The sequence below is a fragment of the Felis catus genome, chromosome C1, assembly GCF_018350175.1.
Source record: "Felis catus isolate Fca126 chromosome C1, F.catus_Fca126_mat1.0, whole genome shotgun sequence".
Lineage (NCBI taxonomy): Eukaryota > Metazoa > Chordata > Mammalia > Carnivora > Felidae > Felis > Felis catus.
The window spans coordinates 74994642-75282999 of NC_058375.1; the positions used below are offsets into that span (position 1 = coordinate 74994642).

At 37.2% G+C, this 288358-nt stretch overlaps 3 protein-coding genes across 7 annotated transcripts; 1 reads left to right on the plus strand and 2 right to left on the minus strand.

Moving 5' to 3' along the window:
- Positions 1–1272: 1272 nt before the first annotated feature.
- On the plus strand, positions 1273–130567 carry PKN2 (protein kinase N2). 2 transcript variants are annotated; one of them, XM_011284886.4, is made up of 22 exons: positions 1273–1398; positions 50353–50653; positions 68114–68268; positions 75694–75811; positions 76121–76266; positions 76358–76571; positions 86012–86197; positions 87121–87230; positions 103487–103630; positions 103944–104019; positions 104617–104791; positions 105031–105157; positions 105638–105768; positions 105851–105926; positions 106006–106097; positions 112921–113097; positions 117544–117606; positions 118783–118859; positions 123930–124072; positions 127331–127438; positions 127811–127891; positions 127977–130567. In XM_011284886.4, the coding sequence occupies exons 1-22, from the start codon at positions 1351–1353 to the stop codon at positions 128178–128180; spliced, it is 2952 nt and encodes a 983-aa protein (XP_011283188.3). In that variant the 5' UTR covers positions 1273–1350; the 3' UTR covers positions 128181–130567. The 2 variants fall into 2 exon arrangements, with proteins under 2 accessions (XP_011283188.3, XP_011283190.3); XM_011284888.4 differs by lacking the exons at positions 127331–127438; positions 127811–127891; positions 127977–130567 and adding an exon at positions 125449–125981.
- A 30097-nt stretch (positions 130568–160664) lies between these two features.
- GTF2B (general transcription factor IIB) lies at positions 160665–209972 on the minus strand. The gene is made up of 9 exons (XM_019837386.2): positions 209806–209972; positions 208136–208437; positions 193098–193245; positions 187863–187969; positions 169825–169958; positions 165808–165954; positions 165546–165675; positions 163044–163325; positions 160665–161091 (listed from the first exon to the last, which is right to left on the minus strand). The coding sequence occupies exons 3-9, from the start codon at positions 193112–193114 to the stop codon at positions 160958–160960; spliced, it is 951 nt and encodes a 316-aa protein (XP_019692945.1). The 5' UTR covers positions 193115–193245; positions 208136–208437; positions 209806–209972; the 3' UTR covers positions 160665–160957.
- A 4297-nt stretch (positions 209973–214269) lies between these two features.
- On the minus strand, positions 214270–285598 carry KYAT3 (kynurenine aminotransferase 3). 4 transcript variants are annotated; one of them, XM_006934884.5, is made up of 14 exons: positions 285334–285598; positions 278938–279037; positions 250331–250389; positions 249404–249548; positions 245640–245789; positions 241332–241418; positions 239962–240087; positions 239742–239862; positions 232346–232422; positions 230844–230933; positions 225025–225211; positions 221149–221225; positions 220788–220874; positions 214270–214832 (listed from the first exon to the last, which is right to left on the minus strand). In XM_006934884.5, exons 2-14 carry the CDS (start codon positions 279034–279036, stop codon positions 214770–214772), a joined length of 1368 nt encoding a protein of 455 aa, XP_006934946.1. In that variant the 5' UTR covers position 279037; positions 285334–285598; the 3' UTR covers positions 214270–214769. The 4 variants fall into 4 exon arrangements, with proteins under 4 accessions (XP_006934946.1, XP_006934947.1, XP_019692946.1 ...); XM_006934885.5 differs by lacking the exon at positions 285334–285598 and adding an exon at positions 284924–285307; XM_019837387.3 differs by lacking the exon at positions 285334–285598 and adding an exon at positions 284250–284375.
- Between the last annotated feature and the right edge of the window lie 2760 nt (positions 285599–288358).

Sequence of the window (288358 nt, forward strand, 5' to 3'; positions counted from 1 at the left end):
TTCAAGTAGCTATCTCACTAAATAACCCCTAACATTCTCCAAGTAGCTTTTAACAAAGCCACTGTATTCCAGTCTCAATCTAAAGTTAGGCAGCTGCCTAGAATATCCAGGCTGAATATTTTGCTGAGACAAAACAAAAGCTACCTGTTGGAGGCTTTATTGACATTCCCAAATACTACACTGTCATTTTCTTAAACGAAAACGTACACTACTTAGCTACGTTACTCATAGGTTAGCTTGGATGTTTACTGCATCCAAAGTTGGCCTTTTTTCCAATTCGCGGGGATGATCTGCCCCACTTTCTTCAGTTTATATTCAAGAATTAATCAGATTCTGCACTTAGTGGAGTTCCACAGCCCAAACCATAGTAGTTCAGCCCTTGGGAAAAGGGCATCTTAAAGGCTGTGGGTTAAGGACTGCCAGAGATACCGAGCGCTTACATTTCTTGAAAAGTACAAACCACACCCCAGTTTAACTAGCTGTGCACCTTACTGGTCAGATTGGCGCGCTGGGGGTGGGAGAGAGAAAAAGGCAAGATTAGCAGCTTGGGTCGACAAGGGGCAGGAGAATAATTGATAAAATTTGAGCCCCGAAACTCTTTTAAGTATAGAGGTTAGAAAGGCGCTCGTTTAACGTTAGGCCTAAACTTCAACAAGAAAAAAGAAGTGGCGCTGGGGGGAAAAGCTCCCGAGTTATACTGTTCACCGTGGGGCCGTTAAACGCAGCAGAAAAGCGGGCGTATTTTTTCTTCCACTTCCCGCCTCCCAAGAGACGCGAGCCCAGTCCTTTCCCCTCGTTTTCACCCCTGCGGGGTCCAATGGCTGCCGCCGCCGCGGAGCCGGGTCGGAAAGCGCCCCGCCCCCCGCGATGCTCCCGCCCTCGGGGTCCTCTCCGCCCCACCTCCCCCTCGCCACTGGAGGTAGCGGCCGCGGCCGTCACGTGTTCTGGCAGCCGCCAAGTGAGGCCGCTTTTGCGACGCAGTGACAGCCAAATGGTGCGACAGGAGGAGCTGCAGCTGCGGCCGCAGCGCCCCGCAAGGAGAAGCTTGAGGCGGCTCCTGGCGTCACCCAGAGGGAGCGACTGAACGAACAGAATCCGGCGCGGGCGGGCGGCGGCGGCGGCCGGCGGGCGGGCGGCGAGGGGGAGCCCGCTCCGAGTGCCTTCGCTCCCCGCCGCGCTCCATGAACCGGGCGAAATAAGCCGCGCCTCCAGAAGGGGCTGCGCCTCCATGAATCCCTAGCTTTTTTTTCTTTCGCTCCCCGCTCCTCACCCCCCACCCCGCGTCCCGTCCCGCCTTCTCCCTTCGCCAGCGGCGGCCGCGGCCAGGTGCGGAGTCCAGAGCGGAGCGCAATGGCGTCCAACCCCGAACGGGGGGAGATTCTGCTCACAGAGTTGCAGGTAAGGGCCGCGGCCCGGGCGGGAGGCGCTGGCGGAGAGAGGGAGAAAGTCTGGCGAGGGGTCGGGGGCCCAGGGACGCCGTGCGGCCGCCGCGCCCCTAGCCCGCTAAGTGCGGAAACTCGGGGATGTCACTCGGGAACCGCTTCCTTCGGGAGCCGGACTCTCTTCCCCCGCCAGAGCTCTGGCCTGCCACCCCTTTAATTTGACTCTGCCTGCCAGTGGGACCCCATCTGTGTCGGCTGTCTGCAGCCGGAGTCTGCTCCCACCCGGTCCCCGGAGCGGCCAGCTCACCGCCCCCTCCCTGGTGTCAGAGCCGCCCGCGGACGCCCCTGCAGCCCCCTCCCTCCGCCCGGCCAGGCCCCGCCCCGCCTTTCCCTCGTACACCGCTCCTTAAACTCCTTTGAATGACTCCCAAGCTGTTTTCTCGTCCCTCCCCTTCCCCTCAGACTCCGCACAAAGAGCGCCCCCATAACTTCCAGCCCCCGGACAAGTTTTAAACAAAACAAAACAAAACAAAAAACCGTGTCTCACTAAATGCTTGCCTAACTTCACTAGCCCTCTTCAGGTGACCGCCGAATTTCTTGAATATGAAGGCTGCCCTTCCCCCCCCCCCCCCCCCCCCCCGCCTTTTCTTTCTTTTCCTTTTCTTTCTTTCTTTTTTTATTAACCAGATGATAGCTGTATGGTCCTCTTGTCTGCTGCTCCCTACTCAGATCTGGAAACTTAGATGCTGATGCTTTTCAGGCTTTCATTTTCCCTCCCGTTTGAACACCAGAGAAAGAGCTACAGAAGTTGTTTACAAATGAGCAAGCAGTGGGCTAAGGGAAAGTGTTGGGCACCACATGTCTGCAGGAGACGAGGACAAAATAGATCCCTTCGTTACTTAAGTCTATGTCGAGTAGCAGTACCATTGTTTTGCATTTACGGCTAGATATTTAATGATGTAGGCACGACTTTTGTCCTTAAGTCTGTGATGTCCAGGGGTACCTACACTGCTGTGTTGAGTTTATTTTTTATTACTTTGGAGTTTTCCAGAGACGTTCACATTTGGCTTAAAATTTTGTGCTTGTTTTTGACCTAAGATTGATTTTGATTTGTTTTGCTATAGACCTCTTCTAGCGATTAGCTATTCGATTATTGGAGATAGGACTTAGAAGAAAAATATACTTACATTTCTTTTTGTGCGTTGAGCATTTAATTCTTTTAAAAAGATTGAATCTAGATCCTGAAGGGTTGATTCTTGATGATGCCAAAATTGAGTATTGCAACTGCTTCTAAATTTTTTTGCTGTTTAAATATATTTTTCAATAGATCCCTTTATAAGCTTGGTTTGTTGTTAAGCTAAATGTAAGTTTGAAGGCATTGTTGTAATATTCGATATTTCCTGAACGAAAGTAGGGATTTCAACAGGGTGTACCAGTGCAGGGTTGCAAATTTGGAATCCTTTGAATCAGCTTTGAATTTCCTGTCTTTGGACATGTTGCTATGTAGTATTCCAGTTACTCTTAGCCTTTTATAAGGTGTTACAGCATACCATATTTGCTAAATGAATGGAATTTATTGTTTTATTACTTCACATAAGGTTTCTAAATGCAGTTTGTTTGAGGCATGTTGGAAATGCTTTCCACTGTCTAGTCTTGAAATATGAAAAGCATACTTTGGTTCTGACTGGGAAAAAATCCATGAAAATGGACAGGAGCATTTTTCTTTGAATGGAGTTTCTTCAGAATTATAAAGTATTTGGCATCCTTATTTGTATTTTATAGAAAGTTGTCATAGAATACACTCATTTTGGCACTTGACCTGAAAATATATTTTCATGTGTATTAAAATATAACAGCGATTTTTAATGAGATCAATTTTGACAAGAAGGAAGCAAGTCAAAAAGATGAGAAATTTTAAATACGACTATTTAAAAAATGGGATCAAAGTAGGGGAACAGCTAAAGTTAGACTTTAAAAAAAAAGTCTCTTCCAGAAAAAGAATGGGTTTTATATTGTTACCTTATGAGTTGACAAGTATATCTAAAGCATTTTTATTGATGTATTTGACTCCCAGTTTGTTTTTGTTTTTAATTTTTTAAAGTTTTTTTTTTTTTATTATTTTGAGAGAGAGAGCACAAGCATGAGCACAAGCAGGGGAGGAACAGAGATAGGGAGAGAGAGAGTCCCAAACAGGCCCTGCACAGACAGTGCAGAGCCCCATGTGGGGCTCAAACCCATGAACTGTGAAATCATGACCTGAGCTGAAATCAAGACTCAGATACTTCAGCAACAGGTGCCCCTTGACTCCCAGTTTTAATAAAAGTTACTGCATATGAACTTTATTATGTGTATTAAATTGAGAACATTATTTATATCAGCATGTAAGATAAATGTTGGCAAAATTTGCTTCACCAAGTACTGTATATCCATCTGTTCAGATGTTTTACTATTTCATTGGGTCATGGAATTAGTAGATAGTAGCCAAATATTTATCAAGTGTGTTTGGAGAACTAGTTTTTAAAAAGCATCTAAGTTGTTTGAATTTATTTAAATTGAGAAATTAACATGGAGTTCTTAATGCTTCTCTGACATACTGATTTTAAGTATTTAATTATGTAGCAAATTTTAAACTGCTGTTTAGTAGTTAAAAACTGTTACTTTGCTATATCTTGTCTAGGGGAATACTTGTCTCTGAAAGTTACATGTTACAGTCTACTTTTAATGAAATTGATACTTATTTTTAGAAACATTGTATATCCAACATTTTAAAGTTATTTTTCAAATTATATTGCAGAATTTGAAATACTTTACTATTTGTGTTGGAATTGGCTTATTAATAACCCTTAGTTGTGGAAAAACAAAACCTGAAACCGTAGTGTTTTTCCTTATTAATTATTGTAATATTTCTATGGAGTAATGTTTCTAACTCTTGTTAGTAATTTAGGAGGCTTATTTAACAAGGAATCATTAATGAAGTACACATAAACTTTGATGGCTAGAGGCTTCACTGTATAAAGAAGAATATTTACTATCATAAAAATAAAAAGGCTATTAAAAAATATAAACTTAATTGGCAGTTTCTAATTTTTATCTTGTATAACTAACTTGTTTTATCCTGTTCTCTTTATTTTTTATTTGAGGTAGTAACTTAGATATTTTTGGTGGGGCCAAAGAAATTAAAGTTTATTTTTAAGGAAACTGGATTAATGAAAACTATATAAAGAACTCAAAATGAAAATATTGGCTACAAGGAAAAATGATTTCTGTGTTCTATTGGTAGTCTGTAATTCAGCAGTGCTTTGTTGTTGGGAATAAGGTGTAATAGTCTACAAAAACTAACAGTACAAAATAACCTTTTTGCAGGTTTTCATCATTTAATGATTACTGTTTCTGGTGCAAGTTGTTGAATGTTTGCAGAAATCCTTCCCAAAGATTTTGCATTTCTCTGTAGTCTATCCATAAAATGAACTTTGCTTTAAAATTTTAAGCTCATGTGTAACCAAGCTATGTATTTGGCACTTAGTAGGCACACAATACATTAATGAGAAGACACCCTTCATTTGTCACCTGCAACGAAATGTCTTTTGACTTTTCTAAGAGAAATTGACTATTGCCCTAAGAAATTACTTAATTTTTTTAAATTTTCATTTCTAATCCCTTATCCCAACAATATTCCCTTGAAAAGTTCAGAAGAGATTTTTGCACTAGTTATACCTTTGTACACATTTTACCTATTTGGTGGGAAATTGGGTGACATCTAAGTTTGCAGTTATGTTGGAAAGTAGAAAGCCTCTCTGTTGGGAGAATAAAGATTTTAGGGTGGGTTAGAGGAATGCAGTATGAGAAAGTAAGCAGGATAGGTAAGATGAGTTTTAGAATTCTTTTAAGTTATAAACATAATACATGTTCATTGTAGAAAATCTGGAAGTACAGAAAAGCACAAAGAAAATAAAAGGTGCTCATGGTTCTGTTACTCAGAGATAACTGACAAATTGTTCCAATTTATAAATCCCATGGCATTTTGATCAATTTCATGTTTCCACCCCTCCTTTTTAACTGAGGTAAATTTGATATACAATATTTTGTAACTTTAAGGCATACAGTGTATTGATTTAATATTTTTCCTCCCTTTATCCTACTTATTAGAATCTTATTTTTTTAAGTTTATTTATTTATTTTGAGAGAGTAAGTGAGCACATACATGGATGTGTGCACAAGCAGGGAAGGTGCAAAGAAGGATAGAGAGATTCCCAAGCAGGCTCTGCACTGTCCATGCAGGTCATGGTCTTGTGGTTCCTGAGTTTGAGCCCCTCATTGGGCTCCATGCTGACAGCACAGAGCTTGCTTGGAATTCTCTCTCTCTTTGTCTCTCTTTGCCCTTCCCTGTTCTCTCTCTCTCTCTCTCTCAAAATAAATAAACATTAAAGAGAAGAGGTTCGAAGGATTTTAAGATAGAAGTAGCCATATGTTAAAATTTCCTGCCACTAGTTCTAGATACGTGGATCTTACTAGCTTTATTGACTATTTTACGTCAAAGTATTTTGATTTTGAGTCAGTACTGTGAGATACAGTTGAGATAAAAGGTAAGTGAAGAAGTACAGTATGGACATAGTAATAGGCAATGGTGATACATAGCATCAATTCTTTGAATAATAAATTGATACAATGTGGTTTTCCAGCTTAGATTTTATTATTGCCTCTTTGAATAAAATGCAGCATACCTTATTGAATAAGGCATGTCTTTAAATAACTTACCAAATATTTACTACTTAGGTAAAAGTCTGTGTGCTGAAACTAGTGTTACAAAATGATGGGTTCCAAATGGATTATGTTTTTCTGTCATCTCTAGTATAATGCAGATTATTTCTAGTCTTGTACAACTTATCTTCACGTATGATCCCTGTTAAAACGGAGAGGTAGAGGGGCACCTTCTGGACGTTGTCTGTTTACCTCAGGGCTTTGCATCTTATACCTTGGGCTCTTCTCTTTTTGCTTTTCACATTTGGCAGCAGTAGATTTTTATGCCTTTTATCAGGTTATTCCTGTGTGCCCCCTTTTAAACAAAAAAAGAGTGGAGTAGTAGTTTGTAAAGATAAGTATTAAAACAATGTTACTTCCAGATGTATGCATGATGTTTAAATAGAATGGTTAATTCTGCATCATTTCCTTGTAAGATGTACTGTGTCGAACAATTATCAAATGTCTACATATTTCAGAAACCTATTTTACTCTATAAAAAAGTCATATAACACTTAATGATTAACTTTGATATACATCAGATATAATATGATTAACTTTGATATACATCAGAGTTCAAAGTTGGCAGCAAAGTTGGAAGGTAGTTAAAAGCGTTAAAAAGATATTTAAAATTTCGAATGGGAAAACATACTAATGAAAAAGTAGCTTCTAATATCTTAGAGAAGCAGAAATAGAAAACATTTATCTTGATATATGTCTAGTTTCTCTTAATTTTATCTAATAAAACCTTATTTGAAATTAGCTGTATATCATATATGGTTTTTGCAATCTCACAAAGTAAACTGTGTAATATTACATATATATTATATGTTTAAAATGAAGAACAGAGGGGCGCCTGGGTGGCTCAGTCGGTTAAGCTGCCTACTTCAGCTCAGGTCATGATCTCACAGTCTGTGGGTTCGAGCCCTGCATCGGGTTCTGTGCTGACAGCTCAGAGCCTGGAGCCTGCTTCAGATTCTGTGTCTCCCTCTCTTTCTGCTCCTCCCCCACTCATGCTCTCTCTCTCTCTCAAAAATGAATAAACATTTAAAAAAATTGAAATGAAGAATAGAAAAGCATGGGAGGAGTATATTTGATGATAAATACCTTAGATTTGAAGGTAAATGTTAGCGTCACATTATAAAGATGAACTGATACATAAGAATTACATAACATGGGGTGCCTAGGTGGCTCAGTTAATTGAGGGCCTGACTCAATTTCTGCTCAGGTCATAGTCCCAGGGTCATGGGACCAAGCCCTGCATCAGGCTCCATGCTGAGCATGGAACTTCCTTGAGATTCTCTCTCCCCCTCTGCCCCTCTTCCCCACTTGTGCATTCTCTCTCTCTCTAAACTTAAAAAAAAAATTGCATAACGTATGTTATTAGGATCTATTTTAGAAACTTGGAGGTGGTTTACTTTTTCTAATTAAAGCTTTGCTTCCCTGACTCACAAACACCTTAACTTGTTGGAAAATTGTGATAGAATTTGGAATTTATTTTAGATTATCCAAGACATACTTACATGTTTAAATATCATACATATATTTGTTAAATATTATGTTTTACACACTAATCATATTATTTTCCCTTTCCTGTAGTTGCTACCTTAGTGACTAAGGAGGTGCTTGTTTTGCCTGTTTAAGAATTTTCATTGAACAAATTTCATTAAATTTGGGGTTTTTTTTCCTTTTATTAAACCTTAGGTACACTGCATTGGATTAATTATCCACCTGTTTATCATTATAATATGCACCCAGGGACCACCACTCACTCCCCACCTCCCCTAGAAGCTAGGAACTTAACCTACATGTGGTTTTTCTCCATTCCACCCCCTATCTTCACCTTCTTGTTAACTGAGGTAAAGATCATCTTGAGTCCTGTGTTCATTCTCTTCCTTTATATTTAGTTTTGCTAGATATATAATTTGAAAAGATGTCTTTAGTTTTAATTGTGTTTGTATAATTGTGTTGAATGTAATCTTTCTTGATTTTTCACCTGTGACTGCTGATTTATTCATATTGCATGTTGCTGTAGTCAGTCGTTTTAATTGCTGTGTAATATTTCACTGAGTAAAATACTCATCAACTTTTCCCTTGTTGAATATTTGAATACTTACTCTCCCTTGTTGAGCAGTTAGTTACTTTCCAGTTTTTGTAGCGGTGACCAGTGTTACTTTGGATATTCTGTGCATTTTTCCTATTGTATACATATAAGAGTTTCTATTCATTATATACATGAAGGTAGAATTGCCATCTCACAGGGTAAGTGAATGCCCAACTTCCAGTATGATTGTACCAATTTATGTTCATATCAGCAATATATTGAGATGAAAGGGCCTTTGATTATCCATCTTCTCTGACATTTGATATTGTCTTTTAATTTTTACAAGTCAGAAGAGTGTAAAATGCTGTTTGTCATCTTGATTGTATTTTCCAGATCATCACTAATGTAGAACATTTCTTTTTATGTTTACTGGCCCTTTATGTTTCCTTTTCAGTGAAATTCCTATTCATGTCTCTTGCCTATTTTTCTGTTTTTCTTACTGATTTATAGAAATTCTTTATTTTCTTCACATTAATCCTTTGTGTATATTGTGAATGTCTTCTCTCAGTTTGTAACTTGTCTTTTCACTCTCTTTCAGGGAGTTTGTGGGAGGGACAATTTTAAATGTTTTAACTTTTTGGCAAATATTTAGAATAATTTATATCATTGTGATCAGCAAGGCTGTACTTAATATCTTATTCTGGATTTCGTATAGAAAGGGTAAAGTTATACAGTTTTGACCTGTGGTTCACAAACTGTCCAAATGAACAACCATAGAAAGTTGTATAAAATGTTGTATCACATACTAAGGACTCAAAAGTTAGTTGAGTCAATTAAAGAATAAATTCATGACCAAAAAAAGTAGGGAAAATTATATATGTAAATAGTTTATCAGCTGCTGGTTTTTCCCATTCCATACATATCTCTTCCGTACAAACTATTATTAATTATTAATACTTTTTTCTTTAAAGAATAAGCTGGACAGTTATGTGCATAGCTTGTTAATAAACTGCTGGAGTTGATCTAATGCCGGAGTTGATTTAATGCTGGATATAAAAAAATTATTGCAGAATTTACTGGTATTTACAAACCTGGAATCTTTTTTTTTTTGAGAGAGAGAGAGAGAGAGAGCATGCAGGAGCAAGTAGGGGAGGGGCAGAGGGAGAAGGAGAGAGAGAATCTCAAGCAGGCTCCACACTCAGTGCAGAGCTAGACACTGGGCTTGATCTCCTGACTGTGAGATCATGACCTGAACCAAAATCAAGAGTCAGACACTCAGTGATGCTAAGTGAAATAAGCCATACAGAGAAAGACAGATACCATATGGTTTCACTCTTATGTGGATCCTGAGAAACTTAACAGAAACCCATGGGGGAGGGGAAGGAAAAAAAAAAAAAAAGGTTAGAGTGGGAGAAAGCCAAAGCATAAGAGACTGTTAAAAACTGAGAACAAACTGAGGGTTGATGGGGGGTGGGAGGGAGGGGAGGGTGGGTGATGGGTATTGAGGAGGGCACCTTTTGGAATGAGCACTGGGTGTTGTATGGAAACCAATTTGACAATAAATTTCATATATTAAAAAAAAAAAAAAAGAGTCAGACACTCAATTGACTGAGCCACTCAGGGACCTCTACAAACCTGGATTTTTTTTTTTTAAGTTTATTTATTTATTTTGAGGCAGGGAGGGGCAGAGGGAGAGAGAGGGAGTCCCAAGCAGGTGCTCCACACTGTCAGGGAGGAGCCTAGTATGGGGCTCAAACTCATGAACCATGAGATCATGACCTGAGCCAGAGTCTGAACCTCAACTGACTGAGCCACCCAGGAGCCCCCAGACCTAGAATCTTAAATGCACTTCTTGTCACTGCTGTGGTATCTTTTGATGGAAAAAAAAAAAAAAGGCTTAGTTGTAATTTTAGTCAAATTTGTCAATCTTTTATTATAATTGCTTTTTGTGTAAGAAACTATTCCTTACTTTGGATCTAACAGTCACCTATTTTTCTACTAAGAGTTGTGGAGTTTTGTTTTTTATATTTAAGTCCATACATCTGGAGTTGATTTTTGAATACAGAGTAAAATAAAGGTCTGAGTTATTTTTTAATTTTTAAAATATGAAATATATATCAATATTTCTTGTAATGTAAATTTACAATAGAACATTTTTCAGTTTTTACAGCAGAAACATTTCTGAATAGCCTTATTTAATTTTTGCAAGCTGTAAGTTAAGGGTACATCCATACTAGGTCATGTGATGAATTATACTTGAAGTTATCCTTATCTAAATCATTGGATAAGTACCAGTTTATGGTTTTTCTGTTTCTTGTTATATCCTCTGAAGCCTTTGCTCAGTAAGACCCTTGATTTACCTCTTAATTCTGCATCACATTCCCCAGTTGTGGCTTAAACCTTCTATATTTTCTTAAGTCTGATCTATTCCTGCTGCTTTGTTCTCAGCAAATGACTCACCTAGTCACTGCCTCTACTAAGTGATACATAGTATTTAATAATCAGAGTTTCCCCAAGTTTTCTTCTTGTCTAAGATTTCTTACTCAGTTCTAAGGAAAAATTGACCTGAGGCTATAATTTCCTAGACTTCTGCTTCTTTTGGAATATCATTCCATTCTTTGCAGGATGGGGCTTTCATTCTCCCCTCTTTTCCTAGAAATAAGTTCACATCTCTCCTTTGTTTAAGAAAATGCTTTTTTAAAATACTGTTGTCCCCTCAAGCTTCTTTTAATTTTCACATTCCTTAAAGGAAATTTCTTAGCTGTGTTTATTTTATGCGACTTACTTCTTAACTTTTAAAAATATTACATCTGTCCCAATTTTTCTGTTGAAATTCTTCTCTTAAAAGCATCAGTGACCTTCTACTTCCTCTAGTCTTTTGGGGCAATTGATACTGCTTTAGCATCCTGAAACTCTCTTGTTTAAACTAAACTTTGTGGACCCTGTACAATATTGGCTACTTTCTTTCATCATAATCTGCCTATATTTGTTACTATTGCTTTTCTTTTAATAACTCCCTCCCTAGTTTAAATGTTCTGCTTGTTTCTAGCCTGTTTTTCCTCTACTGTACTCTTTAGATTAACCACCAGAATTAATCACCTTGTTTTGTCAAGGTTGCAGGGAATAGAAAGCCATTTAAATTAGCTTAAACAATAATTGGATTCATTGGAAGGCTACAGGGACATCGCACTTAACCCAAAGGTGGGATATATAGCCAAGTCCCATGAGTACTGAACAGGAAACTAAAGGCTTCCTTTTCTAGGGCTACATGTTCTCATATCTCTTCTTAAGTATGTGCATTGCTTTATATTTCCTGTATACTGGTTTTCTTTCATGTGGTCCCCAAAAGGCACTCCCAACTTCTGAATTTCCATGAACTCTGTAAGTCTAATATCTACAGTTACTTGACTCATTTATTCTGTGCCACAATTCTAAATTCTTAATAAGGAAATTTGATTGACCCCATATAGAACATGTACACCTGATCTGGTCAACTATGGCAATGGAGGGATGGAGTTCTCAGCACTGATAAGTGCAATATGACTGCAGGGACTCTTCTGTGAGTTAGAAATAGGGCTGTTCTCTAAGAAGGGACTGTAGGTTAGAAAGCACTTTTCTGTTTAAGCCCTTTTAGTTACTTCCCATTAATTATGTAATAAAATATAACAGACCTTCCATCATCCAGCTATTCTCAGTCTTTTCAGAGTTTTCTCCCCATATGTTATTCTGTCGTATTAAACTATTTGCAGTTCTTGGAATGACACTGCTTTATACCTCTGACTCTTTGTATTTACTGTTTCTGACTTTAAGAATAGTAGTATTGAGGCACCTGGATGGCTCAGTCAGTTGAGCATCCAACTCTTGAGTTTGGCTCAGGTCATGATCCCTGGATAATGGTATCAAGCCCTGCATCGTGCTCTGCCCTGTGCATGGAGCCTGAGATTCTCTCTTTCCCACTGCCCTCTCCCCAGCTCTATCTCTTAAAAAAAAAAAAAAAAGGCAGTATTGATCATCTGCCTGAAAACTTTTGACAAATTGGACACTGCTTAAAATTCTACCAAGAAAATTCTACATTCACTGAATGTATGAATATATTCATATCATATAATTAAGAGAAATTTTCTTTAAGATACATTTTTGATAAGTAAATTTAGTGACTGGTCATGTAGCATTTTGATCCATAGGTAAATTTGCCTCCTTCCCATTTTGCAGCTCCTGTTACTGAGTATATCACCCAATATAGGAGTTAATTGATAAATTCTATGTGTGTCCCTCACTTTTTTTAAATTTTATTTTGAGGGGGGGAAGGATAGAGAGAGAGAGGGGAAGAGAGAAAAATCTCAAATAGGCTCCATACCATAAACACAGAGCCAGAGGTAGGGCTTGATCTCATGAACTGTGAGATCATGACCTGAGCCAAAATCAAGAGTCGGACACTTAACCTACTGAGCCACCCAGCACCCTTGTCTCTCCCTTTCAGTATAAGAATTAGGTCTTACTCATCTTTATGTACTTAGCACCTGGCCTATAGCTTATGCTTGAATAAAATAAGTGACTGATTTCTGTGACTGATTCATAACTGATTTATTACATCTGACTTCTCTATATTTTTACATTTTTTTTTTTCTTTTAAGTAGGTTCCATGCCCAGCACAGAGCCCAATTTGGGGCTTGAACTCATGACCCTGAAATCATGACCTGAGCTCAAGAGTCGGACCCTCAACCGACTGAGCCACCCAGGTGCCCCTCTATATTTTTTAAAGTTTACCATTCTTGTGGTTGCCTATGCTAGAAATCTGCTGGTCACTTTTATTTGACTACTGTCTCAGCCTCTTCAGTTGATTTTTCTAATTATGCAACTTGAATTCATTTATTACTTTGCTACTGTCCAAGTTTGGGCCCACATTATCATTTGGACAATACAGTATCTTCATATTCCACCTCTACCTCTTCAGTCTCATTCTGTTTTATTTAGATTATGTACCACTGCCAGATTGAATAGTTGTCTCCAGCACTCAGTGACTCCTTACTGCCTGAGAGATATAGCCCTAATTCCTTAGCTTAGCACTGAAGGCTGTCATTATTGTAGTTACAAATTACCTTTTAATCCTTGACTCTTTTCATTCAAGTAACTTATTTTTCAGGCATTCCATGAGTAGTAATGTTTTTTTACCTATATATATTCTTGTTATATTCTATCTACTGGAAGGCTTTTTTTTAAAGACCCAATTCAGATTCTTCTTTTTTCCCCTTACCCCTTGTCACGTGTAACCTGTCCTCAAAACTTAAGCAGGAAATTTTCTATCTCATATTTATTATATATTGCATTGCACTATAGTTGTTTGTATCCTACCTGATTTCTCTTTCCTTAGCTGAGTGCTTAAAATTATTGAGGATATCTTATAAATTATTATTTATAAACTTATTATAAATTATTGAGGATATCTTATCTCTTTAGTCCTAAGCAGGGCAGCTTGTTCATAGCAGCTGCTTATTGTTGTTGAATAAATAAGTCACATGTCTGAAAATCCTCAGGTTTTACATTTATTACTTTAAACTTTTCTCTGCTTTTGTTTTAGTATTTATGAAGAAGCATAACTGCATCGCATCATTTTTCTTTAGATAAAGCTACTTGACAGGTACATAAGTTTATTTTCTTCAGTCATAATAATTGAGTTCTCCATCTCAGACTGAGAATTTTCTATTGGCAGAGTGACAGTGTCTTGATATAACTGAAGCAAAAGTATTAAAACTAATAAGCTTCATTATTAAAAACAAATTACAACTTCATATTGGTGTTTTATCACTTAAGACAATTCTACTGAAGTAGAGCTATTATCTCCACTTTATAGGTAAGAGAGCTAAAGTTTAGAGAAGTTAAATAACTTCTCCATAGTCACATAATTAGCCTAAACCAAGATGAAATCCAGGTCTCACTGCCTTTAGAGCACAAATTCCTCTCAACCCACATACTGTAGTTCCTCTTTCTTTTGGCATTTTTCTGTGCTTCTTTTTATCCCAAATGCATCTCTACTCCAGTAATCACAGCATGTTAAATAACCACTGGGTCAGGGACCAGTGCTGTTCATGATATTTTCACACTAAGGACAATGTATGAGTATGTATTCTGCTGTATATGTTGATATAAAATTGTGAATTTTTAACTAAAGGGGTGGACTGTCCTCCATTCTGAGATTTTACCATTCTACTTCTCTTTACTTCCTTTCTTGATGTCAAAAAGTACTATTTCTTAAGAAGTGATGAAGATGGGATGCCTGGGTGGCTCAGTTGGTTAAGCCTCCCAACTCTTGGTTTTGGTTCAGGTCATGATCTCACTGTTGGTGAGATCTAGCCCCATGCTGGGCTCTGGGCTCATAGCGCAGAGCCTACTTGCGATTCTCTCTCTCCCTCTCTTTCTGCCCTTCCCTTTCTCCTTCCCCACCCTCTCAAAATAAATAAATAAACTTTAAAATATGATGAAGATAACTGTAATGTCTTAACTGGCAATATAATAAATCAGTAACTATATATATATATATATATATATATATATATATATCTGCCAAATTTCTTCTTGGAATTTACTAATCAGTAATTTCAAAGCCTAGTTAAAATCACTGGTCTAATAGGTAATTCAAGTTTTAGAATCCTATAAACCTAGGTTTAATTTTTCTTTTCTAATGTTTATTTTTGAGAGAGACAGAGTGTGAGTGTTGGAGGGGCAGAGAGAGAGGGAGACATAGAATCTGAAGTAGGCACCAGGCTCCGAGCCGTCAGCCCAGAACCCAAGGCAAGGCTTGAAGCCACAAACCATGAGATCATGACCTGAGCTGAAGTCAGATGCTTAACCGACTGAGCCACCCAGGTGCCCCATAAACCTAGGTTTAAATCTCATATTTAACACATGTTAGCTGTCTGGCTTGGTAAGTGTTATTTAGCAACATGAGACAAGTTTTCTCATAAAAATGGGGATAATTTCTGGCTCAGAAGGTTATTGTATTTGTTTTCAATTTTTGTTAATGTTTATTTTTGAGAGAGAGAGAGCATACACGTGAGTGAGGGAGGGGCAGATAGGAAGGGAGACAGAATCTGAAGCAGGCTCCAGGCTCCAAGCTGTCAGCACAGAGCCTGATGCAGGGCTCGAACCCACAAACCATGAAATCATGACCTGAGCTGAAGTTGGACACTTAACTGACTGAGCCACCCAGGTACCCCAGTATTTTTTTTTTTTTTTAATAATGATGTACATTATACATAGAGTGCCTGGGATATAGTAAATAGTAACTCTAATACTAGGCTAGTATTTAATACTAGGCTACTACTAATACTACTATTTAATACTAGGCTAGTATTTAATACTAGGCTAATACTAGTTTAAAACTAGTAACCCTAGTTTAATACTAGGCTGACAGCCTAGTTGAAGTTGGGTGTTAGGGACCTAGAGAGCTGGTCATGCTTCATAGGCTGTTTTCCCTTCTTTCTTCTTGTGCATCATAGAGGGTATAATGAGGATAGCTATCTGAAAGTGTGTGTATTTCCATGGTTGTCTTCATTTAAAATAACAGTATGCTGAAATTAGGTGGGTAAGAATAATTAAAGAAATCATAGGTTGATATATGATGAACTTCTATGATTGAGTTTTCATTTAAGAATCTGTGGTTTGGGGCTGCCTGGCTGGCTCAGTCAGTAGAGTATGTAAATCTTAATCTCAGGATCATAAGTTCAAGCCCCACATTGGGCATGGAGCCTACTTAAAAGTAAAAAGAAAATCTGTGGTGTGTTATTTGTCTTGCAAAAAATATGTGTTGCAAATATGGAGCTGTAGACCAGTTATTTCATGAAACTCTTTAAGTTATCCTTATTTTGTTCTTTCTCAGAAGCTTTTGGACTTTTTATAAATTTGAACTAAGGTTATGTATCTGCAAAGTCCAGAATGGTCCTGCACATTTCAGCACTAGAGAAACAGATTTATGGTAATATACTTCTGAATATTAATAAATAATACCAACTCTGTAGTTGAAAATGCTTGAAGTTTGTGTATATTATAGTAAATGTCCAATTGTTTATTGCTTATTGGTTAGCATAACTGACTTTCTATTTTGTTGCTATAGAAATCTTATCTTTGAACTCTGGTATCAGGAGGGTGTTCATTTTACTATAAATTGTTGTTCTGGTACATGTTTTCATTGTATTAAAACCTCCTGGGGCGCCTGGGTGGCTCAGTGGGTTAAGCGGCCGACTTCGGCTCAGGTCATGATCTCGCGGTCCGTGAGTTCGAGCCCCGCATCGGGCTCTGTGCTGACAGCTCAGAGCCTGGAGCCTGTTTCAGATTCTGTGTCTCCCTCTCTCTGACCCTCCCCTGTTCATGCTCTGTCTCTCCCTGTCTCAAAAATAAATAAAACGTTAAAAAAAAAAAAAAAAAAAAAAACCTCGTAAAACTCTATACAAAATCCTACAGTTAGTTTTGGTGTGTCTTTTCAAGGATGGTTGAGTAGCCAACAGGAACTTTAAATATCAGATCTAAAGCAAAATTCTTGCTTTATCAAATCCCTAAAAACACTGTACTGAGTCTATAAAAAGGGAGTGGGGGAAGAGGGAATGGGGTAACTTTCCTTTTGCTCTCTTTGAGCAACCTCTTTGAGGTTGACAAAATGGTGGATAATTCTTTTAGTATAATATAATGGTAATTATAGAGAAGGAACCAGTTATAAAGGTACCTCATATAAAATAGTCATGTTGGGCGCCTGGGTGGCTCAGTCGGTTGAGCGTCCGACTTCAGCTCAGGTCACGATCTCACGGTCCGTGAGTTCGAGCCCCACGTCGGGCTCTGTGCTGACGGCTCAGAGCCTGGAGCCTGCTTCCGATTCTGTGTCTCCCTCTCTCTCTCTGCCCCTCCCCCATTCATGCTCTGTCTCTCTCTGTCTCAAAAACAAATAAACATTAAAAAAAAATTAAAAAAAAAAAAGAATAGTCATGTTGAAAAACTATGAGTAGTGTTAATAATATCACTCTATATGAAGCATTTTTGAATTATAAGCCACCTTGACATGTATTATTTCTTTGATTCTTAAAATGACCCTTTGAGTTAGGAATGGGGAGGGATTGTTATACCCAGTTTTCAGGTGTTCATGTTTACTCAGCCAATGTCTGCTTTAACTGGAGCCCTTCTGACTCCTATTCCTTATTTTAGTACTCCACACAATTCTAGTTTTATTAACTTCATGGTGGTGGTTTTTTCTTTCTTTAGTATACCTAAAAAATAGTTAAACATTTTCAAAACTGTTAAAACTGAATGTGACAAATATCTTTTTTTCAAGGGAACTGAGAATGAGTATAAAAGGGAATATATAATTTGCCATCTAGTTGTAAGTATTCATGGTACAAATTTCTTTGTAGTATTTTTTTTTTTTTTTTTTACTTATTTTTTTTTTTTAAGAGAGCGAGTGGGAGCAGGGGAGTGGGGGAGAGAAAGAGAGAGATTTTCAACACAGAGCCTGAGGCTTGAGCCCATGACCCTGGAATCATGACCTGGGCCAAAATCGAGAGTCATGTGCTCAACTGACTGAGCCAACCAGGCACCTCTGTAGTATTTTTATAATATAAAAATGCTGTATAGGTGTGGTGATTCCAGCAGAAGTAGTGTGTAACTTCTGGAGAGTTTATCGTGGTTTAAAGTGTATGTAAAATTTAAAAATCGCTTAAAGAAGCAATTCTATAAATTAAAAGAGGTCAGTCATGTTACTCACAATATACACTTGCAAAGTGAGTATTTTATATGCATGAGATATTTCAGTGAACTGGAAAAATACTCATGTTTTATATCTTTAAAGGAATAATATATTTCTCTCTGATGTTAAAGTTTAGTCTGCATTTATTTCTCATTTATGTCTGTTTATGGGGGTAAGGTGTTACAAATTAAAAAGGTGTTTAAAAAGCCTAAAAATAAACTTTGTTTTATAAGCCTTTTCCACTTGAGCATCTAGCAGCTTTCCTAAAATACTTTGCTGTAATATGTTAACACTCTTACTGATCATGGCATTTGGGCCTAAATACATTCAGATAGATTTTTGAGGAAAAGGATAATCGCTTTTGTTTTTGTGTTCCACATTAATTTTATCCTTCTTTCTTGTGTGTGTTATTTTTTTATTTATGGTGGTATTCTTATCCCTACCCTAGTTTTTCCTTGCTACGTTCTTGACAACCTGAGAGTTGTACTTTTATTATGCCCTTTCACTAAAATAGTCTTCTAAAGAAGTTAAAAATAACTGGACACAGTTAACAAATAACTGAATATATTTCTAGGTTTTGTTTTTCTTCTTGCTCAGTGTGCGACTTTTTCGAGGCCAGCTCTGTTGACAGTGCCTAAAACCAAATCAAACCAGACAACAAAACACCAAACACTCTGCAATTCAGCTTTTTGACTTTACTTTGTCTAGCCTTGTGACTTTTTAAAAGACCTCCAATATACTCTGTCCAGCTTGATCCTGTAGAAGTAAAATCCTCAGATCTTGGTTATGGTGTGGTAATGCGGTACAGCTTGATTCATGGCAGGGTTCCTGTAACTTTTTCTCAGCAAATATAATGTTTCCTTCTCTGAGAAGCACTTTATTTCCTTTATTGTTGACTTTCTATTTCCAGTTAGCTGTTCTATCAGAGGTATTTATTTGGTCACATTGTGATGCTTAAGAATTGTTTTTGAATTATGGTAAAATATGCACATTTGTCATCTTAACCATTTTTAAGTGTGCGGTTCTGTAGCATTATGTACATTCATCATGTTGTGCAACTATCATCACTATCTCCAGAATTCTTTTTATCTCAGCTGAAAATCTGGTCCCACTAAACACTAATGTTCCATTACCCCACTCCCCAGGTCCTGGCACACAGTATTCTGCTTTTTGTTTCCATGAATTTGACATGTAAGTGGAATTAAACAGTGTATGTCCTTTTGTGACTGGCCCATTTCACTTAGCATAATGTCTTCAAGATTGTTAGCTATGATTCCTTCCTTTTAAAGCCTGAATAATATTCCATATATGTATATACCACACTTTGTTTATCCACCAGTCCATCAGTGGATACTTGAGTTGCTTCCTTGTGGTGCTTTTCGTTTAATAAGTATAGCACTGTTGGAGGTTATTGTACCTAGTCATGATCATTTGATAGTCTGTGTTGTTCGGTTCTGTAGCCACTAGCCACATGTAGCTATTAAAATTTAAATTAATTAAATATAAATAGAATTTAAAATTTAATTGTTCAGTCACACTAACCACATTTTAAGTGCTCAGCCACATGTGGCTAGTGGCTGCCATATTGGGCAGCATTGATACATAGACCGTTTTGATCATCACGACAGTTTATTAAACAGCACTGGATAATGAATGCACAGGTCTATTTTAATACCTTGATTTTAGAGAAGATGGAAAGTCTCTTGTGGATTATAGAAATATATTTATATTTGAATAAGGAAATTGATTCTGTTTAGAAAATTATTAATGTCTGTTTAAAGACATTTTTACGGTGACTTCACAGGATTTTGTTCACACTAACTGGAACATGTTAAAAATATTTTGCCCTGGATGAATTTTAAAGAAGCCAGTTTTTCAAGTGAAGTTAAGTGATGTCTTAGAAGTTTAATATATTAAAAATATATAAACTGTCATGTGTCTGTACATATCAAAGATTTACAGAAAAGTAGTTTAAGTTTTAAGTCATATTTCGTGTCCATTATTCTCTTAGGAACATTTGTGCTATAGAACTTGAAGTTTAATTGATCTCAGGTGTAGAAGATAGCAAATGATTTGTAATAATTTGTCTGGTTTCTTCCTGTTGAGATCTTAAAACAACTTACCCTAGAAATTCTGTTTTATTTTTTTGATTTTTACTTTTTTGTTGTTGTTGACATATAACTGACATATAACATTGTATTAGTTTTAGGTGTAAAACATAGTGATTTGATACGTGCACGTATAGTGAAATGATTACCACAGTAAGTTTAGTTAAACATCATTAACACATAGTTACAAATCTGTTTTTCCTGTGACAAGAACTTTTAAGATCTACTCTCTTAGCTGCTTTCAGATATTTCAAATATATACAGTACTGTTAACTGGAAATTCTATATTCTTACTCACTTTTACTATCACTGAGATTAGATGAAGCTTTTTTTTTTTTTCTGATAACCTCAAATGCCGTCTCAAAAACTGGAGGGGCGTGTTGTGTGTGTGTGTGTGTGTGTGTGTGTGTGTGTGTGTGTGTGTGTGTGTGTGTAGCATTCCCTATATCGCTCTGGATTGTATGTTTTTATTCATACCAATTTGTTGATCTATCACAAGATATTTTTAAATGTTTGAAACAGTTTTTGAACATGCTATGTTTCGAATTGTAACCTGGTAAAAATTGCTTGAGTTTGAGAAGGCATTTAAATCTAGCGTTTTTTAGGTAACTTAAGAAAGACTATTAAATCCTTGAGTATGTTATTTGAAAGACTTGAAGCCAAAAGAATATAAGATCTTTTATTTCTAAGAATAATGGTTTATGCACTTCTTATCAAAAGTAAATAGGAAATTGATCTAATCTCATTTTTGAAAATCTAATGAATTTTTTTATACTAAAACTTTTGACACTTGCATTAATTTAAAAACAATTTTCAGCTAGAACTGATATTAAAGAATAAAAAATTAGACTGTTCTGATTTTATGGAAAAAGAAAGGAGTGATATTGTCAAGAACTCTGAAAGAGATATCTTTTGGGGCTTAATTACTGGAGTTGAGTTAAGAAAGAATACCAGTTCATATTCCAGCTCTTTGGAAAATAGAAACTTTCGTTTTTCTGTTAGTAACTTGGCTTACTACAATTACAATTAATGAGCTGGTATAATAGTAAGTGACTGAAGCTGAGGAAAGTGAATAAGTTTTTAAAAATAGTTTAGTAGATACTGTAAAAAACCTTCGATAACCAAGAGAGTAATGCAGATTTAAATGAAAGGAAAATTGTCCTCTCACTGTAGATTTTCTTCTATACAAATATCAGAAACAAATAGCAAAGAGTTCAGGAAAAGTTACCAAACCAGAATTTCACAGTTCACTATTTGAATACTAACATTTTGTTTTTACCTGATGATACTTGCAGCAAGTTTTTTAAATATCTAGGCAAGGATATAATTTATTAATTCAGTCAATTGGAATGCCTGTTGTGTTCCTGCTATTGTAATCAAATAAGAGTAAATGAATTGTGATAGTATTGTGAAGTTAAACACATTTTTTTTTTCATTTCAGTAGTTCCCAGAGAAACTTTTTTATTCTGTTTCAAAAGTTGCACTATTAAGACTTGTCTTTGAGAAAGTCATTCTAAATGGTGATTAGTTCTTATAATCTGGGCAATCTTATGATTGCCAACTAGACACTACATGAAAATTTATTTACAACCTTTCATTTGCATAAAAAGAGTAGTTAAGGGCTTGCATTGTTGAAAGGATTATATATCAAAATGGAGCCATATAATTTTAAGTAACACTACCTACAGCTTTAGAAAACTGATCAAAATTAATTTTTATGTTACTTAGAAAAAATAATTTTTAAATGTCCATAAACTGTAGAGCAGAGGTCACAACTAACATGACTTCAAGGTCTAGACAAGTAACATAAATTAGTGGAACAGGTGAGTGTAGGGGACATACACATAGTGGGATTGGCAGTGACTCTGCATACAGGTAAGCAGGTATGTGTGTATAGTATATACACAGCAACATTGGACCTGGCCTCTACCCTTTAGAACACACTGTTCAATAATACTTCCTAGGATGATAGAAATTATATATGTGTATGTGTGTATGTATATACATATGTCCTTCTAGACTTACGGTGGTGATCATTTCTTAATGTCTATAAATTTTGAAACACTGTGTTATACACCTACTAATATAATATTGTATATCAACCACACTTCAGTTTTTTTTTTTTTCAACGTTTTTTATTTATTTTTGGGACAGAGAGAGACAGAGCATGAACGGGGGAGGGGCAGAGAGAGAGGGAGACACAGAATCAGAAACAGGCTCCAGGCTCCGAGCCATTAGCCCAAAGCCTGATGCGGGGCTCGAACTCACGGACCGCGAGATCGTGACCTGGCTGAAGTCGGACACTTAACCGACTGCGCCACCCAGGCGCCCCCACACTTCAGTTTTTAAAAAAGAAAGGTTATATATCCTTTTGGTAACTGTTTAATATGGTAGGTACTAGCCATATATACATTGTGGCTAGTACAGCTGAGGAATTGACATTTGAATTTAATTTAATTTAAATTTAAATATACATAGCCACATGTGGTTAGTGATTATTGAACTGACAGTGGAGCTCTAGAAACTAAATTCAGTTGCTAAGATAATCCTTATTGTCCATTCTGAATTTTTTTGTATTAATAACCTGGGCCTGTTCTTTTAACCAAAATATTGAGGTAAAGCAACTCTAATATTTCACATTTCTTTATCCCAGAATGCTCAAGACAATGGCAGAAGTAATCCATGTATAATTCATATTTGAAATAATAGGGTACATGGGTCTATAATTTTTCCTGTATTTTACTTTTGATGCATTTTTACTTATTTTGTGTATTTGAAGGAAGGCCAGTTTATTAGACAGTATTAAGTAGTATCTAGGAACAAAACTGATTGCCATTTGGTTTCATGCAGTCCGTGACTAGCACTAATGCTGATTACCATCCTGGGGGGTGGGAGGACCCCAATTATTCATTATTAAGTGTTTCTTTGATACATAATGCCTTAGTGACATCCCATCGATCTGCAATGGCAGCCTGCTTGTTATGCTCTAACTATGGTTTTTGTGGCTCAACCTGTCTAACCTGTAGTAGTTCTTTTGTTAATGTGAATAGAAATAAAGAAACTAGTTATGGGTATTAACTGATTTTTGTTACCTAACCTCACCCCTAATGGAATAAGTCATTTTATAAACTTTGTTCCACTTGGTAATAAAGAGTAAGATGGCTCAAATTCTTATGTGGCTATTTATCTTCCTTTGCTGCTTATACCAGTGGAAAAGTTGGTACTTCATTTTGGATTATGTGACTTGATGTATTGTGATACAGTAATAAGTCATACTTCAAAATTACCAGTTCTGAATTGTGATTAACATGTAGTTTTGGGGCCCCTGGGTGGCGCAGTCGGTTAAGCGTCCGACTTCAGCCAGGTCACGATCTCGTGGTCCGTGAGTTCGAGCCCCGCGTCGGGCTCTGGGCTGATGGCTCAGAGCCTGGAGCCTGTTTCCGATTCTGTGTCTCCCTCTCTCTCTGCCCCTCCCCCGTTCATGCTCTGTCTCTCTCTGTCCCAAAAATAAATAAACGTTGAAAAAAAAATTAAAAAAAAAATTTAAAAAAATGTAGTTTTATTAAATATTGAATCATATTATAATGCTTCATCAATGGAGGATGAAATATATTTTCCAAATTAATTAATCTTAATCCTTTAAATCTAGAACATTGATTTTTTTTTAACATTGTTTTTGGAAATTACATTTATGTGGTATATTGCCACATTTTGCTCCCTGATTTACATAGAAAATTGGACTTTTTTTTTTGAGGTATGTAGTACTTATTCCTGTACCAAATGGCCTTAGTGGTTAGAATGTTTATTTTCTTCTTTTTTGATCCAGTATTCTTGTTTAGTATGTCAACTTGGAGCAGCCATTTTTCCATTCATTCAACAAGTATTTACTATCTTATATATTCAAAGCATTATTCTGAGGCTTGGTAATATAATAATCAAAATATTTAATAGTGATCAAATGTACTTCCCTCTCTTATGGAACTTAAAATGTGGAGAGGAAGATAGACATTAATTATACAAAGATATTGGGGCGCCTGGGTGGCTCAGTCAGTTAAACGTCCGACTTCTGCTCATGATCTCGCAGTTTGTGAGTTCGAGCCCACATCGGGCTCTCTGCTGACAGCTCAGAGCCTGGAGCCTGCTTCGGATTCTGTGTCTCCTCTCTCTCTGCCCCTCCCCTGCTCATACTCTGTGTGTGTGTGTCTCTCTCTCAAAAATAAATAAACACTAAAAAAAATTATACCAAGATATTGGGACACCTCAAGGTTCCTGGATACTGAGAACTGCTGAACCAGGATAATAAAGGAAAAAAAGGAAGCCTACAATCCCAAATCATGATTAAAGCAAAAGTTGTTTATAGGATTCAAAAATGAATATAATGTAAACTTTGAGTTAAAATTAGAACCAATTACTATTTTGGAAACGAAACAGTGGAAGCACAGCTTAAGAATTTGCTATGGGTCTTAGCAAAACAGTGACAGACCATGAATTTAAGATTTCCTATTCATAATCTTTTTTAAATTTTTTTTAATGTTTGTTTATTTTTGAGAGAGAGAGAGCACGAGCAGGGTAGGGGCAGAGAAAGATCGAGACACAGAAACCGAAGTAGGCTCCAGACTCTGAGCTGTCAGAGGGGCTCGAACTCATGAACCATGAGATCATAACCTGAGCCAAAGTCAGACGCTTAACCAGCTGAGCCACCCAGGCACCCCATCCTATTCATAATCTTTATTTCTCTCTTTTCTCTGTTGCCTTTAACATCCCACCTTTGCTTGATCATTCTAGGTATTTTTGGTTATGAAACACGTTTCTGTGTTGGAGGCATGTGAGAGCCTGAGATTTGCACACGCTATTAAAATAGAGATGATTTTCAATTCTAGTTTTTTTTTTTTTTTTTAAATGTTTGTTTTTAAAGAGAGCACAGCAAGCACAGCAGGGGAGGGGCAGAGAGAGGGAGAGAGAGAATCCCAAGCAGGCTTCTCACTATCACCGTAGAACCTGAATGGGGCTTGATCTCACAAACCATGAGATCATGAGTTGAGCTGACATCAATAGTCGGATGCTTAACTGACTGAGCCACCAGGGTGCCCCTCAATTTTGATTGAGATATCATTTTTACCAATAGTAATACTAAATATGAGCTATGATTAGGGTGAAAAAATGATACCCATATTAATGAAGTAATTAAACCATAGGTATTTAAGTTATTGCTCTGGATATACAATGCATTTTAATAAAAAATATATGTATTTGGAATGCTTTTATATATTTTTTTTAAAGTTTATTTTCAGAGAGAGGCAGGGAGAATGAATGAGCCGGGGAGGGGCAGAGAGAGAGAAAGGAACAAAGGATCCAAAAGCAGGCTCTGTACTGACAGCAGAGAGCCCGATGCGGGGCTCAAACTCATGAGCTGTGAGATGACGACCTGAGCTGAAGCTGGATGTTTAACTGACTGAGCCACCTAGGCACCCTTGGAATACTTTTCAAATACTTTCAGAGCAGTTTATAACTGCAGATAGAAATGTGATAATTTATAATTGTTCACTAAGTAGATGAAATTTCCACAAGTTTCAAATCTATAGGAGTAAAATAAGATTTGAGGTTTGAATTTTGTTAATCAAAATTAGAGGAGGAAGAACTGTGTTTTATGTCATTTTCTGTCATTGCCCTCTACAGTTCTAATACAAACATGTATGAGTTCATTGACTTATAAAATTATTGTACTTGGTATACTTATATATGTGTAGGCTTGGTAAGAGAAATGGAAATAATGTGGTGAAATCATTTTTAACCTATTTCGTAAGGCCTTCTTAGTTTTATTGAGACAAGTAACTTTTGGGGCACCTGGGTGGCTCAGTTGGTCAAATGTCTGACTCTTGATCCTCAGGGTCATGAGTTCAAGCCCTGTGTTGGGCTCCACGCTGGGCATGAAGCCTATTTAAAACAAAACAAAACAAAACAAAAAAATGAGTAAATTTTTGTGACACATTACTGGTTTAAAAAATATTTCTGTTTTAGGGGCACCTGGGTGGCTCAGTTGGTTAAGCATCCAACTGCAGGTGTGATCTGGCATACAGAGCCTGTTTGGGACTCTTTTCTCTCTGTCTCTCCCTCATGTGCATGTGTGCTCTCTCTCAAAAATAAATAAACTTTGGGGCGCCTGGGTGGCTCAAGTCGATTAAGCATCTGTCAGGTCATGATCTCATGGCTGGTGAGTTCAAGCTTTGGTGAGCTGACAGCTCTTAGCCTGGAGCCTACTTTTGATTCTGTGTCTCCCTCTCTCTCTGCCCCTCCCCTCCTCACGTTGTCTTTCTCCTTCAAAAATAAACATTAAAATAAATTTTTAAAAATAATAAATTAATAAACTTAGAGGCGCATGGGTGGCTCATTTGGTTAAGCATCTGACTTCAGTTCAGGTTGTGATCTCACGGTTCATGAGTTTGAGCTCAGAGAGAGTTCCACTTCTCTTTTTCTTTTTCTGGCCCTCATGGGATTCTCTCTTCTTCTTTCTCCGTACTTCGCTCACTTGTGCCCCCCCCCCCCAATAAATGAATAAACTTAAAAAAATAAAAACTATTTGTTTTACACATATATTTTAGTGATATTTTGTGAGCTTAAAAATCACATTTTTCAAGGTACTAGGACTATAGTTTTTAAATAAGTTACTAAAGTAGATACACTGTGAACTTCGATCTCAGCCACCAATTTATCAGAAGTGTGGCTTAATCTTTGTATCATCAATGTCTAGAATAGGACTTCACACATAGTAATATTTAATAAATTGTTGCTGAATGAAATAATTTTTAAAAGCAAACCCGTATGCTAAGGTATAGGACAGAAGATAGATCAGAGTATCTATATGTCAAAAGCTGGATTATCATTGGTATCTGATCAGGCTACTGTAAGTTACTCCCACCCATTCCCATATATGGTTTTGTAGTACCTCATAGAATATCACCTTTGTAGGAGGAATGTGCTTGCAATTATGATTATTATATTGGTGATATAATTATTTTATGGTTATATAATTATACTACTATAAAATTTGTGAAGATAATTAAATACACCATATTCTGAATTGTTAAGAATGTAATGTGTAGGATTCCTTCAGATGGGTAATAATCAGAGTTTGTTATAAATTTTTAAAAACACCATATTAATATAATATAGCATAAAATATTTTATTTTTTTAATTAAAAAATTTTTTTTTATTTTGAGAGAGAGAGAGAGAAACAGAATGCAAGCAGGGAAGGGGCAGAGAGAGAGGGAGACATAGAATCCGAAGCAGGCTCCAAGCTCTGAGCTGTCAGCACAGAGCCCAATGCGGGGCTTGAACCCATGAACCGTGAGACCATGACCTGAGCTGAAGTCAGAGATTTAACCGACTGAGCCACCCAGGTGCCCCCTAATGTAAAGTATTTTAAATTAAGGCTAAGTCAGGATCCACTTAAGACACCAACATGGGCAGATTTCACTTGACCCTTAATATATTTGTGCCATCTTAATTGTTTTATTGTGATATATTAATATTTGTGGACACCAACTTTCCAATAAGAGGAAAAAATTAATGTGATATTACTAAGAATTTAATTAAATAATAGCTAGGAGACTTTATTTTTAGGAATTCTAGAAGAAGCTTGTATATAATTTGGGGCATAAATTTAAATATACTTAATACTTCTTACAAGTTGAAATATACCCAGTAACATGGCATTTCAACTTGAAAATTCTTTTTTAAAAAAATTATTATTGAAATATAACTGACATGCAGTGTTATGTTTCAGGTGTATGACATTGGTTCAATTCTGTACATTACTCAGTGTTCACCACAATTAAGTGTAGTTACCATCTGTCACAATTTCATTACAGTAGTACTATTTCCTATGCTGTAGTTTTCATCTCTATGATTTATTTATTTTGTAAGTGGAATTTTTTATCTCTTAACTCACTTTATCTATTTCACCCATCCCCCCCCACCCACTTCCTCTGTGGCAACCAGAGAGCAACCATTTTGCTCTCTGTTTTTAAGAGTCTGTTTGTTTTTTGTTCAGTTGCTTTTTAGATTTCACATATCAGTGAAATCATATGGCATTTGCCTTTCTCTGCGTGACATTTCATTTAGCATAATACTATCTAGGTCCATCTATGTTGTCACAGATGGCGAGATCTCATTCTTTTTTTATGGATGAGTAGTATTCGTGTGTGTGTGTGTGTGTGTGTGTGTGTGTGTGTGTGTGTGTGTGTGTATGTGTGTGTGTAAAACACATCTTTATCCATTTATCTATTGATGAACACTTGCTTTGTTTCCATGTCTTGGCTATTTGTAAATAACGCTGTAATAAACATAGGGATGTATGTATGTTTTTGATGAGTGTTTTGTTTCTTGAGGTAAACGCCCAGTAGTGGAATTACTGGGTCTTATGGTATTTCTATTTTAATTTTTTGAGGAGCCCCCATATTATTTTCCACAGTGGTTGCACCAATTTACTGAACATTCTTATCATGTTTTCAAGAAAATGCGCTCTCAGAGTAGAACAGTTTTAAGAGGTTGAGAGGCCATTTATTTGTACCTGTAGTGTTGAAATTCCAGACAGAGGACTGCTGTATGTTAGATGGCTTTCTGGGACTTCTACAGATTTCTGTAACTACTTCCGCAATAATGAATCCAGTGTCTTTACTGTTAGATAGATAGATAGATAGATAGATAGATAGATAGATTTATTTATTTATTTATTTATGTGTTTCTTTCTTGTTTTGTTAAAAAATAATAATATAAGCATAACAAAAGATGTATAGAGGTTAATAAAACACTGTTATATTCACTCAGCTAAAGAAATAAAGATTACCAATGCAGTTGAAAGAGGATACGTCTCTAGCATTTCTTCCCCTCCCCACCCCTCCACCCCCAACTACTATATCTAGTATTTATCACTTCTACACCAGAAATTATTTCTTGATGAAATCTCTAGCTCTGAGATTCACTCTCATGGTAATTATAAATATTTTTCCTTCTGTCATCAGTGGACATGAAGGACAGTGGCAAGGTTGCACTCAGTTTCACATACCATATTTCTATCAAATTGCCCATGTAACACTTTATCACGCACTAAGTTTTAACTTGTTTCAACCAAGTCACTTGGCTCTTTTGTTTCTATTTGTAAATAGCTGTTAACTTTTCTTGCACTTAACTGGTTTTACTTCCACTGGGATGTTCTGTTGTATGGCCTATAGTTGATTGTTGCCTTCCCTACCTCCCAACTCTGAGTAACTGACAACTTGCTTCCTATTTCTTCAACCTAATCAGTAAATAAAACATTAAATGACAGTCCCAAGTTTGATTTCCTCCTTCCTTCCTCTTCTCTCCTTCCTTTCTTTCTCCCTGTCTGTCCATCTATTCATTTGTCTGTTTGTAATCTTAGTTTGGTTGCCTTCTTTGTATATTTTCAAACAACAAAAGCATCTCTGGACTTTTCCTTTGTAATTGTTTCTCTTAGTATCTCTTTATTTAAATCCCCAATTCTTACTATGCTTGGAATAGATATGCTACTATGTTATCTATTTTGTTTATGTTTTATTATTTTAAAAATATTTAACACTCTAGTACATTGTAGGTTTGTGATATATCAGATGTTCTCAATTAAGCATGACACATAAAAAATTAACTTTGGTTCTGTCTTTTCTCCATTTTGATATTGTACTATCCCTTCCCAATTTTTTGGCTCTATTTAGTGATAATGGTAATAATGTTGGCCCTCCTGGTAATTGAATAGGTGATAAATGCCAGAAACGGTGAAGATTTTGATGTTTTACTGATTTAATCACTTAAGTCCTTTGAGACAAAAACCTTTGTTCTTAGTTGTTCTGATATTCTTATAGTTTTCTTTTTTTGCTTTCTGTCATTAGAGTCTTTGCTTTCTGTCACAGTTCTCTGCCTCTGCCTGAGTCACTTCCCCACCTGTCTGCCTCGGTCTTATTGTCATCTTCACAACCAGAATTTCCACATTTTTCAGAAATGCCCTGTGTGGTGATAAAGCCCCTATTGAGAAGTACTGGCTAGGGAAAATGACTTAGTTCATGTTTAGAGATGAAAGAAAAATATAATGTATAAGTAACCCTTATTTTTTTTTTTTTTACTCTGTTTTTAAGAGTGTCAGTTAAAGTATAATGGTCACTAATAGGTGTATGAGATTCTTCTTATTTCTTATATCGTTAGGACCATGAACACAAAACAGGACTTGTATGTATTATCTCCTGGGAAGTTTAGGAATGGAAGAGAATCAGAATGAAGAAGATCCCCTGCTTTATCTTCAGAGGTGTGCAAACAAACAGAATCTAGGCAGTGAGGAAGATCTGTTTCTCTGGTCTTCCAGAGCCCTGCCTGTTATAATTTCTGAAGTTACTTATATTTTTAACATGGTTAATTTTTATTCCAGGAAGTTAATCAGGGTCTTATTGTGTGCCTTTTTGTGAATATGGTATATTTCCTAAAAAGTCTATGTTAGGCTCTTAAGAAATAGCTAACAGCTATTGGTTGACAAAAGGCTTGACATTTGTGGGTTCTGAACTTTGGGATGAACTTGGATGAACTTAGGGATCAGTGAACCCCCTGAAACTTCCTCCCACTCTGTGCTTGTGTATGTGTTGTGTTGCACATATGAAGTATTCTGAGAGTCTATTGCTTTCATCAGGATCCCAGAGATTTGTAATCTGTGTCCCCCACCCCTTACCCCAACTCCACATACACAAAAAGTTTAAGAATCACTACAACTCCACATACACAAAAAGTTTAAGAAAATTGATAACATTGAACACTAAAATGGTGATTATATGTTGCTAGAAATACCGGTAGCTCTAGTACCTGTCACTTGATACAAGCCCTCTGCTCTGGTTTAGAATGCAGACAAGATAAAGTTATTTCTATTTTAAGCATATAAGGGTCTAAGAATTTGGAATGTGAAGATAAAATAACAGGAAAATCAAGTAATCATTAAGAAGACAGTTACTAACAAAATTCATATTTTGCTCACTGTATAATTTTCTTTTGTGTTTGAATATGCTTGTGACTTAATAGAAAAGAACAATTGTGACTGAAAGCTCTTTCCATATCATAAAATGTGAGGATTACTTTGATTTCTGACTGAAACTGTTTGTATTCCCAGTACTTTTTTTTTTTTTTTGCCTGAAACTTTTTATATAACTAGCATTTTTTTTTTATTAGGAAAGGGGTAGAATTTTGGGTTTGGATATGGGGGATTGTTAATCTAGCTATGGAAATTGAAGCACATTTTTTTTTTAATCCTTAAAAATATTTATTGATTAGCTAGGATGTGGCAGACATGGTGCTAGGGACACAGCTGTGAACAGATACTTCATCTGCTTTTCGAGAGTTTAACTTATTGTGAAACAGGGAAGACAAAGTAAGGTACGATAAGTAAGGATGTGATAGAAAGAGGTATGGGTACTGTGGATCACCTCACAGGAGCACTCGGGCAATGATTGTAAATGGTGTTGTGTTTTTACCTTTGGTGTCTACCTGGTCATTGTGAATCCACAGAACTATGATTGATTTTTTTTGAAATATGACTGATTTTTTTAAATATGAAGTTTATTGTCAAATTGGTTTCCATACAACACCCAGTGCTCATCCCAATAGGTGCCCTCCTCAATGCCCATCACCCACTTTCCCCTCCCTCCCACCCCTCCATCAACCCTCAGTTTATTCTCAGTTTTTTTTTTTAATTTTTTTTTCAACGTTTATTTATTTTTGGGACAGAGAGAGACAGAGCATGAACGGGGGAGGGGCAGAGAGAGAGGGAGACATAGAATCGGAAACAGGCTCCAGGCTCTGAGCCATCAGCCCAGAGCCCAACGCGGGGCTCGAACTCACGGACTGCGAGATCGTGACCTGGCTGAAGTCGGACGCTTAACCGACTGCGCCACCCAGGTGCCCCTATTCTCAGTTTTTAAGAGTCTCTTATGGTTTGGCTCCCTCCCTCTCGCTCTCTTTTTTTTTTTTCTTTCCCCTCCCCCATGGTCTTCTGTTAAGTTTCTCAGGATCCACATAAGAGTGAAAACATATGGTGTCTGTCTTTCTCTGTATGACTTATTTCACTTAGCATAACACTCTCCAGTTCCATCCATGTTGCTACAAAAGGCCATGAAATATGACTGATTTTTGAGTGTTCTTGTAACTTGTAATATTGCTGAACTATTTTATTGTGGAAGTTTTTGGTAAATTTCATGGGATTTTTTTTTTTTTTAATGTGGATGACCATTTTATCTGTTAATAGGAACATTTTGGTTCATCCTTTCCAATCTGCATGCCCTTTATTGTCTTATTGAAGTGGTTAGAATGCCCAATACTGTGTTAAATAACATTGCTGAAAGCATATGTCCTTATCCTGATCCTGATCTTAGGTGAAAGCATTTAGTCATTCAGTTACATATGCTAGTTGTAAGTATTTGTAGAATCTCTCTATCAAGTTCAGGAAGTTCTCTATTCCATATTTTTAATTATAAATGCCTGTTGAATTTTGTCAAATGCCTTTTCTGCATCAGCTGGTAGGATTATGTGATTTTTCATCTTTATTCTTTTGACATGGGGATTGTATTGATGGATTTTTGAATATTGAACCAGTCTTCCATACAAGAATAAACCCTACTGGGTTATAATGTATAATTTTCTTCATTGCTGGATTCAGTTTGGCTTTTTTTTTTATGATTTTTTACATCTAAATTTATGGGAGAATTTTCTGTAAAGGATTGTCTAATAGTTACATTAGGTATATTACGTGAGTTTGGGTGGTTTATCCTTTTCAAGGAGTTGGTTGATTTCATCTAAGTTGTTGATTCAGATTGTAGATTTGATTTTAGTGTTTTCTTATTGTTTTTTTAATGGCTTAATATTTATAGTCACACTTGCTATTTTATTTCAGATATCGTACATTGTGTCTTTTTGACCTTTGTTAGTCTTGCTGGAGGTTTATCGATTTTATTGATCTTTTCAGTTAACTTTTGTTTCATTGATTTTTTTTCCCTCTGTCATTTTTAATATCATTGGTTTCTGCTCTTATTTTTTTTACCGTTTCCTTCTTTAACCTGCTTTTGGTATATTTTGTTCTTTTTTATTCCTTGAGGTGCAAGTTTGGCTACATCCCACACATTTTGTTACATTATATTTTCATTTTTATTCAGCTTTGTGTATTTTAAAAATTTCTTTGAAGACTTCTCTTTTGAACTATAGATTACTTAGAAGTGTGTTTTTAGTTTCTGAGTGCCTAAAATTTTTCTTTTTGTTGACTAGCTTGATTCTTTTATGTGAACGTGCTTTTTATGTTTAAATTCTTTTAAATTTATTTAAGGTTTTTTTTTTTAACTTTTTTTAAATGTTTATTTATTTTGAGAGAGAGAGAGAGAGAGTGAACAGGGGAGGGGAGGAGAGAGAGAAAAGAGAGAATCCCAAGCAGACTCTGTGCTGTCAGTACAGAGCCCGATGGAACACTCAAACTCATGAACCATGAGATTATGACCTGAGCCAAAATCAAGAGCTGGATGCTCAACTGACTGAGCCACACAGGCGCCCCTGTTTAGGTTTGTGTTATGACCCAGGTTCTGTTCTATTCTGGTGAATATTCTATGAGCACTTGAAAAGAATGTATTTTGTTCTTGTTCAATGGAGTAGTCTGTAAATGTTAATTAAATCTTGTTGATGGTGGTGTTTAGTTCTTCTGTCTTCTTGCTGGTTTTCAATCTTGTAGTTCTGTTTTGCTGAGAGGGGAGAGTTGAAATCCTCAGTTATAATTGTATATTTTTTCTGTTTTTCCTCTGGATTCTATCAGCTTTTGTTTCTTTTATTTTAAAGCTCTGTTGTTTCCACATTTAACATTACTATGCCTTATTGGTGGATAGATCGTTTTATTGTTTTGTAAGGACTCTCTTCTAAAATTCCCTGATAATTTTCTTCACTTTGAAGTCTGCTTCTCCTGGTATTAATATAGCCACTGTTGCTCTTATTTTTGATAAGAGCATGGCATCCTTTTCATTCAGTCTACTTATGCCTTGATATTCAAAGTTAGGGTCTTATAAATAGCCTCTAGCCAGGTCATACTTGTTAATCCATTATGCCAATCTCTCTTTTTGAAATTTTGTATGTAGGCCCTTTACACTTAAAATTAATTACTGACATATGTAAGAGTGTAAGTCTGCTACATCACTATTAGTTTTCTGTTTGTTCCTTCTGTTTCTTCCTCCTCTGTTTCCCTTTTGTTGCCTACATGTGGGCTACCTGAACATTTTTTAGAATCCATTTTTATTTATAAGGTTTTGGAGCATATCACCAGTTATTCGTTAAAGTGGTTCCTTTGGGTATTACGACGTGCATGTGTAACTTTTTTTGGATACTGTTGGTATTGGCATTTTACCACTTTGAGTGAAATGTGGAAATCATACTTCTACTTAGGTCCCTTTCCCCATTTTAAAGTTAAAATTATCTTGTTTACATTGAGCACATCAGATGATCATAAAAATTCATAAGGAAAATGATACTCTATTACATTTAGCCCTATTTTTATTCATTTTGTCTTTCTTTTTAAAGTTATAAACCTCTTGCAGTTATCATTTTCTTCTAGTTTGAGAACTTCTTTTAGCCATTCTTTATGATTAAGACTGCTGCTGACAATTTTTCTTAGTTGTCTTTGTCTGAGAATGTCTTTGTTTCCCTTTAATTCCTGATGGATATTTTCACTGGGTATAGAATTTGAAGTTGACAGTTCTTTCAGCATTTGAAATATTATACTGCTTTCTTCTGGCGTCTATGGTTTCTGTTAAGAAATGCATCATTTCTCTCTAGCTGCTTTCAGAACTGAAGCTGCTTGGTTTTTTGTAGTTTTCATAAGTCTGATTTGATATATCTTTGCTTTTTTTAGATGACCATAGGGTTATCCTTTCTGGGACTTGCTCAGTTTCTTGAATCTGTGGATTTATGCCTTTTGGCAAATTTTGGAAGTTAGCCATTTTGCCTCCAATTTAAATTTAAAAACTTTTTAAATGTTTTATTCTTGAGAGAGAGAGAGACAGAGCATGAGCCCGACGTGGGGCTCAAACTCACAAGCCATGAGCTCATGACCTGAGCCAAAGTCAGACGCTCAACCGACTGAACCACCCAGGCACCCCTCCTCCAATTTTTTTCGGACACATACTCTTTCTCTTCTCCTTTTGGGACTCCTGTAACACAAACGTTAGATTTTTGTGGTTTATTTATTTTTTCAATCTATTTCCTTTCTGTTGTTCTGTTGTTCATATTGGTTAAGTTCTACTCATCTGTCTTCAAGTTTAATGAGTCTTTACTCTGTTATCTTCAATCCAGAATTGAGCCCATCCAGTGAGCTTTTTATTTTATTTTATTTTGATTTTTTTTAACATTCATTTTTGAGAGAGCAACAGAGTGTGAGTGGGGGAGAGGCAGAGAGAGAGAGAGAGAGAGAGAGAGAGAGAGAGAGAGAGACCTAATCTGAAGCAGGCTCCAGGCCCTGAGCTGTCAGCACAGAGCCCAGCACCAGGCTCAAACTCAGGAACTGTGATATCGTGACCTGAGCTGAAGTTGGACGCTTAACTGACTGAGCCACCCAGATGCCCCAAGTGAGCTCTTTATTTTAATTATTTTTTAATTTTATAATTTTCTTTATTCTTTTTCCTATCTTTTATTATTTGCTGAGGTTTTCTATTCATTGTTATCAATTTTTCAAAAAAAAATTTTTGGTTAAAGCATTCTTAATGATGATTTCTTTAAAATCCTGTAATTTCATTTCAACATGTGATTTATCTTAGTTTGGGGTGTATATTGACTATCTTTTGCCTTTCAGTTTATCACTTTCCTGGTTCTTTGGTGAGTGATTTTTTTTTTTTTTTTTTTTTTTTTGTTATCCTGGACATTTTGACTATTATATTGAGTCCCTGTATCTAAATCTTCTATTTTAGCAAGCACTTACTGTTTAGGTTTAGCACACAGATTCTGGCCTACTTTTGTGGGCTTTGGTTCCAATGATAATTTACTTTCCAAAGCCCTCACAGTATTATTCTTGTGTGCTTTGTGTACCACTTGAGAGCTACTCCAAAAAGTTGGGTTTTATGGTATACTTTGGTTCTCAAACCTTTTTGCATATGAATTCTGGTCAGCTTGATGTGTGAATTGGTTCTGCCAAGTTCTGGTTCTGTGCAGGACTTCTTAGGCAGGTTTAATGAGTTCTTTTCTCCAGCTCTCTCCTCCAAGGTCATCTGTCTTTTACTCCATTCTCTTCTTGGGGTAGTGAGGAGGACTGTCTGTTCCTGTTAGATACGAGTGGAATTGGCGTGGTCCCCACTTGGTCTTCATTGACGGTACACCATTGGAGGAGACAATTGCTGTCTCAGACTACCTGCTACTGCTCAATGAGGGGCAAAGCCCAGAATCTCTTTCCTTGTATGATGACACCATACAAGTGGGAGATGGGAGTTTCACCTTGTTTTATCTTCTACCACTGGACGTGGGAGCAGGTCTCTGCTGAGGGAAGGGAGCATCATCCTGATTTGCCTACTCTTGTTGAGTTAAAGTATGTATTCTGTGCTTAGTCTCTACTTGGGCTGCCTTGTCAGGGAAGGAAAGCTACATACCAGGCTACCTCAGGCTCTGGAGAAGGAGACGACACTCCCTACTTGGTCTCTGTTGATGCCTCCCCCTTGATGGGTAAGAGGAGCCCCATTCTGGGCCCTGGTGCTGTCAAAGAGCAGAAGTTCAGTATACTCACTTCCGCTTTACTGGCTGAGAAGGAGAGCACTGCCTCAGAGTGCTTGGTGTCTGCCATTCTACTCTGGACTATCTGCTGCTACCAGTTAAGTCCAGGCTCCTCCAGACGGTGCTTGGTCGAATAGGGTGGGTGTTGTCAGAAAGGTTTCTGTCCTGGGGTGCCTGGGTGGCTCAGTCGGTTGAGGGTCTAACTTCATCTTAGGTCATGATCTCATGGTTTGTGAGTTCAACCCCACATCAGGCTCTGTGCTGAAAGCTCAGAGCCTGGAGTTTCCTTTGGATTCTGTGTTTCCCTCTCTCTCTGCACCTCCCCCCCACTCGCACATTGTCTGTCTGTCTCTCTCAAAAATAAATGTTTTAAATTTTTTTTTAAAAAAAGGTTTCTGTCCTGCTGAGCTGTTCCCTTTCACCATTCTTCTAGAGAGAGAGCAGACTCTTCTTGAGAGTCTTCTTTTTTTTTTTTTTTTAATTAATTAATTTATTTTGAGAGAGGCAGCATGAGCAGGGGAGGGGCAGAGAGAGAGAGGGAGAGAGAATCCCAAGCAGGCTTTGCACTGGTCAGCATAGTGCCCAATGCGGGGCTTGATCCCATGAACCATGAGGTCATGACCTGAGCTGAAATCAAGAGTTGAATGGTTAACCAACTGAGCCATCCAGATGTCCCCACCACCCCCCACCTTTTTTTTTTTTTTAACTTTGGCTTTGGAGGTTCTTGTCTGATACCCAGGTGGATAATTCTGTGATAAAAATAAAACCCAGAGAATTTACCACCTTGTGTTCCTCAAGACCTGAAGTTTCTAACTGGTTTTCCTTTTTTTCACCTCTCAGAGTCTTAGAATGTCTGCTGTTTTATTACCAGAGTGTTTAGTTGTAGTTAGTTATCAGGCAGGAGTAGAAAGAAATGAGCCTGTTCGATCTTGTCCAGAACCAGAAATTTGACAAGTCTGATTTTTTTTTAGTTTCTCAAGCAGGGGTGCTTCTTTCTTTCACCTTATTTGGGTAACTCTTAATCATCTCTTGGGTCTCAGAATAAAATTTACTTCCTCAGAGAGTCTTAGAGAGGCTTTCCTCAATGTTTTAATCAAATTATAGGTGGGTTTTTCATTGTTCTATCTTATTTTTTCATTGCAGTTATCACAGTTTTTAATTGTGGTTTACTTGTTGAATGTGTGTCTTTTCTCTAGATGTAAGCTTTTTGATTGTAAGGATCCTGTCTTTTCTTTGAGAAAAAATGCTTATTGGGGCACCTGGGTGGCTCAGTCGGTTAAGCGTCTGACTTCAGCTCAGGTCATGATCTTGCAGTCCATAAGTTCGAGCCCTACGTCAGGCTCTGTGCTGACAGCTCAGAGCCTGGAGCCTGCTTGGATTCTGTGTGTGTGTGCGTGTGTGTGTGTGTGTGTGTGTGTGTCTCTCCCCCTCCCCTGCTCACGTTCTGTCTCCCTCTCTCTCTCAAAATGTTAAATAACGTTAAAATAAAATAAACGTTAAAAAATGAAAAGAAAAAATACTTACCATTTTTTAGAACAGTTTTAAATTTATAGAAAAACTGAGAAGACAATAGGAAGTTCTACATACCCCAGACTCACTTCCCCGTTTTTAACATTGTATGTAAATATGGTACATTTGTTACAGTTAATGAATCTTGTTAGGAATTAAAGTCCATACTTTACTCAGATTTCTTTAGTTCTCATTTTTTTTCTGTTCCAGCATCCCATCTGGATGCCACATTACATTTGGTTGCCACTTCTCCTTAGGCTCTCCTTGGCTGTTTTAGTTTCTTAGACTTTGCTTTTTTTTCTTTTTCTTCCTTTTAAAATGATCTCAACAGTTTTGAGGAGTGCCAGTCAGGTATTTTATAGATGCTCCTCTATTAGAATTTGGTGTTTTTTATTATTAGACTAGAGTTGTGGGTTTTTGAAAGGTAAATTACAGTGTTAAAGTACCATTTTACATAATACCAGCATGACTTATCACTGTTGATGTTGACCTTGATCACCCAGCTGAGGTAGTGTTTGTCAGGTTTCTCCTGACTATAAAGTTATTTTTTTTCCCTCCTCCTTTTCATACTGTACTCTTTGGAAGGAAGTCACTATGCACAGCTGACATAAGGAGTAAGGGGGTTAGGCTCCTCTTCTTTGATGGCAGTGTGTGTGTGTGTGTGTGTGTGTGTGTGTGTGTGTGTGTGTGTGTGTGTAAAAATTATGTTGAATTCTTATATACAGGAGGTTTCTCTCCTTTACCATTAATTTATTTGGTTATTTATTTATACCAGTATGGACTCATAGATATTTATTTTATACTTTGGATTATAATCCAGTACTACCTTATTTTGTTGCTAAAATTGTTCTAGTTTTGGCCAGTGGGGGTTCTTCAAGCTGGCTCTTGTGTCCCTTTGACATAGCTCCATCAATGGCTATGATTTTTGTTTTGAGTATTTCTTTACTTTCTTGCACTACAAGATGCTCCAGGCTCAGTTTGAATCTTTCCTACTCCTAGAATCAGCCGTTTCTCCAAGAAGTCCTGTTTCTTTTTTTGGAAACTAATATTAGAAACAAGGATCTGGGCACTAGGTGTATCATTAAGGAGTAAGGTCATGATTATAAAGTATCATCTAGGAGATCGGAGATCTGAGAAAGGAACGCAGGCTGTTACAAGAGAATCAAAGTATATTACACATACATATGAAACAAACCTCACTGAAAGGAGTGGTGGGGAAAGGTGTTAACCTAGGTAACCTTGAAAATGGAAAGAATCTGCAATACTAAAAGCCAAAGGAAGTACATGTAAGCACTGTACTGTAGTTGATAAAGTTGTTTCCATAGGGATATGGGTGGACAGTTCTGATCCTGCTGTAAATGTATGTTGGAATTGAATAATTAAAGTGGATGGCCAGTAGTAGGAGCCAGATTTCTTAGTGGAAGAGAATTTACAGATGAACAAGGGAAGGAGACTAGAATGAGGCATATAGATTATGGATTAGAGTTGGAGGGGTCATTATATAGTTCTAATACAATATAGATATCCTTTTTTTTGTCCCACCACTGTGTATTCAGTATGCAGCACAGCATCTAGCATACATAATAGGTATTCAGTAAATATTTGTGAGATGAATGAATTAGTCATGTTTGGCCAGGATATGGAACACTATGGTTTAGCTTAGTCAGATGTCCGTCCTTAGATCATTCAACCATGGCCAGGGATTATGGAATCACATTAAAAACATTGACACCTTCTCTAGAGTCACATGGTTTGAGTGAGATAAGAAACATTTCCCAAAAGCTCAAGGAAGAAGAGTATGCAAAATAAGACCAAAAATAAAAATGACTAACAGCATCCTTTGGAACAGAGGCAGAAATCTGACCCATTAGGTTCAGTTTCATGGTATAAAATGAGGTTATTTTAAAGTAGTAGTGTACACAAATACTTAATAAGGAATATTGATCTTGATATTGAAAACATATATAGATCTGGATTTGCAGTTGTCATTACTAAATTAGATTAAACTTCATGTTTCAAAGCAGGAAGCCAGATGTATTATTTATGACTCTGATTTGTGATAAGAGAAATCGTAAGTCAAACCAAATTCAAGCAAAAGAGGAATTGGTTAGCACTATGACTAAAAAGTTTAGGGGTATGGGAGTATGTTTAAACATGATTGGATTTAGATGCTCAGCCTGTGTCCTCCATGGTTTTTTTTCTCTTTAATTTTCATCTTTACTTTTTTCTGGGTTAGCTTTGTTTTCTGCTGGCTATGATAAGAAAAACTTTTTTGGGAGATGGCTGATGAGATCTCCAAGGCTCAGGCCGTCTGGCCTGGTAGCAAGATGCTCTTTGAGATCATTCACAAGGAAATCCCAGCCAAAATCCCAGCCAATATGACACTGGTCATATTTGAGGATGACCAGTGTCTTGCTTTCCGTGACATTTCTCGTGAAGCATCAACACATTTTCTGGTGATACCCAAGAAACTTATATCCCAGATTTCTGTAGCAGATGATGATGAAAGTCTTCTCAGACATTTAATGATTGTTGGGAAGAAATGTGCTGCTGATCTGGGCCTGAAGAAAGATTACTGAATGGTGGCAAATGAAGGTTCAGATGGGGGACAGACAGCCTGTCTATCATGATGAATTGGCCTCCTGGTTAAGCATGTTTTAGGGATAATTTTCCCTTCTCTAGGCAATGATCAATGTTTGCAAGTTCCGATATGTTAAATGGTATACTTATTTTTGCCTGTGTATGGAGAGATTGAGGAAATAATTTTTAAAACCCATGCATTATAATAAAAAACAATGTTGCATGATTTACAGTAAAAAAAAAAAAAGAATGCACTTCTCTTTGTCAATAGCTTTAATAGCTTTTGTTATTGTCTTTGCAACTGGTGTTCTCTGGAGAAGGACTTTTTTTTTTTTTTTTTTTTTTTAATTTTTTTTTCAACGTTTATTTATTTTGGGGACAGAGAGAGACAGAGCATGAACGGGGGAGGGAGAGAGAGAGAGGGAGACACAGAATCAGAAGCAGGCTCCAGGCTCTGAGCCATCAGCCCAGAGCCTGACGCGGGGCTCGAACTCCCGGACCGCGAGATCGTGACCTGGCTGAAGTCAGATGCTTAACCGACTGCGCCACCCAGGCGCCCCTGGAGAAGGACTTTCTTATCAATCCCTGAAAAGGACCTCTGAATCGGACTACTTCAATCCATGACTAATCCTAAATCAATCACTGAATCTAAGGATTGGGTACTCTGACCTACATGCACTTTATGGTTAGTTTTATGACAGGAATGGTGAGGAAGTAAGGTGGATTTTTTTAAGCAAATCTGTTTTGAAAGGTGATGATTTTGTTTTTTTGAAAGAAGAGGATTGTTGTCTCTATCTACATCCTTCTCAAAGTGTGGAGGTGGGGAGCAGGGGGCATAAGGTGGGAAAGAAAAGGAAAAACAATTTTTAACATAATGACAATGTTATTGACATCCCCATCACCCACATTAGATTGTTATACTTTTTATCTCTTGGAAGTCATAACAAGCAATTAATAATTATTGTTATTGAAGAGACTTCTTAAAGCGATCATTATTTCTTGCCTTCATTACTACAGTAGCTTCAATTACATATTTATTATAGTGTCACAAACTTTCAAGATTCTCTGCATATACTAGGTGTTTTTTTTCTGGTCTTGCCTGTGCTCAGTTATGCAGCTGTATTCAGCTGGTGGCTAACCTGGACTGGAATGCCTCAGTCACATGTCTGGTGTCTCAGCTGGAATGGTTGGAACAGCTGGAGTGCTTTGGTTCTCTTCCACATGGCGTCTGTCCACATGGTCACTTTCATCTTCCAGGGCCTCTCTCTCTCTCTAGCAGAGTAGTCTGGACTTCTGTAAATAGTATTTGAGGTTTCAAGAGTGAAAACACAAGTTATGAGACCTCTTGTGTCCCCTTCCTCATCATCACAATGTCACTTCCATCACACTGTCAGAATAAGTCAAAAGACTGGTGTTGAATCACTGTAAAAGGGGGACTACAAGACAGTGTAAATGCAGGAAGGCAGGATTCATTTGAGACCATTTTGCAGTGGTCTACCAGAGCTTCATAGAGCATATAGCTTCCCTGCTTTTCCCTGCTTCCCCCAATCCTCAAATCTACTCTTAACGCAGGAGGTCATAGCATATCACTTATTTGCCTAAGCCAAAAGCCAAAGTCTTTGTATTGCTTACAGGACCCTAATGATCCTTGGTCAGATAGGGATTTATATTATATCTAAAACAAGAAATCCAAAGTAGGCAGGGTAGGACTTGTGTAGCAGTTTAGTAAAGCCGGCAGGGTCCCAGGACCTCTCTCTGCTTTGCCATCTTTAGTTTGTTGGGTTTTGTCCTATTTGTCCCGTATTGTCATATGAAGATGGCTCCTGCATCTTCAGGCTTTGGATCTGCAGTCTAAGCAAAATGAGAGAGAGGTTCACCCAAATCCTGGGCTGGCTTCTCATTGATAAAAATTGTCATATGGCTACTTCTAGCAGCTAGAAAGTCTAATGAAGTGACAATTTTATCTGTGTACTTTGTTGCATTTAGCAGAGTGGCAATTTTCTCAGTAAGGATAAAGGGAGGATGGATATTATGTAGGCATCCAGTACTATCTGCTTCAGTGCTGTGTGCCAGGAACTGCACTGTTACTATGAAAGCATACTTCTTAGTCTTGGGCATATCTATTATGAGACTTAGAAATGATACAGTCAAGGTAGTTGCAATAATTGCATTTTCATGTGAGGAAATTGAAGCTTTAACATGGTTGCAGTATCAGAATTTGTACATCACCAGATTGACTCCAAATGCTTAGTTCTTGCCATCATACTATATTCCAGCTGAGCTTTCTGTTAAACACATGCACACGCGCGCGCGCACACACACACACACACACACACACAACCCCTATGGCCTATTACATTTGTGTAAAGCTATGTTGCTTCTTCAGAGTATGTTTTTCATGTCTGTCTACCTTAATAAATTGAATATCTGAAAGAAAAGTAGACTGTGCTATTTTCCATTGCCTAGCATTCAGTGAACATTTTGAATAACTGTAGTTTTTTTAAAAACTGGAAGATAGGAAAGTCAAACATCATTTTGCAGATGAGCAAACAGGAACAGCGAGATGGGATAACCTGCTTGGGGTTGCATATAGCTAGTGACAGAGAGCTGGTGTTAGAACTGGTTTCTTGCTTCCGGTTGAGAGTATTCTCCCCTGAGACACATATTGGATTAGGATGAAATTAGAGATGAGAAGTATGGCCTGCCACTATTCCTGATTTAAGGCACCTAATTTCCATTAATTAATGCAAATTAGATCAAGGTGTAGTTCAAATATAAGGAAATGGATACTCCTAAGATCTCTAAGAAGGCAGTATGGAGTAAAAGAGCACCAAATTAGGAATCACAAGACTGGCATTGTGAACCCAGCCAGGTCACTGACTTTTCTTTGTGAACTTAGGCAAATTGCTTAGCTGCTTTGAACCTGCTTTCCTCAAAACTAAAAGGAAATTAGGCTACTTGATCTTTGAAGTTCCTTCTAGCTAAAACATTGTATGAGCCGTTGTACCCAGTGACTTTTTATGGATGCTCTAGCATTTCTTGGCATCTATCAGGTCAGACTGTTTTATATTTCTATAGTGTAGGGAAAGTAACAGCTTTTTCACTTCTTCTCTGGGAACTTGGCCAGTGAGGAGTAAACATCCTTTCCTATCTCTCCCTAAATGAAGTATTTGATCATAAGTGACAGACTTTTTCATTTTGCTCTTTGAATCTGATCTGGTTCTATTTAAGTTTTCTTAACTTTACTGGAAGTTTGTTAAAATGTAGTAAATTGAAAATATCAGGGTGCCCGGGCAGCTCAGTAGGTTGAGTGACTCTTGATTTTGGCTTAGGTCATGATCTCTGTTTTGAGTTCGAGCCCCACATTGGTCTGTGCACTGTCAGCGCAGAAATTGTCTCTTTGTACCTCTCCCGCATGCACATGCACACTCTCTTTCTCAAAAATAAATAAACATTAGGGGCGCCTGGGTGGCGCAGTTGGTTAAGTGTCCGACTTCAGCCAGGTCATGATCTCGCAGTCCGGAGTTCGAGCCCCGCGTCAGGCTCTGGGCTGATGGCTCAGAGCCTGGAGCCTTTTTCCGATTCTGTGTCTCCCTTTCTCTCTGCCCCTCCCCCGTTCATGCTCTGTCTCTCTCTGTCCCAAAAATAAACAAACGTTGAAAAAAAAATTAAAAAATAAATAAATAAACAAACAAACAAACAAACATTAGAAAAGAAAGGAAAGGGGCGCCTGGGTGGCGCAGTCGGTTAAGCGTCCGACTTCGGCCAGGTTACGATCTCGCGGTCCGTGAGTTCGAGCCCCGCGTCAGGCTCTGGGCTGATGGCTTAGAGCCTGGAGCCTCTTTCCGATTCTGTGTCTCCCTCTCTCTCTGCCCCTTCCCCGTTCATGCTCTGTCTCTCTCTGTCCCAAAAATAAATAAACGTTGAAAAAAAAAAAAAAAAGAAAGAAAAGAAAGGAAAATACCAATTTATGTTTTAGTCTACAGTTCAAAATTTTATTTTATGAAGTAAAAATAGTTGTGTTTATTAAATACATATTAACACATCTGTGTATTTGAAATACTTTATTTACACATGGTATGGTCTAGAGTGGAATGTGTAGTCTTAGCCTTTACAGTAGAATTTTAGTGACTCAAAATAACCTAGTTAAATAGCAAATATACTGTAGACTATACAATACTGGTGGTATTTGTCTCTGTCTCTCAATAATAAATAAACGTTAAAAAAGATAAAAGCTCAAAATCTTATAGAAGTTTGATGGGTTGGGGGGGGCCTTTGTTGTCACTAAGGAAAAGACGTCTGTTGCTCTAATTGCCATTCATTTGTTGATAAAACGCCTTTTCTCTGTTTACTTTTCATTCAGTTATCTTCATGCAGTACTTCTTCCTCATTTTCCATATTCTCATTTTGGAGCTCTTACTAGATGGATCTTGGATCTTCTCATTTTTATCTTCCATGCTTTTTTAATTTCTCATATCTGTGTGTGATGAATCAGAAATTTCCTAAGTTTTCTGTCTGCCAGTATACTAACTCATTATCTTGGTTCAATCCGCTATTTATGTATCTACTGAGATTTTTATTTTGATTCCTTTGAAATCCATGTAATTTTTACTTTTCATTTCCTACTCAATGAGGTCTCTATTATTTCCTTTATGTAGCCACTTGAAACCTGCTTACCTAAAAATAATTTCGATTGTTCTATAAATCCTGAGGGTATTAATTTCACTGATAGTTTCCTTGTGTTTGGATTTGATTCATCTGTTTGAATGACTGCATTAAGGATATGGATGATATAAAATATAAAGTAGGTAGAATTAACCATGAAACACATGAAATATTTTTTTAACAAGTATTTTGTGATGGTGAATTTAGATTGATAGTAACATAAATAGGGCATGAAAAAGAAAGACAAAGGCAAAATAATATAAACAGCAAAGTGTTAGATTAATTTGACTAGCATGGAGTGGCTAGCTTATGATTTCAGTGATAAAAGATATGAGAATTATGAGGTTTCTTTCATGTATAGATTGGTGGAGCATCAAGAGTACTTTTACGAGTTTAATTTTATGCTTAAGATTAGTTCATTTTTTTCCTTTTAAAAATCTTTTATCTGCATACTTTCTGAGTATATTAATGAATTTTTAAGAGAGTTTGTGATTAGAGGTTGCATCTAACTGTGTTTTGAAAAGATGAAAAAAGATATCTACTGTTTAATTTTGGGGTAAGCATGAAATTTTACAGAGTAGAAAACAGTTGTGAATGGAGGATGAAAGTGGTAAGCTTGTAAACGTAAATTAATATAATGTAGATAGTGGAGACAGTTATTACTGCCTATAGAAGAACTTACTGAGACAAAGATTATCACTGAAGATTTTCACTGGTTAAATATTTATTTTCTGAGGCTAATTTATTTTACTTGTGTCAGGAATATTATTTCATCGCCTAGTACTGATTCTGACATTTATGATATAATTATTTTATTATTTTTTTAGGATAGGGACATAATTTAATAGATAAAATATCTCACATGTTCCAAATGCAAGAAAATTCTATTTTTCAGGAAATTTCACAGTGTATTGCAACTAAAATTTTTAGGAAAGTAGTAATAGAAAGTACTATAACCTTTCTTATCTACTGTCAGAGGGCTTTTGGTTATCTTAAATTATTGATTATATTGTAGACATCTCTTACACTCCTTTTCAAAAAATATTTAAGCCATGTCACAACAAAAGATGGGAGTGAAATATGGTTACTAAAAATTTAGTCCTATGCAAAAAGGAAGAGGAAACAAACATGCTAACCACATATGGTCTGTATCGAATTTTAGCTAATGTAGTTGCTGTGGTTGAATATCAATTTTGCCTTTGAGTTTCCTGGAATATAAGTAGTTCTCCTTATCAGAAGGAGGAAAGCCTGAGTTCCTCAGCAGTGACAGATTTTCCTGACTTCTATAAGAAAAATATTAAATAATGGACAAATCATTAGGAAAACAAAACAGAACTACTCTGCCAGGTTTAAGCCTCCCTTCAAATTGATCATAGTCTTTGGGGTGGTGAGGAGAGGCATTTAATCTAAATTCTAAGAGGGTATAGGCAGGAAATTATTTTCCATGAAGAATTGTGATCTACTTTGATAGAAAGTAAAAGTTAGCAGAGAAAGGACTAGGAAGAAATGGTTGATTTCTGCAGGAAAGGTGATACTTTCCAAAGGTGCAGCATGCATTAGTAGCTGAGCCAAGATAGTTTGTGTCCAGCAGTAAATTCTGTAGTTTGATAGAATTGGAATTTAGGGAGAAAATTGAAAAGAAATGAGTTGAAGTAGGCAAAAGGCCTTCAAGGATTCACATCAAATATTAATGCCATTTTCGTGTAACAGTATTTTTTAACAGCCTTTATATTTTACTACCACAGTTCCCAAACTGTGCAACAAGGCTCTCTGGGGTGCCTCAGCAGACTCTCAGGATGTTGCAGTGTATTTTAAAATTTCCGGGGAAACACAGTGACACCATTTGTTGAGTATCATGTGAACTAACTGGACTCAGGTTTCAATATTAGATTTATCTACATTCCCTTTATGGAGGAACAGGAAATGAGGCTGGGAGTGTCCAATCTGAATTCAAGGGTTGAGAAATTGTGAAGGTACCCAATTGTCAGACACAGTCCATTAATAAGTGTGGTTATTAAAGAAAGAAAGAAAAAAAGAGTAACGTTTTCTTTCAACTTGTGTTATTTCAATCAGCTACTAAGTTATCATAATTTAACTATTTATTAAGTAATTAGGATCTTAGTATTTAGTAAACAGAATTGTTACATATTTCTCTTGGCCTGTGGGGCATATGGTAAAAATTACTGATGCACTAAGGTCACCATGAGCCAAGAAACTTAGGGAGTCTCTAGCTTAGTACATAATATTAAAGCACAAATTTGTGAAAGCAGTTCATATTTTCTAAGTCTGTGAGGATAGAAATAAAAATATCTACAGAAATGAAGTTAGCTTAAACTTTTTCATCTGAGCATTGTTTGCCTCAATCCACTTTACCTGAATCTAGACAGCAGAAATTTGGCATTTTATTTTTTAACAGTAGTAATATGCTATTGTTTTTGATAACCAGCCAAAGGTAGATTCACAGCTTTGGAAACTGAATAAATGGATAATAGGACTTACATTCCATTATAAGTAGTGAAAAATGTAGACATTTTTTTTGACCCAGATACAAGATCATTCTGTATCCACATAGTTGAGGATCAGAAATTTAAGGCCAATCAGGTATAGATCACTTATCCTAGGAATTCTTTTTTTTTTTTTTTTTTAAGTTTATTTATTTATTTTGAGAGAAAGATAAAGAGCTAGCAGGGGAGGGGCAGAGAGAGAGGGAGACAGAATCCCAAGCAGGCTCCACGCCATCAATGCAGAGACAGATTCAGGGCTCAAACTCAACAACTGTGAGTAAGATCATGACCTGAGCCAAAACCAAGAAAGAGTCGGACACTTAACCAACTGATCCACCCGGGTGCCCCTTATCCTAGGAATTCTTAATCTCAGATCCATGGAACCTGGAAATTATATATACAAACATGAAATTTTCTTTGTCCTACTGTTTTTTGTCAGAGTTCCAAAGCGGTTCTTGGACCTAAAAAGCTTAAGAACAGATTTATCAACTACATTCTTTGCATAGTATGCCCTTTGGCACAGGGTAATTTGGTCCAAAGCCAAGATCCCATATCTTCTCCTATATTAACTCATTATTCTGCAAGATAACCTGGTTTTTAGAGGTTAAGAATTAGATGTAAAAAGTATTTGTACCTAGTAACTTAAATAGAACTTATTTATATGGTTATGATGAATTCTCAAAGAAATTAAGGAAAATTTTTTAATTAATTGCATCTGTTCAAAAGCTACATAAGGGTGCATAGTGAAATGTTTCTCATTTTTATAACCTTTTATAACCACAAGCTCAATACCTCTTCCCCAAAGTAAACATTATCCCTAAGTTTTATGTTTCAGAAGTTGAAAATTTAAAAACCAGTTGTATTAGAGTAATGGAATTTAAAATAGCAAATGATACACAAATAGCTAGGGCATAACTTTGGTTTGTAGATTAGATGTACTTACCCAATCTGATTTTTACGTTAAGATGAATAACTGGTACTGTGTATTGTCTTAGCTTCTATCAGTAAGACATAATTGAGACATATTTTCTGGTAATGATGTTTTCGTAGTCAATCACATTATCAATTGGGATAATTAGCCATGAAATATATAGAGTTCTGTATATAGTCTATCTGAATCCTGATGCATTTAATTCATTATCCAAAAAATGATCATAAGGATATAACTTTATTTTTGCCAATATTTGTTTGGTGTGTGTGTGTGTGTGTGTGTGTGTGTGTGTGTGTGTGTGTGTGTGTTAGAGCACATGTGCGTGCACTTACCAGCAGGGGAGAGGCAGAGAGAAAAGGAGAGAATCTCAAGCAGACTCCCCCCTCCCAACCCCCCACCACCAACCCCTCTGTGAGAGCCCTATGTGGGGCTTAACCTCACAACTGAAATCATCACGTGAGCTGAAATCAAGAGTTGGAGGCTTAACCGACTAAGCTACTCTGGTGCCCCCACTATTAGTTTTTTTAAGTTTTTTTTTTTTTTTTTAAATAGAAAATCAAATAAAATTATATCTTACCTTTGGAATTTAATAATAATTTTTACTTATTGAGTGACTGTACAATGGGCCAAGAATTGTGCTTGAAGCTACACATAAAATATTTTGTATTATCACAATAACTCTGAAAGCTGACAATATTATGTAGATTTTACAGATGATTAAACTGAATATTTATTTGAAAGGTTAAATAACTTGCTCAAGGGGTGCCTGGGTGGCTCAGTTGATTAACAGTCCAACTCTTGATTTCTGCTCAGGTCAGATCTTGCAGTTCATGAGATCAGGCTTTGCCCTGACAGCATGCAACCTGCTTGGGATTCTCTGTCTCCCTCTCTCTCTCTGCCTCTTCCCTGCTTGCTCAATCATTCTCTCTCTCTCTCTCTCTCTCTCTCTCTCTCTCTCTCTCTCTCTCTCAAACTGAACATTAGAAAAAATAAAAAAATAAATAAATAAAGGTTTAAAAAAAGTAGCTTCCTCAAGGTTCATAGCGTAGGTGTTAGGGTCTAATTTGGGTTCATAGGATATCAGAAATCCACTGTCTTTATACAACCCTAAGATGCCTTTGTGTGTAGATGTGTATATTTTAATATAAATTTGTCAGGTAATGCTATTTAGTGAGTGGGTAGAGTTTTTTAACTTAGGCTCTTATATGACAATAATAAAGGTAACTAGTCTCTTGCTTACTAAGAAAAGAATTAAATGTAATTAGGTATAATGTATTTAATAAAGAATCACTGAATACACAGTTTTGTTCTTAGGCTGCACATTTTACTGAGCAGCTAACTTTCCTAAACTATCACATTTGTATGTTTTTTGTTTTTTGTTTTTTGTTTTCCTGTAGGGAGATTCCCGGAGTCTTCCATTTTCTGAGAATGTGAGTGCTGTTCAAAAATTAGACTTTTCAGATACAGTGGTGCAACAGAAATTGGATGACATCAAGGATCGAATCAAGAGAGAAATAAGGAAAGAACTGAAAATCAAAGAAGGAGCTGAAAATCTGAGGAAAGTCACAACAGATAAAAAAAGTTTGGCTTATGTGGACAACATTTTGAAAAAATCAAATAAAAAACTAGAAGAACTGCATCACAAGCTACAGGAACTAAATGCACATATTGTTGTATCAGATCCAGAAGATGTTACAGGTATATATGTATTTTATTTGATGTTTTTATAGTACATTAATAAGTATATCATCTTTGAAATTAGTAAGCTTTGTGAAGCTATAGTTTTTAGTTTTTCTGGAAGTACAGGGACTGTATTTTCTCTGATAGTTAAAGTCTTGTTTATATTCTGTTCAGAAGTACAGTGGCTTGATGGATATGAAAATTGAAACGTTTACTTAAAGATGAGTAACTTTGCTGTCTACTCTCTTGCCCTCTGTCACTAAGACATCACTTAGAGTTATTTTTCCAAGATTAATGTTTTGTACTGAGTCAACCACATGCTCTTACCTGATTCATCCTTGTGATCAGCAACACGAGTTTGCCAGATGACTTTTAAAGTTAAAAATGTATTCTGTGACCGAGGGATATTTTTATTCTTTGCAAACGTAATTAATCAAACCTATGACCTTTGTTCTTTGTGCTCGAAGCAACTGAATTAACAACTAAGCCAACAGGCATATCATTTGAAAAGGAAGAGGAAAATTTTAAAAACCAAACATTACTTTTTTTTCCTTAAATATAGAAAATAAAAGGAAAATCTAACCCATAAGTTCAACCTAAGATTTTTAAACAGTGGAATTAACAAATGTTCATGTTGGAAATTTTTCAATGGTACAGAAAGTAAAAACAGAAAACTAGCTCTCTCTACCCTAAGCTCTTTCCCTAAAAGTAGCATTACTTTTTGTTGTATACCCTTCCTGAAAAAAATTTCTATATTTGTATCAATATTTATCAATATATACATTCTTCCTAAAGCTTTATACATTAAAAAAATCATATAAGACACATTTGTCTAATAGTTTGTCTTTGCAGAGATGGTATTTTGAGCAAGGTTTGTAATCTCTGTAACCTTCAATGTATTCATTGGCAGAGAAAAGGAGTGGTATATCTACAGTAATGTATCCAACTGCATAGAAATTTTAGAATTTATAATTCTCTGAGAATTTAGAATTTAGAATCTCTGAGATTAGTTAATAAGAAATAACAGATATAAGCAAAATTGAATTTGACTAGTACATGAATTTGACTAAGAACCTCAAATTACCACTCTAAAAAGTTGCATAAAATACTTCAGATATTCAGCGTACTTGATAAAACTTATTTTAATGTATCAGTTTCAACATCTAGGACTTTAGGAATTTCATTGGAGACTCTCTATGTAGAGATTTCAACCTTGGAAGAATAGTTGAATCTTAAAAATAACAGAAATCATAGAGAAACCAGTCTTCTTATTTTAGAATTGAAGTCATACCAATGATGTGAATTAATTTCCCCAGAATAACAAAGTTAGCTAAGAACTCTTCAACTCCTCATCTAGTATTATTCTCTTACCCACACATTCAATAATTGTATATAAATGGAAATTTATATTATGAAAATACTTTTCTTAGCAATATCATATAAACTTAGAAATAGCTTGTTCTGTTGGAACTCTGCCGAGCTCTGTATTTTTTGCCCATTAGACTGCTTTAGGAGAGGTCTAAAATAAGAAACAGCCCTGGCACTTTAAACTCTGTTTGTTTAGAGAAAACATTTTTTTTCCTCACAGAGTACTGATAACTACCTTGTAATTGGAATATTGAAGAGTTTTTGCCACATGAAGAATAGCCTATTTCGTTTTCCCAGTCCCTCTTAAAAAACTAACTCTACTGAAATATAAACTACATATGATAAAATGCATAGTTTAAGTATATGATTTGATGAGTTTTAACAGATGTATGTACCTAGGTAACTGTCACTGCAACCAGTAGATCCTGAAGATTTCCATCACTTCATTGGTTGTCTTGTATACATTAATTCTCAATCTCTAGTCTGCATCCCTGGCTTTAAGCAGCCACTATTCTATCGTCTGTAACTTTAGGTTTGTCTTTCTTAGAGTTTCATATAAAGAAATGAGCTTTAGGTCCTACTGTCAAATTCTTTTCCTTTCTCAGAAGCCAATTTGGTTATCGCTGTGAAATCTTCCCTGACTTTGAGTTTATTAAAAAAATTGTTCTTTGCAAATGGCATATTCATAACAATTTGGTAATAAGTTTTTTTTTTTTTCTTTTTCCATCATCACTTATATAATAGCAGTAAAAAACAATAAAAAAGACAAGATTAAAAGTAGTTCAAAATTAAATTTAGGTCGGATTGCCATAAAATTTTCTGTGTTTTAAATTGCATATTGGGGCGCCTCGGTGGCTCAGTCGGTTAAGCGTCCGACTTCGGCTCAGGTCACGATCTCGCGATCTCACGGTCCGTGAGTTCGAGCCCCGCATCCGGCTCTGGGCTGATGGCTCAGAGCCTGGAGCCTGCTTCCGATTCTGTGTCTCCCTCTCTCTCTGCTCCTCCCCCGTTCATGCTCTGTCTCTCTCTCTGTCTCAAAAATAAATAAACATTAAAAAAAAAATTAAAAAAAAAATAAATTGCATATTAAGGTAAACAAAATCATTTACTTTAATTAGGTCTGACAGGAAGATTCAAGAATGTAGTTCTTTGCTTTCAGTCCTGTGAAGTATGTGGATTAATAACAAGTGTTTATTAATATTAATAACTCTCATCTTAGAGGTATGCGAGCCTAATGCTCAAAGAAAAGGAACATAATTTAAGTCTGCATTATATGAATAATTACTATGTACCTAATTAGGCCCGCTCTCACTTTACTTCTGAAATAATTAACTCTTAATCTTTAGCTTTTTATTTGTAAAATAAGGAGTTTTATCAGATGAACTTCAAGACTTAACTATAAAACTCTCTGAAATATTGCATATTATAATATCAAAATCTGATCATTTGGGACTGTTATTGGTAAAATATATTGAGTGTTCATTTATTCTTAGGAATAGCAAGAAATTGATTTTTTTGATGTTTTCTTCAAGCCCATAACTGTTTACCTTTTGTATACTTTAAGATAGTCTCATTGGAACTAGCCCACATAGAAGTTATAAAGATACTATTAGATGAGGTTGAATGTACTTTAAGAAAAAGATTATTGGATCTCTGTCAACTGGAGTGGTAATCTAAGTCTTAGTTGGCACCTGAGACTCCAAAGGGAAATATTTGGGAAAGAACCAGTATCTTGAATATTTCACTTTTGTGTATTATCCCTAAAGAAGATGATAAGAATGTATTTCATATTTTGTGAAGTATAGCTGGTAATTTGTATAGTATAAGCCCGTTTTCATCTTATTTCCTTTTCTTATACCTCTTCCCATTTCCATCTTCTCATACTTCACCAAACTTAGACTGATTTTTACCTATTAAAGTAATGGATATTTTCTTTAATATCTAGAAGATCCAGAAGGGAAATACTGATTTGTATAGAACCAATAATGTTGGAGTTTTTTTAGAGTTAACTTCAGAAATTCCTCTAAATTCTGGAGATAATAACTCTATTAAAGGAGTTTTCTTTCCAAATGAAGTTTATGAAGTGTTTCTTGAATAGAAGTAAAAATTTAATTTTTTTTAATTCTTGACCTGTCTACCTAAGTATGGCATAGAAATTGTAATTGACTTTTATATGTATTAAATATAAGTGTGAAATATGTAGCCTGATTTGTTATGTGATTCTACATATTTTTTATTTCTCACTGAATTTCTCATTTTGAGATAAACATACTTTGTATTAAATTTTGGATTCTTAAGGAAAGGGTTGCCATTGAGTAGTTAGCAAGTCACTTATAACACCCCTGGATTTCTTTCCTCATCTTTAAAATCATGAGATTACATGACTCATAGATTCCTAACCTTTGAATTCTTTAATGATACACTTAAAAAAAAAAAAAACTAATACACAGTAACATTGATTCTTTTTTGGTATACCATTTCATAAATTTTAATATACGCTAGGTTTATCTAACCACCATAATCAGAAAAAGGAACAGTGTTGTTTCTTTGGAGTCACACCCTCTCCTCATTCCATATTCCTTGGCAACCACTGGTCTGTTCTCTATCACTATAGTTTGCTTTTCTTTTATTTATTCATTTATTTATTTATTTATTGAAATTTATTGTCAAATTGGTTTCCATACAACACCCAGTGCTCATCCCAAAAGGTGCCCTCCTCAATACCCATCACCCACCCTCCCCTCCCTCCCACCCCCCATCAGCCCTCAGTTTGTTCTCAGTTTTTAAGGGTCTCTTATGCTTTGGCTCTCTTCCACTCTGACCTCTTTTTTTTTCCTTCCCCTCCTCCATATAGTTTGCTTTTCAAGAATGTCCTACCAATGGAGTCGTAAAGTGTATAATCTTTTGTGACTGACTTCTTTCACTCAGCATATTGCATTTTGAGATTCATCCAGGTTCTTGCATTTATCAATAATTCATTCTTTTTTATTGCTGAGTAGTAAGTCCATTGTATAGATATACCACAATTTGTTTATCCATTAACCAAGAACATCAGGGTAGTTTTCCAGTGTTTGTTAATTATCAGTAAGGCTGCTGTATCTACCTGTTAATAGATTTTTGTGTGAACACGTTATTCACTTTAGTAAATACTGAAGAGTGTGATTGCTACATTATGTGTTAGAGTATGTTTAACATTATAAGAAACTGCCAAAATCTTTTCCAGAGTGGCTATACCATTTTTCATTCTCATCAGGAATATATGAGAGCTCTGGTTGTTCCACATCCTCTCTGGCTCTTGGTATCGTTAATATATTTTTTAACCAGTCCAACAGATGTATAGTGGTTGATGGCACACATTATTGGTGTCAGAGGTAGGAAAGAAGAAAAACAAGGTAGCACTATCTTAAGGAGAATTTATGAAAGAACTGTGCATGCCCTAGGTACAGAGTTATGTACAGAATGAAGACGTCTTCTCTACCAGGCAATACAAGGACAGTTTTCAGACATTAAGATGTAATATAACAGATACAAGCAGTTCTGAAATTTTTCATGCCTACGTTGTTTATTTCAGCTTAAACAAAAAAATGTTACAGCCCACAATCTTATCCATGCTATTTTTATAAAATATTAAGAAAGCTAAACCAGAGTGTGTACTAGTTACAGAATTTCTCAGCAGGGTGCCTGAGTGGCTCAGTTGGTTAAAAGCATCTGACTCTTGATGTCGGCTTAGGTCGTGATCTCACATTTGTGAGTTCAAGCCCCATGTCAGGCTCTGGGCTGACAGCATGGAACTTGCTTGGGATTCTCACTCCTTCTCTCTCTGCCCCTCCACTCCCTCTCTCAAAATAAAATAAACTTTAAAAAAAAAAAAAAAAGGAAACTTCAAAAAAGAAAAAAGTTCTCAGCGACATTACTTTAGTTGATGACATATGACAGAGGCCATCCTGAGTACACAAAATAACTGATTAAGCAGCCATTAATAATACATGAGCATTCCTATAGTCTGAGCATGTTGAGATGGCTATATAAGGTGAGCCATTGTGTTTAAATAAAAAAGCTGGCTTTGGGGGAAAATACAAACAGTTAATATAACTGTAACACATGGCAAGATTCTGGAGCAGTTTATTCTTAAAATATCAGTTTATAAATACCAGGTAAATACCAGAATGATGGTGAGTGAACAGTAGCTAAGACTTGAGATGGAAGTTTGTGAGGGAGATAGAGTGCTTCAGCATACTACTACTTTTATTAATTTAGATTTGGCTAGGTTTGTTTCAACAGTATTCCCTCGTGCTATCTTTTTTAATGCAATAAGTAAATAGACTTATTCCATAATCAGCCATCCTGGCCGTCTAAGTACCAGTTAATGAATATTGATCACTGGGCATCAGCTGTGTATAAAATAAAGATCAAAGGTTATATGATCTGAGATCTCATCCAAGTTGGACCATTATATAGTTGTATGGTTGTACACCACTTGCATCCCCTCTAAGTCTTGTTTTTCTCATTTGTAAAACCTGGAGGATAGACTATATATGCCCTTTCTAGGGTGTTTTGTGAATAAGGCATTTTAATAGCTTGACGAAAGGTCAGTTATGAGCACCTAAGCTCTTCTAAGTCTGAACATGAAACCTCTTGTTGGATGTAGATAAAGTCTGAGGAAGCTTTCTTGGGGTTGGGAAGGCTCAGGGTCAGCTGTGTTACTATATACCTCCAAATGAAGGAGCCAGTTTAAGGCTGGACCTTAAGTAATCAGGAGCCTTCTAAGGATATGGATTGTTCCTATGTTCTAGAACTCTAATTCATCTTGGAAGCCAACTGCTCAGTTGTGGTTTTGGAGAAAATACTAAAAGCTCCAAAAACAGCGTATCTTTTGCTCTAAACGTTGTTGGTGAAATTACTAACAAATTGTTTTTACTCCTCATTCTGGCTCTGGAAAATCTCCTCCCTAGGGACATTTTAACTACATCATATTTTCTGGTGACTTCCAAAGCAGTACACCTGACTAAAGTCTTTAATTTTATCACTGTTTTGTCCCTCCTCCTTTGCATAATATCTAGATATTTATGATGTAACCAGTTTCCTGTATTAAATTCCCTTTGTTCAAAATATCTAGTGTGGTTTCTGTTTGTCAGCTAGACTGTGAATGGGATACCCTCTTTTCACACCACACAACAAACTTAGAATACTTTAAATCCAGTCTGCTTAACTACACTTAACTTACATGCCATTGTTGTCCATATTCTAGTTCTATCATTTTATCTTCAGTTCCACAAATTAGATGAAATTATTGTTTCATATAGTCATTGTTGGTTTATAATTACCCATATGTTTATCATTTTCTTTGTCCACCATTTCCTCATGCTTTTTAGACCTTCCTTCTAGAATTATTTTGTTTCTTTTTTGTCCTGAAGGTATACACTTCAAAAAGATACTTCCCTAGCTTTTCTTAAGATAATATTTGTCTGCAGTGTTCTGCTTTTTTAATAAAATGGTGTAGATTTCCTTTTATTTGATTTGCTTAGGATTTGTTAGGTTTCCTGAATCTGAGATTATATATTTCATCAATTATGGGAAATTTTTAGCCCTTGTTTTTTATTTGAATATTGCATCTCCTATATACTCTGAACTCTTTCATTTTAGAACTCCAATTAGATGCGTTGACAGTTTCTTCAAATCCTCTCCATTTCTCCAATATTCTTTTTACCTGTGACCAGCTTGCTCTTTTTCACATATATTGTATTTCTAATTTCTGTTATATAACTTTTAATACTAGAAGTTCTGTTTTGTTAATATTTTACAGTCTCTTGTCCTGGTCATTCTTTTGATATCCTTTGTATTTAGTTTTACCTATTAGATACACTTTTTCACATGTGGTAGAAAATAATGATAATAAGTGAAATTTTTGCCACATTACAGTGTAGTGTTCTCACTAGTGGTGAATTTTTTTCTACCTGAGCTTTGTGATTTCTAATTGTGTGCACATTTTCACTGGAACTTTATCTGTGGGAATTCTTTTAAGTCTGGATTTAAAATGCATTTTTTAAAAAGAAGATTTGCATATTTTTGGTAAGATGCCTAGAAGCATTATCAACCTGAGGCCAATTAAAATAAATTTAAACTAACTTTTTGGTGGCCACATAGATGATATGATTTCCTGCATCAGGCCTATGTGAGAGCAGTAGGAATTTTTTTTTAGTGTTTATTTATTCTTGAGAGAGACAGAGCATGAGCAGGGAAAGGGCAGAGCGAGAGAGGGACACAGTCTAAAGCAGGCTCCAGGCTCCAAGCTGTCAGCACAGACGCAAGGCTCGAACTCATGAGCTGTGAGATCATGACCTGAGCCGAAGTCAGATGCTTAACCGACTGAGCCACACAAGCGCCCCGAGAGCAGTAGGAATTTTTAAAGAATATCCATTCTCCTTCCCCACAGTCATCCCAAGCCAAAGACAAGTCAACAAATAATTCAGCCATTATGGATGGCACTTTTTGAGCTTTCTGTTTTTAGGTTTCTTCTGATCTGATTGCCCGCTTTGTAGGATTACCTCACAGCCTTTTCTTGAGCTCTTATTAAAATCCAAGTTTTATTCCACCAGGATGATGAAAGCTTAGCAAGTCTCTTTTTATCAGAAAAGCAAAACCATTCTCAGAAAAATAAACCTACAGATGTCATACTTGTATCTGCAGTAGGATTGGGTCACATGCAACATGCACTGCCTTCTTCCTAACCCCCAACTGCAAGTGAGACTGAGAAATTTCGTTTTATTTTCCCCCTTGCCTCTTGTTTTAAGCAAGAGAGAAGGAGATTGAAGATGGAGTATGAAGTTAGTCAATCTATAGCGTCAGGTACTTACAGATTGCAAATATTTTCTAACGTTTTAGTTTAAGGTGTTTCATAGTACTTTGAATTTTATAGGTAATTGTTATCCTTTTTTAACTTAATTTTGGTGACATTAGTTTCTTAAGATGTCCATTTAATTTTCAAATTTATTGACAAAATTTATAATATCTGTTATTCATTTAAAGTCCACATTTATCTATAGTAACATTCCCTCATTCATTGATAATATTGGTATGTTCTCCATTTTTCTTCTTTGATCACTTTTCTGAGATTTCCCATATTATCATTATGCCCCCTTCACACCTCCCCCACCTCACGCGCGCGCGCGCGCGCGCGCACACACACACACACACACACACACACACACACACACACACTTTACTGATCCTTTCTTTTGTGTATTTTATTTTGTTAATCTCTGCTCTGACCTTAATACTTCCTTTCTCCTGTTCTCTTTGGAATTACATGGATTTTTTTTTTTTTTTTAACTAACTTGAGGTGTGCCTGGGTGGCTCAGTTGGTTCAGCCTCTGACTCTTGATTTTGGCTCAGGTCATGATCTCATGGTTCGTGATGAGTTCGAGCCCCACATCAGGCTCTGTGCTGACGCTACACAGGGATCTCTCTCCCCCTCTCTCTCTGCCCCTACCCTGTTTGCTCTCTCTCTCTCAAAATAAATAAATAAACTGAAAAAAAAAAAAACTAACTTGACAGATGCTTAGCATCTTAAATTTATTCTCTTTTCTAATATATGTGTTCAGGGCTTATGAATAATCCTCTCAGTATTGCTTAGTTGCATCATAGAAGTTTCCATATGTAAATTTTTAAATTTATTTTCGTTGATATATAATTTACATGTAACATTTTGTAAGTTTAAGGGATACAGCATGTTGGTTTGATACATTATATATTGTAATATTATTATCACCCTAGCATTAGCTGACACCTTTATCAAGTCACATCATTATCATCTTTTATGTGGTGGGAACAATTAAAATCTAGTCTCTGCTGTGCATTGGATCTCCAGGACCTATTTACCAGTCCACGTTTGTACCCTTAAAGACATGTCCTCAATTTTTACACCCTCCAGCATCTTGTAACCACCATTCTACTTTCTGTTTTGTCACATCTTGGCTTCTTTAGATTCCATATAGAAGGGATAATATACATATTATCTGTCTTACCCCATTCAGCATTATGTCCTCAAGGTCCATCCATGTTGCATAAATAGCTGAATAATACATATTCCATTGTGTGTGTGTATAAATACAAACACACACACCCTGTGTCTTTATCCATACTACTATTGATGGATCCTTAGGGTTTTTTTTTTTCCCATATATTGGCTATTGTGAGTATAATTTCCTTTAAATATATACCCAGGAGTGGGATTACTGAATCATATGGTAGTTCTATTTTTAATTTTTTGTGGAACCTTCATACTTTTTCATAATGGCTGTACCAATTTACATTCCCACCACCAGTGTACAGGGGTTCCTGTATCTCCATAGCCTTGAGGACAGTCATTACCTGTTGTCTTCTTGATGATTGAATGCTTTCTTCCGGGAAAAAAAAAAAAAAATTTAGTTCCTCAACCCACTTTTTAATCAGATTTTTCTCCTTTTTACTATTGCATTGTGTGGGTTCTTTATGTATTTTGGATATTAACCCTTTATTAGATAATTTGCAAACATTTTCTCCCATTCTGTATGTTGCTTTTCATTTTGTTCATTGTTTTTTGCTGTGCAGAAACTTTTTAGTTTGATGTGGATTGAAGTTATTTTTGCTTTTGTTGCTTGTGCTTTTGGTGTTATATCCAAAAAACTATTGTCATGGCTATTGTTGAGGGCTCTTTCCTACATTTTCTTCTAAGAGTTTTATGGTATCAGGTCTTATGTTTAAGTCTTTGATTCTCTTTGGGTTACCAAGATTTGTCTGCCTATTACTGGATGCTAATGTGGATAAGATGGCTCCCAGGTCCTTTGGCCTATGATGCTAGATACCACAAATTCCACATAGATGGATGTGTAATTTATTGTTACAAAAGAAAGACAAAAAGGAGGAACATCTGTGACACCATGATGCCGATATCACCTAAAGTTTTTAATGAGTTTGAAATATTTTTTCTTTTTCTTTTTCTTTCTTTTTTTTTCTTGAGAAAGAGACTGCACCTACAAGTAGGGGAGGGGCAGAGGCAGAGGGAAAGGGAGAGAGAGAATCTCAAGCAGGCTTCATGCTCAGTGTGGAGCCCCACATGGGACTTGATCCCACGACCATGAGGTAATGAACTGAGCCGAAATCAAGAGTTGGATACTTAACCAACTGCACCATCCAGACACCCCTGAAATATTTTCTCATTTTCATTATGTCTTTGTGGTCTCATGAACTGGTTAAAAGTGCATTTCTTGGGGTACCTGGCTGCACACACACTCTCTTAAAAAAAGTGTGAGGGGTGCCTGGGTGGCTCAGGTGGTTAAGCATCTGACTCTTGACTTTAGCTCAGGTCATGATTTCCGGGTTTGGGAGATCTAGCACCACGCCAGGCTCTACGTGGAGCCTCCTTGGGATTCTCTTTCCCCTTTTCTCTCTGCCCCTCTCCTGCTTGCATGTGGTCTCTCTCAAAAGTAAATAAATAATTTTTTAAAGTGTTGTTTCTTATTAAACATGAGGACTTCCCAGTTATCCTTTATTTATTGTTTTTTTTTTTTTTTTTTAATTTTACTGTAGTGCCTTGTGTGGATACTTGTTTTATGTTCTGTGTGTGCCAAAAAAATAATGCACATTCTCCAGTTGTTGCGTGTTATCCTTAGTATGTTTATAGGTTAAGCATTTTGTTGTAGTGTTAAAATCTGCATCCTTACTGGATTTGTGTCTGCTTATTCTATTAATTACTAAAAACACTGTTAATATTTAATGGAATGTGAAATTGCTGTTTTCTTTTGAATTCTGTCAGTTTTACTTTCTTTTGTGTCCATGTTATTGAGCACCCACTAATTAGGATTGATTGGTCTTTATGATAATTGAACCTTTTATCATTGTGAAATGACTTTCTTATCTCCAATTATTTTTGTGCCTGAAAAGTATCTTTTGTCTGTTGTAAATATAGTTTGGGGTTGGGATTATTGATTGAATATTTTTTTCTAGTCTTTTACTTTCAACTTTTCTGTATTACTATGTTTTAGATATGTCTCTTGTAAATAATACATATAGTTGAGTTTAATTTTACTCATTTTTACCTAGACAAATCTTTTAATCAGTCTAAAGTCTTTGTCTTTTACCTAGATCATTTGGTCCATTATATTTAAATAATTACTGATATATTTGGGTTTATATTTTGTGCTTTCAGTGTTTCTTCTTTCTTGCCATTTTTATAGTATTTTGAAACATGAGTCAATTATTTTGGAAATTTTAGTTAATTTAGACAGTACACAATGCATTCTTATCAGAGACTGTAGTGTTAATCACTGTTCTTTCCCATCTCCATACAATTCAAAGGCCTTAGAATGCCTAGTTTTTTATTCTAGCCTCTTGAAACCTTTACATGACTTTATTATTGATTGATACATAGTGGTCATTTAAGGTTTCCCATAGTAAACCATTTTCTGTGCTCTTCATTCCTTATTTTTCTTTTGATATACCTATTTCTAATCACTTTTAGAGTTTTCTTTTTAAGAGTTTATAGTTGTGACATTCTTTCCATCTTGGTAGTCTTTAATTTTTTCTTTATTCTTGAAAGGTATTTTCACTGAGTTTGCAATATAAGCTTGATAATTGTATCTTGTAAGGAAACTGTCATTCTGTCTTCTTCTAGCTTTCATTACTATTTTTGAAAAGTCTGTTGTTAATCTACAGTATCTCCTTAAAAGTACCCTTTCCTTGGCTGCTCTTAAGATTTTCTCTTTGTCTTTGATTTTTTGAAGTTTTACCATGATGTGTCCATGTGTATTCTTTTCCTCTGTATATTTCTGTCTGAAATTGATTGAATAGCTTGAATTTATGGATTGATATTTTTATAAGTTCTGAAAATTTTGTCATTATCTGTTCACATAATGTCTTTGAATCATTTTTCTTTTTTGCTCCTGAAACACAGATTTAGATTCTTTTTTGCTCTCTGTGTCTTTATCTTTCATTTTGTATTCCCCCCACCTCATTTTTAAACTTCCTTATTTTTCATGAGTAATCTGCTACTTTTCTATATCTAATTTGGTGTTAAACTCATCCATTAAAATAGCTAAGTATAAGTCCCAGCACTGAAGATGCTTGTAGTCTCAGAGGGAAAACAGACATGAAAATAGATTATTGTAACACTATATTATACACACACACACACACACACACACACACACACACATATGGGAAGAAGGTATGCTTTGAAAACATATTAAAAAGGGGATCAGATTGGGGGATGGTTAGCAAAGAAAAAAGTAATGCCTAAGCTGAGTTAACAGTAGTATGGAGGAAGTCAAGTGCATTGCATTCTGGGATGATAGAGATTTTTTTTTTTTTTTAAGTGAACATAGAGTTTGATGAAAAACAGTAATGGAAAGTTAACTTAGACCTAGTCAGCATACAGCCTTTAATGCCTAGCTCTGAAGGTGGGACTTTATTTGGGACCTCTCTGATTCTACTATGTAAACATTATATTAAAGCCTTCTTAGTGAATTTGTATAACATATAGTTGGTTGTTTTTTTTTTTTTTAATTTTTTAATGCTTTTATTTATTTTTGAGAGAGAGCCCAACAGAGCGCAAGCAGGGGAGGGGCAGAGGGAGAGGGAGACACAGAATCCAAAGCAGGCTCCAGGCTCTGAGCAGCCTACTTAAGAATAGATTCAAGGGCGCCTGGGTGGCTCAGTTGGTGAAGCATCAGACTTCGGCTCAGGTCATCATGATCTCACAGCTTGTGAGTTTGAGCCCCGCATCGGGGTCTGTGCTGACAGCTCAGAGCCTGGAACCTGCTTTGGATTCTATCTGTCTCTCTCTGCCCCTCCCCAGCCCTCTCTCTCAAAAATAAACATTTTATTTAAAAAAAAAAAATTCAACATTTGCTGTTCTTAGAGTGGAAAAATAATTTCATCTTACAAAATTTTTAAAAATTGCCTTTTTTGAAAGGAGAACATTAATGGGGAATTCTAGTAAACGCTGTTTTGAAATGTGTTTTTTTTTTATTTTTTTTTTGTTTACATTTATTTATTTTTGATAGGCAGAGACAGAGCACAAGTGGGGGAAGGGCAGAGAGAGAAGGAGACACAGAATTCGAAGCAGGCTCCAGGCTCTGAGCTGTCAGCACAGAGCCTTACGCGGGGCCTGAACTCACAACTCATAAACCACGAGATCGTGACCTGAGCCGAAGTCGGACGTTCAACCAACTGAACCACCCAGGCGCCCCTGTTTTGAAATGTGTTTTATGTGAAGAAAAGCGTTTAGCAAATATACCGGCAACCATATGTTTTATAATGCTGTAATTTACCATAATCTGTAAAAAAAGGAAACTGGAGAGAAGAAAAGTAGCTCATTAAAAGGAAAGATTGGGGCGCGTGGGTGGTTCAGTTGGTTGAGCATCCAGCTCTTGGATTCTTGGTTTCAGCACAGGTCTTGATCTCGGGGTTTGTGCTGACAGTCTGGAGCCTACTTAGAATTCTCTCTGTCCCCTTCACTCTCCCCCACTCATGCTCACTCACTCTCCCTCAAAATAAATAAAAACTTTAAAAAAAAAAAAAAAAAAAAAGGAAAAACCAGGCTCTGTGCTGACAGCTCAGAGCGTGGAGCCTGCTTTGGATTCTGTTTCCCTCTCTCTCCTCCCCTCCCCTGCTCATGTTCTGTCTCTCAAAAATAAATAAATGTTAAAAAAAATTTTTTTTAAAAAGGGGCGCCCGGGTGGCTCATTCGGTTAAGCGTCCAACTTCGGCTCAGGTCATGAACTCGCAGTTTGTGAGTTCGAGCCCCACATCAGGCTCTGTGCTGACAGAGCCTGGAACCTGCTTCGGATTCTGTGTCTCCCTCTCTCTCTGCTCCTCCCTTGCTCATGCTCTATCTCTCTGTCTCTCAAAAATAAATAAATGTTAAAAAAAAAATTTTTTTTTAAGAAAAAAGGAAAAATAGGTGAAATCTGAGGAGGACAGAAAAGTGTTTCTCTAACTTCTAAAGGAGTAAAAAATGGGCTTTATAAAACAAGACCTATCTAAGGTTAAATTTCTGCCTTGGCATACACTTTTTGACTTTTGCAAATTACTTGAATTAAGTTTTGGTTGTTTTTATTTGTAAAGTGAGGTTATATTACAAAACTTTGTGAATTCCTTCGAAGATTAAATAAGCAGAAATACCAGCTACTTAACTGTGCCCTGACATGTAATTTTATTGAGCCCTAAACATTGGCCTAAGCACTGTACAGGCTTTATCTTCACAATAACCCCCAATTTGTGGCTGAGGAAACTGCAACACAGAGATGTAAATGTATGACCCAGACCACACCAGTAAGCAGTAGCCACAGGATTTTAACCCAGGCATTCGGACCTCCAGAGCCCAGATTCCTAATCATTATATTATTTCTCATGTTCTTCTAATCCTTATTAAAACTGACAATACTTTTCTATAAAAATAGTGTTAGATATTATAGTACTGTTACAAATTCATAGACTGTTAGAATCAATGGATCATTCACTGCCTTAGTACAACCTATTTTAATGTGCAATAATTTCTCATACAGCATCCTTTACAGATTATAATCTAGCTTCTGTATAAATGCCTCCAGAGACAAGGATTTTATTGCATTTTAATGGAACTATTTCATTGTTAAATAATTCAAAATGTAAAGAATTTCTTTATATTCTGTGATAAAATTTTTGCCCTCACTACCTTTACCCATTTGTTCTAATTCTCTTGCCCTAATTCTCTATAAGTGGACAGTTTCTTTCATAGACAGATATTTAACAAGAATCCTTTCTCTTTCTCATCCTAAACTAAATACCATCAACTATTTTACAGATAACACATTTCCACACTTTTCTCAACTGAGAGCCTTCTGTGAATGCATCCCAGTTCTTTTTTAAAATGTGCTTACTATAAATTAACTTTGTATGCCATATTTTATGTGGTTATGATTTCTTTCAAGAGTCGTTTATCATTTATGTTAAGAAAAGTTTAAAAAAACAAAGAAAACCTAATTATTCACGATCTGAATACACTTAACTGTTCAGTCATTACTAATGTGAATTTCATTTGTGGCCTCAACAGGAGATATGCTTATACTTCATCCAATGAGTATGACTAGCTAATGTTTATTGAATATCATGCACCATGCCCTTTTCTAAGCTCTGTACATGTAACTTATTCAATCATAATAATCCTGTGAGCTTGATGCTATTTTTACTTTTTTAACAGTAAGGATAGTGAGGCACAGAGCTGTTAAGTAACTTACCTTCTATGACCTGGTTTGTACTGAATCTCAGTTCCAAAACTAAGATTCAAACCTGGGTACTCTTAACTACTATTATATATATGTGTGTGTATGTCTTAGTTTAGGCTGCTTCAACAAAATACCATAGATGGGGTGACTTAAAAAACAGACATTTGTTTTTCACAGTTCTCGAGGCTGGGAACACTGAGATCAAAGCGCCAGCAGGGGCAAAGTTCTAGTAATGGCCCTCTGCCTGGTTTGTAGGCAACATCTTTTCTCTGCATCCTTACATGACAGAGAAAGAGCATCCTAATGATCTAATTACCTCCCAGAGGGCTCACCCCCCAATACCATCACACTAGGGCTTCAACACATGCGTTTTTGGGGACACATAAATATTCTGTCCATAGCAATATGTTAAGTAGTTCTTTTGTGAGCCTAATCTGAAAAGTTGTCTATACTTAATATCAGTTTTTTATAAGAATATGTCCTCTGCAAAATCACCTTTTGGAGCAGCTCATTTATAATGCAAGAAATTCAGTTACAGTAGAAACCTTTCTTGAATTTGAATCTCAGTTCAATAATTGTGCAACTTTGCCTATTTCCTGATGTGTAAAATGTGGATAATATCTGTCTCAAGTTATTTTAAATTTAAGATTAATATGCGTACATATATGTATTTGTTTCTGAAATATTGTTGTTTCTGAAATACATATTGTTTCTGAAATATGGGTGCAATGCTCATTACAGGGCTATTTATGAGGATGGATGAGTTTATAGAGCACTTACATCAGGACGTACACTTTGTAACATAGTATATAAATGATAAAATTGTATTTTATGTCGTTATTTAGCATAGCACCTGTATTTTTGCAAGTCAGTTAACAAATTATGTTGAAATGTTTTTAAACTAATGAATTTTTTGAAGGAATGTAAAGCCAAATATAAAACATACTCATTAAAATCAGTTGGTCACACCATCTTTTATTGCAGAGGAGAGAAGGGAACCCTGAAGCACAAAGGTTAAGTAACTTGCAGTTTAGACAGTTTTCCAGTGGTTGCCAATACTTATAACTAAATCAGGTCTAGTACTCTCGTCTTCTAGCTTATTTTTTTTATGACAAGAGACATAGGGCAGATAAAACACAAAATAATGAACTTCAACATGATGAATTTTAGTATTCATGATGTATTATTAGTATTTCAATGATAATGGATTATTCAAAATAATGAGAAGGTTCTAGCTGAAGTTTTTGTTTTTGTTTTAAAATAGAAGCACCACATATGCTTTATGAGAAGCCATGGACTTGAATTTTTGGATATCCCCCTACCAGCAGTGTGGTATTTGTCAGTATCTTTGAAACATTTTCCGTTGTGACTGAACATCCTCCTAATAGAAAACAAAATGTGAAGTCCTTTATATATGTGCTTAGATTATTACTATAAAGAATGCTGGCATTATATTTGAAGTATCCTTAGTTCTACTTAAAAAGAATTACTTTAGAGGAATTTGTATAATGTTTAAATGTGCTTTGCTCTCTAGTCAGGTAATGAGTAGAGATTTAGTTTAATTGTTGGATATTTTGAATAGATTAGTCAAATTAATTTAATTTAAACATAATAGTGTTGAGAAAACTTGGGGCGATGCTCTAATTCAGTTTCAGACTCAGTATATCCCTGGCAGATGATCCTGCAACTCTACTTGAACATTTTCTTGGCTTGTAGTCTTACATTATCTGTAAGTATAAAGAGATTCCATTTAGGTGACATTAAGCTCATCTCAAACCCTGTAATTCTTTATTCTTTGAGGATATTAACATTCATTTTTAAACAGCAATTTGTCCTAGTAATTTTGACATAACTATTTAATTTACAGATTGCCCAAGGACTCCAGATACCCCTAGCAGTGACCCTCGTTGTTCCACTAGCAATAATAGATTGATGGCTTTACAAAAACAATTGGATATAGAACTTAAAGTAAAACAAGGTGCAGAGAACATGATACAGATGTATTCAAATGGCTCTTCAAAGGTAAGTACTATAAATTATAAATGTAAACCTATACAGTCAATCCTCATGATTTGTAGGTTCCATATGTGTGAATTCACCCACCTGATAAAATTTATTTGTGACCCCAGCATCAGTACTTGCGGCACCTTCACAGTCATTCGTGAACATGCACAGAGGGATGAAAAATGTGATCGTCTGATGTGCATGCTCACAGCTGAGGTCAAACAAGGTGCTCGGCCTTCTTCTGTAAGCTCTTACACTGTAAACAAGTATCCTTTTCACGGTCTGTGTAGTGCCACAGTTTGTGCATTTTTGTGCTTACTGTGCTTTTGCTGTTTAAACACTGTTTTTTGATTTCTAAGACCAATTTAGCCTCCAAATTTGAAAGTATTGACAATGAAATAGGTTGGAAACAAATAGTTTTTAAAATAATATTTTTAAAATTGCTTACTCCTACCAAAATCAATCAAGAAAAAATTTACTTTTGTGAGTAAAGGACCATCCATATTTGCAACTTTTCTGTGAATCTGAAATTGTTCTAAGACAAAAAGTTTACTTTTAAAAATTTAGGCTCTAATGAGTTTTCTATCACTCTATCATGGGTTTTTAGGAAAGGACAGATGAAAAGACAGGACATTCTAGCAGTACTGATTGGACTAGACCTGTGAGTTCTTGGGGAATCTGGTATGGGCATGTAACTCCTCACTGAGAATCATTTTTATGGGGAACAGTTGTTACTAATGAGAATGTGTCCTTGTTCTGAGGTATAATGTAGAAGAGAAAATGTTGGGAACCACTGAACCAGATTATTGTAAAGGTTCTTTCCAATCTAAGGTTCTATAATTTTATAATTTCTAAAAAGTCTTAGAAAGGTGGACTTATTATAAAATCTGCATTGGTAAAGATCTTGCCTCTGAAAATTAATGTTTCTTTAATATTTATAGGTATTTCTTAAGTAATTTCAGAGTTAAAGTTATTTGTGTTTGGGGTGGTTTTTGTGTGTGTGTTTTCGTTTAAGAATTTAAAATTGGGGAGGAGCAGGGGTGGAATTTTTTACTTGGAGTTATGCACCCTACCTACCCACCCAAAGAAATCTGGGAAGATGCTGAAAAGAGAGAAATGTGCATATGTTAATAAGTAAGATTTTTTAAGCCTAGTAATTAAAATTAGATTATATGCCATATTTCAAATAAATTTTTATCTTTAGAGAAATACAGTTTTTTCTATTTGATATATAATACATGATAGCACGTTGTTTTTTCTGTGTTTTTATTTTTAATATTGACCTTTAGTTTTGAGCATTTTTCATTTTTATCAATTTGGACTTTTTTGTTTTAAGGCAGTAGTGTTCTTGGAGTTGTGAGTGCATGGGTATATTTAAATTTATCCAGCTACCACCCTCTAGAATAAGATTTTTAAATATACAGTTGATGGATTAGATTGAGATGTTTATGAACCCTTTGAAGTTAAAGGAAAATGGAGTGTGTTTGAATGAATGGCTGAATGAGAAGGCCATAGGTTTCACTATTTTTAAAGTGGTCTGTAATTGCCCATTCCACCCCCAAATTGAACAGGTTTATGGACATATTAAAAGTAAAACAAATAGATAACTTATGATAAATACAGGTCCAAAATGAACAGAACTATGAGCATCCTGCTAAAACAAAAGATTATTTTCCAATAGCCTTTTATTTTTAATTAGGAGATTTGTTAATTAGGGAAGGGGTCAGGTGGAGGTCCAGAGCATATAACAGCTTCTGTAGTCTCTGACGTAGACCTGCCAGTTATTTCTGTCTAGATTTGGTCTTAGCTGTTTTCCTTTCTCATCTTTAAACCTCTCAAAAGGTCAAAGTATATCTCTACGAGATTAGGGAAAATTGTAAACTGAAGTTATGTGGAATATTTAATTAATTTATTAAGGTCTTAACAGCTGGGTTCTGGAGTATGAATGTAATAAAATTATGCCTTATAATAGGTACTTAACAGGTAATATTCCACTTTCAAAAGCCCTACTGTCCAAAAAGGAGATATCACCTGTAAATAATTATATAATAGTGATTTGTCCAAGTTACTTTAGAAACAGTGGGTAAGGATCACTTAACTACCAGAAGAAATCATTAAAGTCTTAGTATGAGATTTTAAGGATGATTTGGAGTTTAAAAGGGAATTACTTTCTAGGGAAGATGATGGGTAAACCCAGCAGATAGAGTAAGGAACTGTTGAATAGCATGGCTTATTCTAAGAAATAGAAGTGCTTTTGTATGGCTGTAGCAGAAACTCTTAACCTATTTCTTTCCCAACATATCTGAGGTAGGTAGAATATTAGCTCTAGCAGTCATTTTCAGTGGAAGGCCATGCCCTCTTGGAAAAACAAATCTCAATCTCCAGAAAAGCACATTTATTTTGGGGAAAAGTCTTTCAAGTGATTCCAACAAGACTTTTTTTCCTTTCACTGGTAGAGCTTTAAGTGAGTGAGGCGTAGTGAGAGGTGTAGCATAATTGAAAGACAAACTAGATTATAAAGTACTTTGGACAAAATTAAGCAGTTGAGATTCTATCTTATAAGATATATGGAGCTGCTGAAAGACTTCTAGACAGTAAATACATGATCAGATTTAAAGTTAAGGAAGTTCACATTCATCTTTCTCAGACTTGAAGAATTAATTAGAGAAGGGTCCAGTATATAGACAGCAAGTTTAAGTAGGCTTCTGTAGGGGTCCAGGTTAAACATGCTTCATTCCTCTTGTAACAGCAGTAAAAGCAAAGAAGACAGAATGAAGCTGTTTGGGTAGAATAAATATGTGGTGTCTGGCTATAAGGAAGAAAGCAGAGTCAAAGATGATTTTTAGATTGGTTATGTGGGCACATTGGTGGATGGTGGTGCCCTTCATAAATATAGGTAATTCACAATGGGGAGCAAATTTAGGGACAGGGATAATGAATTTATTTTGGTGGTAAAAATCATCTTGAAGACGCTGGTTATTGAATTCTGTATGACAAAATTGCCACCCTAGTACACATTATAGCCAGAGTTGTCCTTTAAAAGCCAAGTCATGTATTTTCACACTCTTGGTTCAAAACCTTCCATTGGCTTTCTAGCATGCTTAGAACAAAATCCAGAGTCCGTATTGTGGCTCTGCGAGTTCATACATGATTTACCCTAGATACCTTCTGATCTTCTCTAAAACACTTTCATTCTCTCTCATTACAAGCTATATTGGCTTCTTTGCTATCTCTTGAACATACCAAGCACACTCTTACCTCAGAGGCCTTGCATTTACTGTGTCTCTACCTAGATTTCTCTTCTCCCAAATGCTTTCATCTCTCACTCCATTACAGTTTCTGGTAGATGCTAACACTTCAGTGAGCTCTTTACTACTATCCTATGTAAAATAGCAGTCCTTTGGGGGCACCTGGGTGGCTCAGTTGGTTAAGGTCAGACTTGATTTCGGCTCAGGTCATGATCTCACAGTTGTGAGATCAAGCCAAACGTCAGACTCTGCACTGTGTGTGGAGCCTAAGATTCTCTCTCTTCCTTCTGCCTCTCTTCTCTCTCTCTGTCTCTGTCTCTGTCTCTAAAAAAAAAATACATATATATATATATATGTATATATGTATATATGCATATATATACATATATATATATATATATATATGGCAGCCTCCATCTCTCCTATCTCTTTCCCTGCTTTACTACTACCATAGTTTACATCTTTATAATCTTTATCAACATTAAAATGTAAATTTCATGACTCTAACTCCATTGGTTTTCAGAATAATATGAGGGCTTTGATAAGACATGTTGACGAGATGTTTTCCACTGATGTTTTCAGACGGCAAATGAACTATTTATTAAAATATGGGGTTCTTTTTAACCTTTTAAAATGTATCCAGGTATTTTCAGACCTTTTTCTCATTTGAAAATACCTGACCATATATCCAGGCCTCACTCCCCTAAGTGTCCAGTCTTGATATAGTCCAGACTCATCTGTATTAACAGCCCATAAAACCTTTCTGGATTCCCTCAGTGAAAATTGATTCCATCTTCCTTTGAATTTACTTTGACTACTTTAAACATTCTGATACATACAATAATTATCTGTATCTGTTCAATTAAACTATAGGTTTTATAGGGTACCATCCTGATTAATCTTTGTATTTTCACTGGATGTAACATTTAGTACATGCAAAATAAGCCATCAATATGTGATGGAAAAATAAGGATAATTATTGGTTTACTTATTTCTGAAATCTGTGTGATGGAGTGTATTTGTTATAATGTCCCACTATGACATGCAAAACAATATTTGCTTTATAAAATAAATTATATAATTTGAAAATATTACAAATTTTTTAACTTACGATTAAAATATATTATACATTTGAAATATAACTATCAGACATTATAGAGTGCTAATTACTAATATAAACCATGTAACATTGTTCTTTTTAGTTCAAAATTAGTCAGATGTTGGCATTTTCATATGATTCAACCTAACAAACATAAAAATCTTTCCAAAGCCTTAATTAACATAAAAGCCAGTATTTCTCTAATGCCTAAACCAATTCTTATACTTTGGACCTACCTTGTCTCTTGCCTTGAATATATATTAGGTGCTCAGTAAAAATCCACTGAATGCCTAGAAGCATAAAACTGACATTAAAAATTTATTGAATGCTGGAAAGCATAAGACTGACGTGTAGTAACTATAAATCGCCTGTGACAGGTAATATCCAGTGTCAGTTTTAAAAGCCTTCATCATACTTTGACATCTGTGCAGATCTTCCAAAAGTCTGGGAAAATTCAATTACTTTTAAAATGAACTAAAAATGCTCTTCTTTACATGTTGAATTGAAATAGTTAAAGTATTTCCAAAGAAGTAAATGACTTTTGTCTTCTCATATACTGATTAAATAATAAAAGGAGTAGCTCAATTGAAAAGCATAGCATTTAAATAGTTTGTTAATAGTTACTCATTTATATTAGGATTTCATTGAAATAAGATAATCATTTTTATTGCTCTAAAAGGGGACATTTTTAATGCCAATCATGTGCTAGGCAATATGATTTTAGTTTTACCTAGTGCTTACAAAAGCTTCATATTTTAAAGAATGGTATCCCCATTTGCGTAATTTATGCAAGAAACCTAAATCTTGCAGAAGATAGGTTAACAAGCCCAGGTTTAAAAGTACAGTAAGATTTGGGGCCCAGTCTATCTGATTGCAAAACATATTTACCCCACTAAATTAGGAGCTTTGGAATACTAAGTTTTTTTCTTACTCCAATAAGTTCTCAAAGGAATAGAAAAGCTGTTTCAAATCTTCAGTTTTTCTGATGTACTTAATAGTGGAAAGGAGGAGGAATTAAAATAAAAGTATTTTCATTTTAAATTTGAAGGGTGAATAGGTATATTCATAAAAGCATATAATTAGTCATAGCCAAGCAGCAAACTCAAGCAAGTATCTTTAATGGTAAAGCATAATTAACAAATGCAGTGTGTGTGTGTGTGTGTGTGTGTGTGTGTGTGTGTGTGTACACTTCATGGTGTAAAATGATATTTAAGAGACTTAATAGATTATTTGGCTCAACTCCTTGGTGTGAAATCTAAATATTTAATAAAGAATGAAATCTGACTAGAGGTCTTTCTTAAATTGACTGGCCTTAGGAGCAGGAAAGAAATGGAAGAAGAATTCATAAATTTGCAAATTCTTTTTCTCCCACTGTATATTAACCTTGTTTGGTGTTTAACATAAAATATGTTCACTTTCTTTTTTTTCCCCTTATATAATAGCAATATTATCTTTCCCACCCCACATCTCCTTCCTCCTCTTTTATTCAGTGTCATAATAGACTCTGTGTGTGTGTTTCCATTGAAATGATGCTGCACATCTGATGCTTGTCTCTTAGCTTCTAGTCTTGAACTCTTCTAGAGAATATAGGTTGATTGTATCCTATTTTATTTGCAAATCAGTGCTGACTGCCATAGTGATAAAACTAGAGATGCTTAAATAGTAAGCAACAATTGGCTTTTCTTTTGAATAAGTACTTTCTAACTTGATGCATAGTTTTATCATTTTTTTGTGGATTGAAGCCTACTAGACTTTGACAATTAATATAACAATCTAAGCAGCAGATGGTTTTAATTTCTGTTACTTGTTGCATATGAAACTTTTGGGAAAAAATGCTGTATTAGTTTTCTATGGTTGCTGCAACAAATTATCATAAATTTAGTAGCTTAATACAAATTTATTATTTTACAATTTTGTAATTGAAAAGTCTCAAACGGATGTCACTGAGCTAAAATCAAGGCATGGGCAGAGCTGCATTCCCTTCTGAAGGATGGAGAAGAGAATTTGTTTCTTTGTTCTTTCTAGCATCTAGAGGCTGCCCACATTCCTTGGCTTATGGCCTTCTTCTCAGTCTTTGAAGCCAAAAACAGTGGGTCCATTTCTTCTCATATTACTCTGCCCTCCTCTTCTGCCTTTCTCTTCCACATTTAAGGAGACTTATAATTACTTTGGGCCCAACTGGAAATAATCTCTACATTTTAAGGTTGAATGATTAACAACCTTAATCCCATCTGCTATTTTAGTTTCCCTTTGCTATGTAACATTTGTAAGGTTCTGGGATTAGGACATGGACATCTTTGGGTGGGTCATTATTTAGCAGACCACAATTCCTAAAATGGTAAGTTTTTTGTTACTCTCTGTCAGTAACAGTCATTGTTGTTAGAATTAAACTGGTATGACAGTAACATTATTTCACTTAATTCTGGACCTTTCTTGAAGTTTTAAGAGATAACAGAAGTTTATTCACTATAATTTCCTCCTTTGCTTTATTGAGAATGTCTTGGTTTTTTTTTGACATTCAAGAGTGTCAAGGGACCTTTCTTATTATCTCACCAGTGTTGACAAATGCTATTTCCTGTTTCCTTTATCAGATTTAAGGGAACACAAATACCATCTATGATTAGTTACTTTAAAAATTTCCCTACATATATGAAGCTTCATAAGAATTTAACTGTAATGTTATGAGAGAGGAAGAGATTTTCTAAAATATTTAGGTATTTTCTAAAATACTGAGGTGTCTGTCACATGCAATGCTTCTGGGAATTATTGAACATAGTGTGAAAAAATCCTTTATATTTTGTGTAAAGCAGAGAAAATTACAAATGTGAATTTGGAATTCTTTAAAACAGTAATAAGATTTACTTGCTTTCTCACAAATTGTCTTAACTAAATGAAGTTGTTTTTCTCATGTATAGCTGTTTCGTTCGATGGCTTTTTAAAATAAATGTATCTACAAGTATATCTATTATAGCGCTTACAGTGTGCTCTTCTAACTCTGTTTTTCACTTGCTGATAATCGTTTTATCTTATTTAGAAGCTGTGAAAATGTTCTGTTTGTCTTTTCATATGCTTACCTTTTCAAACTTATTTTAATAGGATCGGAAACTCCACGGCACAGCTCAGCAGCTGCTCCAGGACAGCAAGACAAAAATAGAAGTGATACGAATGCAGATTCTTCAGGCAGTCCAGACCAATGAATTGGCTTTTGATAATGGTGATGGAATAGAGATAAATTGTCGTGCTTATTATTATGGGCTTATAGTGCTTAATAAATATCATGTAGTAAAGAAGCAGTGGTTCAGAATTAAGGAGGAGGAGGCCTTATGTCTTTGAGTTTTGATGGCTAAAATGGAAGGCTCTTTATTTCAACATTGTATCTATTAAGTATTACTTCAGTGTTTATTTACTTAACTAATTTTTCTCTTGCATTGTAAGAATTCATTTCTTTTTCATGAGTTTTAATCACTGTATATGAAAATACCAAATAAATGGTTCAATTGCATTTTTTTTCTCCCCCCTCTAGCAAAACCTGTCATAAGTCCTCTTGAACTTCGGATGGAAGAATTAAGGCATCATTTTAGGATAGAATTTGCAGTAGCAGAAGGTGCAAAGAATGTAATGAAATTACTTGGCTCAGGAAAAGTAACAGACAGAAAAGCACTTTCAGAAGTAATTTTAAATAAATATTTTAACTTAATAAATACATTTTTCAAAGAATGTAATTATTTAAATGACAACAATTGTCTTTTCCCTGTTCAAGGCCCAAGCAAGATTTAATGAATCAAGTCAGAAGTTGGACCTTTTAAAGTATTCATTAGAGCAAAGATTAAATGAACTCCCCAAGAATCACCCCAAAAGCAGTATTATCATTGAGGAGCTTTCACTTGTTGCATCACCAACACTAAGTCCACGTCAAAGTATGATATCTACACAGAACCAATATAGTACACTGTCCAAACCAGCAGCACTAACAGGTAGGTTGCATACATCTCCTAATTGTTTTGGGTGCACTTTTTTTGTGTGTACGTCGGGTCCTGGTTTAATAAATGAATAAAAAGTATGAGTACTTTTAAGAAGTATGCACAGATGTTTAAAATACTGTGATAAGATACACATAACATAAACTTTATTATTTTAGCCATTTAAAAATATACAATTCAGAAGTATTTACTATGTTTATGGTGTTGCAAAACTATCACCATCATGCAGTTCCAGAACATTTTCATCATCCCAAAAGGAAACCCCGAACCCATTAAGTAGTTACTCCCCATTCCCACAGCTTCTGGCAGCCACTGTTGGTTTTCTGTCTCCGTAGATTTGTCTATTCTAGATATTTCCTATAAATGGAAGTATATAATTTTTGGCCTCTGTGTCTGGCTTCTTTCACTTAGTGGACTGTTCTCAAGGTTTGTCCTTGTAGAATATATCAGTACTTCATTCCTTTTTATGGTAAATAGTTCTCAATTATATGTGGGTATATACCAAGTTTTGTTTATCCATTTATTAATTGATGGACATTTGGGTTGTTTCCACCTTATGACTATTGTGAATAGTGTTGTTATGAACATTTTTGTTCAGGTTTTTGTCTGAACACCTGTTTTCATTTATTTTGGGTGTATACCTAGGAATGTAAGTACCAGGTCATGTGGTAATTTTATGTTTATATTTTTGAGGCATGGTCACCTATTTGCCACAGTGGCTGCAGCATCATTTTATGTTCTTAAGAGCACACATCCTTACCCAACACTTGATATTTTCCTTTTCTTTCTTTCTTTTTTTTTTTTTTTTTTGATTATTGCCATTCTAGTAGGTCCATTACTGAAAGTCAGTTATTTTTTGTGCCTATTTCTCCTTTTAATTATGTAAATGTTTGCTTCATGTATTTTTGGGGCTCTGCTGTGAAGTGCACTTATGTTTATAATTTTTATATCTTCTTGATGGATTGACTCTTCTATCAAAATATAATGTCCTGTTTTATCTCCTGTAAGAATCTTGAATTGAAAGTCTATTTTGTCTGGTATTAGTGTAGCTCCCTCAACTGTCTTTTCCTTATTACTATTTGCACTGAATATCTTTTTCTGCCCTTTCACTTTTTTTCCCTTTTCAGCTCTTTAAAAATGTGATTTCATCTTCTTGTTTCTATTTTCCTGTTATAAAAAGCTGTAATTTTTTTATCAGTATATCTCTTCATGCAATGTTCTTTATTACCCATTGGCTTCAAGTAACATGGAATTATACTCACTTTTCTTTTTTTTTTTTTCTCTCTGCTCCTATGACTGGGTGCTTTTAATTTACCTGTCTTTAAGTTTGCCAGTTCTTCTGCCTGCTCAAATCTATTGCAATTTTCTAGTAAATTTTAAAAATTTTAGTATTGTGCTTTCATTTGGTTCTTATTGATAAATTCTATGTCTTCATTAATATTCTCTATTTGTTAAAACACCATTCTCCTTTCTTTCGTTTGGTTTTGGTTTTGGTTTTGTTCTTGTTTTGTTTTGTAGGTCCTTGACAATATGTAAGACAGTTGATATGAAGTCCTTGTCTAATAGATTCAGTGTCTTGGCTTCATCAGTTTCTATTAATTTCTGCCTTTCTTGTCAATTAGCTGTACTCTTTTTTTTTTTTTTTTTTTTTTTAATTTATTTTTGAGAGAGACAGAGACAGAATGCAAGCAGGGGAGGGTAGAGAGAGTGAAGGGGAGACACAGAATCCAAAACAGGCTCCAGGCTCTGAGCTGTCAGCACAGAGCCCGACGCGGGGCTCGAACTCACGGACCGCGAGATCATGACCTGAGCCAAAGTCGGACGCTTAACCGACTGAGCTACCCAGGCACCCCAGCCATACTCCTTATTTTCCAGGTTGCATCTTAATTTTTTATTGAAAACTGGATGTTGTGAATATTATAATGTGTAACTCTGGAAGACACTCCCTTTCTCTAGAATTTATTGTTTGTGTGGGATATAGTTTTTTTAGGGGCTTTTATAAATGATTTTGTAAACACTGTAGTTGTTGTCATGTATGGTCACTGAAGTCTTTATTAAGACTAGTGGTCAGCTAGTATTTTAACAGACATTTCTTTTCATGCATGCAGGCAGAAAGAAAAAAAATTGCCTGTCTTTGTAGCTGGGCTCTGTGTTTGTGTGTTGGGGGCATCCCCCCAACAGTCACCCAGGCATCTTACAACTCTGCCTTTGCTGGCACAAAACTTGAAAATCAGCCAGATGTGAGAACTTAGGACTTTCTCAGGCCTTTTCTGAGGATGCCTCCTTTTCTCTCTAGCCTTCTAGTTTCTCAGTGGAAATACTGCAAAGCCCTTATTCCCCAAAACATCCCACTCCCTATGTTGTCCTCCAAGACTCTTTGGGATATCTTGTTTGTCCCAATTGATATCTTTTGCCTCAGGTTGCAATGACTGGTTTATTTGCCTTTAAATGCCTTCCACTTAGCTATTTCTCTGCCCTGAGAGATTTCCTAGTAAGGCAAAAAACAATTTTTTTTAAGGCACACTTTTGTGTTAGTTCATCAGAGAGCCCTCAGTTCATTCAGAGCAGGCAACCGCACTTCCTTGAGAATGAGGTCTTCTTTTCCAACTGCTGTCTTGAAAATTATCAACAAACCATGTGGGTAGAAGGAAGATGAGGCAAGGGTAAGTTAAAGTGCTACAGAGTCTCCTATTGAGTACTTACTGTGTTTTTGTTTAGTAAGCATTTGCTTGGTTGCAGTAAACCTTTGACTATCTTCCACATTTCTCATACACTTGATTCTAACAGTTTTTGCTGATTTTTGGTTGTTTTGTTTGTTTCCTGTGTTTCTGTGGAGAAATTGCTTTAGGACCTTGTTGTCCCACCGTTTTCTCTATCAGCTACAAAGGTTTTTATGGTCCATGTGATTATGACATTTTTGTTACCTTGACTTCTCACCCCTGGAAATTCTTAAATTACTATATGAATGTGAATGTCAACAAGGGCTTTACTTTAATAATGTCATTGAGTATTTTGAAGATGTGAAAGTGTTCTTCAGAATTGCGTAGCATGCTATCACATTCTGGTAGCTTTGGGTATCATTAATCAGTTTTATGTCAGACTTCTATATTAAAACTTGAAGGACAAATTTATAGTTAAACTGTGCTGTTGCCACTAATAGGATCAGTCCAAACCTGCAGTTACCAAATTGAGTTTCTAAATCTGAGGTATCCTGGGATGCCAGAATGAATAAACAGAGTACAACAGGATATTTTAACTTTTTTGAGGGAAGCCCTCAAAGTAAAGTGTTACTTCACGTCCTACAGTCACCATTTAAATTACTAGCTCAAAGTAGTTCTAGTTTTAGCAGGAGATGGTGCTTCGAGTGAATGAAGTCATAAATGTTGATGAAACAGGGTTTTCCTGCATTGCTGTGATACAATAAATACCATGTGAAAATCAACATGGAGTAGAAAAGAAGGTGGCGGTTTCCAGTGTAATTCCAGAGTTTGAGAAGTTGTACAGTGCTCAGTGTAAACATCCCATTAGGAAATAACTATGGTTATTTACGAATGAAATAAGATTACCTTTTCTTTCAAGTTATGTGTATTGTTTTTATAGTTACTAATTGATTACAATATTCTATGAAACAGAACTGTTAGGTATATCTTTCAGACTAGGAGCACAGTGAAAAAATTGGTACACTAGGGTACCATGAAACAAGAAAGCTTGGGAATCTTTGGTCAGAATGCTCCATTTTATTTTAAAAGTTTTAAATATTTATTAAAGTGTTTATCATTCTAGTCACATCTTCTGTAACTCCTATTATGAATTTTCTATCACAGTTAAACTGGTTTGTGCACAGTCCCTGTTTAATATCTGCCTTGTTATCCATCTTCTTACTGTATTTTTTAAAATCAAAACTGGAATATAGACCTGTGAAGAACAAAGACTTTGTTGTCTGCCTACATGTAATTCTAGCCCCTAGCACAGGATATTTATAGTTTCAGGAGAAACTTGGTAAAGATTATTTGACAATAAGGAAGGAACTGCACTTAAGTTTTGCCATTTTATGACTCAGTGCTGAATGCATTAATAATATTTTAGAATTTTTGAATGATTCATTGATTAAAATATGGTTGTCAAATATTTGGAAATCAACAATATTTCTAGAAAATAAAGCCATGTTTTAGAAAACATCTGATACAGCTGGAATTTTTTTTCCCTTTCTATTCTTGTTGACTTCTCTCCCCAACTCTAACCTCTTCCATTCTCTTTTCCTGTTCTTCATTGCCTTACTGAACTTTATTCAAAGTGATGTAAATTGTCAGCATAAAGGGAAGTATCTTATAGTTCTTAAGACATTTTGGTTTTTTTTTTAATTTTTTTTTATGTTTATTTTTGAGAGAGAGAGAGACAGAGTGCAAGCAGGCGAGGGGCAGAGAGAGAGGGAGACACAGAATCCGAATCAGGCTCCCCAGGCTCTGAGATGTCAGCACAGAGCCTGACGCGGGACTCAAACTCACGAACCGCGAGATCATGACCTGAGCCGAAGTCAGACACTTAACCGACTGAGCCACCCAGATACCCCAAGACATTTTGGTTTTTAAAAATACTATTTTAAATTCCTTCTGAACCTTTTAATGAATTCATGTTGAACCTTAAGCTAAAGACAGAGTAACTAGAAAGAGAAATACTATTGGTCTTAATAAAGGATTATACACAATGAAGAATTATATTGGATAAGTAGTAGGAACATTTACCCTCCTGAGTTTTTCACTACATGCTGTTTGTGGTTTGTCTCATTTATATTCTGATTTCTTTTGTGGTTGTATGAATAAAAATTGAAATTTGCAAATTTGGTGCTACTTTGAAATAAGGTATAATTGAATTTTTGGTCCACATTTTGAGACTTTTACTTGTTTTTATGAAAGAAGATACCTTCATTACTCAGTTGTACCAAGATGAAATACTGAATTAGTAAAATGGATATAAAATAGTTTTTTCAGAACATTAAAAAAAAAAACATTTGTTCTAATGGAATTCATAGCTACTGCTTATGAATACAGACATTTACTTCTTGGATTGCTTGTTTTAAAAATTTCATATTGTGGGTTATAAAAGTAAAATATTTTAAAGTATTTCTAATATGGTTACACACAATTGCAACTGTGTCACCTCATAAAGGAAAGAAACTTCTAGATGCTTACTAAAGTTCTTAAATCCCTCCAGGTTTCTTTTTCCTAAATGAAAGCAGGTGCTGAGCATTGTCATCTCCTAATATATTGAAATTACTAAAATATTTAATAAGCTACCAGGGTTTGAAGTAGTGACCAGATGTTTTCAGTTTCCCCAGGATGACTTTTACAGCTAAACATTTACAATGGAAATGAGCTAAGTTTGCCAGTTCAACAACAAAAAAGGAAATAAAACACACAAACACAACAAGTTGTTTCTTTTGAATTAAAATTAAAATAATATCTATTTAATCTGTTTTAACACTTTATAGTTACAGAATATTTCCATAGCCTAACAAACATAAAAATTGAAGCTTCCCCTCCAACTTTAGTAACTTTATTGAGACATAATTTATATACCATAGAATTCACACACTTGAAGAATACAGTTTTAGGGCACCTGGGTGGCTCAGTCGGTTAAGCATCCGACTTCAGCCCAGATCATGATCTCACAGTTTGTGGGTTCGAGCCCCTCGTCGGGCTCTGTGCTGACAGCTCAGAGCCTGGAGCCTGCTTCTGATTCTGTGTCTCCTTCTCTCTCTGCTTCTCCCCCATTCATGCTCTCTGTCTCTCAAAAATAAATAAAAGTTAAAAAAAATTTTTTTTTGTTAAGAATATAGTTTTAGAACTTTAAAAGAATGTTTTAATGTTTATTTTTGAGAGGGGCATAGAAACAGAGTACGAGTGGGGGAGGGGCAGAGACAACTGAATGACCCAGGCGCCCCTAGTTTTAGGATTTTTAGGAAATGTATATAGTTGTGCCACCATCATCAACATCCAGTTTTATTTGAAGTGTATAACTTGAAGATTTTTGTCATAAATTTTGTTGTGAAACCATCACAACAATCAAGATAATTAATATATCCATCATCCCAAAAGTGTCCTTGTGTGCCTCTGTGTAATCCCTCTTTCCTGCTCTTCTCATGCTCTCCTTACCCACATCTGACTCCAGGCAATCACTGACCTATTTCTGTCACTTGCTATTAGTTTACATTTTGTAGAATTTTCTATAGGTGGAATCATTCAGTATATACTGTTTTCTTTGGGAAGAGAAGGATTTCTGACCTTTTTCACTCTGAATAGCTATTTTAATATTCATCTATGTTGTGTCTATCAGTAGTTCCTTTCTATTATTAATAGTATTCAGTTGTATGGATAGTCCATAATTTGTTTATCCATTCACCTGCAACTGATATTTGAGTTGTTTCCACTTTGTATTTTTTTCAAATATAGCTACTAATAACATCCTTATGCAGTTTTTGTGTAAATGTAGATTTCATTTGGGTAAATACTTAGGAATGATATGGCTGGATCATGGTAGTCTACTGAAAATGGATTCTTTACCCATTTTTAAATCTGAAAAGTCTTCATTTTTGAAAGATATTTTCAGTGGGTCTAGAATTCTAAGTTCACAGTTTATTTGCTTGTTCATTTTCTCAGTACATTAAAATTGTTGCTTATGTGTCTTGCTTTCATTGTTTCTTATGAGAAATCCACTGTGATCCTAATCTTTCTATGTAACGTATCTTTTTTCCTCTGGCTGTTTTTAATATTTTCTCTGTATTACTTGTTTTGAGAAATTTTATTGTGTGCTTTCATGTGATGTACTTATTGCTCTTTTGCTTGGTGTTTTTGAAATTCTTGGATACTTACTGGGTTTATAGTTTTCATCAAATTTGGAAATTTTTCAGCCATTATTTTTTCAAATATATTTCTGTCCCAATTGTCTCTGCTCTTCATCAGGGACTTAGTTGTACACATATTGGGCCACTTGAAGTTAAACTTAGTTTATATATGCACTGTTTTTTTTGTGTTGTTGTTATTGTGTTTTTTACCCCTCAAGTCTTTCCTTTCTCTTATTTTTTTTTTTTTTTTTTTTTTACCATTTCTACTGCTTTAGCTTCAAGTTCACTAGCCTTTTCTTTTGCAGTGTATAATCTGCCACTAATCTCATCCCAGTATATTTTTCCTAAAGTCTCTAACATGGTAGTTTTATATCTGGGATTTTGTTTGGGGTCTTTTTGATTTCTTGCATGTCTCTATTCAAGTTTTTGAACAGATGGACTATAATTATGATCACTGCGTGAATGTGTTCATGTCAGTTTTGGATTGATTTTCATTTGATATCTTTTTTTCTTACTATGTTTCTTACTTTTCTGTTTATCTGTTTTCCTGGTATAATAGAATTTCAAGAATGACCCTTGGAACCCCTGTCCTGTGAATACGATGAGACATCATTCCTGTGATAATACTATGTTATATGGAAAAGGGGATTTTGCCTGTGTGACTAAGGTTATTAATCAGTTGGCTTTGAGTTAATATAAAGGGCAGTTATCTGGGCTGGTGTAATATGATCACATGAACCCCCTAAAAGCAGAGAATTTTCTCTGGCCAGTGGCAGAAGGGGAAGAATAATCTGAATCCTGAAAAAGGTTGTATGTGCCATTGCTGGCTTGAAGGTAGAGGGGGCCAGCATGTAGTGAGGAATTCACATGGCCTTTAGAACTTGAAAACAACCCTTGGCCATCAGCTAGCAAGGAAATAGGGACCCCAATCCTATGTCTGCTAGAAACTGGAGGCTGCCAACAACCTGAATGATCTTGGAAGCAGATTCTTCAAATCTTCCAGATAAGAGCCCAGCCTGGCAGATATGAGGATTTCAGCCTTGTGAGATTTCTAACAGAGAGTACAGACAACTCACCCAGACTCTGACCTACAGAACTGTGAGATAATAAATGGGTGTTGTTCTAGGCCACTAAATTTGTGGTAATTGGTAATCCAGCAACAGAAAACAAATATGCCTGGTAGTCTCTGATTAGATTGCTAGACATTGTGAGTTTTAGCTTTTGGGTGCTGGATATTTTTGTATTCCTATAAATATTCTTGAGCTTTGTTCTAGGTCACAGTTAAGTTACCTGTATTGCTTTTAAACAATACCGGGTATTGCTTTTAAGATTTGTTATACAGACCAGAACATCATTTAACGTAGGAGTAATTATTCTCTACTACTGGGGCAAGACTGAATACTTGATTAGGGGAACCCTCTGCACATCTTAGCTCTGTCTCTGGACAGCTGTTGTCTCTCTTTTACTCTGCCTGGGAATTCTAGCCACCTTGATCTGTTCTGTGTCATACTCTCTGGTCCGTTTCCTTCACAAAGGTAGTCCACTTGGTTGTACCTGAGTTTCCCCTCCCTGCACTATGTCCTAGGTATATTCCAGGCAGTAAACTCAAGCAGTCTTAGGGTTCATCTCATTTGTTTGCCATCTCTTGGGGATCAGTGTTCTTCATTTCCTGACCTCCAATGTCTTTAACACTTTTTAAACGTATTTTGTTTGTTTGTTTGTTTGTTTAAGAGTTGGGTATAAATCCAGGTCTTTTTACTTTCGAGTTCAGCTTTAATTATTAAAGTTCATTGGGACCAGGAAATATCCCTAAATGTTATATATAGGAGTACTTAAATAACTCCTAAAATGTTATTCTCTGTGCATTATCTAAAATTTTAATACTATAGCACCATTTCTAACTTCTAGTATACTAAATCTAGCCCAAATGATGACAAACTGTATCTTTAGATAGCCTTAAAGTTACTCATTTTCATTTGAACACCTTCAGTATTTATTTGCCTAAGGAAATCAGAATTATGCTTAGATAATTATAGTCAATTATTTGACTCATTACACTATTAGAAAGTTAATATTATTTTACATCTCAAATAGAACAGGAAACCCATTTATTTATACAAAAAAACCCTGTAAAGTCTTTTTCTGTATTAACTACGTAACTACTAAACATGGCTAGCTGCTTTTCATGTAGTCAGATTTCCTTGTTTCTAATTTCTGTATGTTTATGTTGATATTTGGCTTTGTTTTCCTTCCCACATGGTCTATCCACATAATTTTGTAATTCTTCCATGTAATTATATAAATGAGTATTCAGACATAGAAGAAGTTTATGTAACCTCTTTTAGAACAAGTTTTTGGACAGCTATTGGAAGGTGCTGTTCTTTCCATAAAATTTCTTACAGTTTTATTAAGAATTTTCAATAGGTTTCTCTAATTAAAACAGGAAGGATGATTAGTTACCTCACAGATCCTCTGGGAGAAGAGATTTTGTTATTTTAGCAGATCTCTCCCCATCCTTTCTGAATAGTAACGAAGACATAGTTCTATATATTAAAAATTGATGTTCTTATTTGATATTTGTTCATGCTGATAGGTACTTTGGAAGTTCGTCTTATGGGCTGTCAAGATATTCTAGAGAATGTCCCTGGACGGTCAAAAGCAACATCGGTTGCACTACCTGGTTGGAGTCCAAGTGAAACCAGATCATCTTTCATGAGCAGAACAAGTAAAAGTAAAAGTGGAAGTAGTCGAAATCTCCTAAAAACCGACGACTTGTCCAGTTCAGTAACCAAATTTTTAAAAAAATCATATAATAAATTAAAGGGCCTATACAAAGAACTTAATAATGCAGCTAGCAATGGGAAAGAGCCAAAGTTGAACAAAAAGCTTTATGTTCTGACTTCTATAATTTAACTTTAAAATATCGAAAGCTATACTGACAGGAAACAAAGGCAACCAAATTTATTGAAATTATGTTAGAAAACTGAATGACACGTAACATTAATTCTTTTGGAAGAGTGAAATACTCAGGATCAATCTATGCCAAACTGAAAGTGTTCGGAGGCTCTGAGTCTTGTCACATCTTTATCTTTTAATGACATCGTGACACTTCTCAATCTTGATAACTAACCACAGGACCAAACATGTTTACTAGTAGTGGCTCAGTTAGCAAACAAATGGGGGAATAGGTGGAAGTGGTAAGAGCAATATGCAATAGGTTTATGAAGCACTTTGCAGATGTTCTAAAATGTGATTATAAACTATGATATAAAGGTAGCACTGGGGGGGGGGGGGAAGGCCCGTGACAGTTAAACCTACTACAGAGTACAGAGGTGCATATGTCAGTGTTTTCCTTCATCTAGAAAGGGATTTTAGGGAAGTGTGGAAACAAAAATTGTCTAAGGTGACAAACTCTACAAATAGAAGTGTAGAGGGAGAAAACTGAATGATTACTATTGATATACAAACATACAAAATAGATAGCATTTGATCTCTGTGTTTTTGTCAAACACAGAGGATAATTTGGGAGCATCTGGTGGAATTATGTGTACATGTAAAAGTAGCCATTTAAGATTCAAAAGCTTCAGTATTAAGAAAAATCTTACTTTTAAAGGCTCATAAGACTTTTGTTCCTATTAAACAGTGATGCTTCTATTTTAAAGTTTTAAAATATTTAAGCAAGTTTATAAATTGTAATTACAGATGATGTCTGTGCGGTTTTGAAGCTAGATAATACTGTGGTTGGTCAGACGAGCTGGAAACCCATTTCCAATCAGTCATGGGACCAGAAGTTTACACTGGAACTGGACAGGGTAAGAGGAAAAACATTTTACTTAAATTTTCATTATATTTATAATTCATTTTGAATGTAAATTTTATGTCTTTGAAGACTTTGAAAAGTTTTATTTTTTTAATGCTTATTCATTTATCTTAGAGAGAGGGTGTGAGCGAGTGGGGAGGGGCAGAGAGACAGGGAGACGGAGAATCCCAGGCAAGCTCCGCAGCTGTCAGTGCAGAGCCCAGTGTGGGGGCTCAGACTTACGAACTGTGAGATCATGACCTGAGCCAACAATCAAGAGTCGGACGCTTAACTGACTAGCTACCCAGGCACCCCTGGGAAGTTTTATTTTTAACGCAATAAAAGAAGAACCTAGGGTTTTTTTTTTTTTTTGATGTTTCTCATCTGGTGAGTTGTATAAAAGCCTGCATTAAGACAGAGGTGAACATCAGAGTGCTGCAGTAGCTTTCGCTTCTGCAGTGATTTGAATGTACATTTTGTATTAACATAAAAGACAACCAAGTGAGAGCTAGTATTGAAATATATTTATTTTAGTGATGTACTCTAAAAATGAAGGTGATTCTTCTGATTCACCATTTGTAGGTTATACTACTAAAGCTGGATTTGAAATGAACTAATGTGCTCACTTACCCAGGCTTCCATGTGTCTCAGGGGCTTTCATGAATGACATGAATGGCCGGAATATGATACGTAGCTGTAGAATCCAGAGGTAAAGCTGGTCCACACTGGATTCAAATCCATGGTGGTGACTTTATTACTCAGATTCTAATCCATCCACTGGGGTGTGGGAGGAAAATAATACAACTTAATCCTAATCTTGTCTAAAAAATAAGAAAGATAGCAAACTTTTTATCATTTAGTATTTAGGCTGATGATACATATGTCATTTTTAAAATTACATTTATTAGTGAAAGCAGATTTACAGTGCTTGATGATGTGAGGTGGTGGTTTTACTACTCTAGCCTCTACTTAAAAATTTTTTTTTCCAATTTATTTTTTTCTTTCCTCATGGCCAGCATCCTAATCACATCCTCATCACTGCTTTTCGTGCTTCAAAAAATGTTTTATGTGCTTAAACTTTATGTATACCAGATTTCTTAGCTTTAATACTACCTACCTCACTGAGATGTGTGAAGATTAAATCCATGTAAAAATCATTGAAAGTGGTAAGAACTTGATTAATGTTCTTAGAAAACATTAAATAAAAAGAAAAAGTAATTTACTAAGCTCCATGTGTCTAAATAGCAGACTGATTTTCAAAGAATACTACCTTCATCTTGGCATTCATTCTCTCATTTATGATCCTTCATTTATTCATTAAAATTATTACGAAGGTATTTACTTAATCAACAAATATAATTCATTGATATCTACTGTAATCCTGGCACTTCAGGTAGATTAGCAATGAACGATATAAACAAGGTCTTGCAGGTTTCCTCAAGGAACTTCTACTTCATTGGCTTTCAGTACATACCTGACTTTTTACCATCACATCTGAAAGTGTGTAAGAGTCTACCACCTCATTTCCCAAATGTACCTTTATTTTGATGATTTCAGTTAAAATGATATTAAGGTCCTAGAATGCTGGGCTTGAGGTGTTTATACTTGTTGGTGTCGGAGACGGGATGGGAGACACGTAATGGAAAAGTTGATCTTGGAATTTGTATGAAGAATGAATTTGAGGGAGGAGGAACTAAAGGCAAGCAATTTGGCAGGAGGCTACTTCAGTGCTACAACTGTAAGATCAGGAGAACTTGAAGTAAAACTTGGCAGTAGGAATAGAAAAAAATACATGCAGGAAAAAATAATATGAGTCAGTAACTAATTGGATTGGAGTACGAAGGAAGGAATTTGTCTATAGTTTGCAAAGCAAATGATGCCACAATCATTAGAAAAAATCTATATTGGGGGGGATGGGTTCTATACCTAGTCTCCTAGCAATTAAATAAAGATGTGGAAGGTAGAGGTCAGGGCTGGATAGGTGGATTTGGATATCATCTAATTAGACGTCCTAGTGAATGTCATCCAAGTGGTTAAGACCAGTCTATTCATTTCACAAATATTTATTTAACATTTCATATGTACCAGGCTTTTTACTAGGTTCTAGATTTATGGGGATGTACGTATTACTGTAACAGAACTCTTAAGCTTAATAATCACCAATTCTCTATTCTGTGCCAAGCACCGTTCTAGATGCTGGTAATGATTGATCAAAAGTCCAAAGTCCGTATACTTAAGGACCTTATATTCTAATGAGGGAAGATAAATAGGAAACAACTTTTAAAAACTACAAGGGTAGGGAAAGAAGGAAGTAGGGTGATACAATGAGGGGGTAGCAGCCACTGTAGATAGAGTAGTTAGGGGATCTCTTTGAGGATGCTACATTTGACCTGAGAGACCTGATGTGTAAAAATTTTCCAGACTTTTAAAGATCCAGGTAGAGTGTTTCCAGCAGAGGAGACAAAGTATACAACCCCCTGAGGTAGGAGAGAACCTGATATGTTGTAAGAATAAAAATTGTGAGACAGAAGATCAGTATAAAGTAGATGATGTAGGTAGATGCCAGATCTCTAGGGTCTTCGTAGACTAAGAATTGGGAGACTGTTGAAGGGCTTTTAATAGGGGAGTTGGCATCATTTGATTTACCTATGGTAAATGATCTCATAGAAGTTAAGTACCATGCACTATAGAAGCTAATAGAAGAGTTACTAACACAAAGTGGGAAAAACTTTATAAACACAGAAAACAAAAATCTCATAATCAAATCTTAAGCCGTATCCCAAAGGTAGGGGGAGAAAGAAGGTTTGCCCAAAAAGAAATAAAAAATTTTGAGTTGGGGGGGGGAGGGGGGAGAACAAAAACAATAAAGTTTGAGTTGAGCCAAATCATACCTTAGAGAAGCATTATTAAAACTTATCCAGTGAATAATTGCAGGAATGGTGAGATGATGAAAATCCTGTTACATGTGGAACAATTGAAGAAAAATGGGATTTTTAAAAGTCTATTGAAGAAGAAATTTAACAAAGATTTGATAACTGTCTTTGAAGTTAAAGGGAGGAACATGTGGGAAAAAATTAGGGTAAGGAGAGCAATGAGATTTCAGTTTGTATATGTTTATTCTAATCAATAGTGACTTTCCTAGAGCTCACTGTTAAGGTCTACTAGATGGGTCTTTCAACTCTGATATTTTCTCTTCCAGGGTAGAAGAACCAGCATTGTTACATGCTATAAATTAGCTGTTTAAATAGACCAATATAATTCAGTCAAGCCCACTACGAGGGAATAAAAGTTGAGGTTGTTAGTATAAATAGATGCTGTTTCTATGTCTTATTATATTTGTATCTTTTTTTAAACCGTGTGAATACATATAAATCTTTATGGCCATAAAATGTTTCTTTCACTTTCATTTTTAATGTGGATAGATTTGCTGTAATGAAGCCAGGCAAAATAGGTTCATTGTCCATCTGCTACTTACTAGCTTTTGATAGTAGACAAAGTACATAACCTTACTACTGGGCATTTGTTTCACCATCCCTAAAATGGGGATAAAATATACAGTTGACCTTTGAACAACACAGGTTTGAACTGTGCAGGTCCACTTAATACATAGATATTTTATAGTAAATTACTATGAATGTATTTTCTCCTCCTTGTATGTTCTTAATAACATTGTTTTCTCTAGCCTACTTTACTGTAAGAATACAGTATATTATACATATATAAAATACATATTAGTTGACTGTTTATGTTATCAGTAAGGTTTTCAGTCAGCAGTAGCATATTAGTAAAGTTTGGGGGAACCAAAAGTTGTACTAAAATTTTTCACTGTGCAGGGGTTGGTGCCTTTACCGTTGTGTTGTTCAAGGGTCAACTGTAATCTTTACAGGACAGTTAGGAAGAAAAACTGAGGTAGTGTATATAAAATCCCTTGTATTGCTTGTCTCATTTTAGCCACTCGATGGCATTAGTTTTTTCCTTAGCCATAGGCTTTGATGTGTGGGTGGCTATGAATTTAAGTATAATAGAAGAGCATGGTATGTAATGGGGAATTAATTGGTGCAGTGTCTCTTTCATTTCAGAGCCTATTTAAAGTAATTATAGGATTTTTTATGAGTGATATCAAAATGAAACTCAAAGAGAATCATTGTTAGAAAACAGCTGGTTAGAAGATTTCTCTTGTCACCATGTTTTTGCATTACAGAGTTTAATATTTAAAATAGAACTTAAAAGTAATAAATATATACATACACAAATATAAAATAAAATAGAACTCAAAAGTTATCATCATGTTATAGTTAAGGAAACTGAGCACTAGAGTAGTTAAATATTAATAAATTTCAGAGCTGCTACTAGACCTTAGTGCCCTTCAAAATGGATGCTCTTTCCTCTATGGCAATTTGAATGAGACAGGTAACAGTCACACAGAGGAGAGGAGGAAATGACAGAAGATGATGAAAACCTGAAAGAAAGAAAATAATTAAAAATTACCCAGACTACAAGCTTAGAAAACTACAAAGACTGATAACTTTTGATTGGTTGTTTTTTATGTGAAGTTGTGATCTTCACCTAAAGTTGTTTTTGTTGTTGTTGTTGTTTTTGGGTTTGTTTTTTGTTTTTTTTTTTTTCATCAAACATTCTTCCCACTTGGGAGCAGCAGTTCTCCCTTTGAAAGTTTGAAGACAATGCATGACTAAGAAAAGCTATTCATCCCTGAGGCTAACTAGAGCTTCTAGGCTCCTGATAGGCATGTTACTTTTCCCTAATTTGATTATAAACTTCTCTTTGGCAGAGACTACATTCGTTATCATGATAACTACTTGTGTTTTACTTTTTCATGTGCTTTTTACCCTTTTACTTTATCCCTTATATTTATAGAATATTTATTTGTGGAAAATGTTTATTGAAATATTTATAGAAAATGTTATTTTAAACTGTCTGACGTGTCCATGCCTAGCATTTTGCCTCAAATGTCAAGTTTCTTTTCTATGGGATTCTGGAACTAAGTTATACTATTTCTGTCCTTTTCAAGACACAAAGATTTGTAGATCTTTTTGGAGTTGTAAGATACTCTGGAAATGAACTAGACCTACAATAATCTAAAAAAGCCCAAATTATGTTCCTGGGAGGTCAGGGCTCTGTAGAATTGTCTTAGGAGGCAACACGGAGACTTTTTTGTTTTGTTCTGGGTAAGATATCATTTGAAATTTGCCACTTAAGAAAAATAAGCTTTGAAAATTGCTGATATAATTCAGCCCCTTCAGCCCCCTCATTTTACAAATTACTAAGGAAATTATGGCCTAAGGATAAAATAACTAGCCTGAGGTATAATCCAGGATTCTTTTTTTTTTTTTTTTTTTTTTTAATTTTTACTGAAGTATGGTTGACACTGTTACATTATTTTCAGGTGTACAACATAGTGACTCAGCAAATCTGCAAGTAATTGTTCTGCTTACCACAAGTCCAGCTACTTTGTCACCATACAACACTATTATAATACCACTGATTATATTCCCTATGCTTTTTTATCCTTTATCCCTGTGACTTACTCATTCCATAACTAGAAGCCTGTATCTCCCACTCCCTGTCCCTGTGGCAACCACCAGTTTTTTTCTCTGTTTTTATGGGTCAGTTTTTGCTTTTCATAATAATCCAGGATTATTTTTTTTTTATTACATAATCCATTTCACGACACTGAGATCAAGATTCACATGCTCCACTGACTGAGCCAACCAGGTGCCCCAATAATCTAGGATTTATAATGAAGTCTCCTGACTGATAGTTCTATGTTCTTTCCATTCTTATCAGATTACCCTTTTTATATTTTCTTATAAAATTTGATCCTTATTAATGTTTATTGTAAATGCAATAACCATGTAATTTCTCATTTTCTCTGAATTCCTTCAGTCCTCCTGGGGGAACAAGCCATACAATAGGAATACAAAGACGTGTTAATTTCTTCTGTGTAAGAGCTGGCTGTTTTGAGCATATTGTTTAAGCTGAGATGCTGTTTTTTAACTTAAAATGGACAAGGACCCTGACTGGCTCAGTTGACTTGATCTCAGTGTTGTGAGTTCAAAACCCATTTAGGGCATAGAACCTAACTTAATTAAAAAAAAGTTGAAACTACAAAAATACTGACCCTTTTTACCTCTTCCAAATTCTGTTAAATGACACATCATACTCTCCTGAGGCTTTGAATCCTCTGAGACAGTGAATTATGTATACAGTCTACATTCTTTTCTTTTTTTTCTTTTTTTCCATCTCTGACATCTCTTAATCACCAGATACGCTCCAGTATTCCTTAAGAGCTTTGGTTCTTCAGTTCAGCATCATTATGGGGCATTAAAAACAAAAAGAAAAAAGCTACATATGTATACAACCCATTTAACATAGTATTATTTCAAACTTCTTTGAATACCTCAGCCACAGTGTACCTTTACTGCTTGTCATTTTAGCAATGAATTGAGCAATGAAATCTTAAATTTGATATGTCACACTTTCACCAAATCTTTTATTTCCCTAAATGAGATAAAGAACCTAGATTAATGACTATGCAGATAATGATTATGCAGTAAATGATAGCTTAAATTATTGTTGTTACTCCTCTGGTCTCTTCTTTATTACCACAGAACTAGATATTTGATCAAATCTTTTCATATCCTTAATTCTTCAGGAAGAGGTTGAAGAAGGGGCCATCAGCCCCTTACAAATTTCATGTTCTTTTCTCTGTACCCTAAAACCAGTGTTACCCTGAACTATTCCCTTACTGATGCTCCCACATCAAGCAGCCTTTAATCTTATCTTTATATCAGACCTGTCTTGGAAACCCCCAACAGCAAATCAGTCCTACCATCTGTCTTTTCTGCTTTAATCTACTGAATGCTGCTGAAATATTAATCATACCTATTACTATAAATTTTAGTTTCTGACTTCAGCTGGGCTTGTAAATGTTGTCCTGCATTTCAGATCTTTATCCCCTTATCAGGAGCTTTTCTTTCACCTATCTCTTCCAGTCTTCTATCCCACCTCAGACCCCTTTGTTTCCATTTTATACATAAGATTAAGATCATTAGGGTGCAGCTTCCTCAGATTCCTCCTATCACCTGCACATATTTCTGTATCTTCCTCATTGGATTTAGAGAAAGAGGTCTCTTTCCACCCTGTAAGAGCCTGTAAGCATCCAATTTGTCCTCCAATTTCCATTCTTTCTCATCTCGTAAACCTGTTCCATCAGTTACTCTGTCACCAGTATTTTTTTTACCTCCTTGCTTCTCACCTCTGATCCTTACTGCATATGTTCACATTTCCTTCCATTAAAAAAAAAAAAAAAATTGTTTTGCTTCTTCATAGCTCTATTGACAGGACTCTCTCTCATAGACGAGATTCTTGAAGTAGTAGTTTGTGCTCACAATCTGTTCTTCCTCATCCTATCATTCATTACACATTACACTAAAACTTCTGTACGAGGTTCTGAACCACGCACATTACATGTAGTATCATTTAATCCTCACGGTAATCTTACATGTATAATTATTATCACTGTTTTGGGGATTACTGAGGTTCCAAAAGGTAAATAACTTTGCCACACGGCTGGAAAGCAGTGGTTCTGGGAATCATCACAAGAATCTTATATCAAAGCCAGGTCTTACCTGAAACCAATATGTTCTTTTAAATAGTGGACTAACTTGTCTCTTTGTTTCCAATATAGATTTTCTTAATCACATACCACAATATTAATAATAAAATCTGACATTTACTGAACACTATGTGCTGAGCTTGTATTAACTCTTTTAATTTTCACACAACCCTAGGAGGTTGATACTATTATTATACATATTTTGCAGATGAGCAAAATGAGGCTCAAAAAGGCTAAGTAAATAACTTGCCCAAGGTCACAAAACTAGTAAGTGGTATAGAGCTAAGATTTTAACCTATTTTTTCTACAGAAATTTATTAAGAATGCAGCACTAGGCCATCTTGATTTTAGGGGCCTTGTTTTTGGGGGTTTGTTTTGTTTTGTTTTGTTTTTATTTTTTTTTTTAATTTTTTTTCAACGTTTTTTATTTATTTTTGGGACAGAGAGAGACAGAGCATGAACGGGGGAGGGGCAGAGAGAGAGGGAGACACAGAATCGGAAACAGGCTCCAGGCTCCGAGCCATCAGCCCAGAGCCCGATGCGGGGCTCGAACTCACGGACCGCGAGATCGTGACCTGGCTGAAGTCGGACGCTTAACCAACTGCGCCACCCAGGCGCCCCAGGGGCCTTGTTTTTAATTACTGTATTGCCTGACCTGACCTCTACTCCTCTATATTTTAAATCCTTTACTAGGAGCTTATAATTTACAAGTTAAAGACCAAATGCTTTTGCAAGTCATACAGAGCCCTTCATGACTTGTATCTGCCCATCTTCTAATCTTTATTTCCCAAAGCATTCCTGCTTCTGTTCTAGGTGTTAACTAGGTGAAACTATTTCCTATCCCTACAGTATACTTTGTGCATGCTTAACTTTGTACATTCTTTCCCCTTTGACTCCTATGTTCTCTCCCTTATTCTTATAATTTGTATCTAAGAACACAATTTAAGCAGTTCTTATCTTTTCTGATCTTCCTACTACCTTCCCCTTAGGAAAAATTGGTCAGTTCTCCCTTTTGTGTCATTATACCAATTGTATATGCCTCTCTTTTGCCAGTGTTTATTTACATTTCCATCTCCCCAACAAAACTATGAACCATATGAGAACAGGACCATACATTATGTCTCTTTGTATTTCCATCACAGTATTTAGTATAGGTATTCATTAAATATACAACAGAATGACTGAAAATAACTTAATGCAAAAATATTTTTAAAACTAAAAGTTTTTTTATATAATTTCCTTTTTTTTTTTTTTTTCCTACTTGTGCAGGTAACACACTCTGCTTGGTACAGTGATTCCCAAATAGATTCCCAAAATGACACACATTAGAATCTGAGGGGAGGGGGATCATATATATAATTTAAAAATGTCTTCTTTCTTACCTGCTCCCACCCTTCCACACACAACTGAGTCTGACTTATTTCCTTATGGCTTACCTGTTACTGTTCTGTAGCACAGCATAGGCATTTTAGCTTTCTTCTACCTTTCCAACCTTTAATGTGCAAAGGCCTACATTTAGCACAGTGAGAAATAACAAAACAGCGAGAAGCATTCTTTCCATAAAGGACTCTATAGTCTGGTAGGCTTAAAAAAAAAAAAAAAACAGTTGGAGACAAAATAAAAAACTGTTGAATTGTGTTTCAGAAGCTTAGGAAAGAATTCTTCTAAAATGAGCATGCATCAAGAATTTAAAAATACATGAAGATACAAACACCATGAGTAAGCAGCAGTGGATAATGGGATTATTTGTTATAGAATATAAAATAAATATTTCAAATATTTGTATAATAGAGGAATTTGAAAACATGAGCAAAGAATGAGTGATACAAAGACTAAGCAGAGTTTTTTAAAAAACAAATAGTAGACATCTGAGATTATCTTCAAAATAATTGGGGGACCATTAGTCCCCAATTGTTGAAGCTGGGTTGGAAGGAGAGTAAAATAAAACTTAACAAAAATCAGAAATAGAACATTTTTAGTTGAAAACTAAGTGGATGAGTTAAATAACAAAAGAGTTAGTGGGTGGAAGATAGAGCTAAAGAAGTTGCCCTAATGCAACACAAGGAGACAGATGAAAAATGTGAAAGAGAGGCTACAAGACAGGAAGAATGGGATGAAAATGACTAACACACTAAGAGGAATTCCAGAATGAGCGAATGGAGACAATGAGCAGTGGTCAGATCTGAAGCAATAATGACCTAGAATTTTCCAGAACTAATGACAAACATTGAATCCTCAGATTTGAGAACACAAGTCCCTAGAAGGATAAATATAAAAAGTTATACACATCTGAACTCAAGGGAAAGACCTCTGGGCTGGGTTTAGTCAAGAATGCCTTTGTGAGGAACACAGATGTTTAATTCAGTCTTGATGAAAAGAGAAAATTGAACCTGGTACAGGAGAAAAAATGTGAAATCTCATATGAAAATATATGTTTCAGCAGGGGAATAAGATATAAGATTAGACATAGGAATTGTGTATGTAAAGACAGAAAAGTTTATAATAGGTTTGGAATAATAGGGAGTCTTTGGAACATTTTATACAATATGAATTGATAAAGGAAGCAGTTTTATTTTTTTTAGGAAGCAGTTTTATATATAACTATTAAAGCACTAGTTTGTATCATAATTGTTTACTTCTCTCTTACGAAAAGAGCAGAATCACCCACATATATAGGAGGCAGACTTTTCAAGCAGAGATCATAACATTATGTTTTCTATTGTCTCAGTCTCAAACTCTCCTCTCTGTATTTCCCATCCTCCCCAAAGATCCTAGGGTTTTCTTCTTTTTGTCATATTTGGTCCAGCTGGAAAATCACCCTTATTGGACTCCTCAACTGAAAAGAGATACTGCTGTTTCCTGATATGGTTGTTTTCTGTTTGCGCCTAGTAGATTCCAGTGGTCTCCCTTCCCTGGCCGGTGCTTTGACTCTGGAAGCTGATAGCTGTGGACTTGAACAACTAGGCTCTGACTTACAGTGGGAGACATTGTTAGGAGGTGTAAGGATAGGAGGAGAGAGAAGTCAAGGTGTTTGTTTCCCTCTTCCCTTCCCTGTTTTCACAGCATTGGTTCAACTATGGCTACAGCTCCTGTTGGACAGTCCCTTTTTCCAAGGTCCAGTTCTCATTGGATTCTGACAACTGTTACCTCGTGCACATTGAGGCAAGGGGTGGTAATGGATTTCTACTGTTGCTAGATGTCAGTTGCTTCATCCTTGTTGGCTCTTTAACCTTAATCACACCTCCATAAATAGCCAGTTATTAAAATTCAGACTCTTTGAGTATGCAGCTTCTTTGCTTCTATGACCTGAACTGATATTTCTCAAGGTTGTGTTGTCTTCAGAAGCCCATAGAAGGCCAATTAAAGAAGAAATAGAAGACGAATTGATATGATATCTACCATGTTGTACCTTTACAAAGTCTTACCTTTTCTTGGCTCTTGAATATTCCATGCTCTGCTTCGTCTTGCCTCCTTTTTTTTTTTTTTTTTTTTTTTCTTTTCAGCAGTGGAGCCTAGCTTTCATGTTCTTCTATTAGAGGTTCCCAAACTTTCTTGGTTCACAGCATCCTCAGTGTCCTGGTTTTTTGTTTTGTTTTGTTTTGTTTTTGTTGTTGTTGTTGTTGTTGTTGTTGTTATACAGTGTGTGTCCAAGCCAAAGGAAATATCCAACAATTCCATTTATTAAGAACTACTTACTGAGGCACCTGGTGGCTCGGTCTGTTAAGTGTCTGACTCTTGATTTCAGCTCATGTGATGATCTCATGGTTGTTAGATTGAGCCTAGTGTCAGACTCCGTACTGGGCGTGGAGCCTGCTTGAGATTCTCTCTCTCCCTCTTCCTCTCCTCCTCCCCTACTTGAGCATGTGTGTATACTCTTTCTGTCTCTCTCTCTCTCTCTCTCTCTCTCAAAAAAAAAAAAAAAAAGAAAAAAAGTACTAACTAAAAATTTTCTGTGCAGCAAAGGAAACATCAGCAAAATGAAAAGGCATCCTACAGAATGGAAGAAAGTATTGGCAAATCATGTATCTGATAAGGGGTTAATATTCAAAATATATTAAAAAGTCCTATAACTCAGTAGCAAAAAAAATCTGATTAAAAATGTATAGAAAATGAATAGACATTTTTCTAAAGAAGACATTCTTTAGAAATAGTCAAAAGGTACATGAAAAGGTACTCAACATCACTAATTATCAAGGAAATGCAAGTCAAAACCACAGTGAGTTATCACTTCACACCTGTTAGAGTGGCTGTTGCCAAGAAGATAAGAGATAACAAATGCAGACAAGGATGTGGAGGAAAGGGAGCCCTTGTGTACTGTTGTTGGGAATGTAAATTGGTGCAGCCACTAGGAAAAATAGTATGGAGGTTTCTCAAAAAATTAAAAATAGAACCACCGTATGATTCATCAATCCCACTCCTGGTTATATATTCAAAAGAAATGAAAACAATATCGAAGAGGTATCTGCACTTCCATGTTCATTGCAGCATTATTCACAATGGCCAAGTTATGGAAATAACCTGTCAAGGGGTGAATGGATAAAGAAGATGTGAGATATATATGGAACATTAGTCAACCATGAGAAAGAGGAAGAAATCCTGCTGTTTGCAACAACATGGATGGACCTTGGCGGACATGATGCTGTGTGAAATAAGCCAGATAAAGACAGTTACTACATGGTATCATTTATATGTGAAATCTTAAAAAAAAAAAAAAAAAAAGCAAAAAAACAAAGTCAAACACCTAGAAATGAGAGTAGGAAAGTGGTTGCCAAGGGGCGCCTGGGTGGCTCAGTCAGTTGAGCGTCCAACTTCAGCTCAGGTCATGATCTCACGGTTTGTGGGTTCGAGCCCCGTATCAGGCTGTGTGCTGACCGCTTGCTCAGAGCCTGGAGGCTGCTTCAGATTCTGTCTCCTTCTCTCTCTGCCCCGCCCCCACTCACGCTTTGTCTCACTGTTTCTCAAAAATAAATAAATGTAAAAAAAAAAAAAAAAAAAGTGGTTGCCAAGAGATAGGGGGTGGGGAAAGCATGGAGAGTTTGGTAAAAAAAAAAAAAAAGTAAAAACTTTAGATATAAAATGAATAAAGTCTGAGCATCCCGTGTATAACATGGTGACTGTAGTTAATAACACTATATAAATGCAATTTACTGAGGTGATGAATGTGTTAATTAAATGGGAGGAATCTGCATAGTATATACATATGTCAAAATATCATATATACTTTATGTCACAATTTTATTTGTCATTATACCTAACTTGTTTATTTAATATAATTTGTCAAATTGGTTACCATAATTTATACCTAACTTAAAAAGTAGTTAAAAAATATTTATTTAGTACTTATATTCTAACTAATTAGTACTTTTTGAGTGAAAAAAAAATTGAAAGAAAATACAGTATTTTTACTTCATTTTTGCGTAACCAGTTACTTACTAATGGAGTATGTCTGCTTGTTGTATACTGCATAACTTCTCAAAGCGTGAACACATGCTTACACATTGATTTTTCATGTGGAAAAAATCAGTTGTTGAAAACCCAATTTAGCAAAGATAGGAAGATGTCATCCAAAGGAATGTGGTACATTCGGTTGTTGAAACTGAGCTTACCATGAGCTAGTATTTAACAGTGTCCCACAGATGTCACTGTGTTTCCTTTGTAAAGTTAAAATAGCCTCCATTGTCCCAGAGTTCCTCACGAACAGTTTGGAAACTTCAGCCTTCCTTGTGCTTCAGGTCTTTTTATGCTAGATTTGTGCCAAGGTTTTTAAATTGAAGCACATTTTTTTTTTAAGTTGTTCTCCTTCCTCTCCTACATGTAGGGCTGATTCAATGTCTTTTTTACCTTTTTCTGTTTACTTTCAAGGCCTTAAGGAGACTTGAGACAAATCTTACAGGTGCCTTAGATCTTCCGTGTTTTTTTCTCTGACCCTAGGTTCAAATTCGTAAGACCAAATAAAGAACAAATTGGGACAATTTACTAGTGCTGCCCATCAGTAGCTCAGATTATACTGCTCAGCTATTGTAGTGGTGGTTTTACACTATCTAGAATTTTGTTGCTCTTACAGTTTGACATCACTTAAAGCATGTTCTAGCTCTATAGAACTGGCCTGCTTCATCTGGAAAATTGCCAGCAGATGAGCAGTCACACAGTTTAAATTCTATAAATATTAGAGACATGTCTTTATATAAAAAGTGTTTTCCTTTTTAGGTGCTGTATCCCTACTTTACCTACCCAAATCACACCAGATGTTAGAGACTGAAGGAGGTTTGGGGTTCCATGAAACAGTGTTTGGAGTATTGACATAAAATAACATAATCTGCTCTAGATCACAGTCACCCTCCCCCTTAAATTGTACAGTTCTATTTCCCAAGGAACAATGCAAAGTAACAAAAAGTGAATAAATTTATACCTAAAATCTCAAAGTAGAACTCTAGGAAAGCTAGCTTAAGGCCTTGAGATGACCTTCCATCTCAACTCTGAGATCTTTCTAACACACTTCAGTTTAAGGCATGGAATGAAGAGAAAGCAGAACGAAATGGGCCAGTATGTTTTACCAGAGTGGCTAGAATAAATATAAATAAGGTGATTGGACCTCTTCTTCTCATCCAGAGAAAGATATAAACTTAACCATGTGTCAGATGTTAGCAATGTGAAAGTATAAGTAAGATGTTCTTACAAGAACTTCTTACAACTTCTTATAAGTAAGAACTTCCCAGCACCTATGCCCCTTGCATCTGTCTGTCTGATCCATCACAGGTCTTCCTCCTTGATGTGGCAAAATAACATAGGAGGAAGTAGACTTCTCCTCTAGTCTGAAACAGTGTAGTGTAAATTACCAATCCCTGGTTCAGTTATCCATTCAATGTATTTACCAAAATACTTAAACTTTTAACTTAAATAAATGCCATTTGCTGATCTTAAAAAAGAATTCTACTCTACTCATACTTCCCCTTTAATGATGAGTATTCTCTCTCACAGTAACTATGTATCAGAAGAAATGAAGTAAGAGGCCCTTGGTTCACATACTGCCATAGATACCTTTTTCTGATGAGACCTGGCACGTTGTGTCTTGACTCATTTTTTTTTTCATGTTCTGTTTTTTGTTAAGTGTTTTTTATATTCATTTGCATCAACTCATTATTTAAAGTCACAGGATCTGTTAAGTACTAGGAGCTTATGTAATAGGCCTAAGTTCCTGAGTTGAAAGTTAGTAAATGAAAGAAGTAATTTATTACTTCGTTGAGCCTAAGGGGGGAAAGATGTTTATCTCTTCTTGCAGATGGTTTGCAAAATCATAGAAAAGTCTGGTGCTTTCTAATTAGAATGTATGTCGATTATAACATATATGTAGAGTTTGGCTTGGCCCCCAACTTACAAGCTGTGTACTACACTGTTGTAATTATGTTTTAATTGATTGTTAAAGCCTTAAATATGGGGGTGCCTGGGTGGCTCAGTTGGTTGAGTGTCCGACTCTTTATTTTGGCTCAGGTCATAATTCCAAGGTTGTGGGATAGAGCCCCACATCAGGCTCTGCGCTGAGCATGGAGCTTGCTTAAGATTCTGTCCCTCTCTCTCTCTCCTCTCCCTCCCTCTCTCCCACTTGTGCACACTAAAATAAAAAAAGGGGTGCGCCTGGCTGTCTCAGTCGGTTGAACATCTGACTCCCAATTTCAACTGAGGTCATAATCCCCCAGCCATGGGATCGAACCCTGCATTAGCCTCCACACTGAACCTGGAACCTGCTTATTTCTCTCCCTTTGCTTCTGCCCCCTCTCCTGCTTACATGCGCGCACGCTCTCTCTCTCAAATTAAAAATAATAAAAATAATCATTAAAGTCTTAAGTATGTTTTTCCACATAAGCATTATTTTTAATGATAATAGAGAATTCCTTCATATGGATATGGTATAATATACTTGTCCCTTAGTTTTTGGACATTCAGTTTGTTGCTAATTTGCTGCCTTTTGCAGGGAGAACCAGGGGGTGGGGGGAGCTGTTGTAATAAATGAATATCTTTTTGTATAAACTTATTCTGAATTTCCCTTTTGCCCCCTACCTACACAGGCCCCTGCTGTCACTAGTCCTATTACCCGGTGGTATTCTTCTGAAGATTAAATGACATAATACTTTTAAAGTGCTTAGCACAGCGTGTGGGGCACACTGTAAGTGCAGGATAAATGCTATTCGTAGACCTTTCCCTAATTCAACATGGGGACAAGGAAATAAGACAGTTTGAAATGGGTTCTTTGAGGAGAGCACTGAGGTCTTCCAGCAACAGCTCAGCAAGTGATACCAAGTGGAGAAGGAAAATCTGAAAGACTGAAGCTATTACATAGCACAGAGTCTCTGTGGTCATTCATCTGTATTGGTCCCAGATGTGTATTCTTTATAATAGGAATATCTTAGCTAGAGATTGTGGAAATAAAAATTTGTTCCTTGGAGTTAAAATATATAAGTTTGTTAAAATAATATATAATAGAGAAACATTACAAAGCACTCTTTAAAATAGTGTACCTTTTGTGTGTGTTATCTTTGTTTATGTATTTGTATTTTATATTTTTTGTGATATTTTATTCAAGTGTGTGTCCAATCATGTCTTCTCTGTTATCTTTATTTTTTTTTTAATTATCCTAGTCACGTGAACTGGAAATTTCAGTTTATTGGCGTGATTGGCGATCTCTGTGTGCTGTAAAATTTCTGAGGTTAGAAGATTTTTTAGACAACCAACGGCATGGCATGTGTCTCTATTTGGAACCACAGGGTACTTTATTTGCAGAGGTAATAAATATATTTTATTAAATGTACATCACTATAATTGGAATTATATATGTAGGCAGCATGACATAGAAGTAGAAAGAGAATTAGGCTGAACATTAGACAACTTGAATCCTTGGCTCAACTCTACTACTGCACAAGTGTATTAAGACAAATCATCGTCCTCTCTAGGTCTGTTTTTTCACCTAGAAAATGAGAAGTTGGGCTTAAATTATATCTAAGATTCTCAAGTTTTCAATACTTAGGAGTTTAGTGAATTTCATGAAGCATAAATCCAAAGCTATATTCATGTCAACTTGAATTTTCTTCACTGCAGGTTACCTTTTTTAATCCAGTTATTGAAAGAAGACCCAAACTCCAAAGACAAAAGAAAATTTTTTCAAAACAACAAGGTAGTTACTAAGGAATCAAATACAGTTTATTTTGGTGTATTCTTAAATATAGAAAACCAACATTAAAAGTAATACCCAACTTTGTTTTTTGTTTTCCTTTTATTCATTTCTAACTTTTTATTAAGGAATATTTCAAACATATCCTAACAGACTAGTACAATGTACCATCACTCATCCTCAACAGCATTCAACTCATGGCCAGTTTTGTTTCACTATAGCCCGTCCACATACTACTTTCTCAGATTATAAGAAGCAAACCTAGACTTCCTATTGATTCATCCACAAATACAGTTAGTATCTCTAAAAGATAATTCTTTTATTTTTAGAGAATTGGTTTTTTTTAAACCTTAGCCACATATCACTCCTAGACTTAAAAAAACAAAAACAAAAAACAGTTCCTTCCTATTTATTTTTAAAACTATTTTCACTACTTTTCACCAGCCTTTAATAACAAATAGTTAAGAACTATTTTTAAGTGACAAATTTTGTTTGTTCTTCATAAATTATAAACCAATGAGTATGAATTTTTAAATTATGGCTTTTGGTAATATATAAAAAAATTACTTATTCTATTTTCTTTATTCACAATATCCATAGGCAAAACATTTCTCAGAGCTCCTCAAATGAATATTAATATTGCCACTTGGGGAAGACTAGTGAGAAGAGCTATTCCAACAGTAAATCATTCTGGCACCTTTAGCCCTCAAGCCTCCGTGCCTGCTACAGTGCCAGTGGTTGATGTACGCATCCCTGAACTAGCACCTCCAGCTGGGTATGTGTCTTAAGATTTTTAAGCATCGCTTTTATAAAATAGTTACTGTAACATTCATGCATACTGCTTACAGTGGGTCTATTAAAAATCTGATTTTTTCTAAAGAGTATTTTGAAATTAGTGTTCTGCTTACTTTCAAAAAGTAAAAAAAGAAAAAAAAAGTTTGCTATAATTTTAAAGCTACTTAAAATATATACTTTTGATTACCGTTTTTGGTGAATTGCTTTATCTTCTATAAGTGATTCTACAGTAACCAAATTGGACTTTGATCTTGAACCTGAACCTCCTCCGGCCCCACCACGTGACTCTTCCCTTGGAGAAATAGATGAATCTGCTGAATTAAGAGATTCGGATACACCGAGACAGGCAAGGCGTTTAAACCTCGTATAATTCCTTTTTGCCAAATGAATTACCAATAAAAGCATCATAGTGAATGAGGTGTACATTTCAGTTAAAAGTTGCATGTGTGAACTATGTTTTTATGTTTCTTGTGAGTGAAACATAAAACCTCTGGATGCTCATGGGCCAGTAGGGATTGAATAGATTGCTGAAGCTAAAAGCATAAGAACATGGTTGATATAAGATGGTATATTGCCTCACTCTTCATCTTCTAACTTGGTTAACATAATTTCAGAATATTCATTGAAGGTGATGATAATGTGTTCATTTTTCAAATTTTTTAGGCAAATGTAATGTAGAATTAACAACTCTTAAGAATGAATGTCCATTATCTGGATTTTACTTTTCTCACTAATATTTTTATTGACTTTTGACATTTTTAAACTTTACCAAATAAGTTGTTTTCTTAATGTTTCTATGATTTAATGAGTATTTAATATTTTATAGGATTCAGAAGCTGTTTTTGCTATTGAGAATGACAGAAACAGTATACTTCCAAAATCTCAATCTGAATATGAGCCTGATATTCCTCAACCAGGCCTAGGATACAGTGGTGTTCGAGAACTTGAGGATAGAAGGTAAAGAATATGTATACAGCTTTGCTACTACATGTTTGGTCCCATACTTTTTCCTTATTTTTAATTGACATACTGTTTTCAGATCTCAACAGATGTTTCAATTTAATCTACAAGACTTCAGATGTTGTGCTGTCTTGGGTAGAGGACATTTTGGAAAGGTAATCTTTTTAAGTTTTCTTGGAATGACTTTAAAAGTAATAACTCAAATAGAAAGTACCTATTTTAATCTCATTTCAGGTGCTTTTGGCTGAATATAAACACACAAATGAGATGTTTGCTATAAAAGCCTTAAAGAAAGGAGATATTGTGGCTCGAGATGAAGTAGACAGGTTAGTTTTTTTTTTTCACAAAACTGTTTATTTTTCTGAAGTTTTAACATAAGATCATGAAAATTGATGTATATTTTATAACAGCAAAACTTTCCATTTCTATAATACATGAAGAATCTAACTTAATGTATTTGTACTTGATATAAGGTAGGCATTAATTACATTTTTCTCTCTAGTCAACTTCTCCTTATGACAGTTTACAGGTTAGTGTGTACCAAAGAAAGATGATGAAATGTTTAAACCACTTCTGTTAAGTTTTTCATACTTGGAGACGGTAAAGTGTTTATATGCAATAGGAATTGTTACTCATCTGTGGTCGGGTGAAACTATTTCCCATTTCATATTACCGAAGTAATACAATGTCATTTACAAGTAACCTGCACTTCATTGAATGGTTGATGTATTCTGCTTTATAAAATGCACATATATCTACTTTTTCTTTCATTTTTCTTAAAACGGTATTTTTTGACCAGAGCATCTTACCTTTCTGGGTTTAATAAATGTAAGTTGATATTGATACATCTTTATGTACAATTTTTAAAATGCAAGGACTTTGGAGACAATATTGTAATTAGGTTAGAGAATATGCTTTAGAAAGACTTTCTTAACAAAGTGACTAAGTACAAAATTGTACATAACAAGTGGCATATTTACATGCTCTTTTTAAAAATTTTTTTAACTTTTTATTTTTATTTTTTGAGAGAGCATGAGCAGGGGAGGGGCAGAGAGAGAGGGAGACACAGAATTCCAAGCAGGCTCCAGGCTCTGAGCTGTCAGCACAGAGCCCGACGTGGGGCTCAAACCCAAGAACACGAGATCATGACCTGAGCCGAAGTCAGATGCTCAACGAACTGAGCCACCCAGACACCCCACAAATGGCATATTTATTACAGAAATAGACTTCCATTTGATATTTACAAGCAGGATTTTTTTTAAGCCACTTGGGAGCATCAGTTGATATTAATAGAAGACAGCCCTGGACGTGAAAAGAGCCTGGTACAAAGAATGAGAAGACTGACTTATCTACTTCTGGTTGTTCCTTCTTAATTAAGGATTTGACCCCAGAGCAATTCACTGAACATCTTTAAACTTCAATTAACCTGCATATTTTTAAAACATATTTTTTTGGTAATGCTTGCCTTAATTATATTACATGCCATTGTGTGTGTGTATGTGTGTGTGTGTGTATACATACACACACACACACACACATACACACACACACACACATACTAAATTGCTATTTTTAATATATTTTCCATCATATGGGAAGTTCTTAGAATTAGGATAGATCTTGAAAATGAAGTTTTCCTTTATGTAAAAAAGAAATTTTTCCCTTTGGATTTGCCTATTTATTTTTTACCTGTTTTTCATATCCCTCAATTACATCAAAATAAACTGTTGATATGTAAAACTATTCAGAGACAATTTTGCTGAATATTTATGCAATATTCTGTGTACCATGTGGTATGTTTAGAACTATATTTTTATTTTACAGAAATAATTGGTTAAAGCAAACCTTTAATCACACTGTCAGTCTGTTGATAACTATAATAATAGATGAGCCAAATATTTTTCTTTTATGGAAGAATGTTTCCTTTATTCCAGATCTATGAATGGTAAATTCATTGTTTTCCAAAAATAATAATGTACTGGTACTACCTCTGTTAATCCTGATGATTTGTATAGCTTTCCACTACATTGTTACTACTTTGAGCCAAGTCTTTACAGAAGAACACTTTCTAATTAAATCTAACAGAATAACATTAATATTACTATTAATGAAGAATGTCCAGATCTGAGGATGGAGCTTTAGCCAGAATCTAGGCTGTTACCCCTACTGAAAATTAATCCAGCCTTGTTGAAAAGTTGAGGAGTGATCCTTACCCAACTTCAGTTATAAATCCGTATATTCTACAACATGGAAGTAAAATAACCTCCAGTAGGTATACAAACAGAGAAATGGAAAATCTCGATAGAAATTTGAGGAAGGCAGCAAAAAGGAGCAATTAGGGCACCTAGCTGGCTCAGTCAGTTAAGCATTTGACTCTTGATTTCGGCTCACATCAGATCTCACCGAGCCCTGCTTCAGCCTCCACGCTGGCGTGATACCTGCTTCAGATTTTCTCTCTCCCTCTCACTCTGTCCCTCTCCCCTGCCCTCACGTTCTTGCTCTCTCTCTCTCTCTCCAAAAAAAAAAAAAAAAAAAAAAAAAAAACAGATGAAGGCAAGAAAAATAACTTAGAAAATTAAAAAATCAACATATTTTGAAAAGTAATACATATTTATAACTTATAATTCTGAATAGTAAACAACTCAAATTAAACTAATAAACAGAATCCTTTATATTCACTTCCTAATTCATCCTTTTAATAGATCCATAGAATTCAATCTTATTACATCTTACTGACTTTTTTTTTTAAATCGATGTTTCCAAAATATTTGATGCTACTTAATGACAGTTTTTCTTTTGATGTTTTCTTTCTCTAGTCTGGATTTCATTATTTTACTTCAAAAACTGCCTTCTTTTTTTAAAAATAGATCATAGAAAATTCCAAATCAACCTCTTTTTAAAATGAAAATTATAGGCTAACTCCAAAGTAATGTAATTCATGTACAAAGATTACATTCTCCACCTACCATTCACAGAACATTCTCTGTGAGTCTCATATATGCCCAGTCCTGAGTAAGAATGATAAATTTGTGTCCCTGTAGTACCTCCTCACTCAGCTTCCTTTTCTTACCAGTTCATATTTCAAGACAACAGAATAGAGCTGGAAATACCATTTTGCAGTCATAGAACAAAAGCACAGCTAAACATATATATGTACCTTTATATTTAAAAATTTATATATAAATATGATTCAATCCTAAGATTTTAGCTTTATTAACAATGCTGTTTTCCAGTGACCAAAATAACTATTTATACAAGTTTTTAAGTTTCTAGAACATTTCCTAAGGTAGTGTACTTTGTGTACATAAGGAAGTACACAAAAAATGTTAGGATGAAACTAATCACTTAGGAAAATAAGACATAAGTGCATTAGTTATGTAAATAAAAGAGGCTAGATATGCTTGGTTTAAAATAAACAGTACAGACAGGACCAGCTCAAAGGGGAACATCATGGGGTGCTGATGGATTTAGGTCAGACCTTATAAAAGAGTTGGATTTGTGTTCTTCCTTGGCTGATGGAAGATACTTGGGAATATGGAGAAAAGTTAAATGACAATTTAGAGGGAAATGTTCTGGATAGAAGGAATAAAGTTTGAAGTTTTGAATAAGGTTGAGTTGTTTCATGAACTTTTAAAGGAAGTATACAATTTAGATAAGCCTAGGAAAAGTTAACTCTTAACAGCGTAACTTTTTGGTGTGCTATAAAATGCTTTAAATTATTGTGACAATTTTGGTCTATAAAAAGCCTGCCTCCTTTAAGAGTCTGAGACATGTATCCAGTCTTCATCAGTATTGCTGGTCCTCATCAAAGCATTCCTGTGAATGGCATTAAAGCCATTTAGGAGGCATTCTGATCAACAGTTCTCAATCTTTTATATCATTTACATGTTCAGCACAGGTCTAACCTAATACCTAATACACATGAGAATTAGTGATTCACCCATAAATATTAACCATATAGACAATGAAGAGACAGTGTTTGCCATCTACTTGAGCCCAAACATCTTGTCATTTTGTTTTTATTTTGTCTGAATATTTTATCTACAGTGCCCAAAATTTAGGTTGATTTTGTGAATCTGTTAGTTTAGAAGCCATCTTATCAGTCTTAGATCCCAGTTGGACATTATTTTCCGATAACTTTTGGTGGTGATGAAAATCAAAGCTATTAACTTTTTAAAAGCCTTTTATGAGTTTATTTCTAATAATGACTTAATTTGTAATAACATTTAGAAACCTTGCCAAATATATGTAGACATAAGCCTAAAGCTTTAAAACAATTGTAGTGGTGTTTCCTGTTTCTGAGTATGTATAAAATTATAAACAGATTGTGTGAAATCAGAAGGTAAGAGTTTGTCTAGAATGTGACCTTATTAAATGGAGTTTAAACACTATTTCATAATAGCTGGATTTACTGCCAGTATTTAAAACTGAACAGATGTTTCAATTCATAATCCAGAAGACAACTATATTAACATAGCATTAAAAATTCCATGCTCCTTCGGGGCACCCAGGTGGCTCAGTCAGTTGAGTGTCCCACTTCGGCTCAGGTCATGATCTCATAGCTTGTGAGTTCGAGCCCCATGTTGGGCTCTGTGCTGACAGCTCAGAGCCTGGAGCCTGCTTCAGATTCTCTGTCTCCCTCTCTCTCTACCCCTCCCCTGCTCATACTATGTCTCTCTCTCTCTCTCTGTCTCAAATTAAACAAACACAGGGGTGCCTGGGTGGCTCAGTCGGTTAAGCGGCCGACTTTGGCTCAGGTCATGATCTTGCGGTCCGTGAGTTCAAGCCCCACGTCAAGCTCTGTGCTGACAGCTCAGAGCCTGGAGCCTGTTTCAGATTCTGTGTCTCCTTCTCTCTGACCCTCCCCTGTTCATGCTCTGTCTCTCCCTGTCTAAAAAAAAAAAAAAAAAAAAAAAAAAAAGTTAAAAAAATTTTTTTTTAAAATTCCATGCTCCTTCTACACAACAGGTATACTCTTAAATGTTTTCAAAATTCTATTTAATTTTTTTTTCCTAGCAATGTAGTCTGGATACACAAATAAATACTTATCTTTAAAATTACCTTTTTAAAATAACTCCTTCTTGGGGCGCCTGTGTGGCTCAGTTGCTTAAGCGTCCGACTTCGGCTCAGGTCATGATCTCGCGGTCCATGAGTTCGAGCCCCATGTCGGGCTCTGTGCTGACAGCTCAGAGCCTGGAGCCTGTTTCAGATTCTGTGTCTCCTTCTCTCTGACCCTCCCCTGTTCATGCTCTGTCTCTCCCTGTCTAAAAAAAAAAAAAAAAAAAAAAAAAAAAAAAAAAGTTAAAAAAAATTTTTTTTTAAATTCCATGCTCCTTCTACACAACAGGTATACTCTTAAATGTTTTCAAAATTCTATTTAATTTTTTTTTCCTAGCAATGTAGTCTGGATACACAAATAAATACTTATCTTTAAAATTACCTTTTTAAAATAACTCCTTCTTGGGGCGCCTGTGTGGCTCAGTCGCTTAAGCGTCCGACTTCGGCTCAGGTCATGATCTCGCGGTCCATGAGTTCGAGCCCCATGTCGGGCTCTGTGCTGACAGCTCAGAGCCTGGAGCCTGTTTCAGATTCTGTGTCTCCCTCTCTCTGACCCTCCCCCATTCATGCTTTGTCTCTCTGTCTCAAAAATAAACGTTAAAAAAATTTTTTTAAATAACTCCTTCTTAAAAGACCCAAAAGAAAGAAGAATGGATCTACCTCCCTCTTAACATTAGCTAAAGTTTGGTGTTTTGAAATTAGCAACAGTAACAAAAATCTAAGAAATGTTTTAATTTAAAAATAAAAGCATTATTAATACTTTTTAAAAACATTAAGGTCAGAAAAGTGCCTATTTTAATTAGAAACATAAATATAGGGCCTCCTGGGTGGCTCAGCCAGCTAAGCATCCGACTTTGGCTCAGATCATGATCTCACAGTTCCTGAGTTTGAGTCCCACGTTGGGCTCTCTGCTGTCAGCACAGAGCCTGCTTTGGATCCTCTACCATTCTCTTTCTCTCTCTGCACCTCCCCTCTACATGCTATCTCTCTCTCAAAAATAAATAAACATTAAAAAAACACATAATCTAATTGTTAATAAAATGTATATTAATAAGTTAATTCCAACTTGTATTTGAATAATATTTGACCTGGTTTTCTTCTACTTTGAGTTCTAAAGTCAGGTTGATTTACTAAATATTTTCAAGAAAGGGAGAAAGGTATTTTTTGCTATGTAGGCAAAATTAATGTTCCAGGGTCTGTAAGTTTGATCATTGTTCTTTGTAGAAGCTTGTAAGAGTCACAAGCTGCTACAAAGGCAAAACCTGTGATTGCTATAGATTTTACAAATTAGATCATTCTCAAGGAGCTTCCTTGAAGCATGTTAATTAATAGAATTCTCAATGTACCTCTTTATTTTCTAGTCAGCCTTGTAAATTAAAGTTCTATGCATCATATCTTTACCTTTTAACTTCATATATTATTTGAAAAAATACTTGAATACTATAGCTTATGAATTATAAATACTGTCCTTGAAATTACCTTCACCACAAATTTTATATTTTTTAAATTAATTCTTTAGGTCAGTATATTCTCTCACCAGTTCCCAATAAAATCACCTCTAAGTAAGCCTTTTTTTTAATTAACTATAACCAATAGCCCTGTATGTGCTACTCTGATGCTATCGTCAACTCTAATCTTTATGTCATTCTAATCATATATTTTAGTTTCCATTAATATATTTCTTTTTTCCTTTTTTTATTTTGAGAGAAAGAGCGTGAGCAGGGGAGGGCAGAGGGAGAGAGAATCCCAAGAAGGCTCTGCACTGTCAGTGCAGAAGCCTATTTGGGGCTTGCACTCACAAACCATGAGATCATCACCTGAGCCGAAAATCAAGAGTCTGACGCTTAACCAACTGAGCCACCAAGGCACCCTGAGTTTTCATTAATATATTTCAGTTGAAGTTTTATATATCAAGTAGACCAAATTTTTCAAAGCATTTATAGCAAAACTAAGGCATATTTTATGGTTTTAAAGTTCTAATAGGTAAGAACTTTGCTTATTTTAGAGTTCAGTAATTTTTTTAAAGAATGTTACCTACAACCAGAACTTTTTTTGAAAAACCTATTGATTTTTAAATGTTTTCTCTTACAGCCTGATGTGTGAAAAAAGAATTTTTGAAACTGTGAATAGTGTAAGACATCCCTTTTTGGTGAACCTTTTTGCATGTTTCCAAACCAAAGAGCATGTTTGCTTTGTAATGGAATATGCTGCCGGTGGGGACCTAATGATGCACATTCATACTGATGTCTTTTCTGAACCAAGAGCTGTGTGAGTATGCTTTGGACATTTCTCTGCGTTTTTTCATGACAGATTTTTTGCTAGGAAGGAGAAAAGGTCTCTCAGTTTCTTTTTTCTTTCCAAATGGAAAATAGATTTCTGCAAAGAATATTAGAACTCTACTTATTTACCTCTTTGCTACATATAAATGTATCTATTTTACTTTGTTCATGTTGAAAATTTTATGGATTACCCTAAATCACACTTGATAATTTAGACGAACAGTTTAGGTTCATTTTAGTAAAATACCTTCTTTTTCTCTATTATATTTTCTTCCTGGGAAATGCCATCTAGAACCATGGCTGGCTTGCTTTATTTATTTATTTATTTATTTATTTATTTATTTATTTATTTATTTATTTTACTTTTTTTAGAACTATGGCTTTAAATACTTAACTATACTCAAAGTACATTGTTAAGTGAAAAAACATAATATAAAAGTCTTTATCAAGTATTTGTATGAAATATTTGTTTTTGCATTTTAAAGGGTAATAAGTTAATGTGTATTAAGTCTTTGCTTGCACATGCTTAAGATATCTCTGAAAGACTATAAAAGAAATTCATATGCATATAGCTTCCAATGAAAGGTATAGAAATATGCAGACTTTTCACTGTATTTTTGTAGTTTCTTAATTTGCTATTATATGAAGGTTGTGCTTCTTCAAATGCATAAAAATAAGTAATTGGAAATGTTTGAGATTAAATATAGATGTGTATATATTTTCCCCTTACTGTTATCCCAGTTTTATCGCTCTTAAATGGTGAATCTAGGATTTGATCTTAGGAAAGTGCTCTGAATAGCCACACTCTGTGTGCTGATGTTTACCAACTTTGTATCTCCAGCCCTGACCTCTTCCCTAAACTTCCAACTCTAATAACATTCAGCACCAACTTGACTTTTCCCTTCATATGGCTAATAAGTATTTCTCTTTGCAGACTGAATTTCTGATTTTTTCCTATTTCCCCCAACCTTACCCACTTGTCCCAAACCTGCTACTCTTCTAATCTTCTCCTTAATAAAAGGCAGTACCAGTTGTTCAAGCCAAAAGACAGGAAGTCATTTTCTTTAAAAGGTTTTATTTTATTGAATTCCAGTTAGTTAACATACAGTGTTATATTAGTTTCAGGTGCACAATATAGTGATTTCACCAATTTCATGCCTGGTACTCATCATAAGTGCACTCTTTAATCCCCATCACCTATTTAGTCCATCCTCCCATTCACCTCCCCCTCTGGTAACCATCAGTTCCCTATAGTTAAGAAATCTATTTCTTGGGGTGCCTGGGTGGCTCAGTTAAGTGTCCAACTTCGGCTCAGGTCATGATCTCCTGGCTTGTGAGTTCAAGCCCTGCATCAAGCTTCTTGCTGACAGCTCAGAGCCTGGAGCCTGCTTCGGATTCTGTGTCTCCCTTTCTCTCTGCCCCTCCCCTGCTTGCATATGCTCGTTCTGTCTCTCAAAAATAAGTAATAAACATTAAAAAAAAAAAAAAGGAAGAAATAGATTATTTCTGATGGTTAGTGAAACTTTCAAAATGGAGACAGAAGCCAGAAAGTAAAAGGCATTTCCTGAATATTTAAAAATTAAAACCAGAGCATCTGGACTATGCCTAGCCTGTCCCGCCTGCACATGGGAATTTGTTTTTGTTTTGATATGTACCCCCCCCCCCCTTTTAAAGAAATTTAAAATACAGTTCTCCTTTAAGGAACTTTTGTTTTTGCTGAGAATACAAATCATGTACAGATGAAACAGTTAAGCCCAATGAAATACAAGAATAAAATTCCAGAGCACCTGGGTGTCTCAGTCGGTTGAGTGTTTGACTCTTGGTTTCAGCTCAGTTCATGATCTCGTGGTTTCTGAGATTGAGCCTTGTGTCTGGCTGCACACTGATAGTGCATGCTCGCTCGCTCTTTCTCTCTCTCTCCCTCTCCCTCTCTCTCTCCCTTTCCCTCTCCCTCTCCCTCCCTCCCTCTCTCTCTCTCTCTCTCTCTCTCTCTCTCCCCCTCTCAAAGTAAATAAACTTAAAAAGAAAAATAGAGGCACCTGCGTGGCTTGGTTGGGCATTCAACTTCAGCTAAGGTCATGATCTCTCAGTTTGTGAGTTCGAGCCCCACGTAGGGCTCTGTGCTAACAGCTTAGAGCCTGGAGTCTGCTTCAGATTCTCTGTCTCCCTCTCTCTCTGCCCCTCCCCACTCATTTTGTGTGTGTGTCTCTCTCTCAAATAAACATTAAAATATAAAGAATAAAATGCTACATTGCTGTACTTCAAATTTGAAGTACCTCCCTCTGATTAGATCCCATTGGATTAGATCAGATCTCACCTCAAATGTTATTTTTTTGAAATCCTTTCCTGAGTACCCTATCTAAAATACCACTACATCACTAATGTCCAAATCAGATAAGTCTTAACGCTGTTTTCTGTTATCTCCATAGCACTTTATTTCTACCTGAAATTATCTATTTATTTTTTATCTTTTTATTGTCTATCTCCCCTCATTAAAAGGGAGGAGGATGTCTGTTCTGTATATTAGTGCAACACCTGGAAGTGTGGTTGCACATACTAGGTGATCAGTGAATTTTTATTGACTGAGACTGTGGTATCAAAAATAGTTTGTTTCCTAGCTTTGTACCTTTAGACAGAGTAGTTACTCTCTCTGAAAGCTTCATTATGTTTCTGTGAAAGATTTAAAGCTTTGATTTGAAGATTAAATAAGCTAATAAGTGAAAATACGTAACATATACCTGACACATAGCATAGTAAGCATTTAGTGAAATATATATTTTAAACAATATACCCATTATTTGTTGGGTGTCATTAGGGTGATTTGTTTACAAAAAATGAAATAAAAGAGAAATCAAGGTATTTTTATAATTGTTATAATATTATTTTGTTACCAAAATAAGGTAACCAAAATCTTATGTATAAAAATAAGCAATTTTAGAATCATATCTGTTTGAATGGGACTTGAGCTAAATTCTTTAAACTTTCAACAAATAATTATGTAAGATCTAATATATAATTAAATATTTCTAAATACTTGCACTTTAAAATTTTTCCAAATTATGGTCCCATTTTTTGTTAAATAAGGGAACACATGACATAGCTAAATTATCTACATGTGCATTCTAAGAGTTCGAAGAACATTCACCAAACATAAGAGTAGTTAGTTATCTCTATAGATGGTAGTGGCACTGGGGTGAGATGGATAGATGGATGAATGAAGTATTGTGCTTTGGGGCCAGAGGTATTATGTGTACTTGATAGAGAAAATACCTATGTATTACTTGCATAATTAAAACCTGATTCTCCTAAGTGTTTCCTTATAGACTATTCTGCACTGAACACATCTGCATTTGTAAATTCATGTATTTATTACCTCCCTTCTCATTTAGTAAGCCTGCCATGTTTCAGGCATTATTCTAAACATTTAGGATAAATACTGCAAAAGACCCTCATGGTCCTATTCCTCAAGAGTTAATATTCTAGCTGGACTCAAGTTTGCCTAAGATCCAAACCCATTTACCCAGTTTCTTCACCTGTCCCAAGACCATTCAAAGTCAACCTAAGTCAACCTCATTTTCCCCACAAAACTTTGGCTATTTCTCTGTCTCTTTACCTATTACTCTTTACACTAAGGAAATCTTAAGAGTCGTCTTAAGTTTTTCCCTCTCCCTCATCCTCTGCTGCTAGGGAGACACCAGTCTTGTGCTACTTTTAAAGTTTCTTTTGAACCCAGCTCTTTACTCTCTTTGTTGCCACTACCTTGGAGGTTCTCATGGTCTCCCATCTGTGCTACCACAATAGCCTCATCTGTTTGTTTTTCCTCTGGGTATCTACCTACTTCTACTCCAGCCTTCATACTACCCTCAGAAAAATCTAACATAAATGTGATCGTTCTGCTCTGACCTAAATGGTGTGATTCTCTACCGCTAAAAATAGAAATTTCAGTATCCATAATATGGCACTTAGGGTCCTTCACAACTTGACTCCAGGCTGTCCTTTCAGCCTTGTCTCCCACTTCTTCCCCATTCTTTACTTGAGCCACAAAAAACTTGTTATTGGTTACCACAGGTGCCTTTTACACCTCTGTTGCTTTCCATCCTAGGGAATGCCCTGTATTTCCCCCCTGAGAGTTCTGCCTTTTACACTGTCCTTCTGCCCTTATGGTAAATTGTATTTTTCCAGATCAAATGTCTACTCTGAGGACTTTAGCGACAGGCAAAGTTAATGGCTCCCATTGTAGACATTGTATTTTTCTTAGTTTTTAATTTTATCCCTGATTGTTAGGACATGTCTTACTGTCTCTGGCATATAGTAGGGACTAAATAAATACTTGTGAAGTTAGTTTACTACAGAATTCTGCTTTGGAGCATAACATTATAAACTGGGATTCAACAGCAGTGGAATTTATTGAACATCTTTTTATTTCTTCATACAGATTTTATGCTGCATGTGTAGTTCTTGGGTTGCAGTATTTACATGAACACAAAATTGTTTATAGGTGAGTAAAGTTTTGATGCTTTCTAATGGCTTATTTTGGTGTGAATTTGAATTAAAAATAATTAAGGATATTTTGTGTTTAACCAGCTTTTTAATTTTCTCTTTCAAATGATAAGTGACCTCTAAAAATTTTAAACTCCAATTTTGAAAGAAATAGTTACACAATAATTATGTGATGAACCTCTTTGTTCCTATTCTTCTGCCCATTACCTAATTAATGTCAAATTATAAGTTGAGCTCTGATAACAAAATTCACTAACAATATTCATTCTGGTGAATATTTTACATCCAACTGAGCCACTGCAGAAAACTTTGATAGACCAATACTACTCAGAATTTGTCCATGATAAAATAAGTAGCGTGTACCAGAGTATAAAACATCACCCTGCTTCCTTAAGTCTTGCTGTCAACTAAACACTGTACTTGGTGACACAGTTGCCTTATGTACTAATATAAGCTCCTTATCAAGTTGCAGACTAGCAACAAATAATAGCCCAGCAGCCAAGCAATGGACCACACTTTGAATAGCATTGCTCTAGACTAGACAAATTCAGGAAGGCTAGTAAGGAGACCATAAACATCAGTGTATTCAAACTTCTAACAATATATCCAAGGTGAGGGTTTCCTCATGGCCCTGTTTTACTCTCAAAGGATAAAATATTTTTAACTTAATTTTTAATCAATTTTTTATTTAATCAGTTTTGGTCAGTGATAACTTTCTCTTTATTTCGCATTATTCTCTTAGAATAAGGCTGGTTAAAACTGCCCTCTTGATACCTTGACAGTCTTTTCTTACAGATGGTGTGTAGAAGAACTTCAAACTTAGTCCAAGTCAGACTATCACAAATAACAAATTAATAAAACCAAAGTTAAAAATACTTGAACTCCTTCCACGCTTTAAAATACGTATTTAAATAGATAAAACATTCCTTTTAAAAAACATTCTTTTCTGTATAGTGGAGAAAATTATTCAGAAATTATATTATGTAGAGTAATGAAAAGGAAGAAAAGTGAGCATTTGTAATATATTTAAATCTCAAATCATAACATGAAAAACTCATTTTTAGTAAAAAAGAAAAAAAAAGTACAGCTCCTGTTGAAATTATTTTTATCCTACGTTATCTACTGATTTTATTGATTTTTTTTCATTTTGCATTTTTTTTTTTATCCTGAACAGAGATTTGAAATTGGATAACTTATTGCTAGATACAGAGGGCTTTGTGAAAATTGCTGATTTTGGTCTTTGCAAAGAAGGTAATTGGATATTTTAAAGTTCCTTTTCTAATGGATTACTATTCCTTTGTACTTTGGTATTTTTCAACTTTGTCTATGGAAAGCAAAATGTATTTTTAACTTTATTCTTTGTTAAGACATTATGTAATCTGATTATCACATTATTAAGAATTCTGTGGTTATGAATAGGGTAGGTTTTCAGAAATCATAATGTAAAACCTAAGATCCTCTTTGTATGGGGGCGCCTGAGTGGCTCAGTCAGTTAAGTGTCCGACTCTTAATTTCGGCTCAAGTCATGATCTCCCGTGCTCCACGCTATGCATGGTACCTGCTTGAGATTCTCTCTCCCTATCCCTCTTGACTCTCCCCCACACACGTGCGCATGCTCTCTCTGTCTGTCTCTCTCTCTCTCCCTCTTTCTCTTTCTAAAAAAATAAATAAAATTCTGTCACTACTCTGAGAAAACATTGGTTAGGCCACCAATTTTTTTTTACTTTGCTGGGACTGTACAAAGTAAATTACATAGGCCTGATGACTTCTGTCCAGCTTCTTAAAACTTCTAACATTTTTAAATAGGAAGAAAATATGCATATATCTCAGAATCTTGTCTATATATTCAAAAGTAAATAAGTAAACTGGGGAAATATGAATCAGAGGTGGCTTAAGTATAAAGACTGTAGGTTTAGGCTCCATACAGTCCTAGGTTTGAACCCTGGCTTTGCCACTTACTTGCTGTGTCTTTGGATGAGTTACTTTGAATCTCATTGAGTCTGTTTCCTCAAATATAAAATCAATATAGTGCTTCTTGTTTAAGAGTATTTCAAGAATTGGATATATGTGACACAGTGTCTAACATATAGTAAATAGTTACTGTTATCTTGACATTTAATTCATTACATTGCATTGTAATGAACATTGTGTTCCCCCTTTTGCACAAGCTTCTTGTTCCTCGGCTTTGTTTTCATAGCACAGTAGAGTATAGTGCTTGGCACATCTTGAGTATTCAGTGAATATTCAATTAATAAGCAGCTGGATGAATAAATGAGTGAACTTTGTAAATATATCACCATCAGTTATCCACCAGCCTCTTAATTTGAATTCAGTAATACTTTTTTTCCTCTTATTGGACTTTCCTGTATTAAACACTGTTGATTTAAATGCCTTTGTTCCTCAGTTTGTCCTTAGCCTGTTGTTCATCATTGCTAGTTTTTAACTATAAATAATGGGTTAATGATTCCAAAATCTATTATTCCTTTCCTAACATAAATATTCAACTGTCTACTAGACAGCTTTGGTTGAAAAATGCATAGGTACCTCCAACATTATACAACCAAAAATAGGTTCTTTTCTTCAGGTAGTCCAGTTCATAGTTGATGGTGCCACAATCTTCTCAGTCTCCCTATTTGAAAATGTACTATCATCCTGGACTCTGTTCTTTTTCCTCATCAAGTTAATGACCAAAATGTGCTGACATTTACCTCCTTAATATTTCTTAAATTTTTCATTTCCTCTCTACTACTGCCAGCTGTCATCTTGTTTTGAAAAACTAATAGCTTCTTCAACTTTCCTGTCTCTAGATTCTTTGTCCAGCAAATCAACCTGCCATGTAGGTGCTAATAACATTTTTTGAGCACTTAATAATTGCCAAGAAATTTACCAAATTCTTCATATGCATGATCTCCTTTAATTTCTAATAGTCTTGTGACGGTAGGTAGTAGCGTTAACCCCCAGGATATAGATGAGGAAACTAGCCTTTGAGGTTAGACAGCTTTTCTAAGCTTTCTAACTAGTGGCAAAGCAGGAATTTAAACCCAGACTTTTCTGACTCTTAAGAGCCTGTTGTTAACTCCTTCCTTGGAGTTTAACCAATTTGAAGTCCTAGCCAACTGGGCCTACTTTCACCTTTTTTTAAAAATACCAGGACAGGGGCGCCTGGGTGGCTCAGTTGGTTGGGCATCTGACTTTGGCTCGGGTCATTCTCTCGCAGTCCGTGAGTTCAAGCCCCGAGTTGGGCCCTGTGCTGACAGCTCAGAGCCTGGAGCCTGCTTCGGATTCTGTGTCTCTCTCTCTCTCTCTGCCCTTTCCCCGCTCACACTGTGTCTCTCTCACTCTCAAAAATGAATAAATGTTTAAAAAATTAAAAAAAAAAATACCAGGACAAGGGTGCTGCGTGACTCATTCGCTTTGAGCAACCAACTTGCTTTCAGCTCAAGTCATGATCTCACGGTTATGAGATTAAGGCCCACATAAGACTCTGTGCTTGTGGAGCCTGCTTAAGATTCTTTCTCCTCCTACTTCTCATGTGTTCTCTCTCTCTCTCTCTCTCTCTCTCTCTCTCTCTCTCTCTCAAAAAAAAAAAAAAAAAAAGAAAGAAAGAAAGAAATGGCAATAAAAATATCAGGATAAGAAAATTTACCAGAATGAATGAAATATGATAACTACTGCAGTTGACATATATACTACACTAAAATGTGACAGATTTCATACTACTACTACTATAAATGAAACAAAAAATTAAGAGTAGTTTTATCCTGAAAATAGGGAGTTTGTAATCTCCTCTAGTTTTTATCAAAGCATAAAATAAAAATCAAGAAATACTAGTTCTATTTTGGTCTTAATTAACATTTTTTTAATCTTGGCCAAGTCACATAAAAGGTTCGTGTAGAACCTATGTACATACTATATCAGCTCTTTTTAAAAATAATATTTTATTGAAGAAAAAAAAAGTGTGACAATGTTAAAGAAATTTTGCAAAAACAAATTTTCCACCCTTCTGTGCTAAGGTATTTAATTATGCTCTTCAAATCTTGGTCCATAGACTCCCAAGTTCATTTGAGATTTTCAGTCATTATAAATATATACTTTAGAATTGAGAGCTTTTCTTTCAAATTCTTTCCTAAGATGATGTTTATAAGGAGCTTTTAACACTTTAGAATATATTGAGACATATTCAATATGTAGAATGTGTATTTGATTAATATATTACTAAGTTATGATAAACAAAATTAAAATTATGAACTAAACAAAATTTACTAAACTAAATTATAAGAAATATAAATTTGTGAACTAGTTAAAAGATTAATACTGTATGTGTATATGGCACCATTGGTTAACTCCTTTTTTATTTTATTAAGTTTTTAATTTTAATTCTGGCATAGTTAACATATACTGTCACGTTAGTTTCAGGTGTACAATATAGTGATTCAACAATTCTTTACATTATTAAGTGCTCATTACGATAAGTGTACTCTTTAATCCCATCACCTATTTCACCCATCCCCTCCACCCTCTCCACACAACTCTGGTAACCATCAATTTGTTCTCTATAGTTAAGAGTCTCTTTCTTGGTTTATCTCTCTTTCTTTCCCCCTTTGTTCATTTGTTTCTTAAATTCTACTTGTGCATGAAATCATATGGTATTTGTCTTTCTCTAACTCATTTCACTTAGTATTATACTCTCTAGTTCCCTCCATGTTGTTGCAAATGGAAACATTTCTCATTCTTTTTAATGGCTGAGTAATATTGCATTGTGTGTGTGTGTGTGTGTGTGTGTGTGTGTGTGTGTGTGTGTATATATATATGCATATGCATGCCACATAGTCTTCATTCATCTACTGACGGGTGCTTGGGCTGCTTCCATATTATGGCCATTGTAAATAATGCTCCTGTAAACAGAGGGGTGCATATATGGTTTCAAATTCGTGTTTTTGTATTCTTTGGGTAAATACTCAGTAGTGTGATTACTGGATCATAAGGTAGTTCTATTTTTCATTTTTTGAGGAACCTCCATACTGTTTTCCATAGTGACTGCACCAGTTTGCATTCCCACCAATAGTGCACAAGAGGGTTCCTTTTTCTGCACATCCTCATTAATACTTGTTTCTTGTGGCTTTGATTTTAGCCATTCTGACAGGTGTGAGGTGATATGTTATTATAGTTTTGGTTTGCATTTCCCTGATGATGAATGATATTGAGTGTGTCTTTTGGCCATCTGGATGTCTTCTTTGGAGAAATGTCTGTTCATATCTTCCGCCTATTTTTTAACTGGATTATTTGTGGGGGTTTTTGGTATTGAGTTGTATCAGTTCTTTATATATTTTGGATGTTAACCCTTTATTGGATATGTCATTTGCAAATATCTTCTCCCATTCAGTAGGCTTTTAGTTGGGTTTATTGTTTACTTTGCTCTGCACAAGTTTTTATTTCAACATAGTCCCAATAGTTTACTTTTGGTTTATTTCCCTTGTCTCAGGAGAAATATCTAGAAAGATGTTGCCACTACCAATTCCAGAGAAATTGGTCTCTTCTAGGATCTTTATGATTTTAGGTCTCACATGTAGGTCCTTAATCCATTTTGAGTTTATTTTCATGTATGGTATAAGAAAGTGGTCTAGTTGCATTCTTTTGAATGTAGCTGTCTGATTTTCTCAACACCATTTGTTGAAGAGACTTTTTCCCATTGCATATTCTTGCCTCTTTTGTCAAAGAATAATTGACCGTATAATTGTGGGTTTGTTTCTGGGCTTTCTATCCTGTTCATTGATATATGTGTCTGTTTTTGTGCCAGTACCATACTGCTTTGATTACTATAGCTTTGTAGTATAACTTAAAATCTGGGATTGTGATACCTCCAGTTTTGTTTTTTCTTCTTCAAGGTTGTTTTGGTGGTTAACTCTTGCTTATCCAAGGGTTTGCATTTTGGTATTCTCCAAACTAAATGTTATTTTTTATAATGAACCAGATAAAATATTTTAAAGTTTGAATTGAAAAGATGATAAAAATTGAAGCTCAGAATTAATTTTTTTTTGTAACTTCTTAGCATCATTTGTAATGACAGAGAAAATAAATAAAATGAAGTGTGAAAATTGCACTTCTTTATTTTTACCCATTAATTAAATAATAGAGTTACTGTTGCACAGTTTTCTCTGTACCAGTCCTTAACATTTTCTGTAGAAGTCTGGTATATCTTAAGTTTGGTCACCATGCACAAATGGAACTTTAATTTTGCTTCCTAAGGATATCGTCTAATTTTTTATCTGTTGGTCTAGACTTTTTTCTTTGCTAACAAATGCTTAAATTTTACCTTTTCAGGAATGGGATATGGAGATAGAACAAGCACATTTTGTGGCACTCCTGAATTTCTTGCCCCAGAAGTGTTAACAGAAACATCCTATACAAGGGCTGTAGACTGGTGGGGCCTTGGTGTTCTTATATATGAGATGCTCGTTGGTGAGGTAAGCAGTATAAAATAGATGAGAGAGAAATTAGGAAAGAACAAAATATGTCATTTAGAAATGACTTAATATGTTTCCTGCATAAGTGGAGCTTAAGTTACACATACTTATACACATTTATAATATACTAGTAATTGCCTGAAATTCTATATTACCTTCACTGTGTTTTTTAGGTTTTTATATTATCTATAGAACTTTGAAAATCATACCTTATATTTCAGTATGCTGTAGTTATTTGTGTTTTATGAATTTAAGACATGGTCATATATAATTGATCATTTCATAGGGAATAACAGAAAGACTAATGAAAAGAATGTACTCTATACCTGTAACAAAAAGTCAGTTATACATTGGTCAAAATAAATGCATTGCTCAAAATGAATTGGACTTGGGAAAGGGTAAATATTTAGACAAGTAACTGAAAACTGCTTACAGTTTGATCTTGGGATGATCTTGGGATGAAAAAAAAATGAGTTTGGTTCACTGTTTTGCAGTTTTCCCAGTACCAAAAACCTTGCTTGTACATTCTAGGCATGAATAAATTAGTAGCTGAATAAATGATTGACCAAATTATTGAATGTCAGAAATGTCTAAAGTTTTACCCTGTATTGTCATATAATGGCACTTATTTCATATAAATAAAGTATTTTAGTCCATCCAAATGACAGCCACTTTGGTATGTTATATTGGAGTGGATATTTAGGAAAGGAGGAAAAGAAGTAGCTAATTAAAATGTTTACCATGTGCCAGGCACTATCCTATTTGCTTTATAAATATTAGCTCATTTAATTTTTCAGCAGCCTTTAATGAGCTCAGTACTAGTCTTAGGCGCATTTTCAGGTGTATAAGTGGAAACACAAAGAAGTTAATAACTTGCTTAAAGTCACAGAGTTCTCATGTGGTGGAGCTGCGATTTTTAACTCTGGCTCTCTGGTTTCCTATCCCTAAACCATTATGCTTTGTTACCTCGGGGTATGGAATCCACCTAACCTTATTTCTATTCTTAAGACCAGTGATTTAGTAAAATTTCTACCTCTATCTAGAAAAGCTGCTATACAGTGTTTTAAGATGGAAAGATGTATTTTATCCCTAATCCACAGTGGTCTTTGCTTTCTAAGAATGCCAGAAGTACTCATAATAAAAAAAAAAGAAGAAGAAGAAGAAGTACTCATAATAGTTGTTTCTGTAAGCTCTGACCTACTTGAACTTCCCCCCCACCCCACACCTTTTTTCAAAGTAATAGTTTTGTTGCTTTGGGTTTTTTTAATGTATTCATTTATGTATGAGATTTAATTAGGTTACCAAAAATTACATGCTTGCTTAAAATTGACTCTCCATATTAGCTCTGACAGGCAAAAAATGTGAATTTATTGCAGAATACTACAGAATTAAGATCCAGCTGATTCTGCTTCCTCTTCTACAGCGACGGGAAAACTTGGCAATGAGCAAATGAAGAAGCTCCTGTTCTGTATTTTTAAAAAGAGCTTCTAATTGATTAACCTGTTAATTACTAGGATATAAAAGACAGTGGATCCAGCTATTCCTTCACAATTGTTTATTGCAGTTTCCTTTCTCTTTAGCACCTTTGTAAGAGGGTAGTTGGGAAAAGAACTAAACTTAAAACTCATCAGTACTTGATAGTTTTAAATTTACCAGTTTAACATTGGTAAGATTTTAGCAATATCTTTTAACTGTGATAAAAGTCAGGTTTGGCTGATGTTTATGTCTAATTACTCTATTATTACAAAGATTTGAAAATTCACTGGATATATCATGCATTTTCAAATGTGTATTTGTGTTTGTATGGGTTTTGAGGACAGGAAGGACCAGATCCCCCTTCCTGGTGCCAAATGAGAATTGAAGCATCAGAGAAATTTTAAGTAAACAGATGTTGGAGTTGCACTGTTGACATCTGAACAGACTATTGAATTCTTTTTATATCTTTTTAAAACATACTTGATAGCATTCCATTGTTCATCCTGTTAATTTATAATCTATTTGCAGAAACAAGGAACTTTAACATCTTAATGAATATGTGGGTATATCGTCACTCTTCAGGGATTTATAAAGTGACATTTTTTAAATACAAAATTGATCAAATAGACAAAAGTGTTTTGTATTACCACTTGAAATTCTGATTGAGAATTCTTGTGAAAAGGAATTTTTCTCTAATTTGCTGCTATCTCAATCCCAGAAAGAAATGATATTATCTCACATAGCAGTTACTTCATTTATCTATTTGATTTATTCATTTTGAGTGCGTAAATGAACAAACTAAGGTTTCAGTAAATGAGAAGTGTGAAATTTCCTTACATATGAGCAATAAGATTGGCAGCTCAGCTTTAGGAGGTTGGGTTCTAAATTCATTTTCATAGATTCCTCAAGTCAAAGATTCTTCCCTTTCCATTGATACTGCTTTCTGCTTGGCTCTTATTCATTAATACTTTACAGGAAACAAGCAACCAAATCTAAGTCATCTCAAATTCTGAAATAGTAAGTCATATTTCATAATAACATTTCAATATATTTGAGAGTTATCATTTTGTGCATCAAATTGTTATACTGAATGTAATTTAAATATGTTTTTATGACTTAGGGTCATTCCTGTCAATATGAGCAACATTTTAATAATACTCTGCTAACTGAAATGCCCCTAAGACTTGAATGTTGTTGGCAGCTGCTACTTAGTGCCGTCATTATGCCTGCAGATCTCTAATTGTGTTTTGCTAATTAATTTGCTATTGACTGTGAAATTCAAAGTACATCCATATCAGATGTACAACTCAGATGTACAAACTCTGAGCTTCTCTCTATGGTGACACTTATTACCATATTTACTTTACCCATTTTTTTCTGTCTTTCCACAAGATTGAGCTTCTTGAGAAATGTTGATTATCTAAATAATTTTTACTATCTAGTATGCACTCAAAATATTGACTGGCCAGATAAATGAAAAAGTGAATTAAATAAAATAGAATGGAATTAAGTGAAAAAATGATATTGTATAATATAACCAAGTTTGTTATTAAAGTCTGTGAAATAAAGATGAAGATTTCAATAAGAGTATATGGTATATCCTCTGTATAATAGATCTGTTGTGTATCTTTTGTGGCTTCTCACAGTCTTTTCTTGTTTGGTGTTTTGGTAAGTTTTTTGTTTGTTTTCCTCACTACTTGGTTCTTGTCTGTACTTTGGATAGGTGATAAGATTTTACAGTATTGAAATTCATTTTGACTTACTCAGAGATTTTTTTTCTAGTCTCCCTTTCCTGGTGATGATGAAGAGGAAGTTTTTGACAGTATTGTAAATGATGAAGTAAGGTATCCAAGGTTCTTATCTACAGAAGCCATATCAATAATGAGAAGGGTAAGAGCTAGTGGTTTATAAACTGCTTAAATTTCTTTTATTGAAGGACATTTCCCAGTTGGAACTTTATCTTTTTTTTATTTTTATTTTTTTTCTTTTTACGGCAGAAAAGGCCTTTATTGTTTGCAATGGGAAATTAAAGAGGAGGGGGACACGACATCTCTGGCTCCAGGGGTGGCTCCCCAGACTTAACTCTTCACCCTCCCGGGAGAACCCAATTAGAACTTTAGAAGTTGTTTTTTAGTTCATAGATGTTGCATGGTTTAGACAAACACATACCAAAAAAAAAATCTAAATCTTTGCAAGTTATGAGAATCTTTATCAACGAAGTCACTGGTTTTATTTTAACTTTTATATTTTATATTGTGTTAGCTATTACGAAGAAATCCTGAGCGGCGACTTGGAGCTGGTGAGAAAGATGCAGAGGATGTAAAAAAGCACCCATTTTTCCGGGTAAGTGTGACAGTTTAAAATTTTTTGTGAAAATAGAAATTAAGTGTAGGAAACTAAACTGATCATTTTATATTTTGTAATCCAGCTAATTGATTGGAGTGCTCTGATGGACAAAAAAGTAAAGCCGCCATTTGTACCTACCATTAGAGGACGAGAAGATGTTAGTAATTTTGATGATGAATTTACCTCAGAAGCACCTATTTTGACTCCGCCTCGAGAACCAAGGATACTTTCAGAAGAGGAGCAAGAAATGTTCAGAGATTTTGACTACATTGCTGACTGGTGTTAAGTTCCTAGACACTGTGAAACCAAGCAAACTAACTCACAAGAAGACCTCTTAACAATAGCAACCCTTCATTTGCTCTCTGTGCCACCAGTAGCTTCTGAGTTTTTTGTTTAAACACATGAAGATTTCTTTAAAAGTACTATTGTAAAATCTTCTTGAAAGTGGCTTCTTTTAATGTATTTTCAACATAAATCTGAGCACTGGAAACAGTTTCATGGAGTTTAAGCGGAATGAACATCGGCCATGAAAACCTATCACAAATGAATACTTTTGGATCAATAGTCTATTTAAAAAAAAAAAAAAAAGAAAAAAAAAACCACTCTTCCACGGTCCCTCGCTATGCCTTATGCCTGCCTTAAGTGGAAGGAAGATTAATCATTTCACTTCAATTAGCTATATTTTACAAAAAGAACAAAAAGGGTTTGGGATGCTATTACTGTTCACACATAGTAAATCTGTTCGAATAAGGCAAATGCTCTTATTTTTTTAATGAAATTACTATAATATCAAAAAAAATGTAGTGGTAGTTTGTGCACATTTTTTGGCTTGTTTTTTTTAAAAAAATGAATTGATGTCTTGTTTTATAAATTTTCTATATTTATTAGGAGAAAATTTTTATCGCCTTATCTTTACCAACCATGTAACAGAGCCTCATAGCTTTCCAACAGAGCTACTTGCCAAACAATTTTTTGTTTATTAAACCATGCTGAAGCAAACAGGAACAACTAAACATCAGCATTTACTTAAAATTTTAAGAATGAGGACTTCTGATTAGCCTGAACCAAGATACTGTATTACCTGTATGCATTCCCAAAGTCTAGACACTTGATATATTCAATCATACCTTCTTCCAAAATCAGTGGACTAATTACTCCTTTTTTGATATTCGTTGTACATTTTTCAGCCCAGTTTATCTTATTCTTGTATCTACTGTAGAAGGGAACTATATCTGTTAAAACATAGGGATTATTGTTGTATACATGCTGTGAACATGTATATGTGCAAGTTGTAATGTATTCTATGTTGTAGGTTTATTATTTAATTTCACCACTTCATCACTTTTGTACAGTGGCCAAGCAGACACCTCAAACTCCAGCATTTACGTTAAGTGCATTTGTACATTTTAGGCCACTGGATCCAGATTTTATATTGGCAGTTACTGAGGGCAAAAGCAATATATTGTAACAGAATGTATAAATATTTTTGATAAAACAGTCTATATTTTATAAAATTATTATAACACTAAAGCTGTACCTCAAAAGTCTCAAAAATAATTTCATCAAATACTTTTTACAACTCTTCAGAGGATCCATTTGTGGCTTTTTTTAATGCTCTTAGAGGAAAGAGTTTTGGCAAGCCATGACTTTTCCACTTGCCTGGAGTTTTTTGGTTTTTTTGTCGTTGTTGTTAGTTTTTGCATCCTTTTCCTCTCGTGTATGACTGCATTATTTTTCTTTAGTTCAATAATAACATCTTTAATTCTGTGCTTAGCATGTTAGGGTCATCATATCTCAGGAATAACAAGTTGTGAACTAACCATACTGAATTAGCCATTTAATCACAGTGATCTCATGTCTTAAAAATTGTTCAAATTTAAATTCTATGAGAAACATAAAAGCACATCGATTTGTAGAAAGTTTATCAATACTTCAGACTTGCTAGGGTGTGCTGGCATGTTTTTGTATACTCTGAGAACAGTTACAATTTTTCCAAGAATTCTTATTTCCTTCCAATTCTATTATTACCCAAGATTCTTTGGGGGAAAATCTTATAGAAAGAGGGAGCAATAAGTTGTTTAAAGTTATTTTAAAATGCCAGTTAATTTCCTTGTTAAAGGACAGAAGAGGATCTTAGCTTAAGTGTCTGGCTTTAATTTACACAGTGTTAACACATTAAAAAAAAAAACACTAAATACTTTTGAGGTACAGTCTGCTCACCTTTCCTGGTTCTCAAATATGCATAGAAAGCAATGTCTAAAATAGGCTTTTAGCATTAAAACCTGACATAGCATTATGTAACTACACAGTGTACAGAAGTTTTGTTTTTTTTTTTAATTGAAGTCAATCACTAAGAAAAAATTAGAGGGCAGGGTATATTCACACAATTAAGCTGAAGAAAGCACTAATATTTTCTGTAGTTTTTAAAAAATATATATATTTTAGTCAGATTTTAAATTTTTAAACTCTATAGAGTGTAAATATATTTTGCTATTACTGTATGTGTAAGTGACTGCTCAAGCACTTTGTAAGGAAATTATTAGTATATTTTAGAATGGTACACTATGCATTGAAATGAAATGTGCCTTTATGTCATTCTAAGAAAAAAGTGTTTTGCAGTCATAAATTACCACAAATGCACAAATTAAAGTATAAATAGATTATAATTTGTAACTTTGGTTTTAAGTATTTTTTCCTTTTGGAAACTTTCTGTTCGTCAAAATGTGTATTAGCTCTACTATATTCAAGATCTCAAAGACTAACTTTGCTTATTAGCCTTCTTGCAAGTGTTTTTGGTCCTGGGGAAGGGCAAAATCTGAGAGCGAACTGTCCACTTCACTGGTAGTAATGGGGAAAGTTTGCATTCTACATCTGTAAAATCAATAGCATCTTTTATTCAGTGGAGATTATATATATATATATATATATATATATATATATATATATATATATATATAATGTCTTCTGTGTGCTAGACAATGTGGATAGAAAGTTGAAGCAAAATCAAAATCTTAATAAATGAGGAATAGTATACATTAAAATTCAAGCACCAGTAATTCAGGATACCAGTAGTATCCTTTTGTTTGAGGTAACTTACTTTATTTTTAGGACCTGACCTTTCAGAAAATAGGTAAATGAAAACAATGCTAGTCATTATATAGTCCTCTTATTCAACTATTAGAAATGGAATATTTAAGGAATATTAGGAATTATTAGGAATATTTTAAGATAGGTCTGTGCTATCCCTGTAGCACAAACTGAGGTCACAGTGGAAATTGCCATTATATGTTAACTAGGTGAAAGCTGCATTAGAGATTCAAATCTAACAAAAATTTTACAGGTGTTACTGATCTTTCCAAAGCAACTAAGGGTGAGTATGAGAGACTCAGAGGATCAAATGCCAAATCATGGATCATAATCTTAATTAAAATTCTTACTTTCTAGCTATCTTTTGAGATCTGTATCTCCAAGTATTGGCCTTATATGTATATAAATATATGTATTTATAAACATATGTATATAAATATATACATATATAAATAGAGATAAGTTCTTAAATAACTTCAAAGTGTCAAAAATCTTGCATGATTTCCACTTCTAGTATCGTGACTAAATAGAAGCTCCCAAGACTGCCAGTAAGACACATAATTTGAGGCACTGCTGGTCTCATGAAAGGTAAGAGTGGTGTCTGGCAACCTCCCACCCCAAAACAAACAGACACACTTGAGCATGGATCTGGACAAGCTATAGCTTTAGTACCTAAGAATTAAGGAGGAGTACCCAAGCACAAGAGTGAGAGTACTCAGAGTTTGGGATTGGAACTTGAGTCCACAAAGTAGGCCAGAGAAATAGGAAGGTGGAAAGGGTAAAAGCCAGAATGGCAAGGATCTAGCTTTGGAAGTGCAAACACTCAGAAGAGGCGAGGTTGCCAAGGATGGATTCCTATAGCAACGCCATTATGAAGATAACAAACCCTGCAATAGCAGTAAGACTTTTGTTCTATGTTTAAATCCTCTAGAGGAGCTCAAGTTCTGATTTGCAAGTCGTTGTTTTTCTACCAGTAGAATCAAATACTTTGTGAATGAGAGTTTCTCCAGAATGGGAACATAGGACTTCCACAAATTAAGATCAAGTAATACACTGTTAAAGGTCACGCAACACATGAGAAATGGGAAACTACCTTGAATGAGAGCCAACAAAAATAGTAAATTTCTATATCCCCTCCAAAATATTGCAAATATTCAAATTCTCAGATACAAAATATAAAATAGTTATGTACAAAATATTTATATACCTAAAATTACCAGGATAAGCAAGTACAATGAAATTTTAAAGAAATTAACATTTTTAAAATCCAAAAATGAAATACGTGACTGACCAAATTTGAAACTCAGTGAAGTGTTAACACATTAGACAGCTGAAGAGGCAACTGGAGAACTGAATGATATATCTGAAAAATCAATCTCAAATAGATAAAAAGATAAGGAGATGGAAAATATGAAAAGAAGGTTAAGAGATATGGAAGATGGAGTGGAGACCCAAGAGTAAAGAATGGAAGGGAGGCAGTACTTGCAGAGATAATGGCTGCAAATTCCCCCAGAGATTAAAAATCATCCAGGAGGTAGGATATTCTCCATAAAGGATAAATATAAATAAAAGTATACATAGAACCATTGTAGTGAAACTATAGACCACCAAAGACAACATCTTGAAACTACCCAAAGAGAAAGGACTAATTGTCTATAAAAGAAAGACTAACAGCTGACTTTTCAATATTAACAGTGAAAATAGTGGAATATTCTCTTCAGAGCATTGAAAAACCAAATGTCAGCCTGGAATTGTGTAGAAAGTGAAATTAGTTTAAGAATGAAAGCAAGTGAAAGTGTTTTAGTTTTTCTTTTTTTAACGTTTATTTATTTCTGAGAAATAGAGTGCAAGCAGGGGAGGGGAGGAGAGAGAGGGACACAGAATCTGAAGCAGACTCCAGGCTCCGAGCTGTCAGCACAGAGCCTGATGCGGGGCTCGAAACCATGAACTGCAAGATCATGACCTGAGCTGAACGAAGTCAGATGCTTAACCAACTGAGCCACCCAGGTACCCCCCAATGAAAGTATTTTTTAAAGGGTTTACTCTTAAAGGAGTCCTACTCTAAAGGAAGTGCTTCAAGAAGAGATGAAAGTGATCCCAGAATGGTGATCTAAAACACAAAAACGCTTAGGAAAAAATAAAATTGTAAACACTTAGGTAAATCACAAGTGTAATTGTGTAAACAGGTAAATTAGTGTAAACACTTAGGTAAATCAGTAGAACAGATGATTTGTTTCTTTAAGTCAACAGAAATTCTAGACAATAGTAGTAAAACAGCTGAGATAGGGAAGATCAGAGCTGAAATATTCTGTTGTATCATTGGGGTGTCAAGGTATTAATTAACTTTAGTTAAATATACATTATAAAATGCCAGGGATATTCATGAAAAGAATATAGTGCATATAACATTCAAACCAAGAGAGAGGATTGTAAAAATAATTTCAAATATACCAATAATCACAATAAATGGAACAAACTTACTATTTAAAAACAAATTTCATTTTAAGTTTTATTTGAGTGTGTGTGTGTGTGTGTGTGTGTGTGTGTGCGCGCGCGCGTGCACATGCGGGGGAGGGGCAGAGAGATAGGGGGAGAAAGAGGATCCCAAGCAGGCCCCTTGCTGTCAGCGCACAGCCTGACACAGAACTCAAAAACTCGCCAACTGTGAGATCGTGACCTGAGCTAAAACCAAGAGTTAGACACTTAACCAACTAAGCTACCCAGGTCCCCCCCCAAAGTAATCGATTCTTAAAATGAAAGCCTGGCTTTATAATATTAGCAAAAAGATACGTCTAAAATATAAGGGAAGTTGAAAGTAAGAGTATGAGTAAAAATATTCAATGCAAAAACAAAAGTAAAGCTATGGTAGCTCTACTTAATATCAAAACAGATTTTAGACCCATCATGAAAAAATAAGTATCACCAAGAATAGTTTGTACATAATGATAAAAGATTCAATTCATCAAAAAGATATACTAATCATGTGTGTGTATTTAATAAAGTAATCTCTACATAAAGCAAAAATTGTTAGAGCTACTACAAAATACTTATCATATACCCATCAGGTTGGAAGATTACAACTTTCATTATTGGAAAATAGACTTTTTACAATCAAGAGAGAATGAATAGAACAATAAGCTTGATCCCCACTGAATGTATATAGAATTCTGCATCCAGCAATTAAGAGATTCCACATTCTTTTCCAGATTACATGGAACATTTATAAAAATTGAGCCATAAAAAAAAAATTGTAGAAAATAACAAAATATAGTTACACCAATTATATTTTCTAATTGGTACAAAGTATAGTTACACCAATTATATTTTCTAATTGGTTGGAACACGTAGATTTTTAATAGATAAATAGATTTGAAAACCAATATTAAATACCCTTTATTGGCTCACAGAAAGAATCGTAATTAAATGCAGCAAAAGTAATTCTTCCAGGGAAATTTGCAAACTAAGTGCCTATTTAAGAAAGGAGGGTTAGGGGCGCCTGGGTGGCTAAGTTGGTTAAGCACCTGACTTTGGCTCAGGTCATCATCATGTGGTTCTTGTGTTCGAGCCCCACAATGGACTGTGCTGACAGCTCAGAGGCTGGATGGGGCCTGTTTCAAATTCTGTCGGCCTCTCTGCACCTCCCCCACTCACTCTCTCTTTCTCAAAAAATAAACATTAAAAAAATTTTTTTTTAAAGGAACGTTTTAAAAAACTGATCAAATTGCTCAGCTTCAGAAATCAGAAAAAGGACGACAGAATAACTGAAAGTAAACAATAGAAAAAACAGTAAAATAGAAATAAGCCAAAAGCTTATTCCTTGAAAATGCTAATAGATATAGCTATGAAAAATTAAAGTAGATATAAATGCTATTTATAAATGAAAAATACAAATACAAGCAAAGATTTTTTAAAAGATGTTATTAACATACGCAAATAAATATGAAAAAATAGTGAAAATCTGAAAACTCTAAAAATATTAGCTTAAGCTAGTGTGAATAATGTCACTCTAACATTAATCACTTAAAAGCAGAAATTAAAAGTCCACACACACAAAAAAAATAGGTCCAAAGTGTTTTACAAGTGAACTCTCCCAAACTTTCAAGGAGATTATTTTGACCACATAGAAAGTTTTTTTAAATAATGTGAAAAAGTTATAGTTCCTAACTCATTCTGTGAGGTCAATATAATCTAGAAAACAAAATATACAAAGAGAGTATGTTACTGGCAAATTTCACTCATGAATACTGATAAAGGATACTAAACAAAATATTACCAAATGTATAAAAAGGGCACGATAAATTGGGCTTATGCTAGTAATGAAAGGATGGCTTAATATTAGAAAATCTCTGATTATCATTTACCATATTAAAGGGGAAAAAGTAATATATTTAGAAAAAGCTGGTCACTTTTCTGATTTGAAAGGGGTCAGGGGATACTTAAATTGACAAAGATATCTATATTAAAACAACAACTGGGGCACCTGGGTGGCTCAGTCAGTTAAGCATCCAACTCTTGATTTTGGCTTAGGTCATGATCTCACAGCTCATGAGATCAAGCCCCACATCAGGCTCTGTACTGACAGTGCAGAGCCTGCTTGGGATTCTCTCTGTCTCCCTCTCTCTCTGCCCCTCTTGCACTCGCTGACTCTCAAAATAAAAATAAACTTTAAGAAGACAACAAAAATAGACTCAATGCCATCATCTCATATGAGGAAACATTGAAAGTATCCCCTTAAGAATTGAGGACTAGGACTAAGATGCCTGTCATCGCTACTTTTCTACATGGATAGGGATTAAAGAAGGAAACAAAATGCTTACTTGCAGATGATGATTGTCTATCTGAAGAACTCAAAAGACTACAATTTAGTAGCAATCATAGTTTACCCAAGATGCTTGTTGTAAGATGAAAATACAGAAGTCAGTGACGTATGCACCATCATCAAACAACTGGAATACATAATATTTTTAAAGCACAACTTTTATGATAGCAACAAAACCAAGTTATCTAGAAATAAGCCTAACAAAAGATGTGCAAGACCTATAAAAAAATAGTTTTTCAAAGAAAGATGGTGAATTTAAACCCAAGTAAATCTGTAATTATGTTAAATGTAGTGTACTTAAGATCTGTTTCATTTGCTGTATATAAAGTATACCTCAATAAAAAAAAAACAGACTAAAAAAACAAAACTCAGAGACATTAAAGAAGACCTAAGTAAATATAGACATATCTTTTGAAGTGATGTCAGTTCTCAAAAATCCTCTGCAGATTCAATGCAACTCTGGTTAGAATCCCAACAATTTTTTTGTGGAACTTCATAAGCTCATTCTAAAATTTATGTAGAAGAGCAAAAAGTAAAGGATAGAGAAATTCCTGAAGAACAAAGAGGAGAGGGAATTTGCCCTACAAGATAACAAGAATTATAAAGGTGTAGCATTTACTGAGGTACTGGTACATATTACAAATGGAACAATAAAAGAGCCAAGAAACAGACTTAAATATATCTGAAATTTTAATTTACAGAAGGAACAACATAATTCAATGGAGAAAGAAAACATGTTTTCTCAGTAGAAGTAGGAAAATTGTGTGCCCATGTGGAAATGAAAAAAGAAACTCAATTTCTTTCTCATAGTGGACACAAATATTTCAAATGAAGTAAAACATAAATGTCAAAAGTAAAACTTTAAAACACTGAAAATATGTGTATAGGAAAACACAAAAATGTAAGAAAAATTGACAAGTTTAACAATCAGAAAGTTAGGAACTTTTTATCAAAAGACATCAAAGTGAAAAGACCGGGCACAAAGTGGAAGCCTATTTACATCACATGGAACAGAGAAAGAATAATAGCCACCACATTAAAAATTCCTAGAGCTCAGGAAGGAAACAGTCAAAAAGTTCAAAATATGTGAACAGACATTTCACATGGACAATGAACATGCCCACTCTAAACAGTAATCAGAAACTACAAATCAAGACTTTGAGATATAATTTGAACACATTCAATTGATAAAAATTTTAAATTCTGACCTTATTGAGTGGTGGAGATGGAGTGGGACAATGAGATTCCAATAAATTACTGTGAGGAGTATAGAGAAATACAACCACTTGTGAAAAATAATTTGGTTATTATCTTGTAAAGTTGGGCATCTGCATACGTTGGTACCTAGCAATTCCACCTAAGTAGTGTATCCTGAAGAAATTCTTTATTCATGTGTACCAAGGGTCCATGAACAAGAATGTTCATAGCACTGTTTGTAATACCAAAAACTGGAAACAACCCAAATGTTCATCAATGGAAGAGAATGGTTTAATAAAATATTTTATATTTTATAATAAGCAATGTATACTTATACCACGAAATATTATACAGCCATGAAAATTAACTGCAGCTGTGGAGAACAGTACAAAAGAACAAAATATATGAAAGAAGCCAATCAAAGAAGACTATATGCAGCATGATCTCATTTTTAAAAGTTTAAGCCAAACCAAACACAAAGGTGATAATTTTTTTTTTATTTTTAAGCAAGGGAATGTTAAACAAAAATTAAGATAGTGATTCTCTGATGGGGAGGCAAAAGAATATGGTATTGGTGGAATATGTTGATAGGTAGAAATTGTTGGTGTTTTAGGTCTTCAGCTTGGTCAGTCTTCAATATGTTAATAACAGGTAATATACCTCTTTCCCCTATAAGTCCTCCCTTTTCTTCTTTTCCAGCTTAAATTCCCATATCCATCATAATCACATATATCCTCAGCATCCTGTTTCTCTCTTGCTTCTTTGTACAAACCTGTTAAAACCCCCACCGAACCTCTGTGCAATCCATCTCTGGAGTGCAAACAACCATGCTAACTCCTCTTGCTACCATGAAGTGAACCAGTACTGAATTTCCTTAGTCTGGTGGTTCTCAAACATCACAATGTATCAGAATCACTTGAAGGACTTGTACATGGGTCTCACCGCCTATTTTCTGCTTCGGTAGGTATGGAGTAGGGGGCGTGGTGCTGAGAATTTACATTTCTAGTAAGTTTCCAGGTACTACTGATGCTTCTGGTCTAGCTATAAAACAAGTGTCATGAATTTTAAAAGATAAAGAAATTTTTAAATCACTTTGATGTCAGTATCTACAATCCAAACAATTTCATAATTATAACATTTATGTTATCAATTACGTATTGTTTCCTTGTAGCAGCTCTGTTGCAAAAGTAATAAAAATGACAAGAATGTGGATTTCAGATTGGGTAATGGATAATAGGAGGCAAAGCTATTTAATACTAAGGGAAAGACCAGGAAATAAACAAAACTTTCCTTATTACCTATCTATTATATGTGATCTGCTTGGAAAATAGCCACATGTTATTCCTACTAAAGTAAGAGAGTTAAAATCTTAAAGGGAATATAATCAGACTAATGTACCCATGTTTTTATGTAATTATAAACTCTAGAGGTTTTGTTTGTTGTTTGTTTTTGTTTTTTTAATGTTTACTTATTCTTGACAGAAACAGAGTGTAAGCAGGAAGGGGCAGAGAGAGGGAGACACCAAATCTGAAGCAGGCTCCAGGCCCTGAGCTTTCAGCACAGAGTCCGACGCGGGGCTCGAACCCTAGATCTGTGAGATCATGACTTGAGCCAAAGCTGGATGCCTAACCGACTGAGCCACCCAGGCACCCCTGTAATTGTAAACTCTAAAAACACACTACTACTTTTGTGAAGCAGTCGGTGTCAAAAGAAGCCAAAGGAAATACACAGTAACACTTCCTTAATTCGGCATTTGAAGTAGTTCACAAATAGTGTAATCTTATGCAATAAACACTTAAAAATTAAGTAAAGAATTACATGTAATCAATTTTCCTTGAAAATTATTTAACTTATAATAGTACAGCCAATTGTGACTGAATGTAGGAAGTTTGAAAAGTTCATTTTCTCACAATGTGTAACCAACTGTAGGCACACATTTGCCATTTGTGTCTTCTAACCACAAGTTTAATATATTTTTTACCTTCATTAAAGTCTTATAACAAACAGCTCATCACATTATGAGATACTGGATTGTTTGTTAGCATGGCTTGACATTTTCCCTTTTTTTTAAATTTATTTTTATTGAGACATAATTGACATGTAACATTATGTAAATTTAAAGTGTACAATATGTTGATTTGATACATTTACATATTGTAATATAATTACTACTGTACCACTAGCATATACCACTCACTTAACAAATACCTTTAAGGGCCATCCATGTTGTTCCAAATGGCAGGACTTCCTTCTTATGGCTGAATAATATGTCCATATATATGTGTATGTGTATGTATCCACATCCACATACACACATACCACATCTTTATTCATCCATTGATGGACACTTAAGATTGTTTTCATATTGGGGTGTCTGGGTGACTCAAGTCGGTTGAGCACCCGACTTCGGCTCAGGTCACAATCTCACGGTTCATGAGTTTGAGCCCTATGTTGGGCTCAGAGCCTGGAGCCTGCTTCAGATTCTGTGTCTCCCTCTCTCTCTGCCCCTCCCCTGCTCATTCTCATTCCCTCTCTCTCTCTCTCTCTCTCTCTCTCTCTCTCTCTCTCAAAAATAAGTAAACATTAAAAAAATTTTTTTAATTGTTTTCATATCTTGACCATTGTGAGTAATGCTGCAATAAACAAGGGAGTGCATATATATATCTCTTTGATATCCTATTTTCATTTCCATTGGATATACTTAAGTGATGAAAATCCAAAGAAATTTTAGAGAGCTAACTGGCTTTATTCATGAATCAAGCAGCATTCTCTCTACAAAGTACAGGTGAGCAACGAAGGGCTGCAGAAAAGGAGAGGCTTTTAAAGGCAGGGTAAGAAAGTCATAAAGAGAAAAGATGGGTGTGGTCATCTCCCTTTGAGGATAGTTGGGTCTTTATTAGGTGGATTACCTCATCTTCCTTCGAGAGATGGAGAGGGCCCCAGTGACATATCAACTTATTGGTGCTGACCAGAAAATTCCCGACTGATTGATTAAGACTACATTTCTGAGAAAGGTTGAAACTGCAATTAGTATAGGTACTAAGCTCCAGTTTGGTGATACAGCATAGCGTAAGAATCTCCATTTGATGCCTGTGTTTTTCTTTTTAACAGTACCCAGGAATGGAATTGTTGGATTTTATGGTAGTTCTAGTTTTAATTTTTTGAGGAACTTCCACACTGTCCCATAATGGCTGAACAATTTACATCTCCACCAACAGTGCATAAGGGCTCCCTTTTCTCCACATCCTTGCCAACACTTGTTATCTCTTGTCTTGGTAAGAGCCATTCATTATAATAAGTGTGAGGTGATATTTCATTGGTTTTTTTGTTTTTGTTTTTGTTTCATAATTTATTTTTTAATTCACATCCAAGTAAGTTAGCATACAGTGCAACAATGATTTCAGGAGTAGATTCCCCTTACCCATTTAGACCACACACAACCCCTCCAGCAACCCTATGTTTGTTCTCTGTATTTGTCTCTTATGTTTTGTTCTCCTCCCTGTTTTTATATTATTTTTGCTTCCCTTCCCTTATGTTCATCTGTAGTCCTCATATGAGTGAAGTTACATGATGTTTATCTTTCTCTGACTAATTTTGCTTAGCATAATACCCTCTAGTTCCATCCACATAGTTGCAAATGGCAAGATTTCGTTCTTTTTGATTGCCAACTAATACTCCACTTTACACACACACACACACACACACACACACACACACACACACACATACACCACATCTTTATTCATCATCCATCGATAGACATTTGGGCTCTTTCCATACTTTGGCTATGGTTGATAGCACTGCTATAAACATTCGGGTGCATGTGTCCCTTCATGCAGCACACCTGTATCCCTTGGATAAATGCCTGGTAGTGCAATTGCTGGGTCATAGGGTAGTTCTATTTTTATTTTATTTATTTATTCTTTTTGAAGAACCTCCATACTGTTTTCCAGAGTGGCTGCACCAGTTTGCATTCCCACCGGCAGTGCAAAAGAGATCCTCTTTCTCCACATCCTCACCAACATCTGTTGTTGCCTGAGTTGTCAATCAATGTTAGCCATTCTGACAGGTGTGAGGTGGTATCTCACTGTGGTTTTCATTTGTATTTCCCTGATGATGGGTGATGTTGAGCATTTCTTTTCATGTGTCGGTTGGCCATCTGGGTGTCTTCTTTGGAGAAGTGTCTTTTCATGTCCTTTGCCCATTTCTTCACTGGATTATGTGTTTTTTGGGTGTTGAGTTTGATTAAGTTCTTTATAGATTTTGGATACTAATCCTTTATCTGATATGTCATTTGCAAATTTCTTCTTCCATTCCGTCAGTTTCCTTGTAGTTTTGCTGATTGTTTCCTTTGCTGGGCAGAAGCTTTTTATTTTGATGAGGTCCCAGTAGTTCATTTTTGCTTTTGTTTCCCTTGCCTCCAGAGACGTGTTGAGTAAGAAGTTGCTGCAGCCAAGATCAAAGAGGTTTTTACCTGCTTTCTCCTCGAGGATTTTGATGGCTTCATGTCCTACATTTAGGTCTTTCATCCATTTTGAGTTTATTTTTGTGCATGGTGTAAGAAAGTGGTCCAGGTTCAATTTTCTGCATGTTGCTGTCCAGTTTTCCCAGCACCATTGGCTGAAGAGACTGTCTTTTTTCCATTGGATATTCTTTCCTGCTTTGTCAAAGAATAGTTGGCCATACGTTTGTGGGTCCATTTCTGGGTTCTCTATTCTGTTCCATTGATTTGAGTGTCTGTTTTGTGCCAGTACCATACTGTCTTGATGATTACAGCTTTGTAATACATCTTGAAGTCCAGGATTGTGATGCCTCCAGCTTTGGTTTTCTTTTTCAAGATTGCTTGGCTCTTTGGGGTCTTTTGTGGTTCCATAGAAATTTTAGGATTGTTTGTTCTAGCTCTGTGAAGAATGCTGGTGTTATTTTGATAGGGATTGTGATATCTCATTGTTTTGATATACATGTCTATTTGGTTACTCTGCCAATTTTTTTAAGTTTATGTATTTTGAGAGAAAGAGCACACGCAGGGGAAGGGCAGAAAAAGAGAATCCCCAGCAGCCTCCAAATTGGCTGTGCAGATCCTGATGCAAAGCTCAATCCCCAGTGCAGAGCCTGATGCAGAGCTCAATCTCACCAACCAGGAGACCATGACCTGAGCCGAAACCAAGAGTTGGACACTTAGCCAACTGAGCCACCCAGACGCCCTACTCTGCCCATTTTTTAATCGAATATATGGTTTATATACAAATATAACTAATAATATGGTTTGCAAATATTTTCTCCCGTTCTGTAAGCTACCTATTTATTTTGCTGTGCTGGAATTTTTAGTTTGATTGTTGATTTTGGCTTTTATTGCTTGTGCTTTGGTGTCACATCTAAAAAAATAATTCCAAGAGACAAATGTCAAGGAGCTTTTCCTTACATTTTCTTCTAGAAGTTTTACAGTATCAGATATTAAGTCTTTAATCCATTTCAGGTCAATGTTTGCGAGAGATACAGGATAAGGGTCTAGGTTCACTTTTCTGCATGTGATTGTCCAGTTTTCCTAGTGCCATTTATTGAAGAGCCTGTCCCTATTGAGTGTTCTTGGCTTTTTTGTCAAATATTGGTTGACTGCAAGCGCAGAGGTTTACTTCTGGGCTCTCCATTCTGTTCCATTGGTCTTTGTGTTGTTTTTTTGCTTGTTTGTTTGTTTAATGGTAGTACCATACTATTTTAATCACTAAAGCTTTGAAGGTGTATACAGTTGACCCTTGAACAATGCCTATTTGAACTATGTGGGTCCACTTAATATGTGGAGTTTTTTTTTAAATAAACACAGAATAGTACTATACATGTATTTTCTCTTATTATTTTCTTAACATTTTGTTTAGCTTATTTTATTGTAAGAATTCAGTACATAACACACCATTCAAAATAGGTGTTAATCAACTGTTTATGCTATCAGTAAGGCTTCCAGTCAACAGGTTATTAGCAATTAATAACTTTTGGGGAAGCCAAAAGTTATGTGTGGAGCGCAGGGGTCAGCACCCTTAACCCTGCTTGAGTTCAAGGGTCAACAATAGTTTGAGATGAGGAAGTGTGACACCTCTGGTTTTGTTCTTTCTCAAGAAGACTTTGGCTTTTTGGAGTCTTGTGGTTCCATATAAATTTTAGGATTGGTATTTCTATTTTTGTGAAATACCCCATTGGAAATTGATAGGGATTGCATTGAATCTATAGATGGCTTTAGGTAATGTGGACATTTTAACAAGAGTAATTCTTTCAATCCATGAACATAGGATATCTTTCCTTTTGTATGTGTCTTCCTCAATTTCTTTCATGAAAATCTTGTAGTTTTCATTGCAAATATCTTTTACCCCCTTTGTTAAATTTATGCCTAAATATTTTACTGTTTTTTGATGCTGTTGTGAATGGGATGGTTTTTTATTTCAGATCTCTCATTGTTAGTGAATAGAAATACAGCTGATTTCTGTATGTTGATTTTATATCTTGCAACCTTACTGAGTTCATTGATTAGTTCTGACAGTTTTTTGGTTGACTCTTTCGCATTTTCTTTATATAAGATCACATTATCTGCAAATAACAATTTTACTTGTATCTTTCCAACTTGGATGCCTTTTTTATTTCTTGTCTGATGTTTTCTTGTTCTAATTTTGATGCTTGTTGATGTTGTTGTAGCCCTATTTCTTTATACACTAGAGACACATACTGTCTATGTCAAAGGAGTCAAGTGTCCTCCATCTTTGGAGCACATTGCTGTGTTTCATGTGTAGGTTTAAGTGATGGGGTTACATTTAGGAACTTTCTTGTACACTGGCCCACCAAAAAAATGTGTGTGTGCATGTATTTATTGATATATAGATATAGATAGATATAGATATATCTCAAATCTTTAAGTACTAGAATCACGTAGCACAGTGAGATGTACTTATTATGAAAAGCATGCAAAATTGAGACCAGCCAAAGGACCGTAAAAATGGCTTCTTACGCTCTCTCTGAAAGATAGAATCATGAAGAGGTGAAATAAGGGAGGAAGAGAGGGAGGAAGGGAGGACATACTTAGAGGCAAAATTAGTTTTAAAATTTATCTTTCTTGTGTGTGTATGCATGCCAAGTAGGTATAGTTACATTTGTATAAATTAAATACCTGCTTGGTATTTTATAGTAATATTAATAATGTAGAGTAATTTATAAAAATAGCCCTTCTCCCTTCAAATAGTCAGCATTGTGTATTTCCTGATCATGAACACGCATAAGCAGAAAACCAGAAGTCCAAAATATCAAGATTACCACCTTGGTTCCAGGCCTAATAGGGCAGTTTTTAAACTGTCAACAAAGGGATCACTATATTTTATTTGAAAATATATGAAAATTTAAATGTCTCATGCCAATGAGAACAAGGTGGATAGATCAATGATCTTAAAAAAAATCCAATCTTCAGGTGATTGTCAACATAGTTGCTAATTTCTGTTTTCTTTTTAGTTGTTTATGCAAAATCATCACACATGCAAATTTACTTGTCCTAATGTACAGATTCACATTTTAGATTCTCAGTGGAATCCAGTTCAATGTTTTGACATTTACAGCATTATGTTGACTTGTAGTATTTGCCTCCTTGTACTTTTACATTTCGATGAGCACTTTTGAGTCTTTGGTTTATTTCTTGTGAAATGTGGACATAATGCAACACAATAAAAATAATGAAAAAATGCAAATGAACCAAAACTAATATGCAAATGACATGAAAATACCTTATTGCCTTATCTAAGGCAATCTGTGCTAGTGTGCATATTTAAGAATTAACAAAAGAATTGGATTTCTATGGAAATAACCACTTTTACCTTTTATAAATTTGAAGTTATATTTAAAAAAATAATCACATTAATTATTCTCTGACCACCAAACTGCTTGTAAACCACTTGTAGACTTCTAGAGATTTCTAGCAATCTAAATAGTGTAAGAGAGAGTTGTGGCTTTATTGCTCATCTGGAATCCTGAACTCATCAAGTCTAGGGCTCTTTAGGATAAAGTAAATAAATTGCAATCCAATTTCTAAGGGACCCTTGATGCCTCCTTGGTACCCGCTCTTTCTTTACCTAACTACTCCCTTGAGTTTGTCATAGTCTAATTAGGATAGGTAGCAAATTAAGCCGTTCAGTATTGTGAGTATTGGCATATTATGAAATTAACAGAGATTCATAGTGTGGTCCTCAGCTTTGCTGGTTCAGAGATATTTATCAGCTCACAGAATGATTGGACTCTGAGTTAGAATAGAGTTAGTTAGAATACTCTGTTACTGCGTGTAACAGAGATGCAAAAGAGCAATGACTTGAATAAAGGAGAGGCTGGTGTGGCTGCATTTATCACAAGGTTATCCTTGTGACTCGGACTCCTTTTAGCTTACTGCTCCACCATTTCTAGGTGCCCTAGTCTTCGTGGTCCAAGACGGTTCACAGCACATTTGCATTATAGTCATTAGAAGGAGGGGAAAAGGAAGGGGAGCACACCCTTTTCCTTACTGGGATGACTCAAGTTGTTTACATCACTTTCACTCTTGTTCCATTTACCTAAAATTAGCTGCAAGAATGACTGACACATACATTTTAACTGGTGCACATATGTATGTGTTCTGTTTCTAAGGAGGGGAAGATATACTAGGTGCAGTATCTGTGTCTTCTCTGCATAACTACTGTACATTCTTCTGGTTTCTAGATGCTCATGTAACCCCCCAGGCTCTGTTCTAAGATCCTCCCCTTTTTTGTTGATACAATCCTCTACCCCAGGATTCGAAGTACAATTCATATGTCACTAACTCTGAAATCATATTTCCAGTCCCAACTCTTCCAGGAAACTTGAGGACATAGCCAATTGCCTGTGTGACCTTTCCACATTTACACATGGATGGCCTAGCGACAGATCAAATTTAAGATGGTTCACACAGTGTTGACTCCCCCTTCCCACCTTTGCTCTATTATCACTCCAGTTCAAGCTGTTACCATCCTGCCCATTGGCTTCTTTTTAACATCTTGTCTCCCGGCTTTCACCTTTGTCTACCTAAAGTCTGTTGCCCCTTATAGCAGACAGAGCTCTCTTTTAAACATGCAAACCCTCCAGATCCTCCAAATTGGTGTCTCAATTCTTTCATTATAAAATGTCCACCCTTTACCCTGGCTCACAAGGCACAATGTGGTCCAAACAAACTCTCAATCTTACCTAATTTAATTTTGGCCATATCACTCCCCTCATGGCAAAACGAATTCCTTTCTAGCCTGTAAACATACTAAGATCGTTTCTACCTTAAGGCCTTTTCACTAACTGTTCTCTGTTCCTGAAATGCTATTTCTCCTAATTCTTGCATAGCTATATTTTCACATTCAGGCTTCAGCTTAAATGTCACCTCTTCAGATTGATAATCACTCTAATTTATTACTCTGAAAATGCATAAATAAAAGAATCAAGCATCCATTCTGTCTTTTCTATACCATTCTATATTTCAGGGTAAACAAATAGTTGATAGGGGGAGAGTTCTTTTTTTTTTTGTATAGAAAAGTCATAGCTAATAAATGAAACAAATTTGGAATTAGAATATTGGCTTTTTGCAGCTCCTATTGAAATAATGGATCTTAGCAACAATGTATGAACTTTGATCCTAATTTGGGAAGGAAAATGATAATTTTGAGACCAAATGAGGAGCCATAAGTATGGACTGCATATCATGATAATTGGGTATGATAATTTTGTGGTTATGTGTGGGTTTTGGGGTGCATTTGTTTAAGTAAAGTCTACCCCAATGTGGGGCTTCAACTCATGACCCCAAGATCAAGAATTTCATGCTCCACCAACTGAGCCAGCCAGGCACCACAAGGTTATGTGCTTTTCTGAAATTCCCTATCAATAGATACTGAACTCTATGGATGGAATGATAAGATATCTGTCATTTGCTTTAAAACACTTTAGCAAAAAAAGAAAAAAAAGAGGCAGAGTAGATAAAACAAGCATTGGGTAATGTTACTAATTGGCAAAGCTAGGTAATGGATACATGGGAAGCAGAAGAAAGAATTTACAAATTCTGTTTTGAATATGTTTGAAAGTTTTGATAATAAAAGGTTTTTAAAAACATCTCAAAGGGTCCTTTTCCTATCAACTATTTAACTTTTTTTTTTTTAACGTTTATTTATTTTTGAGACAGAGAGAGACAGAGCATGAACGGGGGAGGGGCAGAGAGAGAGGGAGACACAGAATTGGAAGCAGGCTCCAGGCTCTGAGCCGTCAGCCCAGAGCCCGACGCGGGGCTCGAACTCACGGACCGCGAGATCGTGACCTGGCTGAAGTCGGACGCTTAACCGACTGCGCCACCCAGGCGCCCCTCCTATCAACTATTTAAAAGTAACTATAGGGGCGCCTGGGTGGTGCAGTCGGTTAAGCGTCTGACTTCGGCTCAGGTCATGATCTCATGGTCCGTGATTTCCAGCCCCCCGTCGGGCTCTGTGCTGATGGCTCAGAGACTGGAGCCTGTTTCAGATTCTGTGTCTCCCTCTCTCTCTGACCCTCCCCCTTTCATGCTCTGTCTCTCTCTGTCTCAAAAATAAATAAAAGTTAAAAAAAATTTTTTTAAAGAACTATATATTCGGTCACTATCATATTTTAGTTCTTTGCTTTGTCCTTAGAGTGATCCAATTTTTTTCTTATTTATTTATTTATGTATTTATTTATGTATTTATTTATTTATTTATCTATTTATTTATTTCTCCATCTAGAATGAGAGCACAGGCCTTGCCTTGTTCAACACTATATGCCCAGCATGCAAAATACTTCCAGATACTACTGGTTGGTGTATACTGTTTGTGGAATGAATGAGTTAAATGTGGAACTGAAAAAGGTAATTTTAGATCAACTAAAATAGAATCCTTTTACACAGCATTTAGTTGTCATATACTGCTTGCTATTAAATCATGATAATGAAAACAAAATAGGTTTGGTTTAGTGGCCTTAACTGATAGGCCATCAGTTAAGTGTCTGACTTCAGCTCAGGTAATGATCTCATGGGTCTTGGGTTCGAGCCCCGGATCTTGGGTTCGAGCCCCACATCGGGCTCTGTGCTGCAGTTCAGAGCCTGGAGCCTGCTTCAGATTCTGTGTCTCCCTCTCTCTCTGCCCCTCCCCCACTCATGTTCTGTCTCTCTCAAAAATAAATAAACATTAAAAAAAATTAAAAAGAAAGGCTGTTGAATATCTGCAATATCATATTACAAAAAGAAAAGAAAAGAAAAAAATAGATTTAAGTCTGACCTGGGAAAAATCCAAGTAAGTTAAAGGGGGGGATTGAGGGATAGTTGTCAAGCATTTCTTAGTTTGGTGAAGGTATTTGAGTTTGGTGCTATCATAAAGTGTATATTTTGGAATTATTTAATGTTGCTTTGGTTATTTAAGGTGAAAAAATGCTATTATGTTATCCCTAAAATAAGAATATCCAATCATAGCCTTTTAAAAGTTGCCATTTGTTGGGGCACCCGGGTGGCTCAGTCAGTTGAGTGTCCAACTCTTGATTTTGGCTCAGGTCATGATCTCATCTTTGTGGGATCGAGCCCTGTATCCAGCTCTGCACTGACACCGCAGAACCTGCTTAAAATTCTCTCCCTCTCCCCCTCTGCCTCTCTTCCACCCCTGCGCTACTTCTTGCTCTCTCTGCTCTCTCAAATAAATAAAAGTTGTCCTCTGAGGATGACACTCCATCTTGAAGACCTTTGAGGTGAGGCCTGCAAAAGAAACAGCAGTCTGAATCAGAGTGGGCATGACTGTTTTAAACTGGAAATTATGTCTAGTTTAGTTACCTAATAATGCCTCAGATAAAAGTAAAACAATTCATATCTATTCTGTAATCAGTTTCATAATGACCTATGCTGAGATGTCCAAGTCCAGAGTACAGAAAGAGAACAGGGTTGGAGATGTGAGGGTCACTGGATGGTAGCTGAAGTCACAGGAGTAGATGGTATCATCCAAGGTTGAGTAGGACAAAAGGCATGAATAGAATAGGAACACTCCACACAGACTTGAAAGTGGTTAGTTGCCAGAGGTAGGAAGACAATGAAAAGATTAAAGGGCTCTCGTGGAAGCCTAGGGAAAGAGTGTTTGAAAGAGGAGAAAGTGGACAATAATATCAAATATTAATCAGTTAAGGTGAGGTCTAAGATGTTTCCACCTTCTTTAGCAATACAGATATTATTGGGACCATGATGAGAATTGTTCTACTGGTTTGCCCAGGGTTGAAATTAGCTTGCAGTGTTTTACGAGGAGGATGGGAGGGAATCTTTTAAGAAGTTTGACTATAAAGGGCAAGAAATGCCAGGGATTGAGGAGATTAGGACACAGAAGTGAGTGGAATGTGTTTACATGTGGCTAGTAAGGAGCCAGTGATGAGGATTGCCAAAATGCTTATAATTCACACAGGATCCGTGCAGTTTGGGGCCTCCAGCGTTCATGATGCTCATCTTCTCTCTTAGAGATGGGACTATACCTAATGACCTAAAATGCTAATCGTCTTCCAGATTCTACTAAAGGAAAACATTAATCTTTTTCTAATCATCTCCCCCCAAATCGAACTAATCAGATCCTCATTTGTGTCCGCACCATAATCTGCAAAGATTCTTCATACTTTATTGCATTTATCTTGGTATATATCTCTTTTCTCCATATGCAACTTTTATTCAGAGTAGATGCCAAGTGCACAGCACTGTGGCTGACACAGTAGGTGTTCAATAAATACTACTATATCCTTCATTAAGTAATAACCTTCATTTTTATTTTTTTAATAATTTTTTTTTAATTTATATCCAAGTAAGTTAGCATACAGTGCAACAATGATTTCAGGAGTAAATTCCAGTGATTCATCCCCTATGTACAACACTCAGTGCTCATCCCATCAATTGTCTTCCTTAATGCCCCTTACCCATTTAGCCCATCCTCCCACCTACAATGCCCCAGAAACCCTCAGCTTTTTCTCTATATTTAAATCTCTTCTGTTTTGTCCCCATCCCTGTTTTTTTATATTATTTTTGCTTCCCTTCCCTTATGTTCATCTGTTTTGTATCTTAAATTCCTCATATGAGTAAAGTCACATGATATTTGTCTTTCTCTAATTTTGCTTAGCATAATACCTTCTAGTTCCATCCACATAGTTGCAAATGGCAAGATTTTGTTCTTTTTGATTGCCAACTAATACTCCACTTTACACACACACACACACACACACACACACACACACACACATACACATACACCACATATTCTTTATCCATTCCCCCATTGATGGACATTTGGGCTCTTTCCATACTTTGGCTATTGTTGATAGCGCTGCTATAAACATTCGGGTGCATGTGTCCCTTCATGCAGCACACCTGTATCCCTTGGGTAAATACCTAGTAGTGCAATTGCTGGGTTGTAGGGTAGGTCTATTTTTAATTTTTTGAGGAACCTCCATGCTGTTTTCCACAGTGGCCATACCAGTTTGCATTCCCACCGGCAGTGCAAAAGAGATCCTCTTTCTCCACATCCTCACCAACATCTGTTGTTGCCTGAGTTGTCAATCAATGTTAGCCATTCTGACAGGTGTGAGGTGGTATCTCACTGTGGTTTTCATTTGTATTTCCCTGATAATGGGTGATGTTGAGCATTTCTTTTCATGTGTCGGTTGGCCATCTGGGTGTCTTCTTTGGAGAAGTGTCTTTTCATGTCCTTTGCCCATTTCTTCACTGGATTATGTGTTTTTTGGGTGTTGAGTTTGATAAGTTCTTTATAGATTTTGGATACTAATCCTTTATCTGATATGTCATTTGCAAATTTCTTCTTCCATTCCGTCAGTTTCCTTGTAGTTTTGCTGATTGTTTCCTTTGCTGGGCAGAAGCTTTTTATTTTGATGAGGTCCCAGTAGTTCATTTTTGCTTTTGTTTCCCTTGCCTCCAGAGACGTGTTGAGTAAGAAGTTGCTGCAGCCAAGATCAAAGAGGTTTTTACCTGCTTTCTCCTCGAGGATTTTGATGGCTTCATGTCCTACATTTAGGTCTTTCATCCATTTTGAGTTTATTTTTGTGCATGGTGTAAGAAAGTGGTCCAGGTTCAATTTTCTGCATGTTGCTGTCCAGTTTTCCGAGCACCATTGGCTGAAGAGACTTTTTTCCATTGGATATTCTTTCCTGCCTTGTCAAAGATGAGTTGGCCATACGTTTGTGGGTCCATTTCTGGGTTCTCTATTCTGTTCCATTGATTTGAGTGTCTGGTTTTGTGCTAGTACCATACTGTCTTGATGACTGCAGCTTTGCAATACATCTTGAAGTCTGAATAACCTTCATTTTTTTTTAATTTTCTTTTAACGTTTATTTATTTTTGAGACAGAGAGAGACAGAGCATGAACGGGGGAGGGTCACAGAGAGAGGGAGACACAGAATCTGAAACAGGCTCCAGGCTCTGAGCTGTCAGCACAGAGCCCGACGTGGAGCTCGAACCCACGGACCGTGAGATCATGACCTGAGCCGAAGTCGGATGCTTAACCGACCGAGCCTCCCAGGCGCCCCATAACCTTCATTTTTAAAATGAAGCACCTGTGTGATCATACTGGATCTTCATAGCAACCCTGTGAAAAAGCACTATCAGTATTCTCATATTTGAAATAAGGAACCAGAGGCTTAAGAGAGTTAAATAACGTGTGCAAAGCACGCAGTAGGTTGGGAAAGCAAGGACTCAGACCTCATCTGCTAGCAAGATTCATGCTCTTATTCCCACCATACTCAATGAGTAAGTTAACAAATGCATGAATGGATGGGGAGAAAGAAATCCAAAAGGAAAAAATTCCCACAAATGAACCTCTACACCCATTGCAAACATAACACATACTTAGAGAAACTGATTGTTCAATAAATACTTTTTGGGGAAAAAAAAGGGAACGATTATAAAGCTGAAAGTAAGCGTAAACTTCCAGTCTGTCAAACACGGAGCTCACTTATTATCCCTTTGTACAAAACAAAAAGGATTAACATTCATCTTCTCTTTGTTCATCTGTGAACACACTGGTCCAAGAACTTATTGGTACTTTAAAAAGACCAATTCTTCATGGAAAAAGAAAATGGCTTTTGCTTTAAAATGACTGCCTGCAGTGACCGCACAAACCCATTTGTCCACTCCTACTCTAGACATAAAGAGACACCGAGAGCCTGCTCTATGTGCTGGGCCTAACTGCCACACAACCTATGAAAAGAAAAGGTTACGTCCCCAAGACCACCATATGCTGGTATCACGTTGAAGCCATCTCATGTCTGACATAATCTGAAATTGTTTCTGGGAATGTTAGGACCTCAAATTTCCTCCAGTCATTGATTTATGATTTTATATCACTGTTCAATCCCAAGATCCAGAAAATTTAGAGTTAGAACTTTGGATTTGAAATAACTCATTGGAATCATCTAGTTGGGGAACCATAGAGAGTAATGAATCACAGTGTATGTCCTGGGCAAGTTACTCTCTGTACCTCAGTGTTTCTCATCTGTAAAATGGAATTAGCGATAGTCCCTGTTCAGTAAGCTTCTCTGGAACTTCCATGACCATAACATTCTTGAACAGCCTTGCCCCCACGACTTCTACTACTCACAGAAAACAGAACTCCCTTCCAGAAAGGATTTAACTCCAGCTATTAAATGGCTAAGAGAATCATTGGGAGGACCAAGGAAGCCGATGCCAGACTGAACTAGGACTAACAGCCACAGCCCCGGTGCAAGGCCAAGAACGAGTTGCTGCTCATGCCACAATCTAGCAGTTGTTGGAGAATCTGGCGGCTGCTTTTGCTACACAATATATACTAACAAAATGGATGCCGCATGTCTTCCCCCACTTGACTCCTTTTGGAATTCAAGTATCATGTGGGTGCATCTGATTGGTCAGAACTTAATTTATATCTAAAATCTTAGCTTCAAATAAATCTGGGATTTGGGGATTTTTTAATTTTTTTACTTCTAGCCTTCCGTTCAAGAAAGCATTCTAGAAGGAGGTTGAATGTTGGACAAGCCCACCAACACTAGTTGCCATAAAGTACTAGTGATTACTACTATCTTGTTCAGCTCCAACTTACAAATGAGAAATTTGGCTCCAAGAGATTTAGTGAGGTTCTTCCCCTGGTTTGATGTCTATTCCTCTAACATGCTGCTTCTCCATTGACCTACAAACCCTTCATCTGGTCTATAAATTTTCATTCTATTTCTCTTCAGGATGTTACCTGAAATACTTTCTCAGTGATTAAATTTACATGTTTTTTTAATGTTTATTTTATTTGTTTTTGAGAGAGAGAGAGAAGAAGATAGAATCCTAAGCAGGCTCCACACCGTCAGCACAGAGCCCAACACGGGGCTTGAACCCACAAACCATAAGATCATGACCTCAGCTGAAACCAAGAATCAGACACTCGACCGACTGAGTCAATCAGGTGCCTCTAAATTTATATATTTTAATAATTATACTATATTCCACAGATTGATTTAGACTTGCTTAAATCATTCTAAAAGTTGCCTTTATTTCCCCCTGGTCCCCTGCCGCAAGTTTTGTTGTTTTGTTTTGTTTTCAGAATTCTAAACTGTTTCTTCAGTCTTAAGCTAAAGGCAATCAAAAGAAAAGAATCGAATCCACTTTTATTTCAGATCAGACAAAGTACAAGGTGGGCTTTTACCAAACCAGCTCATTTTTTCTTCTGAAATATTTTCAGAGCCATATTTATAGTAAGAGTTTGAACTTTCTCTCTCTTTTTGTTTGTTTGTTTATATAATCTCTACACCCAACATGGGGCTCTAACTCATGACACTCAGATCAAGAGTCACATGCTCTTCTGACTGAGTCAGCCAGGCTTCCCTGAAGTTTCTCTTTTTAACTAAAGTCTACTTCCTCTATTCGAGAAACTTACATTGAATGGGAGAAGAAATCTAAACAGTTTGGTGTTTTACCATTTGATCTAAAAATAAATAAAATTTTAGTCATAATTTATAATCCCCCCAAAACAAATCAGCTCTTTTGGTTACATTCAGCCAATTTTTTTCTTTTTTTTTTTATTGAGGTATAATTGACATATAATATTATATTGGTTTCAGGTGTACAATGTAATGATTCAACATTGTATATATTGCAAAATGATTGCCACAATAAGTCTGATTAACATCTGTCACCATACTTAGTTACAAAAAGTTTTTTCTTGTGATAAGAACTTTTAAGACATACCTGTCTTAGCAACTTTCAAATATGCAATTCAGGGGGTGCCTGGGTAGCTCAGTTGGTTGAGTGTCTGACTTCAGCTCAGGTCATGATCTCATGGTTCGTGAGTTCAAGCCCCGCATCTCGCTCTGTGCTGACAGCTCAGAGCCTGCAGCCTGCTTAGATTCTTTGTCTCCCTCTCTGCCCCTCCCCTGCTCATGCTGTCTCCCTCTCTCTCAAAAAAAAAATGAATAAATATTTTAAAAAATTTAAAAAATATATGCAATTCAGGATTGACTATAGTCACCATGCTGTACATTATATCCCCATGACTTACTTATTTTATAACTGCAAGTCTGTACCTTTTGACCACCTTCACCTATTTCACCCACCCCTCACGCACACCACTGCAACCCCCAGCTGTCCTATCTATGAGCTTGGTGTTTTGTTTTTTTTCCCCAAATTTCTCATAAAATTGAGATTTGTCTTTCTCTGACTTATTTCACTTAGCATAATGCTCTCAAGGTCCATCCATGTTATCACAAATGGCAAGATTTCCTTCTTTTTATGGCTGAATATTCCTCTCTCTCTGTGTGTGTGTGTGTGTGTGTGTGTGTGTGTGTGATTGTATGTATTTTTTTCTTTATCCATTCATCCATCGATGGACACTTCAGTTGTTTCCATAGATTGGCTATCGTAAATAGTGCTGAAAGGAACATCGGGTGCAGGTATCTTTTCAAGTTAGTGTTTTTGTTTTCTTTAGATAAATATTCAGAAATGGAATTGCTGTATCATACGGTAGTCCTATTTTTAATTTTTTGAGGAACCCCTATACTGTTTTCAATAGTGGCTGCACCGACTCTGCATGAAGGTTCTCTTTTCTCCACATCCTCGCCAATGCTGGTTATTTCTTGTCCTTTTCCACAGTCACCATTCAGACAGGTATGAGGTCGCTCATTGTGGTTTCAATTTGCATTTCCCTGCCGATGAGTGATACTGAGCATCTTTTCATGTGTCTGGTGGCCATCTGTTTATCTTCTTTAGAAAAATGTCTATTCAGTTCCTCTGTCCATTTATTTATTTATGTATTTATTATCTTTTAAAATGTTTTTATTTTTATTTTTGAGAGAGAGACAGCACGAACAGGGGAGGGGCAGAGAGAGAGGGAGACACAGAATCTGAAGCAGGCTCCAGGCTCCGAGCTGTCAGCACAGAGCCTGATGCCGGGCTCGTACCCACAAACCGTGAGATCATGACCTGAGCCGAAGTTGGATGCTTAACCGACTGAGCCACGTAGGCACCCCTGTTCTTCTGTCTTAAGATTGCTTAAGTTATTCAGAGTCTTTTGTGGTTCCTACAAATTTTAGGAGTGTTTGTTCTATTTCCATGAACAGCTGATTTCAAAGGGAGACTTGAGATTCAAAGAACTCTCCTCAAAGTCAAGTTTTATGCTATCAAAAGAATAAAAAAAGTAACTGCTACTTTGTCCAAAGGAACTTGGGCTCCAACATAACACAGGTGTCCCTCTGGCACCCCACAAGCATCATCTCTTCTCTAAGTTTATTCCCTCCTAATCTAGAGAACTTCCACACTCATGCTGTCCTTTGAGACTAGGGAGTATTTTCAAAATCAGCCCATGGTGGAGGCAAGAGGACCGGGACAAGCCATCATTTTGCTGCCTGCTAGTAGTGTGGCCTTGGACATGTTTCACCTCGCTAGTGACATGTGAACATTTCACCCCAGTGTCCTCATCTGTTAAATGGGGGACTTATAGTTATTCATTTGTAACCTTCCATTTCAAACATAGTCTTCAGTATGACTTTAACACATAAGATGACCAGAGCAGAAGCGGAGTGGGGGCCTAGTTCATGCACAACAGGGGCCTGGACCCTAACCCAGACACCACAGTTTAGCTGTGACCTTAAGTTTGTCATTACTGTCTTCTATCTGCATATTGGACATGGTGGGTATTCAGTAACTTATTTTATTGTATTTTATTTTGTTTTTATTTTTATTATTTAGTAACTTTATTATTTGAGAGAGAGCGAACAGGGGAGGGGCAGAAAGATAGAGAATCTTAGGCTCTGCGCTGTCAGTGCAGGGACATCAAACCATGCAGGCCTGGGGCTTCTCTGGAAGACCTCAGAAGCGGCTCCAGGGTGTAACGATCACCCTCATGTTAACAAATTAGGACAGTGAGAGAAGCTGATGGCATAGCAGGTGAGATTTCTTTGCCACCGCAGTGTGGGAGGGGTTGACGTTCTGGGCCCCTCATTTGGTTTTCTGGTGTCTCATAGCCATAGAGCTAGAAGGAACCAACAGAGGGAGTAAGAACATGCCAGAGAAATCTCTGACAGAGCAACCAGATCTCTGCTTAAACACCTGCAGTGAAGTAGTCAACATGACTGACATGTCTTCATCTGAGAGCTTCAGGTGAGTTCTCCCTCCTAGACCTGCTTTTGGAACAATGTAGAACAAGCTAGGCCTTCCAATATCTCTAAAGGCACTGGGCCCAGTTCTTTTGTGGTTTTGTCACCTGTGTCAGTTTGAAACAAGTTACCTCTTGGCAGAATCTTAAATTCAACAAAATGCCACTTCTCTCTGTTTTCTTCCCCTTAAGTATCTTGCCTTCCAGTCATCTTCCTTCTTTCTCAGATGTCTGAAAACATTGATCATTTCCAACAGTGGCTGTGCCAGCCACAGGCTGTTGCAGATCACAGACCGTGCTTGAGAATTGTTCTGATAATGTGCAGAGGAAAAGAAAAGTGCTGTGGTCACTTTTTCCCTCTTCTTCTCTCTCTTTTTAATGTTTATTTATTTTTGAGAGAGAGAAACAGAGCACAAATGGGGGAGGGGCAGAGAGCGAGCAGGACACAGAATCCGAAGCAGGCTCCAGGCTCTGAGCTCTCAGCACCAAGCCCGACGTGGGGCTCGAACCCACAAACTGTGAGATCGTGACCTGAGCCGAAGTCGGATGCTCAACCTACTGAGTCACCCAGGTGAGCCCGCCTCCTTTCCTCTTTCCTTAAGCAAGAGTTGCAGTCTCCCGGGATGGCGGTTAAAAGTCCCCTTGACTAGAGAAATGCCAGTGAAGGTTATGAATGGAGGTTTATGCTTGTGCCAGACGCTGGGCCTCTGTGGCCTAGAGATCAGCAGAATGGTACTTTTGTAGTGACACCTTGAAGTCTTGAGATCCTGATGAAACGAGTGTGTATGTGGAAATATCCAGGAGGGGGAGAGTGAGGGAGGTGTTTAGGGGACTGGGGAATCTGTCAGTAGTTCCACAATTGGCAGATGAGATTAAAACTCCAGCAACAGGAAAAGTCAGGGCCACTGACAATTGGAAATATTGGCATGGGGCATAGAGAGGCCTCCTGGCTGGATTAGGACCAGATGGGTAATAGGCTGACCCCCTCAGCTGTTCATCTTGATAATTAAAGTAAATCTTGCACCTGTGATATTAAATTAGCTCAGAAACCAAAGACAACCATGGGTAAAGTACGTTTGTTGGTTTGAACACAAAGGCTTACTATCAAGAGGCATCTAGTTTAAGAAGCATTTAGTTTGGAGAAAGAGCTAGAGTGATCTCTAGCTATTAACTCCTTGCCACCTGAGCTGATTCAAAAATAATTCAGAAACCCACTCTGAAGAGCTTTCCCCAAAAAGCCAGATACGAGTATTGCATTGAATAATTTTGTTAATTTCATAACTGAACCGAATTGTATTTGAAAGTTGTGAAATAAAACCCAATAGTATAGTTTAATAGAAACCAGCACTAGATTGAGTGATCAAGGGACCTGAGTCTGTCCTCTTTCCTAATAGTAAACTTGGACACATCTTTTGATTTCTCCAGTCTTCTCTAATCTACAAAATGACATTGGACCAGAGTGCTCAGATTCCATGAAACTTTTTTTTTTAATGTTCATTTGAGAGAGAAAAAGAGAGCATGGGGAGGGGCAGAGAGAGAGAGAATCCCAAGCAAGGCTCTGCCCTGACAGTGCAGAAACAAGGCCCAATCCCATGAAGCATGACCTGAGCCAAAATCAGTCTGACGCTTGACCGACTGAGCCACCCAGGCGCCCCAGATTCCATGAAACTTAAACCCTCGAACTTGTAGTCATAGTAGAGACTGTCAAAGTGGACTGTAGTGAGTCCTTGTTTTAAATACTGGGAATGGAATGGACCACCTTAACCAAGGTTTCAACTGTTTAAAGATGACAGCATTAACAAGATGGACCCACTTTGTCTTCACAGAAATTGCCTTGCATGGGGAATATCCATAACTGGCCAAAATGTAGCCCACACAGAAGCTGGCTTCAACTTCTTGGTGTGATCAGCTCTCAACAAGGTGGGTTTTGTGCTGTGTACGGGGAGTTTTTCACACCTCATGAGGGAAGTCAAAACCATGCACAATCCCTGGTTTAGAAAATGGGTCAGACTCCTTTTGCTGGTTAGAAAGACCTGGCCATGATTTTTTTGAATTTCTAAGTATTACTAATTTTGCTGTACTAAGCAATCAAGTAAGTTACAACTGAACACCCCACATCTCGAGTGGATTTTAAACCTCTATTTATAACAGCCTTGAAGCAGATGGACAGATAAGGAGTAAGTCCCATTGAACTAGAGAGAATGCTAGAGGGGCCAGAAGCCAAAATGTGGCATTGCTGTGGATTGCCCCCCTTCCCTAAGTGAAAATGTTCTAGCGGTCAGATGAAATGACTCCTCAACAGAGACATTCACAATGCATCACTTCCAAACACAGCTGTCCCTATCAAGGACACACATGCTCTGAGGCCTGGGGTACGAGGACAGAACAAGTGACCCTGCTACTTTAGCTCTTGATGAGGTACCTCTTTCAATATCTGCAATTGAGTTAAATTGATCAAACCATCTGGGTGGCGTAGAGAGAGGTTTTAAAACTAGTATTTTCAGAGGTTATCTACCAGAATATAAATTACATCCCCCAAATATACCTTCTGCCCCCAGATTATAATCTTTAAAATCAGTTCTACTGATCTAAGCTCTTTCAATGTGTAGAACACAAAAAATAGACCAAAATGTTGACACAGCGGACTGGTAGGGGCTAGGTTTTTTAATCCCCTTTATGCTTATCTCCATTTTTCTAGTTATCAGATACATTTTTGTAGCCAGTAAAATGAAAATACTAATCATATTAGTATACCTGAACTGCCAACTATGTTTTAAAAATAAAACACAGCACAACAGCAGGAAAGAAAAAAATACCAAAATACTGGTGCCCACTCCTAAGTGGCTTCTGGGTGCTATCGTTACACATTTTCCAAATGTTCCAACTTATGATAATAGCAAAAATGACTATTTTAAGATCTAGTTAACTGGTTGCAGCTTGCAGTGAAAAGTCTTCAGTGGATGGGAAGTTTTGTGGTCGCTAGAAACTGGGGAGAACAGAGGGGAGGACCCCTGCTCTCAGTCTGTACTTGGAAAAATGGAGAGGTGCGGTGCTGGGGACCAAAGATGGGGGTGCCGAGGGAGACACTGACTGACCTAAGATTTCTTGTCCTGAGTGGGATGAGTTCTGCCTGGAGTCCTCACGAGCCTTGCGATCCTGTATTTGGTGAGTGTTCTTGCGTTTACTTCTCTGGTGTTCTCCCCCGGCTTTGAGTAGTGCCGTTTGCGTGTCACAGATTTTGTGCAAGGGAGAAACAGCATTTGTCTTCCTGGCCCAGCAGTCATCCCCATTCTGTGGCCAACAGAAACGAGAGAAGGTCTGATCCTCTAGAGGCGCAAGCCCCTTTTTGGACTAGAGTCTGAATCCCCCTACTAGGCTGCAACAGGAGACGTACTTCTAACCCAGTGCTAAGCTCGTTACGTGTCAGAACCTTACACCTGCTCTGAGGCAGTGCCGTCTACAGTGGTGTGTGTCTAGCATGGATTCAAGTCCCCTTGTAAACTTGTTGGTAAAAGGGCAACATTTTATTGGTCTTTGCTTACAATGAACACCTTCACATCCCAATCACCTACAGGGAGCGTGCTTACTAGAAAAATTACCAGACATTCCGAGGCCCAATAACCTCCATTTTAAATATTCTTTATATCAGTAAGTAAGAATAGTTACGAAATGGTAACATCCAAAAATTGATGTTGGTAGGCCAACAGATTTCATCTTCTCTGCTCCATAAGCTCACTGAGGAAAAACACAGGAATGTTTTTATATCTCTCAAGCCAGTGCCTTTCAAGGTCCAGTTCACTTCTTACTGTTCTATATGTACAGTTAATAATTCACACAGGCCCCCCGATGTTCTTGATGTCAAAAGTGGTTCCCCAAACCTGACTTTGTTATACAAAAAAACACCTAAATCTATAAATGGAAAAAAACAAAACAAGAACCTCTATCAGCTTTATTAGCTGCAATGATATGCATTATTTGTAATTATAAATTACATGTAACATGTAATTATAACAAAAACTTTAGTTTTGAAAAACGTTTTATTCAAGAATTACATAATTTCAAATATCTTCCAAAATACAGTTTCCTAGGTTGCTACAAAAGAAAGCAAATTCAATAAGAAATTTAAATCATTAAATATGTTTCACTAGTATATACATACAGAATGCCAAGCAATTAATATTTAGCCCTGGAATGCGTACCATGTCTTTTGTTTTTCCTTATTAAAGAAAGGCTCAATCCAGCACTTGGTATAGGCTATGTACAACAGGCCGAGTTCAGTGTTCACAGGAGTTTGACATTAGCTGCCTCGATTTACAGCTGTGGTAGTTTGTCCACAGGGGTGTCAAATTTGAAGTCTGTAGGAAACAGATCTGGAGCTCGAGGATAGATGAGCCTGTAGGACTGTCTGATTGTAACATCAGCGACACCAGCAATATCTCCAATTTCTAAAAGACGGAAATCAACATATTAAGGATAACTTCCATCCTATCTCCCTTCCACTACCTGCACTCCAGTTTGTGAGATATGGTAATATAAAAGCCACAGTGAGAAAACGAGAAATGTTGATTTTTAAAACCTGACGATGGAAGTCCATACGAAGAGGCAGAATGGAGGGCTACAGTTAGTAACAATAATGAGGTAGGAGCCCTTATTACCTCAAAGGGCTGTCATAGTAGTAGGAAAAGATTCACTAGATGTAAAACATTGGAACAATGCCCAGGGCACAGCACCATGAGTGGTAACTATTATACTAGCCATAGGATCTAGTATCTAGAAAGACAGGAAGTCTGTCTGAGGATCCCGGGAGTAACCCATGAATACATTCTTATGAAGAAACTCACTTCATCATTGCTATTTTTGAAAGTTCCTCTTCTAATTAACTTCTAGTTAATTCTGTTAAGAGGTTCTCTGGTTAAAAGGCTCAAGCTAAAAGGGAATCGTACTAGAAATGGTTCCACAACCTCTTCTGTCTACTTCGTACCTCAGAGAGTACACAGCTACTTGATACAGCTGTACGTTCTAGCACAATGGGAAGCTTCCACTCTTGCAAACACAGAACACTGAGCACAGGGAGCTCACGAGTATTTCTAGTGTACAGTAGATCCACGTTTACCCTTCAAAGTCATTGTCATCTTTCTTCCTTTTTATTAAAAAGTCCCAGAGGACTGCCACTTGACAAGTATTGGGTTATAAATACTTAAACAAAATGGAGTTTTAAAAGACAGGCTTTAAAACAAACTCATTTTACCGTAACCTTTCCACAGTTCAAATCATAAGGTTTTACGAGTTTTCAGTGTGGATGCCTGCCATCACTGTGCAACGAGCTAATTTTAAGTTTCTTATCCTCTAGACACAGATACCAGTGAACGCCAACCGGCCGCTGGGAAGGGGAGAAAGGGGCCTTAAAAACAAAGAACTTCATGTAAAACACAAGCAGCACAAAGTGCCAAGATCAATACTTCTGTGTTGATTAGAACAAACTTTACAAGTAGGAATAAAGGTAAGGACAATCTGCTTTGCTTCAACTTCTCAATTTTACCAGAAGACTCAAAATTTCCTTAAAAAATATGACTGGAGGCCAAAGGGAACGGATAACCAATGGTTGGCTTCCTTCTAATCATTCTTCTATGTGATGTATTACTTTAATATAGAAACATACGGCCTAAGCTGAGGCGAAAGGCTGTTCTGAGTAGGGTAGTACAGTCATTGCAGCAAGGAATTTCGCTACCTTTTCAATTTTGAACTGACTGCTCCTTCTTCTTTATGCATCTTTTTGAGGATCAGAGAAGTAATTGATGAGTACATGCTTGTAAAGAAATTCACTTAGGACTTCTGTTTGAAAGTTCCCCTATGACAGTAAACTCAAAACTGGCTTTAGAAGGCTGAACTACTTCTATCAGGATCTTCATTAAGAAAGTGAGTAACATAGGAAAAAGAGAAAGAGAAGAGGCTTCGAGGAATGTTACAGCTGCCCATCAGCACAAATTTCCCATGTGCCGAGCTGTGCGGGCCACGCCGGACAGCAGGAAACAGGCATGGCCCCCACCTCTCAAGATATAAAAAATTTTGGTTAAGTTTTAAGGGGAAAAAAGAACTATTCAAAATAATGTTCAGGTGGGACAAAAACAACTTCTAGAAATGAAAAATGGACAAACTCAATACTTAAAGTGAATGGGAACAAAGCATGTCATACACAGAGTATGTATGTGTATCCACAAATATTTTTGTTTATGAGCCACTTAAGAAAATCTAGTATTTTGCTTGTCAGTTTTGACTCTAAGAAACTACCTCTTAAATGTGGGTTTGGGATATTTACCTGCTTTGTACCTAAAATGGAAATACAATGACACACTAAAACTTCAGTTTCATCACTGCCCTTCCTGAGAAAGAATCCTACCTTTTTGGGTCCTCTTCTCAGCGGAGGCCTGTGAGGCCATGTAAATGGCTGCCGCCGCCACAGATATCGGGCTCCTTCCAGGAACCAAGTCCAATTCCACAGCTTTACGGGCTATGTGTGTAGCTGCCATCTGTACTTGTTTAGGAAGACAAAGGTTGGAACAAAACCTGGACATGAAGTCCCCGGTTGTAATCAAATCCACACTGGTTTCTAGAGCTTTCAAAATAAGTTTAAAGCATCGACCGATTTCTTTCTTAGAAATTCGTGACACGGCACATATTTCTGAAAAAAAAAAAATTTAAATCCACATAAGTCATATGGTTCACTAAAAAATCATTTCTGATTATAAAATATATTCTATTTGCAAAAATGCAATTATGCTTTAAATGGCCTGATTAAAAAATGGGCAGGGGATCTGAATAGATACTTTTCCAAAGACAACATGTGGATGGCCAACAGGCATGTGAAAAGATGCTCGACATCACTAATCATAGGAAAATGGAAATCAAAACCACAACGAGATATCAGCACTCGCTGGTCAGAATGGCTATTTTCAAAAAGACAAGAAATAGCAAGTCTTAGGGAAGAAGATGTGGGGGAAAGGAAATCCTCACGCACTGTTGGTGGGAATGTAAATTGGTGCCACTATGGAGCCCCTCAAAACACTAAGAACAGAAAAACCGTATGATCTAGCTATTCCACTTCTGGGTATTCATACAAAGAATACTAAGACACTGATTCAAAAAGATACATGCACCCCTATGTTCAATGCAACATTATTTACAAAAGGCAAGAAATGGAAACTATCCAAATGTCCATCAGTGGAGAGATGGATGAAGAGGTGCTATATAAACACGATGGATACTACTCAGCCATAAAAAAAGAATGAAATCTTGTCATTTGCAACAACATGGATGGATCTAGGGGGTATTATGCTAAGTGAAATGAGCCCGAGAAAGACAAATGATTTCCCTTGTAAGTGGAATCCAAAAAAACCAAAACAAACAGACAAATGAAACAAAAACTCATGGATACAGACAGCACACTGGCGATTACCAGAGGAGAAAGGACTTGGGGAGTAGACAAAACAAGTGAAGAGAGGCAACTGTCTGATGATGGATGGTAACTAGACTTTTAGCGATTACTTCATAGTGATTACAGACGTCAAATTACAGCTGACCCCTGAACAACTCGGGTTAGGGGGTGCCAACCCCCAGCACAGTCACAGCTCCACAGAGAACTCTTTATTCCCCCAAAACTTAACTACCAATAGTGTATTATCGACAGGAAGCCTTATCGATAACAGTCAACATTGATTTCGTGTACGTATTCTAGACTGTTTTTATAATAAAGTAAGCTAAAGAAAATATTAAGGATATTATAAGAGCAACTACAGTACTATATAAAAAAAAAATCAGTGTATAAGTGGATGCACACAGTTCAAATTCGTGTTGTTCAAGGGTCAAATGTATACTATCCACCCAAAACTCATATACAGTATAGATGGTGTATATATATACACATGCACATACCATTTTTACTTTAGCTGTAAAGTCTTTCAAACAAGTTAAATGTAGGTTCTTAATATCTCAAAATATTAACTTCTCTGAAATTTCAATTCAAACAAGTTAAGTTTCTTTTACTAATCCAAACTTTGTTGATATTTATGTATTAATCTGTTATAAGAAGTATGTCTATCACGGAAATAAAAAAAAAAAAAACCTCAAAGCTAAAGAGTACTTCTCAAGCTACCCAATGTCACATGTACATGCAACCCCTGGGATTATAGGCATAATAACATGAGATCAAATATTCGACCCTGTTATTCTAAATACTAAACTACCAAACACTTTCAGACCAAAAGCCTTCGTTTTAGTTGTAATAACAAAAACGATGATGATGATAAAAGCCACTGCCGCATCGTAAAGTACTCACTGATGAATGAAAGGTAATGAAAATCTTAAGCTAAAACGAACTCTGGAGGGCAAGTCAGTGTGAGCGTCACAGCCAACAGGCTGTCATGTATTCGTGACTGCAAACTGGACAAAAATACAAGTTCCCCCAAAGCCTCCAGCTTAAGTGTAAAAGTGCAAATTGTAAAACTGGAGAATGTTTTCTAAGGCCTGATTCCCTCACCTGTAGAGACCTGTGCTAGGAGTGGAAATGGTTTTCCATGCATCAAGGGTACACGCTTGGTAACAAAGGCTTACTCTGGCCTACGAAGCCAGGCCTCAAAGCCCACAAGATGAAGTCAGTCAGAAGATCTCACGAGCAAAGAACACGGAGCTTACGTGGACTAGAATGACTAAAACAGCTGGAAAAGAACATGGCTAAGATCTTCTGTCAAGGAACAAAATAAGGAGGCGTCTGGAAATGATACAAAGATGGACTACTGGAGGTAACCAGGAAGACATGACTCAGCTACGTAGTGTCAAAGCTCCTTGACTTCGGTCTGTTACTTTAACATAGAAAACATTTTTATCTCCGCAACTAAAAACTTACCTTTAAATGTCCTAGGAACCCCTTCTTGTCTACAGGCAATATAGAGACAAGCGGAAGCTATGGCATCATTAGCTCTTCCCTTCAGGCTCTTCTGTTCATACACTTGCTTGAATAAATTATTTGTTCGATCCTTTAAAGCAAAGAAACGAAGTTTAATTAACTCTAGGCCATTTAATTAGTTGCAATATCAAAATTTCATATGTTCATTAAATTATGCTAAGTCAATGCCAGAATGGCTTAAAGGAGACAGACAAGAACTTACAACTATATTTCGAGGGAGGTTGATTCTGTCTGCCATAGTAGTGATTTCTTTGAAAGCATTCATCATTGCCCGATCAGAACTACTCATTGTTCTCCGATTTTGGTACTTAGAATTGCCAAATTCATCAAAACTTGCAGCTCCTGTACCCTGTAAAACAAAGTTTTATAACTTTATGCAAAAAAGTTTTCAAAGAATGAACAGACATTTCTAAGAAAACATAACTTACATGATCTGACTCCATATGCCCAAGAAATCTACCCTGTGCCTCCTCCCTATTCCTTAGTAGAACAAATACCAGGTCAAGATGGTTTAAATGAGTATCTGTGAGAGAAGCCAATAACACAAACTGTCACATTAACAGACCTAAGGAGAAAAATTGAAGGATCTTCTCCAAAGGTGTTATAAAGGCAGGCAAACAAAATTCAAAAGCCATTTCTCGAGAAGAACTCGCAAAATACTACAAATGAGTGGGTGGTGCTTATTAGAAAATCACTCCTCCAGGCTTAGGCCAGAACAATGATTAATGGAGAAAAAAGGCTCTGTTTTACTGTGCTTCACTTTACCGCATTTAGCAGAGACCGTATTTTGTTGTTGGGGTGGTGGTGGTGGTTGTTGTTAACAAATTGAAGGTTTGTAGCAACCCTGCATTGATCAAGTCTCTTGGCACCATTCTTCCAACAGCATTTGCTGATTCCAGATCTCTATGTCACATTCTTGCAATATTTCAAACTTATTCATTATGGTGATCTGTGCAGTGATCTTTGATGTTACTCTCGTAATTGTTTTGGGACTCCACAAACTGTACACTTCTAAGACAGGAAACTTAATAAATCTGCATGTTCTCACTGCGCCACTGAGCAGCTGGTCCCCCCACCTTTCTCCCTCTCCTCAGGCCTCCCTATTCCCTGAGACACAATACTGAAATCAGGCTAATTAATAACCCCATAATGGCCTCTCCGTGTTCAAGTCAAAGGAATAGTCCTATGTTTCTCGTTTTAAATCAAAAGCTAGAAATGTTAAGCGTAGTGAGGAAGGCATGTCAAAAGCTGAGACAGGCCAAACGAAAGGCCTCTTGTGCCAAACAGCCAAGTTGTGAATGCAAAGGGAAAGTTCTTGAAGAAAATTAAAAGTGCTACTCCAGTGAACACACCAATGATAAGAAAGCGCAACAGCCGTATTGCTAATGTGGAGAAAGTTTTAGAGGTCTGCACAGAAAGTCAAACCAGCCACAACAATCCCTTAAGCCAAAGCCTAATCCAGAGCAAGGCCCTAAGTCTATTCCTTTCTATAAAGGCGGAGAGAGGTGAGGATGCTGCAGGAGAAATTTCGAAGCTAGCAGAGGTTGGTTGGTGAGGTTTAAGGAGAAGAAGCTGTCTACAGTACAGAAAGTGCAAGGTGAAGCAGCAGGTGATGTAGAAGCTGCAGCAAGTTATCCAGAAGATCCAGCTAAGAGAATTCATGAACACGGCTACACCAAACAGATTTACAGCCTTCTATTGGAAGAAGATGCCATCTAGGACTTCCATAAACTTAGTTGATAAAGCAGCTGCAGGGTTTGAGAGGACTGACTCCCAATTTTCAGACAAGTTCTACTGTGGGTAAAACACTATCAAACAGCATCACAAGCTACAGAGAAATCACTTGTGAAAAGGAATAGTCAATTGACAGAGCAAACTTCATTACTGTCTCATTTTAAGAAATTGCCAGGACATCTGGGTGGCTCCGTTAAATGTCTGACTCTTTTATTTCTGCTCAGGTCATGATCTCACTCATGGTCATGGGATCAAGCCTCACGTTGGGTTCTGCACTGACAGCACAGAGCCTACTTGAGATTCTCACTCTCTCCCTCTCTACCCCTCCCCTGCTCACACATGCACATGCGTGTTCTCTCAAAATCAATAAATAAACTTTAAAAAAAATTTGCCACAGTCACCTACCCTTCAGAAACCATCAACATCGAGGCAAGACCCTGTACCAGCAATAAGGTGGTAACTTGCTGAAAGCTCACATTATGGTTATTAGCAATACAGTATTTTTAAATTAAGGTATATGCATTTTTTTTTTTTTTTTACATAATGCTACTGCATACTTAATAGACTACAGTACAGCATAAGTATGACTTTTATATGTACTGGGAAGCTACAAAAAGGCATTTGACTCTCTTTATTGGAATATTTGTGTTACTGTGGTGGTCTGGAACCAAACCCGCAGCATCTTTAAGGTATCCCTGTACTAGGAAAACTAGCCAATATAATGTAATTATAATTACATAATGTAATTAGACAAAAATTATATTAACTATACTGGTGTAATTATTTTAAAATTAGGCAAGAGAAAAATTAGAAGTACTAATTTGAGAAGGAAGTGGTAAACGATTTGCAGATAGTCTTTTTGTATACTTAGAACACTCAAAATCACTGTAAAACTGCTAAAAATAATAGAATTCATTAGAGGCAAGGTCAAAATGAATAGAAATCAAGAGCCTTCATATGTATAACCAAACAGAAGACAATGAAAAACAAAAGCGCCAATACAAAACAACAAAAAAGATAAATATCTAGGAATCAACTTAAACATTCAAGACCCTTATGAAGAAAACATCCTCTGACGGACACACATGACTTAAGGAAGTGGAAAAGCATACTATGTTTCTGGACAGGAAGAAGTCTACTTTCCCTAAGTCAACTTGCAAATAAGTCTAACCAAAACCTCACTGAAAATACCAACTTTTTTTTTAACAAAGTGATCCTAACCTTTAAATGGAAAAGACTAGTGAAGAAAACGCTAAGAAAGAAGAGCAACGAGGGAAAACTAATACTACTAGATACTAACACAGTGTGGTGTGACATGTGACTGACTAGGCCAGGACAGAGAAAGGACACAATGTCCAGAAATATTCCCAAATACATACAGAAAATCAGTATATGACAAACGTAGCATCTTAAGAATTTCTGCAGGGTAGGCATAAACAACGGTCAAAGGATACAGGAGAAAACTAGTGATAGTGGTTATCCTGTTTTTGACAGGGAAAGAGGGTTGTGGTGGGAACTGAGTTTGGGGGTCAAGAGAAAATTTATTGTGTTCTTTTTACATTTGTGTATGAGTCATGTATTTCCTATTAAAAAACAAACACTAAAAGAAGTTACAGTGTCCATTAGTTGCGATCTTAGATTTTAAAATGTCCTCAGTATGCTTTTTACTCAGCCTGTAAGGCTAAAGCAAATGCAGAAATCACCTACTTAAGATACTATCAGCTTTTTTCAAAGCCCACACCACTTTTCAAATTTTATATGTACTTTATAGAGCATGAAAAAATAATTAATAACTTGCCTTTTCAGAACACTTTCTTAAAAATAAGACTATGCAGTGGTATAGATGAAGTTCTGAAACAGCATCACTTGATTAGTTTCCTTGAATATTGCCCCCTCTACTTCCAATTCAGATAAAAGAGCAAAAAAGAGCCAGGCTGCCAGACAGATTACACTACTGCCTTATCTAATAGCAGCAGCTACCATTTACTGAATACACACTACATGTTGTTATAAACACTTTACAATACGTTCCCATGTAACCCTCAATGTTTCTATGAAGTACTCTTATTCTCACTTCACTGATGAGGAATGTGAAGCTTTATACGTCATTTCGGTAGGTCATAAATTCACCAATATTAGAAAACAGGCTATGCTGACCTACAATTATCTTAGGTAATGTGGGGGGGAAAGAAAAGACATTTATAATATTCAAGGAACATATCAATAAGATCTCATAAAGATCTACACTCAATTTTGGGGCAAAATGTGTTTCATGAAAATAAGGGCCTAAGATATAAAGACTAATTTTGATCTGTGTGGAAGATATGTGTAAGGAAACAATCATTCCACAACAGTATGACTGGTAAATCTCATTCTCAGGTCAAGATTCCTCACGGGGCAGTGACTGATACTTTTGCAAAGTTTCCAAACCCCCAGGTCTTTGGTCAGTCCATACTTGCTACTTCCTGTTGAACGGATTTATTACCTTGCCAATCATGGTTGACAAATCTCCATCACTCAGTAGAGGATTCTGAGAGTCTCCAACTCGAGATGGATCTTTTGTTGCTTTATCATTGCTGAAAGTTCTCCATTCAGACCCCACGTCAATAACTCGGTCACCTAAAAATACAAGCACAAGTCTAAATAGGATCTACTGAACACTCTTTAATGCCCAACTCAGGCGCTTTTATTCCTAGGAAATCTCAACATGGACATCCAGGCTCCAGCTTAAGTATCAGGTCTCAGACATCTGTCCTAAAGCGTTCCTTTAACTATGATGCCAGGCCAATAATAACCCTTTTTAGACATTATGCTTTGATTAGTCATATTCTAACTTCTGGAAGAAAGAAGTATTAGTCAAAATAAACACACACAGCAAAATAAAGCTATTCATATGTGATACAAAGATAAATGTGATTCAAAACCAAAATTTGCAAGGGACATAGAAAAAACCAGAAAGCACTTTTCACAATTGTATTAATGCACACAGTTTCATATAAAAAGTTATTAAGCTTTCATGTTTTGCAAAGAACTAAGCTGAAACTTATGTTTTAGTAACTACTAGATGAAAAAAATATTTCTGGCCAAATAATTTATACAGAGTAAAATGTTAAGCCTAGAATTAGTGAGAAGAAAGCCAGGTAGGTATTTTCTTTTTAAGCAAAGGGCCAGTGGTAAAATAGGTCACGCTAGGAAACTAAATATGAACAGATCTGGTTGATCACTGCTTTGGGGGGAATGCTCAGTAGCTCGTAACATCTCCACAGCGACAAGAGTTATTACCACTGAACAGCTGCCCACGCTAGTCACTGTGTAAATGTTCTCTTTTAATCCTCCCAGCCTGATAAAGGTAGGTACCACTTTTACTGCCACTTTAGAAATAAAATTTGTGTAAGATGACACAACCAGAACGGAAATAAATGTGCAACTGATCCCAAAGACTGTTCTATACTGGATTTGTAAAACATGAGCTTTTCCACCAAAGTGTGACAAAACTGAGAGCAGGAACCAGACCATTTTCATTGTTGCCTAAAGAGAAAGGAGAAAGAAATGGCAGAAATTAGTTAACTCAGCAATTAAAAGAGCTTCTGGTGACAGTCAATTAATATAATGGTTACGAGCACGGACTGTACCATTTGCCACTTAGCCTTGGACAAATCATGGCATTTCTCAGCTTTAAATCTCCCTAATAACCTCACAGTCTAAAGATCATAAGGATTAAATAAGCCAAAACAGGTACAGCACATGCATGTAAAGTGATTAAAAAGTTCAAGGTGAGTGCCTGATATTAGCTATCTACTACTAGGAAAATGAAAATAGTTTGACACATCTTCTGACATCTCCCTCCTTTTGAGACTTTAAAAGTAGCAGAGTGCTCCGCTACAGGTATATGACCAGAAGGACAGCAAAGAGAAAAGAAGGAAGGAACTCAATGTAAACTCTGCTAAATCCTCTGAACTACTGTCTATGTAGTACATTAATTAAAATGCTTATGAACCAAGTATAGTAATCTTAATCTAATCTTACTGCTTTATTTAAGGAAGGAGGTAAATGTGCAACAGAATCATTCCTGATGGTCCTGGAATAATTTATATTTCTTTGAACACTCAAAACACTTGGGAGTAACCAGATATCACTTGGACTATTTCCTGTTACAAGGGAACTGAGATGAGAGGCAGGGTCCCCATCTGCCCTACCCGTATGTAGTAAGAATGGCCAAGGAAAGCAGAAGCAGGCAGATCAGTTTATAAGGCAACTTCAGGAGATGAGAGATTGAGCAGGTGGCCCAAAGTAAGAGAAAAAGAAGGTTAAATGGATGGGACTGTCATGATGGATTTTTCTGCTTCCCTCTCAAAAAAATAAACATCACTAAACTTGGGAAGCAATTCTAATTATATAAATTAAGATTTTAAAAACTTACCTGAAAGTAACAAAACCTGTAATAATGGACTGAAGTCTCACTGCAATACTAACTAAACAAGGCCTGTATCTCAGAGACCAATTTAAAAAGACTGATTTTTCTTCCTTTTCATAACAGAATTATAATAATGCCTGCTTACAAATGTGTGTGTGTGTGTGTGTGTGTGTGTGTGTGTGTGTGTGTGCAAAACAAAACTACCTGTATTCTCAACACTAGGGAAAGCCACTGTAAATATTTTGGTATATATACTTTCTGCCTTTTTAATTCATGTGTATGTTTTTTCCTTAAATTAAAATTAGATCATATTGTGCCTGTTCCATGAAAAGCTCTGTTCACCAAATCCACATCATAAACACCAAAACAAGATTGTTTAAACAGGTCAGCCCCTTTAATAGCATCTGACAATTAAAGGGATACTATGATGTCTCCACACACTATGTTTTCAAGAAAAAAAAAAGTGTATCTAACTTTCCTAGTCAAAAAACAAAAATACACAAACATGCACATAACAAAAAACTATGGCCTTCATATCTGGAGTTACTTGCAAAAATCTAAGTTCAAATAAAAACTCAAATGTCATCATTAATTTGTTTAATGAATGAATGAAGAGAACACGGTATATGAAAAGGCAGGTAGGTATGCTCACATGTTTTTAAGTCTCTCTAGAAATCTAAAGATGAAACATCTTGGCTAATACTTTATTTCATACCATTTTCCTTTTGGCCCCCCAAAAACCTCCCAAGAGTCTCTTTTATTGGTTGCTTTGCACTGCCTTTAAAAAGACAAGATGGATTAGGGAAAAAAGGGGGGTGGCGGGAGTTGGCCTAGGACATTATAAATAGAAAAGCCAGAACCGGGTAGTGATGTAATTTTTCCACATACGTGGGAACAATCTACATGACTCATTCAACAATCTGTGATTTGTGCTAAGAGACATTCCCTCTTTTTATATTTTACTGCTCAAAACATAGCATTTATAAGAAATAAAATTTCCAAAATAACTCAAATAGCACATCATGAAACTATAACTAGAGCACCAGATTAAGTGCACGAGTAACAAAATAGGGCAGACCATTCAGAAAAATCAGAGTGCATAAAGGATTTTCATTTGAAGAAACCTAAATGAGGCAGCATTTTAAAAGATGCTCTGGAAGGAAACTGCAATACAGTCTTTTCAAGGGTAAGTGTATAATCAACCTTCAGCAAAGAAGCCTGCCAATACACACACACACACACACACACACACACACACACACACACACACACACACACAACCTCCGTATCCTTTAATGTTCCACAAACAGGAAAAACATAGACATTTTTACCAGTTATGTTCTCAACCAAACACTAATTTTTGCAAAATGAACCGAGACAGAAAGTCTCATACAAGAATCTTCACAGCAGCATTACTCATATTAGCTAAAAACTGGAAACAAACCAAATGAGTGTTAACAGGAAAATGTATACAATGGGATATCCCTCCACAAATAAAATACTGATACATGCAGTGATGTAAATGCATTCAAAAACTATATGCTGAGCCCGAAAAAAGTCAATTACTAAAAAAAATAATAAAAAATAAAGAATAAAAAAACTACTATATAATTCTAGTTATAGGAAGTTCAGGGGCGCTGGGGTGGCTAAGCTGGTTAAGCGTCTGACTCTTAGTTTCTGCTCGAGTTATGATCTTGCAGTTTCATGAGTTTGAGCCCCATGTAGGGGGAGCCTGCTTGGGATTTTTTCTCTTTGCCTTTTTGCCCCTCCCCTGCTCACATGCTGTCTCTGTCTCTTTCAAAACAAAAAAATAAATAAAAATTTTTATAGGAAGTCCAAAAACAGGCAAAATAATCTCTGAAAATAGAAATCAGTACAGTGGTTGCTACTGGGCTGGGGGTGGGGGGCAGAGGTAACAGATTAGAAAGAAACATATGGGAACTTCTGAGAATGGAAGGAAATGGTCTAAACACCTTGATTAGTGTGATTATACCAGTATATGCAGTGTCAAGATGTCAAAATGCAAACTGTATATCTGGGATCTGTGCATTTTACTGCATGTAATTAGACCTCAATAAATTAAAAATAAAAATTCGCTCCCACCATAATACCGTTGATTTTGAATTAAGTCACACCAAACCTATCCATGATTTTGTGAATAACAATCTTCTTGGACAAGGGAATATATATACTCTTTCTCAAACTCATCTTTTAGATTATATGTATGTCACATTTATGACTAGATCTAATTTTTTTCTGTTAAAAATCTCATTTTCTAACTAGTAATTGCTGTAATATTTTATATGCTTATATTCAGCCACTTTTAATAGACTATTAATTTTTAAAATTTGATCTGAATATTCTAGATATAGAATCTCATCAGTGGCAAAGAACTTGTTCCCCTTCCAATGTTTAACTCTCATTTCTATATTATATCTAAAGCGCTTGTCAGAACTTTCAAAACAATGCCTTTGATTTAAAACAGAAATGTCTCCAATATTTCAACATTATGCAGAAAAGTAACAGGTGAACTGAAATAGTCATCTATTAAAACATCATTCTACTCCAATGCAGAGTGTCTTATATTATTAAGAATGTGTTGAGTTCATTAAATGTCTGTCATCTTAGCAAACCATAGCATTTCTTACGTACTATCTTTTTACATTATAAAAGCGAGCCATAGTTGTTTGTGGGTTATTATTCTTCTAGTACTTATGTGTTAAGATAAATTAAGTTACTCTGGAGTAATAAGTAATTTCAGAAGGTTAGCGGCTTAAAATGAAGATTTTTTTCTTATTCATACCACATGTCTATATAGGGGTAGGACAGCTTTCTATGCCATCCTTATTCAAGATGATAGAATTCCTGCCACTTGAGACATGCTAGGGGGAAGGATATGTATTAAGTTATGCACTGACTTACATATACTTTCCAATAGTAACATTTCCACTCACATGTCCTTGGCCAAAGCCAGTCAAGGAGTGATGCTTAACTCTGGAGGGGATGGAAACATAAATGTACCATGTAGCTGAGAAGAGAAGAACCAGAATTATTAGCAAATAATCTTCAATGTTCTTCCACATGACAATTAGCAAATAGAATCAAGCACGGTATTTTGTGGGATTTATGTATAAATTCATAAAAAAAAAAAAAAAGATTGCTCTAAGACTTCCTTTTTCTGCCACACAACAAACCAAGGAATCAGAGTTAATTTTACTGGCTGGTTATTTGCAAGTCTTGACTAATAACATTTTTTAAATGTTTAAAAGATACATTCCCCACTGGTGTGTGGATTCTTGACTTGCAACCCTAAGCGTCTTCCGGTACAATGTAATGTTTTCTTCTATTGTACCTTTAATACTTTACAATATTCACCTGGATCTTCAAGTAGAACCATAATGGCTATCTTGTGTTTACCACTTTCTCATTCACTCTTTATAGTCTCAGGTTTCTTCTCTGCTTTACTGATCCAATTTCCTAGAATGTTGTCAGCTAATCACTATCTCAAACAGTTTTATTATGTTTGTTTCCTTGTGCTATCTTATTTCTTTCTGACATTTTTAAAAACTTATTTATGAGAGCGAGCAAGCACGCATGTGCAAGGGAGGGGCAGAGAGAGAGGGAGAGAGAATCCCAAGCAGGCTCCGCCCTGTCAGTGCGGAGCCCAACACGGGGGCTCAATCCCACAAACCATGAGATCATGACCTGAGCTGAAATTCAGAGTCAGGTGCTCAACCGACTGAGCCATCCAGGCACCCCTCTGAAAACATTTAATAGAAATATTATGGAAACTTTATTTCACCGATCACAAAAAAGCATTTATTTTCCATAACTTCCTTCTAGCGAGCTACATCAGGAGAATTTTGTTCAGTCCGCTGGATCACTGCTCCTCTTCATTGTAATAATCTGTCTTTAGAAGCTCCATGTGGACTTTTGTGCCTATTCATCCTGTACTCCTGTACAAAAGAACATGTCAATCCATGTCCAGTGGTGGTGGTCATGTTGGAAAACCTTCCAATCCACCACTACCAGTAATTCTCAGTCTCTCTGCGTACCCACAGTCCCTAGCAGTTAAGATATGACCCAAAGAAAATAAATTCCCAGTATGACTCTACAAATTTATTAGGAAGGATACAGGCAGGTTTGTAATTAAAGCAAAAATAATAGTGACTTAAAACAGGCTATAACTTTCTCACATTAACAGTCCATAGTTAATAGTCATAGACTAGTGTGACCCAGGCTCCTCCTATCTTTTTAATAAGCCAGCTTCATCATGATGAGCATTTTCCAGCCTAATATGGCTGCTGGTGGTTCCCTTTATCATGTCTGCATTCTAGCCAGTGGAAAGGAGAAAGAGGAGGCACTTCCTTATGGCAGGATCTAGAGTTGTACATACCCGTTTTATGTACAATCCACTGGTTAGATCACATGGTCATACCTGGCTACAAGGGAAGCTGGGAAATACAGTCCAGTTGGGCAGCAACATGCCCAGTTAAAACATAGGGATTCTATTACTAAAGAAAGAGTGAGACGATCAGTGGCCTCTACTACTACAAGGAATAATGGTTAGCTATGAGAGAAAGGAGAGGAGAAAGAATGTCCAGTAGAACCAGTATACTTTGCCTTATACTCTAAAGGAAACAGTACACAAAGACAGATATATAAGCTCCTAACCAAGCAAGTTATAAACTACAAATCCAACCAGAGGTATTCTGTAGTACAACATTAAAACCAGAATGGCTTGGGGCACTTAGGTGGCTCAGTTGGTTGATTTCAGCTCAGGCCATGATCCCAGGGTTGTGGGATCGAGCCCCTAATCAGGCTCTGCACTGACCATGGCGTCTGCTTAGGGCTCCTTCTCCCTCTATCCCCCACTCACACACTCTAAAATTTAAAACAAAACAAAACAAAAAGCAAAACAAGAGAAAAACGTAGAATGGCTCATAGTAGCAGTCTAAACACTGCAGGGGAATACTGCAACATACTAAAAACAGCCAGGAAGCCAATATTGGAGAGTCTGATTTTCTAGGCCTGACCTAGATTCAAAACGTTTTTGTTTCTTATTGTAAACTTAAATTAATAAAGGTATTTTAAAAAAGAGTATCAGAATCACCCCAAACTTCAATTCTTTCTGCCATCTTTCTGGAAAATGATCTTACTTAAGCATTTTGGTATACAATCAGTAGAAAATTCAGAAGTAGGAATCTTAGAACAACAGTCTGCAAGTTACTTGTGGACATAGGCTAGATTTATCTAAAACCATTTTGTCTGGAACTACAAAATTTTTCAAAACATGCCAACTCTAAAAGTTCAATAATCAAAATGCAGTACTCAAGGTGGACAAACCCTAAGCATGGAGTTTTTTTTTAATTATTTTTTTTTTCATATTTATTTATTTTGGAGAGAGAGAGAGAGAGAGACAGAGAGAGAGAGAGAGAGAGAGTGTGAGGAGGGGAGGGGCAGAGAGAGAGAGGGAAACACAGAATCTGAAGCAGGCTCCAGGCTCTGAGCTGTCAGCACTGAGCCCGACACGGGGCTCAAACCCACAAACTGTGAGATCATGAGCTCAGCCAAAACCAGACACTTAACCAAGGGAGCCACCCACGCACCCCAAATTGGAGTTAAAAAAAATTTTTTTTTCAACCCTCAGAAAGTTTTACATTTATTTATTTTTGAGAGAGAGAGAGAGAGAGAGAGAGAACACGAACAAGTGGGGGAGGGGCAGAGAGAGAGGGAGACAGAATCTGAAGCAGGCTGCAGGCTCTGAGCTGTCAGCACAGAGCCCGATGAGGGGCTTGAACTCACAAACTGTGAGATCATGACCTGAGCTGAAGGCGGACACTTAACTGACTGAGCCACCCAGGCGCCCCCCAAATTGGGAGTTTTTAAATTAAAAAAATACTAAGGTACTGTGGAAAATTGTTTAAGTCAACACATTACATTTGTTAAATCTAATGCTGAAACTGAAATGCATCTTTAGCTTTCACGCCTTCTTCAAGTCATTTACCCCTTTCTAACCATTCCTTCTTATGATATTTCAAAGAATCTTGATTTTTGGTTTAGTGTTACTAAACATTCTTATCAGAAAGCCTGGATTAAAGATAATTTTCAAGAGAAGTCTGATCAACAGATACTTTAAAAAGAAATACCATTAATACTATAGCCAGTCTCTAAATCACAGTTTATTTTCCCCAAATGTGAACTGAGTAAGAACTCAAAATGAATTATCCCTTAGAAACAACCCACATCATGGTTAATTTCCCAGCATGACGTTTAGGCCCTTAAAAAACAAACACAAAACTGTACAAGTCGAGAGTATAATTACCATTTGGAAAATCATTTGTAAAGGAAAATGCAAAATGCATTGTAAATTCCATCCCTGAGTATGTCAATACATCTTGCTTTTCCTCAAATACAGGCAGGTTTGCAGCAGCATCTAAGCTAGAGACCCGCAGCTCTCATGGAAGATGCATCCTAACCTTAGTCACAATAATTTGAGTCATTCACATACCAGTACTTTTCAGGCCTCTATCCTAAGACACATGTTTCTTTTTCCCTCCACTTGGAATGACCTTCCCTCCATAAACCTTTACTCATGCTTAATGGTCATGTTTCAATGTAAATTCAACAGTAATTTCCCCAGGAAATCACTGCTTCCTTCCTTTGTGTTCTTACCAAACTTGGAAGATCTGTAATAGAGCTTTTACCATGCTATGTTGTATTAACGCACCCTCCTCCCTTTCACGCGCTAGCCAGAGTTGCTCCAGAGCTTGCTTACAGCATCTGATACTTCTTTCACTCTCCCTGCCCAGCACACCGCTTTAACAGAAACAGGCCTGCTAAGTCCTACAGACCTGGATTTGAACCACTCTGTCACTTACTAGATGTGGAATCTTCAGCTAATTACCTAAGTACTCAAAGCATCAGTGTCACTCAAAGGGTAGCTGTGTAAACTGAGTAAAGTTAGTAATTCTCTGATGCTTAAAGTAACATCTACATTAAAAATTCTAGGGATGCCTGGGTAGCTCAGTCAGTTGAGCGTCTTGCTTCTTGATTTTAGCTCAGGTCAGGATCCCAGGGTTGTGGGATCAAGCCCCATGCTGGGCTCCGTGCTGAGCATGGAGCCTGCTTCAGATTCTCTCTCTCCCTGTGCCCTTCTCCCCTGCTCACACGGTCTCTAAAAAAAATAATAACAATAATAATTGAATTAAAAATTCTAAATTAGGTAAGAAGGTGGTCTCTGATGGCTTATGAGAGATGCTAAAGCAAGAATTTGAAAGTGAATATTCCTTAATTTAAAAATATAGCTTAAACATATTAAATTAAACCTGAATATTTCCTTTAGGAAACACTAATGCAAATTTATTTTTTTTATTTTAAAAAAATTCTTTTTAACGTTTATTTTTGAGAGAGAGAGAGAGAGAGAGAGAGTGAGCGAGCGAGCATGAGCAGGGGAGAGGGAGACACAGAATATGAAGCAGGATCCAGGCTGCAACTCATGAGCTGAGTCATGAGATCATGACCTAAGCCAAAGCCGGACACTCAACCGAGTGAGCCACTCAGGCACCCCATCACTAATGCAAATTTAAAGATGGTAATCCAGTAATCTTTAAAATGATATGGCTGAAGAGCATTCACTATGCTAGACCCACTCAAATACATTTTGCAAGTGACCTGTTATGAAGAATGGCATCTCAGACTTAGAATCACCTACTTTTCCACAAGAAAAAAGGAGTACTTGCACCCACAAAAAATGTATCACTGAAATCTCATACTGAAATCATACTATATATTTTATACATTATTTCATTTGATTCTTAACAATTCCTAACAATTCTAAGATGTATGGTACCTGCTCCCTGTTTTGGGCCAGGGAGATGACTTATTTTTACACGTGAAGAAAGTCAGGCTTAGAGAAATTATATAAGTTGGTTATAGTTACTTACATAGCTCATAGTTACATCCATAGCTCCTAGTGTAACTAGGGGCTATGGACATACGTAAGATATCTGCTCTACAGGCTATGCAGTCTAGGTCTGGAGACATGAAATATGAAAACTCTAAAAGTACAGAAGATGTGTAAAAAAATATGGTAAACTGTAAAGTTAATAGTACAGATTTGTGTTTCTTAATATGCTAGAATTTCTAGAAATGGGGTCTGGAATCTTTAGGGTTGATTTTTTTTTTTTTAAATATTTATTTGTTTTTGAGACAGAGAAGGAGAGAGAGCAGGGGAGGGGCAGAGAGAGGGGGACAGAGGATCTGAAGCAGGCTCTGCGCTGACAGCAGAGAGCCTGATGTGGGGCTCAAACTCATGAACCGTGAGATCATGACCTGAGCCACCCAGGTGCCCCTGAACAGCTAATTCTTAATGCACATTTGTACATTCATCCTTCAGAATCACTGTATAAACAATATCCAGAATAACTTTAGGAAAGACAGGTCAAATTGACTCATTTTTCTCATTCAAATCTACCTATACTATTTTCTGGTTGTTTCCTTACATTCCTTCTAAGAACAATGAAAGAATTCAGTTTTAAATGGTACATAAAAAGTGGCGTTTACTAGAAATGATACCACTAGATCTAAACACTACCTATTTGAAATCCTAATTTATAAAAGTCATAACCAATTTCATGTTTTAGCAGCTATTACAGCAACTTACTAACCTAATACTTTGCGGACTATAAACAATGTACAAGGTCAAATTTATGAACAAATTGATAATCTAAATATTATACTGCCACCTAGTGCTCAATTTTAAAGTGACACAATCTCACTGTTAGGATTTGTGGAGGGGGGGGATCCCACAAAACAGTGCTATTAAAGCCTATAGTTTCATGGTAGAATTGACAAAGCTTTGCTTTAAAAATCGGCCTTATTTTAGAGATCAGTAACAATATCCTACAGATCACTGGTAAGATTAAACACCCAATGACAAATCAAAACACTTCCTATGTTTAAAATAAAAATCCTATAATTCTGGGAATGCAAGCTGGTGCAGCCATTCTGGAACACAGTATGGAGGTTCCTCAAAAAACTAAAAATAGAACTACCCTATGACCCAGCAATTGCACTACTAGGCATTTATCCACGGGATACAGGTGTGCTGTTTCAAAGGGACACATGCACCCCCATGTTTATAGCAACAATATCAACAGTAGCCAAAGTATGGAAAGAGCCCAAATGTCCATCAATGGATGAATGCATAAAGAAGATGTGGTATATATATATATATACACACACACACACACACATATATATACAATGGAGTATTACTCGGCAATCAAAAAGAATGAAATCTTGCCATTTGCAGCTGATCTCACATAATCTCAGTGGATGGAACTGGTGGGTATTATGCTAAGTGAAATTAGTCAGTTAAAGAAAGACAAACATCATATGACTTCACTCATATGAGGACTTTAAGAGACAAAACAGATGAAGATAAGGGAAGGGAAACAAAAATAATATAAAAACAGGGAGGGGAACAAAACATAAAAGACTCTTAAATATGGAGAACAAACAGAGGGTTACTGGGGGGGGGGTTGTGGGAGGGGGGATGGGCTAAATGGGTAAGGGGCACTAAAGAATCTACTCCTGAAATCATTGTTGCACTATATGCTAACTAATTTGGATGTAAATTTTAAAAAATGAAAAATAAAATTAAAAAAAATCCTATAATTCAAGTGGCACCTGGGTGGCACAGTCGATAGAGTGTCCAACTTCAGCCCAAGTCATGACCTCACAGTTTGTGAGTTCAAGCCCCACACTGGGCTCATTGCTGTCAGTGCAGAACCTACTTCAGGTCCTCTGTCCTTCTCTCTCTCTGCCTCTCCCCCACTCGTGCTCTCTCTCTCAAAAAAAAAAAAAAAAAAAAAAAAAATTAAAAAAATCCTATAATTCAAATAAAAGAGGAAAGTCAATTAGACAATTATTACATGCTAAACAGTATTTAAAATAGCCACAAAAGATTGGGAACCAGCTACAGGTGAAACTAAATACGACTTAAGTACTGAGGAAAAAAATTAAAGACAATGAATGTCTGACCAACTGTATTTTTCCAAAGATGGCAGCAATAATATATGTCATCAACATGTTCTTCTGAAACATGACCCTGTCTATGACACTGATTGGTGGTTGGTGTCTCTCTATTCCTTCCAATCTAGGTGGGCCCTATGACTATTCTGACCAATACAGAAGTGATCCTATGCCAGGCATAGCCCTTAACTACCTGAGTCCAGCTTCCACACTCTTGAAACACATGCTCTTAGGATATTTCTCTTGGAAATCAACCACCATGTATGAGATATGACTACTCTGAGATAACTGTGGAGAAATCCTAGAGCATGGCCTGTGTGGGGAGGCCAAAGAACAGAGAGGAGACAGAAATATAAGTGAAAAAGCCATCATGGAAGTGAATACTCTAGGTCCAATTGGTGCCATGTGGAAAGAAACAATGGCCCAGGTAAGTCCTTCCCAAACTACTGACCCATAAAACTATAAGCAAAAGAAAATGGTTACTATAAGCTACTAAGTTCTCCAATAGTTTGTTATGTAATCGAAACAGAAACTGGCTCCTGTAAGTACGATGTTTCTTTAAGAAAAACCTAAAACACTTTGGCATTGGTTTTGAGACTCAGTGGTGGGCCTCAAGGAGACTGAATGAAGGTTTAAAGGACAGTAAAAAAAAAAAAAAAAAAAAAAAAGTGTTGTTAGACACTGGAGAAAAAGCAGTTTTTATCCTATGAAATAAATATATTTTTTATTGCAAATTATTTCACTAAAAAAGGTGACAGTTGCAAGGGGTAATATATGCCTCCAAAGAGGACAGTTGAGCAGTATCTAGTCTTGAGTCGGAAATTAAGAGTAGCTGGGGGAACCTGGGTGGCTCAGTTGGTTGAGCATCTGACTCTTGGTTTTGGCTCAGGTCATGATCCCAGAGTCGTGGAATCAAGCCCTGCATCGCGCTCCATGCTGAGCTTAGAGCCTGCCTGGGATATTCTCTCTCTCTCTGCCCCTCTAACCCACTTGCATGCTTTCAAATAAATAAACAGAGGAGTTAGTGACAATGGGCTGCCCTAAGTTTTGAGCCAAATTAAATATTAGTTAAGTACAGAGTTGTCCAAAAACAATTCTAAGAGTTCCAGTTTCTAAAGTTGTCTGGTGATATTTAAACCCAACCTACTGTAAACATTTATTCAATAAATATGGTATAATCTAAAAAGTTTCAGACCAAGTAAAATGTTACAGTAAGCACATGCAAACCATGTAAACCAAGACAATTTATTAGGAGACACATGATGACAGCTGGATTTAAATCTCTATGAACACAAGTATGAAAAGAGCCACAAGTCTTATGCCCTTAGTGGATTGTAGAATATTTGCCTCACCTAATTTCTTCCCTATCTCCATAGCATAAGAGATAAAGGCAGAACTGAGCTGGCTGGCAACAAAGAGCATATGCCTTTAAGCCAGCAAGTTGGGGGTGCTTAGGTGGCTCAGTAGGTGGAGCATCCAACTCGTGATTTTGGCTCAGGTCATAATCCCAGGGTCCTGGGATCGAGCCTCACATCAGGTTCCATGCTGGGTGAGGGCCTGCTTGAGACTGTCTCTCTCTCCCTTTGCCCCTCTCCCCTGCTTATGCACTCTCTCTCAAAAAAAAAAAAAAAAAAAAATCATAAAAATTTAAAATAAATGAACAAGCAAGCTGATGCAAGTCTAATTAAATATATATAGAATCTAAATTTATTATGGATCTATGATAGTAATATATGTGTTTGTGTGTATCTGTTCATATGCACATGTTTTTTAAAATTTGACTCATGGTCTGCCATGTTCAGTTAAGCTCTTTTCAACATAATTTGATCATCTCTTCAGCAAAACAGAACTTTGTTAGCAGAGTCTTGCCTGCCCACCCTCATGGAATAGTTTCTTCACTTGCAGGACACACTGCAGGTTATATTACACATGCTACAAATATGCGAATGAGGCTAGTACCTTATATTTTAAAACAGGTGTTTGTTACGGTTTAGGTCAGAAAAACCAATTGTTACAAGAAGATATTTCTGTGTATATAAAGGAAGTTTATTAAGATTGTATTTTTTTTTTTTTTTTTAATTTTCAGGCTTTACAATTTAGCCTAGTTGCTTTAGTTAGGATAAAATATAGTAGTTCCAATGCTGGTGTTCAAGACTGATAATTAAACAAAACTAAAAGAAAATTAACTTCCTTTGGTTTAGATATAAGCAGAAAAATGCAAGTAAAAGTTTGTGATTTCAAGCATAAAAAAGCATGTAAGCCTTGTGAATCAGATCTTCCATCTCCAGTTGGTTAATCTCACCCAACTATATCTTGCTGGTCTGAAGCAGAAGTGAAGCAGATGGAAGGGCTGGAGATATAATGCAGTATTTCTGCACTACTTTTTAAATGGCTCTGTTTACGAGACCCAAGAAGCTGAAATTACCTTCAATCTTCTGTCTCACTGTTACATACTATCAGTTTGATCTTAATACTCTGGAATTAGAATGCTCTCATTTAACTTACAGGTTGGCAAACCTTTTCTGTAAAGGGCCATATAGTAAATATTTCAGGGTTTGTGGGTCAAGAGGCTAAACTGAGGATACTACATAGGTACTTCCATAAAGAGGAAAGACTCCACTGGTTTTTTACCGATGAAATTAAAAATATAAAAACTGAGGATAATTATTGTAATACAAATCTACTACTGAGAAAGAACAGCATTCTCTTTTGGGGTGAGAATATTTCACTTAACTGGAATCCAGTTCACGTTCTCTATCATCAAAATCAATTACAAATGTTATCTGTCAATGCTGTTAATAGGATTTTATGTATTTCATTTTTTTAAGTCTTTTTCACACACAGATAAGTACTGCCAAATACTGATATTAATCTGCAAGCATATGATTTTAATTGAGCATATTCACTGCCTGAAAGGCATTTATAGAATTTTATTACATTCTTCTGATATTTTGCCTTTTAACATGTCATTACATTGTAGATTAATCACTCCCAATTGAAAGTTAGGTGGAAGCTCCTTAATTGCAGAGTTAAATGGATTTGGAAATATGAAAATTTCCTCTGCACTTACATTCAGGTCTGGAAAATACTGATTAAAATACAGTCTGAGTTTTGAATATATACCTGCTGCAGATTTGTGTGGGAATGAAGACCCTACTTCCTGTTTTAACTTTGGACAGCAATGAAAGTATATAAAATACATTAAAGCAATTTGACGCCATTTGGGATTCAAATAATGTTAGCTGTTGTCCAAACTGACCTTACCTCAGTGTGATTTTAACATATCCGCACTGTTCTGCCTTCCAATTCTAGGTTGAATTCATTGTGAAATATTAGTAAGTCTGCAGCAAAAGCTAATTTCTAAAGCCATTCAGTGTTAAACAGCAGTGGCTGAAGGCAGTACTGGTTCAGAAAGATTTCAGCCTTGGCCCTGAGCTCAAAAACAATTACAAGAAAACTTTGCTGCAGCTAAGCTACCAAATTACTGTGTGGTGGGCAAGTCAAGATAGTCAGCTTCTATTTCTGACAAAGATTCAATGAAGTGATGACAGTTAAGTCCACGAGAGTGAATGAAGTTCACTACTGACCCTACTGATCAGTAACATGATAGATTCAAACCTTTTCTACCAAGTACCTGTTGATGAATACAATGAATAACTAGAAGCTTTAAAAACCTTACATTTTCACAATCTTTGTAAATCTGTCCACCTAAGACTTCTTCCACACGTATTTTTACCATCAATCAGTTATAATATATCTTAGCAGTTTCCACTTCAGGTTGTACTGAATTAGCATTCTTGTAATTTCTTTAAAACTAGTTTCTCCTGCAGTTTTTCCATGCAGATAATTCAAACTCTAGAAACTCTGCATTGACTCCTTGAATAAACAACTCAGCAGTATCAGTAACATCTACCTAGTCATCAGGAGTCTAGGAGAAACACTTGATATTTGCCTGGACTTTCATTGATTGACTATCGATGTTGTTCCCAACATCCTCAACTCTTCAAGCAACTGTTTTTCTGAGAAGCTGTTCATCTTAAATAAGTTTTCTCTGGACACATTTCTTCAACTACCACAATCAAACAAACATGAACTAATTAACTCATCATTAACTAATCGTTGACTTTCCCTGCATAAGCTACAAATAAGCCACTCAGAAACTTATTTTAGATGCAGCCTTATTTTTATTCTTTTATTTTTGTGAAGAAATTCTGCTGTGATGAGATAATCGACATTACATTTTCTAAATTTTCTGATCACTGTTTTACTGAATTGGCAGGATGAGTGCTTATGCCTAAGTTTCTTGTATCTATTAGCAGAGCTATCGTACCACTGAATAATAAACACAGAGCTTTGCCATCTTGATCAATAACAAAATAACCTACACTTCACTGTACCTTAAGGGCATGGCTTTCAAAGTTCACTTTTTTTCTTTCTGTTTTGACACGATGGGTATGCAATGGTAACAAAATAAAATGCTGCAGCATGGAGATAAACTTTGTACTCAAGATGCTGAGGAGTTTTAAGTGCATTCCTGGGATTTATAGTGCACTGGGCGGCAGTATGAAGTGATGAGAGCACCACATATGGTTTCTTTTGTAACTACAGAGTCCTACTGTCATCATGTGAAAGCAGTCATAGATAATATGTAACAAGCAAGTGTGGCTGTGTTCCAATAAAACTTTATGTATGGATACTGAAATTTGAATTTGATACTATTTTCGTATGCCTCCAAATGTTAGTATTCTTTTGACTGTTTTCAACCACTTAAAAATGTAAAAGCCATTCTTACCAGGCAGGTCATATATAAAACAGGCAGTGGGTCACAGTTTGCCAATCAGACTGAACTCATTTTATTACAAAAGCCAATACAGGGTAGAAATTTGGCTACGTGCGGACAGTAGAGCTACACTGCCACACTGAACTTGAGTTTCTCATCTCTACAATGAAGGTAATATTGGCGCTCACCTCAAAGGTTTCTCTGAGGATAAACTTAGTGAATATAGAAATCATTTTAAAAAAGTGCCCAGCATATATAAGTTGTTAATATTGCTTATTGAGAAGAATTCAACTATAAGTGGATTTCAGTTCCTGTTAGCAACTCTGTATGATTTAAGCCTCCCACTGGAGGTCTGAGGCAAGCAGGCTACATGGATGAATGTTACCGATATCCTCCAACACTATTCCACAGTATATCACCACCAATGTTTCTGTTATACATCCCATAATCCTACTAGCACTTTCATTTTTAAGCATTTCGAACTGCTAAGTATTACTCCTTTGTTTCAGTTGCTAAATACAACTCCACCATAAGAATATTCTAAAGTTCTGCTACATATCTGGGTAAGTAAGAAAGCAGGAACAAAATGAAAAATTGTAAGCAGTATTTTTTTTTAAATATATGAAATTTATTGTCAAATTGGTTTCCATACAACACCCAGTGCTCATCCCAAAAGATGCCCTCTTCAATACCCATCACCCACCCTCCCCTCCCTCCCACCCCCCATCAGCCCTCAGTTTGTTCTCATTTTTTAAGAATCTCCTATAAGCAGTATTTTTGACAATAACAATTTTATACTAGAAATTCTTAAGTCATTCTATTTAATGGGATCTATTAACTAAAAGGCCTTGAATGAGACTCAGTACAGCTATACCTTTACTACCCTGAAACAAATCATGTTTAAATATCTAAAAGCCACAAAAGTTGGATTAAATTTATTCATTATTTCATACACACAAGCGTCACCACTACCATCCCCAAACCCCATCAAATAGTTAAGACTAAGGACTCAGGAGACTATGGACTGAGGGCTTTTTCTTCTGGACGGGCTGTCTCAATTTTAAATGTTCCTTCATACCCCACGTTATGAAATATATGCATTCGTATAAACAATAAAATATGGTGTCTCTGATTTTACTCTTTTCTAATTCTTTTTGTTTGTTTTATAATAAATATGAATTACCTGTAGGGAAAAAAATCAAAATGTATTCATTAAAAGACACTTTGGGAAATACACAAAAGCAAAGTACCTAAAATAGTGATTTCAGTTAAAACCATAATAATTGCTCACCTACAACCAGGCCACATTCTGGACAGATCATATCACCAGCTCTGTAGTCCTCCACTAAAATCGCATCTGGATGGTTTGGACATGTGACTCTTGGAAGAGCATCCAAACTAAAAAAAAAAAAAAAAAAAAAAAAAATTGTTTTTATATCCTCCCAACCAACATGTAACAAAGTACTGTTCTAGGGGAAAAAAATGAGGGTTCTGAATACTTTTCCAATACTATCCATGTATAATACACTCAAGCGAAATCTTCAAAATAAATATCCCAGTTAGGTAATTTTTAATTCCAGCTAGTCATTAACAGATAGATTCCAGGGGAATTGTTTTTTCTAAGAACAGTAACTTATTTGCGGACATGGAAGGCTTTAAAAACCTAAAGGGAAAGCAAGTGTTTTTTTCTCTTCGTATAGGCTACTGAGATTTTTAAAAATCCTGATTAGCATAGAAATGACTAGCTACCATTTATAACCTGTGACATTTACATATAATCATCTGGATTGTGTGACTTATCACTTACTTCTCTGGTCAGAGAATACATTTCAAGTCTTGTTTTCTCCTACTTGCTGGATATTTTAGTAATAGATTTAGAATAGTACACACTGAACCTAATGGGTATGATAAAGGAGGGTGGTAGATATACCTCTGCTGAACTTAAGATCAATGATTTCATTTGGTCCAGAAACTGAGTTTGCTATATCACTCAAGAAATGGTTTCAAAAACTACTTTTTATTCTATTTGTCATAGTACTAATGTGCTTGATCATTTTATTTTGAAAATAAAGCAGTTTGCAGAAGACACACTAATCATAAAAGACAAAATAAAATCAGTTTTAGAAAGCAACAAAGGGGGCACCAGGCTGGCTCAGTCAGTAGAGCACGTATTTCTGGATCTCAGGGTTGTGAGTTCAAGCTCCACGTTGGGTGTAGAGCTCACTTAAAAAAGTAGTAATAAAACGGGGCACCTTGCTGGTTCAGCTGGTTAGGCATCTGACTTTTTTTTTAATGTTTTATTTTATTTTTGAGAGAGAGAGAGAGAGACAGAGCACAAGTTGGGGAGAGGCAGAGAGAGAGAGACACAGAATCCGAAACAGGCTCCAGGCTCCGAGCTGTCAGCACAGAGCCCAATGCAGGGCTTGAACCCATGAACTGCAAAATCATGACCTGACTTGAAGTCAGACGCGTAACCGACTGAGCCACCCAGGCACCGTGAGGCATCCGATTCTTGATTTGGCTCAGGTTCATGGGATACAGCCCAGTGTAGGGCTCTGTGCTGACAGCATGGAGCCTACTTAGGAGTCTCTCTCTCTCCCTCTGCCCCTCCCCAGGTAGAGCGTGCTTTCTCTCAGAAAAAAATCAATAAACATTTTTTAACAAGATATAAAATAATATAAAAAGCAACAAAAATATTTAACATGGATTTATTAATTATACACAATTATAAATGTTTGGTATTGGGGCACCTGGGTGGCTCCGTTGGTTGAATGACTGTCTTGATTTCGGCTCACATCATTATCTCAGTCATGGGATCAAACCCTGGGTCGAGCTCTGTGCTGAGTTTGGAGCCTGCTTAAGATTCTCCCTCTCCCCCTCAGCTCCTCTATCCGGCTCGCGTGTGCACGCTCGCGCACTCTCTCTCAAAAAGAAAAAAAAAAGGGGCGCCTGGGTGGCGCAGTCGGTTGAGCGTCCGACTTCAGCCAGGTCGCGATCTCGCGGTCCGTGAGTTCGAGCCCCGCGTCGGGCTCTGGGCTGATGGCTCGGAGCCTGGAGCCTGTTTCCGATTCTGTGTCTCCCTCTCTCTCTGCCCCTCCCCTGTTCATGCTCTGTCTCTCTCTGTCCCAAAAATAAATAAACGTTGAAAAAAAAAAAAAGAAAAAAAAAAAGAACATGAACTCTGTAGGGGCACCTGTTTGGCTCAGTTGGAAGAATGTGCAACTCTTGATATCAGGTTTGTGAGTTCAAGCCCCATGTTGGGTATAGAGATTACTTAAATAAATATTTGGTATTATGCAAAATAAGCCCTCTTTAAACGTTCACTTGAAATACTACAATACAAGCTTATGTTATAGCCATCACAAATATACATTCAGAAGACATCATCGACCATTCTTACAGTAGTAAGTAGGTATTTGTGGTTTTGGATAAATTTCTAATGTCAGCAAACACAAATTGGAAAGTTAACTCTCAACACAGGTGATTCCCACTGAAAAAGTGATAAAATAATCCACGTTCCCAAAATGTATATATTTAAGTTAACCAGAACATGTCTTGGATCTTTTCAGTGGGAAAATGGGGAAATAGAGAACTGGAGATTTGCTTTATAGTCACACTCATTCCATAAATTCCTATTAGGAAAATATTCTAATACATTATAACAAATAAATTAAGAACTTAGTATAAATTATGAAAAACTATGTTGAAACAAAGGAAAATGTTAGAATAACAGTAATTACAAATGGGCAGCCATATGGCACATGTCACACAACTATAAGGACTAATATAGTTTTTGCTATTAAAAAGTAGAATTATCTTCTTGTCTATAAGTATATAAATGATATGTAAACACCTCAAAAATATGCCAAAAAAAAAAAAAAACAGATATGCTAAGTGAAAAGAGTAAGGTAGGGATTTTATACAAAACTGGACAAAGTATGAATTACAGTTTTTGCAATCACAAAGATGACTCTCAAAATGTTGTTCAAAAGAAACTAGACAGAGAAGAAAATATAAGCCATTTATATAAACCTTAAAGTGGGCAAAACAAATCTATGGAGTTAGAAGTTGGGATGTGGTTATCTTTGGGAAAGGGTAATGACTGAGGGCACAAGGAGGCTTCCAGGGTGCGAGTCGTATTTAATTTCTTGACCTGGGTGGTAGCTATGTGTGTGTGCTCATTTTCCAACTAAACTGTGCACTTAAAATGTGTGTACTAACTTCATGAAAAAAGGTAAAAAGCAAGGTAGTGAACAGTATTTACAACATCCTTTGGGGGAAGAAGAGAGGTTAGCGCTACATGCATATGTTTGTTAAACCTCAGAATCATTAGGAAAACACCAAGAAACTGGTCACAGTGGCTGCTCTGAGGGAGAATGAGATGGCTGAGAGGGAAGAAAAGAAACTGCTTTTCACTTTTCGTCTTGTTTTTGTACTATTTGTGTTACCGATCCAAAATAAAATGAATCACGACAAACTAGTCAACTTTCGATCAGAATACCCACAAGAGTGATGTAAAAGAGGAACCACAAGAGTGGGGTGGTGGGGGAAGTAAGAGAGAGAAACGAAAGGAAAGGAATGGTGTAAACAACCAAACACCAATGACATTAAAATCATTTAAAGGACCTAAGAAACCACTTAAATCCAAATCTCACTTTATAGCTGTCACTTATTGGGAGTCCACTGTGTGTCTAATGCCATAAATATATCAGTACTCTTCACAGCAACCCTGCAAAATAAGCATATTTCCCTTCCAAAGATTACGATCAGAGAACGATTAGCCTGAAATCACAGACTAAGTAGTGCAGTTTAGACCTGAACTCACATTCGTGCTCTTCTCTGTGAAAACATCAGGCGGTTTCATAACCTAGTAACTGTACATCTTCCTCAGGGGCGGGGAACAAAGCTAAAGGCAGAAATACTAACACTTAACCTTTGTTCTCACTGGTAGAAAAACTTCAGAGACAGACAACTGCAATGACACACATATTTAAAACCTAGACATCTCCAGAAAAAAAATTCATTTCAAAGATTATTTTTTAACAAAGCAAGGAGAAAAAACTCACACAAAGCAAAATTCTTTTGGTAAAGAATCTATCACGTGAATTTACTATATTTAAAGTTGCAACACTTCTTACAATTTCCTGTCCTATCGTATGGAAAAGCTGTGCCCAAATATCACATTTACCTTTCAGATCTATCGCCACGAGAGAATATAAGTCATATTTAGATGTCTTTGGGAAACTGAAGTTTTCCACTTACCTACAAGGAAGCGTTTCCCAACAGAGCCACACCCAGACAGAATGATTGAGCATTCAATCATAAAATTACAATCAGTAAACAAGAGTGTCAGTGGCTTTAAGAGTTGTTTCCAGGTTGTTTTAGCTAACACTGCCTCCCCAACACCTTTTCTAAAACTACAGTAACATAAAGTAGTAAGTCTTAGCAGTTACACAAAACGGCCTGGACTTCAGCTTACTATTTTGTGATAATGGCTTTCATCAGGAACTCAATTCCACAGAAGATAACAAGTTCAGAAAATTATGCCACAGTTGCCTCTCAGAAGCTACAGAATTTGATACTGTACTTAATTTGAATTTGTACTTAATTTGATACTTTTAATACATTATGAGTTAACTAGGGACCAACTGTGTGATAACAGAAAACAGATAAGAGATTCTACACTTTGTTCGAACACTAACCTTGGAAAAGTCAACCTTGGCATGACTCAGTTTACATTTATGCAAAAATACTAATATCTACCTCTTAGTGATCATGAGAGATATAATTAGGGTCTACAAGCATTTTTCTGATCACAGGATTAAAGGCTGTCTCTAAGGGCAGTGCAAGCATTTCCTGTAGATAGGAATACATCACATTTTAAAAACATATTAGACAGTGACTTCCCAACATATGCAAGTAATTTTCTGCAAGCAAGATTTTCTTCGGGAGTAAGCAGAAGACATTTGTAGAAAAATAAACCTCTTAGAAGGAAACCTATCAACTCTTGGTAAATGCCCTAGCTTCCATTTCAGAAGGCCTCTGGGATGGTAACCAGTTTCCACCAGGCTTACCAATGCTGACGTCCCTAACTTTCTAGCTGTCAGATCGATAGGGGCCTGGGACTAACCCCTTCTCGCCCTTTGGAAAGGATCGCGGGCTGGTTGAGCCACAGCTGGAAAAGCAAGCGTAGGAAAAATTAACAAGAAAAAAGACGGGTTAAAATACCCCCCCAAAAGATGCGAAGCCAGGGTTGGGAACACAGGGGCCCCCACAGGGTTGGTGTCTGGGTGAGAAAACAAGTCAGGACTGTGGAGTGGTAACGCAGACGGCTCGGTACCCCCTGCGACACCCCTGACAGCACTGCCGTCTGGAAGTGCCTTTGTCCGGGTCGGCCAGCCAGTCCGCCGCCTCTCCCCGCACCTCCGGGGCGCTCTGCCCGACGCGGCAGCCCCGGCAGCAGCCTAGCAACCCTGGCACTCCCCGCCCGCCCCTCACTTCGCCCGGCTCGGCCGGACATACTAACCGGCTGGTAGACGCCATCTTCACGGCCACTGCGGTCCCAGCTAGAAGCCACAACAAACGCACCAAGAACAGGAAGAGATTGTGGCGACAAGACGCTCGGAGACGGCCTTTTATAGGCGAGTCACCCACGCAGTCGTAACAGGGCGCGGCTACGGGTCGGGAGAAAGGCCAAGAAAAGTGAGATCCTGTACGCCACGTGCTTTGCGTTTTTTTAGTTTCGTATTCCGTTTCTGTGATATGCTATGGTGCTGAGCCAATCGACGAAACTACCCAGGAAAATTCTCAAGGGAACTCAGCAAACGGGGTACACCAGAGATACCCTCAGCCTGCTGATGTGAAACACAAAGACAACTCGGCCTGCGTGGTGGGGGCAAAGCCCACATTCCCGAGGGCTAACCATCCCCCTCCCAGTGGGGAATCAGTTACTCCAGTTTGAACGCATTTCTTACTGGCCCGGACGGGTGATTCCACTAAGGAATTTGAAATAAAGAGCGAAATTCACTTAGGTCAGCCAGAACAGGTGTCAATTCAGGCAAGCTGTGACTTCTTAGGCACGTTCCTTCTCCTCTCGGTACAAGGGGTAATAGTATCTGCTTTACATACCCCTTTAGAGTTGGCAGGAGATGAAACAAAACCTTGTAAGAACACTCCGCACCCCTGAGACAGGGAGATGTGAGCCCTATCCTAATTTATTTTCACGGCCTTTGCAAATTTGGCTGTTAGCTGAAGTACAGAGAACTTAGTAGAACGTTTGATACCTCAAAAGTTCCTTAGATTTATTAATTAGCCAAACTAACCTCAGAATAGTAATAATAATAACAACACTACCACCAATCTGCTGAAAATAAACCACCCTTGTCCCTGTGGGAATCAGAAGAAAAGGGTGCTCCAGGTTTCTATGGGGATGAGGACTTGGAATATAGTGGCTGCTTTGTTCATTTGGACATGGGACTTAAATGCCACTGAGCCCTCGTTGTTTCTTGAAAGATGGGCAAGACTCGCTTTCTTAGAAAGAACAAGGGGTGTAAGAAGCAGAAGTTTAGGAAATGAAATCTGGCTGGAGACAGGATAGTTTTGTTTTGTCTCATTTCCTTCAGTCTTCCTGTGTGTAATTCTGTTTTTAAAAACATGACTGTACTTTGGCTGGTGGCGGGGCGGGGGGGGGGGGGGTGGGGTGGAGGTGGGGGTTCCCCCTTAATATCTGGAAAAGTTTCAAAAATGTCCTTTCATTTCAGCTGTGCCCAGTGCAACCAGAAAAGGGCTTGGGGGTGCTCCACCCCAAAGGGGCAGGAAGTTTTCATAGGTAGAGAACCTTGACTTGGGAGAGGAAGACGGAGAGGAGGAAGAAGAGGACAACTAGGCACCTCTGGAAGATCAAGAATAAGGACCTACGCAGGCACCTGGGTGGCTCAGTGGTTGAGCGTCCGACTTCGGCTCAGGTGATGATCTCACCGTTCGTGAGTTTGAACCCTGCATCGGACTCTGTGCTGACGATCAGAGCCCAGAGCCTGCTTCGGATTCTGTGTCTCCCTCTGTCTCTGCCCCTCCCCGGCTCACACTCTGTCTCTCTGTGTCTCTCAAAAATAAATAAATGTTAATTAAAAAATTTAGAAAAAAAAGGAAGAAGGACCTACCACCTAATGATTTATGGTAGGAATTCAGTAATGTTTCTAAAAGGAAGAAATCAGAGAAGTTGAAACCCTAGAGCAAGAAAGCTGGGCAACCTGTTAAATTACTCCTACCTCACCTGGAGAGTCTCTTATCTGTCATAACCTAGTTAGGATTTCTTTTATATTAAAATAGAAACCATTTAGGTGAGCCATTCCTTTTTTGTTGTTAGTACAGCATTGGCAATTTATACAGCATTTGCATCAACAGTTATCCCATTTCATCTTTGCATCTGATAGTGAGATTAAAAAACAAAACACACACACACACACACACACACACACACACACACACACACACTCTCACAGTTAGGGTTTCATCACATAGGAATTAACGACCCAGACTAGAATTTAACAAAACTTCTGGTTTGTTAATATCATCATTTTTATTTAACTTAAACATGTGAATGAATTAAGTAAGATAATTCACTCAAATCAATTATTTAAATCAACTCATCTTTTTTTTTTAAACTTTTTTTTAACTTTATTTATTTATTATTGAGATAGAGAGAGAGCACAAGCCGGGAAGAGGCAGAGAAAGAGGGAGACACAGAATCCGAAGCAGGCCCCAGGCTCCGAGCTGTCAGCATAGAGCCTGACATGGGGCTCAAATCCATAGACCGTGAGATCATGACCTGAGCTGAAGTTAGACACTTAACTGACTGAGCCATCCAGACGCCCCAAACTCATCTTTTTTAACTTAAGCATTTATTTTAAACGTTCACATCACTTGATGTGCTATGGTTCTTCTAAAGTGTAAAATGCTTTTACATGCCTAATAAATCATTTTTTAAAAGTGCGTGACCCACCTAGAAATATTTTTAACAACTTTATTGATGTATAATCACATACTACAGAATTCACCCCTTTAGAAATTAGTGTTTTTAGTTATTTAAAATTTTTATTTTAAGATTTTATTTCTAAGTAATCTTTACACCCAATGTGGGGTTCAAACCCACAGCCCTGAGATCAAGAGTCACATGCTCTACTGACTGAGCCAGCTAAGCACCCCTTTAGTAACTTTACCAAGTTGTGCATACATCCCTATAATCCAGTTTTAGCACATTCCCATCATCCAAATAAAAGCACTCATGACCATGTACAGTTAATGCAAATTCCACTTCCAGCCCCAGGAATCACTAATCTACTCTCTGTCTTATAGATTTGCCTTTTCTGGACTTTGCATGTCAATGGAATCATATAATATGTTGTCTGGCTTCTTTTACTTGGCATAATGTTGTAGAGGTTCATTGAATTTATCTTGTGACCTCACTTTTGGAAACATTGATATTTAAGTGTCTGTTATGGTGACATTAGAGAAAATAACATTTTCCTAATGTAAGCAAGGCTTGAAAAATATTCACTTGGAAATTAAATGACATATTCTGCTGGACTAGGAAGAACAGAGGATTCAGTGAAATATATGACCAGACCTGACTTGGACTCTTAGAAATGGGATGAAGCCTCATGCGCCTGATAACTAATGTGATATTATTACTTCCAGAAATGTGCGGGGTTTTTTTAATTGTTCAAAATTTTTATCATGTGTGAAGACATTCAAACACACTAAAAATTAGAGCATAATATAATGAATCCTCAGGTGTCTCTCTTCTTGATCAAACGAGTATAAAGATTTTGCTGCATTTGTTTCATGTATCTGTTTCTTCCTTTCTGTCTCCCCTTTTGCTAAAGCATTTTAGGAACAAATCCCACATATCACCTTGACTCACACATATTTTAGCATACGTGTCTTAAAAATAGCACTATAATACTTACTATGTTACCAATGATATCCTTACACACGAAGTTTTCAGTTGGTGATTGTCCTGGGCCTGCTTTGTGGTGGTTTGATTTCACCAGGCAGAAAAGTAAAACCCTGCTGAAGGTGGCAGGGAGCCAGAGAGGGAAAAGGAGGGCCCCACATGGGAAGTGCCAGAACTAAGGTCCTTATGCATCAGGCCATCTGTCAGGTGCCTCACATTCGTTAGGTTATCTAATTCTGGGTTGTCATATCAGGCAAGATGTTATTCTCCTTCTAAAGGCTTAGAGAGGTTGAGTGGGTAAAGTGCCCAGGGTCACACAAGAAGTTAGTGGTGGAGGTAGAATTCAAACCAGGAAAACCTGACCCTAAAATTTGTCCCCTTCTTTGCATGTCCACTATGTAACTGATACTGCAGGACTATATTTTGGGGCCCAAATTACTGTCCCCTGGGAAATACAGATGCTATTTGTAGAAGCATTCACTATCCTTTTGATTTTTTTTTAAGTTTATTTATTTTGAGAGAGTGAGAGCAAGCACATGCTCCAGTTGGGGAGGGGCAGAGAGGGAGAGAGAATCCTGAGCAGGCTCCGTACTGTTAGCACCGAGCCCAATGCGGGGCTCAAACCTGCAGACCGAACCGTGAGATCATGACCTGAGCTAAAACCAAGAGCCGGTCGCTCAACCAACTGAGCCACCCAGTCATCCCTATCCTTCTGATTCTTTAATAAAGACATAACATTTTTCTTTAAATTCAGGTAGAAGTAGTAATAAAAATTAATAATCATGATATTAATGATAGTCACATACAGGAGCACCTGGGTAGCTCAGTCTAATGAGCGTCTGACTCTTGATTTCGGTTCAGGTCTCACAGTTTGTGGGATGGAGCCCCGTGTCAGGCTCCGTGCTGATAGCATGGAGGCTGCTTGAGATTCTCTCTCCCTCTCTCTCTTTCTCTCTCTTTCTCTCTCAAAAATAAATAAATAAACATAAAAAAAAAAAAAGTTAAGGGTGCCTGAGTGGCTCAGCTGATTGAGCGTCCGACTTTGGCTCAGGTCATGATCTCACAGTTTGTGAATTCGAGCCCCGTGTCAGACTCTATGCTGACAGCTCAGAGCCTAGAGCCTGTTTCAGATTCTGTCTCCCTCTCTCTCTGCCCCTCTTCCACTCATGCTCTGTCTCTCTCTTTCTCTCAAAAAAAGAATAAACATTAAAAAAAATGTATTAAAAAGGATAAAGGTAGGGGAGCCTGGGTGGCCCAGTCGGTTAAGCCTCTGACTTCAGCTCAGGTCATATCGCAGTTCATGAGTTCCAGCCCCGCATCAAGCTCTGTGCTGACAGCTGGGAACCTGGAGCCTGCTTTGGATTCTGTGTCTCCCTCCCTCTCCCTGCCCCTTCCCTGCTCATGCTCTTTCTGTCTCTCAAAAATGAATAAACGTTAAAAAAAATTTCTTTTGAAAAAAAAAATAAAGGTAGAACCAAGGCTTACTTGGTTTATTATTTAAAAAAAGTAACCTACACTCAGAGTGCTTATTATGTGCCAGGTACTATTTTAAGGATTTGTGTATATTAATTCACTTAATCTTTCCAACAAAGCTATAAGTTGGATACTGTTCCTGTCCCCATTTTATAGATAGGGAAATTTGAGGCACAGGATGGTTAAGAATGGCCTGAAAACACAAGGCTAGTAAATGGCAGAGCTGGGATTGGAACCCTGGCAATTTGCATCAGAGTCTACACAGTATGCCTCCTAATAGAAACCCAATGTACAGAAATTCAATTTACAGACTTGGAGATCAGGGAATAGATTCAACAGTGTACCTGCAGCAACCGTGTGGGCTTGATTGTATGGGGCAGCTGTGCTCTAAAATATTCTGATCAGCTGTCTGCATAAGATTACTTGTGTTTGTCAGACCATGTGCTGCCTGCACTGAAATGTGCCTGGCTCATGTCCCATTGCTAAATGTACTTGTGTACGTGATCCTGAATTTAACTTTTCCATTTGTTTGTTGATTTATGTGACATCTTTTAGGCCCCAGTATTGGCAGCTTGTCCTCCATTTGAGAATAAATCTCGCTTTTCACTGAGAAAAGCCAGCAGCTACTCCACATGCTAGGAAGTAGAATTTAGGCTTAAAACATTAATAATCTGTAAGCGGATGATATTAACTGTCAGTTATCTCCTTACACAATCAGGAACAAAGATTGTTAGAAATTAGTTCACTTTTTAATTCAATATTCAGTGGGTACTTTTCTCTTAAACTTCTAAAATACTCTGATAAAAGTAAAACAAAACAAAATAACTCTGAAAGGTTCAATTAGGGGTGCCTGGGTGGCTCAGTCGGTTGAGCATCCAACTTCAGCTCAGGTCATGATCTCAATGTGAATTCAAGCCCCGTGTCGGGCTCTGTGCTGACAGCTCGGAGCCCAGAGCCTGCTTCTGATTCTGTCTCCCTTTCTCTCTGCCCCTCCCTTGCTCATGCTCTGTCTCTCTCTCTCTCTGTCAAAAATAAATAAACATTAAAAAAAAATAAAAAGCTCGATTAATAGCTTGTCAATATTAAAACTAATATTTTTCCAAAAAGATATAATTTGGCATTAAGTATGTGACAGCAAAAGTTATGCTGCACTGTTTAGTGCTGTTTTATTCTGTCTTAAAACTAATATTTTTCCCAAAATACCAACTTCCTCATTTTCTAATAAAAAATATGAGGACATTAAACGATCTACATGATTATAATTTCCTAAAAATGTTTTTAAGCATATTTATTTTAGTGTACATAAGATTTACCTTTAGGGACACCTGGATGGCTCAGGTGGTTAAGCGTCTGACTTTGGCTCAAGTCATGATCCCATGGTTCACGAGTTCAAGCCCCACAAACAGGCTCTGTGCTGACAGCTCAGAGCCTGGAGCCCCCCTCAGATTCTGTCTCCCTCTCTCTGCCCCTCCTCCACTCGTGCTCTGTCTCTCTCTCTCTCTTAAAAATAAATAAACGTTAACAAAAATTTTTTTAGATCATTTAGCTTTAAAATTCTGTTAATGGTTTTCAAGTGCCTTGATGAACTATTGGGGGAAAATGAGAACGTGGACATGTTCATATTCATGTGACTTGTTACTTGACACTTTCTTAAAGACTAAGTTTTTTTTTTTAATTTTTTTTTATGTTTATTTTTGAGAGAGAGACAGAATGCAAGCGGGTTAGGGGCAGAGAGAGGGAGGCACAGAATCCAAAGCGGGCTCCACGCTCCGAGCTGTCAGCACAGAGCCTGACGCGGGGCTTGAACTTACAAGCTGTGAGATCATGACCTGAGCCGAAGTCGGACATTCAACAGACTGAGCCACCCAGGCGCCCCAAGACTAAGTTTTAGTATTAGATATTGTTTCCATGAAAATCATGTGCTAAAAACCTTACGTATAAAATAAGTACCTATTTCCAAATAATCTCATATGATTTGAATATTAAATGAAAACTCTGAAAGTGTTAATTATAAAGGATGACCATGTAATGAGAATAGAAAATTGCTTCTCTCATTACTAGCATGTGTTGCTCACTAGTATAAATCAATACAACCTTTTAGAAAGCAATTTGGCAATACTCCAAGAATATTAAAACCTCTTGTGCCGGCAATCCCTCTTCTGAGAACCAAAGTAAGGAAATAATCTAAAATATGGGATACTATGTTTGTAAAGATGTCCATCGCAGCATTATTTATAATAATATAACACTGGAAGCAAGATAAATGCTAAAAATAGGAAAATTGGAGCTTTGGTAATAATGCTCTAAAACAGGAAGCAACCTCTGCCTTTGAAATAGGGGAATGATGTACAGAAGGTCCTTAAGTCTTAGTGCAATGTAAGTGGTAAAACCAATGCAAAAGTAAAAACAAATGCGAAGTGGTAGAACCAGGGATCTGTTCTAAGCAATGCTTTACCACAGCTGATTCTGCTATTTCAGGTGCTTGAAAGGAAATTGCAGTGAGCTCACTGAGGGCTGAAGCATAATTTTCCTTGGACCTTTGTGACTAATCCTTTGCACACAGAAGACACCCAATAAATGTTGGTTTGTATGGGTTGTTGGTTGAATAAAAGAAATAATATATTTAAAATATCATTATTCTGACTGTTCTTCACAATAATTAGACCAAATTAGTGAGGCTCACCAAAAGAGCTTTCTGAATTATAGCTTTCCCTTTTTCTGCATCCTTCATGCTTTCTCTCTTCTACAAAATTGTCCATTATACCTGTTCGCTCTTGCTATTTTCTGACCTTTCCTACCTAGTATTCTTACTCTTTCACATTAATGAGATGAACGGACCCTGCCCCACACTTGTGAAGTAAGGCATTTGCCACACACTGTTCTACCACTGATCTTAGTCAAAACGGGTAGTCTGCTCATGGACTCATGTTCTGACATCAAGAGTCTCTGCTCTCATTACTGGTATTACTATTATCTGAGTATTAGCAGTGCACCCACTGCTAAACCAAGTCATGTAATGAGTGTGACAGTAAGGTAAGTAATTCTCAAATAGAGCTTAATAGAGCTGGTATTCGGTACACCGTCACTTATATAGACTACTTTTACTGCAAGTGGATTTTTTCAAGTTAAAGAAAAACCAAAGTAAATTTGGATGCAGCTTTTTAATTAAAACGACAAAGCCCTAACTGGTTAGCCATCTTCCACTGTTCTAACGACCTTATTCTATGGCTTTTGCATCAAGATGCAGTATAAAACCTGCCATCACAAACCCGTGCCACTTTTTGCATTCCTCTATTCTGACCACTCAGGCTAACTTTGTAGCCTCTCATCAAATGCTCGTTTCTAGCAGGTCTGTGGATTATCATCTTTACCCTTTCGGCTAAGTTACACTCTTGCTGTAGTCTTCCATTATTGTTTATTTTGCAAATGAGGTATTGGTTATACCTTTCTGCTTTCTTTTCTGTTATGTATGAAAGCTAGTGTTTAAAAAAAAAAAAAAAAAGATTCCTCAGAAACCCAAGGTCATTAGTTTGATTTTACAATAGAAATTCTGAGGGGCGCCTGGGTTGCTCAGCCGGTTGGGCGGCCGACTTCGGCTCAGGTCATGATCTCACGGTCCGTGGGTTGGGGCCCCGAGTCGGGCTCTGTGCTGACCCACTCAGAGCTTGGATCCTGTTTCGGATTCTGTGTCTCCCTCTCTCTCTGACCCTCCCCTGCTCATGCTCTGTCTCTGTCTCAAAAATAAATAAACGTTAAAAAAAAAAAAAAAGAAAGAAAAAGAAATCCTGAGAATTTCCCACCAAACTAAATGGTCACAAATCTCTACATATAAAATAACTAGATTTGTTTGATTCCTTCAGATTCTCATAAAATTGTTCCAGAGTAACATATTAGCTACACTTTAATGAGAATTAAAGTTAAGTTAGTAAGAATTTAGTGATGGCTTGCCTTCAAACTACTAAACTACACTGTGATGGCTCATACCTTCAAGGACTTTTATTTGGAACTCAAAAGTATTTGGATCTATTAATGGAAATTTACTTTTCCACACAATTGTAAATGCTGACGGTGAGATTAAAAAAAGAAAGATTATGTGACTTCTTAAAATCAGTTGTCAGCACTGCAGACAGCTACTCCCATTTCCTGAATAAAAGTCTCTGCCTGAAAACAGCACCAGGGGGCGCCATACCACACTGACGGTCGTTCAGTCCTTCAGACCGCCCAAACTCCCTCCTGCCTTAGCACTTTGGCCAAAAGATGACAATGTTTACAGCTCAGGTGACACTACTATGTTGCAACTGTGTAAGCACTGGGCCTGCCAGGTTTGAAATCATGTAATATTTTAAATGGATTTCTAATTTGGGAAGTTAAAATTATTTAAAATTCTGAGCACAAGAAAAACTGTTAAAAATTTTATATGTTCCAACATCTAATTTGCACAATTCAAACTCATGCAAATGAACCCATACTGTACCCTGGCATATTAATTCATTGATGTACTTTTGTTTTATTTGCACAAACATATAATATTCACTAGTCTATTCATTTTTTTTTCAAGTAACAGAAATGAACTTCATTTTTTGACTATATACATTATTTAACTACACCATCAGTAATGGAGGAATTGGTTATTTCCAGTTTTTTGGTATTATAAACAATGCTGTCATGAACACTCTTGTTCATATGTATAGACAAATGTTTACATGTAAAAAGAGCATAGGTACCAGGGCACCTGGGTCGCTCAGTGGGTTAAGCATCTGACTTCAGCTCAGGTCATGATCTCCCGGTTCATGGGTTTGAGCCCCACGCTGAGCTTTGTGCTGACAGCTCAGAGCCTGGAGCCTGCTTTGGATTCTGTCTCCCTCTCTCTCTGTCCCTCCCTGGCTCACACTCTGTCTCTCTCAAAAAATAAATATTTAAAAAAATTTTTTTAAAAGAACATAAATACCTAGCGATAGAATCAGGGCATCAAGAGTCATGCTCCAAACATTTTGATAGATATTGTGAAATTGCCTTCCAGAAATGTTGCACTGATTTAAGTGCTTATTTCCCCATGTTTGGAGAGCAGGGGCTGAGATATCCTTTCAATATGATTTTAGAAAAGCAGAGCCTGATTAGAAATATTTATTGCCAGGCAAAAGGGAGATGGATGTAATTTTAAGCTTTTATGTATGCATTTGTGCATGTGTGTGCGTTTGCATGTGTATATATGCACTACTGGCTTAAAAATGCTTGCAGACCACTAATTGAATCTAATTATCTTGGAGCTAGGAGCCAAGCACAACTTTGAGTCCTGTATCTTGGGATTGGGCTTCCAGAGACCAGACAGAATCCCATTAGTGATTAGCTGGATCCCTCAGCACAGATGACTCGGGAATCGGGAAGAAGACTCTGAGACATGCTAATCATATCAGCAGTTTTAGGAACAATCTTTGGCACTTCAAAAATCATTCATAAGAGAAGAACAAGGGCTAAAGAGAGAGCCAGTGGTTAAAGACAAAACAACAACAAAGAACCAATGTTGTTCTGAGTGCCAAATTCCATCTGCAGAAATTCAAATTTTTGTTGAGTGCCTACAACATGCCAGACTCTGCTTTAGGTGCTGGAGATACAGCAGTGAACAGACCATTAAAATCCCTGGTCTCATGGAATAGGTATTAGGAGAGGACATGGATGGTAAATCAAATAAGAGAGACATATTGTAAGTTCCATGGTGCTAAGTGCCAAGGAGAAAAATAAGTCAGGAAAAGGGGATGGAGGGAGGCAGGGTTTACAATTTTGAAGGTGGGTCAGATAAATTCCCCTGAAGTGACATTTAAATAAAGATCTGAGGTAGCCAGGTGAACACTGGGGGTAAGTATTCCAGGAAGAGGGAACCTCAGGTGCAAAGGACCTGATCTGGGGGCACCTGGCTGGCCCAGAGCATGCGACTCTTGATCTCAAGATTATGAGTTGGAGCCCATGTTGGGTGGAGAGATTACTTAAATGCCAAATTAAAAAAAAAAAAAAAAAAAAAAAAAAAAAAGATCTAATCTGGAGCCACACCTGTGATCAGGGATTCTCAAGGAATGCCTCGAGGGAAGGGGAGAGTTGTAGGAGATGAGATTACAGAAGAGCAGGATCAGGTCATGCAGGAGCTGGAAGGTCAGAATAATGATTTTGGTTTTTACTCTGAGGTGAGATGAAATGGCCTTGAGGGGTTTGCACCAGAGAAATTTCATGAGCTGACTTTCTTTTAAAATGGTCTGCTACTTCCTGGGCGCCTGGGTGGCTCAGTCAGTTAAACATCTGACTTTCGAATTTGGCTCAGGTCATGATCTCACGGTTCGTGGGTTTGAGCCCCGCGTCGGGCTTGGCTCTGACTGCATGGAGCCTGCTTGGGATTTTCTCTCTTGCTCTCTCTCTGTCTCTCTCAAAATAAATAAACAAAATTAAAAAATTAAAAAAAAATTTAAATGGTTACTTCCCAGGCTAGGGTCTTACCAGGAGAAAGGCATTCCAGAGAGAAGACATTTTAGAAAACTGGTGAACTATTTTCATGAGTTTTGTACTTTCATGCATGTATTGGCCAGCAGGATGCTTCAAGAATAATTACAAAAGTGATGTCATAATAAGTCACCTCAGAAATTTACACAGTTGTAGAATAATGGAGTTGTGTTAGAAGATACAGTTGTAAGGTTTCAGCTAAAACAGGATGTTTATACTTTTAAAGGCTAACTAATGAGAGGGATAAAAGAGTTTGTGAAAATAATGCTTCAGACAGGGCAACCACACTCAGTGACAAAAGGACAAAATTATTATTCATCTTTTTTTAACCATGAGATTTTGCTACAAATGAAAAGTTTTACATATTGTAAGAAAAAAATGCTGTACCTAAATGTAAAAGAAAGTAGCAGCTGTGTAATATGATGAAGTTAATATTGATTAGGAAATCCAATTATTTCTAGAATTTATTCTGCTATATCCCAAGATAGCTGTTTGTCAGCAGGTGAACTTCCTATTTAATTGGCATGATTGAGTAATTAGATGTATTCTCAGAGCAGCAATAAAATGAAATTCTCATGGCTCAAGAACATGGTTGAGGTTTTTGTTTTGTTTTGTTTCACCCGTGGGTTTATCCAACTGAGACTGAGGAGACTCCTTGCTTTATTTGGGAATAATTTTTGGTTTAAATATTTGGTAATTATGTAGTTGTATAATTGTTTTCATCATAAGAATGAGGGGAAAAATTCACAAATTTGACAAAGATTTGTGATTATTTGCCTTTCTCTCATACTTAATCCTTCAGGCCTTCATCATCTTTTCCTGCAGGAGCAGGAGACTTCTGATCACATAGAACTCCACTCTCATGCCAGTTGCTGCATGAATGCAATATGGCGGTGTTGCCTCCAGACCTTACTTCTACGTTCAAGGCAGGGAGAAGGTGGAAGGGTGAAGAGCACAGAAAAGACAAAAAGTCTAAGGATGACTTTGCCTTTATCTTTTTCCACAAAGGGAAGCTCTTCTCAGGTAGTTTTGATTAGTTGTAAGAGAAGCTGAGAAATGGGAAATTTTGGCTTTTTAGCCTCTATATAGAAGTGGCCAAAGGATAAGAATATAATTGGCTTTTGGTTAGCCAAATCATAATGTTTTCCATATTCCCTCCCTCTCTTCCATAAAAATCTGCTGAAATTCGTCATTGTTCACTGTGCAAAGTCCACATCTCTTACTATCATATGGTATGATATCACCGAATGACATCTCACCTAACTTTGGGAATTCATAGACAACTTTTCTTATTTTTGCTAATCCACCTGGGTTAGTCAGAATTCTCCAGAGAAACAGAACCAACCGACATGTGTATATACACAGAGATTTATTATTATTTTTTAATTGGCACACATGATTATGGATGCTGGCAAATCCAAAATCTGCAGGGTGGGTCTGCAGGCTGGAGACCCACACAGACGATGTTGCAGTTCAGGTCTGAAGTCTGTCTGCTGGCAGAATTCCCTCTTGCTCAGGGGAGGTCAGTCTTTTGTTCTCAGGCCAATCAGTTGTAACTGATTGGATGAAGCCCACCCATATCATGGAGGGCAATTTGCTTTACTCAAGGTCCACTGATTTAAATGTTAATCTCATCTAAAACCACCCTTATAGAAACATCCAGAATAATGTTTGATCACCTATCTGGGAACCATGGCCCAGCCAAGTTGGCACATAAAATTAAGCAATTATACCACCTAAATTAAGCATGAACATCAGGAAATGACATATGCTTAAAAAACTCATTAAAAAAAAAAAACCTCTCATGATCAGAGAGAAAAAAAAACTCATTTAGAAATCAAAACGAGGGGCACCTGGGTGGCTCAGTTGATTGAACATCTGACTCTTGATTTCAGCTCAGGTCATGATCCCTGGACCATGGGATCAAGCCCTGCTTCAGGCTCTGCACTGAGTCTGGAGCCTGCTTAAGTTTCTCCCTCTCCCCCTCTGCCCCTCTCCCCCACTCACTCGCTCTCTAAGGTAAAAGACGCAGAAGCAGAAGCAGTAGCAGAAGCAGCAGCAGGAGGAGGAGGTGGAGAAGGAGGAGAAGGAGAAGAAAAAGGAGGAGGAAGACATGGAGAAGGATAAGGAGAAAAGAGAAGAAGGAGAAATTGAAAAGAGTTTAGCATTACCAGACCTGTGAGTTGGAAAAAATGACCAGGAAAGATGAGGCTAGGGAGGTGAGAGAGACCATATCATGCAGGGCATTGCAGGGCCCTGATGAGGACAGTAGCCCTTATGTTAAGAGTGATGAAGGGTGGGGGCACCTGGGTGGCTCATTCGGTTGTGTCCGACTTTGGCTCAGGTCATGATCTCGTGGTCTGTGAGTTTGAGCCCTGCATCAGGCTCTGTGCTGACAGCTCAGAGCCTGGAGCCTGCTTCAGATTCTGTGTCTCCCTCTCCCTCTCTTTCAAAAAATAAACATTTAAAAATTTTTTTAAAAAGTGAAGAGTGATTAAAGAGTTCTTAGTCACTTAAGATGGTTGCTCATTCATTTCCCCTCTTCTTCATTCTGTCCCTTGTGTCAACCAATGTAGTTTGTGTTGAATTGACCTTGGATTGGCCTGAGTATTTAGGACGTCCAATCCTCTTGGCATAGCATGTAGCTCAGGGGTGGACAAATATGACACAGTATGACCAATGCTGGAGTTTCAGAGAAAGTACCCCCCCCTTTTTTTCTTTTTGCTGGATTGGCTAGTGTGACCATATGATACTTAGAAACTGCTACAGCCAACTTGCTATCACAGGACGTGGCAACCTGAATATAAAGCTGACTCAGAGAGGACAGAATTGCAAGATAGAGCTTGGTAACAGATTATAATCTGTGTCCTGGATCAAGCTGTAACTGAAACTAGACTACTCCTAAGATGTTCAGCTAAGACAGAAAATTCCTTTTTATTTGATTTAAACCCATACGGGCTAGAATTTCTGTAACTTGTAACATGCATATGCTTACCTAATATATGTGACATGATCACATTTGCATTTTAGAGAGCTCATTTGGTCTACAAGGATAATGGATTGCCAAGGGCAAGTCAGGGAGAACTGTTAGGAAATTGACTGGTAATCTACTTGAGATAATATTGGCCTGTACTAGAGGGGTGGCAGTTGGGGGCAGAGAGGTGATGGATTTAAGAGATATTTAGGATAATACATAGAGGAGTGGGATGTGAAGAGAAAAGTTAAGAATGATTTCTAGGTTCGCTGACTTGAGCAACTGGATTGGTGAGGAGACCAGACTGGGTATAGGGTTTGCCTGTGAAAAATCCATACAAGATGACAAATGGGGTGTTGGGTATATGGGTCTGAAATTCAACAGAAAGGACTAGGTTGGAGATACCAATTTGGGGATCACCAACACATAAAGAGTAAATGAAGTTAGTGAGAAAGTCAAATATCAATATTTAAGGAACAGGTAAAGAAGACTGAGAAGGAACAGCTAGGGAGGTGGGAGGCTATTCATGGATGTGCAATGTTGCAGGAGCAAGAAAGGATAGGAGTTAAGAAGGCCAGAGTGGTCTGCAGTGGTAAATACTAAGAGCTAAAGCCAGATGGGACTAAGATGTTTCCTTCAAATCTAGAACATGAATGGAGATCTTTAGAGAACTCACCAGAGTATTGGGTATGGAATCCAGACTGCAGAGGGCTGAAGGTAGGTGGTGTGGGTGTGTCACAGTGGAGTCATCAAATGAAAAAACTTTCAGAAGTTATTCCACTTTGCAGTAAAATTTTGTAAAACTCGTGAGCTAAGTTATCGGTCTTCTTCTTGTTGCTAATACTGACATACTTGGTGCTCCTCTCCACTCTCAAGTCTAAATGCATCAATATGCGACAGCCTCTCAGATGTGTGTTATGTCCAGCCTCTTCCCTAAACTCCAAGCAGACTCTCCAGCTGCTTACCCAACATCTCCATCTGAAAGTGGAATAAGCATCTCAAAGTCAATGTGTTCACAACTGACCTCCTGACCTTCCCCCAAATCTGTTCCTCCGGAACCTTCTTGACCTCAATCCTTCCAGTTGCTCAGGGAAGAAAGAGGACTCTTTTTTTTTTTTTTTTTTTTTTTTTTTTAACATTCCAAGTAAATATGTAAGCAATTCTTACTTAGAAGTTAAACATATAGGAGTTACTTCCCAAAATCACAGCTGGATTGAAAGAGTATCTGGAAAATGTGGCCATGTCTTTCTATAGAAGTCTACCACATTATAAGTCTACTGGAAATCCAAAGGGATCTGCCTTTGTGGAATTTGAAACAAAAGAACAAGCAGCAAAATACTGAGGTAGATCCAGAACTTATAAAGAAAAGCAAGAAAAATTTGAAGTGTTATATATAGTAACCAACTTTTTTTTTTTTTTTTTACTGATTTTATTTCAGTTTCTGAACAACCTACCGGAGGAAGCACCAAGAAAACCTGGTTTATTTCCTGAGACTATAAAAAAATAAGCTCATTCGTGCCCTTACAGTGGTTGGCACATTATTTAACATTAAAATGCACGTAGATGTCGTTGAAGTGAACTAAAAACTAATCATAGCATGGTTACAGAAGAACAGAAAAAGAAGTTACAGAAAAAAGAAAAAGCAGAAAGGCAGAATGAAGAAGGAAGACAATACCCAGATCAAAAAGAGCCAATGGGCACAAGCAAGGGGAGCATCTGTAAAATGAGAAGATCAGGACCACATCTGAGGGCTCTGAAGTACAGATTACTAAACCCTAAAAGCCACTCTCAAAGGAAAAGAAAAAAAAATGGGAAAAAGCTGAAATATCCAGTTTACCTTCAGTCAGAAAAGGGAAGAGGAAGGGAAGTAGCTCTGAAGATGCAGAACACCTAAATCCCAGATGGAAAGTAAAGTAAAAGTGGCTCAGAAAGACAACATTGAAAAAGATGCTTCAGAAGTTTCCAAAGAAAACATAGGTATTTACACAGGTTAGGATAAGACAAATAAGGTTTTCTAATTTCACTTATGTCTCACAGTGCTGCAGTACACATTATTTTATCATGTTAAAAATTAAGTATAGATAGAACCCTGATTCTCTGGATTAAACCATTATCCTTACACTATGTTACTTCTCTGACCTCACACTTGCTACTTTGTCCCTTGCTTATTACATCCAGCCATACCAGACTCTTGGTACTCATCAAACATGCTGAGTACACCTTCCTGTCAAAGTGCCTTTGTACTGGCTATTCCTTCTGGCTAGAGTATTCTTTCCCAAGATCTCCACAAGGTTCCCTCCCTCCCCTCCTCTAAGTCTGTCTCCATGTCCCCTCCATGAGACCTACCTGGCTAAGTGTTTAACACCTCAATTTGCTTCATAACACTCTCATTCTCCTCTATCTTGCTCTGCTTCTCTTTTCTTCAAACAATTTCCATGTATAAGTTTAACATTCGGTAAGATCGCAGGATACAAAATCAATGTACAGAAATCCACTGCATTTCTATACTAATAATAAAACAACAGAAAGAGAAATTAAGAAAGCAAGCCCATTTGCAATTGCACCAAAAAGGATTAAAAAATCTAGCAATAAACTTAAACAAGGAGGAAAAAGACCTCTACTCTGAAAACTATACAACACTGATGAAAAAAACTGAAGATGACACAAACAAACGGAAAGGTATACCATGCTCATGGATTGGAAGAACAAATATCATTAAAATGTCCATACTACCTAAGGCAATCTACAGATTTCATGCAATCCCTACAAAATACCAACAGCATTTTTCACAGTACTGGAACAAATAATCCTAAAATTTATATGGAACCACAAGAGACCCCCAAAAGCCAAAACAATCTTGAAATAGGAAAACAAAGCTGGAGGTATTGCAATTTCAGATTTCAAGTTATACTACAGAACTATAGTAATCAAAACAGTATGGTACTGGCACAAAAATAGACACACGCATCAATGGAACAGGATAGAAAGCCAAGAAACAAACCTATGATTATATGGCCAATTAATCTTCAACAAAAAAGGCAAGAATATGCCATGGGAAAAAGACAGTTTCTTCAACAAATGGTGCTGGGAAAACTGGACAGCTATATGCAAAAGAATGAAATTGGACCACTTTCTTATACCATACACAAAAATAAACTCACGATGGATTAAATAACCTAAATGTGAGACTTGAAGCCATAAAAAATCCTAGAAGAGAGCACAGAGAGTAATTTCTCTGACAGCGACCATAGCAACATTTTTCTAGATAGGTCTCCTGAGACAAGGGAGATAAAAGCAAAATTAAACTACTGAGATTACATCAAAATAGGTTCTGCACAGCAAAGGAAACGATCAACCTAACTAAAAGAACCTCCTGAATGGGAGATGTTTGCAAATGACATATCTAGTAAGAGTTAGAATCTAAAATATATCAAGAACTTATAAAACTGAACACCCAGGGGTGCCTGGGTCACTCGGTTGGTTGAGCGTCCAACTCTTGGTTTCGGCTCAGGTCATGATCACAGGATTGTGTGATCAAGCCCGGCATTGGGCTCCACGCTGTGTGTGGAGCCTGCTTAAGATTCTCTTGGGGCGCCTGGGTGGCTCAGTCGGTTAAGCGGCCGACTTCGGCTCAGGTCATGATCTCGCGGTCCGTGAGTTCGAGCCCCGCATCAGGCTCTGTGCTGACAGCTCGGAGCCTGGAGCCTGTTTCGGATTCTATGTCTCCTTCTCTCTGACCCTCCCCCATTCATGCTCTGTCTCTCTCTGTCTCAAAAATAAATAAACGTTAAAAAAAAATTAAAAAAAAAAAAAGATTCTCTCTCTCTTCCTCTGCCTCTGCCCTTCCCCCGCTCATGCACTCTGTCTAAAATAAAACTCAATATCCAAAAATCAGATAATCCAGTTAAAAAATGGGCAGAAAACATAAAGCCATTTTTCTAAAGAAGACATACAGATAGCCAACAGACATGAAAAGATGCTCAACATCACTCATTATCAGAGAAATGCAAATCAAAACCACATTTGAGATATCACCTCACATCTGTTAGAATGGCTAAAGTAAAACACAAGAAACAAGTGTTGGTGAGGATGTGGAACAAAAGGAAACTTTGTGCATTGTTCATGGGAATGCAAACTGGTGCAGCCACTGTGGAAAAGAGTATGGAGATTCCTCAAAAAAATTAAAAACAGAACTACCCCACAATCCAGAAATCACACTACTGGGTGTTTACCCAAAGAATACAAAAACACTAATTCAAACAGATATATAACTATTGCAGCATTATTTACAATAGCCAAATTATGAAAGCAGCCCAAGTATCCATCAATTGATGAGTGGATAAAGATGTGGTATATACATACAATGGAATGTTATTCAGCCATAAAAAAGAATGAAATCTTGCCATTTGCAACATGGATGGAGCTAGAGAATATAATGCTAAGTGAAATAAGTCAAAAACAAATACCATATGATTTCATCATATATGAAATTTAAGAAACAGAACAAATGAACAAATGGAAAGAAAAAGGGAGACAAGCCAATTAAGAGACTCTTAACTATAGAGAACAAACTGATGGTTACCAGAGGGGAGGTCAGTGGGGGGATGGGTGAAATAGGTAATAAAGAGTACACTTATCATCATGAGCACTGAGTAATGTATAAAATTGTTGAATCACTATTTTGTATACCTGAAACTAATATAGCTTGTATGTTAACTATACTGAAATTAAAACAAAAAACTTAATAACATAAAAAAGTTTAACATTCAATATGTCATTATGTTTATGAATTATTCTCACACCCCTGGCCAGAAGGAAAGCCCTGGAAGGCAGGGATTTTTGTTTATGTGTTCAGTGTAAGTGCCTATAATAGTGTCTAGTACATAGCATGAGTTCAATGAACTCCTATATTTGATCTGGTGGGTTTTTTTCAATGAGTATTTGTTAAAGGAACAAAAAAGGAAGGAAGGGAGGAGGGAGGAAGGAAAGATGGAAGGAAGAAATTTTGCCCTGAAGAGGAAGAGGTAATAGGGTAGTAGATAGCATCAGGGAGTTTTCTTTTAAAAAAAAAAAAAAAATTAATGTTTGCTTATTTTTGAGACAGAGCATGAACGGAGGAGGAGCAGAGAGAGAGGGAGACACAGAATCTGAAGCAGGCTCCAGGTTCTGAGCTGTCAGCACAGAGCCTGATGCGGGGCTCGAACCCACACACCGTGATTTCATGACCTGAGCCAAAGTCGACGCCCAACTGACTGAGCCACCCAGGAGCCCCAAGGAGTTTTCTAATAGAAGAGAAATTTGGACATGTCTCACTGCTGAGGAAGGGAGCCAGTAGAGGCTGAATATACAAGAGAATGGACAGAACCAAGTGAGAATGTGAGAAGAAATGGGATGCAGAGCACAGATGGTAGGATCAGCACTGGACAAGCCCAGGTCTGCAAAGAGCAGATTTAAACCCTGGTGAAACTGTATCAAGCCTACAAGAATGGACAGGCTAAAAATTACGCATGGGATTCATATTGCTATGCAGTAGTTGGCTCCTGAGGCCCTGGGTTTCCTTCTGCATGACTGGACCTGGTTTTGCCTTCCTACCAACCCTCCCCAATCTGCCTCACCTCTCCTGGATGAAATGAATTGAGGATGAATGCTGATGCAGATAGGTCACGGACCTTTTGGTAGGATCCCAGTTAGGAGTGCTCGCCTGTTAGTTTCTGCTTTTACATGTTGTTTTGTTTTGTTTTTCACAGAAGTGGGAGATGAGGTTATTAGCTGTGATTTCAGTGTGCTGGTAGTGTTCGGCTTTGAGGTGTGAAGAGAAAGGAGGTTGGATATTTTTATTGTGGAGAATGGGAGAGTATTAGGAATTGTTACTGTGGTAAAAGGTGGAAAAAGCTCATTAAGGTATCATGGAAGGATAAAATCTAGTTAAGGTCAATGATGTGCATTCATGGTTGTTGGTGTGTGCATAACTGTTCATTTTGCTACAGCAGTGCTCAGCAACCCAGGTGTAAGCATGGAACTTCAATCCCAAGGTAGAGTTTTAGGGTGGTTTTGTTTTTGTTTTTTGGCTGGATAGGTGAGATAGAACAATGGGCAAGTTATTTAAGGCAGCAAAAGTATCTTGGCTGAAGTGACAGATGATGAAATCTAAGCTGGGTGAGGAAGATGTAAGGGGACCAACCAATAGGAATAAAAGGCTCCGTGGACTATAGCAATGATTATCAAAATCTAGTGGGTATAAAAATCAGCTTGGAAAGGCCAGATCCTGAAATTATTTTCAGCAGATCTAGAGTGAAGATCAGAAATCTATTCTCATAGATTGATTGTGATTCTGCTATAAGAGTGCCATAAACCCTTTTTTTCTTTTTGAGAAATAGTGGATTTAAAATTATAGTGAGTTTTAAAAAGTGGTATTTTAAGAGCAGATGAGACACACAGAGAGAATACTATTAGGATAGGTGGTTACAGTGTGAGATGACTAACTTATTATCTCAAAGGTGGCGCAGCTTTAAATGATGAAAGGTTCAGGGTGTGCCCAAGAGGGTAAGAGGCTGGAGTGTGGAGTGAAGGTGAACATCACTAAAGGTGAGTAGGTCAAAGTGCTGAAGGCCTAGGCAATCCCTGTGAACCTTGAAGCCACTCCAGATGATGGCAGTATTTGTGACAGAGAAGCAAAATTGTGAGCAAAGTTCAAAGCCACTGGTAAATGAAAGGGAGAGAACTACGTGTGGGTAGATAAAGCAAGGACATGGAGTTGAGGGGGTATAACTGGCTAAGAGTTTTTATACAAGGTGGAGTCATGAAACCGGCTAACATTAGTTGAGTGTTTATTGAGGCTTTACATATATCAGTCTATTTTATCCTCACAAACTTCATCTAAAATAAGTGCTGTTGTTTTGGGGTTTTTTTGGCACAGGCTCCATGCCCAACGTGGGGCTCAAACTCATGACCCCAAGATCAAGAGTCGCATGCTCTACCAACCGAGCCAGCCAGGCATCCTAAAGTAGGTGCTATATTTTATTCCCCTTTTATGATGAGGAAACTGAAGCAATGAGAGGTTAAACACCAACCAGCTTCTCACAATTCTTAAGCCAAATGCTATACTCCTTCTCATAAAATGGTTATGGAAGGTGTTTTCATACATTTCAACTGAAAAACAAAACAAACAAAACAACCCAGTAGGGTTAACATTTGGAAAATTTTCTTCAAATTTCATTTGTACTGAAATATTTGTTTTTCAATATCCAGCAGATGGCAGCACTAAATAATAATTCCATATTCGGTCATCTAGTAGAAACAGTCTGCATGTATCAAGACTTCTGTCTATTCCATCCCTTAATGATTTCTTCAGCAGCATCCAGTGTACTGTCTTTCTGTAAATTAATGAAATAATCATCATTACATATCAAATAAATTCAAGATGAATTAAATATTTAAATATAAAAAATATGCCAAAGTTAATGGATCAGAAGAGTCATGTAGTGATTTGGAAACCAAGTGCTCCTCAATCCCGGACAACTTGAGCCAGGCCTAGTTGGGCTCCAGGCTGTCCTTGGCCTCTGCGGCGTGCCAAACCCCAGAGCATTCATTCAGGGATCGTGTCTTCCCAGGAGATGAGTCATTGGAAGCCTTGCCTGTAGTAAGCCTTAACTCTGGGAGGAGCACGGACAGAAACTGGGAAATGGCATTTGTAGCATCTTCCCTTGCTTGACTGTGTGGTACACAGATTCCAAATTCTTTAAACAGCCCACCAGCAAATCAAACAAGCCAATTATTTATAATGTTATATCCCATTACTGCCTGGCTGGAAAAGTGTATGAACCTCCTAAGAATTCAATATTAGATGAGCTGGAGAAGTGTGACACCAGTCACTACGTCATACTGCTTTGTGATAGTGGCTGCCAGTTCATTGCTACTATCCTGACACTGAAAAATGTACAGAATTAACTGCCATGGGGCCAAAAGCATCACCAAACTGTATAAATGCAAATCAGATTGAAAACAGTTTAACCTGATCCCAGCCAAAACCATGTCTACTACCAGTGTGGACCCTCTCACGATTTATAACCATTTTGGCAGCACAAGCAACTGGCAGTGCCAAAGACCCAGACTCATAAATGACATTGACGCCAGCAGCAAGACTCAAGGATGTGCTGATGGGATTGATATTTATTATTTTTGCTTCCTTGCTTCTCACCTCACGCCCTTCTGAACATGACATGACACCCCTCACGATGTCCATTTATAAGCATGGGAGATTATAGGACTGATAGTCAATCTCCAGTTGAGGCATTGGAATGTCTTTAGGAAAGGAATTCATATGGGAGAAATCCTTTTCATTTGAGAAATCCGTGTATTTATTGATATCTATTTATCCAACACTAAGATTCCCGAAAACAATTATTTTTCCTTGCTGCTCAGAAAAGTTTACTGAAAAGACTAGTTAACTAAAAGCACTAAAATTTGCAAAGTCTGTCTTCTGCTATAATGACATTTACAAACACGAAGATGTTTCTTTCTGACACACGGCGAATGGTACTACTACTAGCTGGCATTTGCCAAATTGAAAATAGGCCAGTTGAGCAAATTACAGCCACCATTCATTAAGTTTTGGATAGTACTCTAATGATTTGTTCACTTTAAGATAAAGACAGATTTGATAAAGTAGAAAAAGTATGAAACATCATAGCACTAAATGAAGATTTAAGTGAATATCTGATCTAAGTGAAGAGAATTTTTGAAAGTAAAAATGCAAAGGCAGACCTACCAAAGGAAAGCAATCAAATTAATATATAGTTGCAGAAACAAATCAGAGAGTACAGAAGAGCTTCCACAGAGTAAGACTCATCTGCTCCTCCTCTCCCTACTCCTTCCTACTATACCCACCATCTTCCAAGACAACCTTTTATAGCAATTTCTCATTTTAGTTCTAGCGGTTACCTCCAAGATCTAAATTATGCATTTGGTTCTATTTCCTTATTTATCAACTTCAGGCAAAATTCATCATTCTCTGCTCTGGGAAAAAATTCATTCATCCACACTACTCTGCCCACTCCCATCAATGTTTCATAGTTATAATTACTAATAAAATTCACTTGCCTTTTGAATAGGTAATACCAGAATTTGGTATAAAATTAAATTGATAAATAGTGAAAATCAAGTCTCCTGTTTTTCTCTTCTGCTTTCACTACTTCTTTTATTTCTTCTTCCCTCTCTACAGAATGATTTAGTGCAAAAGCCATTAGGTGGGGCTAAGTGAAGCAGGTGTTCATATATGGAGGCGGCCTGGTGCAGGATGTTGCAGCCAGAGTGGAGTGAGGAGGGTTTCCAATGTGGGCGGCATGAGGTGGTGATGATGGCAGCAGCAGTGTTGACCGGAACAGGGTGTCAGAGTCCAAGCGGGGTAAACCAGCATCTGTATCACAGGGTGGCTCTGTGCAGGGTGCTGGAACCTGGACAGGATGAGGCAGGCATCTGCCAAGGTAGATGGGCATGGGGTGTCAGAGCCCATGAGGGGTGAAGGAGACCCTGCAGTAGGTGACAGTGGCAGCCTGGTACAAAGCCTCAGGTCAAAGCCTGAGTGGGGTAAAGGGTGCTTGTCAGCAGTGGTGGCTGGAAAGGCAGGTGGCTCATACAGAGGGACTGAGTAAAGAAGTGATTATGTGATGAGAGCCAAGTTTTTTTCAAAGAAGGGAGTTACAAATATGGAAAATCCTCAAGCACAAGTCATTCAAAATGTGCAGGTAAATCCACAGGAAAAAAAAAATCCTAGAAGTAGAATTTCTGGGTTAAGAAGTATGTGCATTTACATTTGGATGGAAATATTCAAACTGACTGTTAAAAGATTTTACAAATTATACCCCCACTCTCAATCTATACAATTGTCTCATGGAACTTTTTAGTTGTTTGCTTGTTTCCAATCTAATAAATAAAGTAAAATTTTGTCAAAGTTTTAATTTTCATTTCTTGTAATATGAGTAAAGTGGGACATCCCTTCATATATTTGATAGCTGCTGAGAATTTTACCCATAACCATTGGGAAGTGCTGCCTTTCGGCTTATTTTGCCTTAAGTTTAAACTGCTTTCTTTCAATTTCCATTTTCTTGGCATGTTTTGCCATCCTTTTATTTTTAGCCTTTCCAAGAGGTTGAGTTAGTTACATTAACTTTCCCTAGAGACTTCTTGGTGGTGCTCCCCTCTCTTCCAATATTGAGTGTTGATGTAAAGGAGGTGTGTCCACACTGATCCTCTTACCTGCCCCCAAGAAGGCGTGGGTCTTTTTGTTTAGATGCCAAAGGATTGTTTCTTTATCTTTTAAGTCCAATGTATCTCAGTGTTAATTGTTCTGGGACAATTTTGCCTGAGACAAGGCATTCCCTTTCAAGTATTAGATTTGTCTGTTTTTTGTTTTGTTTTGTTTTTAAATAGAAAGCATTCTCGAAATAAAGCCATAAAATGCTTTTCAGGTTTCATTTGTTTCCACCTCCATGGGATTCAACACATTTCACTTGTCTTCCACATCCATAATTTTTCCAATATTTTAAAAATCTTTGATCCTTTCCACTCTTCCTTGTTCACTTTCCCCAATCCTTAGTAATCTTACAGAAGTATTGAGTGTTCTCTGTGCTGTTTCCTATGTCACTACAATTACCTTTTCTCCTTCAATTTTGTACCTGAGCTCTGACAAACTGCCATTTCCTCTTCCTATATTATCTATTTAAAGGTTTTGGATTTGAGCTACTGATTTTTATTTGCTCTACAGCAACATTCTTCTGGTTGAATATTCTCTTTCCGATGCTTGTTTTTCCTTGTACCTTTCCCCTTTTTTCCTTATAGTATCTTCTTATAGATTCATAGTGGATTCCTTTTCATTACTCATTTTTGATTGAATTACCTTTGTGAGCTCCCACTGCTAGCACACCTACGGTTCCTATTGTTCTGGGTAATGAATATGCTACCTACTGACTCTGTGATTTGAAGATGTATCTGCAGCTCAGTGTAAGTGAGGAGCCAGAGCCACACTAGAAGACAGGAGAAATTCTCCCTGGCTCACAGTGAAGTTTAATATGACTGATGTGGACTTCAGTGGAGAGGGAGGAGGATACTTTTTTTTCCTCCCAGCTAATTTAAGTCACTACCTGGAATTTAATATATCTTCCTCTACATTTCCCCAATAAGGCTTTTAGCAAAAATGACAGCAGTGAATGAGAAAATCTATAACCCAACTAGAATCTCCTTTCCGCCCTGCCCCACATAGGTTCTAGATGATACAGCTGTATGTTTCTGTCCTGCCTTTCATGAGTCTGGAGAAGCTCCCTCTGCCAGTGCACTTATTGTCCTATTCTTCTGATGAGTAGGTTGCTTGCTGGCTGTCTATAATTTGAAGATGTAGACACAAGAGACTTTCTAGGTGTCTTCCCTCTACCAAATCACTGGATTTGGCAACTCTTCTTCACTTACTGGGGAATTTGTGAATCTGTTTTCCATTTTCCTAGTTGTTTTGAATAACTTCCAAGCAGAGAATGGGGAAGGGCTGTGTTTACGATTTTAAAACAGGAAGTCTTCTGTTACTTTTTTCTTTTATTAGTTCTACTTATAACTTCAAATAATATGCCTCTATTTCTAGATCCACTGTAAGATGAGAATATTAATGGCCTTACCCTTCTTCTACATTTCAGTCAATTAAATGTTGACATTAGGTTGTTAACATTTTTATTCTCTTCTGAGTAAGTCTTCCATAGTTTGTCTAGAGATTGTCTCTAAAATTGAAAACAATGATTACATCATTCTGACTAGATTTATAGATGAATGTGTTTGTAAAAAGAGTTTCTTGAATGTATTAAGCCTGTCTTCAGTGGCAATAACACCTTAAAAATAGCAATAATACATATATTCAGGTATTTTTTTAGTACAGGTCTGATGGTAAGGAATTCAATCGGCTTTCATTGGTTAGGAATGTACACTTCATTTTTAGTTTTAAAGGCTATTTTCCTGGATAAAAGAGTTCTGGGCTAATACATTTTTTATTTCAGCAGTTTCAGGATTTCATTTCATTGTATTCTGGTCTCCATTGTTTCTGATGAGAAGTTGCTAAATTCATATGCATGTGAGGTATAGTTTTTCTTTGGCTTTTTTCAAGATCTTACCTTACCCTTGGTTTTTAGCAGTTTAAGTGTCTAGGTGTGGTTTTCTTTATATCCTCCTTGTGATTCACTGAGCTTTTAGATCTCTAAGTTGCTTTTCACCAAATACAAGGAAATTACTTCTAAAAATACTCTTTCTGCTACATTCTTTTTGGTACTCCAATTACATGTATATTATCACTTGATACTGTCTCATAGACCTAAGGCTCCACTGATTTCTCAAAAATAATTGCTCCTTCTGTTTTTCAGATTGGATGGTTTCTGTGAATCTGTAATTCAAGTGTGTTATTTTTTCCTGACATCCTCAATCCTCTCTGTGTTAACCCCATATATTTTTCATATCAGAAATTACAATTTAAAGTTGTTAAATTTCCACTTGATTTTTTATAGTCTTAATTTGTTCATTCATTATGACCATATTTTCTTTATTTTTAATTTATTTTTTTTTCAACGTTTATTTTATTTTTGGGACAGAGAGAGACAGAGCATGAACGGGGAGGGGCAGAGAGAGAGGGAGACACAGAATCGGAAACAGGCTCCAGGCTCTGAGCCATCAGCCCAGAGCCCGACACGGGGCTCGAACCCACGGACCGCGAGATCGTGACCTGGCTGAAGTCGGACGCTTAACCGACTGCGCCACCCAGGCGCCCCTATTTTTAATTATTAATTAGCTAACTAATTAATTATTTTTGAGAGAGAGCACATGCATTCACAGGGGAGGAGATCATGACCTGAGCTGAAATCAAGAGTCAGATACTTAACCGACTGACACCCAGGTGCCCTCTTTTAATTTCTTGAGCATACTTATAATATCTGCTTTAAAATCCTTGTCTGCTAATTCCTATATCTGGGTCACCTTGCAATCTGTTTCTACTGACTGCTTTTTTTTTTTTTAATTTTTTTATTAAGAGTCACATTTCCTTATGGCTTCACATGTCTAGTAATTTTTTATTGCATGAGGGACATTGCACTGTCACACAGTAAGGAGTCTGATCATGTAAGACAGTAAACTCAATGCTCAAGTGTTGAGTTTTGTCCTTGTAGGCAGTTAATTTCATGGCAGCAAGGCAAAATTAAAAAACTACATATGAACACATCATTCCTAGCAATAGAAAAAAAAAGGTGCTTTATAAATCAGAAGGAAGAAAATCATAAATGTGTTTTTCAATAAAACAGGAAACTTACTTTAATGAAGCAAAATCGCACAAACTTCTCAAACTGTAATTTGGTCTCTGTGTTACAGAATGCGGAAACTGGAATGGCTGACAGTTTCTGAAAAGTAAATAGAAAAATAAAATAGGAAAACTACTTCTACGTCAAATATGAATTTTAGCTGATAAACATTAACATTAAAACCAAATAGATACTTCTAAATATTCACAACAACTTCCAAAAAGAAAAATGTCTTAAAAATCCTCTACATAACCGTAAGTGGAATATGATATAACAAAACTATAGTTAACATTGTTCAAAACATGTCAGCAAGTTTCCTTCATAAATTAACCATAAAATACATCACAATATCTCAAAGGCAAATAAACATTACCTTATTTTTAGTCATCCATTTCACAAATTTATAGTCATAAGGTTCATTGCTGTCCTTCATATCAGAGAGGTCTGCATCTAAAACAACAATGAAGATTAGACGGTCTATGTATTATATCTGAGGCCAACATGTATTTCATCTAAATCTATCAAGATTCAAAATGTTCTCAGAAGATTTTCAGAGAACTTACTGGAGTCTCATACTGCATGGTGGGGTGGGAAGTGAGGAATTCACAGATAAGTTTTAGTGATACTCTAAGGCAGAACTTTATGGATATATATGGATAATCATGCTTGTGCATATTGATCTTAGAACTGGGAGGAATAGGAAAAGGGGAGAAAAGAGGAGTGCTATCTTTCCGTACAGAAATAATGTAAACTTCTATGATCATTATTAAAGAAATAACATCTAAATTTATATTCATCAGTAATAATTATATCTCCAAATAGTCATTCATTATTAGATTGTAAGCTCCACAAGGATAAAGTGTCTGTATTGCAACCTATCATTATTTCCAACTCCTAGCTCAGTGTCTAGCATATAAGTAATGAAAAGTGTATCTGTTGAGTGCATACTTTAATGCTATTCACCATTTATAAAGGGAGAATATCTGTGTAGATCTTCCAAGATAGCCTGTTTACTTCTTTCTTCTATATTATGCTTTTTAAACATTAAAAACATTTTTTTTGGAAAAACTTCAAATATGTGTTCCATTCTTACCTCTTGCTCCAATCTTGCTTTAAGGTCTGGGCAAGATATTTTCTGGTATTCAGTATCAGCAATATTGTCTGTTTTATTAATCTGTACTCTTAGATCTTTTTGAATGCCCCAAAGCAACTAACATTGACAGTTACTGTAATCAATAATATTTTATAATTTATTGCTCAAAGCAAATTGAGGCAGTTACTTATATTTTATTCATTAAATACTAGGTCTCTTCAAATTAACAGTGTAAAAACCTTGACACTGAAAAAAGCTTCATCTTTATTTTTTTAAGTCTTAATATGTTTTTACTTAATGATTTTATTTCCATTTTCTTCTGTGCTTTAAGAATGTAAAATTTCCATATAATGCTAACAATATATTATCATTTATTGAGCACTTACTATTTGTTAAGCATGAAAAAAGAGTCATTTATTTGAGAGGTAGCTATCTTCACTTTACAGATGAGGAAGTTAAATTACTATTTCAAGTTATATGTACATATGTGTGTGTGTGTGTGTGTGTGTGTGTGTGTGTGTGTGTTTACTTCAGGTTTGGCTCTAACAAAATAACAACTTAGACTTTAATTATAAGTTTTGTCAAAATTCCATGTGACAAGTATTCAAAGGTAACCCAGAGAAAGAAGTGATTACCCATAGCAGAAGAAAGAAGAAAAGCAGGATATTAACTAACTGTAACCGACACCGGTTGTAGTATTCATTTATTCTTGTGAAGCTTAGAAAAGTTGAATTTATTGCTCAAAAGGAAAGAAGGGAACAAATACAATTCTAAAGATTTTATAGTTAGAAGAATGTTGGAATCTACTGCTTTTGAAAACTCAAGTCAGAGATCCTCAAAATAACTAAACAAAATATTTCTTTAGATAGCAGTTTGAACCATAGTATAATAACATTAACGTATTTAAGTAATCTACTAAAATCAAAATTGGTTATTGGTATTGCAACCCACTTCTCCACAGTTGTGGACCTTATTATCTCACTAGAACAACTTCAATCATCTCCCTATTTGTCATCTTGTCTTCTTATCAAATGGTCCCCTTTTTAGTTCTAGGGTGAAGCTCACTGACCTGGAAAGTTGCTTAATACAGCAGAAAAAAGATAAATTCATTGGTTAGGAAATGGATCTCTGGGTTAAGAACCCAGCTCTGCTACTAAGTAGTTAATTAGATTCAGTAAATTTCTTAATTCCCTCTCTCTCTCTCCTCTCTCATCTTTCTCATCTATTAATGGAGATATAATAGTACCAATCTCATTGGACTTTTGTGAGATTGGAATATTTGTAAAGCTCTTAACATAATACCTACTACATCATAAATACTCAAATCATATTAACCAGTTGGCCATTGTTATGAGTTACTATGTTCATGAATCTTATGGCCTATTTTTATTTTCAAGCTACCATCAAATGAAAATGTTGGATTTTGCTTTTGTCTTTAGCAAATGGTGGGACCAAAATCTAATACCTGGAAGAATGTCCACATTTAAATTAATCTGAGTAGATAAAAGGGTACAAGAGAATGAACTTGTCCTCATATGTAGGAAGGTCTTATAGACATTAATATTTTTCCCTCATAGGTGAAAAAGGACTATAAGGAAGTGACATCTTTTTCTCCCCACATCATCATAAATGGTTTTCTAACCAAAATCCTTTCTGTTCCATTACAACCACACTAGCTCAAGATCTGAGACCTAAACTGGTATTGCAAGCAAGGTGGATTGACTGAAGATAATATGGGAAACTATTTAAGAGCTTAGGGCAATGTTCCACACAAAGGTTGCATTAATGTCTTTTTGATGTTTCATGTTACAATTCAATAAATTCCTTTCAGAATTTACCATCTCGAACAATTTGGTTCCAGGGGAGAATTATTCTTATCTAAAAATTTAAGTGTCCTTTTATCCAAGAAACTGGCAACTAATTTCATTTTCTATTTGCTCATGCAGCCACAAAGTTCAGTCCCAAATTAATGTTAATTACAACACTATATTGAACCTAGGCAACTAAAACATTTGCTTCCTCCTCGTCTTGTGTGACACTGATTCTCCGTTACATAAATTTCTACTTATATATTATACATGGAAAACTTTTTAATATGAGTCAGCTTAAATGCTCTTTAGAAGTAGATCAAGTACTTAATCAATTACTTTAAAAATAATTCATGTTGAAAATCTTACGGAGTTCCAACTCAATAGCAAAACTGTACGTGATGAAAACTGTGCCGTTTCTTTTTATCATTTCACAAAATGAGCTGTACATTTGGACAAAACACAGGAAAAGTGATTTCCAAACCTCAGAGTATAAGACATCTTAAGGGGTTTTAAATAAGAACAGAGCTTGGGAGCCAAACATACCCAGCTCTCAGGCAAAAGGACAGCAAAAACCTCTGGGCACCACGGTCTCTCCATCTCTCACAACAAATGAAGAAATAATAATCACTGTTTCATTAACATCATAATTTTTTTTTAAGAAAATAAGTTATATACAAAATGTTACCATGCTTCTAATTTTAGATTTGTATGGCATGTCAGAACTACATACAACAGCTTCAGGTAATATAAAAACCATTGCTTTTTGGAGACAAAACTACGTGGAATGTAGCTATGTGACTTCAGCAAGTTACTTAAAGCTTTCTAAGTGTTCACATCTTTAAAAATGGAGCTAACAACACTTTCTTCAAAAGGGTGTGTGGAAGTGCTAGGCATGTAGTAGCCTCTCAATAAATATTTTTCTTCTTTACTTCATTTCAGTAAATTCTAAAATAGCATTTTAATATTCCCTGATAGCATCAACCTTTTAGAAACCCACCTTTTTCTTCAGTAAAAAGGAAACGAAAATTTTACTCAAAGGAACACAGGGTATGTATATTATTTCACGTACCTGTATTTCAAACTACACACTAGAACAAGATGATAGCAAATTCGATGTTTAATGGAATACCTGTAACCATGTTAATAACAGTTGCATTTAAGGTCAGGGACCTAAAGTCAAAATGATTATATAAAATGAAACAAAACAAAAACAGACATAACGAAAAGCCATTTTTCCATAGACAAAATGCTGATATGGCTTTGACAGCAATCTTTACTCCCTAATTCTGATGTAATTTCACACATAAGTTTCCATATATTTGAAATAATAAAAACCCTTACAAACCTAGCAAAGACACATCAGCAATGATGAAGTATCCCCCATCAGGAACTATGGGTTTTAGGCCAAGACTTTCAAGTAAATGTATCATCCGATCTCTTTTTACTTCTAACTCTTTTGGCAAAGAATTAAAGTAACACTCTGGGTCATCCATGCGCTTGATGTCAATCCAAAAAGCTTGAGCCAAGGCTTCCTGCATGTTAAGATTGAAACATGTGGAAAGGAAATACAGTAATGTTATTTATTGCTGAGTTTACTGGTGTAATAGAGACTGCCCTAAGTGACATTATTGGGGGGGGGGGGGGGGGAGTCATTCAGGGAATTACAGTTAAATTCCTGTGAACCTATGTTAGACTGCATTAATGGAGGAATCGGTTACATGCAAATGATCAAATCTAATGTGAAGAACTGAGAATTAGGCATGACGATCCAAATTAAAAGAGAGGTACTGTATAAAGATGGCTTACTTGGAAATGAAAAGACATTAAGTTATTTTCCACTGAGGTCAGCTATAGAATGACTTGCTAGATCTAAGTGTGAAAGATGATGGACTAGACAGCCTTTTCCCATTACCTTGGAGGATGCAGTGGAAATGAAAGCTGACCCACTATGTCACTCCCCATAGGTATGCAATCATTCTCATCTAAATTGTAATCCCTGTTCTAATCATCCATATCCCAGAAGTGTCTAAGTGTCACAGGGATTAGAAAAGAATTTCTGGGGCATGTGGAGTCACTTCTGTACCATTCCTCAGCAAACTCAGAAGTGACAGGAGAGAAATTGATCCAAGAGGAAAAAAACAATGTTGTTAAAGGCGACCAGGTAGGTGTCTGAGAAGGCAACAAGTCAGGAAAAGGTAAACAAATCTGATTCTGGACACACATAAAGAACAAGGATCTGTACAAGCAGGAGGACAGAAGCTTGGTAGCTGAGTGTGAACTGAAACCCCTTAGAAATACCAGTTCTCAGGGGTGCCTGGGTGGCTCAGTCGGTTAAGAGTCCAACTTGATTTCGTCTCAGGTCATGATCTCACAGTTTGCAAGACTGAGCCCCCTATTGGGGGCTCTGCATGGAGCCTGCTTTGGATTCTCTCTTTCCCCCTCTCTTTCCTCCCCTACTTGCTCACATGTTCTCTCTCTCTCAAAACAAACAAATAAACTTTAAAAAAGAAAAAAGAAAAGAAATAGCAGTTCTCAGAGCAAGCAAGGACATCTAAGCAAATAATCAAGACTCTGGGAATAATTAAGAGATAGAGGGGCAGAGCAAAGTAGCTAAATTAAAAAAAAATTAATCAGAACCGAGAGGTATCAAGAATTAAAGGATGGGGTGCCTGGGTGGCTCAGTCAGTTAAGCGTCCACCTCTTGAGTTCAGCTGAGGTTATGATCTCCTGGTTCATGGGATGGAGCCCCAAATTGATCTCTGCACTGCCAGTGAGAAGCCTGCTTGGGATTCTCTCTCTCCCTGTCTCTGCCACTCTTCCGCTCATGCATGCACTCACTCTCTCTCAAAATAAATAAACATTAAAAAAATTTTTTTCAAAGAATTAAAGGATAAATTCATTCACTCAGTAATCATATACTGAATACCAATGTTAAATATTGGCATTGTGATAAAACACTGGGGATATAATGATAAACAAGATAAACACTGTCCTTGCCTTTATGGAGATTCTAGTTAGTATCTATTGGAGGGGGCATGTAGAAGGGATGAGGAAACCAATACATGAAAAAGGCAGGCTATAATTTGTTCTGTTGGAAGAACAGAATCTGGTGTGACTGCAGAGTACCAAGAGAGACAGCATGGCAAGAGATGACATGGAGAGACAGAGAAGACTGCATGCCAAAAGAATCCACCAGGAAAAAAGAATTGATAATTCATAGTGCTAAAAAAATCTTGGATAAATGAGGATCCGCTGCTTCAGCCTAGGAATCTGTGGTTCCCCTGGAAGCATGGGCCAGTTTCCAAACATGGCTATCTGACTACACGGAAAAAAACCAGGCACTTAGCTGACAGGGAGGGTCAGATGGTTCAGAAAAAGAAGTTCCAGATCCTTAGCTGAATCTTGCTTTTTCCTCAGCAACTTATTCACTCCCTATAGGAGATATTGCCCTAGAAAATTCAAAGCTCAAGAGACATAAACATCGATCCTAACTGTAGTATTATACTGGACTCTTTCTGTCTCTTACCCCACCATGTAACCCAATGGCAAATACAGTCAGCTCTACCTTCAAAATATATTCAGAACCCAATCATCTTCCACCACTTCACCATCCCTATATTGGTTCAGTCAACTACTGTCTCTCTCTTGGTTCACTTCAACAGTCTTCTGATTCAATAAAGCAGCCAGAGTCCCTTTGATGACACAAGTTAGATGATGCAATCCTTGTGCTCAAACTCTCCAGTGGCTTCCGATCTCACTCAGCCTTGACAGTGATAAACATGGCCTTACTTGATCTGGCTCCTTTTGTTCCTCCTACTCTTGTCCTTTGATCATCTGATCCCAGTCTCATGTTTTTCACTGATATAAGTATGACAGCCAGAATACCTACCCCAGGGCCTTTGCACTTGTTCTTGCAGTCTGGAAGGTTCTTCTCTAGGTAACTATTTGGCTACTTAACCTTCAGTTTGTAGCTCAAATGACCCCTTCTCAGTGAGACTTTCAAAGATTACTCCATTTAACACTGTATATTTTCCCCTTAACACTTTATATCCTTCCTCTTACTTGCTTTAATTTTCTCTGTTGTATCTACCAACATCTGACATATTATTAAAATATTTACTTCTTGGGGCACCTGGGTGGCTCAGTTGGTTAAGTGTCTGACTTTGGCTCAGGCCATGATCTCGCAGTCCCTGAGTCTGAGCCTCGCATTGGGCTCTGTGCTGACAGCTCAGAGCCTGGAGCCTACTTGAGATTCTGCAACTTCCTCTCTCTCTGCCCCTACCCTGCTCCCACCTCTGTCTGTCTGTCTCTCTCTCTCAAAAGTAAATAAACATTAAAAAAAATTTTTTTAATAAAATTTTTTCTTCTTTATTATCTGCATACTCCCAGTAGGCAACATGCAGAAGAAAAAAAACTAGACCAATTTCTTACACCATTCACAAAAATAAACTCAAAACGGATGAAGAACCTGAATGTGAGACAGGAAACCATCAAAACCCTAGAGGAGAAAGCAGCAAAAACCCCCTCTGACCTCAGCTGCTGCAATTTCTTACTTGACACATCTCCAAGGGCAAGGGAATTAAAAGCAAAAATGAACTATTGGCACCTCATCAAGATAAAAATCTTCTGCACTGCAAAGGAAACAATCAATAAAACTAAAAGGCAACCAACGGAATGGGAAAAGATATTTGCAAGTGACATATCGGATAAAGGGCTAGTATCCAAAATCTATAAAGAATTCACCAAACTCCACACCCAAAAAACAAATAATCCAGTGAAGAAATGGGCAGAAGACAGGACAGACACTTTTCTAAAGAAGACATACAGATGGCCAACAGGCACATGAAAAGATGCTCAACGTCGCTCCTCATCAGGGAAGTACAAATATCAAAACCACACTGAGATACCACCTCACGCTAAAATGAACAAATCAGGAGACTATAGATGCTGGAGAGGATATGGAGAAACGGGAACCCTCTTGCACTGCTGGTGGGAATGCAAACTGGTGCAGCCACTCTGGAAAACAGTGTGGAGGTTCCTCAAAAAATTAAAAATAGATCTACCCTATGACCCAGCAATAGCACTGCTAGGAATTTACCTAAGGGATACAGGAGTACTGATGCACAGGGGCACTTGTACCCCAATGTTTATAGCAGAACTTTCAACAATAGCCAAATCATGGTAAGAGCCTAAATATCCATCAGCTGACGAATGGATAAAGAAGATGTGGTTTATACATACAATGGAATACTACTTGGCATTGAGAAAGAATGAAATCTGGCCATTTGTAGCAACGTGGATGGAACTGGAGAGTGTTATGCTAAGTGAAATAATTCAGGCAGAGAAAGACAGATACCATATGTTTTCACTTATACGTGGATCCTGAGAAACTTAATAGAAGACCAGAGGGGAGGGGAAGGGGGAAAAAGTTACTGAGAGGGAAGGAGGCAAACTATAAGGGACTCTTAAATACTGAGAACAAACCGAGGGTTGATGGGGGGTGGGGGAGAGGGGAAAGTGGATGATGGGCATTGAGGAGGGCATCTGTTGGGATGAGCACTGGGTGTTGTATGGAAACCAATTTGACAATAAATTATATATAAAAATTTTTTTTAATAAAATGTTCTTCTTTATTATCTGCATACTCCCAATAGGCTGTAAGCTCAATAAGGGAAGAATTTCTTTATGCTGTATTTCTTCTACTAGCAAATATTTGTTGAATAAGTGAATGGATTGATTTTGAGTGGATGAAATGAGTTTAATATGTATAAAACCAGAAGTCAAACTAACCTTTATTATGACACTGCTTTAGAGAGTCACAGGAAAGAGAATTTTAAAACAAAATTTTGTCTCATTCAGTAGATATTTTTGGCAGGAAGCAAAAAAAGTAAACTTACTATAGCCACACATTTCAATCTTTCAGCCTTCTAACAGCCTTCCAGAAAAAGATATTTTTTTCAGTGATCTGATTATTCACGGAATGATGGTACACATATCCCTGTTTTATAATTTATTTAAAAAAAAAACACAGAAACAATATAAAAAAGATATACATTAAAAAGTCTTGTACCCACCCCTATCCCTATCTATTCATATCGCCTATTCCTCATACCCATACAAATAGCCACTTTTAGTAGCCTCTTACAGATCCTTCCAGATATCCTTTAAGAAAATAAAAGTGTATGGTTTCTCCCTTTCTTATACAGGATATAGCACAAATACACACTACTCTGTATGTTGCTCTTTTAACCTTATAGTATATTCTGGAAATCTTTCCATATCGATAATTATAGAGCTTCCTCCTTCTTTCCCTCTCTCTTTCCTTTCTTTTCATTTTTAAATAGTCATGGTGACAGACAGAATAATGGACCCCAAAAGTGTCTAGGTGTTAAAACCCAGAACCTATAAATATGTTACTCTACATAGTAAAATAAACTTTGCAAATGAGGTTTAAATAAGGATCTCAAAACGCAGAGATTATCTTGGATTATTCATGGGCCTAATACAATCATAAGGATCCTTGTATGGGAAAGAAGGTAGCAGGAGAGTCAGAATCATGTTAGAGTTATGTGACCTCAAGCCAAGGAATGTGAGTAGCCCCTAGAAGATGGAAAAGACAAGCAACGAATACGCCCTTACAACCTGCAGAAGGAACACCAGTATGGAGACACCTTGTTTTTAGCCCTGTAAGACCCATTTCAGACTGTCGACCTCCAGAACTGTAAGATTAAAAATTTGTGTTGTTTTAAGTCACTAAGTTTGTGGTAATTTGTCACAGAGAAATGGGAAACTAATGCAAAACTCAGATAATATTTAAATGTTTGGCTAGACCATGGTTTATTTAATTGCCAGTGGATGGATAATGTGCATCCCCTATCTTCTGCAATGAATGGCCACGCACATACAGAGCTTCTTGCTTCTCATGTTTACAGATAATAGCAACAGAGTAAACTCCCAGAAGATGGATTCCTGCTTTGGAGCACATGCACATCTATAATTTTGCTTGGTGTTGTCACTGTCCTTCACAGAGTCTGTTCTACTTTGCAATCCCACCAGTGTTCAAAGCTAAAACTCAATGATTTTAAACAAACAAACCCAAAAACCATTCTAGTAACACCTTCACCAAAAGACCATGCTTCAACCCCAAGTTACTCTAACACCTACCTGTAAAGGTGTAGCACAAGTATAAACAGTGTTTTGTTGAACTGTCTGTAAATGTTTTATCAAATGATTAGGACCAATGGACCAGCCAAGCTGAAAAAGGAAAAAAAGAAAAGCAGATTTCAGAAAGTGAATCTAACTGTATGTATTAAATCTGATAGAGTAGCTCAGCTTAATGTAATTATTAAACATATGTAATTCTAAAATGTTCACTCTATGAAAGTAGTGTAGTTATTAGTATTTGCTCATCATTTCAACACTGTTCTGTGGGAAAGTTTCCCACCGGAGTCACTAAACTCTGTCTTCAGAAGGTAAATAGTGCCCACAATCATTATAACCCTTTTCTTTTCTAATTCGCTACTTCTGAAGGTCTAAAAACTCATAACAAAGCTTATTTGAATTAGATAAAAGTAACTCTGAATGAGGGCCTAAGGGACTCTTCTATAATTTGATTCTGCAGGCCCCATTTTTGATACTCCTTGCTTCTTGGCCATGTTCAGGATAGGGCTGGTTGGAAGATAATCAAGCTTCAACTGGGTAAATTGTTAATGTATTACATAGTGCAGTGCTTAAGTACATAAATTCTGAAGCTGGATTGCCTGGCTGGCTTGAGTTTATTAGCAGTATAACCTCAGGCAACTTACTTAACTTCTCTTACTAGTTTTATTATCTATAAAATGGGGATAATAAATTATACTCACTTCATAATGCCATTGTGAGAATGAGTATGTGTAAAGCACTTAGAACCTGGCACATAGTAAGTGCCAAAATATTAGCTATTATTATGTATTATGTTTTTCCTCCTTTTTTATTAATCTGCAATAATCTGAACATTCTTTGCAAAGAAGAGTGCCATTGGTTGGTTACTTATAAAATGAAAAATGACTATTTTTCTGCCATTTGCAATAACATGGATGGAGCTACAGAGTATTATGCTAAGTGAAATAAGTCAAGAGAAAGGCAAATACCATGTGATTTCACTCATTTGTGGAATTTAAGAAACAAAACAAATGAGCAAAGGAAAAAAAGAGAGAGAGAGAGAGACAAACCCAAGAAATGGATGTGTAGCTAGAGAGAACAAACCGAGTGTTAGTGGACGGGAGTGGAGGTGTGGGGGGATGGGGTAAATAGGTGATGGGGATTTAAGAGGGCATCTGTGATGAGCACTGGGTATAGTAATGAAGTGATGAATCACTAAATTCTATACCTGAAACTAATATTACAGTGTATATTAACTAACTAGACTTTAAATAAAATTTTAAAAAACTTAAAAAAAAAAAGAAAGAAATGATTAGGTCTCAAAAAGGAGAAAGGTCAACAGGAAAGCTGAATGAGTAAACAAAAGGTCAGTAAGTACAAAAACCTGGGAAAACTGAACATATATGCATTTAACACACACACACACACACACACACACACACACATACACACACACTCTCTCTCTCTCTCTCTGCAAGAAGTAAAATACGTGTCTGTTTTCAAGCAATTATTCTTTTGCATCTTACCTTCCAGCCAGTTACACTGAAAGTCTTTCCGGCACTTCCTATCGTTATTGTTCTCTCCCACATACCTGGAAAAGTAGCTAAACCGGAAAAAGAAAAAAAAAAAGGTTAAATAATTGCTTTCCAATCAATCTACATTCAGTATAACTTAAAAACATAAATGTAGTATAATGCAGTCGGTATATTTCAGTAGGTTTTTTAATTTTTTAATGTTTATTTATTTTTGAGAGAGAGAGACAGAGCTTGAGAGGGAAAGGGCCAGAGAGAGAGGGAGACACAGAATCTGAAGTAGGCTCCAGGCTCCGAGCTGTCAGCACAGAGCCCAATGCGGGACTCGAACTCATGAACTGTGAGACCATGACCTGAGCCAAAGTTGGACGCTTAACCAACTGAGCCACCTAGACGCTCCTATTTCAGCAGGTTTTTAAAATATAATGTAACTTTAAGCCAAACATAGTTGAAAATGTCACAGTGCTTAAAAATACTGCATAGTATGTGATAGATTAAATAATGTTAACGAGCAAAATCACTTCCAGGGTCAGAAGTGGCAGAGGTGTCAGTAGGCAGCGTTCCAGGCAGTGGTTGCACAGTCGTGGCGTGGCACCTGGTGCTCAGTGTCAGTGGTAGCTGTGCATTCACTAATACTGCACTCTTCCTGTGGCACCATTTTGATTGTGGTCCTGACCATTGTTGACTCGCCTCTACTCTGCCCCTTTTCCGAGTCTACCTCTACAGGATTCCTAAGACAATGTTTCTTAAAATGTGGTTCTCACACCAGTACTAGCAATATCAATGGGGAACTTGTGAGGAAGGTAAACTATTGGACCATATCTCAGATCTCCTCAATCAGAAACTCTGGGGGTAGGGCCCCGCGATGCATGTGTGCATGTGTGTTTTGGTAACAATTTTAAGATCTATATCCCACACCATAAAATTTACTTATTTAAATTGTCTAATTCAATGGTTTTTAGTATATCTGCAGAGCTGGGCAACCAGTTTTAGAACATTTTTTCACCCCAAAAGCCCATACCTTTTAGGTATCACCCCTTAATATCTCCGTGGCCAATAGCCCTAGAACTTGTCTGAATGGAGTTTATTTGGCATACTTATTCTCTCCATAATGCACACCACAGTCTTCTTATACTTCAAAACATCAGCCAGCACTTCAGCACTATGCTACGGGGTCTATTTTAAACAACAAAATCACCATGAAAAGGGCACTTGTTTATAGTATAAGCTGAAATAAGGCAGAGTGTTGCCTTGTTGACCTCAACTGAGAATACACATATTAGGTGACTCAAATTTTTTGCCCCTCTTGGCACGTCTGTGAATGAAGCGCTGTGAGTATTGACTTTGAAGTTACAAATAGATTTCTGCGAGTAGGTGATTCACAAATATGGATTCCACAAATAATGAGAAATGACGGTGTAAACGTTTTCAAGTGATTGACATCTTTAATAAAATCATTCATTCACATACTCATTTGCTTATCAAACATTTATTACCTATGACCAGGTCCCAGGGACTAAGCCATGTCTAAAAGAAACAAAGATGAGAAAAAAGCACATCCTATCTTTGAAGAGCTTATGGTCTAGCGGGGATGGGAGAAAAGTCAAACAACAGTCATATACGGTGTGTAAGTGCTGTAATAGTAAGCGGCATGGAGTATCATGCAAGGACAGAAGGTCTTCGGGGTAGCTTTCTGCAGCCAGTAAAGCTTAAGCTGAGACCTGGAAGACCATGTAGACTTCTGCCAGTCAGAGAAGGGGAGGAAAGGTATTTGGGGCAAAGAGAATGCAGGTAAAATCATACAGGTATAAAATGCAAGAGCTTGTGAATTCTGCCCCAAATTGGTAAATTATTCCCTTGTTAATCTTCGGAGAGTGCTACCTATGCTGCTCTTTGTTCCCTTTTTTTAATGTTTATTTATCTTTTAGAGAGAGCGCACGAGCGGAAAAGGGGGAGAGAGAGAGGGAGACACAGAATCGGAAGCAGGCTCCAGGCTCTGAGCTGTCAGCACAGAGCTTGACGTGGGGCTCGAACTCATGAACCACAAGATCATGACCTGGGCCAAAGTCAGCGCTTGACCAACTGAGCCACCCAGGTGTCCCCCTATGCTGTTCTTTGTATTCCTCAAGTAGTTTAGATGTTAAGTTCTTCACATGCAATCCCATGAGTTTTTCACTCGTTTTTCAGAGGTACAGTAGATACTCTTGTATTGTTCTAAGAGTGTTGGTATACATAAAGAGAAAACAAATAGCCATTTCTGTGTGATCTAAGCTACTGTTTTCTTAATCTTCTCATATACAAGCCAAGTGGCTACTAAAATGTAAGGTAGCTAAAGAAATTTCCAAAATGGAAATTCATACATAATCAGTCCATTGTGAAATACCTGCCAATATCTGTAAAGGTAGGAAAACTACATAATCAGGATGTTATAATTGTATTCTCTGTGGAGTAAAACAAAACCCAAAAATAATAAATAAAGAAAATATTTAGAGAATTCAAAGAAAGAATATTCTAACATTTGATATAAATATCCTATCATTTCAAGTTTTGAAACAGTTCTAGTATTCCAAAAGAATACCATGACACATGTCCCACTTTCCTATTTGACCAGAGAAAATCTAAACTATGTATAATGCAGAGTATCACCTCTTTTAAAGTAATAATATGTATCCAAAACCCGGAAAGTCTATTAGTATACACAATATTTAGAAATAAGTTCTTTAAGGGGCACCTGAGTGGCTCTGTCGGTTAAGCATCTGTCTTCTGCTCAGGTCATGATCTCACCATTCCTGAGTTCCAGCCCTGCGTCAGGCTCTGTGCTGAAAGCTCAGAGCCTGGAGCCTGTTTCAGATTCTGTGTTTCGCTCTCTTTCTCTGCTCCTCCCCTGCTTGTGCTCTGTCTCTCTCTCTCTCACAAATAAATAAACATGAAAATCAGAAATAAATTCTTTGAAATTAAGAATTACCCCGAGAAACGAATACAATCCTAACATGTTTTCTTAAGTTATATCCAAAGGAAATCAAAACCACCCACATGTCAAATGTAGGTTTCATTCACAAAACATCAATGTAATAGTTTTGGTATAATATTTTTTTGAAAAGAGCTAAGCAATTTTGATGGCTATTTTAGCCATTTTAAAAAATGGATGTCTTTTTTCAAGCAGTAAGCTAATCAACTGAATAACTTACAAGGAATTTTATATTATTTGTCTAAATGCCAAAAGATTAGTACATCAATATAAATGTATTAATATCTTTTTTTTTTATAGAAGAGAGGTTTCTCTGTTGACTGACATGTCATTTTACAGAAATGCAGAGACATCATTTGAATCAAGAATCTGATCCAAGACAAATTCTACTACTTCATTAAAAAGGGCCCTAAGGAATTTTTTTAAAACATCTGGATGTTCATATCCTCTCCGAGACTTGGGGAGCCACAGAAATTAAAGCAAACAGGTAGAACAGAAGCCACAACACTGTGTGTGAACCTAGAAGAAAAAAAAATCTTTGCATGTCTGATCATTTTTAAAAAATGGTACCTAGGAGTGCCTGGCTGGCTCAGTTGGTAGAGCATGCCACTCTTGATCTCAGGGTTGTGAGTTCAAGCTCCATGCTGGACATAGTGATTACTTACAAAACACAACCTAGGGGCACCTGGCTGGCTGGCTGGCTGGCATGTGAATCTTGGTCTCAGGGTTGAGTTCAAGCCCCATGGTGGTCGTAGAGATTACTTACAGGCATAAATAAAAGTAAAAAGGAAAACTGATATCTAGTATTAAGCTTAGGTTGCATTTGTATCTGAAAGGCAAGTGGTCATTGCACTTCTCATTTATGACCCGTAGTCCTTAAATCAGCTGCAGCAGCAATAACAGTTATTTACAGGTGGCTTAGGCTTCAACAGAAGTCAGATAAAGATTATAGACAGAAGGAAGAGTGCTACCCCAGGGAAAATGGCCTCAGTGAAAGCATGAGGGTGATGCTAATTCACGATGTATGGCTGGAAAGCTTTATTGTGTTTTATTAAAGAACTACTATCACACTCTGCAGATTAATGGAATAGTCACTTTGCATCTTTCGTGTATTCATATTTGATAGAATACCTAAGTTTTCATGGAACCAAACCACTCCCTAAATAATGAAATAGTGAATTCATTTTTTTTCTTGTTTTAACTTTATGGGCTGTTATAACAACTAAAATATCTGAGTTAAAAATATAGGTCTTGGGGCACCTGGGTGGCTCAGTCAGTTAAGCGTCCAACTTCAGATTCTGTGTCTCCTTCTCTGTTCCTCTCCCACTCACACTCTGTATCTCTCTCTCTCTCTCAAAAATAAAGATTAAACATATATATATTTTTAAATATATAGGTCTTGATATCCTTAGCAAGTAATATGTGTTACACTTTTACTATGAAGGGCTTACATGAGGTTTAAACAATATAATAAAGGTTTAAACAATAACTCAAGATCATTTAAAGTTATCTATTGAAAAATATTGCTGAACTTAGTTAACTAAAACTCTAAGGATTTGAGACATTATCACTTAGAAATGAATATATGTGTTGAGTACAAAATTATATTTATTAATTAGCTAGATGCCTATTCCTCTGTTTAATTGTTAAAAATTACAAAAAAGGGGTGCCTGGGTAGTTCAGTTGGTTAAGTGTCCGACTTCAGCTCAAGTGATGATCTCATGGTTTGTGAGTTCAAGCCCCGCATCAGGCTCTGCACTGACAACACGGAGCCTGCTTGGGATTCTCTCTTTTTCTCTCTCTCTCCGCCTATCCCCCAATCTCTCTCAGAATAAATGAACTTAAACATTTTTTTTAATTACAAAAAATAATTATTTGTCTATGTTGACCTGATTTTCAACTGGGAATAGTTCAATGATCTCAAACAGAGGTCATCAACAAAAAGGGTGAACGAAGGTGAACTCTGATGCAATTTTGACATGAAACAGCAGTTTGCTGTGTTGAGGCACCATGCCTTGCACATCTCTGGCTGCCTTCTCTGTTTATCAATTCTCCCTGAGAAAATTCTCTTTCATGGGTTCCACCACCAACAAAATTTTGATGACTGCCAAAACCCTTTCCCCTCATGATTTGATCCTAACTGTCAGGCCTATAATTCTACTTGTCTCCAGACATCTTCTCTTCTAGGCCTCATAGAGACTGAAACTTAGCAAGACTAAAGAAAGCATGAGAGGCAGGAATATTCCTTACTCCCCACAAAGCTGCCCCTCCTCTGTACACGTCCACCTCTGCTTACAGGTCTCACCACTGCTGACGGGGCTGGGCCAGAAATTTCAGAATCCCACTGGCTGGTTCCCTTCCCACCTTCAGATGCTATACTCTGCCCTATTGTTGACTTCTAAATAGCCCACCTGTGTCAACTCCACTGCTAGGGCATCTAACTCACTTCAGGTCCTCGCCTGTAACTGGTTCTTACCTTATAAAACAAATCCAATCAAGGAACCCATTCCCTTGTCTTGGTACACCTCCTGCAGTAGTTCTCAAATTATGCTTCACTGGAACTTTGGTGATCAAATTAATGTGTAGAATTTTTTTTTTTAATCAATTTTAAGTTTTCCTCCATGAAATTTTCTCAAGCACCTAAAGTACTACCATTTATCTGACAGTGTATGCTACCAACAGTGAAACAAATGAACATTTAGTGAGAGGCAAAATCAGAAAAACTCTGATCTGTATCAATGGCTCTTTGTACAAATATGCACACAACCGGGATTTTTATATTGACTCCTTCTAATTATTAAGTTTCTATTAAGAAAATTGCTTCTAGTTTCAGGATGGAAGGCAACGTATCTCTACAATGTGAACATTGTGGCTTCAAGGTGCTCTACACTAACATTGAGTTTCAGAACCACTTACCTCCTCAACAAGTTTAAACTTTGTTCTCATAATCAAGATTGTCAGAATTACTCTACTTTTCCATTATCATCTGTGACTGTTATAACATATCCTCATAAACCACTTGCCCTAATCTTAAGTATATCTTGATCTGTTATGCCTTCTTGCCTCAGTCCACATTAGTTTATCTGATAGGAATTTTAATGTTTTTAATTTTTAATTTTTATTTTTTGAAGGAGAGAGAGACAGAGCATGAGGGGGGGAGGAGCAGAGCGAGAGGGAGACACAGAATTTGAAGCAGGCTCCAGGCTCTAAGCTGTCAGCACAGAGCCTGATGCGGGGCTTGAACTCACGAACTGTGAGATCATGACCTGAGCTGAAGTCAGACGCTTAACTGACTGAGCCCCCCAGGTGCCCCCTGATAGGAATTTTATTTGTACCTCTCTGCTTAACAAATTCCATCTTTTGCCCACTCCTCTGTTGATCTTCCCAAGCAGCTGCTTTGTCCTCCATATTTCTACACTTTAAAACGTACCACAGGGATAATTATGATATATGAAACAACTATTTATATACAAGCGCACTAATTTATTTATTGATATCTGCCACAGTGATTTCAGTTTTTCTTCCCTTATCTCCTTCATATTTCCTATTCATTTCTTCATCAATTACTTTCTGATTACCTAACACGTGCAAGATCCTATCCTAGAAACTGCACATTCAGAAGTCACTAAAACAAACAAATATCCTATGTTCCAGCAGGTTAGAAGTAAACTATATAAAAGTAAACTATATATATTATTATAATAGAAAAAACAAAACACAACAACAAAGAAAATAAAGCAAAGCAAATTCTGGAAGAAAGACTTATAACTATCTTAAATGTGGCCATAAAAACTGGTATCTGAATAAAGCCCTGGGGGAGATTGAGCCATGTGGATATTTGGGGGAAAAGTGTTTCCAGGCATAGAAAGGGCAAATGTACAGACCCAAAGGCTGCAACCCAGCATATAGTCTTATGGTTGATATCAGTTTAGATAACCCCAGAAGACACCGAGGCAGGGTGTCTTGGGAGATGGCAGGGTAGTAATGATGAAACCTCAGGCAAGAGCCAAGCAGCAATAGCTTACTCGCCCTGCAATTTTCTCCTGTCGACTTGGCATTTTGGCAACTTGCTCAGCAGAGACAGTCCAACTTGGGAACAAGTAAGCTCCCTGTATCTTATGTACCATGTAATAGATGCATTCTTGATAAAAAGCCAAGGATATGGGCAAAAGTATAACTTCTCTGGTTTCATACCCTTATAGTATGATCCAAAAATCTCTTCCCCAAAGTTTGTACTGCTTGTCTTTCAGTCTGTTTATTAATTCACTCAAGCATCATTTATCCAAATCCCATTTAAGTGCTCACACAGACCGATACCCATTTCAAGGACTATTTTAAAGCTGTTCTGGGATCCCTTCCAATCAGTTGTTCCACATGTGCCCAAACACATTTAGATTTGTGACTCTACGTAATAATCAGTACCTATTTTTACATGTTTATTTCCAGTATATACAAGCCATTCATAAACCTCATCACTGATGCAGAGTGTGTCATATTTGATGCAAAGGTCAGCAATTACTTGGAGTTCTTCTTTGGTATATACCTATATGTATTAAAGAAAACAAAAGAGCAGAGCCAATTATGATTCAACATGTGAGACAATGATAGGTCAGAAGACTGTATAAAGAGATCAAAGACTCACCTTGCCAATGGGGTTATGTGGAGTATTCAGTATAATCGCTTTGGTTTTGGAGTTAAACTTACTTGCCAGTTCTTGAGGATCCAATGTCCAGTCAGAACTAGACCATTTTTTCCCATCGACAGGTTTCTATGTATGAAGAATCAAGATGTGATTTAATCCAATTAATTCATGTTTGCTGTCTTAAAAATAAATAACCTAATGGCACAGGGTGGCGGGGCAGAGTAGAGAAAGGCATGGCAAAGGTAACTGAATAAATGACTAACAAAGAAAATAGAAATAACTAAGCTTTCATTCTGCCTTAAGAGCCCAAGAGGACTTAAGTCTCATGCTCACACCTAGTAAATGGGAAAATAAACTCTGTCAACATAAACAGCTGTTAAAGTATGTACATGCCTTCAAAGGAGCCAGCTATAACTATGGTTAACATGTCTGAGACTGTAAGGCTACTACAAGATTCTGTGATTCACCTTAGTGTATTACTTATTATAGTAAGATGTTTAAAAAAGACAATAGTAGCATACTTTATTAAATTCCTTAGTAGCAAAATTAAAAAAAAAATAATTCATTCATAATTCTGAGATCAGACGAGATCGGGCACATTCAGGGTGGTTTGTCCTTAGACAATTCATTCATAATTCAACAAGCATTTATAAAGCACCCAGCATATACCCTACACTGTTAGTCACTAGGGAGCAAGGCTATAAAAGTGAGTTAGAAATGGTCTCTGGAGTGCCTGGCTGGCTCAGTTGGGTGGAGTGTGCAATTCTTCATCTCAGAGTTGCAGGTTCGAGCCCCATGTTGGGTGCATATTACTTAAAAATAAAATCTTAAAAAAAAAAAAAGAGGGGCACCTGGGTGGCTGAGATGGTTGAGCATCTATTTTACTCTTGATTTCAGCTCAGGTCTTGATCTCAACGGTTCATGGGTTCGAGCCCCACATCGGATTCTGTGCTGACAGTGTGGAGCCTGCTTGGGAGTCTCTCTCTCTCTCTCTCTCTCTCTCTCTCTCTCTCTCTCTCTCTGCCCCTCCCCTACTCCTGCATGTTCTCTCTCAAAATAAATAAACATTAAAAATGAGAAAAAAAAAAGAATTGGTCTCTGATCTGGTGATGTTCATAGTTTATGGGGGAGACACATAACCACAAAAGAATGTTACATATAGTGTGGATATTGATACAACAGAGACACATGGCAAACACAGGATAAAGCAATAACAGCTGCCCTCTTAAAGATGTTGATTACCTTCAGCCATTGTAGAGATACACAGTAAATCCCAAAATGTAATAAAAGTAGAAACTTCATCAGTGACAAAGCAATTCTGTATATTTTCAAAGCATCTTAAAGTATATGTATCGCATTGGCAAACTTACAGGTCTTAGGGGAACAAAAACAGGTGTTGCTCCAGCCATTCTCACCATGGGCTCATAGCAGTCATAGAAAGGTACTATTACTATGACCTAAAATAAAAACCAAATAAGAATGTAACATATCAATCATTCATTCATTTAAAATATATTGTGTACCTTCATGTGTGAGGTGTTGTCCTACATGCTGAAATGCAGCAATGAAAGAACTGGCCTTCCTTGCCTTCATGCCTGCCTCTTCGTGGGAGAGGACATGGAAGAGACGTTAGAGACAGATGTGTCCAGGGAGTTCTGGCTCTCTTAATGAGATCCACAGAAGGGCTTACAGTGGGGATTCTTGAAATTATATGCAAAACTTTACATGTGCCTAGGTAGATTTTTCTGGGGAAAGAGGCCATAATTCCCATCACATCCTCCAAAGAATGTTCCAGCCAAAAACATGAAGAATTTCTTTAAATTTTAAATGACAAACAAACAAAAAAATCAGGGAGGAGCAGAAGCAAAAGACTCTGAGGAAAGATAACAGCAATGCTCTCCATTATGGAGAAGTAATTTATAAGTATTATCCTGAGAATAAAGATGTTTCCCTTTGGTCAAAAGCACTCCAAAACAAATAGTGGACGCAGGGAGACTAGTTAAGATGCTACTGTTATTGTCTGATACCCTCAGTTTCCCTCTGGTGACTTATACCTAGCTAGATTCAGTCTTTTTTCCCAATCTCTTGAGATATATTCCTTGTTCCTTTGCCCCTACATGCTCTCTCTCAGTCACCCGTGGGCTGGCTTTTAGGTCAGTGGGCCAATCCAACCAGTCCCTTTGGTATTCCACCCAGAGTCCACCAGCTTGGATCTAAGTAAGCATCCCTGATTTTTTACTTTTCTGTAAAGAAAGTCTGAACACATAATTTATATCTTTTATGTATATTCAATTTTTATTATCTTTTTAAACCTAACAATATTACATGAAAACTTCATATTATTACAGTTTTAATATTTATTATCTTTTAAGGAATTTTTTTTGATGTTTATTTATTTTTGAGAGAGATAGAGGCAGTGCGAGAGGGGAAGGGCCAGGGCTGGAGGGAGAGGGAGACACAGAATCTGAAGCAGGCTCCAGGGTCTGAGCTGTCAGCACAGAGCCTGATGTGGAGCTTGAACTCACGGACCAGGAGATCATGACCTGAGCCGAAGTTGGACACTTAACTGACTGAGCCACCCAGGCGCCAACCCCCACCCCCTGCTGTTTTTTTTTTTTTAATATTTATTATCTTAATGGCTATTTGGGAGTCTACTGAATTCTAGAATAAGTTTTAATCGTTTTCTTATATACATAACAATGCTATATTTATTTGTGTGTGTAGTTTCTCTATTTTTAAAAAATGTTTATTTTGAGAGAGAGAGAAAAAGTGCAGAGAGAGGCAGAGAGAGGGAGAGAGAGAATCCCAAGCAGGCTCCACACTCACTGCAGAGCCCAATGTGGGGCTCAATCCCACAACCGTGAGACCACGACCCACACCAAAATCAAAAGTCAGATGCTTAATTGACAGAGCCACCCAGGTGCCCCTGTAGTTTCTCTATTTTTAAACAGTTGAATAAATTCACATGATTGTTATTTTGCTAGATCAAAGAGTTGAAACATTTTTAGGGCACATTATACATACATACAGTCAAACTGCTTTAGGAAATTGGATAACTATAATTTCCTAAGTCAACACTAAGTTGTCTCACTTAACTTTTGTTGGCTAAATTAGTGATATCTAACTGTTGCTCCAAATTTTTTTTTAATGTTTATTTATTTTTGAGAGAGAGACAGAGACAGACAGAGCGTGAATGGGGGGAGGGGCAAAGAGAGAGGGAGACACAGAATTTAAAGCAGGCTCCAGGCTCTGAGCTGTCAGCACAGAGCTTGATGGGGGGCTCGAACCCACAAACTGTGAGACAATGACCTGAGCCGAAGTCGGATGCTTAACCAACTGAACCACCCAGGCACACCACTAACTCTTGTTCTAAATTTGCACATTTAATGTGTATTTCATATGATGTGAAGTAACTCTTCGAGGCCTTTCTCACTAAAGTCACATAAGGCTGTTACATTCTAAAGCCCCTTCGTTTCTACTAGTCATTCAACTCACATGGAGTACCTACTATACAATCTGCTATGTTAGGTGTTAGGTAATGGGAAGTACAAAGAAATGAACTTTGTTTGTTCCCTCTGGGAATGGATCTTTCCCTCAAGGGAACTGTAAGCTCTTAATTAGTCTGTGAAATTCTCAGGGGCCAAGATGACCTATCTTTGAACCCTAGTGAGAAACCTAGTACCTGATTTGAAGTGAGATATAAAAGAAAACTGGGAGGAAGGGAGGTAAAATTGAAAGAATATACTTGATATTCTTTGCTGCAATTTATTTTTATGATGGGAATAATTCCCCTCACTTTCTGAAGAGTATTTATTGAGCACTCAGTATTTTAGGGGCTGGCAGTATAGCAATAAACTTTCTACTGTGAGAGACCATAAACAAGAAAAAAACAGAAGTAAATTAGATAATTTCAGATAATAACAAATACTATAAAGAAAATAAAACAGGTCAATGTGACAGAAAGTGACACTTGTGTGATTTCAAAATATCAGATACAGTGATCAGGGAAGAAAGAATAAAGAAGGTCAAAGGCTGAGCCTCTGGGATGCAAAAAGAGGAAGCAACAAAGGATTAACAACATCAAAGAATGAGATAAAACTTTCAACTATTTTACAGGATTAAAGGAGATTATGTATATGAAAGTGTAACTGCACTTCCTTAAGACGTTTCCTTAAGTAGCTTATTGTCTGGCATAATAGAGAGAATTAGAGATGTAAAAGAGGAACATAATACAATGTAGTAGCAGTATCTTTTATGTAAGAGGTACAGAGAGTGCCATGAGAGTTCAAAGAAAGGAATTAACAACATAGATCATGGTAAATATTCAGCAGTGCCTCTCTGGAGTTTCCCAGGCCTACATTAGCAGAGTCAATCACTTCTTTCTGTCACTACTGTAACATACACACACATTCTTATTCACCTGCTTGCGAGTCTATCTCCTCTACTAGATGGGGAACTCCTTCCACACAGAAACTGTCTTTTAAATTTTTTTTTTTAACATTTATTTATTTTTGAGACAGAGAGAGACAGAGCATGAACGGGGGAGGGTCAGAGAGAGGGAGACACAGAATGAAACAGGCTCCAGGCTCTGAGCTGTCAGCACAGAGTCCAACACGAGGCTCGAACTCACGGACCGCGAAATCATGACCTGAGCCGAAGTCGGCCACTTAACCGACTGAGCCACCCAGGTGCCCCAGAAACTGTCTTTTAAAAATCTCCCATAGGGGCACCTGGGTGGCGCAGTCGGTTAAGCGTTCGACTTCAGCCAGGTCACGATCTCGCCGTCCTTGAGTTCGAGCCCCGCGTCGGGCTCTGGGCTGATGGCTCAGAGCCTGGAGCCTGTTTCTGATTCTGTGTCTCCCTCTCTCTCTGCCCCTCCCCCGTTCATGCTCTGTCTCTCTCTGTCCCAAAAATAAATAAACGTTAAAAATCTCCCATAGTGCCTACTATGGGAGATCCTCAGTGATTTCTGAATGAATGAAAGAGGTCAGGAAATACTGAAGCAGGGGTATTGGAATGATAATGGGGAAAGAGTCCCAGTACTAAAGCAGAAATCACTCAACCTTCTTGTTACACATCCCTCACATGCTGCTGCTAACAGTGCCGGGCACAAAAACACACTGACGAAATACTGGCTGAGTTCAGATAAGGATAATTTTAGTAGTGCAAACTAAAGATTCATTTTCCCCATCATGGTTGGCCCCTTCCACTTACCCTTCTCTAGATAGGCTATAGAAATAAGAATGAGTCACATGCAGCAAAACAGATGAATCTCACAGACATAATGATAAATGAGAGAAGCCAATTCAAGAACATACTGTGTGATTCCATTTATATTACATTAAAGAGCAGGTAAAATGAGCCTATGGTGATAGAAGACAGAAGAGTGGTTACCTCTGGGAGAATATTAACTAGGAAGAGGCATAAGGGAGCCTTCTGGGTGCTGGGAATGTATTATATCTTCATCTGGCTGGGGTTACATGGATATATGTATATATGTAAATATACACACGGGTAAAAAAATTATCAAGCTGTACACTTAAGATCTGTGAATTTTACTCATATGCATTACACTTCAAAAATAATTAAAAATAGTGTAAAATAAGTAACAGATTCAAAGGCAATACAAATGATAATAATGATTGCTATGGGTAAGATGATAATCTTAATATACTTACTTCATCTCCCTCATCAATTAATCCTTGAATGGTATTAAAAAGAGATCCATATGCTCCTACTGTCACAAGGATTTCTTTATTTGGATTGATTTGCTTTTGATAAATTTTTTCATATAAGCAGGATAGAGCTTTCACAAGCGATGGATGACCCTGTTGAATAAAAAAGAAAAAACCTTGAATTTGATTATGGGATCTACTTCTTGGAAGCAATCTGGATTTAAAATGAAAGAATTTTTAAAATTTGGGTTTTTTGTTTATAATTATCCAAATAAAATTTTTATTTTTTTAATGAAAATAAAAAATATTTTTTTCCCTACTCACAGACAGTTCCTACATGAATGGTCATGAAAACTTGCTAATGACTAAAAATCCCCATTAAATGATTGGTTTGGAATTCAAAATTCCAACATGTTTGCTTTGATAAAAATTGACATCAGTACCAAATATACCTTTGACAGTACCTTTTTGGACAGCCATGAAATCATATTGAACTACTTTATTTTTGACAGTAATTAAATTATACTGAATAGAGTTGGACTTTTTTGCAATTAAAATTAAAAAGCCTGCATTGACAGTATATACCCTGAATCTGTTCTTCCAGGTTACCAAAGAGTAAGTTATTATGCCAATCAATGGATGACAGAGTGAGAGCAAACACAAATTCCCCAAAGAAACACCCATTAGTGCTGACGTGAGAGCTAATGTTAGGAGGAAGCAGGACATTCTTCATGACAGCCAAGAGGGGAGGAGTCATCTAAGAGAACAACCTTCACCAGAGGAACGAAGGGACTATAAACGCACAAAGTTGGAGACATGCGGGGAGCCTTAACTCCTTGATTAGTGCTTCCTCAATTCTCTCCATGTTCCCTGTTCTTCCCTCCTTCTCTTTTATTTCCCTTCCCATTCCCCTTCTTTGTCTATCTGGTATCAAAGTCACTATTACTTATTTTTTCTTGTGTAGCATGTACCTCTTGTTTTTGCTTTTGGAGAATGACCTTGATTTTCTGTCAGTTCCAAATAAGAGTCTAAGTGCAGGGCAAGTGCCTTTGTTTGCAAAGCACCTAGAGCTCTGGAGGAATAAACTGGGTCAGGACACAGGACAAGATGGAGGTTGGCAGGATATACCCCATGTTTATGAAGTACAGTAGCCTTTGGTCATCCTAAGTTATCCATCCCAGTTCATGTGAAAAGGAGGCTCTTTTTTCAAAGATACTTTTATTTGTCACCTTTGTCAGAATGTTAGCTAGTATGTCACAGACCCCCACACAGTTAAAACCAATAAAAACAAAGCTATAGCACATTTCTCATATTTTGAGGTGAGAGATATTACAATATTAGAGAAATTAAGTATAATTAATAATAGGGGAGGTGATAGAACAAAGCCACTAAACTAAAAAATAATAGCAAGAGAAAAGACTACTTAAATTCAAGCTCAAAAAAATAAACATGATTTGTGGAAAGAGCAGGAGAAGATTGTCACTACTTCCAGAAATCCAAAATTCCCTTTGAATTTAATTTTAATAACAGATCTAACAAACTCTAGCAAAGGGTGATCTGAAAGCAACTATAAACACTACACATCTTACCTCAGAATTATAAGGGTCTGTGTCTTAAAGAAATTTTTACTTATAAAAATAAAGTATGCTTCATATAATATTTAAAACTAGGCAGAGATGTGTAAAAAAAAAAAAAATTATGTTCTCTCCTCAACAACCTTCCATCTCATCTCCCTGAGGTGACCAATGTCGTCCACGGCCTGGTGACAGTGCAACACCATTCCCTGTGCTTATACTAACATACAAACACATATACATACATATATTTATAAAACCTGAAAAATATTTAAAGAATGGGCATGGTTATGATCTAATAAAACTTTATTTATACAAAATCAGGAATGAGACAGATACGGATCAAGGCCATAGGCTGCTGAACTCTACTATGGATCAACTTAGAGAGAACTGACAACAATATTCCGTCTCCCAGTCTGTTGAATATCACATTATGACTCCATTTATATAGGTCTTCTTTAATGCCTCTCAGCAATGTTTTGTAGTTTTCAGCACACAGATCTTGTGTATATTTTAAAACATCAGTTCAAATATTTAACGCTTTGGGATGCTATTATAAATGATATTTCAAAAAATCTTAACCAGCTGCTCATTTTTAGTATACAGAAATACAGTTGATTTTTATCTATTGGCCTTATACCCTGAAACCTTGCTCAATTCACTTACTACGTTGTGGCACTTTTTTTGTAGAATTTAGGAATCTTTGGATATCCTAAGTATTTCATCACAGAAGGATAGGGATTGATAGACAGGTAAAGAGGAAGAAAGTAACTAATTGGAAAAAGAGGTTATTAATTAAGAGGCCAGTGCTGATGGCCTAATAACTGCATGTGTTAATGGCAGAGAAAATATGTGCATTGAGAGAATATTCCCTGCAAATTGGTATAGTCACTGTGGAAGACAGCATAGAGGTACCTCAAAAAATTAAAAATAGAATTGTAAATGCAAATCAAAACCGCAATGAAATATCACCTTATAGCTGTCAGAATGGCAAAAATAAAAAAAGAAACAACAAGTGTTGGCAAGGAGGTGAAGAAAGGAAGTTCTAGCACTAGTGGTGTGAATGCCAATTGGTATAGCCACTGTGGAACAGTACAGAGCTTCCTCAGAAAATTAAACAGAGTTACCATATGATCCAGTAATTCCACTGGATACTTACCCAATAAATTTGAAAACACTAATTTGAAAAGATATATGCACCCCTATATTAACAGCAGCACTATTTACAATAGCCAAACTATGGAAGCAGCCCAAGTGTCCATCAATAGAATGAATGGAAAAAGAAGAGTTGGTATAAATATATACAATGGGGGGTGCCTGGGTGGCTCAGTCAGTTTAGCGGCCGACTTCGGCTCAGGTCATGATCTCGCAGTCCGTGAGTTCGAGCCCCACGTCGGGCTCTGTGCCGACAGCTCAGAGCCTGCAGCCTGTTTCAGATTCTGTGTCTCCCTCTCTCTGACCCTCCCCCGTTCATGCTCTGTCTCTCTCTGTCTCAAAAATAAATAAACGTTAAAGAAAAAAATTTATATACAATGGAATATTACTCAGCCATAACAAAAGAATGAAATCTTGCTATTTGCAACAACATGGATGCAACTAGAGTATAATGCTAAATGAAAGAAGACAGCTAGAGAAAGACAAACACCTTATAATTGCACTAACATGTGGAATTTAAGAAACAAAACAAAGGGAAAAAAAGAGAGAGGGACAGAGACAAACCAAAAACCAGACTCTTAACTATAGAGAACAAACTAATCTGTTAGCAGAGGGGAGATGAGTAGGAGGACAAGTGAATAGGTTATAGAGACTAAGAGTACATGTACCATGATGAGCACTGAGTAATGTACAGAATTGCTGAATCGCTATACTGTATACCTGAAACTAACATAACACTGAATGTTAACTCCACTGCAATTAAGAAAAAAACTGCAGGAAAAAAAAGAATATTCTCTCTTCCTTGTTGCCATTACACCCTATGCTGGAACAATGGTAAAGGACTATGGAGGCGTTAGAAGTTGGGGATGGCTCCTTCTAGGAAATAAGGGCAAGGATGGGGGTTTCTTTGATTATCTGTTTGGGGCAGTTGGCCCCAGAAAGCCAATTACACAGAAGTGATAGAAGTTCACTTCACATTTCACACACAATGCAATATAAAATACAAGTTCATGTCACACATGGTCTTAATATACTTACAAAGCCTCGTGTATACTGGTTCAGGCTATCGATTGCTGCGATCTTTGATAATTCTTCCTTTACATATACAGGAGGGGATATATCTGGAAGGCCTTGGCCAAGATTCACAACAGAGGGGTCTGCGGCCAACTTGGTAAATTCAATCCTAAAATTAAAAAATACTAATGAGTACCATAATTACAAAGTTAGATTTTTATACCTCATATCTTTTTACTTTTTATAAAATGTTATTTATTTACTTTGAGAGAGAAAGAGAGACAGCATGAGTGGACGAGGAGGAGAGAAAGAGGAAGATAGAAAATCCAAAGCAGGCTCAGCACTGTCAGCACAGAGCCCGACACGTGGCTCGAACTCATGAAACTATGAGATCGTGACCTGAGCTGAAACCCAGTGTTGGATGCTTAACCGAATGAGCCACCCAGGCATCCCTTATACCTCATAATCTTAACATTAAAACTGAAAAACTAAGACCTACTTTAGTCTTACAAATAAAAAAAAAAAAAAAAGAGTTCCCCCCAAAATTTTACCACCTACAAAATGACTTTACCTAATAAGATGATAGCTGAATTAATTAACGTAAAAATTTCTTACAAATCTCAATTCCATGATACCGACAGTTCCATCATCTATTTTTTTTCCTCAACCACACCAGCAGCTGCTAGCTAATGGACTACAGATTAAGTGCCATGTGGGCATCATCCAAATTTGTTCTTTTTTCTATTTGCAGGCTTAACACATGTGCTAAATGAATAAATCAGTGTATGGATCCTTAACTTCCTTACGATTCCACTTAATGAATAAATTAAAATAAGTGCTTTTATTTGTAGACTGTAGATGAGGCTAAAAATCCCCAATATAGGTGAGTATATAAAATGTATAGGAAAAAAAACTTCACCAAATTATTATTGTTTACTCTGACGTACTCACCACACATTACTATCAAGGCCTTCAATTCGTTTTGCATTGGTGATTTTCAAAGACATTTTCTGAAAGATATAAATATTGAAAGTGTTTTTAAATTTCTTTAATAAAAATTCAAGGGGCGCCTGGGTGGTTCAGTCAGTTGAGCATCTGACTTCAGCTCCAGTCATGATCTCATGGTTCCTGAGTTCGAGCTCCACAATGGGCTCTCTGCTATCATCGCAGAGTCTGCTTGGGATCCTCTGTCTCCCTCTCTTTCTGTCTCTTTCCCACCTGCACATGCTCTCTCTCTGTCTCTCTCACAAAACTAAGTAAAACATTTAAATCATTTTCAAAAAGTCAGAAAATCATGGGTAACTACCTTTTTCCTATTGTCATCACAGAAAAAGCAGTACCACAATGACAAATGCTATGTGTAGCATTTGTCAATACAAAATTCTGAAGAGGAAGTCCTCTCCCACCTACTGCCCCAAGGAATGCTTTTTCTAAGGAACCATAGATGTTTATCTTCTCACATAAGAACAAAAATATCATCCCAGCCTAAAAAACATAAACTGATTTGAAGGCCTGAAATGTACTAAACAGAACAATAATGATACTAAAAAAAAAAAGTCAGTTTAAAAAAATACCTTGAGTCATTCTCTGAAGATCATTTTAGGTAAGATGTATGAACAGCTCCACAAGTAAGTTTCTTGTATTGCATACAAGAAGCACTCAACAAATGGTTTTAAAACTCAATACAGAGCTCCAAATAGTAATAGCTCACATCATTTTTTTTTAATTTTATTTTTTATTTTTTAAAATTTACATCCAAATTAGTTAGCATATAGTGAAACAATGATTTCAGGAGTAGATTCCTTAATGCCCCTTACCCATTTAGCCCACCCCCCCGCCACACACAACCCCTTCAGTAACCCTCAGTTTGTTCTCCATATTTGTGAGTCTCTTCTATTTTGTCCCCCTCCCTGTTTTTATATTATTTTTGTTTTCCTTTCCTTACGTTCATCTGTTTTGTTTCTTAAAGTGCTCATATGAGTGAAATCATATGATTTTTGTCTTTCTCTGACTAATTTCACTTAGCATAATACCCTCCAGTTCCAACCACGTAGTTGCAAATGGCAAGATTTCATTATTTTTGATTGCCGAGTAATACTCCATTGTGTATACCACATTTTCTTTATCCATTCATCCATTGATGGACATTTGAGCTCTTTCCATACTTTGGCTATTGTTGATAGTCACATTATTTTTTTCTAATTTTTTTATGTTTATCTATTTTTGAGAGTGAGAGAGACAGAGCATGAATGGGAGAGGGGCAGAGAGAAAAGGAGACACAGAATCCGATGCAGGCTCCAGGCTCTGAGCTGTCAGCATAGAGCCTGATGCGGGGCTCCAACTCTCAGACTGCGAGATCATGACCTGAGCCAAAGTCAGCCGCCTAACTGACTGAGCCACCCAGGTGCCCCAATAGTTCACATTATTGAGTACTGAGTACATACCAGATACTGTTCTAAGTGTTTTACATAATTAACTCATATACAATTCACAACAACTCTATGTGGTAGTTCTTATCAGCCATCATCTACATTGGAGTAAAGTGAGGTACAGAGGATAAAGTTACAGAACTTTACTCATCTGCCCAAGTTTATAAAAGCTAGTGTAACATTTTAACCCACATGGATTCTTTTTTTTTTAATTTATTTTACCTATTTATTTTGAGAGAGACAGAGGGAGTGCAAGTGGGTAGAGGCAGAGAAAGAGAGAAAATTCCAAGCAGACTCTGCACAGTCAGCACAGAGCCCGATGCGAGGCTTGAACTTAAAACTGTGAGATCATGACCTGAGCTGAAATCAAGAGTTGGAGGCTTAACCCACTCAGTCACCCAGGCACTCCAAAACCCAAACAGATTCAACTCAGGATTTGAACCCAGGCAGTTTGACTCCAGAGCACATACTCAGACCTATTTCTATACACTGTCTTTTATGTAAAAAGACCTTTCAAAAAATAGTACAAGAATACTGCCTCCTAAAAAAAGTATATTATAAATTTAGATCAAGTCTGAGGCGCCTGCGTGGCTTAGTCGGTTAAGAGTCCAACTTCAGCTCAGGTCATGATTTCGCGGTTCGTGGATTCAAGCCCCATGTTTGGTTCTGTGCTGACAGCATGAGGCCTGGAGCCTGCTTTAGATTTTTATGTCTCTCTCTCTCTCTCTCTCTCTCTCTCTCTCTCTGTCCCTCCCTCTCTCTCTCTCTCTCTCTCTCCCAAAAATAAACATTAAAAAAAATTTTTTTTTAAATTTAGATCAAGTCTACTTACATCAAGCAAGCTAGGGATATGGTAGAAAAATATTAAAAGTTAAAATTGATGGTATAACATACAATTTCTTAGTTCTCTAGATTTTAAAATTAAGTTTATACTATATTCCCAAAGCACTGAATTAGCCTTGAATTCACTGTTAACAAGCTGCTGGGGGAAAAATAAAAATGATTGGCAGCATTTTTACAAAGATTTTCCTAATAGAATATTAAAGTAATTTTAATTCAATCTGGGAGGAAGATAATGATAACGGTTATTAAATAGACCATTGTGCATTCCAACAATGGAACCCAGAAAAATATCTTTTTACTCTTCTATTTTTTAATCTTTGAAACTCCAGTGACGTAAATCACATGCAAATTCTCCAGAGGCTAATGCAACTTCCAGAATAGCTTTATGATTAAGTACCCACCTGAACATGATTCTATTCTAGAAACTACAATTATAAAACAAAAAGTCCTGGCATGATAGACAGAAAAAGATATTTTAACAACTGTCCTTAGAAACAACATTTCTAAAAAAATGTTTAAAACTTAATGATTCATTCAGCATGTGTCTACACACACAAAGGACAGATTCATATATTAAAAAAGTGAGCAAAGTCTGCAGCAGATAATTTAGACATAAAGTCCAATTTTCCTTATTTAGGTAACTGAAGGCAAATCACATTTCCACATTTAATTTTAAAATTTGTGTTCAGAACAGCCTCTTCTCTCACCACCTCCCTGCTTCTGCTTTGTCCCACCCCTAAACACCAACAATTCTAATGGTATAGAAATAGTCATAGTATATAAATCAGTCATAGTATAGAAATTAGTAACTCTTGGATCTGATACATGACATAACTAGCAAAGCACAGATAGGATCAGTCATCATGGCTACTGAAAATCTTTGCAAATAGAAACAGATGTTTACAGGCGAAATAGGTCCCTATGGAAGAGGTTAAATGCAGGAAGGTAACATAAACATGAATAGTTCCTTTACATTATAATATATTCTACTTTTAAAAGTCCCCAAAGATTAAGGACAGACCTAAGTATACTATTTAGTAAATTAGTTAGTATATACTAGTTATTATATACTAATTTACTTCTGTAGCTTCCATGTGATCATTCCTCTAACCTTAATGGTCTTTCTACACCAATGTTCTCAACCTTTTTCATCACTGCCCCCTTAAGGAGACCGTTTAGATGTTTCTTCTATTCATCTCCCCCACTGCCCCATAAATGAAGGAGTATGAGTTTGTCAGTAAGGATTCAGTTTTACAAGGTCACAAGAAGGTGTAATAGTTATGGTTGATTTCACCTGCCAAATACCAGTTTTCTCCCCGTAAGGGCAATAATTCCTCCACTGAGAATGCATGTCCTATACTCAATTCAATCCCTGGTCCCCACCACCCTGCTTCTGCATTTGGCTAACTCCTAATCCACTTGCCACTTTCACTTCTCATGTTCGACTTCATTTCCTCCAGAGACTGTTTTCTGACTCCGTAAGTCAAGATTATATGCTCTTTCTATGTACTCCTATTACATGGAGTATTTTCCAGCATTTACTACATAACACTGTAATTTTCCTCTTTATTTATGTACATCCTTCCTTAGACTATAATCTCTGAGGATTGTTTCTAGCTTGTTTGCTGATATGTGTATTAATCAAGTTTCTGCAAAGAAACAGAACCAATAGGATGTGCATATATACAGTGATTTATTTAAAGAATTGGCTCATGTGACTTGTGGGGGCCAGCAAGTTTGAAATCTGCAGAGCAGTCCAGGAGGCTGGAGACCCAAGAAGAGTTGATATTACAGCTCAGAGTCTGAAAGCAGTCTGGCGGCAGAATTCCCTTTTCCTAGGGGAGTGTTAGTCTTTTTTTCTCCTAAGGCCTTCAACTGATTGGATCAGGCCCATTCACATTATATAGAGGACAATTTACTTAAAGTCCACTGATTTCAATGTTAATCTCACTTGATAAACACCTTCAGAGACATCCAGACTGATGTTTGAACAAACACCTGGGTTCCTTGACATCATCAAGTTGATATAAAATTAACTATCACAGTGTCCAACACATAAAACTATGCCTATCACATAGTAATTTTTCAACAAACATCTGATGAATGAAGAAAATCTCCACATTAGAAGTGAATTTATAGTATCAGTTAGCTTAAGTTAGGTATTTACTGTGTCAGTCAGCTTAAGTTAATGTATGCTTCATTAACAAATGACTTCAAAGTCTTGGTGGCTTAAAATCATGAAGGTTTATTTCTTTTTCATACAACATATCCACTCAATGTCAGCTGCTACTCTGCTCCATGTCACGGTCACTCTGAGACATAAGCTGGTAAAATAGTCTCTATTTGGAATACTGTCAGATTCATAGCAGAGAGAAACAAATTTTTAGTTTCTGCTTAAAGTGCACACACCACTTCTCCTCACATTATATTGGCCAAAGCAATTTCATGGCTAAGCCTGATACCAACATAGCAGAAATTAAAGTCTGAAAGTACAAGGATTGCTGTGGGTTGGACTGTGTCCCCTCCAAATTCATGTTGAGGCCCTACCACCCAGTACCTCAGAATGTGATCTTATTTGGAAATAAGTTCACTGCAGCCATAATTGGTTAAATTAAGGTCACAGGCTGGTGGGGGGAGGGGGGGGCGCTAATCCAATATGACAGTGGCCTTATAAAAAGGGTAAATTTAGAGACAGTCTGGTATACAGGGAGAATGTCACATGAAGATGAAAGAAGAGAGTCATGGAATGCCAAAGATTGACAGCAAACCACCAGAAACTAGGGAAAAGCATAAACAGACTCTTTCTGACATCATACAAAAGAAACCAACCCTGGTACACTTTGCTCTTGGAATTTAGCCTACAAAACTGTGAGCTGATACAGTTTTGTTGCTTACGCCACTCAGTTTGTAGTACGGTTAAGGCAGCCCGAGGAAATTAAAACAGTGGTGAACATTTACAAGACACCCTATAGTGTCCAAAAACATCAGGATTCAGCAGAAGATGCGAATTCTCACTATATAAGAATTGCTGTTCAGAGGAGATCCAGTCTTAGGAAATGAAAATAAAACTGATTTCTTATTGCGTCTCTCAACCCTGAAATACAGGCAGATCAACACTAAACCATCCTGCACACCTAGAAAACTGATTTGAGGATTAACACAACAATCTGCACAATCTGAACCACAGAACTTGGCAGGTACGCAGCATGGAGAGGAGAACTGGGGGAGAGAGAAGCTGTGGAGGGCAGGGAGCTGTTTTTCCTTGCAGAGAGAGGATGGAGATGGGGGAAGAGTACAAGAAAAGCACCCCCCCCCAAAAAAAAAGCAGCTGGAGAGAAAGTGGAAAAGTGGAAACAGCCGCAGAGACTGAACACAAAAGGGAGAAAGGAGAAAGAAGAGTGTTTAAATTCCATTAAGACTCTATAAACAGGGGGAGCGGAGTCTGAAACTTTGCAACTCAGTATCTGGAGGTGCTCTAGTGGAAAGGGAGAATCCCCAGGAGCAGAGAGCAAGATTGGAGAGGTCCTCAGGCCACATGGGGAGAGGTGGTTCCCCTGCTAATAGGACATTTGGTAGAGACTGTGCAGCCACCCCACAGGAAAAGGTCCCAGTGGACTCTGGAAAACAACCACATTCGCTGGTGCTGGAACAAAGATGTTATGGGGGAAGCCTGATGCCAGATGTGTGTTGTGATTTTCCATAAACCCTGAAACACTGCTGCTACAGAATCACGTGAACTTCTTCCAGGGCAGGCCGGCACCCAGACACAGGCTCTGGGCATTGGCAGCAGCGCAGTCTCCTGAACGTTTTGAGGGACGGCTGGCACTTGGCCATTGCTCAGTAAGACCCTCCCCCAGAAGGTCTGAGTGAGTCAAAGCTGCAGTCCCATAGAAGTGAGGGGTTGGGAAACACAGCCCCGTTTGAGATAAAACTCAGGAGGGAGGTGCTGCCTGGCAGCCTGAGGGCTTTATCATGGGCAGTTTAGAAGCGGGGAGTGGACGGAAGCCAGAGACAAAGGAGGGTGCCGGTTGTGGAGAGCACAGAGTTCCAATACAAGAGATTGGGTAGCTGGGTGATGCCATTTTCACCCTTCCTGCGGATAAGCATACATGTCTACATGCGCCACAGCACTCCCAGTAAGCTAAGCAGGGCCATCAAGTGGAGAATGGACCTGTTACACTAAGCCCTGCCCAACTGGGCCAACAGTGCTCTTGACAAACACAAGTCTCTCTGCCTGCTTAGTTTGCAGACTACAAAGTACTTCATAGCTTGACTTCTCTGGGAAAACAGATATAATTTCAATCATACTGCATTCTGTTCGCTCGTCCTTTTACTCAATTTTTTTCCTTTTTCTTTTCTTACTCTTGAATACAGAAAAGAGAAAAAATCTACTTGTAGTTTCCATTTATATTAAAAAATTTTTCTTTAAATTTTTTTCTACATTTTTTACTTTTTTGTAAATTTTTAAAATTGTTTTACTTTTATCATTTCATTTTATTCTATTTTATTGTATTCATTTTTTCAAATTTCCAGAAGTTTTCCTTTTTTTCTCCTTATCTTTCCCTTTTTTCTCTAATCTATCAAGCTTCTTTCAACAACCACACCAAAACACACCTAGGATCTAGCATACTTTATTTGATGTCTTTGAGTTGTTTTTAATTTTATTATTATTTTTTTATTTTATTAATTCCTTTTCTTCTCCAAAATGATGAAACAACGGAATTCACCCCAAAAGAAAGAACAGGAAGAAATGAGAGCCAGGGACTTAATCAATACAGATACAAACAAGATGTCTGAACCAGAATTTAGAATCATGATACTAAGAATACTAGCTGAGGTGGAAATAGATTAGAATCCCTTTCTGCAGAGATAAAAGAAGTAAAAACTAGTCAGGATGAAATAAGAAATGCTACAACTGAGCTGCAATCTCGAGTGGATGCCATGGCAGCAAGGATGGATGAGGCAGAGTAGCAAATCAGCGATACAGAGGACAAACTTATGGAGAATAATGAAGCAAATAAAAAGAAGGAGACTAAGGCAAAAGAGTATGAAATAAAAATTGGAGAACTCAGTGACTCATTAAAAAGAAATAACCTAAGAATCACAGGGTTCCCAGAAGATGAAGAGAGAGAAAAAGGGGTAGAAAATTTATGTGAGCACATCATAGCAGAAAACTTTCCTAACCAGGGGAAAGACAGTCATCAAAATCCTGTAAGTACAGAGGACTCCCATTAGATTCAACAAAAACCGACCATATCATAGTCAAATTCACAAAATACTCAGGCAAGGAAAGAATCATGAAAGCAGCAAGGGAAAAAAAGAAGTCCCTAACCTACAAGGGAAGACATATCAGGTTCACAGCAGACCTATCCAAAGAAACTTGGCAGGCCAGAAAGGAGTGGTAGGATATAGTCAATATGCTGAATGGGACGAATATGCAGCCAAGAATTCTCTATCCAGCAAGGCTGTCATTCAAAATAGAAGGAGAGATAAAAAGTTTCCAAGACAAACAAAAATTAAAGGAGTTTGTGACTAGTGAACCAGCCCTGCAAGAAATTTTAACTTCTCTCTGAGGAGAGAAAAGATGAGGGGGAAAAAAAAAAAAAAGACCAAAAGCAACAAAGACTAGAAAGCACCAGAGAACATTACCAGAAACTCCAACTCTATAGGTGACAGAAAGGCAATAAATCATATCTTTCAGTACTTACTCTAAACGTCAATGGTCTAAACGCTCCAATCAAGAGACAGAATGTAACAGAACGGATAAGAAAACAAGATCCATCTATATGCTGTTTACAAGAGACCCATATTAAGCCTAACGACACCTTCAGATTGAAAATAAGGGGATGGAGAACCATCTATCATGCTAATAGTCGCCAAAAGAAAGCCGTGGTAACCATACTTATATCAGACAATCTAGATTTTAAGATAAAGATTGTAACAAGAGGTGAAGAATTGCATTATATCATAATCAAGAAGCCTCAACAAATGTAAACATTTATGCCCCCAACGTGCAAGCACCCAAATATATAAACCAATTAATCACAAACACTGTGTCAAAGAAACTCATTGACAATAACATCATAATAGTAGGGGACTTCAACACTCCACTTACAGCAAAGGAGATCATCTAAACAGAAAATCAACAAGGAAACAAGGGCTTTGAATGACACACTGGGCCAGATGGACTTAACAGATATATTCAGAACATTTCATCCAAAAGCCGAAGTATATGCATTCTTCTTGAGTGCACATGGAACTCCAGAATAGATCACAGAATAGATCACAAACTGGAACACAAATCAGCCCTCAAGTACAAAAAGACTGAGATCATACCATGCATATTTTCAGACCACAACGTTATGAAACTCAAAATCAACCATAAGAAAAATTTGGAAAGATAAATACTTGGGAGTATAGGTAGGGTGCCTGGGTGGCTCAGTTGGTTGGACGACCGACTTCAGCTCAGGTCATGATCTCGCAGTTTGTGGGCTCAAGCCCTGTGTCAAGCTCTGTGCTGACAGCTCAGAGCCTGGAGCCTACTTCAGATTCTGTGTCTCCCCCTCTGCCTACCCCTCCCCTGCTTACACTCTGTGTCTGTCTTTCAATAATAAATAAACATTAAAAAAATTTTTTTTTGAAAGAATGAATAGGCTAACCAAGACATTAAAGAGGAAATTAAAAAGTACATGGAAGCCATGGAAATAGTAATACCATAGCCTAAAACCTCTAGGACGCAGCAAAGGTGGTCATAAGAGGGAAGTATATAGCAATTCAGACCTTCCTATAGAAGGAAGAAAGGTCTCAGTTACACAACCTAACCTCACAGCTCAAAGACCTGGAAAAAGAACAGCAAATAAAACCGAAAACCAGCTGAAAGCAGGAAATAATAAAGATTAGAGCAGAAACCAATGCTATCAAAACCAAAAAAACAGTAGAACAGATCAATGAAACCAGAAGCTGGTTCCTTGAAAGAATTAATAAAACTGTGGGGGGGGGGGCACCTGGGTGGCTCAGTTGGTTGAGCGTTCAACTTCAGCTCAAGTCATGATCTCACGGTTCATGGGTTCGAGCCCCGCATCGGGCTCTGTGCTGACAGCTCAGAGCCTGGAGCCTGCTTCAGATTCTGTGTCTCCCTCTCTCTCTGCCCCTCCCCCACTCACACTGTTTCTGTCTCTCTCTCAAAAATAAATAAATTTTAAAAAAAGAAAAGAATTAACAAAATTGATAAGCCCCTAGTCAGTTTGAGCAAAAAGAAAAAGGACCCATAAATAAAATCAAGAATGAAAGAGTAGAGATCACAACCAAACACTGCAGAAATACAAACAGTAACAAGAGAATCTTATGAGCAATTATATGCCAATAAAATGGGCAATTTGGAAGAAGTGGACAAATTCCTAGAAACGTATAAACTACCAAAACGGAAACAGGAAGAAATAGAAAATTTGAACAGACCCATAACCAGTAAAGAAACTGAAGTAGTAACCAAAAATCTCCCAAAAAAAACAAGAGTCCAGGGCCAGAGAGCTTTCCAGGGGGAATTCTACCAAACATTTAAAGAAGAGTTAACACCTATTCTCTTGAAACCGTTCCAAAATATAGAAATGGAAGGAAAACTTCCAAACTCTTTCTATGAAGCCAGCATCACCTTGATTCCAAAACCAGACAAAGACCCCAATAAAACTACAGACCAATTTCTTTGATGAACATGGATGCAAAAATCCTCAACAAGATACTAGCCAACCGGATCCAACAATACATTAAAAAAATTATTCACCACGACCAAGTGGGATTTATACCTGGGATGCAGGGCAGGTTCAATATCAGCAAAATAATCAATGTGATACATCACATCAATAAAAGAAAGGACAAGAACCACATGATCCTCTCAATAGATGCAGAGAAAGCATTTGACAAAATACAGCATCCTTTTTTGATAAAAACCCTCAAGAAAATAGAGACAGAAGGATCATACCTCAAGATCATAAAAGCCATATATGAAAGACCCACTGCCAATATCATCCTCAATGGGGGAAACAGAGCTTTCTCCGTAAGGTCACGAACACAACAGGGATGTCCACTCTTGCCACTGTTAACTCAACATAGTATTGGAAGTTTTAGTCTTAGCAATCAGACAACACAAAGGAATAAAAGGCATCCAAATTGGCAAGGAGGAAGTCAAACTTTCACTTTTTGCAGATGACATGATACTCTACATGGAAAACCCAAAAGATTCCACCAAAAAACTGCTAGAACTGATTCATGAGTTCAGAAAAGTCACAGGATATAAAATAAATGCACAGAAATCAGTTGCATTTCTATACACCAACAATGAAGCAACAGAAAGAGAAATCAAGGAATTGATCCCATTTACAACTGCACACACACAAAAAACAATAAAATACCTAGGAATAAACCTAACCAAAGAGGGAAAAATCTATACACTGAAAACTACAGAAGCTTATGAAAAAACAGAAGACACAAAAAAATGGAAAAATATTCCATGCTTCTGAATCGGAAGAACAAACATTGTTAAAATGTCAATACTACCCAAAGCAATCCATATATTCAATGCAATCCCTATCAAAATAACAACAGCATTCTTCACAGAGGTAGAACAGACAATCCTAAAATTTGTATGGGACCATAAAATAGCCGAACAGCCAAAGTAATCTTGAAAGAGAAAACTGAAGCTGGAGGCATCACAATCCCGGACTTCAAGACATACTACAAAGCTGTAATCAAGACAGTACGGTACTGGCACAAGAACAGACACTCAGATCAATGCAACAGAATAGAGAACCCAGAAATGGACCCCCAAGTGTATGGCCAACTAATCTTTGACAAAGCAGGAAAGAATATCTAATGGAATAAAGACAGTCTCTTTAGCAAATGGTGCTGGGAAAAGTGGACAGTGACATGCAAAAAAAAAAAAAAAAAAAAAAAAAAAAAAGAACCTGGATCACTTTCTTACACCATACACAAAATTCAACTCAGAATGTATGGAAGACCTAAATGTAAGACAGGAAGCCATCAAAATCTTCAAGGAGAAAGCAGGCAAAAACCTCTTTGACCTCAGCTGCAACAACTTCTTACTCAACAGATCTCCAGAGCCAAGGGAAACAAAAGCAAAAATGAAACTATTGGGACCTCATCAAGATAAAAAGCTTCTGCACAAGTAAAGAAACAATCGGCAAAACTAAAAGGCAACCGATGGAATGGGAGAAGATATTTGCAAATGACATATCAGATAAAGGGTTAGTATCTAAAATCTGTGAGGAACTTATCAAACTCAACACCCAAAAAACAAATAACCCAGTGAACAAATGGACAAAAGACATGAATAGACACTTCTCCAAGGAAGACATCTAGACGGCTAACCGACACATGAAAAATGCTCAACATCACTCATCCTCAGGGAAATACAAATCAAAACCACAATGAGATACCAACTCACACATATCAGAATGGCTAACATTAACAACTCAGGAAACAATGGATGTTGCCAGGATGCAGATAAAGAAGAACCCTTTTACACTACTGCTGGGAATCAAACTGGTGCAGCCACTCTTGAAAACAGTATAGAGGTTCCTCAAATAAAAAACAGAACCACCCTACAATCCAGCAGTTGCACTACTAGTAATTTATCCAGGGGATACAGGTATGCTGTTTTGAAGGGGCACGTGCACCCCAATGTTTATAGCAGCGCTATTGACAATAGCCAATGTATGGAAAGAACCCAAGTGTCCATCGATGAATGAATGGATAAAGAAGATGTGATATATATATAAAATGGAGTATTACTCGGCAATCAAAAAGGCAATCCATTTGCAACTCTGTGGATGGAACTGGAGGATATTATATTAAGCGAAATTACTCAGAAAAAGACAAATATCATGACTGCACTTAGATGAGGAATTTAAGGTACAAAACATATGAACATAAGGGAAGGGAAGCAAAAATAATATAAAACAGGAGAGGGCCAAAACATAAGACTCTTAAATATAGAGAACAAACAGGGTTGCTGGAGAGGTTATGGGAGGGGGGATGGTATAAATGAGTAAGGGGCATTAAGGAATCTACTCCTGAAATCATTGTTGCACTATATGCTAACTAACTTAGATGTAAATTAAACAATAAATAAATTTTTTAAAATGTGAAGAAAACTGGATGCCTATGGGGAATTGCCTCACATGTATGTTGGGAAATCTGCAAGGCTTGTATAATTTCTGAGCCAGCTAACTCCATGAGGTGGTTTCTGCTCCCAGGTAGATTAATTCCTGGCATACATATATTATACTGTTACGTTATAAACACAAAACTGCTAGTGAATAGTAGTAATAGTTGTAGTAATAGTAGTAATAGTACTGCTTCTTTGATTTTCTTTTTTTTTTTTTAAATCAACTTGTGGCTGAAAAGTGCAGTTCTAAAGAATCACCACTAGATGCCACTCTTGGCAGAAATGAGAAAAAGGCCTATTGCTATTGTCTTTAAAATGTTTATTGCAATGGTGTTGGAACAAGGAAACCTCGGAAAGAAAAAAAAAATATTACCCATTATCCTAAGACTCTAGAATACTAAAGTTTCAACTGCATATATTGTTAAGACTGTCTGTAAGACATGCTGCATATAGGTGGGATAGAATAGGTGTAGAAAAAGTTTCCCCGAAAGGTGGGTTGAAGCTGGGGAAGCTGAGGCTGTTAACATCTATGAAGCATGGACTGAGTCAAGTGTAACAAAGATAAAGAGTGCAAGAAAAGGTCAAAAACAGAAAAAAGCAAAGCTAGTGGTTAGAGAGGTGAAGACAATAATCAGACATGAGAAGCAGACAGACCCTGTGTGTCAAGACCAGGCTGGAGAAGGAAGTAAACAAGCTTGTAGTGGGCACCCCTTTGATGTGCTGCCCAGCTGCTGGGCAGCCAAAACATCTATTATCTTTCAGATCTATGAATTAGGTATAGTTGCAATCACATGTGATTTTTTAAACATTTGCCTTGTCTTTTAACAGAGTACCTTAAACATTTTACTAATTTTCTTAGTCATTGGGGCGCCTGGGTAGCTCAGTTGGTTAAGCGTCCGACTTCGACTCAGGTCATGATCTCACGGTTCGTGAGTTTGAGCCCAGCCAGGGCCCTGTGCTGACGGCTTGAAGCCTGAAGCCTGCTTCACATTCTGTGTCTCCCTCTCTCTCTGCCCGTCTCCCACTCACACTCTGTCTCTCAAAAATAAAATAAAACGTAAAGAAAAAAAAATTTTTTTTGAAGTTTTTCTTAGTCATCATAAAACTTTCACTTTTAATTAGCAGACATTATTTCAGGTTACTTATGGATACATAAGTATCTATACATTTTAGTCATTCATTGTTTGAGCATTTGTTATATCCAGTGTGTTTCCACCGTGCATTTAATTATAGGATTCCTGCTCTGTTTCCTTTAAAGTCTGATGTGGAAGGTGAATGCCCTATTGTAACATTGTAAAGTATTCATTACCACAAGAAAAAATGAAATGTCATCAATATTATAGTCATCTAGTTCCAGCTAAACTACCTAACCACACAACTTTTGATTACTTTTATGGAAAATGTAAGGTATAAAATTTGATGTTCCAACAACCACCATGATGACACGTAGTATCGTTTCCCTTCATTCCTTAACACTTACTTCCTAAGAGTCTTTTAAAAAATATGGATCTATTTTAGGGGCACCTGGGTGGCGCAGTCGGTTAAGCGTCCGACTTCAGCCAGGTCACGATCTCGCAGTCCGTGAGTTCGAGCCCCGCGTCGGGCTCTGGGCTGATGGCTCAGAGCCTGGAGCCTGTTTCCGATTCTGTGTCTCCCTCTCTCTCTGCCCCTCCCCCGTTCATGCTCTGTCTCTCTGTCCCAAAAATAAATGAACGTTGAAAAAAAAAATTAAAAAAAAATAAAATAAAATAAAAAATAAAAATAAAAATAAAAAATATGGATCTATTTTAAAAAGAAAATGCGTATAACTGCATAATTTACTGTATAATAAACAGCATACTTTATTGACATTTTACCAGTTTGAATTTGCTAGAAATTTGAATGTTCCCTAACCTGACTAAAAAGAAACTTTGCTATACTCTTTCCTAGCTTTAAGAGTGAGAAACAGACCAGTGCATAGATGCCTTTGAAGCTCCCAAGCTCTGTTAATCAGCTCTCTTGTTGCACAGAAACTCCATCTGAAACAGTTTTGGCAAAAAGGGGAATTTATTAGGGGGGCTCCTGGGTGGCTCATTTAGTTAAGTGTCTGACTTCAGCTCGGGCTGAGATCTCACGGTTCATGAGTTCAAGCCCAGTGTCAGGCTCTATGCTGACAGCCTGGAGCCTGCTTCAGATTCTGTGTCCTGATCTCTCTTGGCCCCTACTCCACTGGCACTCTATCTTTCTATCTCTCTCAAGAATAAACAAACATTAATAAAAATAAAAATAAATAAAAAGAAAGCTCATGTCACCATGAGAAGGAAAGAAGTGTACCCAGGCTCAAGGGTAAGTGAAGCCAGACACCTGTACCTCATCCACTTCATCTACATTTCTACCCAATCTCCCCCATTGCTGGTAACTGCAAGCTCATGTCTTCTTTACATTCTAACCACATTGGCTTTCGTTCATTCACGCAACAAATATTTATTGAATACCTATTGTGTACAAGGCACTCTTTGGCTTGGGATATACCAGTAAGCAAAACAAACCAAGATTCCCTATTCCCATTGAGCCTTTCAATCTTTCCATATCTTAAACACACCCAGTTTGCTCCTATCATATATTATTACCCTATATATTCACCTCTCCTTTTCGGAAGGAATGACTTTGAGATTGGCCATGTGATTTGCTCTGGTCAATGGAGTGCAAGTGGATGTGACATATACTATGTTCAAGAAGCTATAAGTACTTTTGCATGGTTTTGGCTCAGCCTTAATTTCTTCTGTCCTTTACTATGAAAAGACCATGTCTCAGACAGGGGCTACTCCTTTAGCCTCAATCCTAGATTAAAAAGACACAGAGTGGAGTTGCAAACTGGAGCAAAGCCAGTACTTATTTGTAGCCTGTATGTCTTATGGGTGAGAATGCAGTGTTTAGTGACCTAAGAAGGTAAGATTTGGTGGGTTTTATTACTGTAGCAAAGTTGATGACATAAAAGCCTTTGTGGGGCGCCTGGGTGGCTCAGTTGGTTAAGTGTCCAACTCTTGGTTTCAGCTCAGGTCATGATCTCACAGTTTCTGAGTTCGGGCCCCACGCTGACAGCTCAGAGCCTATTTGGGATTCTTTCTCTCTCCCTCTTTCTCTGCCCTCTCCCACTTGCTCTCTCTCTCAAAAAAAACAAAAAAAAACAAAAACAAAAACAACCTTTGGGGGTGCCTGAGTGGCTCAGTCGGTTGGGCAACCGACTTCGGCTCAGGTCATGATCTTGCAGTTTCTGAGTTCGAGCCCCTTGTGGGACTCTGTGTTGACAGCTCGGAGCCTGGAGCCTGTTTTGGATTCTGTGTCTCCTTCTCTCTCTGCCCCTCCCCTGCTCACATTCTGTCTCTGTCTCTCAATAACAAATAAATGTTAAAAAAAATTTTTATTAAAAAAAAAAAACTTTGTAATTGCTGTGTGCTCTGCCTGAAATGCCCTTCTCTTAGATCTTCATGTGCCTGGCTCTTTATGTCACTCTATTCAATATGACTCTGCACCCCACCCCTCTTCACCTGCTTGTTTCCTTGGGGTGAATGCTGGATAAGCAACGGCGCATAGCAAGGAAGCTGTGTGTGTGCGCCCGTGTAGTCAGACCTCATGGTGCCTTGGAGAAGATGAAAATGAGGTTTTTTCCTTACTATAGAAATAAATATTTGTGTGGTTAAATACACACATGAACACACTTAAATATAACCTCAGAGAGGGCTTCCAAAACTATATGCCCTAATATTATTGCCTCTCTCCCACTAGCCCCACCAATAATTTTAGCTTATTTCTATTTTATTTTCTTATGACATTTACCACTACTTGAAATTATTACTCCCTAATTATCTATCTTGCTCACTAAAATGAAAACTTCAGATAATAAGGACTTGTGTTGTTCAGTGCTGTATCTCTGGTATCTAAAATGGTTTTTGGCAGGTTGCATTCACAAGTATTTTCTGAACACAATGAAATCCTACCTCTGTTTATCCTTATTTTTAAATACCTCAATGACATCCTCCCTCTAACCCATCACCCATCACTACAGAGCTATAAAATAGATTAGGGGATGCTACCACTTTGCTCTAAAATCTTTATTGACTTTCCTCAAACTATGTAACAAAGTTCGTCAAACCTGGCATTCAAGGCCCTTAATTTATTTCCAGTCTTCTCTCCCACCATGCCATCCCCTCACATACAGTGAATCAACAGTATAAGACCACTTGCCATTCTCTAATTGCATTCACGGTGTTTCTGTTTCCCATGCTTTTATTTTTTTTTAGTTAAAAAAATTTTTTTTAATGTTTATTTATTTTTGAGAGAGAGAGAGAGAGAGAGAGAGAGAAAGCATGAGCAAGTGGGGGAGGGACACAGAGAGAGGGAGAATCTGGCTCCAGGCTCTGAACTGCCAGCACAGAGCCCAACATGGGGCTCGAACCCAAGAACCATGAGATCATGACCTGAGCAGAAGTCGGCCGCTTAAGTGACTGAGCCACCCAGGCGTCCCTTTACTGTTCTTTCTTAAGATGCTATACAAACCAAAAGCACCCCTTTGAGTTACTCATTACTGAGCTCTCCCGTTTGTATGTACAATGCACATGTTACATGTTAATTAAGTATGTTTCTTTTACTCTTGTTACTCTGTCTTTGTAAGTGTAATTTTCAGGGTCTCAGCCAGAAAACCTAGGAGGGTAGACAACAGAATTATTTTTCCCTCCCCCTAAATATCATTCAGTGGGCTCACAAATCTTAAATAGTTGCCAGGTAAGCCACAGAAGGGGGAAAGAATTACAACATATATCTTACAAAAAACTATTTGGAATATATAAAGAACTTTTACAACTCAAGAGAAGGTAAACAAGATTTGACAGCCACTTTGTAGAAAATATATGAATGGCCAAAAGCACATAAAAGATGCTCAATGTCATTAGTCATTGGGAAAATGCAAATTAAAACCATAATGAGGTGCTACTAAATACCCATGAGAATGGCTAAAAGTGTTGATAGTGAGTGTTGGTAAGGATGTGGGGCAGCCTGGAACTCACAGGAACCTGGTGGGCATGTAAAATGGTACAACCACTTTGGAAGCTACTTAGCAGTTACTTAAAAATTAAATGTAAAGGTACAGTACAACCCAACCATTCCACTGTTAGGTGTTTACCTAAAAGAAATGAAAGCATATGTCTACACAATGGCTTGTATACAGATGTTCCCAACAGTTTTACTCACAATAGCAAAACCTGGAAACAATCTAAAAGCCCATTAACAGGTAAATGGATAAACAAATGATGGTATATCCATATAATGTGATACTAGTCAGTAATAAAAAGGAATGAACTACTGGGGCGCCTTGGTGGCTCAGCCCGTTAGCGTCCAACTTCAGGTCACAATCTCGTGGTTTGTGAGTCTGAGCCCCCACATCGGGCTCTGTGCTGACAGCTCAGAGCCTGGAGCCTGCTGCAGATTCTGTGTCTCCCTCTCTCTGTACCCCTCCCCCACACTCTCTCTTAAAAATAAACAGTAAAAATTTTTTTTGAAAAAAGGAATGAACTACTGATACATCACAACATGAGTAAATTTAAAAATCATTATGCATGTGAAAAAAAAGATGACAGTACATACTATTATAATCCAATTAATACAAAATAGTATTTTTTTACAAAGAAAACTAACGTATGGAGCCAGAGCAAATCAACAGTGAGGGATGAACTGCAAAGGAACAGGAGGAATCTTGACCACGTTCTGTATGTTGATTTTAGCAGTGGTTTTATGATACATACTTCTTCAAATCATCATAGAGTTTTACACCCTAAGTGGATACCATTAATTGTATTTTGATAAAGCTGATTTTAAAAAGCTGCCAGGGTAGTTTCTTATAAAACAAAAATTATATACAATCCAGCAATCATTCTCATTGGTATTTCACACAAAGCAGTTGAAGAATTATGTTCATAAAAAAATCCCGTGTGTGATGTTTGGCAATTTATAATTGCCAAAACTTAGAAGCAACCAAGATACCATTCAGTAGGCAAATGGATAAACTGTGATAGAACCAGATGACAGAATGTTATTCAGTGCTAAAAAGAAATGAGGCATCAGGCAAAGATGACAAGAGGGAACCTAAAGGGCAAAATCATGAAGACAGTAAAAAGATCAGTGTATGCCAGGGCTTGGGTGGAAGAAAGTATGAATAGGTAGAAGACAGGATTTTTAGGGCAGTGAAACTATTCTGCATAATACTATGAAGGTGCATTCCCTCATACCTTTGTCAAAATCCACAGAATGTACAACAATATGAGTGAACGCTAATAAAAACTATGAACACTGGGTAACAATGATGCATCACTACAGGTTCATCAATTGTAATAAATATACCACTGTGGTAGCGGATACTGATAATAGGGGAGGCTGTGCATGTGGGAGGGCAGGGGATAGATGGCAATTCTCTAGTTTCTGCTCAATTTCGCTCTGAACATATAATACTCTAAAAAATAGTCTATTAATAAATGGAAAATAAGTTTTTTTAATTAAAAAAAAAAAAGCTTCCAGGGTATGCTGAAATGTCTTCTTTCTCCCTTTGGACAAGATACTCCTCAAGCAAGCAGATAATAACAGAATTATCTCATAGATTTTAGATGTTTTCCAAGGTATGATGATTTATATCTTCCAACTCCCCCACCCCTGCAAAAACAAAACAAAACAAAACAAAACAAAACAAAACAAAACAAAACAAAACAAAACAGACAAATCACACTCTTTTGCCACTAGATGGCATAGAATGTTCCTGTTCCTGTAATGGTAGAAGAACAGAAAGTTAAAACTCAGAAGTACAAATGTAGAGCAGGGATTGATGATTTAAGATATACAAGGAGAAAAACTAACTACACAAAAATCCAATTTATAACTCAAAGGCACACATATTTAACTGGAATTTTTAAGCAACATATACAGTTGTTTCAAATTATAATTACTTGTGTCTAATATGCTGTAGCTATTTGATATTTGTTGACTAAATGAGTGAAAAGGGAAGGAATTTGGATCCCCTCTGAGAGATAATATGTAAGAGGAAAAATGTGTTCTTTAAGGGAGAACTATGCAGTGGCTACATGAACACACCCTTCCAGGGCTGAGTCTAGCAGAGTTAAAATTGGTCTTTGACATATTTTACACCTTTGTAGACTGAAGGTAACTGACAGGGAAAATGGTTCCAGAGTTTTGACTGACTTCCCTCCATCCAGTGGAAAAATGAGTTTTACCTTCATTTGCAATTCAATTCCCTTATCAAATACAAATTTATGCTTTTTGACTTTCCTTTGAACTGGTCATAACTTGTTTGTTCTCTCATATGAATAAAATAAAAATCTTTAATACATATGCATATTTACATTTGTATAAGTCATGATTCTACCTTTTTTCTGAAAATTATCTTTTAACAATACCTATAGAAAAACAAGCTTATTGGAAATAAGAGTCTTCAAACCTGGGAGCTGGCAGAATAGGTAAATACAGAATGGAAATACCAAAAAAATGGACTCAGGTCAAGGGAAAAAAAAAAAAAAAGCCTGATTTATTCTCTTTGAAAATCGGGTCCAAGCCAAGACTGACTGTAAATGAGTTTATTGTCCCCACCTATATTCACAGGGATGAACCCTCTGCCTGTCTGGACTATATAATTTCACCCTCCCCCAACTCCCTCACAGCTAATTAGATTAAGAATCGACTGAGTCAGGCTAAACCAATCAGGACAACTCTTGCGAATTTGGATTTAAGACTGTACAACAGGTCTCAGGTTTCTACTGGGCACTAACACCAGGAAGGTATGTAAAGCAGATTGGGGTCCCACCAATCTGTGTCCTGGAATATACGCCTACATGCCAATTAAAATTTCCAAACTTGTTTAACACAATGAACTTTCAAGCCAGGTAGATCTTACTTTGAAATTAAACATCAAAACTACTAGTAGGGGCACCTGGGTGGCTCAGTCGGTTGATTGTTTGACTCTTGATTTCTGCTCAGGTCACGATCCTGAGATAAAAGAATTGGCCCCAAGTCAGGCCCCATGCTCAGCATGGAGCCTGGTTAAGATTTTCCTCTTTCCTTCTCTCCCTGTCCCCAGCTCACATATAAGCGTGCTCGCTTGCACACCCTTTCTCTCTCTCTCTAAAATAAAAAATTAAAACAAAACAAAATCTACTGGCTATGCAAAGTAGCAGGTTCTTCTCTGAAACTCAATTTCCTCATTTGTTTATAAGGAAAATGAATGCCTGTCCTGTGCCGCTGTTGTGATAATTAAATAAGTTAAATCCATAGTGAAAAACAGTTCTTGGTACACATCACATACTTAAAACCTAGTGTCTACTTAGAAAGCAGAAAAGAGGGGCACCTGGGTGGCTCAGTGGGTTAAGTGTCCGACTATTGATCTCAGTTCAGGTCTTGATTTCAGGATTGTGAGCTCAAGCCCCACACTGGGCTAAACGTTAAAAAAATTTTTTAATTAAAAAATAAAAAAATAAAGCAAGTGATACAGATAAAGTGCAGCCCAATGTCCATTACAGTCCTTTCCTCCCAGATGACTTTTATGCAACTTTCCAATGATATTAACGATGGTGTGGATGAGGATTTCTAGAGAAAACAGGTCTACAGGAAGGAGTCTAGCTAGGTCCACTATCTCTTGATTAAACTTGTCAGTGCTACCCTTGTTAGGTCTAAAAACTATAGTGCTGGGAGCTGTAATATCTATAGAAATGGCAAAATATTACTAAGAACACCTAGAATTGCAATGGCCATTAAGGGGAACATTCCAGTTAGACAAGATCATTTATTTGCAAAGTACACTTGAAAATAAAGATTCCCAGGGGTGCCTAGGTGGCTCAGTAGGTTAACCGTCCAACTTCAGCTCAGAGCATGATCTCACGGTTCATGGGTTCGAGCCCTGCTTGGGGCTCTGTGCTGATAGTGCAGAGCCTGCTTGGGATTCCTTTTCTTTCTCTCTCTCTCCCCCCACCTCCCTTCTCTGCCCCTCCCTGACTTGTGCTTTCCCTCTCTAAAAATAAATAAATAAACTTTAAAATAAAAGAAAAGAAAGGTTCCCAAATTAAAGGAACAGAATAGGATACCTATTTTAATTGGTATACAAAAGTTTCCAAAAGACTTCAAGGTTCTAAAATAGCTTAAAAGATTCATTACAAAAGGCTAATGAAAAAGTAAAAACAGCAGAGGTACCTGAAACAAAAGACATTAAGACTGATGTGACCCCTACTGCTCCACTCTATCCTTCTTTACCTGGGTGCTAGGTTTTACTAATTCTGTGTCTGAACTGCCTTTATACTCTGAAGAGACTGTTCAAGAACTACCTTTTGAAATTAAGCTGCCTGAAGTTGCAGCTACACTTTCTATCTTCTTTTTTTTTTTTCTTTTTAATGTTTATTTTTGAGAGAGAGAGAGACAGACAGAGACTGAGTGCAAGCAGTGGGGCAGATAAAGAGGGAGACACAGAATCCCAAGCAGGCTCCAGGCTCTGAGCTGTCAGCACAGAGCCCAACCACAAGATCACAACCTGAGCCAAAATCGGATTTTTAACCGAGTGAGCCACCCAGACACCCCACTACACTTTGTACTTTTAAAGTTCACTCTTATAGGGCAACAGTTCCCTCGGAGAGAAAAAGAAGTTGCCACTGTGGGGGTGGCTAACAAACTTCAGAGAGAAACTCTACCTCAACCAGTACCAATGACTTTGGAACCTTTTACTGAAAAACATTCCTTTTAGCTGTGTGACATAGCCCTAGTCATTCTATCAGGTAATCATCCCTGTCCAAACTCAAAGAGTTAATATGGGTTGCCTCCAAGGAAGACCTCACTTTGGAGTTCCCTGACCAACCTGAACCTGATTTTTCATGTTCTTTCCATTCTGTCCTTCAAATAGAAGAATTTTTTTTTAATGCTTATTTATTTGAGAGAGAGAGAGAGAGCGCGAGCGAGCGCGGGGGAGGGGCAGAGACAGAGAGGGAGACACAGAATCTGAAGCAGGCTCCAGGCTCTGAGCTGTCAGCAGAGACTGACACGGGGCTCGAACCCACAAGCTGTGAGATCATGACCCGAGCCAAAGTCAGATGCCCAACTGACTGAGCCACCCAGGTGTCCCGAAATAGAAGAATTCTAACAGAAGTTCCTTAATTTAATCAAGATGCCTGAAATTCAATGAGCTGCTTCCAGTATAGACAATGGAAGGATAAAAAGCGCAGCGCCTATAAAAATACGTATAGATGTGACTAAACTTCTTCCCGAATTTCCTCAGCATCCATGCAAGGCCTCAAACCAAGAGAAGACCTAATCAGCCAGGAGTTAATCAATTCTGTAGGAGGCCTTCTAACACTCAAGGGGCTTGCCAGTCCAGAAACCTAATGGAAGGGGATAGCAATTTGTCCAGGACTTCAGATCTATTATTCCCCTTTTTCCAAACATGCCTTTTGTCCCAAGTTCCACCTGACTCAAAATTGTTCACTGTGGCAGACCTCCGTTCAGCCTCTTTCAACATCCCTGCAGATCCTGACAGACAAGATCTATTTGCCTTTACTCAGAATAATCAACAATAATACACCCGAACAGTTGGGTACAGAGGCCAAGGCTCATTGAGTCCCCTTCTTATTTCGCCCAGCTGCTCCACAAAGACAGAAATACCCTCCAGTTCCCCAGGTAATGAACTCTTTTATAGCATGTGGACAGTCTCTTGCTGTGCTCTGTTACTAAGAAGGCATCCATACAAGATCCCATTTATTTGCTACAACAGTTAGTTGAAAAGGACATAAGGTATCTGAAGAATCGCAATCATCCTCAGACACTGTTTATTACTTAGATCATGATGTAAGTACTGGTGGGATCCAGCTATCTCCAAAAAGAATTAAACTAATCCAGGAATTTCCTAGGCCTACAACAAAGTGACAGCTTCATGGAGTTCTGGGTCTAGCTGATGTCACAGACTATGGGTTGCTAATTTTTATGTGCTTCCCCATCTTATGAACTTATTACCATTTTGGTTCCTGGACCCCTTTCCCCGGGATGATCTACATAAACAGGCCTTTCTAAAACGGAAACAAGCCTTACAAGAGCCACCTGCCCCAGGGAAGCTGAACTATTCAAAATCGTTCGCCTAATTTATACATGAAAAAGATAACCAAGTCCTGGAGATGCTCACACAAGATGGTGACAAAGGCTTGTTGCCCATTATAGTATGCAGCTTGATTCAGGTGCTTCAGTCTATCCCAGCTGCTTTAAGGCAAGATGCAGCTTCAGTCAGAAGCCTCAGCTGATCCAACATTCTGGAAGGGATGTCCACTTACTTACAAACCCCACATGCTGTCCAAAGCCTTCCTAACTCTGAATTGACCCACTAAACTCAAAGTCCTTCTGCTTTCACCACCAATCTTCATCTTAAATGTTGCAACATTCTTAGACCTGACACATTAGGGCCCCCCTGCCTAATGAAGGTGAGCCTCACTACTGTGAGGTACTAACGTCCCATTTCAGGACACTGTGTCCTGATCTAAGGGACACCCCTTTGACTAATTCTGATCTAATCTTGTTTTTTGATGGGTCATACTGTAAAAATGAAAATGGAAGTTCCAGGCTGATTATGCTGTTACCACCCAATATGAACTACCCAGAAAGGAAGATGTGCAAAAGCTAAATCAGCCCAACAAGCAGAGCACCAGACCCTCACCAGCGCAGGTCAGTTTTCAAAAGGGCACGTTGTTAATATTTACAATGCTGAAGGATATGCCATTGGGGTAATCCATGAGTTTGGAATGTTATGGAAATACAGGGGTTTTCTCATGTCCACTGGGACCCAAAGAAAAAATGGACGCATACACGACCTTACTCTATCTTCTGAAGTTCCTGTCCTCAAGTAGAGACACATACTAAAAGGATTAAACCTGAACATCAGGGACATGCCCCAGCTGACTTTCATGCAGAGGCAACAGCAAGAGAATCTGTAAAGGATGTGGCACATGTGGATAAAGTCCATTCTGCTTCTACAAAAAAACATCCCTTTGTTGCCAGACCTTTGCCATGCTGATGTCCTTGTGGCATGGCAACAGTTTGCTCCTGAATCAGAAAAATTAGGATGTACAAATAACGCTTGTAAATTCAATGAACAGTCAAGGATACGGGAAGCCCATGATGGCTGCTTGGTTCTTTCCGGCTCCTTGGCAAATCCCATTTTTTGATTTTTACATTCCTTCACCCACCATGGTAGGTTTAACATAACTCAAATTATAAACAAACATTGGTGGAGAAACTTCTACAGACTGCCAAAAACAAACAAACAAACAAACAAACAAACAAACAAACCACAGTTTATCATCAGTGTCTAACCTGTCAGGACCACAGTTCTAGAAAACCTATTTTTGTTCCCAGCCTCCTATGGACCCTTTGAACACCTACAGCTGGACTTCATTCAACTGCCACCATTCTGGGGTTATCAATATGTTCTTGTTATTGTTTGTATATTTTCCAGATGGGCTGAAGCTTTCCCCTGCTGCAAGGCTTACTCCCTCAAGTGACAAAGAAACTGGTAGAAAACATGTTTCCCATTTGGGGTATACTTTCCATAATTTCTAGTGATCAAGGCATCCACTTCATTGGGAGAATCATACAAGCTTTAATAAAGGCCTTACAAACATCTCGGACATATCACTTTTCCTATTGCCTCAATTCATTGGGCAAGGTTGAAAGAACTAATGCAATTTTCCAACTTAAAATCTCTGAGCTTACTGAAACCGCTGGACTCCCTTGGTCTAAGGTTCTGCCACTGGCTCTGCTGATGATTCACAACGTCCCCCTTGGGAAACATAAACTCACTCTACATGAGATAGTCACCTGCAGGCCAACTTCTATTGGCATGCAACTTTCTGCTTGTCACCTCATGCCAGTATGACTAGCTACTGTGAGTCTTTTTTTTTTTTTTTTTAATGTTTATTTATTTTTGAGAGAGACACAGAATGTGAAGGGGGGCGGGGCAGAGAGAGAGGGAGACAGGGTCCAGGCTCTGAGCTATAAGCACAGAGCCCGACGCGGGGCTTGAACTCACGACCTATGAGATTGTGACCCAAGCTGAAGTCGGTTGCTCAACCAAGCCACCCAGGCGCCCCTACTGTGAGTCTTTAATGTCTAATGCTAAGGCCTACCATCAACAGGTTAAAGAAGCTTTCTCTGACCCCAGTTCCAAGGATCCTGTTGGTCACTCTGGAGCCTGGGGACTGGGTATTTTGGAAACACCATTGGGAAGGGGGGAAAAAAAAGCAGCTCTAGAGCCACATTGGAAAGGACCTTACCAAGTATTCCTGACCACTGACACTGCTGAAAAACTAGAGGGCATTAAGCCTTGCATACATATCATACAGCTAAAGACAAGACAGCCTCACTTGACCTCTGTTCCTGTAAAGATGCTGGAGACATATAAATCAAATTGACAAGGCAAGTAGCTGACATCGAAGTGAACTGCTTCTTCCCAAGACACCAGATAGAGACTTCATACTTTAACATGAAATTTTTTCTCCTCTTTCTTTCCTTTGGCATCAGCCTGGAAAGACAAGACCTTCATCTGTATCTCCCAGGCCATTGCTAAGAGGGAAAGGGGAGTAATCTTTCAGACTGCTGGATCTGTCATCAAAGATTTCAAGCTGTCCAGGATGTTAGAGAGCCCTGGTCCTCCCTGTGACTTATTTCTCTTCTTTTCCTAATGTCACTGAAAACTACAATTAACCCCGCACCCCCTGAAGTCTCCCACTGATTTCAACTTTTATAGATAGAACAAACTGTGCTTTGTTTTTTTCTTTCTTCAATTGTAAGTGTAGTACCCAATTAGATACAATCACTTCTATAAATCTTATTACTTGAACATCCTCGTTCTCCTGATCATCTAGCTCACATCTGCTCCCATTCTCTAAGACATCTCACCAGCAACACCCATCTTTGCAGGGTATTATAAGGACTCATTCTTTCAGTTTAGAAATGTTCTTCCCATTGTGCTGAAAATCTAACTGACCCCAGGCTGGGGTGACAGGTGAGAGGGCAAATGCAATAATCCCATCCTAATGGGAATGGTTTGTGCATCTTTGTCTGTGGCAATTATCATTCTCCTTGGGCCTGTGAATGCCTCGTTGGCACAAGCTGGGCAAGGCCTCTTAAGTTATCTACCTGTACCCCTAACTTTTCACAAGCAAACTAAGACATCTCATTGGTTGACTCCCCTGAATTTATACCGTTGAGTTAAAAAAGACCTACCAGGAGGCATTCAGGATTCGGGATTTGCTTCCTTTGGCAGGGTCATGATTCCCGGGTTAGGAGTTAATGAAAAGCAGGATGTGATCAGAAACTTCTCCCAACTCTTGAAGATAATGAAGAATCTGTTGCTAATGGGATAGCTGTCCTACAAAGATCTTTAGCCTCTCTGGCAAAAGTTGTCCTCGATATTAGAATAACTCTTGATTATCTTTTACCTGAACAAGGAGGTGTCTGTGCTGAGGCCAACACCACCTGCTATACCAGGGTTAGTATCTCTGGGGAAGAACTCAATTACATAAGACCAAAGGAAAAAGGTGAAAAGGTGATTCCTTGCTTGGAGTCTTTCTTTGACTTTGTGGATTTTGATTGGTTTGAGTCTTGGGACAATGGCTTCAGAGTGCACTCCAAACACTGGGAATTATCCTCCTTATAGCAATCATATCTCCCTCTACTAATTACCAAGCAAATGACTGGGCTGTTTAAGGAATGACGAAAGTGACCAACTTAATGAGTGTAAACTGGAAGTTATGACCTGTGAATATCAAGAGGTTAAGCAGGAATATCGTAACCTATAGGTACCACCTAAAAGAACAAAACTGTCAACTTCAGAGTGGTAATTGAGAGTGGCACTAATGCCTTAAATTTTGATCACATCTCTCAGTTACTTGGAGAATCGAGAGAATTGTTAAAAACAAAACCACAGGCCCAAAATGATGTCACTTAGACCAAGTTGCCAAACGGGGGCTTAATACCTAATCTAACTGCACCATCAACTTCCCTCAGAAATGCAGTCTTAATCAGTCAGCCAGGAATTTTTCAATTAGTTGCCAATGAGTCTACCACATGGGTCACCCTATCCCTCAAAGAAAGATGAAGTAATTGTTCCTGGCATGGAGCAATCCTTTCATTTTGCTAATAACTTTCTTTCCCCACCCTCCTTTCCACAAAAGCCTTCCGTTTTGTACAACTCCTTGGGGCTCCTCTCTGCTCACTGGATGGGAGGGTGCCGGTTCATGAATCATTTAATAAAGTCAGTTAGATCTGCAAATTTTCTCAGTTGGACTTTGTTTTTGTAACCATATCATCTAATACCCAATCCATATACATATTTTTCTGACTGCCTTTAAAAATACTTTTGCATTTCAGTTGATTGCAATCAAGTTCCTAAACAAGGTCTACATGCTGTATTTGCTGGATGAAGTTCTGAAGCCTCTTTTCATCCTAGAGCAGTCCTTCTGAAATATCCCTCCCCCAACTTTTTTCCCATGCCACTGACTTGTTGAAAAAAACTGGGTCACTTAATCTATCTTGTTATGACCCACATTTTGGATTGTTTGCTTTTCCATGCTCTCACATCACCTGTTCCTCAATCTGCCATATTTTCTAATAGACTGGAAGTCACAGGGCCAGCACTTACATTCACTATAACTTCCTATCTTGAGTGGACAGGGAGTGCCCTTGAGAGTGCCAGAGCTAGACAGGGGTGAGTGGGCATTTTGATTATGCCATTTAAAAGCTGTAACCTTGGGGAAGTTACTACACCTGTCTAAGTCTCCAGTTTCTCACTTGTAACACAAGAATATAACAATTCATAACTTGAAGAGTTATGCAAAGATAAAAGGAGACAGCCAGCACTATGATACATAAACAGCAAGCAGCTCAGTGAATGTCAGTTCCAGCAATGACCAGCGATACCTTCAGCTTACACATCATAGAAATACTCATTCCAATAAAATGCATCTAAAGTACCCAGAAAATTGTATCCTTTTTTGACATGGCAGGATAAGTACAATACGTATCTGTATAAGTGATTAAGCAATACCTACAGCAGAAGTAGGGAGTCCGAGGATTTTTGAAGAATAAATTGTCTTCAGGAATTTTGCTCTACTTTCAAGGGAGCAAAGTCTCCTCTGGGCCAAAAACATGCTGCAGGATAAAAGAAATATGTTAAAAAGAAGAAAATATATGACACTTACATCACTATCAGACACTTACAGCTAGCTAATAGACCATAAGCTTATACAAAATATAAGTAAAAATTTTTCACAGTTCTCTTTCTACATATAACCTCTCATCACTAGAACCCTCTTATCTTATAAAAATTTATGGATATGTCATTTTAAACTAGAGGTGTGTAAGCATATTGTGAATTCAAAAAATAAAAAGCTCTAATTTAGTCAAGAGCATAAAATTACAGTAAGTAGAAGTTTCATTTATAGCAGCTATAAAAACCAGGATATTTCAACCTAGAAACTACTCAAATTTCAGAATTGTCTGGATAAAGTCATATAAAAAAGCACAATTTGTGACAGTAAATTAAAGTGGTTAGAATTTAGCAAGTTGTTTGAAAAGCATTATAGCAGGTCCTTGACAAACATAAAGAATATACGAATGAATTTTAGGTTATTTTCAGATGGCACTTTCCTCAACAATCCCATAGAAAAGTAGCAAGCTATTTCAATAGATTCTAGTTACATAACAGGCATGCATTCTGAATTATGTCTCTACCTATAAGGAAAACTGTTACCAAAGCAATATGAAATTCTATTATTATACTGTCACCTGGAATTAGAAGACAATTCAACTTTCTAAGAACATTCAGGTAAACAGAAACTTACTTAGAAGAAGTTTTAGTCTGAGAATCTTGTATCAGTGGGTGTCATTTCCTCCATCTCCAGTGGTTAATTAAACTTTAGAAGAAGAGACATACTCTACAGATTTAAAGGAATCCACCAAAGCTAGCTAGGACTCTCTTTGAGTTACCAAAATGATAAGGCTACAGAAAGCTTTAAATGTGAGAAATAATATATTGAAGTTTCTTAAGAAGTTAAATATAAAATCCTGACCTTGTCAGCAATTTCTCAGCTTAAAACCACAGCCTCTTAGGGGTGCCTGGGTGGCTCAGTTGGTTAAACATCCGACTTTGGCTCAGGTTATGATCTCGCAGTTTGAGAGTTCAAGCCCTGCATCCGGCTCTGTGCTGACAGCTTGGAGCCTGGAACCTGCTTCAGGTTCTGTGTCTTCCTCTCTCTGCCCCTCCCCTGCTTGCACTCTGTCTCTGTCTCTCTCTCTCTCCAAAATAAATAATAAACATTAAAAAAATTTAAAAACAACAACAGCCTCTCAGCCATTCTATCACATCAGCCTATTTTAATTTTCTGCAAAGCACTTTTGTTGTTGTTGTTTGGTTGGTCATTCATTCACTCATTTGATGCTTCATGTGCAGGGTCTGGTGTATTTAGTTTACTACTGCATTCTCTGGCAAATAGTATGCACTTGATAAATAAAATGTTAAATTACTGAATAAATACATCAAATCACATTACAAATTAATGATATCAGTGGCTATTTATGAATCTTTTTATGAAATATTGATTCCTTTTGTAAAGTAAATAATTACCCCTTATGTTTTAAGTCTTTCAAGTTGAAGAACAGGTTTTCTTAAATTAAGGAATGCTTATTCTTGCATCATTAACTGTTCTATTCAGGAATAAATTATTAACTAGTTTAGGCAACATGGATAGTTTTAAGAAAAGGTATCACCAAACAAAGGGAACAATATCAAAAAATCTTTATTGAGTATCATGGAGCTATTTGATTTAGGATAATTTAGTTGGTCCCCCCTCTCCCCCCCAGCAAATCAATGTTCATTTATTTCAGTTCAGCCTAATTCCTTAGAGACCTGTTCCACCTTCTGGAGAAAAACTGGGCGGGGGTGCGGGGACAGTACTAGGAATCAGGATACCTGGATTCAAGTCCTTATTCTGATATTTTAAAAAGTTTTCTATCCTTGGAGAAGTTGCTGACTCTTGCTGAACGTCAGTTCCCTCATTTTTCAAAACAGGTGAACACATCAGTCCTCGGTTTGAAGGTAAATCCAGAAGGTGCTGGTAAGTCACTGACTGATCACGTATGGAGCTTAGACTCCAGCTCTTGGGAAATCTCCTCTGGCCACCAGGCCTCAGTGCCCATTCTCCTTAGGAAGTTGACACTCAATCTACCTGTTTTCGTCTGGAAATCCCAAAGCCTAAATCTCGCCTCCTCTCTATCTACCTTCAACAGCATATTACCTCCATAATACAATGTACTTGCGGGCAACTGACCCAGTTCTCCATTTCTCTTCCACGTTCCAAACCTTCCATTGTGTCTTTTAGAACAGGTGGACCATAATCAGCAAATTCCAATATATCTTTATGTTCTCAGAGCATTCTCCTTGTTTTAACACAAATCTTAACCGTTCCCTGAACATACCACTTCTATGTTCCTCGGTGTTGGCTTCTGTTCATATATGCCCCACCTAACTCTTTCTTGCCACCCATTTTACCACTGCCAGACTATTACTTCCCTCATCTGCCTCACTGACATTATCTTCTGTCCTGCTGGTAACTCCCTGTCCTTATTAAGGACTTTGTCAGTACGCACACAGTATTCCCAACTCAATACTGTGACCATCCCAGGTAATTTCAATGGCTTTAGAGATGATCCACCCAACAGGTGACATCCCATGTCCACTGCTCTTCTGCTCCATTCCACCTTACTCTCTCTCCTGCTACCATACACTGCACCTTGCCATTACCTCAGTCGGGTCTAATTGCAAAATAACTGATTGAAACATTCTGCTCTTTGACCATAAACTATCTTTCCTTTCAATTAATTATTCTATTCTTCAGTATTATCAAGATCTCTAGGAGGCTGCCTTTCCTTTTCCCAATCAGCCTGCACTTTCCTTTATTTTCCAATATAGAAGCCAGTTCATCACTTCAGCAATCTTCTAGACAATGCCCTACCCCACCCTGTCTAGCCTCTCACCTGTCTGTAACACTCTAGCACTGGATCAACTCATCTACAGTGTTTGGTTTTCCCAAGCTGGGGAAGGTCATACAGGATGCGTGGTTTCACCGTAAATACATGGCCATTAACTTCGAATTGACCCCCAACACTCTGCAGCGTTATACTCTATTTTGTAGGGGAAGGATGGCAGGATATGCCACCCCAAAATATGCCACTTTGGAATAAGAATTATTTTGAGCTAAAGGCACTTGAAAAATAGCAAATGCCAAAAAGAGCAATCTGATCCTTCCTTTTCTTCCTGAAAACAGGAGATAAAATTTCCATGTGAAAGGTGCCTTCCCTATACAGGAGAAAAGGAACACTCTTAGATGGTAAACTGAAGCTGAGCGAATTTTGTAAAGAGGCCTTGTTAAAATAATCCTTATCTTCCTTTAGCTTACCTAAATATTTTAGTTACTTTCCCACAATTGCCTCTCCACGTTCAACCTAGTATAAAAGCAGTTGTTTCGGCCGCTTCTTCGTACGCTTCTCCTACTATCTGCCTTATGTCAGTATAATTCTAAGGCCCAGCTGGAAACCCTAAGAGGGCAGGCCACACTTCTCTCCTACAGTCCAGATTTTAATTTTTCCCACACTCCTCTAACCTAAAAGCTCTTTGTTCTAAATAGATGCCCTTGCTTCCTATCATAGAGAAAACAGAAGCCATCAGATTTACCATCTCAATTTACCCAAATAGAAAACACCAAGCCCAAAGAATCCTTTTTTCCTTCCTTTCTATACTCACCCTCCCACAAAAGGATAATTCTTCCTCCCATGGCTTAGATCTCATTCACTCCTAGCACTACAGAGACCTTTCTCCAGTGATTATTACCCTTTCTCTTGTAAATGCAACTTTCCTTGCTCACATCTCTTCCAGTTACAAAAAACAGCAAATACAAAACACCAACCAAGAATTAAACTCTTGACTCTACCTTCTCCTCCCCATCGTACATTTCCTCTTCAAATCAAAACCTTCCTGTTACTTTCTCTTAAGAGCAAAACTTTTAAAAAGACAGATTAGTTGTCTCCTTTTCCTCAATCTACATACTCTTCAACCTGATGCAGTCTTTTTTTTTTTTAATTTATCTATTGTTTATTTTACACCCAAGTTAGCATATGGTCCAACAATGATTTCAGGAGTAGATTCCTTAATGCCCCTTACCCATTTAGCCCATCCCCCTCCCACAACCCCTCCAGCAACCCTGTTTTTCCTCCATATTTAAGAGTCTCTTATGTTTTGCCCCCTCCCTGTTTTTATATTATTTTTGCTTCCCTTCCCTTTTATTCATCTGTTTTGTATCTTAAATTCCTCCTATGAGTGAAGTCATATGATATTTGTCTTTTTCTGACTAATTTCACTTAGCATAATCCCCTCCAGTTCCATCCACGTAGTTAGTTGCAAATGGCAAGATTTCATTCTTCTTGTATGCAATCTGACTTTTGTACCCATTACTCCACAGAAGCAGATCTTGCTCAAGTCAGTTCTGACCCTTGAGCTCTCTGCAGCTTCAGATACTACTGGGTAAGTCCTGTCTCCTCCCAGAAACACCCGTGTTCTCTTGGCTTTTGACGTAGTAGGATCCCTCATTTCCCTCCTACCTCTCCTCCAACCTGCTACTAAATGATAGAATTTCTCAATACCCAGATCTGGGCTCTCTCTTCTTCTCAACCATTACTCTCTCACTAGGTAATCTGTTTGTGGGAGAAATTGTGGGGTATCCATGGGGGGAAAGAAAAAAAAAAAGGCTCCAAAGAAATCTAAGTAGGCTGACAGCTATAGATTCAGAACCTCTGAAGCTATTTTTCTTCTGCAGTTTACATAAACACATTTTGACCAGCACTTTCTAATGCAATTAACATTCCATATGTATATTTACAAATAATAAAAATAAATGAACAAATTTGGATGTCATTGAAAAGTCAGAAAAAAATCAAAGGTATATGGCTTTTAATTCTAAACAACATTTTCACTATATTTTTCTAGCTTCTCCTTAAAAACAATGCTCTGAGAAGAAAACCAGGCAATTGTATATCAAGGCGATCTGGTAAACCTGATTATAGCATATTATACATAAGGTCAGCTCCATATTGAAATAATCATGATCAATATAAAATTAAACTATTTATCATCATTGGAGTAGAGTATTTAAAACCAAGATACAGAAGGTGTGTGTGCCACAACCTGAGAAGGCTCCAGAATTGTTGGTGGGGGCGGGGAGCAGAAGCCAGAGCTACAAAGTAAGCAAAGCAATCAAAATTAATCTTATCAGTTTGAAACTCTGGCCTTAAACCCAAATGATCAACTTACATATAACTGCTTTGCTTGTGGGGACGAAAAGGTTTAATCTGACGACGTTCCGATCGCTCAGGTTAACTGCAAGCCTCAAGGTGAGGTGACTCCAAAAAAGGCTGAGGCCAATGCACACCCACGTTAGCAGTTTGAACAAAGATTATTTCTACCTTATGCTCTCCCTGTCGGCCCACTTCTTCCAAACTTCTGTTTGCAAAGTTCCCTGGTGCAACAGAGGGCATCTAGGTGAACAGGTACTGGACGGGGAAGTACAGTGGGAATAACAGGCCTCAAAGCCCTGACACTGGAGCAAGAATGGGAAAACCGAACCATATTTAGCCCGCACCACACTTAAGGAGGCAGGATCCTGAAACTGTTTAAAAAGCCGATCTGTGAAAATGGATTCGGCGAATATAAATCTGATTGGGGGAAGAAGTGCGGCTGCCTTGTTTCCATGAGAAGGAATGAGGTTCTAGCACAACACAAAGTGACTTTGTGCTCGGTTGGGCGCCTGCCGTGGAAGTGGGCGGGCTGCGGAAGTGGGCGGGCTGCCCAATTCTGGCCTCAGGCCGCAGAGGGGGACAGGCGCCCCCGTGCCCGGGAGGCAGCCCAAGGGCGGGGGGTCGCACTCGTGGAGCGGCAGATTGGGCTGCTTTTCTAACCACACACTTCAGACTCCACACTTCACTTACACGGCAAGTGAACAGCCTTCGTTTCCTTTCCAGTTAGGAATCCCGGTTTTGGATGAACTGTTGTCGGTGTTTTCAAAATGCCAAAGTTGTAAAATCAAGAGCAAAAGGGGCAAAAAGGCTTTTTTGGGGGGGGGGGGTGACCGGGGTGCTGGGGCCCCACCTGCCAAGCCAGCCACCTCTCCAGAGGAAACTTAATGCCAGCGTGGGCGCCCCGCACCGCCAGGGTGCGGGTCAAGGGACCCAGCCCCGGGTCACGCCGCCTGCTCCCAAACGCTAGTCCCGGTCCTGAATGAGATCCAGTCGGCCTCTCCGTCTCGCCGGGAGCCCGACTCCGGCCGCCTCCCTCCCGGCCTCGCTCCACACGACTCCGCGCGCCGGGACCCGGAGCGCCCCCCTGACACCCCACTCACCTCCTACGCGCGCGCCAGTCTCGCCTCCCCCGGCTCGGGTCACGCCTGCGCTTCAGGGCCGGGTGGGTCAGGATTCGGGCGTGGGGGCGGAGTCTGGGCGCGGGTGCCCGCGGGGTCGGGATGCAGCACGCGGATTGGCTGAGGCGTCGGCCGCGAGCGCGGACTGGAGGCCCCAGGATGCGGGGTGGGGCGGAAGGCGCTGAAAGGGGCTGGAGGGCCTGAGAGGATCGCGAACTGCTCCGGGCAGGTGGAGGTGCGGGGGCGGTGTTAGGTCAGAGGAACAGAGGCTGGGCTGGGCTGGGCAGGGGGGTGGGGTCGAGGAGGGGCCTTGGATGTGGCCGCGGATTGGTTATGAAATTTAGGCCCTGGGCCCTAACTGGATGTTAGAGGACGAGGGCTGATTTGGAAGAAAGGGTAAACCTTAGGGGCCCTGGGCTTAGGCCAGAGAAGAGTTGTAGTGAGAATAATGTAAGGTTCCTGAGAGAGGGCGACACTAAACAGAGTGTGAAAAGGGGGTTGTAGATGTAATTCGTCATCTGGGACAGGGGTGAGGAAAAAAAGCAGGAATTTACATTTCTGAACAGTAAAATGGGTTTGATTAAAGAACTGAGAAGGGAATGTGCCACCAAGGAAAATACAGGAGATTTTAAAAGTGAGCAAAAAAATCGCTGGAGAGTAAAGGACACCACATGTCTTTGGGGGGGAGGCGATGCTAGCGAAAGCACAGTTTCTGTTAAAAATCGAACTTCACAATTGGATTTTCTTCCTCTCCTATTTTAAGAAGATGAGAGGGTAGATGGAGTGAGTGTGGCAGTAGCATCGTACTCAGGCCTAAAGGAAAGAACAAAGATAATCTTTGAAGGAATATACTTTTTTTTAAATGCTTATTTTATTTTTGAGAGACAGAACGTGAGTAGGGGAGGGGCAGAGAGAGAGAGAGAGAGAGAGAGAGAGAGAGAGAGAGAATCTGAAGCAGGCTCCAGGCTCGGAGCTGTCAAGAGCCCGATGTGGGGCTTGAACTCACCATGGGTGAGATCATGACCTGAGCTGGACGCTTAACCTACTGAGCCACCCAGGCGCCCCAAAGGAATACACTCTTAAACTAGGTACAAGGAGGGTCAGAAGATGATTAGGTGAGAGGCGCCTGTATGGTTCAGTCGGTTAAGTCTGACTTCGGCTCAGGTCATGATCTCACAGTTCCCCTGGGGTTCAACCTCCCGGTCCGGCTCTGTGCTGACAGCTCAGAGCCTGGAGCCTGCTTCAGCTTCTGTGTCTCCCTCTCTCTCTGCCCCTTCCCTGATTGCGCGCGCTCTCTCGCTTTCTCTCTCAAAAGTAAATAAACATTTTTTAAAAATTAAAAAAAATATGATTAAGTGAATGAAGAAATTGCTGGGTACTTCAGAGGACCTACCTTTATATTGTGAACTATTGTGAGTCCATTCATCTGTCAGTATTTTCCAGCAAATATGGAGAATATTGGTGGTCCCAAAGACCACAGAAAACACAACTGTAGTCAGAAAGTTAGGTATACTATTCATTGCAATGAGGGAGAACACACACACCTTGGGGAAGCATGGATCATTCAATAACAGGATGTTAGAAATGACTTAGGCTTGTTAGAAATGACAAGGCCAGGTTAGAAATGACCTGGGCTTGTATTCGGTGATTTTGGAGGAGGGTTCAAAGAAAGGGAGGTTCATTCTGTTTTGGGTGTTGTCAGGAAGTAGGGGTAATTGTAAAATGAGGTATTGTATTCTTACATAGAAGGAGGGGAGGATAATTGCAAGGCTAAATCCATAATTGGAAAAGAGGCAACAATTTGACTAGATGGGAGAGGACGAAATTTAGTATTTTTGTAGTTTTCACAATAATCTTGGTGTTTTTTTTTTAATGTGTTAAGCAGCAGGCTAGACATTGTTTATTTCATTTAAACATTACAATAATCTTGTAACATAGCCATTAATGTTCTTGGTTGACAGATGGGCAGACTGAGGTTCATGGAGGCAAAGAACTGGATTCAGGGTGTAGTAACACAAAAGGGCTGACTCAGGGCCTCCTAACCGTTTTTTGTGCTCTGGCCCCTCTGGCAATCTAATGAAACGTATACAATGACCTTATTTTTTTTTAATTATTTTTTTTTAACATTTATTTATTTTTGAGACAGAGAGAGACAGAGCATGAACGGGGGAGGGGCAGAGAGAGAGGGAGACACAGAATCGGAAGCAGGCTCCAGGCTCTGAGCTGTCAGCCCAGAGCCCGACACGGGGCTGGAACTCACGGACCGCGAGATGGTGACCTGAGCTGAAGTCACCCAGGCGCCCCTACAACGACCTTATTTTTAATCTGTGTTTAGGCAAGATTATTAAGTGATCTTGTCTGTTGTCTTACTTCATCATGACCACAGAGTGATTTTGTCTCATGTTAGCGTTCGGTCAGATTGTTATGTTTTGTAGGGGAAGGAACATTGCAGTGGGTTCCTAACAACACTGAAGGCAAAGCCTTAAGAGTGTCGGTTCAGCTCCCAATGTTCGGTGCTGCTTTTCTTTTTCTCACATGTCACAACTATGAATGGAGTACTTGGGTGCTGAGGCTGCTTGAAAAACAAGCAGAGGAAGTGAGTGTCCTGAACCTTACAGAGGCAGAAACAGACAGTGAGGAGTTAACGCATACAATGACTTCAGAGGGTAATTGCTATAAAAGAAGCAATGATGGGTGGAGACATCAGATGGTTTAAATAGGATGGTCAGGAAAGGATTTTTTTTTTTTCCCCAGAGAGATACAGACACACAGAGAGAATCTCAAGCACCCCTGGGATCACAACCAGAACCAAAATCAAGAGTTAGACACTCAACCGACTGAACCACCCAGGTGCCCCAGGAAGGGTTTTTTTGTTTTTTGTTTGTTTTTTGTTTGTTTGTTTTGAGGTAACATTAGATCCCAGAATTGAATGATTGCTGGAAGCCGAGCTATCCAAGCCTGAGTGGCAGGGCCCGGCCTGTGGACGGATTGGTGACTGTAGGGCGGC

What these genes read in the sequence shown, in the direction of transcription:
- PKN2 (XM_011284886.4), top strand. Translation starts at nt 1,351, where the DNA reads ATGGCGTCCAACCCCGAACGGGGGGAGATTCTGCTCACAGAGTTGCAG. An exon ending in ATTCGGATACACCGAGACAG is followed by an intron (nt 105,158 to 105,637) that starts GCAAGGCGTTTA and finishes AATATTTTATAG; the next exon opens with GATTCAGAAGCTGTTTTTGC. An exon ending in CGAGAACTTGAGGATAGAAG is followed by an intron (nt 105,769 to 105,850) that starts GTAAAGAATATG and finishes TACTGTTTTCAG; the next exon opens with ATCTCAACAGATGTTTCAAT.
- GTF2B (XM_019837386.2), bottom strand. An exon ending in GGTTCCTAGGACATTTAAAG is followed by an intron (nt 163,326 to 165,545) that starts GTAAGTTTTTAG and finishes TTTTTTTTTCAG; the next exon opens with AAATATGTGCCGTGTCACGA. An exon ending in TGAGAAGAGGACCCAAAAAG is followed by an intron (nt 161,092 to 163,043) that starts GTAGGATTCTTT and finishes TCCGTCTTTTAG; the next exon opens with AAATTGGAGATATTGCTGGT.
- KYAT3 (XM_006934884.5), bottom strand. Translation starts at nt 279,036, where the DNA reads ATGTTTTTGGCCCAGAGGAGACTTTGCTCCCTTGAAAGTAGAGCAAAA. An exon ending in TAATTGATGAGGGAGATGAA is followed by an intron (nt 241,419 to 245,639) that starts GTAAGTATATTA and finishes TTTTTATTTTAG; the next exon opens with GTCATAGTAATAGTACCTTT. An exon ending in TGCTGATGTGTCTTTGCTAG is followed by an intron (nt 221,226 to 225,024) that starts GTTTGTAAGGGT and finishes TTGTTGTTTTAG; the next exon opens with ATGCAGACCTCTCTGATATG.